The sequence below is a fragment of the Trichosurus vulpecula genome, chromosome 4 (genome assembly GCF_011100635.1).
Source record: "Trichosurus vulpecula isolate mTriVul1 chromosome 4, mTriVul1.pri, whole genome shotgun sequence".
Lineage (NCBI taxonomy): Eukaryota > Metazoa > Chordata > Mammalia > Diprotodontia > Phalangeridae > Trichosurus > Trichosurus vulpecula.
In genome coordinates this window covers 277,020,367-277,264,159 of record NC_050576.1, presented here as the reverse complement: position 1 = coordinate 277,264,159, position 243,793 = coordinate 277,020,367, and the positions used below count along the sequence as shown (strand labels likewise).

Sequence of the window (243,793 nt, the reverse complement as noted above, 5' to 3'; positions counted from 1 at the left end):
AATTGGAAGAATGCTGGACAAGGAGTCAGGAAGACACGAGTTAAAATTCAATCTCAGACATACTAGCTGTGTGACCCTGGGAAAGTAATTTAACCTGTTTACCTCGGTTTCATCAACTGTAAAATGGGAATGATAGCTCCTACCTCCCAGGGTGGTTGTGAGAATAAAGTATTTTTAAAGTGCTTTGCCAAACTTAAACTTCAATATACATTCTAATCTGCTAGTTATTAATAATTTGAAATATTCTTATGATTGTTGGTAGTTTGAATTTCTTCCTTTGAAAATTGCCTGTTCAAATCTTTTGACCATTTAGCAGTTAGGGAATGACTCTTATTTCTTATTTCCTCATGAGGGATTCCATCCATAAAGTGATTTGAGATCTTTACAGATTAGTATGTGATTATAAACCTGAGGAGCTATGTTTGCCCAATGCTTTAGTAAGGACATTTTTGCCCAGCTGATGAGCCTGTTTTTCTTGGTCAAACCCATCTGAGGGCACCAAGGTGCTAACAGGTGGGATGGAAACAGAGAGGCAGGGGCATTAGTGACACTTACCTGTATGACCAGGTACAAGTAAACACAGAGGTCTGAGAAGGGACATTGGGTAAATAATCCAGGGAAGCAGAGCCCTCTTTAGTCCCTTTGTAACTAATGACCCCATTACCTCCAAGAAATATCTCCACCAGATCAAGGAAAGTATTAGACTATCTGTGTGTCATTGGGCAAGTCATTTGGCCTGTCTGCCTCAGTTTCCTCAACTATAAAATAGGGATCACACCTACTTCCCAGGATTGTTATAAGGACCAAATGAGGTATTTGCAAAATGCTTAGCACAGTGCCTGGCATGCATAGTAGGTGATTAATAAATGCTTATTCCCCCTCCCCCACCAATTGTTAGAAAATTCCTGATTATCTCATTCCCCAAGTCTCATTAAAGAGCTAAACAACTAGTCATTTGAGATATTTCAAGAGTTTGAACAAAAATACATTCTTAGTAATCGTTTCTATGTTATGTTCATGGTATCTCAGAACTGAAAGTAACCATAGATGACATCGTGTCTAGTCTCATGCTACAGAGGAGGAAAAGGAAGCACCAAAAAGTAAGTGACTTTCCCAAAGTGACAGTAACTGAAGTTTAGGATCTGAAACCAGATCTTTCCAACGTAAGAGGGAGATTCAAACTCGAGGTTCTAATTTGCCTGGAGGGCACTTCCATTCACTCAAAGGGCGCGTGATTTTGTTTCTTCATTCACCTCCTCTGTAAAAAGTGGCTGTCAATACAGAAGATGCAGTGCCTTGCTTCTCATTCAGAGATTTCACACTAAGTCTATAGGAGTACGATGACCACCCTATGGAGACCTGAGAGCTCAAGAATCCCTTCATTTCTTCTTTTTTCTTTTGAACTGGACAAGATCTTTTTTAAGATTTATTTTTTATTTTTAGTTTACAACACTCAGTTCCACAAGTTTTTGAGTTCCAAATTTTTCCCCCACCCTCTCCTCCCTCCTCCCCCCAAGACGGTAATCCAATATAGGTTCTACATATACCTTCACATTAAACTTATTCACACAATAGTCAAGTTGTAAAGAATTATAACGAATGGAATGAATCATGAGAAAGAAGAAATAAAACTGAAAAAGAAGGGAAAAAAAAGAGAATAGTTTGCCTCAATCTGTATTCAGACTCCAAATTCTTTCTCTGCATGTGCATAGCTTTTTCCATCATGAGTCTTTTGGAGCTGTCTTTGAACTTTGTATTGCTGAGAAGAGCCAAGTCTATCAAAATTAGTCATCACAGATACTGTGTGTCTGTAATCGTGTATAATGTTTTCCTGGTTCTGCTCCCCTCACTCAGCATTAGATCATGTCTTTCCATGTTATTATGAAGTCTGTCTGCTCCTATTTCTTATAGGACAATAGTATTCCATTACATTCATATACTACAACTTATTTAGCCATTCCCCAATTAATGGGCATCCCCTTGATTTCCAATTCTTTGCCACCACAAAAAGAGCTGCTTTAAATGTTTTTGTACATACAGTCCCTTTCCCACTTGTGTGATCTGAGATACAGCCCTAGAAGTGATATTGCTGGGTCAAAGGGTATGCACATTTTTATAGCCCTTTGGGCATAGTTCCAAATTGCTCTCCAGAATGCCTGGATCAGTTCACAACTGTACCAACAAGGTGTCCCAATTTTCCTACATCCTCTCCAGCATTTACGACACGATTTTCCTGTTTTGTCTTGTTAGCCAATCTGACAGGAGAGAGGTGGTACCTAAGAGTTGTTTTGATTTGCATTTCTCTAATCAATAGTGATTTAGAGCATTTTTTCATGTGCCTGTAGATATCTTTAATTTCTTCCTCTGAAAACTGCCTGTTCATATCCTTTGAGCATTTCTCAATCGCGGAATGACTTGTATTCCTATAAATTTAACTCAGTTCCGTGTATATTTTATATATATGGAGCCTTTATCAGAGACATTGGTTATAAAAATTCTTTCCCAATTTTCTGCTTCCCTCTTAATCTTTGTTGCATTGGCTTTGTGTGTACAAAAACTTTTCAATTTAATATAATCAAAATTATCCATTTTGCATTTCATAATGCTCTCTATTTCTTATTTGGTCATAAATTCTTCCCTTCTCCATAAATCTGACAAACTATTCCTTGCTCTCCCAAACTGCTTATTATATCAGCCTTTATATGTAAATTGTGAGCTCATTTTTACTTTATTTTGGTATACAGTGTAAGATAATGGTTTATGCCCAGTTTCTGCTATACTATTTTCCAGTTTTCCCAGCAGTTTTTGTGAAATAATGAATTCTTAACTCAGAAGCTGGATTCTTTGGGCTTATCAAAGAGTAGATTGCTATAGTCATTGACTGCTGCGTCTTATGTACCTAACCTATTCCACTGATCCACCACTCTATTTCTTAGCCAGTACCAAGTAGTTTTGATGACTGCTGCTTTATAATACATTTTAATATCTGGTATGGCTAGGCCACCGTTCCTAGCATTTCTTTTCATTAATTCCCTTGATGTTCTGGACCTTTTGTTCTTCCTGATAAATTTTATTATTTTATCCAGCTCTGTAAAATAATTTTTTCATAGTTTGGTATGGCAATGAATAAGTAATTAGGTAAAATTGTCATTTTTATTATATTAGCTCGGCCTAACCATGAGCAATTGATATTTTTCCATTCACTTAGGTCTGACTTTATTTGTGTGAAAAGGGTTTTCTAGTTATGTTCATATAGGTCCTAGGTTTGTCTTGGCAGGTGGACTGCCAAATATTTTATAGTGTCTACAGCAACTTGTTTTTCCTCCTGCCATTTCCTTTGTGAAGGACTAAAAAGATGTCCATAATGGATACTGTGATCTTCCCTCTTGCATGCTGAGATAGCCACTCAGGTAGCAAGACCACCTTCATTAGACACTGAATTCTAAACATGAATAAAGCCAGATGACAAGCAACTACCATGATCTTAACACTGGAGAACCTCATGGCATCTTATTGTAGGTGGCATGTAAGCCTCTTCAAAGGTGCACAGCCATTTTTATGTTTATATTTGCAGATCATGAGGTTTAGAGCTGGAAGGGATCCTCTTTTTCATTTTACAAATGAGTTGGCCAAAGCCCAAAGAGACAAAGTCTTGGATTTAAGACTAAGCTAAAGGTTACACAGGTTGCAAAGCCAAGATTTAAACCCTCCAGATTTCTGAGTTTTTTTCCATATTGCACTATCTATCTTTGTAACATTGTTTGACCACCAGCATCTTTTGGTTTGTTGTTGTTCATTCATTTCAATCGTGTCTGACTCTTCATGACCCCATTTGGGGTTTTCTTGGTAAAGATACTGGAGTGGTTTGCCATTTCCTTCTCCAGCTCATTTTACAGATGAGGAAACTGAGATAGACAAGGTTAAGTGACTTGCCCAGGGTCATACAGCTAATAAGTGTCTGAGACTGGATTTGAACTCATGTCTTTCTGACTGAAGTCCTGGCACTCTATTCACTGTGCCACCTAACTGTCCCATCTTTTAGTTAACCTATGCTAACTAATGCTGCAAATTGTAGAACTAAATTAAAATAAATGTCTATTGGAGTGGGGAGACAGGGCTCAGTCACCTGAACTTTATACCACAAAAGCCTAGTTACTTTCTTTTCAAGGTGGGACAGGTACTTTCTATGTGCCCGGCACTATGCTAGGCACCATCTAGGAGTCAGCTTCAGAATTATGTTCTTGTCCCGAGGGGTTAGGAGTTTGTGCTCTTGTCTATTCATGCATCTTGCTAAGTTTGCCACAATTACTCTTGGCCTAGGCAGGCTGATTCTGTTCTGAGTTCGAGGTTCAGTGGAGTTTTTAGAAACACAACATAGATTTTACCCTTTTCGGATGCTCCTTTTGCAGCTATTGTGACTTCTGTTTTTTCTATGTGAATTTCACATCAACTAGGTGAGGTGTGGCTCTCTAAAAGGGTCACTGACCCCCTTCATTTAGGAGAGGCAGAGTTCACAGTATGAATCTGAATCCAAGAGTAAAGCACATTCAAGAATAAGGGAAGGAGAGGGGAGAAGGATGGAGGAAAAGGTGTATGCTATTTCCCAGTTAGAGAAGCAAAGGGTTAATTCCTGCCCTGGAAACAAGGTAAAATTCAATTGTTTAAGTGTATACCTGACTTCACGTAAATGTATTTCTTCCTATTTCAACTGGTTATAACCTTAAGTCTATCCAGAAGGGCAAGAGGACAATTTTCAAATATTTTGTAATGTTTGAATATGTTAAGGCCACTCATTTAAAACTTCTCCATGTCAAACCCTTCCAGCAAAGCCAGGTTTTGGTGTTGCAGGGACATATATGCCCAACCTGGTGGTTTTGGTAAACTCTTGGTACAATAAAACACACTGTATGCAAAAACAAATATTTATCAGATTTTCTTTCACTTCAAAATTACTTCAAAGGCAGTAATTAGCACACAGTAAATGAGTAGAAAATCTAGATACAAATGTTGATTACCTAATACTCAAGGTCTTCAAGAAATGAGGAGACTTTATTTTTTTCCCCATGATGAGCACATGACAAATGGACAAGTAAAGCTAAGCCCCTTAGTTATGCTCACATTCGTTCAACATTTGCTCTAATCAATTATCTTGTTTCATGCAATAAGAAAAGAACGAGATTCCTGTTATGCAGAAGTAATCAGTTACAGTGTGAGGCTCTGATGTCTGCGGAACATTTCTGATTCTCAGAACTGATCATGCGCTCCACTGTTACATTTCTCTGGTAACATGCTGGGCTTTTACCCAACAATGAAACTTTACACACTGATGGCCGAGCTATCCCCGGATACCACATTCTTATATTGCACAAGCTGCCCTAATTGCAGTAGAAGGAAGATATTTACTCATGGAGCCAGACAATATTGTTCTACTTTATTACACATTAAAGCACAAATGGATGCTCCCTATGGAGGACTAAAGGACACCAGAGGAGGAGAAAGAGGAGCCTTTCGGGGAGGCTCACACCACACAGCCCTATTTTCACAAAAAGGGTTCGACATTGATTTCTAGAGCAGAGCACGGCATGGTCAGCTCGAATTTGGTAATAACGTCAGGATGAAGGACTCCCAGCTTCCCGACACTTTGACCCTTTGCAAAGACCTCGGCACATCGTCCAGGGAAGAAAGAAGAGCCTGAAAAACAGAGTGAGAAAAAAAATCAATGTTTCTCCAGGCAAAAATGTCATTAGACATTTAACACCAGGAACATATTTAACACTGTGAATATGAGTTTGCTTTTTTTAAAAAGTTATTTTTCTTCAAGCTATTGACCTGGAGAAGATGGTGTTTCTCTGACATTTTCTAGTATTAAAAAAGAAAAACAGCAGTGGTTTTGATTTTGCTCAGCATCCCCCTATAAGAAATAGTGAGAAAGAAAGTGGGATAAGAAAACCAGAGATCCATGTTTCAGTTCAATGGGACCCTGGAAAAAATGAAGAGGGGACAGATGGAAGACTATAGTCAAAAGATATCTCACCTGTGCCCAGATTTATCTAAAAGGGGTGGGACAGGAAGACAGTGGCTATTTCTTACTCAAAAAAGGAAGAAATCAACTGTGTAATTATATACAAAAAAAATTATATAAACATGCTGCTTTCTCTCTTGGTTAGTCATGACTATATCAGAAAAACAAAAGGAAAAGTGAAGAATCCCTATCCTGAAAACATTAGAGATTTTGAAACAGGTTTTTCTATACTGTCTTTACTGTCTAAAACTTAACTGTTTTCTACCTTAAGACATTTACAAAGATAAATCACATTGTCATCAGGACTGAAGGGAACTGTCATGTCTGATTACATGCCATGTTACTAGGAACGTGACCAACATTCCTTGTCTGGAAAAGACAGTATTTTCAGAGCAGTATGGGGGGTGGAAAGAGAACATCTACTATGAGACCACTGCAAAAAACAGCCCCAAAGTAGTCTGGGTTCCCTCCCTCATTGACCTTAAAAAGAGGAAGAAAAATGGCTCTTCCTTTGGGTTTTCATAAACCAATTTATTGGCAGTAGCTAACCAAACTAATAGTTCTTGGGTATTTTAACAGTAGCTTCTTTTTTTTTTAGCTTACCAGAACAGTCTACAATCACTAGATAACTAATCATATTTAGAAAATGTGTCATCACTGATTCCTTTCTTTAGCTATCTACTGAGGTGGAGAAATTTTCCTCATGTGGTCTCATCTCCAACCACCACCTTAGAAAAAATGGGTCGGGCCAATAGTTCATGACTGAACTAACCAGAAACCTTTATTAGCAGGAAATTTTAAAACTCAGTATACATCATGACATCAATCTACATATAGCTGCTTTTCTAGTCAATGAGTGGTTTATGAAATACAAATGAGGTAATATGATCCAACGAGATAATATTTGTAAAGCGCTTAGCACAGTGCCTAACACACAGTGGGCTCTTGGTAAATATTTGTTCCCTTCACTTATGAAATAATAAAAATAGAAGTTTTCAAATAATAATCCTGAGATCAGTGTTATTTGGGAAATGCTAATAAGATTCAGAAGCAGAATACAGCTTTGAGATGATCTAGTCAAACTCACACATTTACAATTAAGCAAACTGAACCTTAAGAGAAAGAGATTTGACCAAGGTCCCCCATCTAGTCAAAGGCAGAACAAAGATAAGAACTTGGGTCCTTTTATCTCACCAAAACAATCCAATAGGAAAACCATGACAATGTATAACAACCTTGGTGTATAAACTATACCAAGAGGAGGATGGCATTTCCAGTTTAGCAGCAGAAGGTTAATATTTCTAGGGAAATCAAGGGAGGAAAAACACATTTATGAAATACTCCTAATGCAATAAGATTTTTTTCACTTCCTAAAACCAAGTAAGATGATTTTGTTGTTTATTAAACAGGAACTTTTTTGTACTTTCAATGAACTTCATCTTAAATTGATTAAATTTATTAAAAAACTACACTTTAGAAGGTCCTATTTATACATGTATGCTGATCCACACTGAAAAATAAAATAAAAAGCAAATGCTATTCTACCAGAAAATAAATAACTAAGAACATGGAATTCATTAAGGGGGGACTTGCTGGTTGTTGTAAAACGCAAATGTTACTTAATTGGTTAAATGAATGAATGAAACATTATGGTGTGTTACTTCTTTCGATGAAAGGCCAAATTAAAAAGCAGACAACTTCCAACAAAGCAAAAAATGTCCATATTAAATTGGGAAATGAGGTCTGTGTATAGTCACATTAGGCAGTGAAATCAGAGAATTCCGGAGCTGGGAGGGCTCTTGCAAGTTTCTATCTCCCTGGCTCTTTTAGACTGGCCCATGAATTGAGCACTTCTCACAAGTTTCTTATTGACTTTAGTGTGTAATTAAATAACAGAGATGGTGCTCTGCTGTCACACACACACACACACACACACACACATTTAGACGCTTACAAGTATTACTTCTGAACAGTCTGCCTCCATTCTCAGAAAGAAAAAAAAGCCTCAAGACAAACAGAAAAGGAGCCTTTTGCCCAGAGTGTTCAAACTAGAAATGCAATACTAGAGCCTGAAGCAAAGTCAAAACAACCTACACAGCCACATTACAGGTTAAAAAAAAAAAACTATAGTAGTTCAAATAAAACATAAGCTTAGTTTTCTGGGAAATTACCATTTCACAGGAGGAGAGGCAAGAGACTGGCTTCATCAGCACAAAGAAAGAATATGTAGCAGTCATTTCCAGGAGAAGAACCATTCAGGCATGGTGGCATAAGCCACCTCAGAGCCTGATTAATATTGTAATAAAGATATAATTGGACCAAGACACATAAACTGAAGACTTTACACAAAAAGGAAGAAAAAAGGAATGCTATGACTGTTAGAAATGCTTTAAATATGGGATTAGCTTTTGAAATGTAGATGGGAGGTAGCTGAAGGTTTAGGGGAAGCTTTCCTATCATAATACAAGAAATTTGCCCTGTAAAAGTCAAGGGAGAACAAAAGCATATTGGTGTAATAAAATTGCCCATTAATGACCTAAGCAAAGTAGTATTATCTGGTGGATAAGACTTCATAATTTCAAATACCCAAATAAAGACAAGTTTGGTTTTCTTTGTGTTCAGGCTTAGGTAGTTACCCATCAGCTGGGAGCCTGAGAATTTCTGGGGTATGAAGATACAAAATAAATCATCATCTTCCCTGCTATTCCCCTCAAACTCGTCTCTCTACAAAAGGCACAGCTAGCTCACAGTCTTCTTTTCCTTCCAGTTTCCAGTGCTATATTTAATCATCAGCTTTCCTGGTATCCATTACAGTAAAATGGCTTACCACATAAAACAGATTTCAGAAAGACTGTATTCTGTGTTGAAATACTACATGGGATCCCAGACCCAAAGCCATGTAGCTTAGCACAAATAAGAATTTAATTTCTAAGACTTAGTGGGGTGTAAATAAGTCCCTTAATTAAAGCTTTTGTAGCATCTCCTCAACATCTATAATTGTCTTTCTTTGCTCAGACAGTAGGACCACTTTGATGACCTTGGGGGTAATTCTCCGGCCAGTAATCCAACACAGTACCTAGTCTTTAGCACATTTTCTGGCTAATTGACCTTCAAAGAGCTTGGTGAGCTCCCTATCCTGCTGGTTGCCAAACACCTTTCACAGTTTCTTTTTGCTCCCTTCTTTCTTTTAAAGTAATATTATAGGCTCAGAGTTAGGATAAAGCTTTACACATGCTCATTCCTATAATTCCATGAAGCATCGGAAGTTGAGGCTTAAGGAAGTAACTGAGTAGGCCCCTCAGTCTCAAAGCATCAGCAGTGTTATCAAGCATGAGGTTATGAATTCCTTAATCCTAAAACCCTTTCCATTGGCTATTAAATTAATTTCCTTGACAATTTTTGGCTCATCTTAGCAAATAGACTACTCAGTCATATAATTTGCTTAGTCATTTCTTCACATTACTACCAATACCAAGTTGTTCTTGCATTCAGTCAGGCATGATATAAAAAAACTTTATCACTACGATGTTCAATACCTTACAAAAAATTAACTAAACCAGTATTTGGAAAGATAAAATATATACTACATCCATAAACAGGGTCTTATGGTAGCACAAAGATCATAATGTTTCATGAGAAACTTGCCAAAGTAAGTGGATCTACCATAGGGTAGATGAACAGAATCTATCACCTACCATTAGAGAGATTAACAGAAACACCCATAGATATATACGTGCACTGCTCTCCCTCTCTAACCTACCATCCCACCACATACCCATCTCAAGGGAAAAAAGTCTTGGGATCCATTTTGAGAACTGACTGTATTTCAAATCTTTGCTTTGAATCATCCTTTCAACTTGTCATGGTATAAGATATTAATTGTTTAATTTCCTGCCAAAGGGGTTGGACCTATCAAAAGGAAATCCAAAGCACCCCATTCCAGTTCTACCGGAGCTAATAAATCATCTTCAGAATGCTCATAGAGGAAAAAATCCTTACTGATCAGCCCCAAGGAAGGAGGTGAGTTCTTCCATGTTTACATCAAGATATAGAGGTCTTCTCTATTGTTTTCCCTCATTTTTTTCCCCTAGGTAAGTAATTTTTGCAAAAACATAAAAACAAAAACAAACTAGTTATCTAATTCTGCTTCAGTATCCACACATACTATTTACACACCAAAATGAACATCCTTTTTCTATAATATCTCTGAGGAACAAAAAAGATAAAGTAAAATTAACTAAACCAAATCGATCATGACCCATTCCAACTTAAGTCTAAGCATGATATGCTTTTTCTCTGAGCAAGAATTTTATGCACTCAGTTGGGAATAAGTGAGGTTGCAAAAAGGTAAAGAAGGAAAAACATGATAAACCTAAGTAGAGAAAAAGTAGTCGTTTACAGAGGAGTAAAACCCTGGGAATATGGTAAGGGAAAAGCATAATTGGCTATTAAGATATATACCCCAATAGATGGTGTATTAAATTTGCTCAGATTTCAGAACGACTTTGTTTGGGAGAAAAGTGCTTCTGTATAGATTATTCAAATTTGTAAGTGGAGACTGAATTCCAGCAATACAAAGCACTATTTTCTTTTCCAGACTTACATCTGAAGTGAAATATTTATGGTCCCTCAAGTCTTTCAAGTGTGGTAGCCCTAATCCCTTGAGCTCAATGGCTATCTTTCATCCTTTTCTGAACATCAAAAGAAGAAAAAGCCTTTACAAAACTTTACAGTGCTAATCCCAACACACCTGCAGATGTCATTAACTCTTAAAGCGAAGGCAAATGGAACAGAGAAAAGAAGGAGTACCTCCTTAACCCCATGGCACTAAAGTAGGAGAGGAGTGCTGTGCTAGTGACCACATTTCATCTTGTGGCAGTATGCAGCAAAATTCCCATTAAATACAGTAACCTGGCAAACCTTCCTCTCAAAATAAAGAGCTTACTGGCTGACTCAGTACATTTCCACCTTGACATAAGCACACTGAAATACCCAACACTCCATGCTGGGAAACAAATCATCTCCTTGCAAGCAGGGGAAAATAACTCCAGCATTTCTTCATCTTGAAATGTGTGAAGAAATCCGTAATTGACTTTCATGCTTGTCACTTTTCACATTACTTAAAAGAGAAAATTAGTTAATTAACAGTGCAAATACTAAACAACTAAACAACAATACTAGAGTCAGGCATCCCAAGCTGTCACTGTCAAGATTATTCAATATAAAACTGGATTTATTTTAAAAGTGAGCCAACAGGTTATACAAGGCAACACCCCACAAATAGTTAGATTACATTGCCTCCATCTTACCCAATATTCCAAACTTCAGAAGGAAAACAAAATATTCTAGAATGATTTGAACATGATTCAGGAATGTGCCACTGTAAATCTGCTTTCTTTTAACATCAACTAGACTTTGCTTCCTACCTAACCACAGCACACCGAGCTCATGGGCACTTCTACTGGCCCTCCCTTGTAAGAAGTACAAATATGTCCTAAACACTTCCACTAATCAAACCACCTTTTTACACGCTTCTATACACTTTTCAATGACATGTCTTCGGTACTCAAAGAATCATGGAACCAAAGAATGTTAGGGCTGGAAAGGTGACCAATCTAACCCCTCACTCCACAGAAAAGAGGGGGAGTGGCAAGGCAGTCCCCAGCATCTCATCCCAGGGCTCTTTCTACTCTACTACACTTCCTTTCCTAAGCCAAGTTTTTAAAAATTTCAAAATAAAAATCACAGGACTATCCTCTTTTCCTAGGCCAGTAGACATTTCCTAGTTTCACTAGATTTAAGCCTTTGGGAATTATATTAATTAACAAAAGCAATTTACTATTTTTACCCCTACAATGAAGGTAATGAATAAAAACAAAATAATTCAACACATTGGGTAAAGGACAGAAACTCAGAGTCTGATAAACAACACTACAACAGGTTGGGTTTTTCTTGCTTATTACATCAGACTTTTAATTTTATGCACAAGTAGCTTATTATAAAAAATGTTTTAGTTTAGAAAAAGATGTATATGAAAATTAGTATATGAAGAGAAAAAAGGGTATCATTATAAGAAGATAGGATTGGTATTCAATAAGCCTTACCAGACTATTGTGAAATAGATATCTCAAAAATGGAAAAAACTAAAGCACAAAGAGATTTCCTAAGCAACTTCTTCCCAAGGCTACTGATGAAACTCATGGTGATGACAGATACTGAACCCACAAAGGTGGCTTATAATTAGGGATGGCCAACTTGATGGCAAAATGATGAATAAGGCTCTCAGGTGTCACTAGTGTCTACAGGATCATTTCTGATATGAAAAATAGATTAGCTAAAAATCTACATGTAAAAAACTTCAAGTAATGCTTAGAACACTGACCCACTATCAGAATGTTAATTAGCTAATTAACCAATTAATTAATTAGATCTCTTGGGGCCAAGGCATGATGCAGGTGAGGGCAATACCATTCTACCAGTGTTTTCATACAACACAGGCCCTTCTCCAGAACAACTTCCAGACTCTAAAAAAAGGAATAAACTGTTAAATTGATTTTGCTGTTGTACCCACTTACATTGTGTATCATTGTGTAAATTAGTTTCTTGATTCTGCTTATTTCTCTTTTCTTCGGTTCATGTGTATTTATCTTGTTTTTCTTTAATAGCATAGTAATATCCCTAGTCATGAACCACAATTTGTTTAGCCATTCCCCAATTGATGGGCCTAGTTCTTTGCTACAACAAAAAGTAATGCTATAAGTATTTTGTTTATATGGGCACTTTATTTTTGTCACTGACATCCTTGGCCTCAGAGATGTTTTGATTTGTGTTTCTCTTAATATTAGTGATATAAAACATTCTTTTTCATATTGTTGTTAATGGTTTGAGAGTCTTCTTTTGGGAACTTTGTTCATAGCCTAAGTGTTAGCTATTATTACTGTGATTTCCATTACATTTCTTTAATGGCTGGATATGGGACCCAATTTCTGTTCATCTTGAACATGAGATTTTAAAACGTTAGTAAGCAATAGTTTTTTATTAGCAATAATTTTAGTGAAAACACACCAAAGGATTTGCTGATCACATCTTCCAAGACAAGGACAGAAATTCAATCACATCCAATAGCAAATACATTTTTAAAAAATCCTAATTCATGAGGAAATATGCCTCAGGCTTACCTTTACTAAAATCTGGAAAGAAACCCTTTGCTTCTAGAAAAAAATCCCAAATTATCCCAAGTTCCTAGGGGTTACAAAAGGAGCCCTTTCCTAAAGATGAGCCTTATACTTTGGTGACAGAGAGTACAAAGACAACAAAAAACATGAATTCTTGTTGAACAAGAAAATATGAAGATACACAATACATATAGTGGGAAATGCTGGCTCTGTTTCAGAAACAGCCTTAATTTCATTTTGATGTCTATTAGAATTGACAGAACAAAAATGATCAGCAGGGAGTCAATACTCAGGAAAATTAAGATGATAGGAAGAGAGCCTGTGATGAATTCAAGTCACCTTGTCCAGGTGAACCCCATCTTCATGTCCTAAAAGAAATGTTGGATGCCATGCAGTGATATTTAAGAATTCATGTAAAATAGTAAAGGGGCTGCAAATGAGAAAAGGGTAACTAACCTGGTTTTCAAAAAAGGGGCAGAGAACAGAGTCTGACAACTATAGACCAGTAAGCCTGACTCTTGATTCCTGGGGAAACACTAAAACTGATTATAAAAGAGACAGCTGGTAAACATCTAGAAGAAGAAGAAGTGATTACCAAGAGTCAAGAAGGCTTCATCAAGACAGATCATGACAGGCTAATCTCATTTCCTTTCTTGATAGTACCACTAAGCTAGCAGATGAAGGGAATTCTGTGGATAGAGTTTAAATAGATTTTAGCAAAGCTTCTGTTGAAATAAATATCTAATCTTCTCCTCATCCAAGTTCATGGACCCCCCCTGAAATCTTCCATATCCACAGATCCTAGGTTAAGAACCTCTGCTCTCCTATAAAGTGGTCTGAATAAGAGAAATAGCTAACTTTTCAGACTCCTAGAACAGTAACTAACCTTTAGACCGCACCTGAGAATTTCCTCACAATTCTGTGACGGAGGCAGCGCAAAGTGTTATCAAGCCCATTTTACAGATGAGAGAACTGGTTCTCAAAGAAGCCAAGTGACCTTTCCATGGTCAGAGTCAAGTCCAACTCTAATGCTATATATTTAATAGGTTCAAAGTACAACAATTAATGACAGCAGAAAAAAATGATTTATACTAGGCAAACTGCGATTCAAAACTAGTAATGTTCTTTTGCAGAGAAAAATTATTTCCTTAATATTTTGATATTAAAATTTCCCAAGCTCTAGTTTCTGGAATATTAACTGACAGAAAGTGATGTAAGAAAATAACTGTGATTTAACAGACGAACCTTAATAGATGACAAGCTATTAGCTGAGTGATGGTATAGCATTAAGATTTGCTACACCTTAAGCCACACCTTTCATTTAATTGAGTAGGGAGTGGAATGGAAGGGAAGGAAGAAGGCACTGAAGTTTTTAGGAGGCAATGGAATTACACCACCATGCCAAGCTGATTAATGAGAGAAGTGATTTTTTTTTATAAGCTGTAATTTTTTTTCAGTAGAACTAGTTATTGAGCCAGGAAACCAAGGCAATTAAGTTACTACACACTTTGAAAGAATGAAGGACAGATTTGTGACAGTCTATGTGAAAACAAAATCACAAATCTTTCAGAGACTTTAAAACTAACCCAAAATTCTGATGATCTCTTATCACTTATAGAAGTTATTCAACTGAATTGCCTGTAAATATGCCTTTTTGTTCAAAGGAGGAGTTACGGATTTTTTTTTTCTGGGTTAGCATAATTAACCTTTTAAAATGTTTCACCTAAGAACACAAGATACTCAGACCTCAGCTACCTTCCCCATACATGCTATGCCTTGCACAAAACATTCAAAAGTCTGGCTCTGAAAACAGGTAAAATGTCTTCCGTCAAGACTGAGAATCCTTGCTTTCTAGCACTGTTTCTCTTGTAAGTATGATTTATTATGCTGTTTTCTAGTATTCAGCAACCCATAAATTCTTGATATAAATCCAATGTGGTGATGATCATTTTGTGCGTGTGTGTGTGTGTGTGTGTATACTGTTACATATACTATCAAATGCTCAGAAAAAAATCACAGACCTTATTATTTAAAAAAGACAATAGAGACAGCGTCAATTACTGTTGAGTCAGCCTCAGAATCAGAGCTCGGTTCAATTCCTGCTTCTGACCCATACTGGCTGTGTGACTAAGCAAGTCACTTAGGCGATCAGTGTCCTAGGAAATTCCCTAAGACTCTAAGATGCAAAGCAGGTGTGGTCCTGTATTAAATTCACAGATCTAGCCCAAAAAAAGATTCTTTATGGGAATAATATACAAATATTCTGAAGAGATCCTTGTCAATAAAAGTAATTTGGAATTATGCAAGAAATAACAAAATTATTCCAATCCTTTGATCCAGCACTAGCTCTATCCAATGATAACAAAAAGCAACCTTTCCACACCCAAAGATAGGGTCTTCATGAAAGACAAAAAGAATTTCACTTTCTGGTAGCCAATCTTCTGACAATAAGCCTCTTTAAACTTAGCTACATTGTTCTTCAAGCAAATATTCAATTCAATAAAATGAACATTCATTACTTAATTAGGTGCAAGACACTGTGCATACAAAGTCAAAAATATAAACAGTCCAAGACTTTAGGAAATTACATTCTGTGGGATACAACATAGAATCACAGAATTGCAAGAGGCCTCAGAGCCATAAACCTATAACTGACCAAGAATCCCCTGTCCAATATCGAATTACAAGTGCTCAACCAGTTTTGACTTGAAAACCTCAAGTGAGGAAAACCTTCACCTGAAGGGGAAACTATGTCCTGAGGACACCATTCCACTTTTGTATACTTCCAATTATAAGGAAGTTTTTCCTACATAAAGCTACATCTGACCAAAAAAAAATACAAGATAATTTCAGGAGGGATAGAGCATTCACAACTTGTAGTGTAGGTATGAAGTAAGGAGATCAGGTAAGGCTTTAAATAGGTCATACTTGAAACTTTGAAAGAAGTTAGGGATTCTAAAAGCCACAGATGAAGCAGGAATATATTCCACACATGGCAGACAACCTGCGCAGAGGCACTGAACCAGGAGATAGAATGATGAGTTTGGATAATAGTAAGTAGTCTAATTTCAGTGGTACATCTAGTAAAGGAAGTGGAGTAATGTAAAATGAACTGGGAAAGGTCAGCTGGAGCCAGAGTACTAAATATCAAAAAGGAGTCAGTATTTGTATTTTATCCTAGAGGCAATGAAGAATCCTTGAAGATTTTTGAACAGTACAAGAACACTGTCAGATCTATGCTTTAAGGATATCATTTTGGTAAAATATGATAAGGGCCTGAAAGAGGGTAGGAGCCATCTGGGTAGAGAAAAAAAGATGGCTTCCAAAGATGCTGTGGAGATAGAAACCACAAGATCTGATAACTGATTGGATATGGAGGGTGGGAGAAAAATATAAAGGATTGACTGGAAAAAGGAAGGGTGGGAAACCAATTATTAGGCTACTGAAATAATCCAGACAAGAAGTAGGTAAGTAGGCAGGTAAGAGAGGGGAGGGGAAGGGAGAAAAGAGGGAGGGAGTAAAGAAAGAAGGGAGGAGGGAGGAAGGGGAGGAAGGAAGAGATGGAGGGAGGGAAGAAGAGAGAGAAGGAGGGAAGAAAGGAGGGAGAGAGGGAGGGAGGGAAGAAGAAAGGAAAGAAAGAAGGAAGCTTAAAAAGTTCCAGACACAGTGCCTGGGGATACAAGTACATGTAAAAAGAAAGATAGTTTCAGTCCTCAAGGAGCTTCTTATTCATCCTTTGTTTTCAAAGACCAACAATATCATAGGGTGGTGTCTTGAACTTGCAAGTGAACTGGATGTAAGGGAGGCAGAGTTGCACAAAGTTGTCACCCTCACTTACTCTTCCAGAGTCATGCAAGTCCAGTGGCAAGACAAAAATCACAACAACCAGAGATGGACTGGGATGCAGTGGATGACCTTAACATCTTCCGTGTCTGACCAAGCTCCAAGTGCTCCAAAGCACCTGCTTTGGCTGCCTTCACGGCCATTGGAACAAAGTGTTCTCATCCACCCGTTCCGCTGATGGAAATCTTCACGTGCTTGGGGTAGACACCCCCAACTCACAGACTGATCTGAAGCCTATAAGTTACTCTTAACCTGGTTTAGCCTGTCTGCTGAGATTATTTTACTAGGGTGTAGCTGCTTCATATGCTACAAGTGAAAGTTGGGGGACAGGTGGACACCAAAGGTGGATGAGAGGCCTGAAAAGGGCTCAGGAGCCCTCTTACTAGAGGTGCTCGTCCTCACCGAACACCCCATACATTCTAATGGAAGCCTACACACAAAAGGGAGTTGAAATGGTCTGAGAAAACTGCCAGAGTCTAGCAGTTAAAAGATTATTGATAAATTTGTAGGAAAAAGTTGCACAGATTACTTTTCTCTCATACAGTTATAACCATCAGATCTTGAAATAATGATCTTTAGCAAGAACAATAAGTTAATGTGAGGGAGAATGGGCTGAAGTTTACAGGGGATTTTGAAATAAGAGAATGTTTTAAATCCTTATTTACAAGTCACAGATACTAATAAAGTCAGTGAAGATATTACTTTTACCAATGGAAATAAAAGAGCTGAGGGGGTGTGGCTGCTCCAGTCTCAGATACAACAATTAATCTTGGAAAAGAACTACAACACAACTGAACAGGGTGGCAAAGGATGCAGCTTCTCTGTTCCACTTTTATGGGAAAAGCTCCATGACAAGCTACCAAGATCAGATACGGGATGACTTTAAGAATCAAAGTTCCAGAGTACTTCCCAGGGTTACCACTTGTTCAGCTTAAGGTCACGAACCATCTATATAGTACAGTACAAAAATTAATCATAATAATGACCTTGATGCATCCCAAATTATGTTCAATATAATTTATTTAGTTACGGAAAACAAGGAGGTAAAGCAGAACACATACAAACTGAGGATTTCTGTAGAAAAGAATTCTATACAAAAAAACTGGAAAAAAAATTGGGGCATTTAAGGGATGACCTTTGAGAATCTAGAACAGAGGGGTCAAACACAGGGCCACTCACAACAATCCCAAGTGCAGTCCAAACCAAATTAATATGTAATTGAGAAATATTTAACAAAATAAAAATACAGTAAAACTAAGTCAATACGTGACCACAGGGACCCTTACATATGGATTGGTAGCCCCTGTTTCTATTTCAGTTTGTTACCACTGATCTAGAATACTCTGATTACCCCCAAATTTCAGAGACACACGTTACTATATAAAGAATCAAGGAGGAAGACAGGGGGCAGAGCCAAGATGGCGGCTGGAAAGCAGGGACTAGCATGAGCTCCCTGCCAAGTCCCTCCAAAAACCTATAAAAAATGGCTCTGAACCAATTCTGGAACTGCAGAACCCACAAAACAGCAGAGGGAAGCAGGGCTCCAGCCCAGGACAGCCTGGATGGTCTCTGGGTGAGGTCTATCCCACACGGAGCTGGGAGCTGGGAGCGGAGCAGAGCCCAGCATGAGCAGCATGGACCAACCAGACTGGGCGGAGCGGGCCCTAGTGCCCTGAATCAGTGAGCTGCAGCAGTTATTAGACTTCTCAACCCACAAACACCAAAGACAGCGGAGAAGGTTAGTGGGAAAAGCTGCGGGAGTGGAAGGAGTTTGAGGTTCGGCCACCGCCCCCAGGGCAGCGGAGGTGGGGCAGCTACAGCTGCAGTTGCTTCTGACCCCAGGCCCACCTGGTGGGAGGAATTAAGTGGTGGATCAGAGCAGGAGTGCACAGCCTGCTGAAGATCTAAGCCCAGTCTGGACTGGGGGTTCTTGGGGAAGGAGGAGTGCGGGTCTGACAGAGCTGGCACCTCCCCCCCAAACGTGGAACATAGAACTCTTTAGTCTACAAGCAGTCATACCCCGCTGAAAAACTCAAGGGTCAAGTTAGTTGGTTGGGAATATGGCCAGGCAGCGAAAACTCACCCAGATTCAGTCTCAGACTTCGGATTCTTTCTTTGGTGACAAAGAAAACCAAAACATACAGCCTAAAGAAGACAACAAAGTCATAGAGCCTACACCAAAAGCCTCCAAGAAAAACATGAACTGGCCCCAGGCCATAGAAGAGCTCAAAAGGGATTTGGAAAAGCAAGTTAGAGAAGTAGAGGAAAAATTCGGAAGAGAAATGAGAAGCATGCGAGAAAACCATGAAAAACAAGTCAAGGACTTGCTAAAGGAGACCCAAAAAAATACTGAAAAATACACTGAAGAAAACAACACCTTAAAAAACAGACTAACTCAAATGGCAAAAGAGCTCCAAAAAGCCAATGAGGAGAAGAATGCCTTGAAAGGCAGAATTACCCAAATGGAAAAGGAGGTCCAAAAGACCACTGAAGAAAATACTACTTTAAAAATTAGATTGGAGCAAGTAGAAGCTAGTGACTTTATGAGAAATCAAGATATTATAAAACAGAACCAAAGGAATAAAAAAATGGAAGACAATGTGAAATATCTCCTTGGAAAAGCCACTGACCTGGAAAATAGATCCAGGAGAGATAACTTAAAAATTATTGGACTACCTGAAAGCCATGATCAAAAAGAGCCTAGATATCATCTTTCAAGAAATTATCAAGGAGAACTGCCCTGATATTCTAGAGCCACAGGGCAAAATAGAAATTGAAAGAATCCATCGATCGCCTCCTCAAATAGATCCCAAAAAGAAATCTCCTAGGAATATTGTCGCCAAATTCCAGAGCTCCCTGATCAAGGAGAAAATACTGCAAGCAGCAAGAAAGAAACAATTTGAGTATTGTGAAAACCCAATCAGAATAACCCAAGATCTGGCAGCTTCCACATTAAGAGATCGAAGGGCTTGGAATACGATATTCCGGAGGTCAATGGAGCTAGGATTAAAACCTAGAATCACCTACTCAGCAAAACTGAGTATCATGCTCCAAGGCAAAATATGGACTTTCAATAAAATAGAGGACTTTCAAGCTTTCTCAGTGAAAAGACCAGAACTGAATAGAAAATTTGACTTTCAAACACAAGAATCAAGAGAAGCATGAAAAGGTAATCAAGAAACGGAAATTGCAAGGGACTTACTAAAGTTGAACTGTCTTGTTTACATTCCTACATGGAAAGATGATGTGTATGATTCATGAGACCTCAGTATTAGGGTAGTTGAAGGGAATATGCATATATATATATATATATATATATATATATATATATATATATATATACACATATATATGTTTATGTATATATAAGTGAATGTGTATGTATACATCTATGTGTATGTGTATGTATGTGTATATGTATATATATATATATATATATGTGTTTATATGTATGTGTGTATGTATATATATATATGTAAAAGAGAGAGAGCAGACACAGGGTGAGTTGAAGATGAAGGGAAGATATCTAAAAGAAATAAAATGAAATTAAGGGATGAGAGAGCAACATACTGAGAGAGGGAGATAGGGAGAGATAGAATGGGGCGGATTATCTTGCATAAAGGTGGCAAGAGGAAGCAGTTCTGTGGGAGGAGGGAAGAGGGCAGGTGAGGGGGGAATGAGTGAACCTTGCTCTCATCAGATTTGGCCTGAGGGGGAATACCATACATACTCAGTTGGGTATCTTACCCCACAGGAAAGAAGAGGGAGGAAGATATAAAAAAATAAAAGGGGGGGTGGGGATGATGGAGGGGAGGGCAGATGGGGGTGGAGGTAATCAAAACAAACACTTTGGAAAGGGGACAGGGTCAAGGGAGAAAATTCAATAAAGCGGGATGGGTTGGGAAGGAGCAAAATGTAGTTAGCCTTTCACAACATGAGTATTGTGGAAGGGTTATACATAATGATACATGTGTGGCCTATGTTGAATTGCTTGACTTCTTAGGGAGGGTGGGTGGGAAGGGAAGAGGGGACAGAATTTGGAACTCAAAGTTTTAAAATCATATGTTCAAAAACAAAAAAAGTTTTTGTATGCAACTAAAAAATAAGATACACAGGCAATGGGGCATAGAAATTTATCTTGCCCTACAAGAAAGGAAGGGAAAAGGGGATGAGAGGGGAGGGGGGTGATAGAGGGGAGGGCTGACTGGGTAACAGGGCAACCAGAATATAAGCCATCTTGGAGTGGGGGGGAGGGTAGAAATGGGGAGAAAATTTGTAATTCAAACTGTTGTGAAAATCAATGCTGAAAACCAAATAGGTTAAATAAATTTAAATTAAAAAAATAAAAAAAATGTGAAAAAAAGATATGCAATAATAATAACTAATATTTATACATCTCCTTAAAGCTTACAAAATGCTTTACATATATTGTTTCATTTGATTTCACAACAGACTTGCTTAAGAAAAAGTAAAATGGCCACCAGTCCATCATTTCAACAACCCTACTTACTGATGGGTGAATTGTCTTTTTCAGGCCAAACTTTCACTTACTCTCTAATTTTCTCATCTTTCTGTGCTTACACATCAACACACCCATCACCCCATGTGTCCTATCTCTACACACACACACGCACGTGGGAACAACAGCTCTCACCACAGAAAACATGGACAGCCGACTCTAGTCTTTCATTCTCTCTTTAGAAGAAATCGTCAAGGCTGCTGATCAGTTCATCACCTTCGCGGCTGTAAGCAACCCAAAGCATGTTTTCCCATACACTTGTAAGCTCAGATTACACTAAAAACCAGTGTGAAGGCCAGGGGAACATCACGATTTCACCCATATTTTCTAGCATCTTGAAATCTTTCACAGGTGTCCTTAGAGGGGGAAAAGGCCATGACCTGGAGGTCAGGTCAATGGCCATTTAGGTGTTAGTGTAACAGAAGGTACTTAAATACCATGGTTTGTACATATGGCAAGGATTCAATGTGTGGGCAGACTAAAATATATAAGCATATTTTCTATTTCATAGGATGAATTCTGAGTCAAAGCAGCATGGAAAGGGATGTAGTCAAACCCAAAGACACCCTGAATTTGGCCTTCTTGTTTTAAATCATCTCAAGTTAACTTGGCAGACACGTTATGTTCAAAATTCAACTATGTAAGAATTTTTTTTTTAAATTCATCTCTTTATTGAAGTATGCCTTTATTCCTGGAACAAGTGTTTTATATTTGTATTCATATAATTCTTACATAGTTCTTGACATGTGAGCTCTCCAATATTTTACACATTTTGTAATTATTTCATGTTTCATTGTATTTTTATTTGTTTTGTTGACTATTTCCCAATTACGGTTTTTTTTAATTTAAATTTATTTAACATATTTGGTTTTCAGCATTGATTTTCACAACAGTTTGAATTACAAATTTTCTCCCCATTTCTACCCTCCCCCCCACTCCAAGATGGCTGATATTCTGGTTGCCCTGTTCCCCGGTCAGCCCTCCCCTCTATCACCCCCCTCCCCTCTCATCCCCTTTTCCCTTCCTTTCTTGTAGGGCAAGATAAATTTCTACGCCCCATTGCCTGTGTATCTTATTATGTAAGAATTTTTGCAAAGAAAAGATATATCCAACTCAGTGCAAGGGATCACACACAAAACCCATTCCATTATACTAGAACTGACTTCTTTCTACTGATTTATCCAACCACCACCTAACGTTTAAACACAAAAATGTTAAGAATTTTCCCTACCCAGAAATGGTTTTTGAAAAGGCTAACTGCATCACAACATACATAATTTAATTTTCAAAAACCCACAGAAATGAAAGGGAGGACCAAATACACGAGCTTAGTAATCTGATCAAAGCCAACTACAGTGCTGAGGGACTGATGCTGTTTCCAAACCCTTAAAATGTTCTGCAGTCTGAAAGGATGCTAAAGGATCTGTTTGCTTCACCCACCGCCTGACCTGAGTCCATCATCTGCTTGACATTCTATCTCACTTGTGTTCTTCACTGGCAGAGTACTCAGCAAATAAAGAAATAAGCATAAGCTATGTTGACTTCCGAGTTTCACTGCAGCCGAGGGCTTTGCAAGTAGCTTTCTGCAGTGACTGCATGATGGGGAGCACTGCCGGCTGCGGCACAAGCAAGGTTAAACTCCAAGGTCAGTGAAACTGTTTTGGAAGCAATGCAGTGACCAATAAGATGAATTTCTGGATTCTTCCAGAATAAAATGAATAAGAATTCATCTTATTTCCAGGCAAGGGACAATTTTCTCAAAGCAGGAAAGTACCTTCCCACCCACCCACCCCCACCCCCTCCCACCTAAGTCCCACAGAACATAAGAGAAGCCCAAGCGGAGCCCCACACAAACAACCTGGCAGTGCTCAGAAGACAGACGGTGGGAAATGAAAATACCTGCCATGAGGCAGCCCCTACAGCTGCCTTTAGCAGGGATTCACACTGGCGGGCATCTCTAACTCTATCCTAATCAGCAAAACCACCAGAGATCTTTAATTATTAAGAAGCATGCCATGTGCCAGGGCAATATAAGACAACTCAATAATCAAGGATGTCAGGAAACTGGAGTTCTTCATCTGTTCCTAATCTATTTTTTGATACAGCGCAGACCTCTCCTTAGAGGAACAGGATCTCTGCAAACAGCCAAACAAATGACAGCAGCAGCAGACAGGCAGCAAGAAGGATCCCTCAAACACAAGATGCAACAAAACACTCCCCCACTGCTACATTCCACAAGAATCTGCACACTGACTCAGGGTGCTAGGGACCAGTTTTCTTCCTTGATTTTAAGACAATAAAGATCCAGACTGAAGGTAGAGCTCTAATATTGGCTCTTCTACAGAACTGCTCTTTGACAAGTCACACCACCCCTCCCAAGCTTTGGTTTCTTGAACTATACAAAGCAGAAATAATAATACTTGTGATGCAGATAATCAAAATGCAATTAGAATACCTAGTCCCTTGTACCCTTCACCACTAGCAGATGAGAAATGAGTTGCTACACTCAATGACATTAATTCTCTCTGGCTTTCGGCCTCTCACCAAAGGTGTCCTAACAAAAAGCACTTAGGATAAGACACAAACCTGGTTCTTCAGGAAAAAGGATACAACTAAATATGCCAATCATGCTGACAGAAATAAACACCTTGCCCTTTTTATTTATTTGCTTGTTTGTTTATTTATTCACTTATTTAATTACTTATTGCAGGGCAATGCAGTTAAGTGACTTGCCCAGGGTCCCACAGCTAGTAAGTGTCAAGTGTCTGAGGCCACATAGGGCTGGTGCTCTATCCACCAAGCCACTTAGTTGCCCCTACCTTGTCTTTTTTAAAAGGCTACTTTGTGTAAACTGTAGCATCAGCTGACCCAGACCAAGTAATAATATTAAGAGTTTCTACTTGAACTGCCCTCAATTAAAATATCTGGCCAGTAGGATACAAGGCAAACATAAAATGTGATTTATAAAACAATTCTTAAAATGAGATCCAAAGTATGTTTCAAAGGAAACTAAAGAATAAGCATAGCAACATTCATGTTAAATAATATATGTGTGTGTGTGTATATACACACACACACACACATATATGGTGTGACACTTATTACTAAAACTTTAGCTCACAAGTCATTCAACAACTGTCACAAGTAACTTGATTGTCTGTGTGTTTCCCAACTTGTGGTTGGTGAGGGGAAAGGACAGTGAATTTAGAAGATTCAAGCTTGTGTCCATTTACCAGTCTTGAGACTATGGATATGCCTAATGCTACCAGATTATTCTCATAAGATGAGAAATGTCACAAAGAACATTAGAGCAGCAACAGACTGTGGTGGAAAGAGTGCTGGCTGTGGTGCCAGAGCACCAGGTTCCAAATAACAATTGTCCTCTTGGAATAACCTTACTTAGTCACTTCTATCATGACCTCAAATAGCTCAGCTAAAAAATGAGGGTGGAATAGGGCCATATGATCTATAGAAAGTACCTTCTAGCTTTGAATCCCATATAAATTTCTGCTATTAACTACACAAATTAACAATTCAATCCAGGGTAATGTTTATAGTGGGGCAGCTAGGGGGTGCAGTGAATAAAGTGCCAGGTGCTTCCTAGTTTTTAAAAACAAAAACACTATTATTGCCTATATACCATAAGGTTCTGACTCAAGTTATTTTTCAGATTAGGTGGCTACAAAATTGCAGTAAACTTTTTCCACCATTTTTTCTGGCACGTCTATGATGATAAAGGTGTAAGTAAATTTAATATTTACTATTTTTAAGTTGCACTGTTGTAGCCAGAATGGCCTTTGTTTTCTTTGGGTGGCTCAGTTTATCTCATTGGGTGCTGGGCCTGGTGCTCCTCTTCCAGGGCAGGAAGCCCAGAGACCTGAGAACAGAAAACTTCCTGTGTGATGAGTCATGGGGCTGGCTAAGGGGAGGTGTTAACTCCAGAGCCCTGTTGGGCGTTAACCTAGTCTACGCTAGGGGGAGGGGCCAATTCAAGAACCAATGGGCCCTGGTCATTCAGGCGGCGCTTGATGATGTCAAAAACTCTGTAAGAGGGGAGAGGACAGCTTGGAGATCCCTCTTTCCTTTTCCAGTTGGTGTGGGAGCAGCAGTTGGTGTGGGAGCAGTGGGGAGTGTGACTCTGGGCCAGCCCTTGCTCTCGGGCTGAGCCCAGATGTTGGTAACTATGAATTGTATTGGGTCTGTCTGTTGATATTTGTAATTTGTTTGTATTTTGGTTTTGAGGTTCGGGATGGTGGTTTTGTTTTCCCCCGAACTAAATGAATATTCTGAACTTTGGAGTTTGTTCTCCTGAACTAGCTGACTGTAATCTGTATTTGGCCTGTCTGTTGATGCTTGCCTGTATGCTCCCCTGAACTAACTGAATGCTAACTGAATGCTGGCGTTTTTTCCCCTGAACTAAATGAATGTTGTCTGTATGCTAACTGAATGCTGGACTAAAGTAAGCTGGTCAACCCCGTCACCGTGCTTTCCTTGTTTAAGCAGATAAAAACTTTGTGCTTTTCCCGCGTCCCAGCAGCTTCCTGGGTGCCGGCAGCCTCCTAAGTGCTGGCTGTGGCGGGGATCTTACGCCCTCACAGAAGCTGCTGGCTGGGTTGTTAAAACAACTATTTTTATTTACAATTTTTTAAACTTAGTGTCTTTCCTCATCTATAGTATGAGGAGGGTCAGATCTCTAAAAACAAAACATGTTAAAAATTCTAAATGATGTTTCTTTTAAAGGAGTGGTCAGAATATGAAGGTGCTGATTTTTAGCTAACAGAGATGCTATCATAGAGGTTATGGCTGTTTATTATCTCAAATAAGAACAAATGCACAGTTGTACCTCAGTTAAACAGCACGGCTGAGAAATCTGATATTTTTGTTAACTCATTCCTCCAGTTAACCTCTCTGGATTGCTCTCTCAATTTCCATTTTTACAGATACAGTACTTTGCCAAACACAAATCTTCACTAATAAACAGTCCTAGAAACTTCACTTTCAGCACACTTGGAAAGAAGATCCATAAACAAAGAAAGCTATCGCATCTCTAAGGACAAAACAGGAAGCTTGAGGGGAAATAGAATCTTTCCCAAAAAATTTTACATTAGGAGAAGATATGACAAATATTTCAATAATAAAATTTGATTAGAAATGCAAGGAGGCACAAATGATTCCAAAAATACGAAAGTAACTAGAAATTAATTGAAAAGCCCTAATTAAAATAACTAGTGGCAAAAATATTTATTTCAGGTTTCCTCTGAAACTTACAGTTGACAGAAGAAAACCAGACTAATCTAAGGTAAAATAATCTAAGGTAAAAATCCAGAGGTTTCAGAAGTTTTTTAAAAAGTGCCAAACAGATTAAGCATAGAGTTCTCAGCCACCTTAGTTAGCTGTGCCCCTATAACAAAGACTGCTCTAATTGGGCTTCAGATCACAAGTTTCCCATTCCTACCTAGCTTATTTTATAATTCTAGATTAATACATAAAGTCTCTCTGAACAACTTGTGAGGCTCCTTCTTTTGTCCCCAGATTCAGACAGGCAACTTTGGAGCACATAGCTTTTGTGTAGACTTTCCCTGGCTTCCAGCTTGGACTTGTGGGTTCACCATGATGCTGGTGTGTTCAGCTCACAAGTCAACATGTAAACTAGGCATTTTCCTATTTCATCCCAGCTAGGACAGAAATACATCACACAATGCTTGTGAGAAATTTGAAGAGTTTGGTTAAAATATCTGAAAAGCTTATTTTCTTGAAAACTCTGACAACTGAGAAACTGGCAAAACTCTTCGCCACAATGGGTGATGAATTAACCTCTTCATTGTTTTATTATCAGCATTGTGGCTTCTGCCGGTAGCTTACCTTCAGCTGCCTTGATCACATAGCCCTTCTCTTCACCAAACGGCACGTCCAGTAGCTGCATAATTCTATCCAGCAGTCCATGGATAACCTCAAACCCAGGGTTCTTGTTGTAATAAACAGCACAGAGATGCCTGTGGTTTCTTGCACCTACATCTGGAGAAGGCAGAAGGGAGTCTGTTTCATTTTTTCTTTGTCGAGAGGTTACATGAGCCTTTACTTTAGAAATTATTTTGAACGTTTATCATACATTTTTTTCTTAGTCTAGTTTCTATTCCTATATTCTCAGAGGAATCTCTTCTACAGTAGCCTCCTATGTCCACAGTGTAAATAATGAGCATTAGCCACAGCTATCCATCTTTTATTTTGCAAATACTATGTTGTTGCTGCTAAGTCATTTTTCAGCTGTGTCTAACTCCGTGTCCCCATTTTGGGGATTTCTTGGCAAAGACACTGACGTGGTTTGCCATTTCCTTCTCCAGCTCATTTTACGGATGAGGAAACTGAGGTAAACAGGGTTGAGTGACTCGCCCAACATCAGACAGCTAGGAAGTATCAGAGTTCCAGATTTGAACTTGTGAAGATGAGTCTTCCTGACTCCAAGCCCAGTGTTTTATCTACTGTGCCACCTAGCTGCCCCTTGCAAATATTAAAAGAAACCACATGTATAGTGAGCATACAAACAAAAACTATAGAATTTAGATGGCTGCAAGCATCTAAATTATTGCCCATATTAAGCAATATTTACATATAAATATACATACATAAATGTGGACATGCTTAGTTTATTTAAAGAGAAAGCCATATTCTTAATTTGTATTTAAATGATCAGAGCCTCCCTCTTCCTAGCAAGAAGGTAGGGGACTAGCTGGGCAGAATGACAGGTACACTGTCAGATACAAAGGATCAGATGTTTGCACTTAAATGTTTTTCTTTGTTACAAGATAGTGTTTGTTTTAAGGGGAAAGATTTTTTTTTTCCTCCCAGAAACAACTGATATCAGGACAAAATGTATCATCAAATGCATTTTAAAAATAAAAAGGTGTCTGATAAAAAAAAATGACCAAGGCAACAGACTCTTAGAAACATGTCTTAGACCATAGTTTAAACTTGTCAGTAAATAATTATAACTGTCTAACCTGTTTTGTAATTTAGTCAAAAGATTCTTAAGTTCCTTATGAAATCAGCATCAGATTTAACATATACAAGCAGAGAATGAACATAGTTAAGAATTTATCCCCTCTTTTTCTTTAGAGGAAATATGCTACCCCACATGGACAAGTAAATAGGGTGCTGCTGTCACTGTGAAAAAAGTCTAGTTATAACATCAATGGTTTTCACTAGAGTTTTATGTTAAAACGTTTGTGAGCACAAAAGCTCACTAAAGCAACTACATGCATATTCCAAACAAAGAGCCTGATTTCTGTGGAAAGACAGAGAGAGAGAGAGAGACAGACAGACAGACAGACAGACAGAGTCCCTGATGCTCAAACAATAGAACGAAACAGAATTCAGCTTTCTCTTTTATATCACTGACTTGCTTCTGGGTATCCTCACCATGTGTTACCCATTTTTTGGTGTCACATGCTTCTACTTTAACCAGACATGTACTGAAAACACTTTGTAGTAGTACTGAAAGGACTTAGCATTATAAACAGGAAGCATTATTTCGGTAATCTTTGCCTTTGATTACCTCTCTAGGATCTCCAAATCAGCCAAAAGTTACCTCACTTGATCAGTGACACTTTGAATTCTAGATGCGTATTTTTTTGCAGCTAAAGTAAATGACACTTAATATGGGGTAAGGCACAATGCATCATAAAGATAATCAAAGAAAAAGGCTGAACTGGGAAATGTTTTTTACTGAGTTTGGATGCTATGTATTTTAAGGAACCACTTCACTCTCACCAACTAGATTTCCCCACCTATATGTAAAAATACATGGAAACTTGCCAAAGAGGTATCATCCCGACTTTGTTTGGAAAAAAAGGGGCTTGAATCACCCAGGTTTACTGGCTTGTCATCCTTTTCAGTGCTACAAGAAATCTCCATCTAGATTAACTTATTTATGTTTCTTTCTTACATGTTTCTTGTAATGTCAATGAAATTAAAAACAAGCAAAAATTCCCAAAGACTTAGATCTCCTACAAATCCTTCCTCCCCTGAGAATCTACCAGGTAAAGCTCCCATTCTCTGGTGTTTGACACTGGGAACATATTACATCACAGGAAACTCATTGACTGCACACCCCAAAAGATGAATTGTTTATAGACTTTTTAGATCAGATGGAAATGACTCCATTCCTTCCAGTTCACTTAGCAGGGCCCTTCTTCCTTGTGTCACGCCATCAAACAATTCTGCTTTTAAAATATGCCTGCCAAGTATGGCAGCCTAAATTACACATGCATTTCACAGACTTCAAAGCACTGCCTGGAGAGGCTGCTCTAAACAACCCAAAGACAGACAGCTGGCTAAGGGTCTGCAGAACTAAAATAATGAAGCCAATGGAAGTGACGCCCTCTAGCACCCAAAAGCAGCACTAATCCCAAGACTCAGAACAGGCACCTGCTCAGGAGGAAACTTCAGCAATCCTATTTCACCCAAATACCAATAATGAGGTGAGAACGCAGCTTGTCATGGGGACTGCCAGGCTGCCCTTGGGTCAAAGCCCTACTTCTGATACCACCCTAACTAACCTCTCACTGTCCTCACACAACTCTTTACAACTGTAAATTACGAATGAGTTGATGATGTGTATGTGCCTCAGTGGAGGGAGTCTCCAGACCAAGATGGAATCTCAGAGCTGCCCCACTTCCCCCTTTTTCTGCCTTCCCCCCTGAAAAAAAAGATCCACTAATAGAAAAAAGCCATGGCATCACAAGCTAAAAAGGCATAAATCAAGGGAAATATTTTCTTACCTGTACCCTACTCAGGCACTTCAAAGGAAATCAAAATGCTAGCCTTATCTGCCAGCTTAGGCCTCGAATATCAGGAGGGCAATATTGCTAGTGGACCTGAATAGCACAGTCTTGCTTAAGAAATATCAACAACATATCACTTAAACTTTAGAAACCACTGCATCACATCACTTTATTTGATGTGGATGGGACCAAAAATACATATCAAAAGGGTTACACATAGTATCATAATGTTCATCATTCTTCTGCAGAGTTCAATCAAGGCCTAACCTGGTACTTTCTAAAAATATGGCCCAAAAGTTTTAAAATGATACTGCAGTTAATTTAAACTTTAAAAACCAAAGGATATCTGTGCGAAAAATGGAATTAAAGATGCGTTTAGCCCTTTGTATCCCTCATAACTGTAGGCAATTGGGTTGAACAAAGCTGAAAAGTTATGAAATAACTGATATTAAAAAAAAAGCTATGACCTTTTAAACATATGAATGAGGAAATTATATCCTCCCGGGTTCATTTTTATTTAGCTAAAGTAAACCTGGCATGAATTTCATCTGTTTTTTAAATTACAATATGCAATGCATGACAGAGCATGTTATGATCACGTCACTAGAGTTTAACAATGTGGAACCAAATACAGTAAAAATAACTATCTTTATAAAAATGATGCAGCTATACAGTTAGATGCCATCACACAGATAAACAAATGCAGGATGCTACTTCTCATACTGTTAATGTTAATGCTCTTTACACCCACCTTTTTTATATTATTAATTGGAAATTCTCCATGCCAAAAAAAATGAAATGGTGAAATTAAATCAAGCCAGGCTGATGACATAAGGCATCTTTTGAGAACTGTACTCCACATGTGAACCCTGGACAATCTTGCATTTGTTGCTTACTGTCTAAAGAACTGATGGATAATTTCTTAGAAGTAGAAAAAGCATTTGACATCCTTGTTGGGATGTCAAACTATGGGGCTTATAATCAAAGAAAAGCGACACAAATAGGTGAATTATATACATTAAAAACATTAGACACATAAGCAAAGGGCCACTGAATTTATTTATACTCTATGCAGATCACTAGTGAGTACTTCTGACAACATGCATTAGAGCAGAAACGTTAAGTAACTACTAGGGCAAAGAGCAGAAAAGTGCCAGTTGGCATTCCACAACCATGTACACTGAGAAGAAATGGACAACATGAGCCAGCAAGGTGATGTGGCAGCCAAAAAAAGCTACAGTAAGTGGGGTGTAAATTAACCTGGGGCAAAGAAAAACAACTAAATTTATTGACTTAGACTATTTTTACAACTTTAAAAACTTTCATTTTTGCAGTGAGTCCTCCCTTTTCTGCCATCAGTTGTTTTACGCAACTTGGAAGCGATATTCTTCTGATTCTTCATCATTCAACTATACTTTTATCACACCGGATATTGAGTGCATCTTTGCTGAAAAATTGTCTTTTCCAAGTCTAGCCTTCATTATGCCATTATGAGATTTTCAATTGTGTTTAAAATAGTTGGATTCCCTAGCCATTTTTATTTTCATCTTTTAGGTACATTTCTTAACCTTTTGTGATATATGGCTTGATGCAAGATTGTCTGGAGAATTATATCTCCATTTGAGAATTTCTATAATTATAGAATAATTCTGTTTCTCAGTATATTGATATATTTTTTAGAATCTAACATTACTTCAATGAAGACATGACTTGTAGGCCCAGAAGTAGTAAAAAGAAAAAATTCTCCAAACTTCTTTGGGTAGACATTTTATAATCTGATAAAGATGCCTAGATCTTAGAGGATCACCTGGACTTCAGACAACAGTTTTGGTAGAGCCTTGGAAGAAAAAGTGAGTTTCCTCAGTAAAAATTATCTTTTTTCCAATCTTCGGTACTCCAGTCTTTGTGTTGTCTTGCACATGACAAGTATTTTTTTCTTCATAATGACAGTATCTCTTTTTAGACTAGTCTTCTTGCTGTCTTTCCAGTGTCAAGAAGCCTATGTCTCATCATGGAGGATTCAATAACAATCCTTCCAGTCACCAGGTCTCTCTGAAGGTCTACTCTAAAGTTCTGTGATTCCTTTGATCATTTGAGAAAAGCTTTAATAGAATAGGATTTAAAAGCTAAAAATGAAGAGAGATGGTTTGGAGGGCTGGGAAAAAGGATCAAGTTGTAGGAACATGGTACTACTTTCCAGAAACCTAGTAGGAATAGTACGAGTAAAGGGTATGCAGTAGCTGTGTCGAAAAGGAACAATAAGGATGACCAAAGGTACAGAAAAAGAAAGGTAGTTAATTTAGGGCTATGCTGAATATTAAGCATAACAATCATAATTTAAAACCCAAAGTTTAAATGTACTCTTTTAAAGCTGAGGTTATATATAGTATGTTGCCTGAGACTTTCAAATTTTCTATAAAGAGTAACAGTTTTGGGGAAAGGTTGAAACCACCCCCAAAAACTGGACAACCCCGGACAACTTGGATGTAACCAACGTTTTACAAAGCCAGAAAATGTCTTTCTTCCTCTCAACATAAATAGCCTCACCCCAGTTAAGTGTTTTCTCTTGCCATTTATGTCAGATTTTGGACATGCTGGCAGTCTTACTGCCCACCAAGGAAAAAACTGAGATCATCAAGCTCAGTCTGCATTTAATGAAGAGTTGTCATGCTTGACTTTTCAAAAGCTGCTTGTTTTTCTTGGCATATTATTTAGCAATTCACAAATTAAGCCCTTCTATGTACATTCCCATTCCCAACCTCTAAGTAATTTGCTTACCACTTTGTTTATGCTTTAGGTATTTTAGATACCCAACAGGTTAAAATGATGTAGTAAGGAATGAAACCAATTAGTAATTCACAGTTTGATCCTGTTTGGTCAGTTATAGTGAAAGCTATGCTTGCTTTCCCATTTTATAAAGGGAGACAAATTTGCCCCAGAGTGAAAGCCTGTATTCAATCTCTTGGTCCAAGAATAAAATTTCCATACATATCACTGCCCATTAGGAGGGAAAAAAACAGCTTGGCCCTCTGAGTCATGTGTAATGTTTAAAACAACAGCAAAACCAAGCTATAGCAACAGCCTCAGCAAAAGCAATTTGGTCATTATCCTTGGAACTACAAATTCCGGGATCCAAAATGGAAGTGATGGCCCTTGATAAGCATACCCTAGATGCTAACCCCTGAGGGGATATAACAGGATTCCCTGGCCAGGTGTGGGTACAAAATCATTCAAGAGTGAATAACTTGGAAAGCAAATGGGTTTGATGAGAGAAATTTTAAGGAATTTACTTGCCAATACTTAACATAAGATGAGTAGAGAATCATCCCAATTCCTAAGTATGACTTAAAACTATGACATCTGTGAATAAAAGCACATTGCTTTTTAATTTTAAAAATCTAGCTTAATTACTGGAATCATTTAAGAGCAGAACTAATGGTCAGAAATTAACTATGTTCATTTTACCATGTTAGAATAGGACTAGAGCTCCACAATCATAGATCTTTGCTCTCATCAATGCCCATATCCTCTCCAACAACAGAGATCACAGCCCATTTATGCCTGCCATCCTGTGCAACTCTTGTCTGCCCCTCCACTCCCCCTCAACAAGCCAGAAATAACTTCCTTCCTCCTGACATCATGAGATCATCAGTGGGTTTTATGGGCTATCCACTAGTTATCTCTCACTCGCCATGTGAACAGTCTGTATTTTTCTTTGATGGTCCATTTCTTGTATGACATTGTTGAATCTGGTTCTCCTTCAAGGTTCCTTAGATGCCGCAACCTGCTTACCTCCACCATACACCTTCTCCACTGTCATCTCAGTGATACTCATTTTTAAATCTTTGACAGTAAAGTAACACTGGCAGAATATAAGTGATATTTAAAAAGATAGGATTTTCTTTCTGGGAGAAGTTTGGGTTCATTAAAGGATTTCTGCAATTTTTCAAAGGCAATCCACCCTTGTTCCCTCCTTTTTAATTCCTGGTCCATCTGACTGTCTATTTGCAGGGTCTATACAAGACACATATAGTAATGGACAAACTCTAAAGGTTGCCCATGTAACTGTATGTCATAATCTGGACAACAGATATTCTTTATCCCCTTGGTTTTCCCAGTATGAATGATTAAGAAAAACTTCCAGAAGGCTCAACAATAATCTGGGGCTTGATGCTACCTGCAATTCCAACACCCTCTCCGCCAAAAAACAGGAGCATCTAGATGACCTTACCACCCACACTTATTGCTAGACTTCTTCCACGAGAGTGGTAAATACCCTCTGGAAAGCAGACACCTCACTCTTTTATGTCTCTCCTGATGTGATCTCAGATCAGATACAATCTTTCAAAGTATTACGAAAAATTTTCATGTATGGATAGAAAACACTTTTTTGAAAGAGAAACTTTAAGGTAGTGGTTAATTTAAAAATAAGTATACTGGTAATCTTGCATTCTCTATATTTTCCAGTCAATTTTGTTATGGCAGAGATGTGGTCTACTATGGAATATACCTTCACCAAGGATGCCCTTGATGCATAAAGAGATTATTCTCATTAAAAAGTTTACATAGAGGGAGAAAGTAGGTACACAGGTCTGTAACTGCAAATGTTCCCTTGGTCACCTTTTTTAAGTCGTCAGCAAGAATTTAAGTATTTACTATGTGGCAGACACTACTAAGCACCTGAGATAAAAAGGAAAGCAAAAACATTCCCTTTTTCCAAGGAACATACAGTGTCTAATGGGAGAAACAACATGCAAACATCTATGCACAAACAAGACATCAACATTAAGGGAAATAAGAAGGGTTTCTTGCAGAATGTGAATTTTAGCTGAGACCTGAAGGAAGCCAAGAGACAGATGAGGAGGGAGAGAGTCCATGTGTCAGGGGATGGACAGTGAAAACACCCAGAGCTGGGATATGGAAGGACATGTTTGAGAAACAGCAATAAGGCCAGCCTCACTGGGCCACAGGGCATACGGAAGGGAGTAAGGCAGAAGAAAACTGCAAAGGTAGGAAGGGGCCGGCTTAAAAAACCAAACAGAAGTATTAATAAGGTCTGAGGTTTTTCCCATGCTTTGATATCTTCTTCTCCCACAAACCTAAAAATTATTTTCAAAATGTTAATAAAAATAAGTAGAATTTGATTTAGCAACAACAAAAGGAGTTACTTTTATTCTTCTGTGCAATTTTACATATGGTAAAGGAGACTGAAACTAATTATATATAGGACTAGTCAGTTCTTTTTATGAATGAAGTGTCAGACTTCAAGCAGCTGCCTAATGTAGAATGATGGTGTGGCAAATCTGAGGTGGGGGGATAGGGGCATGTGGTTTACACTTAGACCATACTCAATTAGTTACTTCTGATCTGGCATATCAAGCAGTAAAGCAAAAAAGACTTACCTAAGCTTCTGACAAAGTTTTTCAAAAATTTCCATGAGAACCTTCAACATATGAAATAAGCAGTAGCATATGCATCCATAACAATTTTTATTATACATTGTCAATAAGTGCTTGTTGAAATGAATTGTGGAGATGTACTCAATCATTTAGAAAGGCGCATTTATTGGTAGAAGCCTAAATTTTTTTGGCTCTCACAAAAAAAGTCTCCAACTTGCCAGGAAATGATCCCTCAATCTTTTAGATGCTCCCCACTCCCATCCCTTGCTTTAAACATCAAACTAGGAGGCTGGGTGTTTGACTTCTTGGAAAAATATTTTTATTTCTCTCTCTTTTTAAAGAGGTTTCCATTTGAATGGCAAGCTGCTTTCTCATTTGTCTACTAGTGATCTGGATTTTATTTTTAATAGATATCTCATCAGTTGGTGAGGGAAAAGGCAAATAAAATAAATATGACCATTGGCCTGAGAAACTGGCACCTTTGCTAGTAAAAACAAACATGTTGAGTTCACTTGGAAAAAAGGAGGGAGCCACTCAAGAAGGCACCCCACCTATTTTCTTAACCACTTATGTGCTTTTAATTTTTCTTCTGAAATAAAAAGTGAAAGGAAAAAAGGGGGAGGGGAATTCCACATTAGGTCTGAGATGTCTATGCAAATGAATTTTAATTATGATATATTTTTGTATTTCTACACAAAAAATATCAAACTTCAACTTCTAAGACTCAAAGGAGAATGACCATAATATAGTACACTGATGTGAATATTCAGCAATGAATAAAATCAGGCTTAATAGGAAAATCTACACTGGAAATACAGTTAATTTTCAATTATCTACATCAGTGATCTTCCAAATGGGAGCTATAGGCCCCTGGTCAGCAATGGCTTGGTCCTAAGGGAAGCATATAATCAGTCCCTTGAGCCCCTATAGACAATCACGGGGCTTGTCTCTAACATGATCATACATTTCCTTATCTTCCAATGCTTCCCCACTCTGCCCCTTCCCGTCTGCCATGTAAGGTCCAAACTTCCTTGGGCTGGGCCATGGTCCTTCAGGGAGAGTAGAACCTGACAATACCAAGGCAGCCAAAGCAACAGGTATCATTGGAAAAATCCCCATCTTTTCCAGCACACCTATTTCCTGTCACCCAGATCACCTTCAGTAGCCACTAAAGATCTGCTCAGAAGGCAAGTTCTGTGTTCTGGAGCAGTGACTGATAAGAGCCCTGCCTGTCCCATTTACATTGGGAGGCAAGGGATAAGTCACACAGAATGAGCAAGAATGTCCAGGAATGGGTTGCTCATTATTATAAAAAGTAACATAATCCATAAGAAGAATATACATGGCAGGTCTTCCATGTTAGGCTGGCTTATTCTTGAGACTCAGCATTCAACCTAACATCAGGTAATAGCCCCTTGAATTTGTAGGGTGCTTCCTATGTTTCTCAAAGCATTCGTGTACACTCACCTTTTATCCTCACAGTAACATTATGAAATAAGCAGGGCAAAGATTCTTATCTTCATCTTATATAAAGCCTGAGACTTAAAGAAACTGACACCTTTCCTCAGTCATTAGTTCAGTCAGGCCTGGAACCTAAATTCTACTCCTGGCCCAATGTACACCCATTCACTGTTCATATTACCCTTGGCAAAATGAATTTTGGAAGGCACACTGATAAGAGACAAGCTTACTGGTGAGATGTCTCGTGACGTTACCTTTCCCCCCAGCTTTGCCTCTTCCAACTTCTCTATTATTGCTGGGGATAAACTATTCTTCTGGTTACCCAGGTTCTACAGCCTTAAGGCCATTACTCTCCCTCACTCTAAAGATCAATCAGTTTGCTGTTTCTAACTTTACACATCTAAAGCATGTTACTCTCTCTCTTACACAGTCACTATCCTTACCTCCTCAGGACTGCCGCAAATGCTTCTAAACAGGTTAATCTATCCGCCACCCGGCTGCCAGAGTGGTTTCCCTAATGAGTAGTTCTGACTAGTATTCCTCTGCTTGTAAAGTCTACAAGAGTGGGGAACCTGCGGCCTCAAGGCCACCGTGGCCCTCTCAGTCCTCAAGTGTGGCCCTTTGACTGAATCTGAAAGTTGAACTTGGACCAAAAGGGCCACATGTGGCCTTGGGGACCACAGGTTCCCCACCCCTGGGGACTCCCTATTGACTCTAGGATCAAACAGGATTTCTTCTTTATCTAATCTTTTTTAATTTCTAACAGTTAGGTTTGTCCAATACAGAAAACCTGACATGTATATTCCACCTACAGATAATGTTATTGATTATAATAATGAGCAACTGTTCCTGGAGATGTACAGCATTCAGGCTTGGGTCTCTCAACTGAACACAAGTAATGTCAAATAAACACTTTAGGATGATACTGGCAAAGGAAAAGATCTCTTTCTACAAGTTTTTCTAACACACACAGATACACACACAGACACAGACACAGACACTCTCTCTCTCTCTCTCTCTCTCTCTCTCTCTCTCTCTCTCTCTCCCTAAAGAGTCTGAAAGGATGAACGGCTGATTAAACAATACTGGGATTTAAGTCATTAGTTCCAGGGATCTTAGGAAACACTGGCAGTAGCTTAATCATTTGGAGGCACTGCATCCTGAGGGATAGCTGGGTATACATACAGCTTGAAGCAATCACTTTCTAACTTGCCCCACCAAAGAATGCCCAGGGGCATTTGTCTGGAACAGATTTCACTAGCAACTTGGTACAGGTACCTACTAAACATACTATATATTTATTAAGCACCCATTGTGAGTCAAATGTTACATAAAGTACCAAGTGACAATCCCTGCCCTCATAATTACCAGACCATGAAGAAATAAATAAAACCTGATACACCACACACACTGTGAATGCAATTATTGTTGCCAGTTCTGAGTGAGAATGACAAGCACTGAAAGTAAAAAGAAAATGACTATAACCATGGAATGTAACAGAAAACGTCAAATGTCCTAGAAGAGGGATTCTTAACCTTTTTTTGTTTCATGGACCCCTCAGGCAGTCTAGTGAACCCTATGGATCCCTTTCTCAAAATAATGGTTTTAGATGCAGAAAATAAAATATATAGGATTCAAAAGAAACCAATTATATTGACATACAGCTTTCAAAATATTTAATAAGCAAATTCATAGATCCCAGATTAAGAACTCCTGCCCCCTAGAGATTACTCTTTTAGGTTAAGATTTTAATAGGCCAACTTTTCTAGTATTATTACTTTTTCTTTCTTGCAAGATTTTTTAAATAAAAGAATCAGTGTTGAAAAAAGTTCTTACCTCTGCTGGAATCCTTTAATACGATGTCAGAAATTTCAAACAGTTTCAGAGGTAGGGGCATCTTCCTATTAGCGGCAATTGTCTTCAAGAGCCCAGGAAGAAGAGTTGTACGTGCTACCTGCAGGTCAAGCATAAACCTATGCCTGTGAAACTTAACTTGACTTTCAAAAAAAAACCCACCTCACTCTTTTTGCACTGGTTAGATTTTATTATTCATTTTAATTATCACTCAAATTTTAAGTGTGCAATAAAGTGCTCTCCAGCAACACTCTAGTTTTAAAACAACTGTTACCAGAAGAATATTATGTGTAAGATAAAAAAAAAAAACAAGGTTCTTGCTGAAAACAAAACCACATTAAAAATCAGTGTGATTCCACTGCTTAGAACATGTCCTAAGGAGGTCAAAGACAGAAAGGTCCCATATATACACCAACATTCATAGCAGCTCTTTTTGTGGTAGCAAAGAACTGGAAATAAAGTACATGCCCATCAAGTGGGGAATGGCTACATTAACTGAGGTATGTGAATGTAATGGAATATTATTGTGTCATAAAGAATAAGACAAACATGAACAATTCAGAGAAACATGGGAAGATCCATATGAATTTAAAGTGAAGAAAGCAGGGCCAAAAGAATAATATGTATGATGACCATAATAACCTACATGCAGATAAAAAAACTTAAGTTAAATGCAGTGGCCAGTCAGATTTCCAGAGGAGTGATATTAAAATACAGAACCTTCTGTTTTGTTAAGTAATTGTAAATTAAAAAAAAAAAACAAATTGTAAATTATAAAAACTAAAAGCTAAATACGCTATCAGTTGCAACAGACAGCTGTTTTTAAAGGAAGGAGGGTACTTTAAGTATCAGCGCAACTGCTAGTATTTTAACTGCATAAACTACCACTTATAATGGGTTCATTGGGAAAAATATATTCTGAGTAGAGTAACACAAACAAACATCTTGCCTCATCAGCAAGAATAGGAATCAGAATGTACAAGAGGATGTTTGGGCTTCACCAATTTGTTAATTCCCTATATGTCCATATCTGCATTAAGGAAATGCATTTGTTCTTCAAACATGTTCAAAACGAAGGCACTTCTCTTGGCCATTCCAACCTTAGTCAATGTAAAATAAAAGGCAATTGCACCCACAGAATTGGAGACAGAGACTCAGGTATCAGGCTCCCTAACTATTTCTATATACAGAGTATTCAAAAGTCATGGTTTTATAAGTCAGGGAGGGTCTGTCTGTATTATTTTACCTGCATATGTTATTTACACACGGGTGATTTATAAGGAGACACAAACTAAGCTTTGGTAACAGTAAGAAGATAATGAGATGGTTTCAGTCTTTTTAGGAAGGGAACCGGGCCAGTGCCCTACTTCAATTTGAGCTAAACAATTTCTATAGGGCAGGCTACACTTTCCCTTTTTATCAATGTACATACTAAGCACTCGCCTCATGGAATTCAGCAAAGTGCTTAGCCACCAAAATTCTTACCTGAAATTCTGCTGTCTTGGGGTTCGCTATGTGAACTGCCTTCGTGGCAGAAATATCCATGCCAAGTTTATCAGCAATATCCTCTTGTGAGCACTGAGAAACAACACGTTTAGAACACATTACCATAGAAATGGCTAAACTTAAAATAAAGATTGTGTGATTCTCTATATGTCACCTGATTATCCTCTAAGTAAGGAATCTTTATTCTATGTTCAAATCAATGTGCTAAAAGCAGTCTCTCTGTATCCATAAAAATAGTCTGCAGCAGATGCTATTTATCAGTTACCACTGCTATGGTGCTTATGCTTTCTTGCCAACATAGGAAACCGAACAGAATACACTGTGGAATGCTGATGAGTGCTGCACTCGAGCCCTCCACAATCCAGCCTTAACCTACTTTTCCATTCTCATCCTCCCCTCCCTTCTACGAACACCTACAGCAATGTGTTCAGAGCACTATTATGGGCACACATCATAGACTACCTCGTATAGAGGCAGCAGGACATAGTACAAACTAGGCTAGATTGGGCACCAGAACACCTGGGTTCAAATCTAGGATCTGCTACTTTCTAGCTATGTGACTTTGGACAAGTCGTTTAAACTCTACGGGCCTCAGTTTCCTCATCTGTAAAAAGAGGGGGCTTGGACCAGATAGTGTCTACAGTCCCTTCCAGCTGTAAACATAGGATCTTCCAAGTACTTGCTCTATGTCCAGATGGCCTCCTAATGAAGAGTGGTAAGACAAGCACAACGACATCCCAAAAAAGAGGTTTCAATTTGAAGCTATGAAAGGGACACATCAAGACTAATAATTCACCACTGGGAGTAAGCAATATTTGATGCAAAAATTAATGCTCACTTCTTCGAGGAGGGAAGGTAGCCTTAACCTGGAAATGACTGTAGCATCAGACTTACATACCCATTTCCAATATACAGAGCTGGGGATATTGCTCACTGCAGTGTTCTATGAAGTCCTGTCAGCAAGAATATTTTTTTAGGTATTTTATTTTATTTAGGTAAGGAAACTGACATATCCTCATGAAATCTATTTATTGAGATTAAATAACCATCAGAATGAGAGTTATCAATGAACAGACCCAAATTCCCAAGGTATGACTGAGTGCACTATTTGAGGTCTTTGTTTCTGACAAAAGCGATGGTAAGTACCCGGGTCCTGACTCCCACAATGGAACAGGCTGCACTATGGAATCTAAGGACTGAAAAAATGAAATGGATAATTGCTCTCTTAACATACACCATACGCTAAACGCCTCATGTGCCACTGTAACATGACGTCATTAAAAAGGAGAAACTAGAGATTTAGATAGAAGGTGATTAGGTCCCTCTCCCCCTCAACTTCTGTTAGGGTGTAATGTGTTTGAAAAGCCAAGCACTAGGAGGACAGGCAACACAGAGATGCTAGTCTTTATAGAAAAGCCAGGAAACTACAATTCAAAGATATGTTTTTAAATGGTCAATCTGTTTTGTTCCTTCTAATTCTATAAATAATCTACTTCCTCATATAAGCCTTTCATGTCAACTTCTGAACTCAAAGCAAATGTCTGAAGATGCGAACAATTCCCCCAAAGTAGGTAATAATGCAGAACAGTTGTCAAATCTTTAACTAGGGCGGCACCTAGTGGGCATTGCCATGATGAAATCCAGACTAGAAAATGCTAACATAATTTAGTTGTAAAATCCATGAGCCCATGATCTTTTCATGGCACTACAGAATGCTAGAGTTTAACGTGTGAGACGCTAATTCTAGGCCTCTTCTTTAGCCTCTTCTACCTGTAGCAGAGAATCAAAGCAAGCATCCACATTTACATTCCATAAGTACCACCAGTTCATGCAGAGGGGTTGGTAGTAGCATCAGCAAATGCTGACTTGCCAAGAGTACTATAAATTTCTTGTATTCATATTACATTATGATAAAATAATGAAATACATATTTAAAGCTCAAAAATCAAAGCAAGTTATCAATGAGAAAATGCTAGCCAGTTAAGATGTACCAGAGCAAAGGTAAGAGCTTCAGTGAATCCCGCTGCTGCCAAGTCATGCCTCAGGAGTTCTGTAAGCTTGTTCAGAGGTAACTGCAAGACAAAATCATATTCGTACTACTTAGCCTCAAAAAAGTCCCCATTTTGGGCTTTTTTTTTTTGGTTCTGTTTCCTCTTGCTCACGATTCATTCCATTGGTCATAATTCTTCTTCACAACTTGACTAGTGTGTTATACATAGAAGATATATCGGATTCCATGCCATCTTGGGGAGGGAGGTGTGGAACGGGGGAAGAAAACCTGGAACTCAAAATTAGGTAGAACCGAGTGTTGTAAACTAAAAATAAAAACTCTCAAAAAAATAGTTTAAAAAAAAAGTCCCCATTTTTCTTAAATGTTTAAATTATTATGGAGGCAAAGCTTCTTTCCTCTGCTGATTAGCACACTGCCACTCACACACAAACACACAGTGTCTGTCTTTGGACCCAACTTGAGAAAATGAGTTTGCCCATTAGAGAGTCAGCAAGGGCTCCAAGCCTGAAACCTGTCTTTTTTCAAAGAACTAGCCACCATAGGTCTCCAACTTACTCTAATCAGCTGGGCATCTGTTTTGTATCCTATTCACTGCAAATGCCTCTCATAGCAAAGCATGTCAAAATATTGTTTAATTCTTATGCTCTGTTTTTCCCAAAACCCTCCTGGCAGTCAATAGTCAGTTACTAACAATAAGGGGTGTTTATTTAAGGGTGCAATCTTACTTGATTAGCTATGGTGTACGTTTTCGGTATAGTCATCTGAATGTTGTTATAACCATAAGCAATAGCTGCATCTTCTACAATATCACAGGCATGGATAATGTCAGCTCTGGTTGGAGGGATTTCAACCTCTATCTGGTTCCCATCCCCTATGACTTCTGACTTTAAATACATCCTGGTCAGAAGCTTTGCAAGACTTGCTGGAGTTTCACTGAAATAAGAAAATGAAAATTTCATTGCATTTTTTAAAGCACTATAACATTTAAAAAAAATTTTAACTACATGACAAGCTTCCTTATGAATTTATTTTAAAATGAGAGACATAGTATTTTATATTATATTGTCATCTTAATTCCAGAGGGATTGCAAGGCCTTTCCAAACATTCCTTGAGATAAGATAAAATATAATTTGCTCTTTATTCCTGTATCTCTTTTAAATGAATATGAACGAGTTTTCTACAGCATACCTGATACCAATTTGCTTGTTAATTAAATCAGCTTTCACCATCTCCTTTCGGTAAGCCAATTCCTATGGAGAAGGAAAAGACTTTATAAAACACACAAGAAAATTAAATCATACAGATTTAGATTTAGAAGCTTCCTAATTCCATTTTTAAAAAATTCATCACCATCTTAGATGGATTTTTTTAAAAAGGCAGATGAATTAGGATTAGTTCAGTATTTCGGAACACTACACTTTATATGAAAAAACTGATTTTAAAAGATTCCTTGACAGATCTACAAATGTATTACTAACTAATCAACTCACTATGAAATATTACCAAGATTCTCTTATGCAAAACTCTCAATAACGAATAAAACACTGAACGATGTTTTTTGGAGACTTAACTAGTCTTTCCAATAGCACAGCACTAGTACATTATACCACTTCATGAGTTTTTCAACTGGAATTATGGTAAAAAGAAAGCTACACTTAAAGATAACATTATTTTTATGTTAGTCCCAGAATTCTTCTCAAGTTTAGATGGCCTACTAGTCAATGACCATAGCTGTAAGAAAGTAAAAAAACCAAAGAATGAAATGTGGTAGCAGAACATTAAAAGTGTGTTAAGCACTAGGTAATAAAAACTCACACATTTACATAATTCTTTAAGGATTATAAAGTTCTTTCCTTACAATAATCCTCTGAGAAAGGCTGTACAACTATTATATACTTAACCCATTTACAGAGGGGACAAACGGAAGCTCTGAGAGGCTAAGTGTCTTACTAATGGTCCCATAGATGGTAACTGTTTGAGGAAGGATTCAAATCCAGGACTTTGACCAGTATTTCACTTAAGAGGCAGACAGACGGTACAGCAGATGAACACTGGGTTTGGAGTCAGGAAAACTGGAGTTTACATCAGGTTTCAGACACTTAACAGCTATTCAGCCTTGTCTAAGCCATTTCATCTCTGCCTGTCTGTTTCCTCTACCATAAAACAAGGATGATAATCACCCTGCAGCGTTGTTGTGAGGATCAAATGAGATAAGACTGGTAAAGTGCTTAGCACAGTGCCTGGCATGTGGTAGGTGCTTAGTAAATGCTTATCCCCCTCTTCTTCCCCATGCACATTGCTACTCAACTAAAAAACCCAATGCAGTGTGTTAGGTCACCATAGCTTAAAGAATAATAAAAAAAAATGCTTAGCAGGCTCATTCTTGCCTAAAACAGTAAGCCTTTTGCCATATGTTAGAGTTTAAGTTTTCAGTTGGGGAATAGGCCTATTTGCGCCTTCCCTCACTCCTCCATCTGCCTATCCCTGTAGTACCACAGGAAGGACCCTGCATTGAGGGCTAAAGGGGCTAAAAAGTACTTTCCTTTTGTCTAAAGTGGGGCTCATTAACCTGGGATCTGTGACCTTTTAAAAATGGTTTCATAACTATCTCAACATAACTGGCTTCCTCTGCAATCCTGTATAGTTTATTTTTTGCATTTAAAAACATTCTTCTGAGAAGAGGTTCACAGATAGCCTTCCTTCCCCACAATTCCAAAGCAGTTCATGAAACAAAAGAGAGTAAGAACCCCTGTCCTAAAGGGATGCTTTCCCTTCCATCCCAGGAACTCATTAGAGCTGTCTCCCAGATCAGAGCGTACAAAACAGTCCTCTGGTGCTGTTGGAGATGCTGGGCACACCTTCACACCGAGGCCAGGACTTTCAGCATATTCTCAGCGAGTACTTCCAGAGTGCAGCTGTCAAGGAGAATCCTGGCAATAACAATGAACTCAATTGCACATCTCTGCCAAGAAAGGGAAGGATATGCTCCAGAAAGTGGAAGACCAAAAAGCTTACGTTTTTCCATCTATCTTGGGTATCTTAATCATGTAAAATGGCATACCCTTGATCAGTTTCTGAATTCCCTTCAAATTTCTAATTGTCATTGACATTTGTAAACATAAAAAGTTTTACATGAATATGAGCAATGATACATCCTGATGTTTCACAGCCTTGCTTCAAAGCAAAGAAATGGACGAAATAACTTCCTAATATTCTACTTCTACAGAAGAGGTTTCTCTCTACACACTCCTAGCCTCACAAACACATTTTAAAAATAATTGTCTTTAAAAACTATATGGCACTTGGAAAAATCATACTATTCCACTTGCATAAGAATATCAATTTAGACCTAAGGGACCTTTTTAATAATCGCAATATGTAAGAAAAAAACAAGCCAAATTTTAAAATGTATTTCTCTACCCCCTTCTGAATGTTTAACACCATATTTATATTAACATCTGAGTACTACACAGATTTTTTAAAAACCTATTTCTTAGGTTAAACATCAAGTTTTTGTTTTTTTTTTAATACAATTCTCCGGTACCAAAACTATGATCCCAAAGAATTTCCGAGTTGGAAGGATTTTCAGAGGTTACCTAGTTCAACCCTGACCTTCATAAGAATCTTTTCTACAACATTCCTGACAAATGGAGGCTTCAGGTGATGGCAGCTCTAAGTGAGGAAGTTCCTTATATAAAACTAAATACAAAGCTTACTGCTTTGTAACTTCCACCCCTTGAGGTAAGCTAACTAGGCTGTTGCTAGGCATTCTCTCATTCAAACCAAGAATTTACTAAAACAGGGTTAGGAATCCCCTGACCCTAACTGACTTCCCCCATTTTTGTAGTTACACAGATATTCTAACTTTATATTGTTACGAACAGTGACATTCCTGATGGTAAATCCTACTTCACTCAGGAGGCAGGAGTTCTGGCTTCTGTTTATAGATTCCACACCTTCAAATGGTAGATGTAAAGACTGAGTGGCCTCCCAGGCTCTTGGGTTCTCCTCTCTAGCTGCTCCTAAGGGTCTGACTGCACAGGGATAAAACCTAACATGGTAATATCCTAACTAAAATAGAATTATGACCCTGAACAGTCTCAGCATTGTCACCCACTGCACTGGTCACACTCAGTTACCTTGGGGGCTTAAAGGCTTGGACTTTTTTTTTATTGAGCTTTTAGATCCTTACCACAGCTGCACTAACTACTAAGTGAGGCCTGATGATGCATTTGAAATGATTTATTAGCTACAGCAACGGCCTCTAGCAACTTCTGATTTCAGATGACTGAACAAGACTAATTAAGTCTGGGTGCTGAATGTGTCCTTGCCAGAGGTGGAACTGCAAATTACCTAGTTAAAAACTTAGGTCAAAGAGGTTACGGCACGCTGTGCCTGTCACAGCCTTCTCCCTACGCCATGGTTCTTCTTCCCGGCCAGTGAAGCAGTGCATGGGAGAGAGCACTGGCCTGGGAGTCAGGAAGACCTGAGTTCCAATCTGGGCTCAGACACAGCTGTGTGATCCTAGGCGGTCACTCCACTTCTGCCTCAGTTTCCTTATCTGTGAAATGGGAATAATAACAGCACCTAGCTCCCCGGATGACTGTGAGGATCAAACAAGATAATGTTTACAAGGCACTCGGCGAACCTTGAAACACTATAGAAGTGTCAGCTATTGTTACTGTTGTTATCATTAATACTTACTGGATATGTAAAGGATTTCCCATCAGGATAAATCACTTCAGCAGCTTCAACCCTGAAAGAGAAAACCACCAGCTGATTCCTTAGTTCAGTCCCTCACAACAGGCAAGCCTGGTCACACCTGACAGCCATCTGTCCTACTTACGTAAACTGCTTCTCACAGTATTCGCTGAACATTGTGACAATGACATCGAGGACTATTTTTGCCTGGAGAAAGAAAAACACCATTGTGACCATCTATGCTCCACAGACAAACTGGAAAATGACTAAGGGCTGAGCAGCATTTGGCAGTCCCCTTTCTAGCTTCCTAGTGTTGGAACTCTCCATGTACTTCCTAAGGACGAAGGTCCTTAGATCATGGACAAGATCATGGGCTGTGATTGTCCAGTTCTTGTCTTTGTGCTCTCCAATTCTGGAGTCATCAAAGTCTCAGTTCTGCATCTGTGGCAGATACAAATCCATACTCTATTTGGATTCTTCCCTCAAAGCCAACTGAAAACACTAAGAAAATTTTAACTACTATAGTTATAACACAAGGACATGGTTTTTTAAAATGCGAATTGCTTTGGTAAGCTACAAATCAAATAAAGCTGGGGGCAGAGCCAAGATGGGGGAGGAAAGGCATGGACTCACCTGAGCTCTCCCAGATTTCACAACTTCAAATAACACCTCAAAACAAATTCTGGAGCAACAGGACCCACAAAAGGACAGAGTGCAACAACTTTCCAACCCAAGACAACTCAGAAGGAAAGGTCTATGACGCCAGGGTGAGAATGGAGCGTAGGCTGTGCCCCCGCAAACCAGTAGCAGGTCTTGGGAGCCACAGACGCTACTTTTGGAGCTCTCAGCCCACAGACAGCAAAGGAGTTACAGGCATCCCTTTGCAGGCACTGAGTGCAGGACTCTGTTGCACTGCCCATACAGGGATCTGAGTCACAGGCTGGAATTGCAGTCCCAGGGTGAGGAGGAATACTTAGCACATCAAAGCTTGTAACCCCAGTTGAGTGGGGATCCTGGGCATGGTTCCAGGGAGTAAAAGAATGTTTGCAGTCACTCACAGACTAGAGCACGGGCCAGGAGAATAGCAAACACATCTCTCCCTAGATCATACTACTTCAGAAGAACTGAAAGTTTATAAATCCCCAGAACTAGCTCTACAAAAATCCTGATACTTGACATAATGCCCCCTCCACTCCAGGAATAGAGTTCAACTTTAATATAAAGTTAAAAGTCAAGAAATAGGCTGGAAAAATAAGCCAACAACTAAAAATGATCCTGACCACAGAAAACTACTATGGTGACAGGAGGATCAAAACATAAACTCAGAAGACAACAAAGTCAAAACTGCTACACCCAGCGCCTCAAAGAAAAATGTGAATTGTTCTCAGGTCCAAAAAGAATTCCTGACAGAGCTCAAAAAGAATTTTAAAAATCAAATAAGAAAGGTATATCAAATCATACAAAGCTTCAGGAAACATATCTTGTATAAACAGTGTTGTAGACAATATAGCTTGAAATGATTTAATCCTTTAGGAAAGGTATCTAAGGTCTTTTTATATGCAGACAACAAATCTTTAGGAGTAAGGTAATAAAAGCTACACAGCTTTGATAGTATTTCTAGAGATAAATATGAAAAATGTGAATTTTAACTGGGGTATCGTTACCAGTCTCTAGGACAGTGAGCCTTCAATGAATGCCAATCATCTCTCCCTTCACAATCATTAATTCACATTCCCTTAACTTGCTTAGTTGCCAGCTTCTTATGCCTTACAACACAACTGGGAAAAAAAAAAAACCAAAAACTAAGGTGGAGAGCTCATGCAGTAATTAGGACTCCACGGTAATCCAATCAAAGAACTATAAGGATGGAGAGTGAGTGAAACAGATCACTGGCAGAATGAGGCCATCATTAAAACGATCCAGATTTTCCTACAGAAATCATCTTTACACCTATAGTGAATCCCAAATTATTTACCAAGTACTTAAGAAGGCATCCCTTTCTAGTAAGTACTTGATCTGTGCTATGTGGAAGAAGCACCACAACCAAAGGAGGGATTATTCTTATCTCCTTGTGCTAAAGGGTGCCTACCCTGAATGCTAATTATTTTTAAACTCAACTATCTGGTACAAGAACATAAGCAGAAACATAAAGGTCTTGCAGCACATGAAAGAGAATCCAAGTTCCATTTACCTTGGTAAGATCAGTTCCTGTGCATTCAATAAATACGTTCCTGGTTTTTAATGTGATTTTTGAGTGATAACCTACAATAAGTATAAAACAAAATTCCAAAAGATTAATTTTAGAAAGACAAAGGATTTTCATCATACAAGAACATGAGTGCCTTTTTATTGCATGAACAGTAAAACAAAAGAGAAATAAAAATTTATTTGAAGCTAGAATCTTCTGGCTCAGAGACAAAGCCTACAGTTAAATTCTGGGGCCTTTGAAAAATAAAGAGGTCTTTATGGAGAGAGGTCCGCTTCTTTGAGAGATAACTTAACCCCTTCCAAAAGAAGCTATCTGAATCATATTTACAACCAATATTTGGGAATCAATATTTCCAAATATAATAAACTTCAGCTAATCAGAATGCCTGAACAATTTTCCAGTTAGTTGAAGAATAATTCTTATGTGATAGTTCATTAAAATTGTAACTTTCTTAATGAAAAATCTTGCTAAAATGTACTATACTCCTTCCTGCTTATTTTATTCACTTCAACAGATATTTCTGTGACTACTATGTGCAAGGCACAATGGTACCAGCTGAGGATGCCAAAATAGATGGGGTGCTACTCTCAGAGCTTGTATTTCAACTTGGGGGAAAGAAGAGGAGAGGCAGCAAGGGGGCCATGGAAAGAACACGGAGTTGGCAGTTCAAGGATCTGTATATTATCTCTGGCATTGACTATAAACTATGACTCCAACTTACAATCTATTTTAAGTTGTTAGTAACTAGGCAATAATTTTCTTTACATTCTCAATATTTGAATTATCAGAATTCTAGACACAGAACAAAATAAACAGCATAAACTGCACCTTTAATGTTATGAGTCTGAAAGGCCTGTATGGGACCTGTGTGATGCACAGGTTTTTTTCATAAAATCTATTCTGTTTGACTGTCATATCCTAAATAGCACAAATGACTTCCAAAGTTGAAATCATGGAGTTAAATACAAGCAGGAAGATGCAGAAAACATTTCCACACACTAACCCTTCTTCTTCAGGGTGTCTGTAATGGCTTACCTAGCAATAAAGAGCTGTCTCATGGCTGAGGTCCCCTTATTAGGATACAGGGAGGCCCTAAAGAGGTATTGATACCTGAATGGAGTGTTGTGGAAACAATGCTGCAGACCAAAAAGCTGGAAGTTATTTAGTTCTTTAGGGAAGAAATCCAAGGTCTTTTAATATGCAGATGACAAATTTTTGTAGTCAGTGGGGAGGGTAGGAATTAACCAAATTGCTCTTTCTCCCATCCCTCCCAAGACTTCAAAATGGTGCCTCCCAAGCCCTAGGCCATTCCTAATTATTACTGACCTCTAGTTCTCTAGCTTTTCTTGTCATATGGCTAGCCCCCAAATTATCCCTTTTACATTTAATAGCTGGCACTTTAGAGAAATCACCAGCCAGGTTTCTTTTCCTTATGCTAGGCAATCTGAAGGCTCTGAAACTAGCTCTTCACAAGAGGACTTACTCACTGATGGCTACTCAGGGATGCTTCTTAGTTGCCAAAGGGATGTTTTGCGTTTTTTTTTTGGGGGGCGGGGTGGTGGTGATGGAATTAGCTGCCCCTACCCCAATATTCCAACTTCCTTATGGGCCTCACTGATTAGCAGGCACATCCTGATTTAACCATACAATTTGGCTTTAACCACACCTCAGGCCCCCAGACTCAATATAGCCACTGCCCATAACTTACCACTGTCCCCAGACCCGTTCCCACATATTTGAATGGGTGTGTTCTTGTACGCAACCACAATCACATCTTCCATTTAGGCCAATACAGGAGCACAGTACCTAACTATATATAGTAACCAGACAGGACCAAAATAGGTAGCCAATTAGAGGGCAGCACGACCAGACTGTTTAACCTAAAGTTGACTCCCTGGAGGCCATGATGCTCTCAGAACAGATAGTGCTCCGACCTTCTATTCTTTCAGTCCAGAGCCAACAGGTGCTGTGGCCTCTGACCCCACCTCTCCCTGGGGTCTCAAAGGCTATGCCAATGAAGAATAAAAATTTATCCTTAAAAAGAATACAAAATGGCCTTAGAATCTGCTAATTGGAAGTGATGGGACTCAGAAACTTCAATTCAGTTTCCTCACCAAATATAGTATTTTGACCCTCAAGAGCATTAAGCTAGGAAAAAGAATAAAAAATGGGAGGAAATGGGCTGGGGAAAGTATAGAACAAATCAAGACAAAAAGTTTTTAAGGGAACCAGCAAATAAAACTGAATTACTTTCTAAATAAATCTTAAAATGATGGATAAGTAAATAAGCTCAAAAGATCTAATTAAAAATATTAGAAAGGTCCACCAGAGAGAAGTTAAGCCACATCTCTACAAGAAAATCTGTATTAAATCATTAGTTATGGCGTCATTGAATGTCAGAGCTAAAAGGGACTTTGGAAATCATCTACTCCAATTCTCTCACTTTACACGACGGCTATCATGATTGCTCACATTCTATACCAAGGACATGTATCAAGTACATTTACTGCTACAGGCAGGCTTCAGTCGTCTGACATAGAAGCCAGATATAACACACAACTAAAGCATCACTGAAATGTCAAATCATTAACACTGAGTAAGCTTTTGGAAGGATAGAAGACAGAGGGACCCAGGCAGAGCATGGAGGAGAATGCCAGGGAACCCAACCCAGATTCATTTTCTCAGTCTTCTCACTGTGCATACTGTAGGTGCTTACTAAATGCTCCTTGCCTGACAACTGCCTGTCCTGAAGTTCATTCCCTGGAAGTCAAGATGCTCTTAGAACAGATGGCAGTTGGACCTCCTGCTCCTTCAGTCCAGAGCCAGCAGGTAGGTGCAGTGACTGACACGCAGGATGATTCTCTATTTCCTCTTCCTTAGACAGGAAAAAAATCAAGCTGGGAGGGCAAGACCCTCAGGATTGCTGTTCCAAAGAGAACACTGACATTCACTCAAAGCCAGGAGGGCCCAAAGTACAGCCACTAAGTGGAGCTTGGGCAGGGACCTATTGTGGTCCAATCTATGAGCTTCAGAATGAACTGGGCTTAAGGTTGGAAGGAAGGAAGAAGGGAATCTAGCCAGTAAGTGAGCAGCTTCTGGCCATCACAATTTACCTTCTTTTGGAGAGGAGAAGGGGAGCATGATCTGAGTTACCCAACTAGCTGGGTCCCCATTCAGGCAGCTCAGCCTACTCACAGGTTGTGTTTGTCCTTCGTTTTTGAAGACGATCATGACACCAGGGAAATGAGATGGCTCTGGAGGAGAAAGTGAGACTGGTGACCTTGCACAGCCCTCCCTCACTCAAATCAAAGTCAACTGCAAGTCATGTCATCATTTCCCTGATGTCACGGTCCTCTTTGAGAACGAAGGACAAACACAACAACCTTAGACAGAAAGTTCTTTGTCCTAGAAGCTGCTTTGCTGCAATTATCTGCTCGCTCCCTTTAAATCTGGGCAAATCCTCATAATTGAAATTAAAAGATGAAATATGTCCATAATAAGAGGCAAAAGGCAGTGACCAACCTGAATAAATCACAACCGTGAGAAGCATCATACTATAAAATGCAAGACAATAAAAAACCTTCCCAGAGCAATCCAGAATGGAGAATTGGGAGTTTGCTTCAAGAACTGTGTGAAGTTTAATTTTGCCTTGGAATTTGGTTAAGTTTGCCAAGTAAAAGAAATTTCCTTGTAGACTTTGGAATTCTACTCAAACTGCAAACAACCCAAATATTTACAGAAAGGACAATCTGAACTGAGAACATCACCAAAAGAATAGGAGATAATAACTGACATCACCCTCAAATTTAGAACAGGTGCTGAACATCAGGAAAGAAAATTAAAATCTGTATCATGCTTAGTGAAATTCAGTTCAGCTGTTTAACATTAGAAAGAAGGAAAAAGAAGAAATCCAGCCAAGCTCACAGTCATTTCACATTACATTACAATCTCTTCCAAGCCAGAGCCTGATCACTCGATGTTTGTAAGAGTCAAACTAAGCTCAAATTTCACAATTATGCAATGCAATTGATTTTTATTTTTTACTATTAAAGAAATGCATCTCCCTCCTTTAGTTAGAGAAGTGGGGCAATGCAGGAATGGAATGTTGCCTACACTTTCAAATGGTCAAATGCTTTTGGTTTGAATTAAATTTCATTTTTCTTTGTTACAAAAAAGAGCTTATTGGAGATATTGGGGGAGTAATATCTGAAAATGACTAGAATGTAAAAGCTTCAATAAAACATTTTTAAAACAGAGAAACAACACAACTCAGGAATACTGGGAACAACAAGAACTACTACTAACATTTACACAACAGCTACAACGAGCCAGGCACTAGGCTGGGTGCCTACATTTGGTCCTCACAGCAGCCCTGGGAGGTGGGTGCCATCATTAGCCTCACTTTACAGATGAGGAAAATTGGGCAAACAGAGGTTATACTTGCCCAGGGTCACACACCTAGGAAGTGTCTGAGGCTACATTTGAACCCGGGTCTTCCTGGCACTTTACCCACTAAACCAGCCAGCAGGAAATAAGGAATTGTCCTCAAAGCCAGGCCGACCTGGGTTCAAGTCCAGATTCTGATACAAACTGTCTGTGTCCTATGCAATCCAAAGACTTTAAGCCGCAGAGAAGGTGCTGGACTGAACTGGTAACTCAGGAGTTCCCCATGTAAGTGAAATTACAGCTCCAGGCCCTAACACTATCCCTATTTAAAACAGATGTGACACACATTTTTTACTATTAACTATTTTTGATGATGAGTGGAAATACTTTCTGATTAGTAGTAATTATAAAAAAATCACTCTCCTAGTTACCATTATTTGGGAGGAAAAAAATTGATCCTTTCTGTGCTTTAAAGACTCCCTATTCTTAAAGCCAGGTATTAGAATGATTCATTAAGTCAGCAAGAGGCCCAGTAAGTTAGCCTTTCCTATTTAGATGATGCCCCAAGGGCATATTCTCCTCCATCCTCTCTCCTAACTCCAGTTAGTGGGTCTCCCAATCTTGCCCAGACTGGAGGTGCAGCACCCACTCATTGGCTGACACCACTGATGATGGCAGCTTCGCCCTCCTGGGCCAGGTCACTTCTCTTTGGGCAGCCTGGTGGCCCCCCTTCCTACTCCTGGAGATTCACCATTCTCAGGTTGAACTTGGTGTGGACACCTGAACAACTCGGCCTTCCTGCAGCTCAGAAATCCTGACCTCAAGTGAACCATAAGCCTCAGACTCCCAAGAAGCAAGGACTACAAGTGTTTGTCACCACACCAAGCCTTTAAGTCACTTTCTAATGCCTTACCAAATCTTGATAAACTGAGAAAACTTTAGTAAAGAAAAAATAAAAGGTTACAACAAACTTTCGTAACAAAAATATCAAATATATTTATAACATGGAGGCTACATTTGTTAAGGATTTAAAAAAAAAACACCCAACAACCAAAAAAGGGAAGAAAACAAATGTCAGAATTCTTATGAAAATGGTAAGAGGACAGGTAATTTAAGAAATTTTGGAGGCCTTTCCCTAACAGAGTTTTTGAAGTCTTTATCCACATGTAGAATAAAATGATGCATTTAAAGACTGATCATTTCACTATTTATAAGCCAAGCTCTAAGTGGCATGCATATGCCATCCACACTTTCTGAAAATGAGCCAAGTCTGAATTTAGGGACACGAGATTGTGGATCCACTCGCTGGAATGCAGGCCCTTCACTGAGGTCCAGAACCGATGCCTCATTGTGGTGGTTCCCTGGCAATGGAATGAATGAAGGAAAAGCATCCACTATGTGTATACGGTGTGCCAGGCACTGTGCTAAATGCTGGGAATACAAATATATGCAAGCAAGACCCTGCCCTCAAGGATGCATATAGCGGAGGAGGCAGGGTACATTGAGTTAAAGCTGAAAGAGGGGGTGGGTGTTGGTGGCATGACATGAATAGATGGCTAGAAGGGTAGCATGATGGACCTCGATAAATTGGGGGGGGCGGGGAGGAGAAAGAAGAGAAGGAGGGGAAAGAGGGACAGGAGAGAAGGAAAGGATGACAAGGAAGAGGGGAAGGAAGGAGAGAGGAAGAAGAGAGAAAAGAGGGAGAAGGAGGAGAGGAGGAAGAAAACAAAGAGGAGAGAGAGGAGCGGGAGCTTGAAATGCAAGTGGAATAGAAGCTCGGCCCAGCTGGAGAGTTTTCTACTGTGGACCCAGTGACAACTGTAAGACAATCATCCTGTTTACCAAAGACAAGACTGTCTAAGTTTGGAGAGGCCCATGGCTCAAGTTTAGATGATTATTATTTCTTGTATTCTGACCTCCTCTTTTTTCCTCCTCCTTTGTTATTTCTAATGTCTCATAACTAAAGAAAAACTCCAAACTAAAATGAGGAGAATGCAGTTCAAAGTTGCATTAAGAACTTTTTTTTTAAATTTGTACTGACAAAAACTCAATGTTGGGATTTAGGTGACTGCCCAAGACCCAGCTAGGCCACTACCTCGGTAAGTACTTTAGTCCCTTCACCTCTCTGGGCCTCAGTTTTCCCAAAGGCAAAATAAATGTATTGAACTAAATGGCCTCAAAGGTCCATTCTAGCTCTGAATAATTTGTGTCCAGTAAGCCATCTACAGCACAATCCTTCCTAATTCACACACTGCAGAAAACTCAGCTCACACAATCTCTTCAGAACATAAGATACTTTCAGTAAAATGCAAAAAAATCAGCACAGATATGATAAACCTATTTTAAAAACTATCCTAAAATTGTCCAAGAGGGCTTTGTATGGACTCTCCCACTGTTCTTCAAAAAAGATGGTCAAGGTAGCAAAATGGCAGCATGATAACAATAACCACTCGCTTGAACTAATCTGTGACAGCAAGTTTGCCAAACTGCTATAGAGAGTAAGTAGGCCAACCCCTAATGTAGCCACAGAGGAGTCTCACAAGCAACCACCATGTGGCAAACAGCCTTCTCACTTTCTCATCTGCCCCAGAGGACACCCCTTAGTTCCTGTTAAAATGCACAATCCAAAGGACAGAAAACACTCCAGGCACAGCTTCCATGTGCACTGGAGCTAGCAAGGCCCATTCTATTATACTGTCATCACTGGTCCAGCACCCTGGAGTTGGCATATCCTACTCCTATAATACCCCCAACCCACCTTCTTTAGTCTAAGAGGAACAAGTAGAGCAAGGTAGAGGAAGGGAAGAGTTAGAGGAGGATGGGGAATGGACCCAGCGAGAGTTAAATAACAACTTTCTTAGCCTCTTGGAGGAAGAAGAAATACTACCTAGAGACAAGCTGTTCTAGAAATTCAATTGACAAGTTCTCCTAGCCCCAAGGATTAGAAACTAGGTCAAGGAAGACAACTACATAAAAATCAGCAAAAGTGTTCCAATACTTAATGAGGTTTTCCAAGCAAGCACCTTAATCAAGCTTTGATTCAGATTATATGTGAAAATGTTGGCTCAGAACTGGGCTCTTACATTGCTTATTTAGAAAATCTCATTAAATTGCGTTTGCCTAAAAAAAACTTTAAATAAATATGAATGTAAGAATTCCCTTTCAATGTCATTAAACTATATTTCCCTGCAGTTTACATCTTTAAAATTGTTAAAGGACCTAAAGTGACCTCTGGCCTTCTACTGAAAAAGGTTCCTTACTACTGAATTAACTGATCTCTAAGACCCTTCCTAATTCCAATCTGGAGTTGCCTGACAAATACAGCAGAGTTCTGCTCTCCTCACTGCAAACACTTCTTCCAATGATAAAGAGCATAACCCCTTCTATTTCATAAGAATCCAGGGCCGAAAAATTGATCACCTGTTAACCAATTCCATTCAGCTAGGGTGGCCCTCAGGCAGCTGTCTATTAGCAGACCCCTACTCAAAGACTTTCTGGCTTGATAAGACTCATCAGATTCTACTCTTGCTCATTGCCTACTCTATGACATGATGGTGCACTAGAGGGCTTTAGGGGAGAACAAATGTAGCAAATTAAATCATGGAAAGAGGAAATAATCGGCAACAATTAGATGAACAGTACAGGCAGTAAGTGGCTCTGGTGCTACTACATGTGATTTATATAGCTTAAGCAACTGCATTGTTGGTCAAGGTCAAAAAAGAAATATTTGTACTAAGAAATAACTGCTCTCCATATGGGCCCCCCTGCCCCCATCATACATTTGTAGAATTGATTTTTTGTTCCCAAAGACAGGACTTTACTTTTAATCCCTTATGAATTTCATCTTATTAGATTCAGCTCAACGTGGTTAGCTTTTCCTTCAAGTTTTGTGTCATCTGCAAATTTGGTGAGCATGCCATCTACGTCTTTATCCGAAGCAATGACCACAACATCAAAGAGCACAGGGCCAAGCGCAGCTCCCTGGAATGCTCCACTCCTGCCATACAAACTGATTTCCAAACCACCACCAACTGCTCTTTGAGTCTGACCCTCCACCAAGTTCCAAATCCATCCAATCACATGGACTATTTTACAGTCCAGTGCACATCTCCTGCCATCTTCTCCGCATGAGATACATCATCAAAAGCTGTGCTAAATACTAGGTAAACTGTGTCCACAGAATGCCCCTCCGCTACGAGGAGAGCGATCCTGTCCAAAAAGGAAATGAGGTTAGTCTGGCCTAACATGTTGTTGAGGAAGCCTTCTCGGCCCTCAGCAATCACCACTTCTTAAAGTTCACTAACCAATGCTTTAATGACCTGTGTTAGAATTCTCCCCAGAGTCAAAGTCAAGTGCATTGGTTGGCTTATAATTTGCAGCCCCTATTCTTTTCCTTTTTAAAAAATTTGTAAATTTTTTTTTATTTATAATATTCATTCAGTCATTCATTTATTTAGCAATACTATACACTAAGTGCTGGGGATACAAATGGAAAAGCAAGACAGTCCCTGCTCCTTTTTGTTTTTAAGCTTAGACATATGTCTTTCTCGAATCTTATGGTCCCACTCCCTTTTCACATGATTTTTCGAATATTTCAGTCACTGGTTAAGCAATCCCATCTGCCAGTTCTTTCAGAGCCCTAGGAAGTGGTAAGCTGGGGCCAGGTGTCTTGAATTCACCAAGGCAATAAGGTACTCACTATCTCCTTATGTATACTGGGTGATGTAACAACTCTTGGTCATTTCTGTTCTTATTTCCACTGTACGGGTCATTTTCCTTGGCAGAGAAAATAGAAGCAAAACTGGAACTAAGCAGTCCTCCTTTGTCTCTATTATCAGTCAACATCATCCCACCCACCCAAAGCAAAAGCAATGCCATTCCTCCCTCAATCATCCTTTTTTATCCCAAAATGGTAAAAACCAAACAAAAAACCATCTCTTAAAAAAATCTCCTTTTGGTTGTCCTAAGCCTCAGTTCATTCCAAGCTTTTGCCCTACAAATTTCACAGCACTATTCCACTCTTGTATTTATCCTCTTCTACCTAACCTTATTTCCAATTGCACACATCTTTAACCTAAGGATAATTACTGAATTTTCTGTGTGTCCATACTGGTCTCTTTAGACAATCTCATTTTTCCTCCTCCCTAAAACTGTTTCCTTTCGAATCTTCAGAATTCCATCCTCAAATATTTCCCATCTCTCCCAAGCTCACTTCCTCTGTGGCATTTTAGTCCATGGGATTCTACTTATCCGCTCCAAACTTTTTAAAATCTACTTTCAAATAATTTAGGATGAATGTAAGACTATAACTAGATTTCTTCTCTGTGTATTAAAAACACTAGGAGACACTGATCGCTTCTCCCGAGGCTTCCCATAACATGATGGATATAGTGCTGGATCTGGAATCAGGAAGACCTGAGTTCAAATCTGACCTCAGACACTTATTAGTTATGTGACCCTAGCCAAGTCACTAAAACTCTGTCTGCCTTAGTTTACTCAACTGTAAGACAGGGATAATAATTGCACCTACCTCCCAGTGTTGTTGTGAGGATAAAATATTTGTAAACCACTTTGCAAACCTAAAAGGGCTATATAAGTTGTGATAATTATTACTATTCTACCCCAAAAACCATTTCCTATTAGTGAGAATCAGATTCAGAATAGAATTTCCCCTAGTTGTTTCTGCTACCTTTTGAAGGGTGAAACTACCCCTAAGGAGAGTCAAGTACTTAGTTATCAGCTGATCTGCTTTTGGCAGAGAAAGTGTTCTAGTGGATAACTAACTTAGTGAAGTCTTCCACCACTACTAGGTCATATTTCTGTGCCAGGCTCATGATTTGTTTCCCAAATTCCTCATATTTGTCCCCTTTCTGTCCAGGTCTGTGATATATCTTATCAATAATATTGCTTCTGTTTCTCCCTTCACTCCCTGCTCTGGTTTGTGGATCTCCTCACACAATGCTGCTTCCTTAATAGACGATGCTATTCCACCCTTGATTTCACCCAACGTGAAATCTTCTTTTGATTAAGGTATACCCATCTAGACCCATAATCCACGTATGGGCTTCCTCCCACAAAGTCTCTGTGATTCCAATGAGGCCAAGTTTGTCTCCTTGAGTTAGGACCACCAGTTCTTCTGGCTTGTTGCCTAAATTTGGGGCATTTGTGTATAGACATTTGGGGCCATAGGTTTTTAATGCTGACTCCTTCCTTGGATTTTGTTTCTTGTGGATTTCTGGGTGTTCCAACTGCTACTCTTCTTCCAAACAGTTCTTCTCTATGGCATCTCACTAAGGAGATACACGTTGGCAGTCTTCTCCCTCCCCTTTACTTTTTAGTTTAAAGCCCTTTTGCTTAGATTTGCAAATACAGTCTTACCAACCTTTCCTGGGGTTTTACTCCATCTCTGGGCAGGAATCCACCATCTCTCTATTTTAAGCTACAGACCAAAAATACAAATTCCCTTTTGAAATACCACCTTCTTAGGCAGTTGTTCCATTTACAATTACTTTTTCTGTTCTGCACCCCTTGCCTTCAACGGGCATCAGTGAGGAAAACACAACTTGTATCTCCTCTGGTCTCGAGTTTCTTGCCCAAAACATCTTAATTAACCATTGGCAATACTGTTTAGGTTCTTTCTAGTAGTGCCATGGATGCTCATGTTAATTCCCAGAATTAGGCAGATGTCATATACTTTGATAAGGGATTATCAGGGTTAATGTTCACCTCCAACGGGGAGGATAAATGAGAGCTCATTTTATCAGTCAAAACCTCCAGAATTAGCTGATTCAAATTAATTTATTTTGTCAAATAAGAGTGAATTTGGGTTTTCTGGAAAATAATACCAAATGAAGGACCTTTGGGATAACAACAAATGACACAATCTATGATAATCTAACCACCATAACAATTGCTGGTGGATATTCACCTTAATTACAGCTTTATGTACCATAAACTGAAATGGCCTTACTAAGCTACGAATAATATTGTTAAACCCAATACTGCCAAGCAGCACCTTTCATGAAAACAGGCCATAATCTCACAATGGAATATCAGAACTGAAGTAAACAACTAGCTACTACAGAGGAAAAATAGCGTCCAGTTGTCTTAAAGAGAAGGAAAATAAAGGTTAACATCAGGAGGACAAAAAGCTGCCTTTGGGCCACCAAGGAACCCAGGGACTAAAGAATGGGGAGACTGAAGATGACCAACTCACATTGATTAGAAGCTAAGAGAGAAAAAACAAAGAAGCAGAACTCACCATTGATGATTGGAGGCATTGAAAGGGTCACACCGTTGCTGTCGTAGATAACTGGATACAGGGGCTTATTTTCAATAATGGGCAAGAAATGTTTCAGGTGGTTATCAGTCTGAAAAAACAGACGGACAATGTCATTTGCCCATTATTTACATCACTTTAATAGTCTAGTTATTTGTGAAATCTGGGAGAGAAGTGGGAAAAGAAATTATAAAAGCCATAAATTACAGAAAGTCCTAATTTCTATTTACTTCACTTAAACTAAGTGTGTTATATTCCTCATACACAGTTGCTCCATTGGAAGGTTTTGAGAATGCTTTTCCAGCAGGGAAAATAGATTTGAATTAATAATTCAAACATGAATTTTCAACATGGCCACAGGGGGAAGGGAGGCAGAGATCACCTCTGCCATTTCCTTCACTTTGCAGATGAGAAACAAGCTCAGAGAGATGAAGTAATTTGCCAAATGTCCCTAGTAGAACTAGGACTAGTCTCAGGCTCCCAGCTCTAGATTCTGGATCTCCAGGATCAAAATTAAGATTGAGCTTGAGACTTCAGTTTCATTGGCCCAGAGTTTTAACCAGCTGGGCTGACCAGCCACAAATAACATTAAGAGAATTATCGAATAAATTTTCTTCTATCATTCAGCATTTTTTCAAACTGCCATGTCCACTACTCAGCACAGGTGACTTAATAATCCACAGGATGATTTTTTTTTAATTTGTGAAACTGAGCAACTTTAGGCTCAGAGCAACTCTTCTCACAGCATATGAAACGGTAAGAAACACTGACCAAGGGGGTAGAGGCTGGCTCCAGAGACAGAAAGACATGGGTTCAAGTCCCACTTCTGATACACACTAACTGGGTGACCGGGGGTGAGTCATTTAATGTCACAGGCAACTATCTAAGTGACAGAGCAGATATGATTTGCACTGACATTGGGTAGAAACCAGGGGTCTAACTGAGAGAAAAAAAAAAAAAGAGTTCAGTGTAATGAATGTTAAATGTTATTTTTTCATGAACTTAAGACTCTTGAAATTATCATTTCAGAGGAAAATAAAATTAATCTGAAAAATTTAATTTGTTAAAGTTAAGGAATCTTTAATTAAGGAATAATTAATCTGAAAAACAATAATCTTTTTTTCAAAAGGGTAGAAGTAATATCTACCCACTTAAAACTTGAGGCAAGGAATGTGGATGATGAACTGTTCATATGAAGGCTCTTCTCAGATAAAATGGAATGACCAATTCACATCCTTCATTTTACAGATGAGGAAACCAAAAATGCACAAGAATATGTGACTACAATCCATAAGAATGTGTTCTCCTTAACAGCAAGGGTTTTGCTTTTCTGTGGATCTTATGCACTTAGTACAATATGTGGCATGGAGAAAATAATTAATAAATTTCTGCATAATTGACAGAATAAAGATCACAACTCCAGTGTCTGTCTAACTAGATTCTTATCCATTGATGAACAATGCTGACCTCTCTGATACCAATAAATGGTTAGGAAGGTGTTCCCACCGGTACATTCCACTTAAAGCTGCTTCTATACCTGCCCAACTTTATCATCCCCAAATTTGAATGTTATAATACAAATTTACTTAAGGCTGACCTTAAAGATTAGATAGCAATTAACACAGTAACTGTGCTGGAGAATAAATGATGACTAATAACATAGATTTTATTTAAACCAATGATTTAGAAATGAAAAGTTGTGGTTTTTTTTTGGAAAAGATAAGTGGTCAAAGGAAGTTATCAGTTTTCAAAATAAAGGCAATAAATAACCAATGTTTTAAATATTCAAAATAACAAAGAATTAAATAAACACAAATTAAAACAACTCTGAAGTATGACCTCATACCCATCAGGCTAGCAACAATGCTAAGAGATGGGAAAACTCATTGTTGCAGGAATACTAATTCACTCCTGGTAGAAACATGAACTGGTTCAATCGTTCTGGAAAATAAAGTGGAGTGGCGAAGACAGATTCCACCACTGGCATTACACTTAGCATAGTACCTGGCACGTGGTAAGGGATCAAAAAAATGCCTGCTGATTGATTATATGCCAAGGAGGTTAATGACGGCAAGAAAAGATTCAAATACGCAGAAATGTTTGTAGCATTGTTTGTCATAACAAAAAACTGTAAAATATATGGAGAATGGTTTAACAAATTACAGTATACAGTATATATAGTATACGACATGGTATACAGTCATACGGAATTATAAATATGAGGAATTCCAAGAAACATGAGAAGGCCCATAGGAAGTGATTCAAAGTGAAGAAAGCAAAGCCAAGAGAATAATACACGAAGTGACTACAAAGTCAACATGGAGAAGCAACAACAAAACTCTAGTCAAATACAATTGTCTATGACAGGATCATGTCAAATTAAAGGCCACAGCCCTCATTCCTCCTTTCTGACAATCAATAAACTAACTTCTTCAGGGAATGTTTTTTGCAGGAGTGTCTGCTGGGAAGGAAGAAAGGAAGGGAAGAAACGAAAAAAGCATTTATATAGCTCTTACCATGTGCCAGGCACTGTTAAGTGCTTTACAAATATTATCTCATTCGGTTCTCACAACAACATGGGGGGGAGGGGTAGGTACTGTTATGACCCCCATTTTACAGTTGAGGAAACTAAGGCAAACAGAGGTTAAGAGACTTGTCCAGGGTCACCACCTACTAAGTTTCTAAGGCTGGATTTGAACTCTGGTTTTCCTGACTCCAGGTCTAACACTCTATCCAAAGAGCCGCTGCTCTGCCTATAAAATCTGCTGTGTCAAAAACAAAATTAAGTAGTACAGTTTTGTTTTGTTTCTTAAGAAATGAAAAAACTACTTTCATTAGTCAGGATTTCACAATGGCTTCCATGGAGGTACTAACAGAAAGATGACACTTACCTTATACAGATCCATCAGCTCACAAGCGGTGTGCTCCTCTGTCTGATTCAGTGCCCTGAATTTAATATCTGAAGGAGGCCTAGCTGTGTAAGTAAATGGTCCTGAAACAGTATCCAGATCATGAGTACCAATGGCGACCAAGGCTCTTTTCCTAAAAATCACAAATTAAATAAAACGACTAGAGATGATGCCACTCTACCTCCAGCTCTGCTGCAGTTGTATTTCTAATGGAGTTACAGTTCTTGAAAGAGTATTCTAGAGCTAGGAACAGAATAGAGAAAGTATCTCGTGGCTTCCAAATGTAAAGATACAAATAACAGATCTGCTCTTGAGGCAAATGATTCCCAGATCTAAATTAACAAACCCAAGCTCATTTCCTGAGCTCCAGTCCCACATCACCAACTGCCCACTGGACGTTTCCAACTGGATGTCTCATAAATAACTCAAACTCAACGTATCTAAAACAGAACTCCACATCTTCCCCCAAATTCACCCCATTCCCAAATTTATGCATGTTGATTGTGGCTCCCCATTTCCTCTATGATAACCTATTCAACCTCTGTCTGGCTTTAAAATCCCCTCACAACCTGGCTCAAACCTTCCTTTCCAACCTCCTCATAGATTACTCCCCTTCCCACACCCAACAGTCTAGCCAAACTGGCCTTCCTACCGTTACTCACATATGGCACTCCAAGTCCCATTTTTATGGCTCCACCCTCATCCTCCAAACTTCCTCCTCACCTCTGCCCCCAGAGAATCTCCAGTGCCCTTCCTTCCTGAATCACTTTGTATTTATTTTAAATATGTGTGTATATAGAAAATGTGCATATGAAAATATTAACATAGAGCACGATGTTTAACATACATGTAGTGTATATTATATATTATTAAATACTGATATATTATGTTATTATATGTAATATATATTGGAATTAAGGGAATCTGTGACTTTTATAAAACAGATTAACTTAAATTTATTTTAATATCCTTTGGTATAACTCAATCCTAATATGAATCAAACACATACAAATTCTAAGTATCAGATGTTAGTAAAGTTTGGAATAACATTTAAATATAGTAATCTCTAATGTTCAAAGATACTGATCTTAATTTCTTCATGCCTATGCTGTACATAACAGTATTTATACTTATTGAATGCAACACAACTTAAAGCCTCCTACTCAGATGCTCATCAAAATGTCGAGATCAGCCTGCTTCTAAAAAATTCTGCCAGCAAAGCACAAACAAGCTCTAGCAGATCTCACAAAGCTGGAAAGACACTGCAACAGAGCCTGGCAATCACCTGTCTTTATGTAATCCAATGACTGTCCCATCTAAATTGGAAAATGTTCATTAGCAGAAGGCTGACCACTAAATGGGGAATTTCTTTCAGCCTCAACAATTCAAAAGGACAGGAACAAAGGGAAGGAGGGATTGAAATTTGCATCTGTGGAACAAGAACTAAGACAGAAAACAAAAATCACAAATCCTTAAAGCACTGAAGTAATCATTACTATCTATTCTAAAGTCTGCTTGTGAAAACAAACCTGCAGATGTTCTGATGTAATTTCTCCTGAAGTTCAATGAAGCTGTCATAGCGAGCTCTGGAAAATTTTATGTTTCGAAGAACTGCTGCTACAGCATAAGGACGGACTTGGGCAGTCTGAAATTTATGAAATCGGAAGAGAGGATACAAAATGTTTTATAGTAGAAATTCATATTAGAGGTCTGATTGTATTCTTAAGCTTTCTAAATTCACATTTCAATCAAATCAAGCAACTAACCAAAAAGAACTTAGTGCCCACTAATGACATTAAATTAAACTTTTCTGGATCAAAAATACAAGTATTTTCATCACTGAAGATCTGGAAAGAGAAGGCATTTTGTCAACAGTTAATGGTTTTTAGAAAAACAACATTAACAGAAAACACTCATGTTTCAGTTCTTTTCAATTTTATGTATGGTTCATGTTTGGGGTGCTATGCCTCAAATTTTCCTCTGAAACACTGTATTTCTAAAGTCAATTTTGGAGGAAGGGCTCATCATTTACATTTTGTTCATGGGTATAGCAATATGTTAACTTTAAGCAAGTAAATTACAGTGAATAATTAGCAAACATCCACATTTAACAGATAGTATAAGAACGGCAGGTTCTGATTCAGTTCTTCTTTCCACCTGGCACATCAAACATGAAAGAAATGTACTTGATGAACTGAGAAACAAGAAGCAAGCCTTGATACCTCTTCGGTGACAATCAACCTCTGGATCTGCCCATTATTAGGTTTTATCCGTTTGTATCTTGGAGCTTTTATCCTAAAATAAAATAAAAGCAAATTCATTTATAATAGATCTAAACATGTCAATACATAAGAATATATCATCCTGTATATGGAAATACTTTAGACATAGAAGTGACTTTAGTTATGAATATGAAAACTATAAATATCTAAGCTATAAAGCTCCATTTCTAAGTTTCCTTAGCTGATTATTTTACCACTTGTACTTATCCTCCTAACCCATAAACTTGTAAGTACATATACTACTTTACATTACATATTCTATTTTATATATATATATATCTTTAGGCTACATACATAATCTAAATATCTTATAAAAGACCTCCAAGTTTTATCTTTTTTAATATTACTAAGCTAGGCTACATTATATTATATTATATATACACATGGCCTCGGGGCCCCAGGTTCCCCACCCCTGAGCTAGCCCACAGGGAAAGCCTATCTTTTTTTTTTTAATCAAACCATTCCCTGTCAAAGAAAGGACAATGGACTCAGAGTAGTTTTAGATTCTAATGTGGCCTTTTTCTCACCTGGGATTTGACTTTGTCAAATCACTTCATTTCTCTGTGTCTTAATTTCTCCATCTGCTAAAAAGCCAGTCCCCTGTTAACTGAGACTGGTAATATATGCCCAAAGGCATGTCTTACTGCAGTATTTTGAGAATAAACTAAGGATAGAAGACAAAAACAAAAAAGTCCTTGTCCTTAATGACCCTATAGTCTACTGGAGATTCCATGTATGTAGACAGATAAATACTTGCCAATTCAATGAGAGAACACTATCAAATGGACAGATCGGGAAAGGCTTTGATTAGGATGCAGTACCTAAACTGAGACCTAAAGGAAGCTAAGGTTTCTAAGAGACAAAGGAAAGATGACCTACTGAAGATGTGAGAGACCACCCTGGCAAAGGCACGGGGCCACAAAATGTAAAGCTGATTTCAGGGAAGAGCAGGCCAGTTTGGTTAGAAGAGAGTAGGCAAAAGGAAATAATAGGAAATAAATCCTGTAGGTGAGAACCAGATTGGGAAGGCTTTCAATGACAGGTTCAGGACTCTTTATTCCATCCTAGAGACAGTAGGGAGCCAATGAAATTCTTTGATTTTTTAAAAATGGGGTCAGACATGGTCAGACCTGCCTGTGACTTGGCAATATTGGTTTGCCGTATACGTGGAGAATGGGTTGGAAAGAAAAGCCCACAATCAGGAGGCTCAAATAAGCAGATGCTGTAATAGACCGTACAATAGCCATGAGTGGAGGGAAGGGGATAGAGTCAAGAGGCAGAGGGAGAATCTTGGTAAGACTTGCCAACTGATTGGCTAAGCAGGTGAAGGAAAGGAGAGAAGGGATCAAAGATGATTCTAGGTTGTGGACTTGTTTGACTAGAGGCATACTGATACCCACAACAGAATATGCAGTTTGGGGGCAAAGCAGGATGAGGGGAGAAGAAAGTGAACTCCATTTTAGATATGGTGAGTTTGAGATGTTGATGACACACGCAGCTGGAGACATCCAACAATTCACTTAAACTCCACAAGCATTCAGTCAGCACCCACAGGCAACTGGCAAAGGGAAACTATAGTTCAGGAGAGAGATCAGGGTTGAATATATAGCTATGACCATCATTTGCATAAAGATAATAATTGAATCTATGGGGTCAGATGAGATCAAGGGCCTAGGACTGAGCCTGGGAGAACATCATGAATGAAAGATATATTTACATAGTATAAAAAAATGTGCAAGAAGTATACATGTCTTTACAAAAAATAGTGCTCTATCCCATGTATTAAATACAAAAATCCCAAAAGCAAAAATATTTTCCTTAAAAAGAAATGTTTCATTGGATTATTAATGTAAATCACATGTATCTTTTAAGGAAAAATTGTTTTTAAACTACATTTTCATTAACCATAATCATTTAAAAAGATACTCAAAACAAATTAGGACATCAGTAGGAGAAATTTTCAAAAGGCTACAAGCAGACCGGCCTTTACTACATAAACAGAATGTGTATGTAGATTAATCTAAATTCCACTCACCAAAAGCTTCTGAATATACAAAAAACTAACATTTTAAAATCTCCACATGATTCCTAAAGCATAAAACCAGTAGCTAATAATGACAAAGCAACATGATATCTACCAACAAAGAGGGCAGAACATTTTAAAACATTTAGTGATAAAAATGTTACCTTACCTCTCCTTAAAAACCTGAAGCCCTCGAACCAATCCTTCCAGACAAAGGAGATCATATCTGTTGGCAGGGACATCGATTTTGTAGAGAATAACATCAGAGGCACCCTCTGCCCTTTCATCTCCTTGTTCTTTGCTTATAATTTCCTTTTCAGAAGTCTAAAAGCACATAACACAAAAATTGCATCCATTATAATACAACTGGATAAATCTAAAATCCTTTATAGAGCATTATGCCGAGTCTCCCTGAAAAGGAATTATGTCTCTGTTCAATATAGCACCTAATATTTCATGGGTACTCAAATATTAAACATTATTCCCAGCTAAATCAACATACACACACTCCCTTATCCAAGTCAACAAATTTACTTCAACAAACATGTTATGCATGGATATCCTGGCAGGCACCGGGGGAATACACAGTTTAAGTAAAACATGATCTCTGCCTCGTGGAACTTACAGTACACTAGACTATACTAAACACCCACGCAGACAATTATAGTACATAAATAAGTCATATAGTTATGAACAAAATGCTATTCCAGGCACTATGTGGGGACCATTACCCACTGAGTGGAGCAGAAAGGCTTTTTTTGAATTGGACTTTAAAGCATGGTGAGGAACTCAACAAATATAGAGGAGGAAGGAGGGCATTCCAGGTATAGATAACAGGTTGGGAGGCAGAAAAACACAGGGTATATCTGCTGGGAAGTGAGTAATCCAATTTAATGAAGTGTCAAGTATGTAGAGGATAGTAATATGAAATAAGGCTGGAATAGTAGAGCAGTAGCCAGGCCATGGAGGACTCTGAACAACAGGCAAAGGAGTTTAAAATGTACTTATGTTAAAAAAAAAAGGGACACTGAAGGTGTTTCACAAACGAGTGCTATAACTAGAACTCTGCATGAAAAATATTGGTCTGGTGACAATATGAAGGATGCAATAAAAGGACAAAGTAGAAGTGGGAAGATCTGTTAGATTAATACACAGATTAATATAGACTGGTATCTATGAGGTCTTACTTTTGGATGGCGGTAACAGACTAGAAAAACGGAGAGATTTGAGAGATATTGAGGCATCCAGCAACTCAACTAACCAGAATAGCCACAAATTCACAAATCCCTGAAAAAGTCTTCAAAGATGAGTATCAATAAAAATAGCCAAGAACAGTCATACCTACGAAAATTATGTAAGGCATGATGAAAATCATTAGTTTACTGACCAGATCAAAATATTATCACTGGCTTACAATGACTATAAAAAACCAGGGCAGGTGGGCACCAAAGTAAGAATCAGCAAGGCCATGGGAGATTTAAGAAACAAAACAAAAGGAGAATGTGGAAAATAGCAGACTGAAGATGCTGGCAGTGACTTACAAACTGTGACCCTGTAGCTAGAATCAGAATCAGTGAAAGGAAGGGAAGGAGCATCCTAAAAACAAACCCAGACACGGGGAAAGCGAGAAAAGAAATACCAACTGGGATGCAGAGAGCAGTAAGGAAACCTTCAGGGCAGGGGCAAAAAGCCCTCTCCACCTTCATAGCTGAAAGGGAGGTTGCATTATAGAAAACCAGAAGAGGTTTATATCAATGGGCCTAAATCATCACAAAACATTCGATCAAATTCAGTATATTTTCTGTTTACTGAGGCAATGAAGCACGTACTGCATTTAAGAAAAACTGTCATTAAAAGAAAAAGTTTTGACAAAAAGTTTTAACTTTCAATTGGCTGGAAACCTTGGCTGTCCATTCCTGAAACTTACTGGTTGAGGTACCATATAAACACAAACTATACAATGCTTGGCACCTACATGATGAATGCTATATAAAACTTTCAGAGCCTTATCAATGATGATTTTGGGTTCCCAGATTTTAATAACCATTTAAGAATTTAGATTCTACTGTTAGATGATAGAACAGTAACATGTGGACAGAGAGCCAGGAAGACCTGGGTTCAAGTCCCACCTCTGACACATCTAGGCTGGTCTGAGCAAATTACTCAAGGCAATTCCAGAGCAAGGCAAAGCAAGTGCTTTTGGCGAATAGTCTCAAATTCCCTACAGCTGCATAATGACTTTGAAAACAACAAATGAACATCATATATGTTGCACTGTATTTTTTAATACTGTATTCTACTCTAATTTGTTAAACATTTACCAATTACATAACTTATTATATAATATGGTAACTGAGTTTCATTTATTTTTCCTAAAGCAAAGGGCTGCTAATCCATACTAATTGAACCCCAAAAGGTCAAAACAATGCTGTGCCTGGGGCTTTTGAAAGCACAACTCCAAAGTTTATTAAAATCAGTTAGAGACAAGGATGCAGAATGACATGCTAAAAAAAGAGAAAAATTTAAAAAAATAAATTAAAGGAGTAAAAAGTTACTTAAGTAACGAATAAAAGGGTATTTTAACCATTTCCCAAGCAGAGGTGGGATTTCAAGACATATATAAGCAAAAGAAGGGATTTTACAAAAGGGCACCCTGGAAAAGACAGGAATTTGAACTTACAAATTTGAAAAAGTGATGAATGAAGTTTAATAGCTAATCCTTTGTATCCAAAGACATAGTGTCAAAAATGTAGATAGAAATTTTGCTTCATGAAAAGTCCAAGACAATATAAACTCTTCTGTTTGGCATTTAAAGCTCTCTCACCACCTGCCCCTTGCTCCCTTCTGGATTTCTTACACTTTACTCTCCTCCAACCACTCTACATTCCTGTGTTACTGGCCTATGTGCAGAACCTCACCTCCTGCCAGCGCAATGGCCGTTCCCCATCACTGGAAGGCTTTCCCCTCTCCCTCACAGTAGTCCTGACTTCAGGAATAAGTTTAAACCCCCTACTCCAGGCCTCTCCCCATCTCTCCAGCTGCTGAGGTGATACCCTCTCAGAAGGCCTTCTGTCTGCTCTCAAGACCTCCTGGATCTACCCAGTTTTCCTATGCGTAGTTTCTCCCAGTAGTATGTAAACTCCTTAAGGGTGGTGTTTTTGCCTTTCTATTTTCAGCACTTAGCACAGGCCCCACAGTTTGTAAACTTTCAATAAATGCTTCCTGACTTGCCTTAGCTAGCTCTTAAGAAACTGTGTGATACTTTTAGACTCTGACCAGATAAAGTACCTATAATAACACACGACTCTTTACATTTTCAGAGTACTCATCTTCTATTTTCTTATAACTCTGTCAGACACTTTCCATGGCTATCATCTCCATTTTATAGTGGAGGCAACTAAGGGTCATAGAGGTCAATGGACTGCCCAAAGTCACAGAATTGGCATCAGGCAGCGTGCGGACCAGGTATCTCCTAATGCAAAACTCTTTCCATCACACCATGTGGTCTCTTATATAAGCATAATATGTTGTTACTAACATCAGTATATCACACTGCCATACCACATTGCAGGCATATTATTGCTATTGTCAAAAGAACATTAAAAATTCTCATAAATTACACACCCAAAGCTTCTACAATCATTTTACAAAGAGACCACTGCATATGTGGATTAAGACATTTAATATTCACTTTCTCTTAAATAATGACAATAATAACAAAGACAGACAAAAAAAACCTGTTAAGACCCATTACTTGGAACACATATCTCATCTGAATGGGTCAAGGTGGTAAATCTATGAACCCAGGGTGATAAAGATGAAGTACATCATACTCCTCGAAATAAGATTTGTTAAGGAGACAAAACAGAAGATAAAATATTCCTAATACATACGATTTCATCAAGCTCCAGACCAAATTCAAAGCACAGTTCATCAAATTCTTCATCAGCTAAAAGGAAAAAAGAATTGCTGATCAATTTTGGCGAGTTTAAAACAAATTAAAATATTAACAGATGTTTTCATTGCCTTGAACCTAGGAAAATGCTATATATACACATACATACACAATGCATGTAGTACACCTTTCGAAATAAGAGCAATGTAAAACTAAAAAATTGATAAAAAATATTTTTAACAATGTATTTGCTATCCAAAAAAAGAAAACATGTAAAGAAGTTAACAGCCAAATCGAGAGAGAGTTTATAGGTTCTCCTCAGCAAAGTAAAGGAGTTTTTAATGCACCTAGAGTCAACAAAAAACATTCCATAGAATACACAGTCATCCCATCATAATATCCCAATGTGCATAAGCAGAAAGCTATGAAGAAAACTAGCATCTTGTGCCAGGGATGAAAAATTAAATAAGTTATATAACGAAATCCTCCAAATCAAATTGACAGATCTTTGATACTCATTGGCATCAGGGAGAAAAGTGGGCTCAGGGAAGGATGGCAAAAATTATGTTGGAAAATACAGTTTGGGAATGATAAATGAAGGAAGCCAAAGGCCGTAACACGTTTTTGAATAAAAGAACAGAAAGGTGGGCATGTCAAACGGCAAATGACTTAATTTTTAACAGGCAGTGACTGACTACTTATCGCCAAAATAGTCTCTCAAAATCAGCAGTCTGTAATGCAGTCAGACCATCAGGTAAGAGCAAAAGTCAAAAGGTAAAACATAAATCAAAAGAAAGTATAAAGCTAGGAGGGCATAATGTTGCCCTCCTAGCTTTATACTGTCTTTTGATTTATGTTAGGATTACAGCAGCTTCAAGCAGTCCTATATAAACACTCTCCCCAAAATGGGAAATGGATAAAAGGAATACCATTAACTATTAACTACTTCCTTGAGATATTTAATAAAAATGTCTCATGAAATAGCCAAACACAACTGAGAAAAAAAGGATCATTAGATCATAGATTTAGAGCTAGAAGGAGCCTTAGAGGAAACATCTAACTCAAACATTTCATTATGGATAAGGAAACTCAAGCTCAGAGAGTTCCTATAACCTGGCCAGGTCACACAGGCAATAAGCATTAAAAGGCAATCCAGGTTCTAGGATTCTAAATCCACTGCTTTCCCCTGTGCCACACTGCCTTCACAGAGCCTGCAGAAGAAACCTTGGCACAAGAGTCAGCTAAACCAAGTTATCACAAGGACATGGGTAGAGGAAACCAGAAGCCACAAAATGCAAAAGCTTTGCCAGAATTTTTATAGTGACCTCTTTATACAAACAAAATAAGTGGGACCACTGTATTTGAATTTTACTAGTCTCTGTTCCTGATGTACATGAAACCAAGAACGGAAAGTCAGGAAAAGTGGTAGGACCTGGCTAAATGTGTGCTTGAAGCACTCCAATTTTAATATCCTGGGCTGATTCTCAAGATATTCTGAAGAAGGAAAAATTACCCCCCAAAATGAAAACATCATGGAAAGTGTTTTAGAAAAGAAAAAACGATGCCTGAGAAGATAGCAGCAACCACTAACCCAAATGCCAGATTTCTCATTTCTATAGATCCTCATGAGAATGACTGAGGGACACATCCTCCATGAAAGGATGAGAAGGAAACAGATTAGGGTCAGGGTGGGAGGCTGCTGTCTACAGCAGATCACATCTATTTTAACACATCTTGACTGAGAAGTGACAAAAACAGAAAATACGACTATGCTCAGTGACTTCAAGAAAGTATTTCCAGTGGAGAAAAATGTAAACTTAAAGACTATCAGACAAGATACCTAACACAAACAGTAGGTACTGATAGGGCCGGGCTTGGGGGTCTGGAATACTATAAGGTCAAATTTGGTCTCAGGTGATTGCCAGCTGTGTGACCCTGGGTATCTGGAAATTGTAACAATCTTACGAGCCCCCTCTTCACAGGACTGTTTGGAGGATAAAAATCAGATAATATTTGCAAAGCATTCTGAGAACATCAAAGTGCTATTATTATAGCAGTTATTATAATTACTATTAAAATCTTCACCACAAGTCTATCCTTCAACAATTCATTGAGTACTGACATCGAGGGAGGCATTTCAAGTAAGTGGTTCAAAAGAGAGATACATATTCATCAAAGATATTCATCACGTGTTAAGGAAGGTTATCTGGCAAATCAGCTCCAAACCAAAAAAAAAAAAAAATTCCAGGTGAGACTCTCCAAACACTCCAATTTACAGATAACAGTGTCCTCATGGCATTAAGCTTTGAAAGAATTTAAAAAAAAAAAAACTGAAATTCACTCTACCATACTGTTCTGCCAACAAAATCCAAGGTAAACGAAAAATACATAACATGAGGGAGGAAAATGGGTAACATCAAATGGATCCATCAAGTCCTGCAGTCTTGATGACTGGGCTCTTAACTGAATAGATGAGACCGAGCACATTGAGAAAATTACAAAGGTTTTCAAGGATCCCAAGCGGTCCACCAATAGAAAAGTCAATGTCTTTAACATCAACATTCTCCCAACAATGCTACAACCAGCATCTCTCCATGATGAAGACCCATTTGAATACTGAGTATACTCTCCCAATGATGAATTATGGAACTACCAAGTCATAAAAGAATTAAAGTTACATATACCAGAAAAATGAACGGGGGGAGGGGAGGAATAACAGACAGCCCTCTGCTGGAGGTCCTCAATGCATCCCGGAAGATATTATCAGAGGCATGAACGACCAGGGAAACTAAAGGGAAATGAAGAGGTCAATGGAGAGGCCTGTCCCCAAAACGAACAAGAGGAAAAGCATTCTTCCAGGGCACTCACTAGATCTTCCAAAGACAACTTATAGAAAATATTGGGCAAAAATTATAGACATGACCCCCCACCCCTGCCCCCTCCTCCCGGCCAGTCAAGGCCATGGCTTAGTCCTCTCCCCAGCCCGGGGAGGGGGGCGCGGGCTCAGAAGCTTCCCCCCGGGGGCCGCCCCGATTGCTGCCAGACACGACTCCTCATCATGTAGCAGAGCGGACCGGGGCCGCGGTGGCCGTACTCACTATAAGTCCGGCCCAAGGCTCGGAAGAGCAGATCCCTCTTCACACTGACAGTCGGCATGGCTCCTTCTGGTACGCTGCGCCTGCGCACTCGACCTCACCGGTCTGATTCCGCGGTCTTGAGAGCAAAGACCCCGCCCCTCGGGGTGGGGTCGGCCGCAGTAACTCCTGATCCGTTCTCGTTCCTCCCTGTCTGTTTTGGTCCTCCAGGTACTCTGAAAAGCAATGGCTCGTGGTATCAATAGATTTTGATATTTGGAACAAAGAGTCTGGAAAGGAGGGTGGCCAGAAGGAAGAGGAGGCGATGTCCTGAGACATCTGCGGAACAGGCAGTATGGAGGACAGCCCAGATTGCGGGTCGATTGCATCAGCCTGGAGTAAAGGACCAGAAGCAGGATAGGGGCGGGGCCTAGGAGGGGAGATGCAGAGTGAGAGGCGGAGCAAAGGGATGAGCAGAAAAAAGGGGACGGAGAAGCCTTCTGGAGGTGGGGCCAGAGTGGGCGGGGCCTGGGAGAGGAATCTGTAGGTAGGAGCAGAAGGGCGGGGCGGGGACCTGGTGGGCCGGGCTAAAAGGGAACGGAGTCTGTACCCAAGTAGGACTGTCCTGGGATGGGGGCTGGTAGAGGGGAGGTATTTGGGGTAAAGTGACTAGAACGAGCTCAGGTAGAGGGGAAGATGTGCTGTCTGCTGGAAGGACAATGACATCTTGTCATTCCAAAGTTGTGTCCAAGGGCCGTCGGCTACCCTGGACAGGGCAACAGACCTGGAGTCAGGAAACCTAGGTTCTGTGAATCAACCATGAATCCATAAAATTCATTAATAAATCAATCAGCAAACATTTAGTAAGTGCGCACTGTGCCAGGCACTGTACTTGGGCTTTTCTGACTCCACTAGTCAAAGAAAAGGAAATTAAAAAAAGAAAAAGATCTCTGCCCTCAAGGAGCTTGTATTCTGTTCGATGTAGATGATAATAATGATAGGATGACCATACAACTACCTAATTTGCAGGGCTGTTGTACCGAAAGTACTTTTATATACTTTAAAGTGTCATACAAATGTGAGTTGTTATAACTGGATCAAATGAGTTTTTCCATCTATCAGGGCAATGCTTCTGTACTTCCTGGCCTTTGTGCCTTCTTCTTATCCATATCCACCATCTGTTTGCAATCCATCATTCTGCCCTTATCCCCCAGTACACCTTAGCACAGAACCTTGACTCCTGTCTTCTAACCACAGCGTGAGTATCCCAGTTTGGTTCCTTTGTTGACGCTCTGATTTTCCCCTTTTGAAATGCATTTCCCTGCCTGTTCCAAACCTCAGCCATCCTTCCAATAGGAGCCTAAGTCTCATTTCTTTACCAGCTACTTGAGACCACTTTATTCTCCCTTTCCTCTGAACTCCTAGAGCTGCTTATCACCACCATCCTCATTTTGGCGCTGAATCATTGTACATTGTCATAGAATTATAGACTGAGTTAAAAGGATTTCACTTTACAGATGAGATGAGGAAACTCCTCATAAGGCCCAGAAAGATGAAGTTGTTTGGGTTGGGCTAGGTGATACAGTGGTGACACAGTGCACCAGCCCTGGAGTCAGAAGGATCTGAGTTCAAATTTGACCTCAGACACTTGACACTTACTAGCTGCGTGGCCCTGGGCAAGTCACTTAACCCTGATTGCCTGCAAGGTTAATGAGATACAAGATCTTCCCTGACTATTAATAGGCCTCACATGTAGCCCTGCAGCAGAGCCAATTAGGCTCTGGGCCACAGGGATTTCCATACCTTTCCAATTAAGTGCTGATTTCCAAGATTTTCTAAACTAAGCCAATCAAGTGCTATGTCTTTAATTGGAAATAGTACATGTTGTATTGCTGCATTGCTTGGAGGGAGAAGAGAGGGAGAAAAGAGAGAGAGAGAAAGAGAATATGAATGCTTGAGCTGTCCCACCCTGGTGATGAGTACCTTGCTAAAACTTGCCTTCTGGTATCCTAATAGTAATGCTCCAAATAAATATTTTCGTTTTGTCTTGGAGGAAGAGAGTTTATTATATTTTGTGAACCGACTCTGGGTATACATATGCATATTCACAGCAGCTGCTATGAGTATTGCATTGCTTTTACATTGACTTACCACCATCCCCCTAAAAAAGATGAAATTATTTGCCCAGGTCACATAGTGAATGACAGATCAAATCTGAAAGGAGAAGAATAAGTTAACTAAATTTTTGCACCATTTTCCACTTCTGGGTTCAGAGATGATTGAAAGAGGTAAATTACATTTCCAAACTCCTTTCCTCATTAGAGCATGAGCTATTTGAAATAAGGAACTGATGTCTTTGTCTTTTGCCTTTCCCTGTATCTCTTGTACCTAGCACAGTGACTGGCAGATAATAATAACAACCACAATAATGACAACTTGCTTTATGTGGTACTTTGAGGTTTGTGAAGTGCTTTACAAATATTATCTCATTTTATCTTCATAACTATGGAAGGTAGGTACTATTATTATCCCCTGTTTTATAGATGAGAAATTGAGGCAGGCAAAGGTTAAGAGATTTATTTGCCTAGGATCTCTCTGCTAGTAAGTCTGAGACCAGATTTGAACTCAGGTCTGCCTTTTGACATGACCTGCCTTCTTAGACTAATTCTAAAAATACAGCACTACATCTGGTATGATTTGAGATCAGAGGTAGAATGAATTTAAAATGGTGACCTAAGATTCTATTCTGTCTTCTAAGTGATAATGCCCTAAACAATCTGAAAATATAAATTCAGAAGTTATTTGTGCTAAGTTCTGATCTGCCAGTAACTTGAAGGTGATTCTAGGAAAACAGGATGACAGAGGGACAATTCTTGTGGGTTGCATAGTGTTTTTATTCACCATAAACAAAAAGCTAGTCTATGTCTGGTTCAAGTCTAAAGTGCCTCCCTGGTTAAAAACAAAAACAAAATAAACAAACAACAATCGTGGAGCCTCTCTCATCCTACTGTACAATATCCTGAAACTCATAGCAGAAAAGCAAAGCCCACCTCTAGTGGCCAAAAATTATCTGTGACTGACTAAACTCCCAAACCTCCTGAATACTTGAAGAAGTTCCACAGAGTGGCCCCAATCCAAGTTGATTCGTCGTAAACTAACATGAATGTGCAACTCAGGTTCAGGATTTCTAGGAAGACAGATAAGGCCTCCTACTCAGGTGATCTACATAAGGGGTTTCCTGATAATATATATGCTGATTTAGTTGTTATCTTCATGAACAGAAGATGGGTGCAGTATGCATTGACCCACCTCATTGCCATCCTAGGTCCCTGTTTTGACCTCGTTCAGAAAAATTATGCTATAACTTGAGATGAGGTGCCTGGTTCCAACCAGGCGATAGACATAGTGCTGGGTAGCCCACAGCTGCCAGGGCTCATGTGGTTTTATATAGATAAAGGGGGCTGAAGACTATTACTAATGCACAATTCTTAGATGAGCAACTCTAGGTACCTTTGATTCTATGTCACGAATGGGTCAGATAAGGCTAAACATAGGATTGTCAGAATTCCTTGCACTCATGGATATTCATTAGCTGAAAGGGTCTAATATAGCCAGCCTGCATAAATGTTGCTCTGGTTGTGAAATCCAGAGATGTAGGTTCAGATCTTGGCTTCTGCAGAATAAATAATAACTCATTTATGGGCAAATCTCTCTGAGCCTCTGTTTTCTCATTTATAAAATAGGGATAATAACACTTTTGCTACCTAACTCATAGAACTGTTGTGACAAAAGTGTTTTGTAAAGGATGTTATGAAATATTTTACTAATGTACAACCAAAAGGCAATGTGCGTGGGGTGGAGCCAAGATGGCGGCTGGAAAGAAGGGACTAGTGTGAGCTCCCCACCAAGTCCCTCCAAAAACCTATAAAAAATGGCTCTGAACCAATTCTAGAACTGCAGAACCCACAAAACAGCAGAGGGAAGCAGGGCTCCAGCCCAGGACAGCCTGGATGGTCTCTGGGTGAGGTCTATCCCACATGGAGCTGGGAGCGGAGCAGAGCAGAGCCCAGCGTGAGCGGCAGGGACCAACCAGACCAGGAGCCGAGTGGAGCGGGCCCTAGCACCCTGAATCAGTGAGCTGCGGCAGTTACCAGACTTCTCAACCCACAAACACCAAAGACAACAGAGAAGGTTAGTGGGAAAAGCTGCGGGAGTGGAAGGAGTTCGGCTTCCAGCCCTGGGGGCAGCGGAGGTGGGGCAGCTACAGCTGCAGTTGCTTCCAGCCCCAGGCCCACCTGGTGGGAGGAATTAAGTGGAGGATCAGAGCAGGAGTGCACAGCCTGCTGAAGATCTAAGCCCAGTCTGGGTTGGGGGTTCTTGGGGAAGGAGGACTGCTGGTGTGGCACAGCTGGCGCATCCCCCCCAAACGTGGAACATAGAACTCTGTAGTCTACAAGCAGTCATACCCAACTGAAAAACTCAAGGGTCAAGTTAGTTGGCTGGGAATATGGCCAGGCAGCGAAAACTCACCCAGATTCAGTCTCAGACTTTGGATTCTTTCTTTGGTGACAAAGAAGACCAAAACATACGGTCTAAAGAAGTCAACAAAGTGCAACAGCCTACACCAAAAGCCTCCACGAAAAACATGAACTGGTCCCAGGCCATGGAAGAGCTCAAAAAGGATTTGGAAAAGCAAGTTAGAGAAGTAGAGGAAAAATTGGGAAGAGAAATGAGAAGGATGCGAGAAAACCATGAAAAACAAGTCAATGACTTGCTAAAGGAGACCCAAAAAAACACTGGAAAATACACTGAAGAAAACAACACCTTAAAAAATAGACTGACTCAAATGGCAAAAGAGCTTCAAAAAGCCAATGAGGTTCTCCTCATTGGAATGCCTTGAAAGGCAGAATTAGCCAAATGGAAAAGGAGATCCAACAGACCACTGAAGAAAATACTACCTTAAAAATTAGATTGGAGCAAGTGGAAGCTAGGGACTTTATGAGGAATCAAGATATTATAAAACAGAACCAAAGGAATAAAAAAATGGAAGACAATGTGAAATATCTCATTGGAAAAACCACTGACCTGGAAAATAGATCCAGGAGAGATAATTTAAATATTATTGGACTACCTGAAAGCCATGATCAAAAAAAGAGCCTGGATATCATCTTTCAAGAAATTATCAGGGAGAACTGCCCTGATATTCTAGAGCCAGAGGGTAAAATAGAAATTGAAAGAATCCATCGATCGCCTCCTCAAATAGATCCCAAAAAGAAATCTCCTAGGAATATTGTCGCCAAATTCCAGAGCTCCCAGATGAAGGAGAAAATACTGCAAGCAGCCAGAAAGAAACAATTTGAGTATTGTGGAAACATAATCAGAATAATACAAGATCTGGCAGCTTCTACATTAAGAGATCGAAGGGCTTGGAATACGATATTCCGGAGGTCAATGGAGCTAGGATTAAAACCTAGAATCACCTACCCAGCAAAACTGAGTATCATGCTCCAAGGCAAAATATGGATTTTCAATAAAATAGGGGACTTTAAAACTTTCTCAGTGAAAAGACCAGAGCTGAATAGAAAATTTGACTTTCAAACACAAGAATCAAGAGAAGCATGAAAAGGTAATCAAGAAAAAGAACAAGAAAAAGAAATTGCAAGGGACTTACTAAAGTTGAACTGTTTTGTTTACATTCCTACATGGAAAGATGACATGTATGATTCATGAGACCTCAGTATTAGGGTAGCTGAAGGGAATATGCATATATACATATATATATATATATATATATATGTAGATACGTATGAGTGAATGTGTATGTATGTATATTTGTATGTATATATATAGAGAGAGAGAGCGGACACAGGGTGAGTTGAAGATGAAGGGAAGATATCTAAAAGAAATAAAATCAAATTAAGGGATGAGAGAGGAATATATTGAGAGAGGGAGATAGGGAGAGATAGAATGGGGTGGATTATCTCACATAAAGGTGGCAAGAGGAAGCAGTTCTGTGGGAGGAGGGGAGAGGGCAGGTGAGGGGGGAATGAGTCAATCTTGCTCTCATCAAATTTGGCCTGAGGAGGGAATACCATACATACTCAATTGGGTATCTTACCCCACAGGAAAGAAGAGGGAAGCAGATAAAAAAGGGGAGGGGATGATGGAGGGAAGGGCAGATGAGGGTGGAGGTAATCAAAAACAAACACTTTGGAAAGGGGACAGGGTCAAGGGAGAAAATTCAATAAAGGGGGATGGGTTGGGAATGAGCAAAATACAGTTAGTCTTTCACAACATGAGTATTGTGGAAGGGTTATACATAATGACACACATGTGGCCTATGTTGAATTGCTTGACTTTTTAGGGAGGGTGGGTGGGAAGCGAAGAGGGGAGAGAATTTGGAGCTCAAAGTTTTTAAAAACAGATGTTCAAAAACAAAAAAAAAAGTTTTTGCATGCAACTAGAAAATAAGATACACAGGCAATGGGGTGTAGAAATTTATCTTGCCCTTTATCTTTCACAACATGAGTATTGTGGAAGGGTTATACATAATGACACACATGTGGCCTATGTTGAATTGCTTGACTTTTTAGGGAGGGTGGGTGGGAAGCGAAGAGGGGAGAGAATTTGGAGCTCAAAGTTTTTAAAAACAGATGTTCAAAAACAAAAAAAAAAGTTTTTGCATGCAACTAGAAAATAAGATACACAGGCAGTGGGGTGTAGAAATTTATCTTGCCCTAGAAGAAAGGGAGGGAAAAGGGGATGGGAGGGGAGTGGGGTGACAGAAGGGATGGCTGACTGGGGAACAGGGCAACCAGAATATACGCCATCTTGGTGTGGGGGCGGGGAGGGTAGAAATGGGGAGAAAATTTGTAATTCAAACTCTTGTGAAAATCAATGCTGAAAACTAAATATGTTAAATAAATAAATAAAAAAATAAAGTAAAAAAAAAAAAAGGCAATGTGGAATCATGGATTCAGGACCAGCTCAGTCCTGTCTTTGATGCATCCTACGTGATCATGGGTAACATACCTCATCTCCTAGGGCCCTAGGTAATAATACTCTAAGACTAAATATAAAGTTACAGTTGATGTTCCACATTGATGGAGCTTCACACCCAGAGTTTTCTGTGCCAATGAAATCAGAGGTTCAGGCTTCCAGACCCAGAAAAATGTATCAACATCTCTGCCTTGCTTGGGGTCTCTATTCCTGGGAGCAAACAAAGTTTTATCACAATATGATAAAAACTCATGACTGACTGACTCATTTAAACTGTAATTTTATGCCTTATCTCTCCATATCAGTGAGAAAGATGAGCACAAAGCAGAAGTCTAGGCAAAATGCTGTGAGAATTTGGGGAGGGAGAGCTCATTTGTACCCTGTTAGGAAGTGGGGTGGAGGGATCAAAGAGCTTCAGGGTAGAAGAGCTATTGGGAGATGGGCCTTGAACAGACTGCCATGAGGAGAGAAATCCGTTCCAGGAATGAAAGACAATGTGCGAGCAAAGACACAGGGACAGAAGAGGGGAGTATGGAAATGGGGATTACTCTCATTTAAGGAGTTTACAAAAGCATTTTCTTCACAACATTGTCCTTCATTCTTGGAGTGGATTTTCCTACTCATAGCAGTCTGGTCAAGGCCCATCTCCCATAGTTCCTGAAGCCTTCTTTGATCCCTCCACCCCACTCCCTACAGAGTAACAAATAAGCTCTCCCTTCCAAAATTCTCGTAGTGTTTTGCCTAAACTTCTGCTTTGTACTCATCTCTCTCACTGATATATGGAGATAGGGCATAAAATTATAGTTTAATTGAGTGACTCAGTCAGTCATGAGTTTGTATTATACTATATTATATTATATCATATCATATTATGCCATATCATGTTATATAATATTATATTTATTATATTACTTCATATTATATTATTTATTTATTATATTGTGATATAACTTCAAGGGAGTTTACCCCAAGATTAAAGACCCCAAGTAAGGTAGAGATGTTGATACATTTTTCTGGGTCTAGGAATCTGAACATCTGAGTTAATTAGCATAGAAAACTCTGGGTGTGAAACTCCATCTATCCACCTCTGTAACTTTATATTTAGTCTTAGAGTATTATTACCTGGGGCCCCAAGAGATGAAGTATGTTACCCATGATCACATGGTATGCATCAAAGACAGGACTAGGCTGGCCCTGAATCCATGATTCCACTCCGCTTTCTGTTTGTTTGCACATCAGTAAAATATATTGTTACATTTTTGCTTTCTTGTTATATTCCTGAATTTTGTAAAAGGCCTCACTATATGTACAAAGGGTTCACCCTATAGAAGCAACATGTGACTATTAAATAAGGCTTTCTGGAAAGCCAATGCAGACACAGGCCCTGTATAACCTTCACGGCTACTACAAACCAGGCCACTCAGAGGTGGAGGAGAGGGGGAGGACCCACCCCAGATATAAAAGAAGAGACCAAGGAGCCAGTCTCTAGAATTCTCTACTCATGAATACTCTATGTTTTGTGTGGAGACCTGTACTCAGGCCCAGGACCTGTGTGCTTTTATGGGGAACCGAATAAACACTAATGGTGTGAGATTGGAGATTCTGGCAAAGGTAACCATGTTTCATCTAAGACAGCACCTGAACAGGGTCTCCTTGAGAGCAGCCTGCCCCATATTTCTCCTTGTGACCTGAGCACCCAGAATGAATGCCTTATACACAACACTTTTTAACCTATATTAAAGTGTTAAATATTCGAGATCTGAACTTCAGAAGAAATTAGTTAGAATCAGACCAGTTTGTCACCATTCAAGCGTCTTCTCAAGCACATTGTTCTCCACCCACAACAGCTGAATGAGTTGGGAAAGAAGGATGAGGAAGGAAAACTGGAAAAGCCATGGCCAGGCAAGGCAAATGGAATGAATGAATGAATGAATGAATGAAAAAGCATTTATTAAGTGCTTCTTGTATGTAAAACACTGTGCTAAGGGCTGGGGATACAAATGGAAAAGTACACATCAGAGGTAAGACGGGGCAGTCCCTGAACCCATGATTCCATCTTGCCTTTTGTTTGAACTTTATTGAGTAGAACATATGATAGCATCTTTGCTTTCTTACTCTATTCCTGAACTTTTAAAAAGGCATCTCTGTAAAAATCACTGGAGTGGAATAGGCCACAGGCAGAGACAGGAAGCACATCTGGAGAGAAATGGAAGCTAGTGGTCAAGGCAGAGCTTGGGGTCTGGAACTAGGGAAAGAGTCTAGAGTGAGTGAGAGTCTACCAAGAACAGCCAGATAACAAGAATCTAAGCAAGATCATGGGCCTCAGGGTTACAGACTTTAGAGCTGGAAACAAACGTTGGAGATCGCCTAGTTTAACCCTAAAAAGTGAGGCAAGGCATACAGGAAAGCAACGGCCAGAAGCCATAAAAATAACAATAATAATAATATTTATATGTATATGCTTTCAAAAGTCCTTATGAGGAAGGTAAGTTGGAGTAATGAGAACAGCACTTGATATGGAATCAGAGGATCTGGATTTGAATCCTAGATTTACTATTTACCACCAGTGGGACCTTCACTTTTCTGGATCTCTGTTGGTTTGTCTATAAAATCAGGAGTCAGGAAAGAGCCCTTCTTAGTACAAAATCCTCAGGTTCTTCTTTGGTATGGTTGTCTCCGGACATTTGCCATCTATTCAGGACTCACTCATCTTATACCAGGGAAATTAATATTTTAACCCTTTTATGTAACTTCACATTCATACCTATTGTGTTTCATCATTCTCAATTCAGTCTAACATTCTAGCCTGACTCTGTCAGGATTCAAAACCAGTAATCAGAATAGCAGATAAAGTTCAGGTAGTCAGCCAGGAACCAGGAAAAGTGCTAGGGTTAAGGCAAGAGGAGAATAATAATCATAGCAACTTTCTTGTTGGGAGGTTCCAGGCTTTCATATAGTTCTAGTGGAAGAAGGAATCAATCCCAGCATGAATAGCCCAGATTGAGCTAGTAATTGAGAGTGCCACACACCTGGGGAAGATACTCAGGGACAGGCACTCCAGCAGACAGACATTAACATGATCTAAGCCTCTGTTTCTATTACAACAGGCCCCTGTCCACCACCACTTTCATCACAAGCCCTTCAAATCTTTTCTTCATTCTCCCTTAATATCTTTTTTTATTCTAGAGCAAAATTTCTTAAGAGTCCATGAACTTTAAAAAAATTATTTTGATAGTTATATTCAATACAATTTATTTCCTTTATAATCATATGTATATTATTTTATGTATTTAAAAATGTTCTTCTGAGGAATCCATACACTTCAGCAGACTGCCACAGGGACCCATGATCTAGAAAAAGTTCTGTTCTAGGGGTAGCCAGAATAGCAATGGCTCTTTAAATGCCCAGCTCTGATTACCATTAACCTGTGTGTGTATGTAACAATCTCATTTCTCTCATTAAGGCTTGCAAAGTGGTTTTCTCACAACTCTATGAAGGTAACATACTTAGCTGAGTACATGCCATTTATTCATTCATTTCCTTCATTCAAAATGTATTGACCCAGCTGGGAGGAAAGAAGCTATTTATTCTCACAAGCAGAGTTGCTGATGCTGTTGCACCCTACTCTACCAAGAGTGCGGCCTCACTCCTTGTGGAACATTGCCTTGCCACTCAGAATGAAAGCAAACCACTTGTCAGCAGGATATAAGGGGCATCTAGTAGCTCAGACAACCTAATAAGTTTGATCAAGGATGTTGTAAGGCTCAAATGTGATAATGGGTCAAAGCACTTTGCAAACCTTAAAGTGCCATATAAATGCCAGTTATTATTAACATTATTTTATTATTATTATCCTATGACCTCCAGTCTGGTGATAATTTAGCCTTCTACTGTACTACTGAACTCAAGCAATGTTTATAGCAATTACAAGAGAGAGCTGGTAAATTTAATCTGCATTAGCAACACTTTTTTAGGTCCAGACAATCAACAAGACAATTAAGCTCAGATTTTAGCAATTGCCAATTTCAGTGTGAATGTTCACACTGAAAATTTAACAAGGCGCTCTCAAAACAGTGTGTCTGCAACACAGTGGAGAATAATCACTGAGATACATGGATTACCTTCAATATGAGTATTTTGGACCTTGGATAATCAGGAAATGATTCATATGCTATGAAAGAAAGTCTTAACTCTAGCAAAAGATAAAAAGGATCGCATTCATGGTTTAATCTGAGAAAGAAATTTTACATTACTGATATTAGAAACAGCTAATATTAAAATCTGGTTTTTTTAATGTTGACCATTTCAAGGTGATTTTCAGAATTGATATTTGTCCTGAATTACTTATGTTTACTATATGGTAAGATTATATGGATAAGGTTATATATAGACTTTACAGGGAATATTAACATGTCAATTTAAATTCCTGCCCTTAATGAAAATAAGAAAAGGTAAACTTTACTCTTAATAAACTATTCAATATTTTATTTTCTTTTATGTTTCCTGGGATAGGTAAGAAAAATAGTGAATTAAGGATTTTTGACAGTCACACATGAGACAACTTTAATAAAGTCAATAAATAAAAAGGCGAAGACATTATTAACCTTAGCCCTTTGAGTAAAAATATTATGCACCTGCTTTCTGTAACATAGGAGCTGCTGCACCTACTGGAAAGACAATTCAACTCAACAAGCATTTTAAAAGCACCTATTAAGCGCAAAGCCCTGTGTTTAGTGCTAGAGATACAAGGGCTAAGATGAAGCTGTTCTAGACCTCAAGGAACTTGCGTTCTTTTGAAAGCAACGATGTACACATTGGGCATGTACTCCTTCAAGTCTTAATTCAGTATATCGTAAATAGTTCTCTTTCTCTGCAACACGTATCATGTTTTAAGATGGATTTTAAAAACCTCTCAAAGCTTACATTTTCCTTATCGGTTCATTCATAAGAATACGCTAACTTAAATAATCCACTTCTTTAAGGTGGCAATTCAATTAGCAGTACCGGCAAAATCATAATGCTACTTTCTTGCTTCAGAAGCCAATTATGGTTCCTTGAACATAGGAACCTGATTGAAGGAAGTGATTCTTATTTACTTATGCCTAAGAGCAATCTTTTACAATCCGTAAAGAAATGTCAACAGTCACTTCTCTTTACCCTTCATTGTCAGAGAACCCAGGATCAAAATAGGTCTATGGGATCTTGGGGTCTTCGGGCAAGAATGATCATTGGCAGAATTGTGAAATAAAGTTTTTCTTCAATCAATTCAATAAGCACTTAGCAAGTGCCTACTATGTTCTAGACAAAAAAAAAAAAAAAAGACTACTGTCAAGAAATTACCATCCTGCTGGGAGGAAATGAAATCTATAAAAGGAAATCATTATAAAATATACACATAATAAATACAAACTCTCACTGGGGAATGGTCTTACAAAGTAGTTGGGGGAAGCACTAATAACTGGAGAACTCAGAAAAAAGTCTTTTGCAGGTAAATTAAACCTTGAAGAGATCAAGGGCTTTCAAGAAGCAGGGGTAAAGAGGAAGAGCCTTCCAGGTATGGGGTACAGCTTCATGCACAAGAAGCATCAATAGTCTGGCTGCAGGACAGAAAGCTTGAGGGAGAATAACGTAATTAGCCTGGAAACAGAGGTGGCAGCAGATAATAAAGGGCTTTAAATGCCAGCAAGAGGAGGTTTTTGTTTTGTTTTTTTTAATTTAATTTATTTAATATATTTAGTTTTCAGCATCGATTTTCACAAGAGTTTGAATTACAAATTTTCTCCCCATTTCTACCCTCCCCCTACTCCAAGATGGCATGTATTCTGGTTGTCTAGTAACAATAACTCAAATTATAAGACAACTCCTGAGATTACAATGTTCTTAATCTACAATATCTTATGTGATCTCACAACACTCCTGTGCAACAGGTAGAGTAAATATTATTAACCTCGTTTTATAGATGAGGAAGCTGAGGCTATGGGGTTGAAGTGACTGGCCCAAAGTCACAAAGCCTAGGGCAGAGGTAAGACTGTGGACAAATGACTTCAACTCTCGGAAGGCTAACCTCCCTCATCTGTAAAAAGGGAATGACAATGATTCCAAGACTAGAGTTCTTAAGGGAAATTAAGGATTGTTGTCCATTCATGTCCAACTCTTTATGACCCCATTTGGGGTTTTCTTGGCAGAGATACTGGGGTGGTTTGCCATTTTCTTTTTCAGTTCATTTTATAGATGAAGAAACTGGCAAACAAGGTTAAGTGACTTGCCCGGGGACACACAACTAACTACTAAGTGTCTGAGGCTGGACTTGAACTCAGGAAGATGTCCTGGCTCCAAGCCCAGTTCTTTATCCACTTCACCACAATTAGCAGATAAAATAATAGCTTATGTTTACATAGTGCTAGAATCCCTTCCAGCTCATAGGTAAAGGGATTAACTCAAGTCCCCAGTAGCACACATAGAACTTCAATCATATCTTTTTGTCCCAGAATAAATGAAGTGAGGTATGGTTCCAAGGATGACATTTTTCCACTATAAGACAGGTTTGTTTGTTTGTTTGTTTTTTAACAGTATCAAGTATTAGAATCTTCTTTTTTATTTTGTCTATTGGAAAGAGTGAGAAAGGTGGAGATTGACCATGATTTGCCACCTTCAAAAACAACCTGGAGTTGTCCCTAGGCCCCTGTGGTTCTTAAGAATAGCCTCGAGCTATTGCTAACTTGTTTCAACCCTGATAAATCTTTGCACATTATTTTAACTGCCCTCAAGATATTAGGCGTCTTTCATGAGGCACCCAAGAACCAGCCCTGCTCTTCAGAATTTGAAAATCAAGTTAATCGTACACCTGAATTTTCTTCCTTAGCAAGGGTGGACGGGAGTTTTTTAGGGGAGGGTACAAGGTGGGCTTCGTTTGCTTTCCTTTTCTTTACTGCATCACTGTGAAGGCCAGGGGGCTTCATCCTCACTTCAGGTCTTTAGAGGAAGCATCCTGGAGTCGAGTTTGTCAGTTTTTTGCAAAATGTTAAGCTCCCCAAGCTGTGCAAACCACAGAAGCCACCGGAGCATAGTCTTCATAAAGTAATTCCGCTCCGCTTCTATCTATTGATTCATATAACCACCGCTTCCCACTTCTCTTCCATCAGTTGGCTTGGGGTTCCACGAATAAGAGCTGAAATGAGACACACACACACAAACGCACACATACACAGACACACACAAAATGGTTGGGAGGGGGGAACGGTTAATGAAGCAAACGACAGCTGTTTATATCTAAGCGATAAGCCCGTAATGAACGACTCCGCTAGCTCAATCAATCTGGTTCTTCTCCGCGGGTCAGATTACCCCTTCTGCTCTCGCTACAATCCTGGCTTACCTCGGTCTCTGGGGTAAGGATAGCGGGCAGACTAGCTGGACAACAGACGCTCCCTCGCAGCTGTCTCCTTGGCTCCAAGCAGGAACCTCTGGATGACCGCCCGGGAACTATTGGGCAGCCCTCAAAACCAGGTTAGGGTCAAGGCTGCGGCCCCTCCCACCCTTCCGGCTATGACCAGCTCAAGGTGCCCTCAGGCTGTAGTCTGGATAGTGGCCATGAGTTCCCAGAGAGGTTCCCCAAATGCGTGGAGTGGGAGCAGCGCGGGCGCACCCGGGCTGGGGGCGGAGGCGGGGGCGGAGGCGCTGGGCTTCCGACTTCCTGAAGGTGTATGAGACGAGCACCCGCAGTCAGCACCCGAGATCAGGCCAGCTCCGCTGCCCTCCTAGCTGCCCCGGCGGCAGTAACCGTCCAGTGGTATCAGGCTTGCATCTACCAGACTGACAGACCCGACGCACCGAGTGACGAACGCACGTGTCCCGCGCAGGCCATGAAGGTCCAGTTTGCCCCTATAAACATCCCCTTGGAGAGGAGGCTGCAGACCGCTGCGGTGCTCCAGTGGGTCTTCTCCTTCCTTCTACTGGGTAAGAGCCCCAGCTGACTGGTGGGTTGGGGATGCCCCCTGCCTTGCCGCTCCCGCCCTGCCCTCGGTGCTCTCAGTCCCCAGAGAGCCCCCTTACTGGGTCAGCAATCCCGGGTCCAGAATTTGGCTCCTGCCTCTACCTCCTGCGCCCCACCTCCCCAAGCTAGATCATTACTAAGCGGAAATTTGGAGAACTATGGTTCACCCACCCACCCCACTATGGGCAGGTCTGCTGACCATCATTTAAATGGAAATAAATATAGACGCCCCTCTTCTTTTGGGGGTCAGGCATAAAAAAAAAGACCAGGGCTTCACAGCAGCACCGCCGCCAAGACAAATAATTGCCTTGCTTTTTTCCTCTATTTGCGGAGCAGAAAGAGGGAACGCTGGATCCGTACACTTCAGGGAATTGGATTTCTTGAAATCATTGGACCCAGGAGCATTTTCCAGGCATGTTTTAAGTTCAGCCCACGGCTCACACACTCAATCAGACCCAATCGTAGAGGGCAAAGACAGCCTCCTTGAAGGAAGCTTGCCTGATGGGCTAAGACATCTTCCCCGAGGGCAAGCTTGTTTTGCCATTGGTGAAAATGGGAAAGTTGAGTTCTGGGGGGCTGGAGGTTCTCTGGACCAAAGCTGACTGCAGAAACCTTTTTATTGTTTTTTAAATTCTGAATTTTTTTAAAAAAATGTGCATTTCCATATAGAGAGCAGAACACAGAAAGAGGTTTATGTTTGAAACTGAGTGTCCATTTCATGTGGCTTGCTTTTGTGGAAATCTTCTGTTATCTCTGGTCTTATATGCCACCTGGGGCCTGAAGGGCAAATACAAGCAATGGTGTTGTTTGCCTGCAGTTTACAGAGTCCTGTCCTGGAAACTGGGGAGATACAAAGTTTAGATAAGACTAGGATCTTAGCCTCAAAAAGCTTAAGGTGTAGGAGACAGAAGAAACACAAACACAGCCACAATAGCCAAGATAACTGCTTTGGAGAAGTCTAAAACCAAGCTGTTCGAAGGCCTAAATAATATATAACAAAAGGTGCTTGAGAGGAGGCCTGGGGAAATCCAGGAAAGATTCCTGGAAGAAATAGTTTTTTGAGTTGGGCTTTACGGGATGAGTAGAAATTAAAAAACTGTGGGGTTCCCCATCCTCGAGCCCCTCCATATTCTATTCTATCACCAGTTATTTTCCTAAAGGTCAAGTCTGATTGTGTCACATGAGTACACACCTTAGCTTGATTTCACAAAGACTCTTTCAACTGTGTCTTTGTATTCCCAAAGCTTAGCAGTGCCTGGCACTTTGTAGGCACTCAATAAATGCTTGTTGATTGATTAAAGATGGGGAAAGCAGGCATGCCAGGCATAGGAATGGGAAGTATGGAAGCCCAAGCTTGAAATGTGCTGGGGGCAGAGAACTATTTGATTTAGTTGGAATAGAGTGTGAGGGAGGAAAGATAAGGCTTGAAAGGTAGGGAGGCACCAAATTATGGAAGGTTCATAGCTCTAGAAGGGACCAGAAAGTTCATCTAGGCTAGCCCCCTCATTTTACAGAGGAGGAAACTAAGGCCCAGGGTGGTTGAGGTGGCACAGTGGATAAAGCACAAAGTCTAGAGTCAGGAACCCTGAGTTCAAATCTGGAAGTAGTTTTATAGAATTGAGTTTTATTGGGTGGGTAAAAGTTAAATAGGTGATTGGTCCCCCCTCCTCAAGCTCCTCCCAACTCCATTAGGACAAATCTGATTGTGTCACTTGTGAGCAGACTACTGAGGAAACTACATTGGTTTCAGACATCTACTAGCTATGTGACTCTGGACAAGTCATTTAACATCTTTTTGCCTCAGTTTCCTGAACTGTGAAGTGGAGATAATAATGGCACCTACCTCACAGGGCTGTTGAGGCTTAACTGAGATACTAACTGTAACTTGATTAGCATAGTGCCTAGTATATAGCAAGTGCTTTTTGTTAGGTGTTATTAGCAATTATTATTTTTCAGTGTCACACAGGTAGTAAGTAAGAGTTGAAATTTTAATAAACCTCCTGTCCTCTGACTGGTATCTAACACTCTTTCTGTTACAATATGATACTACACGGGAATTTGTACTTTTGGTGGTGGGCTGTAGGGGAGCCCCCGAAGATTTTTGAATGGAGGAGTGACACACAATAGAGATGACCCTGGCAGCAAGCTAAGGTGATGAGGATGAATTTGAAGGGGGAGAGTGGAAGTACTTCCCATTTACCTAGCACTTTGTGCTTTCCAAAAGGCTTATTCCTACCAAGGGACTTTATTTCAATTTTATTTAAATTAATCAGTCAAAAACATTTATTAAGTGCTTCAACTTGGAATCAGATCAAACTTTGAGTCATGATTCAATTTTTTAAATAATATTTTCTCCCAATTACATGTAAAAACAATTTTTAACATTTGGGCTTTTTTTTTAATATTTTGAGTTCCTAATTTTCCCTCCCTCCCTGCCCTCTGCCCCACTCCAGAGAGAGTAAACAATCTGATATAGGTTATATATGTGCAATCATGTAAAATATTTCCATATTAGTCATTTTGTAGAAGAAAATGCAAAAAGGAGGGAAGGAAGAGAGAGAAAATACTATGCTTCATTCTGTATTCGGACACAATTAGTTCCTTCTCTGGAGGCAGATAGCATTTTTCATAAGTCTTTTGGGATCGTCTTGCTGAGAATAGCTAAGTCTTTCACAGTTGATCATCTTTATGATATTACTGTTACTATGTACAGTGTTTTCCTGGTTCTGCTCATTTCCCTCTGCATCAGTTCATGTAAGTCTTTCCAGGTTTTTTTCTGAAATCATCCTGTTTTGAGTTATGATTCTAACACTGGCTGTAGCATCATGGGCAAGTCCCAGAATCTCAGAGTTTCAAGAAGGGACCTCAGAAGCCATCTAATCCAAACCCAAATCAGAAGGAACAACACCTCTTATAGCTTAAAATTTTCACTTGAATATGTTTAGAAAGGGAAACCCCACTAACTCCCTGTGGCATTCCAGCTCATTTTGGACAGCTTAATTTGTAAGAAACTTTTCCCTCTTACATGAAATCTAAATTTGCTTCTTTGAAATCTGAACCCGTTGCTTCCAGTTCTGCCTTCTGGGACTGAGCAGAACAAGTCTAATAAACCCTCTTCCACATGAAATAGGGAAGTAGGGACCATACCAGTGATTTAATTGATTATAAGGATCCCACATAAATAAGCTCCCTCTACCAAGACAGGGCAGTACTTTCTTTACTAGAGGCAGCTTGGTGGTACATAGGCCTGGAGTCAGGAAAATCTGACTTCAAATATGGCCTCAGACATAGCAAATCACTTCACTGCTATCTGCCTCAGTTTCTTCAACTGTAATATGGGAAGTATAAGAGCACCTACCTCATAGGATTGTTTTGAGGATCAAATGAGATATCTGTAAAGCTGCTCAGAACAGTGACTAGCACATAGTAGTGCTTAATAAATGCTCATTTGTCCCCATTCCCCACCCCCATAACCCTGTAGTCTCAGAGAATTGCCTAGTGTTGAACAGTTAAAAGATTTGCCAGTGTTATGCAGACATTAATGTATCAGAGGCAAGACCTGCATGCACCTGGCTTCCAGACTAGCTTTCTACCCACATGAGCACCCTACAAAAAACAATAAAAGCTGTCATGACCCCTGTTGAATCTTCCCTTCTCCCCGTAAACACCTCCAGTTCTTTCAACTGCTCTTTATATAACATAGACTAAAGCCCCTTTAACATGCTAGTTGCCTTTCTCTGGCTGTTCTCTAGCTTATTATGTCTCCTTTAAAGTCTTCTCTGGACTAAATGTCACCAGTTCCTTTAATTACCAGTCCTCATAATTCACGTAACCTCTCCAGGTTCTGATTTCCTCATCCCTAAAAATGGTGATGACAAAACCTCAATTACTTACCCTATATGTTGTCTTATTATTATTATTTTTTGGAGGCAATCAAGATTAAGTGACTTGCCCAGGGTCACACAGCTAGTAGGTATCTAACATTGGATTTGAACTCAGGCCCTCCTGACTCCAGGGCCAGTGCTATATTCAACTAGCTGACTTCTTAAAGAAATTTCTAGGGAAATCATTCCTGTTCAATAACTGTATCTGTTCTGCTGACACATCAAAATTATTTCATTTGTACTTTTTTTGGCAAGTGAAAATGGAATGAATAGCAGCTATGTTGTATTTTGTATTATCTGCAAAGGTCTCTAGATCATATTAAAAAGATAAATTGAAATTCCAATCTTTTCACAGTGTTGCAGGAAACTGAATTCAAGCTGATGGGTAAATATAATTAAGCCTTGGGATACATCCTGAGATCTCAAAGAACTTTTATAAATCATTGGTTCAGATTCTATACCCTTGAGGAAGATAACAAATAAGGAAACTTGAGATATTGGAAGTCTGTAGTTTGGCTGTGGTAACTAGAAGACATGGAAGAATTTAGTAATATGAAGTAAGATCCCAGACTTGGGAGCTGGACATTCTGTGTTCTGGATTCTAGTGTTTATCCACATCCCTTTTGGTCTTGGTTTTATTATTTTCTGTTTTCAGCATAATGTTTGGGGTCATTGAGGGGTTTGTTAACTGAAACAAAGTATTCCTCTTACAATATCCTTAACTAAACCACATTGTTAACACAAGAAGATGCTTTTAATACCTTTAGCATTACAAAATGTTTTTCCTCAGTAGAAGCTTGTAATTTACACATTTTTATTGTTCTAAGAAAAAATATGTTTTTAAAATAAGAATTTCCATATGCGTAGACTAAAAGCAGTATAGAACAGACTGGCATGTAGGAAGCTGTGGACTACAAAGTTGGTCTTCATATGTGAAGCTTACTCTGTCGCATCATCTGGGCAAGGCTTCTGAATCTTTCGTATGTCGTGAACTCCTGTGGGCTGCTCAGAATAATGTTTTTAATGTATAAAATAAAACACATAGGATTACTAAGAAAATTAATTACATTGAAATGTAGTTATACATGTTTGTATATGTAAGTATGTATGTATGTATACGCACACACGCATTTTTATTTTTAAGACATCTGATCAACAGGTATAAATTGACTGTTCTTTTTCAAGAGTTCTTAACCTACAGTCTGTGAACTTGTTTTTGTTTACACACACACACACACAGTATATCTATGTATGTAGATATAGTGTGTATATATGTATATATAACAAATATGTATTTATGTTTATATATTTTATAAACATACATATGCAAATATATAGTATAAACATTTATTTGTGTATGTATGTATGTATGTATAGAGATATATCTCTATCTATAGGTATATAGATACACACACACACACACTATAACCCAATAAGAGGTGGGGTTTTTTCCCCTCTTAAAAAATAATAAGAAAAGGTGATATGAAAGTTATTAAGAGTAATTTAAATGACTTTTTCATATTGGTTATATATAATATAATATATGGTATAGATAATATAACCAAGTTGGTCATTCTTTCCCGTAAAGATAAATTACCTCCTGGGGCTTCTCCTTGTGAGCATGTTGTTTAGAGGTAGGTAGGCTAATGAAATAAAATTGTCTCATTTTGAAGATAGGGATATGCCCTCTAATATTGTATTTTTAGCATTTCAGAACTATTAGAGGAAAAATTTATACAGAGCCTAAAGCCTCTAGCTAATTGTGATTCCTTTGAAATATATATAGAGAATAGCATTTATTAAGCATTCACTATGAACCAGGTAGTGTTAAGTGCCGGGAATAAATGTACAAGCAAGCTAGACAGTCTCTGTCCTCAGGAACCTTGCATTCTGGTGAGGAAAGACCACATATGAAAGGGGACTGGAAAGTGGAGAGGGGGAAAATACATTCCTTTATATGAGCAAAGGAAGGGAATCAACATTTGGGAGCTGTGGCTCTGGGAGAAAAGGAACCCTCACCAGTCATATAGTTCTATCCACTTCTCCAGGAAGGATTGGGGGGATGGTCCTATTAGGGAACAGCCATGGCCTGCACAACTGTTGGGCAGTCAAGAAAAAGGCAGAATTCAAAAAGATTTTCAAAAACACTAGGTGCTCAGGACTCTTCTAAACTATGAGACCCACCATTTTATCCCTTTCTTTGCTGAGTCTTCCACTTAGTTTACTGAGAATTTTCCCCCTTCTCCAAGTGAGAATGTATCTCCACTTTTATAATGGCAATCAATCTGGAAATAGTATTTGCTTTCTAGACACTGACTTTACAGCCTGGAATTCAGAGTGAAAGATACTTACAGGGATGTAAGGAGTAGAATGTATGAGTAATTAAGGGACAACCATTACAGGGAGAAAACTTTGAATGAGGAGATTCTGATATATTGGTGATTTTGTTAGTTTCACAGCTATGAAATACTTGCTCGTGAGGTTCCTTGATCATTCACATATAAAAATTAATCTGAGTTTATTTCCAGAATTTTATTTTTGCTGAAATATGGGTGGAGATAAGTTCCCTCCACCACTTGTAAGAAAAGTGGAAATCTGAGGGAGTTTGGTACTTTGGTAGGAGTAGAAATGCAAGAAGATTGGCATATGGCTTTTGACCCAGGACATTAGCTTAGACAAACACAGCAAACATGTTTTCTGACCTTTGTTTGCAAGGGACCAAATATAATCCTTTGAGTGAAGACCATCAAGGTTAGTTTTGAAAAAAAAATGTGCTGATGATGCAGTAGACTTTTATATCCCTTCACCTTTGGTCCACATTTTAGTAGAATCAAATTACTAGAGAGTGCTGGATGAGATAAAAGTAGGAAATAAATATAACTTGGCCCCCTAGCTTTGAGGATATTTTCTTTCATGCCAATTTAGGCCCAAGGAATTAAATAACATATTTTGGTATGTCTAATTTGGAAACTGAAGATAAAGTATGAAACATGTCCTGAGAGTGAGATCTAGTGAATAGTAAATTGAAATCTAGTGAACTATGGAATTCTATAGTGGAACACTAAAAGCTTTAAGCTTGGATCAGTCCTTAGTTTCCCCATCTGTAATGTGAAGATGATAGCTGGTCTTTATATGCCTCATGAAGTCCTTTTAATCAATGAACAAATAGTTATTAAGCACCTGCTATGAGCCAAGTAGTGTGCTAGGTTATGGGGTTACAAATAAAAAAGGAAAGAGGGAACGGAATAAGCATTTATTAAGCACCTACTGTGTGCCAGGAACTATGCTAAGCACTTCACAAATATCTCATTTGATTTGATCCTCATGACAACCCTGTGAGGTAGGTGATGTTTTATAGTTGAGACAGATAGAGGTTAAGTGACTCCTCCAGGGTCACATAGCTAAGAAATGTCTGAGGCTGGCTTTGAAATCAAGTCTCCTTGACTTCAGGACCAGCAATTTATCTACTATGCCATGTAGATAAGGGAATCATTGCCTTCAAAAAATTTACATTCTACTGGAAGAGTCTAGACTGTTCACGGATAAGTGAAGACAGGATCATGTAGAATAAAAGCAAAATCTACTTCCTCTCCCCTCCCCCCATGTACTATCTGACTTAAAATGAAGAGATTCCACTTAGGCTGAGCATCCTTGTCATCAGTAGAAGTGCACTGAAAAGAATAGAAGAGAAAAATAGGATTTTTCCTGCCTTGAATGACTTGCATTTGAGGGGAGGGGAGGGGAGGGTATGAGGATATAATGGGTAAACATATAAATGTATATGTGATTATTTGAGGCAGGAGTGAACACTACCAACTAACAAGATTAGGAAAAGCTTCCTGTAGGAGGCCAGGGATTCCAAGAGGCAGAGGCCAGGAAGGACCCAGACATTCCAGGCCTGGGGTGATGGAGGAGGGGAGGGGAAGGCCGTACAAAAACATGAGGAAAAAAAGAAATTTACATGATGACTTTATTATGTATTTAGATGGAATAACAAGTTATACCTAATAGATTTGTAGTTTCATGTGCAATCATTTTTTATTATGCTATGTTATTGAAATGCTTGTTTTATTCTATAAATTAAAAATTAAATAAGTAAAAATTTTAAAAAAAGTGGGAATGGGAGATGGAATACTGATATTGAGGAACAGTAAGTGGGCTAATTAACTAACTAAATTTTTAAAAATTTGGAACCAAACAAAATAAGCAATTTCATATACGTTGTAAGACAGTAAGAAGGGCTTGTGTATGACACAGAATCTCTACCCTGTAAAGCATACTTAAGTGGACATACAGCCTTACTTTATGTTTCTTTGCAAACATATATGTTGTTTTCTCTCATAGAATATAAGCTCAGTGAGGGCAGGGAATTTTTATTTTTGTCTTTTGTTTTTATCCCCAGCACCTAAGCATAGTTCCTACCACATAGGATATGCTTAATAAATGCTTGATCACTGAATGATTGAACATAGTGTAGATAAATGGCAAATAATAAAGGGGGAGCCTGGAAACTTAATCTTGAGCTAGATAGAGAAGGGCTTTTAATACCAAATTTAGGAGGCATCACAGGCTCTCAAATCAAAAGGTTATTTCTGGTTCTGGAAAGAAAACTGCAAATGTCTGGAAGAGGCCATCCATGCCAAGAACTTCAAGCTAGATGTGAGTGGCTTGAGGTGGGTTAGTGATCTGAGGTGTTCAGATGCTTGGAACCAAATAACTAGGGAAGCTTGATCCTTCTCCAAATGTATCTATCTAGAGTAAGCAGACCTTAGGCACCTGGAATTATACCAAGCAGAGGTAAACCAGATAAGGGAGAAGTCCAAGGGCTTTAGATCAATTGCTTATTGACAGTCTATGCTGTCTATTTCTTTCTGTACTACCCTTCCTTCCTCTGGGGTCTCCTCTAATCTAATTATATCTGGAAGCTTTATGATATTACAGGGATGGGTGTAATTAGAATAATGTCATCTAGTATTGTCCTGAAAACCTTTCTTGAGCTAGGGAATCCTTCTATTCAAATGCTATGCAAAACACTCTCTCTGAAATCAATCAACATTTATTTAATATAGTTTTCAGGGGGAGAACACCAGCAGCTGGGACTGGGGATTGGCAAAGGTTATCTTGAACTTAGTTTTGGAGGAAATGAGGAATTCTGAGGTAGAAGGAAGAAGGAAGTACATTTCAGGTATTTGCATTAGCCTGTGTAAAGCGACCAAGAAGGGAGATGACAGTGATGCCTGGCAGGATCACAGTGGGTGGGGGAGGAGGAATACTGCACACTGAGGTTGGAAAGATAGTTTGGGGTCACATTGTGAGAGATTTAGAAAACTAAACAGAGGAGTTTATGCTAGAGGCAAGAGGGAGCCACCCAAGTTTGAATTAGAGAATGACATAGTCAAATTTATATTTTTTAATTGAATTTTACTTTTTTCAATGTGCAAGTCTTCCTAGGTTTCTCTGAAATCATGCTTTTCATTCATCATTTCTTAAGGTGTAATAGTATTCCATCACACACACACACACACATCTTGTTCTATCCTTCTTCCAGTTCGTGGGCATCCCCTCAGTTTCCAATTCTTTGCCACCATTCAAAGAGCTACAAATATTTTTATACACCCTAAGTTAAAGTTCATTTTGTATAGAATTAATCCCTCCCTTAGTTTACCCTCCCGCTTTTATTCCTTCTCTCTTTACCTGTGTTTTCCTGTTGAATGAAATGTATTTCTTTACCTAACTCTATTTATATGTTTATGTGCATGTGTGTATATATGTATATGTATGTGAGTATGTATATACATATATATACTTTATATATATATGTATATGTATATACATATATATACTTTATATATATATATGTATATATATATACACGTATGTATGTATGTGTAGTCTTCCCCTTTTGATCAGTTAAATGAGAATAAGGTTCAGGTGTCAATCATTTCCTCTACCCCTTTATCCTGGTATATATAGACTTGAATACCCCAATTATGTGAGATATTTACCTAATATTCCAATTCCCCAACCCCCATGTCTTGCTCTTCACCTGTCTTTCCATTATTCTATTAAGACTGTCAAGACATCATCATGTCCAGGCCTTCTGTCTAGTTATGCACCCTTAATAACCCCTGATGATGACAGATTTCAGAGGAAGTGCATTTATCATCTCCCATATTAGAGACATATCTTGTCTAGTTCCTTATTATTGTTTGTTCATGTTTATTTTTTGTGTTTCTCTTGACTCTCATGTATGTACTTCTTTTTTTAGTTTTACTTAGCTATTTTTCTTTCTTTTTTATTTTTTTATTTTTTTTAAATTTATTTAACATATTTAGTTTTCAACATTGATTTTCACAAGAGTTTGAATTACAAATTTTCTCCCCATTTCTACCCTCCCACCCAGATGGCGTATATTCGGGTTGCCCTGTTCCCCAGTCAGCACTCCCCTCTGTCACCCCACTCCCCTCCCATCCCCTTTTCCCTTCCTTTCTTGTAGGGCAAGATAAATTTCTACACCCCATTGTCTGTGTATCTTATTTTCTAGTTGCATGCAAAAACATTTTTGTTTGTTTTTGAACATCTGTTTTTAAAACTTTGAGTTCCAAATTCTCTCCCCTCTTCCCTTCCCACCCACCCTCCCTAAGAAGTCAAGCAATTCAACATAGGCCACATGTGTATCATTATGTATAACCCTTCCACAATACTCATATTGTGAAAGACTAACTATATTTTGCTCCTTCCCAACCCATCACCCTTTATTGAATTTTCTCCCTTGACCCTGTCCCCTTTCGAAAGTGTTTGTTTTTAACTACCTCCACCCCCATCAGCCCTCCCCTCCATCATCCCCCCCATTTATTTTTATCTTCTTCCCTCTTCTTTCCTGTGGGGTAAGATTCCCCATTGGGTATGTATGGTATTCCCTCCTTAGGCCAAATCTGATGAGAGCAATGTTCACTCATTCCCCCCTCATCCGCCCTCTCCCCTCCTCCCACAGAACTGCTTGCCCTTGCCTCCTTTATGCGAGATAATCCACCTCATTCTATCTCTCCTTATCTCCCTCTCTCGGTATGTTCCTCTCTCATCCCTTAATTTGATTTTATTTCTTTTAGATATCTTCCCTTCATCTTCAACTCACCCTGTGTCCTCTCTCTCTCTCTCTCTCTCTCTCTCTCTCTCTCTCTCTCTCTCTATATATATATATATATATATATATATATATATATATACACACACACACACACAGATATATACATACATACACATTCACCCATATATATACATAAACATATATGTATGCATATTCCCTTCAGCTACCCTAATACTGAGGTCTCATGAATCATACTCGTCATCTTTCCATGTAGGAATGTCAACAAAACAGTTCACCTTTAGTAAGTTCCTTGCAATTATTTTTCTTGTTCTTTTTCTTGATTACCTTTTCATGCTTCTCTTGATTATTGTGTTTGAAAGTCAAATTTTTCTATTCAGTTCTGGTCTTTTCACTGAGAAAGCTTGAAAGTCCTCTATTTTATTGAAAATCTATATTTTGCCTTGGAGCATGACACTCAGTTTTGCTGGGTAGGTGATTCTAGGTTTTAATCCTAGCTCCATTGACCTCCAGAATATCGTATTCCAAGCCCTTCGATCTCTTAATGTAGAAGCTGCCAGATCTTGGGTTATTCTGATTGGGTTTCCACAATACTCAAATTGTTTCTTTCTTGCTGCTTGCAGTATTTTCTCCTTGATCTGGGAGCTCTGGAATTTGGCAACAATATTCCTAGGAGATTTCTTTTTGGGATCTATTTGAGGAGGCGATCGATGGATTCTTTCAATTTCTATTTTGCCCTGTGGCTCTAGAATATCAGGGCAGTTCTCCTTGATAATTTCTTGAAAGATGATATCTAGGCTCTTTTTTCGATCATGGCTTTCAGGTAATCCAATAATTTTTAAATTATCTCTCCTGGATCTATTTTCCAGGTCACTGGTTTTTCCAATGAGATATTTCACATTGTCTTCAATTTTTTCATTCCTTTGGTTCTGTTTTATAATATCCTGATTTCTCATAAAGTCACTAGCTTCCACTTGCTCCAATCTAATTTTTAAAGTAGTATTTTCTTCAGTGGTCTTTTGGACCTCCTTTTCCATTTGGCTAATTCTGCCTTTCAAGGCATTCTTCTCCTCATTGGCTTTTTGGAGCTCTTTTGCCATTTGAGTTAGTCTGTTTTTTAAGGTGTTGTTTTCTCCAGTGTATTTTTCAGTATTTTTTTGGGTCTCCTTTAGCAAGTCATTGACTTGTTTTTCATGGTTTTCTCGCATCCTTCTCATTTCTCTTCCGAATTTTTCCTCTACTTCTCTAACTTGCTTTTCCAAATCCTTTTTGAGCTCTTCCATGGCCTGGGACCAGTTCCTGTTTTTCTTGGAGGTTTCTGTTGTAGGCTCTTTGACTTTATTAATTTCTTCTGTCTGTATGTTTTGGTCTTCTTTGTCAGCAAAGAAAGAATGCAAAGTCTGAGACTGAATCTCGGTGCGTTTTCGCTGCCTGGCCATATTCCCAACCAACTAACTTGACCTTTGAGTTTTTCAGTTGGGTATGACTGCTTGTAGACTAACGAGTTCTATATTCCACGTTTGGGGGGGAGGTGCCAGCTCTGTCAGACCCGCACTGCTCCTTCCCCAAGAACTCCCAACCTGAACTGGGCTTAGATCTTCAGCAGGCTGTGCACTCCTGCTCTGATCCACCACTTAATTCCTCCCACCAGGTGGGCCTGGGGCCGGAAGCAACAACAGCAGTAACTGTGCCACCTCCGCTGCCCCCGGGGCTGGAAGCCAAACTGCGAACTCCCTCTACTCCCGCAGCTTTTCTCACTAACCTTCTCCACTGTCTTTGGTGTTTGTGGGTTGAGAGGTCTGGTAAGTGCTGCAGCTCACTGATTCAGGGCGCTAGGGCATGCTCTGCCTGGTTGCTGGTCTTGTTGGTCCACGCTGCTCAGGCTGGGCTCTCCTCCACTCCGTTCCCAGCTCCCAGCTCCGTGTGGGATAGACCTCACCCAGAGACCATCCAGGCTGTCCTGGGCTGGAGCCCTGCTTCCCTCTGCTGTTTTGTGGGTTCTGCCATTCTAGAATTGATTCAGAGCCATTTTTTATAAGTTTTTGGAGGGACTCGGTATGGAGCTCACGCTATTCCCTGCTTAACAGCCGCCATCTTGGCTCTCATGTTTGTACTTCTAAGTTTCTACATATTTCTGGATTTTTCTCCAGGAAAACTTTGAGGTCCTTTATTTTGTCAAGGGTTCATTTTCCTCCAGTAAAATTATACTCAGTTTTGCTGGATAATTTATTCATGGTTGTAAGTCTAGATCCTTTGCCTTCTAGACTCCTATTCCAAACTCAACATTCCTTTATAGTAGTGACTTCGAAATCATGTGTGATTCTGACTGTGGCTCCTCAATCCTTGAATTCTTTGTTTCTGGCTGCATACATTATTTTTTCTTTGGCCTAAAAAAATCTGGATTTGGGCTATAATATTTCTGGGATTTTTTTCCTTTTGTAGATCCTTTCAGCAAATTTCTGGTTCTAAGAGATTGAGCTTTTTTCTTTCATTATTTCAGGCTTACATGGGTTAGTTTAGGCTTTCTCTCTCTCTCTCTCTCTCTCTCTCTCTCTCTCTCTCTCTCTCTCTCTCTCTCTCTCTCTCTTGATCATAGCTTTCAGGTAGTACAGTGATTTTTAAATTATCTCTCCTTGATCTGCTTTTCAGATCGGTTGGGTTTTGGTATAAGATAACTTCTATTTTGTCCTGTTTTCCGTCATTCTTTTGACTTCATTTTGATATTTCTTCTTGTCTCATGGAGTCATTTGCCTCTATTTGGTCCATTCTAATTTTCAGGGAGTTTGTTGTTTGGGAAATTTTTGTGCCAAGCAGTTAATTCTCTTTACAATTCTTTCTTCCATAACTCTCATTTCTTTTCCTATTTGTTCTTCTAGTGCTTTCATTTAGTTAACAAAAGCATGTTAAAACTCTTTTCTTAAACTCATGCTGTGTCTCTTCTGGGACTTCTAGTTGAATTTGTTCCCAAGCTGTACATTTCTGAGGCATTGGTTGCAGATATTTGGGGGTCATTCTCTTCTTCTAGGTTTGTGTCTTAGGTGTCCCTGTCACCATAATAGCTTTGTGGTGAGGGTCTTTTTTGTTTGTTTTTATTTGCTTATTCTTCTAGTCTATTTCCTGACCTTGAACTATATATTAAGGCTGGGCTCTCTGCATTTCTGGGGGAAAGGTCTGGTCCGCTCTTACTGCTGCTTTTTAAGGATATTGATTATTCTGTTGTTTTAGAGACTCAGGGACAGCTCAATCTGGGGACTTACAAGCTTTCTGTGTTCTCAGAGTTGTCTGATCCAGAGCAAAGTTTGATTACTGCCCACCTGAGCTCTGTAAGTTCCAGATCCGAGTTTGGATCTGAGCAAAAGGCTCTTTTAAGGAGTTCAGTAGATTGCCACAGTTATCCAGCTGGAAAGCTCACTGGTTCAGAGTGACAGAACTGTAGCTTTCCTTTGGTTTAGGATTCATGCCTTGGTTATTCCCTTTCAGGCTTCAGACTGGACTACAAGATGGAACTGAGACCTCATTCTCCTCCTAGGGTTTGAGTCACACAGATGCTACTTGCTTCTGAACTTACTTTTTGCTTTGTACACAGGCTAAGACCCATCACAGCTTCTCACCCTGGCAAGAATTCCCTCTTCAGTTCCCCTCTCAACTGTGACCCAGAACTAGGTAGTGAGCAACAGGGCTGCCAGTTCGTATTTATTTCTTCACTTGCATAAGTTTAATCCTCTCTTTGCCAGGTCCAGGACCTCTTCTTGTCTTGGACTGCTCTGTTGTATGTGGTCCTAGTCAGACCATGTCCCCATTGTTCACAGACCTCTCTGTGTTCCTATACTCCTCTGGAGTAGAAAAATAGCTCACTGTGATTTGTTAAAATTGGATTTCTAGAGCAAGACTCTGTCTGGTGAGTTTCCTATATCTTTGTGGAGGAAGAGTGGGGGATAGCTATTCTTCCTACTACTCTGCCATCTTGTTCACTTGTCCCTTTCCTTGCTTTATGAAAATATAATTTAGTCCCATGTCTTTTCCACATTTGGCGATTGGGCACATTATAGAGAAAGCTTGTCAAAATGTCTAAAGGTGAGAGAAAGAAAGCAGGGGATATAAGTTTTAGAGTCATCTGCAGAGAGATGTCGTTATACCTATGGGAACTGATGAGGTTGCCAAGACAGAGAGTGTAGAGGGGAGGAGAGGGCCTATGTCAGAAACTTGGAGAAAACCCATAGTTAGGGCACATGATCTAAATGAGGAACCAATACAGGGGACTAAGAAGGACCAACTAGGCAGAAGGGAGACATAGGAAATAATCATGTCATGAAAGCTCGAAGATGAGCGAGTATCCAGGAGAAGAGGGTGATCAACAGCAGGAAGATTAATAAGGATGAGGGCTGAGCAAATATGATCAGATTGGGAATTTTGTTTGGGAATTTGGCATCTGTTGGGAACTCTGAAGGAGATTCAATAGAGTTTTTGAGTTGAAAGCCAGATTGCAAAGGGTTGAGGACTGAGCGGCAGGAGAGAAAGTAAAGATGAATATATACAGCTTTTTCAAGAAGATGACTGAGAAATGGAGGAGAAATATTGGACAACAGTGGCCAAATGCAAGGTGGCTTTAAAGAGAGGGCACTCATAGTTGATGGGATTCAGAAATGAATATAGATCACTGTAGAAACACCAACAAATATTTTCCATTCCATGCTTATTTTGTTGTACCTTTCTAGCTTCATCTACAAACTCTTAGTATGATCTTAGTTCATTTGCATCTTAGATCTTACTTCTTGCAAGCTCATTTTCCTCTCAATTGCTTTTCATGGTTTTGTAAAAGAATATTGTCTATAGTTTTCCATGTTCCTCTGTAAAATTTTGCATGTGAGTTTGTTCTTTAAATTGGTGCTACCTTAGGCCACCTTATCTCTCCACTTGCCAAGAAGACTGAGTGCTAGTGGTGGTGGTTTATGGACTCTTCCAACCCCTTTGTTCTGGTGATTGTTTCTCAATGGTTAATCTTCTCTAAGAAATGGCGATTTTTCAGTCTTTACTTTTTTTGTTTTCCATTGTTTTTCAGAGCTATCAGGTTTATTGAGAGCTGCTGTAATCACACATCATATCATCTCCTACTTATCCTTTCTTTTCATTTGTCACTTTAATGTTTTACTCCAACCAGTTGATGGTCTGACTGTAAAGAGGCAGCTGATTATGCAATGACTCTGTCACCAGGAGCCAGCCATTTCCTCCCTGTTAAAATATAATTATTAACTCCTGTGTTGGAGGCTATGGCAACAGGAAGGGTCCAGGTGTATTTTGGGGTATTCTCAGTTCTCCGCTTTGCAGTTACTTACTACCTGGCAGCACCCTGTACCTTGATACAGATTCCCCTTAAAAGCATTACAGCACTGAGAAACATCATGGGTAGTACGGTAGTGTCCAATTCAAATAGAAATGGAACCCTCTAGCTGAATATTGGCTTGGAAAACCACAAATTAACATTATCTGTGTTGTATTGTATTTATTTTGTTAAACATTTACCAATTACATTTTAATCTGGTGCAGGCTGCACTGGGCCAGGAGTTTTGTGGCCCTGCCAGGGGGCAGGTGTAGTGGATAGGGTGCTGGACTTGGAATCAGAAGCACCTGGGTTCAAATCTCACCATAGTCACTTCATGGCTGCATCACCTTGGGCAATCCAACTAACCTCTCTGTGCCTCAGTTCCCTCATCTATAAAATGAGGAGATTGGATTGGAAGGCCTGCACAATTGTTTCTGGTTTCAATTCTATGATCCTTCTTATTGTTTGTCCTATCATAAAGTCCAAGGAGAAAAAAATGGAAATAAAGAAGCAAGCAAAATAGAACCCTAAAGAGCCTTTAGAAAACAGAAGAAGACACCCATTCCCAAGGTTCTACGTTGGGGTTCTTAACATTTTCTTTTTTTTTTTAATTTATATTTATTTATTTAACATATTTGGTTTTCAGCATTGATTTTCACAACAGTTTGAATTACAAATTTTCTCCCCATTTCTACCCTCCCCCCCACTCCAAGATGGCTTATATTCTGGTTGCCCTGTTCCCCAGTCAGCCCTCCCCTCTATCACCCCTCTCCCCTCTCATCCCCTTTTCCCTTCCTTTCTTGTAGGGCAAGATAAATTTCTACGCCCCATTGCCTGTGTATCTTATTTTTTAGTTGCATGCAATAACTTTTTTTTTTGAACATCTGATTTTAAAACTTTGAGTTCCAAATTCTCTCCCCTCTTCCCTTCCCACCCACCCTCCCTAAGAAGTCGAGCAATTCAACATAGGCCACACATGTATCATTATGTATAACCCTTCCACAATACTCATGTTGTGAAAGGCTAACTACATTTTGCTCCTTTTCAACCCATCCCGCTTTATTGAATTTTCTCCCTTGACCCTGTCCCCTTTCCAAAGTGTTTGTTTTGATTACCTCCACCCCCATCTGCCCTCCCCTCCATCATCCCCCCCCCTTTTATTTTATTTTTTTTTATCTTCCTCCCTCTTCTTTCCTGTGGGGTAAGATACCCAACTGAGTATGTATGGTATTCCACCTTAGGCCAAATCTGATGAGAGCAAGGTTCACTCATTCCCCCCTCACCTGCCCTCTCCCTTCCTCCCACAGAACTGCTTCCTCTTGCCACCTTTATGCGAGATAATCCACCCCATTCTATCTTTCCCTATCTCCCTCTCTCAGTATGTTGCTCTCTCATCCCTTAATTTGATTTTATTTCTTTTAGATATCTTCCCTTCATCTTCAACTCACCCTGTGTCTGCACTCTCTTTTTTACATACATACATATATATATATATAAACACACATATATATATACATACATATACACATAGATATATACATACATACACATTCACTTATATATATACATAAACATATACGTATATATATGCATATTCCCTTCAACTACCCTAATACTGAGGTCTCATGAATCATACACATCATCTTTGCATGTAGGAATGTAAACAAAACAGTTCAACTTTAGTAAGTCCCTTGCAATTTCCGTTTCTTGATTACCTTTTCATGCTTCTCTTGATTCTTGTGTTTGAAAGTCAAATTTTCTATTCAGTTCTGGTCTTTTCACTGAGAAAGCTTGAAAGTCCTCTATTTCATTGAAAATCCATATTTTGCCTTGGAACATGATACTCAGTTTTGCTGGGTAGGTGATTCTAGGTTTTAATCCTAGCTCCATTGACCTTCGGAATATCGCATTCCAAGCCCTTCGATCTCTTAATGTAGAAGCTGCCAGATCTTGGGTTATTCTGATTGGGTTTCCACAATACTCAAATTGTTTCTTTCTGGCTGCTTGCAGTATTTTCTCCTTGATCTGGGAGCTCTGGAATTTGGCAACAATATTCCTAGGAGATTTCTTTTTGGGATCTATTTGAGGAGGCGATCGATGGATTCTTTCAATTTCTATTTTGCCCTGTGGCTCTAGAATATCAGGGCAGTTCTCCTTGATAATTTCTTGAAAGATGGTATCTAGGCTCTTTTTTCGATCATGGCTTTCAGGTAATCCAATAATTTTTAAATTATCTCTCCTGGATCTATTTTCCAGGTCACTGGTTTTTCCAATGAGATATTTCACATTGTCTTCAATTTTTTCATTCCTTTGGTTCTGTTTTATAATATCCTGATTTCTCATAAAGTCACTAGCTTCCACTTGCTCCAATCTAATTTTTAAAGTAGTATTTTCTTCAGTGGTCTTTTGGACCTCCTTTTCCATTTGGCTAATTCTGCCTTTCAAGGCATTCTTCTCCTCATTGGCTTTTTGGAGCTCTTTTGCCATTTGAGTTAGTCTGTTTTTTAAGGTGTTGTTTTCTCCAGTGTATTTTTCAGTATTTTTTTGGGTCTCCTTTAGCAAGTCATTGACTTGTTTTTCATGGTTTTCTCGCATCCTTCTCATTTCTCTTCCGAATTTTTCCTCTACTTCTCTAACTTGCTTTTCCAAATCCTTTTTGAGTTCTTCTATGGCCTGGGGCCAGTTCATGTTTTTCTTGGAGGCTTTTGTTGTAGGCTCTATGACTTTGTTGTCTTCTTTAGGCTGTATGTTTTGGTCTTCTTTGTCAGCAAAGAAAGAATGCAAAGTCTGAGACTGAATCTCGGTGCGTTTTCGCTGCCTGGCCATATTCCCAACCAACTAACTTGACCCTTGAGTTTTTCAGTGGGGTATGACTGCTTGTAGACTAACGAGTTCTATATTCCACGTTTGGGGGGGAGGTGCCAGCTCTGTCAGACCCGCACTGCTCCTTCCCCAAGAACCCCCAACCCGAACTGGGCTTAGATCTTCAGCAGGCTGTGCACCCCTGCTCTGATCCGCCACTTAATTCCTCCCACCAGGTGGGCCTGGAGCCGGAAGTAACAACAGCTGTAGCTGCCCCACCTCCGCTGCCCCCCCGGGGCTGGAAGCCGAACCACAAACTCCTTCCACTCCCGCAGCTTTTCCCACTAACCTTCTCCACAGTCTTTGGTGTTTGTGGGTCGAGGGGTCTGGTAAGTGCCGCAGCTCACATATTCAGGGCACTAGGGCCCCCTCCGCCCGGCTTCTGGTCTGGATGGTCCACGCCGTTCAGGCTGGGCTCTGCTCCACTCCGTTCCCAGCTCCCAGCTCCCAGCTCCATGTGGAATAGACCTCACCCAGAAACCATCCAGGCTGTCCTGGGCTGGAGCCCTGCTTCCCTCTGCTGTTCTGTGGGTTCTGCCATTCTAGAATTGGTTCAGAGCCATTTTTTATAGGTTTTTGGAGGGACTCGGTAACAGAGCTCACTCTAGTCCCTGCTTACCAGCCGCCATCTTCTCTTAACATTTTCAATGTCATTGACCTATTTGGAAGTCTGGTAAGACCTATGGATCTCTTCTCAGAAAGAAAATAAAATTTAAATACATGAAATAAAATACAAAAGAAATCAGTTATATTGAAATGAAGATATGATATTTTTCCCATCCAGGTTCACAGACTCCCTGAAATCTGTTGGGGTCCATGAACCTCAAGTTAAGAACCCCTGCTCTGAATAGATTCTCAGTCTTTTACAAGAAAGGATCGTCTTCCTGATGCTCCCAGCAGGTATCACCAAGCTTGGATCTTTCAGGATTTATAGTGGCCTTCATTGGAGAACACCAGGCACTGTTCTCCAGCAAGGCCAGAACTCTGCTGGGTCAACTATTTCTCCATTATTATTAGTCAGACATAGTCTTTACTGCCACCAAACAAGGCTTCAAGAGTTTTCTGTGTTAGGCTGCAAAGGCAGCTCAACCAGAGTTTTAACTTGAGTCTACCATTTGTTGCTACTCCTACCAACCTCTGTCTTCACAAAACCTTGCTCATAAAGCAGGGCCCTGTTGACTTACAACTTTAGCTCCAAATTTAGATATGGTGACTACACATCTTGATGTCCTATTGTTCTCTGATACTAGAAAGGGTGGTGAATTGTTTGTCTTTCGTTGTTGAAGAAAACCAAGGACATCAGGGGTGATGTCTAGACTTCCTAGTGAATTGGATTTAAGTGAGTCAGAGTTGCACAAAGTCATCAGTCTAGTGGCAAGACAAAAGTCAGGATGACTGACAGTGGCCCAGGATGCAGTAGATGACCTTGGCATCTTCTGTGTCTGACCAAGCTTTAAGTATTTCACAGTGCCCACTTCACCTGTGTTCATGGCTTTTGGAACAAATTGTACTTATCCGCCCATTCTATTGGAAAGCCGTCATATGCTTGGAGTAGACATTCCCCTAACTCACCAACAGGTTGAGGACTGTCAGCTAGTAAGTGTCCTCAACATGGTTTAACCCATCTGCCGAGACAATTTACTAGGGTGTGACCACTGAGCATGCTACAGTTTCTTGGAGCCTCAGGTGAAAGTTGGGTGACCAGTTGGACACCAAAAGCAGATGAGCAGCCCTGAAAAGGGCTCAACAAACCCTCACACCAGAGGTACTAATCCTCCTGAACATTTCATACACCTCAACCAGAGAGGAATATCCCCTATTAGAGGAAATACTCATTCCTAACTTATTTAAGAGCTGATAAAGCTGACCCTCATTTCTCCCTAGTTATCTCTTACAATATTGAACAGTCCCTTACATACCTGAGAAGGATAAGTCAAGGGGTGGGGCTGAAAAGTCTGAGCCATCTTTCCATTTATCTGTAAGTCCCTTCTGTCTGGGGCAGCTAGGTGGTGAAGTGGATAAAGTGCCGGGCCTAGAATCAGGAATATCTAAGTTCAAATATGGCATTAGACACTTACTAGCTATGTGACCCTGGGCAGATCACTTAACCCTTGTTTGCCTCAGTTCCTCATCTGTAAAATGGAGACACCCTGGAGAAGGAAATGGCAAACTATTCCAGTATCTTTGTCAAGAAAACTCTATGATCAGCTCATGAAGATTCAGACATGACTGAACAACCGAACAATAACCACCTTTTGTCTTTGCATCATTTGTAGTGAGAACGTCAAAAGGATATGGTTTGATTTCGGCAGTTGTGTATCGTCTTGTTGGTTATGGAATAAAGATCGCTGTGTAGGTGGAAGAGGATTATATAGAACTGAATGCTATTTGGTACTATCTGTTCCATGATTCAGTAAGATTACCTTTCTCCTTGAGCACAGCTGGTAGACTCTCAGTCTATATGTGAAGCCATCCCATCTTGGCAGTACTTGCCAGAGTTTCTACTACCATAGCATTAAAGAAGTCATATTCACCTCCATGATAGGGTAGGAATTGTGTACAACAATAGAGGTATTGCTTAACTTGTATTTGCTTGGTCAAAATAGTCAGGAAAACATCTGAAGGAGGGAAGTGTCTTAGATCACTGAGGCAAATTATGCTTTCTCCTCCTCACCCCTCTCTCAAACAAAACCTAGTAAAAACCAACCTATTTTTCCTTCAACTTCCATGCAACCCTTCAGTGGAATAGGAAAGATCATGGTTAATTAAATCAGTTGATCCAATATTGAGTTCCTAATGTGCATCTCGCTAGGTACGGTCATGACTAGTACTGACTAATCCTGACTCTTGGTTCTTTTGCCTTGCAGGTCAGCTGTGTTGTGGACTCTTTGTGATACTGCTTTATAAAAACTACTGGTTTCTCTATATCCCCTACTTAACATGGCTCTACTTTGATTGGAAGACCCCAGACTTAGGAGGCAGGAGGTTTGACTGGGTCAGAAATTGGACTGTTTGGAAGTACTTTAGGGAATATTTTCCAATGCACGTGAGTAAAATATATCATTTGTTGATGGGAGAAGACTAGGATTCGGGTTTTTCAACTTGTCTTTAGAACTTTTCCATTTGAAGACAGACAACTTCTAATCCTTTCATCTGGATATCCCCAGGCAAGTCACTTAATCTCTATGGGCCTGAGCTTCCTCATCTATAAAATGAGGAAGTCAAATTTGACCTTTTAAAGGCCCTGTCAGATAAAAGTTCCCATATTCTTATGTTCTTGAAGCACATAATTTGGCAAGTCTGTTACTAAGTTGAATCTGCTGGCAACAAAATTTAGAAGGCTAAATATGAATAATGAAGAAGCAGTGTGGTTCATAGGGCGGTAATGTCAAATCCTAATAGAGACAGAGGCCACTTATCTGTACGTAAGGATCCCTGTGGGCTACGTACTGGCTTAGTTTTTAAACATAACATTGCTTATGTTTTATTGTGTTTTTCCTTATTTTGCTAAATATTGATGTGGGCCACGACGAGGGGCCTTGTGGCTGATACTTCTGCTGCCTGGGATAAAGGGCCAGGCATGTTACGGTGAAAAAAGTGCTGGATTGGAAGTCGGGAAGACCTGGGTTCAAATCCTGCCTCAGTCACCTGTGGGACCTTGAGCAAGGCACTTAACCTCACTAAACTTCACTTTCCTTGTCCGTCAAATTAAGGATTGGTTTCAGACAGCTCTGAGGTCCCTCCCTCCCAGCTCTGAATCTGGAATCCTAAGCCTTGGATTCAAGTTTCAGATACATGCTTCACTCTCAGTGTCCTAGATATGCTACAGATCTTTCAGGAGGGAGTTTCCAAGCCTGTGATTCCCTGAGCAGATGAAATCACAGTATTCCCTTCCCTTCCAGAATAAATACATATTATGTATACATATTTCTAGGGCAGCTAGACGGTACAGTGGATAGTGCTCCAGGCCTGGAGTCAAGAAGACTCATCTTCATGAGTTCAAATCCAGCTTCAGACACTTATTAGCCGTGTGACTCTGGCAAAGTTATTTAACCCTGTTTGCCTCAGTTTTCTCATCTGTAAAATGACCTGGAGAAGGAAATGGCAAACCACTCAGTATCTGCCAAGATAACCCCAAATGTGGTCATGAAGAGTCAGGCACCACTAAAAAAAGAGCTTAACTGATACATATTTATAGAAAGCTCTTTAGTTCTTTAGTTTTGAAGTCAACTTGAGGTCTCTTCTCAGGTTTCATACTGATTTAGAGCTGAAAAGGATATCAGAGGTCGTCTAGTCCAGCCCCCTTATTTTACAGATGAGGAAACTAAGGTCCAGAGAAAGGGAAATTACTGGCCAAAGGTCATACAGGTATCGAATAGAAGAGCCAAGATTTGTACTCAGATCCTCCAATTCCCAATCAAATGTCCCTTTCCCTTAGCCTTCATTCCTTTAAGAATTAAAGACTTCCTCCTATTTGTGACTGGCAACTAATATGGTGGTGGGGACTCTGGGTGCTACGGTATCTTTGCTTCCATTTGAATACTCTATAGCTCATCAAAACAGTGGATTTGGATCCAAGTCACAACTATATATTTGGATTTCATCCCCATGGAGTGCTTGTTGCTGGGGCATTTGGAAACTTTTGTACAAACCATTCGAATTTCAAGGAACTGTTTCCAGGCTTTACTGCATATCTTCACACACTTCCCTATTGGTTCCGATGTCCTTTCTTCAGAGAGTACCTCATGAGCAGTGGTAAGTGAAGGCTGGAACACTTTTCCCTATATTGGCAATGGGCGGCAGGTCCATCGATCAACAAACATTTGTTAAGTGCCTACTATGTGCTAAGTACTGGGGGTTCAAATATAAATGTGAAACATCCCCTGCCTTCAAAGACCTTATGTGCTATCCAGAGAAATCACATCTACAGTTAAGTACATTTTTCAGTCTGTCTGACTTACATTTCCTTGGGAGGAGATCTCTTCCAGAAGCTTCCTTTACTAATTGACAAAGTCTTCAATGACTTCTTTCACCTGTAGTACTTGAACCTAGAGCTCTGAATCACTGCAAGTCTTACCCTACTCAGAAACTATTTCTTCTTGTTCAGTTTGATTGGTCTGAAGCATTCCACTGGCCAATTAAGGCTGATTCTATCCTTCAGTGAAGACTGGTTGTCCTAACTATCATTCTAATTTAACATCATGGGCTTCAGAAGAGGCTATGTTTCCTTAGTGGAGAATCCTGACTTCCCATAGAGCCTGTCAGCATCATATCTATTTCCTCTGATAGCTAGAAGCTGCTTTATTATTTCTTCTTATTTCAAGGACTTTCTGGGGCTACCCAAGCAGTCCCTTGAACAGAAGACTAATTTTTAGGTTATTTGCAGATCAGAGATGCCTGATGGGCAACTGCGTGATCAAGCTTCATCCAGCTTAGGCTATCCACTCCACTGAAATCATATAGGCATACCCTAAAGAAATAGTCTGCCAGAATAGTATCTTTATAGTTCAACAAAATTCAAATACCATAAACATACAATAATCACGACAGATTTAATTTATACCAAGGCAAGAAGCTCATTTCTTTCGTAATAACATATTCTACAAATCTTCCAATTCTAAAAAAGAAGCTTTCTTAATAACAGAGCCTAAAGCTCCATCAATCCACACTGGGGGTAAAAATACAATAGTGAAACATCCACTGCCTTCAAAGACCTTATGTCTTAGTCAACTAAATTTAGACCAGATGTTTTAGTGCCATTTTGGATATGCTTTAGTTTGCTTGAATCTTGTGTAAAAATTAAATTAATTTTCCTTTAAAAAATGCAAGCTGTTGTACTGATGTAAAAGCACCTTTGTAAGAGTCACATGACCTTTGCCAAGATTCTGACATCTCTAGGCATCTTTAGGAGAAGAGACAAGGGCTCAAAAGGGAGTATCAGGGGTCAAGCTGTCACTGACATTGTGACTCAATCATTAAGCCCAGCCCTTTGGTATGCAGTGGAATTAGACCTCAGCAGCTTGTGGTGTAGCCCAATGCACATGATTTTTCTTAGGGAAACAATGCATAAGGGAACAGTCATGCAGGCAATCGGAAATATCTCACCCAATGGCTCTATATCCATTGCTATCCATCTGAATGATTTTTGACACATTTCGGGGGTAAGGAACCTGCAGCCTCGAGGCCACATGTGGCCTTCTAGGTCCTCAAGTGCAGCCCTTTGACTGAATCTAATTTCTGTGAAGTGTGGATTCAGTCAAAGGGCTGCACTTGAGGACCTAGAGGGCCATATGTGGCCTCAAGGCCACAGGTTCTCCACCCCTGCAGATCAGCCTGTGCTAAAGACTCATTGTGTGTACAAAGCACAGTACTAGATCAGGGAGAAGGTTAAAAAAAGATAATTAATACCTTAAGTTGTTTAAGTGATGTTAAATCTTATATGATGTTAAATCATTGACAAGACCCCTGCTTCTGACTTGGGCATGCCTTGAAGGAGTGGGAATATTGTGCTAGATTTGGTGTTTGAGGCTTGAGTTCGTATCCTTTGTCAGGATCTCTACACTTTAGTTCTCTCATATATTAAAGGATGGGATCAGACTACGTGACCTCTTCCAAGATCTCTTCCGATTCTAAGTCTGTGATCCTATACAACTAAGCTGAGCCTTGAGAGTTAGGTCACCAGCAGCCATTGAAGTACTGGTGTGCTGCAGACTGAGACCTTCCCACTCTTAGCACCAAGACCTACATGATGGAGAAGCCACTCGTGGACCTAGGTCACTGTAACCATGTGCTCTCCCTGTGTCACAGCTTCTGCCTTGTACTCCTTTACTGTTTATCCACAGAATTATGGGAAAGGTTGTAAAGAGTAAATACTAGCAATGTCCCCACTTTTTTATACTGCTTGATTTGCTGAAATCCATGTACCAGAGAATTCATAGTACCCTTGTCCGTGTTTCCATTACAGTCCCTTTCTTGTGTTAACAGCTGTATATTGTATGGCCATTGATATTACAATGCCTCACCAATGGACTCACTACTCCATTTTTATTTGAGATAATACTTTATATATCTAAGTGAGGAACCATCAACATACAGATGCCTGCCTTTGCTATCCTAAAAATGGCAATTACTGACCTAAAGATTTAACTAATCTTCCAAAATTTGTTTTAATATATTTATGTAATTAGTTACAGCAAATTTTATTCCATAAAATGTTTTTTTTGCAAATATTTTAAATGAAAAAAAAAAACTAAGGCATTCCTTAAAAGGGTCAAGGGAGTAAATCGGGTTTAAGGTATACTAGTACCACAACAATACCTTAAAATAAAATAATTTCCTTTTATTTTATTCACCAAGGAGCAGTCTCGGTTTCCAAACAATGTGTATCTCATGTGCTAAGCAAGGAGGAAGGTGGAAACATTTCAGTCATTGTGCTTGGGGGAGCAGAAGAGTCACTGGTTGCACATCCTGGAAGTTTTACTCTGTTTATCAGCCAAAGAAAGGGGTTTATTAAAATGGCTTTGACACATGGGTAGGTAGCTTGTCCATTCCATTGCCTCTGATGGCAGTGTTCTGCCACACGTCAGTCTGACTAGAGAAGTCTTTATGAGAGGGGGCCCTTAAATCTCACTGATCCAGTCTGTTCTATTTGTAATGGACAATTACATGTTTGGTGAGTGGGAGCTTTGCACCTTTCTGTTGGGATATCACTTCCAAATGTACTATGTTATTTGAAATCACACATGCACAGGATGTCTGTATAAATAGATATACTAATGATCACAAAAGTTCTAAGAGCAGAGGCAGTATTGATGTAGTAGACAGAACCCTGGACTTGGACAGCAAGACCTGGGTCTGAAACTTACATCTAGTACATCTCTGAGGATCTTCCCCTCCCAGATTGATTCTTTTGTGAAGGCAAACTAGGCTATTTTTTGCCTCAATTCTTCCCTAGCCTTTAATCACTGAATGAGAAAGACCTTAGCCTAGAAAGGTCAAGATCTCCTACTACATCTGGGGTCATTGCCAGTCATCTTGACCTAGGTCTTGTCACTAGACTTCAATGACTCTGGAGTACAGAGTGAGGCTGATAACTTTGTACAGCTCCACCTCACTTAAATCCAATTCACTTGTAAGTCAAGACACCCACCCTCCTGATGTCATTGGTCCTCTTTGAGAACAAAGGACAACAACAAAACAATTATGTGACCATAGATGTATGATTTCACTTCTCTGATGCTCAATTTCCCTACCTATACAATGGGGATAGTGCTACTTCCAGCACCTATTTCACAGGGTTTTTTTGAGACTCAGATTGTATAATATTAGTAAAGTACTCTATAAATGTCAGCTATCTCTGTTCATCTATGAAAAATGCATTGGAAGTTTGATATGATCTAGCTCCCCCTAGAGTGGCATTTAAATATAAAGCTGGGCTGATGTGGGCCCCATTCAGAGTAGCCTAGTGAACAAAATCCCAAAAGAAACTTGGGAGATTTTATCTGTAAGACAATACCATGCCGAGGACCATAAGGATAGCTTATTTCAAGGTTTTCGATTTTTATTTCAAGGTAACTGCAGTGGTTAACATTTTTATATCCCTTTCCTTTTTAAAGTTTTTTTTAAATTTTATTTCAGCTGTCCTCTGAACTCTTATATTTGTTTTACAGGGCTTATTTGGTTCCTGTGTTTTCTTTTGGTGAGAATGAATTGTTTAAACAAGTCAGCAATCCTGAAGGCTCGTGGCTCAGAACTGTCCAAGAGAAACTGTACCAGAAAGTAGGCTTTACTTTGCCATTATTTCATGCCAGAGGAGTTTTTCAGTACAATTTTGGCCTGATGCCCTACAGAAAACCTATTTTCACTGTTGGTAGGTATCTTGAAGGCAATTACAGGGATGTTAGAAATCAATAAAAGCATTGCATGGTTAACAGTGTTGATCATTTTTTATAAAGAGGAATCATTTTAAGATAACAGAACAAATAAGAGATATTGGTAACACAGAATTGGAGCAGGAATGTCTAACTAATTTCAATTCATGACATGCATTATATTTCAGATGTGACCCTACTTTCCATTTCGGTGGTATTTAACGACTTTATAAATCTGAGAGCCTTTACCCTCTTTTATATCTACAGAATCCTTCCCTAAATCCTAAAGACATAACAAGATTTCTCCTACCCATTCAAAAATAATAATAATTTAACTCTTCTTTTCTCTCAAGCTTTTGTCATGTCTGTTTTCTCCATTTCCCCATCAGATTCCTGAATCAGCTAGATGATACAGTGGATAGCTACTGGCCTTGGAGTCAGGAAGATCTAGGTTTGAAAATCCTTCGCTAGACACTTAGTAGCTGTGTGACCTTGAAAAAGTCACTTAATTTCTGTGTACCTGTCTGATCCTAGAAGAAGACAGCTACACAGTTACACTTGTTTCTGTGTACTCACCTCTAGTTCATTTCTCAGACCCAAACATTTTGATTTCTGAGCCCATCATTCAACTGAAACTGCTTTCTCCAAGATTATGAAGGATACTTTAATTGCTAAATTAAATCAGTATTCATCAACTCTCATTATTCTTGTATTCTTTACAGTGTTTGACATTATGCCTTCACCTCCTCCTGGACACATTTTCCTATCTAGCATTTTGTTACATTATTTTCTCTTGGTTTTCTCCCTTCCTGTCTTGTCTATTCCTTCTCATTCTTTTTTGCTAGATCATCATCCATTTTTTTCCTTCTATAAGTGGGTATATGCTAGGACTCTGTCCTGGGGACTCTCTCTTTTTTTTTTTTTTTTGCTATTGACATTTTTAATAATCTCATTTATTGTTGTTATTCAGTAGTTGCTGTCATGTCTGACTCTTCATGACCCCATTTGGGGTTTTCTTAGCAAAGATACTGGAGTGGTTTTGCCATTTCCTTCCCCAGATCACTTTATAGATGAGGAAACTAAGGTAAATGGAGTTAAGTGACTTACCCAGGGTCACGCAACTAGTAAGTGTCTGAGCCCAGATTTGAACTTAGGAAGATGAGTCTTCCTGATTTCAGGCCTGCACTCTATTCGCTGCAGCACCAGTATATTCAGTTATCCTTGTGTGTATGACTCCCAAATCTACATATCTGGCCACCATCTCTCTCCAGCTGTGCATCACCGGCTGCCTGGTGGAAATCTTCACCTTGACATCCTCTAGGCATGTTGAGTACAATATGTCCATAATGGAATGAATGCATCTTTCCTCCCTGTCCTGAAGTCTGTCTATTTCCCTGCTTGAATTCACTGTGTCTTTTGAGAGCATCACCTTCCTCCTGGTCACCCAGGCTTATCACTGTGAGGTGGTCTAATCAGTTGCTAAGTCTTATTAAGTCCACCTCCACAAGATCTCCTGCATTCTTACCCTTATTTGCACTCCCATAACCACCAACTAGTCCAGGCCCTCATCCCCCCTGGTCTAAGCTAGTGCATTAGCGTCCTAATTTGTCTCTCTGCCTTGAGTTGCTCCCCAACAATGCATCTTTCATGGAGCTGCCAAACTGATATTCCTAAAGCACAAGTCTGACCTGCGAATGTCAGTGTCCTACTCTAAAACCATTCATGATTCCCTATTACCTTCGGAAGAAAATAGATACTTTTGGCTTGACAGCAAATGTTCTTCCCAGCTGGGCTCCAATCTATCTTTCTAGGTTGATTTCTTACTACTTCTCTTCATGTTCTACATTCTGGCCAACATGGTCCATGTATCCAACATTCCTTCTCCTGTCTCTGCCCTTTGCCTAAAATGCTTTCCCTCCTCACTTTCACCTTGTGGAATTCTTAGCTCCCTTCCAAGATTAGTTCAAGTGCTATCTTCTACTGAAAGCTAGGTGACCCAGTGGACAGAGTGCTGAGCCTGCAGTCAGGAAGACCTGAGTTCAAATCCAGCCTCAGACACTTACTAGCTGTGTGACTCTGAGTAAGTCACTTAACCTCTATCTGTCTCAGTTTCCTCAACTGCAAAATGGGGATGATAATAGCACTCAAGTCCCAAGGTGGTTGTGAGGGTCAAATGAGATAATCATTGTAAAGCACTTGGCACAGTGCCTGGGCACATACTAAGTGCTGTGTAAATGGTAGCTATAAGGTATAGTTATAAAGCCTCTTTGAACATTACTTTGCATTTACTTATCTAATACTTGTTTTCATCTTCCCCACCCCCAATGGAATACTAGTTTCTTGAGGATAGGAGTGGTTTCATTTTTGTATTTGAATGACTAGCACCCAGTACGATGCCTGGCACACAAAAAGCGCTTAGTGGGTGTTCATTGAATTGAATTCTAGTGTTCTCATGAGGAGTTAGGAATTATTTAACGAATATCCATAAATTCTGGTCCTAATGTAAAAAAGGTATGATATTTTGCCAACATAAGGTATTCCAGATATGGAAACTTCTTTCATTTAGCAGACCTCAGCACTCTGCAACTTAATAGATAAGTTCTAGATGTTAAGTGACTTGCCCAGGGTCACACAGCTAGTAAGTGTTGGAAGCAGGATTTAAACCTAGGTATTGCCAGCTCCAAGCCCGGCACTTTATCCTTTGTAGTGTGTTGTCCTTAGCCTGTATCTGTTCCTATGTGAGGAGGTTTTTTCCATGTTCTTATGGATTCCTAGGTAATTCCTAGCCATAGAAAAATATATTAAGTGAAAAATTTGATGTGACAGATGCCTTCATCAGTCTCTGCTCATGTAGGCATTTGTCATGTACAAGTTCTTTGTAATGTACGAAAGCAGAGGAAGTATGGCTAGATGGCAAAAGATCTGGGGGTTAATGAAATGCAAGGCACTATGCATCAGCACCATGATGCAGCAGCTAAAAAAAAAGAAACAAGCAAATGCAAGTTCAGGCTTCACTGAGAGAAGCATAGCATCCCAAACGAGGTAGTGATCATGCTGCTGCAGGTTGCCCTAGTCAGACCTGGGACGTACTTTTTAGGAAAGACATTGATCGCTTGCATCATATCAAGGGGATGGAGAACAGACCACCGATGTGATTAGGGACTGTGACATATAAAGACCAAAGGAAATGGGTATGTTTAGCCTGGAGAAGAAAATTCTTGGAGTGCAGGATTCTGAGGGTTGAGGGAAAATTGGTATCCACTTAGAAGGACTGTTATCTGGAAGAAAAAACAAAATTTGTCCTGTCAGTCCCAGAAGAGAAACCTAGGAGCAAGGGTAGACACTCCAGAGAAGTAGATGTTGGCTTGGTATGTCAGTCAGCCAACATTTATTAAGTGTTTACTATGGGCCATGAGCAATGGTCTTGGAGGCAGAAAGATTCATTTTCATGAGTTCAAACCCAGCCTCAGCTGTATGACCCTGGGCAAGTCACTTAACCTTGTAAAATGTAAAATGAGCTGGAGAAGGAAATGGCAAACCACTCCACTATCTTTGCCAAGAAACCTCCAAATGGAGTCAAGGAAGACTTGGACATGGCTGAAAAATGACTTAGCAAAAAATGTTCAGGCACTGTGCTACAAGCAAAAAGAAAGTGCCTGCCCATAATGAGACTGCATTCTAATGAAGGAAGGTGACACAAAACACAGTTGACGAATGGAGGGGAGGAGGAAGTTTTAGGGGAGAGGGGAAAGGGAGAAACTAAAGTTAAAGGATGAATCCCTAGCAGTATGGACCAACAGTATACAGGTGGCATTACCAAGAAGAACAAATCACAAAATAATGTTGAAACCGTTATTGAGGAATTAGATTCCTTTCTTTGTCCATGGCTTGTAGATATATTTCTTTCTCAACATGAGTCCTGTCAGCCTGTGCCATTCTTTCCCTGAATTCTTATCAAGAAGGCTTTTTGTCACGTTTCTCATTGTTTCTGGACTGGTGTTGGTTCACTGTGCCTGATTTGCTTTCTCTTGAGTCGTGTATGGATTTCCGACATAGACCATGATGAAGCTACCTAGGGCCTCTTATGTAATAGGCACCCAAATATTCAGTGAATATTCTTTTCAGTGTCTATCAGTCTGGTAGCCCAGAAGTTTTCCACACTATTAAATATTGACTCATTTTCCATCATAAACTTCCTTCTGAATGCAAACTCACAATGGCTTCTCTGGTGTAAGATACATTTATTAATGCTAAAAAGGCCTCTTCATTTCAAATCCTATTAATAGAATTTCTTTAATCCCATTAAATTTAAAAGAGATGCATTCAGGTCAGGGTCTCTTCCCCTTGACTTTACTGACCTCTCTTACATGAGTCCAGTCATCCCCTCTCTGGTGTCTTGATTAGACTCTCCCTTTTTTCTTATAATCTTCATTTGACTTGATCTCCTACAAGATGGGTCACTGATTTCAAGTTGGAAGCTGTCTCAGAGGTTACTTTGTTTAACCCCCAAATTTTACACTTGTGGAAATTGAGAAGTGCCTTGCCCAAAGTCACACATGGAAGCACTGAGCAAGGGACTGAACCCAAATCCAACACTCTTTCCATTGTTCCATACTCAGAATTGTGTTTTTAACTGAACACATCCCTAAAAAAGTCTTCTGCATTTTTCCTTGCATGTTTCATAGCACTAAAAAGTATGCTACTGCCACACATCAATTTAGCCAAATATTCAAAAATCGGAGATTTTGTCAGTTTCTTTTTTTTTTAATTTTTATTTTTTGGAGACTATTGGAGTTAAGTGACTTGCCCAGGGTCACACAAGTGTCCGAGCTGGATTTGAATTCAGGTTCTCCTTACTCCAGGGCTGGTGTTCTATTCACTATACCACCTAGCTGCCCCCAATTAAAAAAAACCCTCAAATGTCATCCTAACATGTCATCAAGCTCTCATTATAATAAGAAGCAGAGAGAAGGAGAACTAGAATTAATAATTCACAGTTGCATGGCACTTTAAGGTTTACAAAATGCTTTTCTTCCAACAACCACTCAAACATTATTATTGCCTTTGTACAGATCGGTAAACAAAGGTACAGAGAAGGAAAGTGACTCATTGTAGGTTTCCCAGAGCCAGAATTTCACTCCTCTCCATTCCAGGGGGCAACGGGCCTTCCTGCTATAGCATATGTTGGAGGGCTGCTGTTCTCTACATGGTTTTTTCATACCCCATTTGTTATCTACTGTCTCATTTGCCAGGAATTCTCAAGGACACAAACATATCTCAACCTTTTAAACCTTAGAAATGGATTAATGTTTGGCATAAGCAGAACGTCTGCTTGATTTTGGTGAGAGAGCAATGTCATGTTTTGAAAAGAAGAGAAAAGACATTTTTTTTATTTATCTTTGAAGTGCTGGAAGAAATAACTTGGAATACAGTGGTTTTAATTTCTATTGTTTTTATTTATTTTGAAAGAACTTTTTATCCTTCCTTTTTATTTCCCAACTATTTCTGGATATTTTCCCTCCCTCTTGGATTTGAGCTTGCCCATGCAACAAAGACTGCCTACGCTAAAATAACCTATTCAGTGATTTATCTGACAATGCAGACAACATTTTGCTACTGTAGCCTTCCTAGCTCTGCATCCTGGGCCATTGCCAGTCATCTTGACTTTCGTCTTGCCAAGGGACTTTAATGACTCTGGAAGAGAGAATAAGGCTGATGACTTTGTGCAACTCTGCCCCACTTAAAACCGATTCATGGGCGGGTCAAGACTGATGTCACTGGTCCTCTCCTAAAACAAACAAAGGGAAGGGATTAAGTGTTTATTAAGTACCCTTTATTACTTATTTAAGTTTATTAAGTAAGGCTAAATGCCTTACAATTATTTTCTCATTTGATCCTCACGACAACTCTGGTGCTATTATGATCTCCGTTTTACAAATGAGGCAACTGAGGCAACTGAGGCAAGCAGAGGTTAAGTGACATATACAACTAGTAAGTGTATGAGAGCGAATTTTAATTTTGTTCTTCTTGACCCCAGACCTAGTGAACTATCCAGTGTACCACCTAGCAGCCTCTAAGATAACCTTCAGTTGTTCCTTGGGCCAGGTAGTTGGAAAGTTTAAGATTGTTTACTTACTATGTCATTATCTTAGGCCTCAGTTTTTTGTCCCAATGTATTAAAGGAGGTCAGAATCTCACCTCCTAAAAGTAATAAACTTGAGTACAAAGTGCCCATGACCAAGCAAGACCCATTTGTTCTAGACTCCACTGTAATCCTTTCTAGCCAATAAAATAACTCTTACCGTCCTTTCTACCTTTGAAAAGGAGCCCAACCAACCTTTCTGCTGCTTCTGTTTATCTCCTCAGAGAATGACTGGTAATATTTCACATTTTTCATATCTTTGGTTTTCCATTATTTCTGTTTACCAATACATCCTTTCCACCCCCTCTCCCACCTACCTACTGAGTCATACCTTATAGCAAAGAATACAGAAAAAGAATGATAATGGGAAAGGTGGGGGAGAAAGCAATTCAGCACAGCTAACCAACATATTGAGTCTGGAATAATATACAATATTCAACACATGGTTTCTCTTTCCTTCAACCCCTATACTCTTTTCAAACAAGGAAGAAGAGAAAAAAGTGAATTTTCTCCAGGTCAACCTTGGTCATTATCATAATAGAGCATTTGGTTTTGAGGTTGGGTTGTGGAGTTTCTTTCTATTTACACAATTTTCATTGTGTATATTGTTTTTCCAGTTTTGTATACTTTGTATCAATTCATAGAAGTCTTCCCATGCTTCTCAGTATTCCAGGTATTCATCTTTTTATGCTGTAGGAATATTGCCTTACATTGTTACCATGATTTTTTGGCCATTTCCCAGTTGATGGGGAAATCTTTTTTTTAATTATTATTTATTTAATATTTTTAGTTTTCAGCATTGATTTCCACAAGAGTTTGAATTACAAATTTTCTTCCCATTTCTACTCTCCTCCCCACTCCAAGATGGCATATGTTCTGATTGCCCCTTTCCCCAGTCAGCCCTCCCTTCTGTCACCCCACTCCCCCCCATCCCCTTTTCCCTTACTTTCTTGTAGGGCAATATAGATTTCTCTGCCCCATTGCCTGTATATCTTATTTCCTACTTGCATGCAAAAACTTTTTTTTTGAACACCTGCTTTTAAAGCTTTGAGTTCTAAATTCTCTTCCCTCTTCCCTCCCCTCCCACCCTCCCTAAAAAGGCAAGCAATTCAACATAGGCCACATGCATATCATTACGTAAAACCCTTTCACAATACTCATGTTGTGAAAGACTATGTTTTTCTCCTTCCTATCCTATCCCCCTTTATTCAATTTTCTCCCTTGACCCTGTCCCTTTTCAAAAGTGATTACTTCCCCTCCTCCATCTGCCCTCCCTTATATCATCTCCCCTTTTTTTATCTCCTTCCTCCTTTCCTGTGGGGTAAGATACCTAATTGAGTGTGTATGTTATTCCCTCCTCAGGTCAATTCCGATGACAGCAAGATTCACTCATTCCCCCTCACCTGCCCCCTCTTCCCTTCCACCAGAACTGCTTTTCTTGCCACTTTTATGTGAGATAATTTACCCCATTCTATCTCTCCCTTTCTCCCTCTCTCAATATATTCCTCTCTCATCCCTTAATTTGATTTTTTTTAGATATCATCCCTTCAAATTCAACTCACCCTGTGCCCTCTGTCTATATATATATATATATATATATATATATATATATATATATATATATATATATATATATATATATATATACACACACACATACACACATATATACACATATGTATATATATATATATATATGTGTATATATGTGTGTGTGTGTATGTGTGTGTGTGTGTGTGTGTGTATGTATATTGCCTTCAGCTACCCTAATACTGAGGTCTCATGAATTATACACATCATCTTTCCATGTAGGAATGTAAACAAAACAGTTCAACTTTAGTAAGTCCCTTATGATTTCTCTTTCTTGTTTACCTTTTCATGCTTCTCTTGATTCTTGTGTTTAAAAGTCAAATTTTCTATTCAGCTCTGGTCTTTTCACTGAGAAAGCTTGAAAGTCCTCTATTTTATTGAAATTCCATATTTTGCCTTGGAGCATGATACTCAGTTTTGCTGGGTAGGTGATTCTTGGTTTTAATCCTAGCTCCATTGACCTCCAGGATATCATATTCCAAGCCCTTCGATCCCCTAATGTAGAAGCTGCTAGATCTTGTATTATCCTGATTGTGTTTCCACAATACTCAAATTGTTTCTTTCTGGCTGCTTGCAGTATTTTCTCCTTGATCTCAGAGCTCTGGAATTTGGTGACAATATTCCTAGGAGTTTTCTTTTTGGGATCTTTTTGAGGAGGTGATTGGTGGATTCTTTCCATTTCTATTTTACCCTCTGGCTCTAGAATATCAGGGCAGTTTTCCTTGATAATTTCTTGAAAGATAATATCTAGGCTCTTTTTTTGATCATGGCTTTCAGGTAGTCCAATAATTTTTAAATTATCTCTCCTGGATCTATTTTCCAGGTCAGTGGTTTTTCCAGTGAGATAGTTCACATTGTCTTCCATTTTTTCATTCCTTTGATTCTGTTTTATAATATCTTGATTTCTCATAAAGTCACTAGCTTCCACTTGCTCCAATCTAATTTTTAAGGTAGTATTTTCTTCAGTGGTCTTTTGGACCTCCTTTTCCATTTGGCTAATTCTGCCTTTCAAGGCATTCTTCTTCTCGTTGGCTTTTTGGAGCTCTTTTGCCATTTGAGTTAGTCTATTTTTTAAGGTGTTATTTTCTTCAGTATTTTTTGGGTCTCCTTTAGCAAGTCATTGACTTGTTTTTCATGGTTTTCTCGCATCCTTCTCATTTCTCTTCCCATTTTTTCCTTTACTTCTCTAACTTGCTTTTCCAAATCCTTTTTGAGCTCTTCCATGGCCTGAGACCAGTTCATGTTTTTCTTGGAGGCCTTTGATGTAGGCTCTTTGACTTTGTTGACTTCTTCTGGCTGTATGTTTTGGTCTTCTTTGTCACCAAAGAAAGATTCCAAAGTCTGAGTCTGAGTCTGAGTCCTTTTTCGCTGCCTGTTCATGTTCCCAGCCAAGTGCTTAACCCTTGAGTTTTTCATTGGGGTATGACTGCTTGTAGAGTATAGAGTACTTTGTCCCAAGCTTGAGGGGCTGTGCTATTGTTTTCAGAGTTATTTCTACACAGCAAGCTCTGCCACACCAGTGTTCCTCCTCTCCAATAACCGCCAACCTGGACAGCAACTCAGATCTAAGCAGTCTCTGCGCTCCTGCTCTGATCCTCCTACCAGGTGTGCCTGGGACTGGAAGCAACTGTAGCTGTAGTTCTGTAAGCAGCCTGAGAGCTGCACCACCTCCTCCGTCCCCGGGGAGGTAGCCAACTGTGAACTCCTTTCACTCTGTCCCCACAGTTGTTTTCCACTAACCTTCTCTGTTACCTTTGGTTTTTGTGGCTTGAGAAGTCTGGTAACTGCCACAGCTCACTGATTCAGGGCACTATGGCCTGTTCCGCCCAGCTCCCAAGTCTGGTTGGTCTGTGCGCAGCCCACACTGGGCTCTGCTCCACTCTGCTCCCAGCATGGTGCGATAGACCTTACCCAGTGACCGTTCAGGCTGTCCTGGGCTGGAGCCCTGCTTCCCTCTGGTATTTCTTTGGTTCTGCAGTTCTAGGATTTGTTCAGAGCCATTTTTATAGGTGTTTGGAGGGTCCTGGGTAAGAGCTTTAGGCAAGTCCCTGCTTTCCAGCTGCCATCTTGGTTCTGCCCCCTGGAAATCTTCTTTATTTCTACAAAACATATACTTTGCTTTTAAATACATACTGAGTAAATTTCAGAAAAGTAATTAAGAGGAGTAATTCAGTTGGCTCATGGAGTAAGTATAATTTTCAAACTTTAAAAGTAAATTTTAAAATGTATTAATGTTAGGTTTAAGCAAGATGATGAGTCCTAGGTGCTCAGGACCATCAATTTATAACTGACAACAGCCCAGGTCATCCACAGCTAATATACACACATATTCATGGTGAAGTCGAGAAAGCATCTGTCATTTGCCTTCCAATTTTTTTAGCAAGGAACTGAAGGACTCCCTCACCACTCCCAGCATTTTAAAGGCCTCTGAATAGGTTTATACTTAAAATAAAAAATTGGAAAGAACTCAAGGAGAAAAGTGGTAGAGAATGCCAGAAAGCTGTTTCCTGCATAGGATAAACAGACTAAGGGCCTTTCAACTACAAGATACAACTTTGGCAGATTTTCCCACTTGGTAGCACCTGACTTCTGTATTTCTTGGTCAAAACAAGGTAGAATTTTTTTTTAACTTAAAGATTTTTTACAACTAGTAAACTTAAGAAGAGTAACAGAGAAATTGCTTTTTGTATCTCTTTCTCAATCCTTAACCACACCACTGCTTACATAATTTTCCTAATACATTACTCTGATTTCTTCAGACCTTGGGGTTTTTTTTGTTTGTTTTTTTTGCCAAATGAGAATATCATCTCATTCTCCCAACATTCAAGGCATTCTACAGTCTGACTAATCTACCTTTCCACTCTTGTTTCTTATTACTCCCTTTCTTAACTAGAAACCATCATGATTTGTCCTTGAGTCTCTTACTTCTCACTCTCATATCCACGTTTTTTCATGTCATTATTCCCGTGCGTAGAAATGAACTTACCCTCTTGGCCCAAGGTCTGTCTCCTTTCATATCCCAACTCAGGTGCCCCATTCTCCATGAAGGCTTCCCTTCCCACCTTCAGGCTAAAGGTGACGTCTCACTCAAATTCTTAATAGCATTCTGCTTGGATTTCTTCCTTGTGCTTAACACTTCCCCCTTGTCTCATAGTTATGTGTGTTTCTGTTTCTTTCCACTGCACCCCATCTAGATTATAAACAGTTTGAAAGCAGCCAGATCTGTTATACCTAACTATGTACTCTGAGCACTTGGCCCCAATTCCTTACACATGTTAAATGTTAATAAATTTTTGTTGACTTATTCTTCCTTTAACAGTAATAAAATTCAGTAATAACCCTGATAGCCTTTGGTGACTAGAATTCAGGTCCTTATCACTACTCATCTATGTATCTATGTATCTACATATCAATCAATCAATCTATCTATCTATCCATCATACAACTATACTGTAGTATTTTCCTGATTGACCTTCCTCAAGTCTATCTCACTAATCACTCCTATGTTCCACCTAACTCACTCTATTTTTTTTAGATTTGAAAATAACTTTCTGTTTTGTGTGCAATAGTTAAACTGGCTGCCTCATCTTGATGTTTTTTGGACAAAGAAACCAATTCAAACGTGTTTGACATTCCTGTTTGGCCTGTGACTATTGCTTCCAAATATAGCATTGCATTTTTGAAAATGCAATTTGGGTTTTATTAGCCTTTGCAGTAATGATGACCTTCATAATAGATATGTCTCTTCTGGGACTAAACCAAGGACTAGAGATAGTAGGAACCTTAGTATCTAAAAGTAGGAACCCATTTGGGAAAATGGTGATAAACTTAAAAACCATAATATTACTTTAAGCTGAGTTCCATGGGTTATTTCTCAGTATCAGAAAGTATGATTATGCCAGATTTTTACCTTGAATTTCCAGGTCGTCCCTCTACATCATGCCAGGATTTCTGGGATGTTCAATGAACAAAATTTCATAGTCTTCAGTTTCAAAAATACAATGGAATCAGGAGACTTGGGTTCAAATCCCAGTTCCTATTGCTGACTATATGTTATTGGACCCTTATCTAAACTCCTCCATATGTAAAATTGGATAGCTTACATGTTATCAAAAATGCATTAGACTAAGAATCAAGGAAGACGTGGATCCAAATTCTATCCTTGGAGCTCCATGAGACTATGGTTCCTCTGAGTCTATTTCCCCCTCTTCGAAGTGGAGGCAGTGCCTACCTCCACAGGGCTGTTGTTCAGAGTTCAGTTCTGTATTGCTAATCCAGTATTCTTTCTGATTAGAAATACCATGCTTAGTTTTTGTCCTATGTTTCTCTTTTTCTCTTATTAATTTTGCCGGCTTCATTAATAGTGACTTGTACAGCCCATTTATCTACCTAAAGACAGAAATTGGGAGGAGAGGTCAAGAACAATTGAGTGCAGGCACTGGGAGATAGTGTGAGCAAAAATAGATGTGGGAAAAGGAAATAAAAAAATGAAGGACAGTTAATAATAGATCAGTTTGGCTGGAATGTGAAGAACATGAAAGGGAATAATATCAAATGAGGATGGAAAGGTAGGTTAGAGTCAGTTTGATAGCCTGAAAATGTATGTCAAGCACATTGCATACTTATAAGTGCCATATAACTCAAATTCTCAAAATATACCAATGAATCAATGTGGGTATTCCCTTAATAGTGAAGAAGACAGCCCATCCATACCTATCCATTTTGTGTGACTCCTATAAATTCAACATAGTGGATCCACCATCTAAATCAGAGGTTCCCAAACTTATTTGACCTACCTCACCCCTTTTCAAAAGAAAATTACCCAGAGCCCCTTGGAAATCTACTTTAATTAACTCTAACTTTTTTTTTTTGAAATTTGCATCATTTTTAAAATATGGTTTTTTTTAAAGTGACACATCTTAAATTTAGTAATTTATTGTAAATATGTGGAGTTTTTTCTGCATTGAAATTTTGATGATGCAATATTGCATCATGTAACTGTATCATATCACATTGTAAACAAGTGATTACGTGCACATATTCCTGCTGATGCATGCTGGACTTCCTGATGATGTGCAACATCCTCACCTGCAAACACTTGCTTGTTAAGACCTGTTAGTGGACTTGACCACTGCTCAGTTATAACTTGCATTTTGCGTGCTTATTTGGAAAATAATGTAATCACTATGACTTTAACTCTGGTGCAAAACAGATGAAACATGTACAGATTTTTTTTGAAAATTTTCTTCTCTTCTTTCCTTATGCTTCTATCATCCCCTTATTTTATTCAACCCCCTCCCATTTGCACCTAAGGCTACCACTGCCCCCCCATCATTCCAGTGCCCCCCAGGGAGCGATATTGTCCACTTTGGGAATCTCTGTGGTTGGGCACCTTCCTTTCTTTCTTTGACATCTTATGAATACATGTAAAGCATGAGACCTGCCATCAGTTAGCCCACTTTTTCCCCTAGTCATACATCCTTTTGATAGCATCATTTAGATCCTTTCTGCCCACTTCTTTCTTTGTATTGGGTAGCAACCTTCCCACACATGCCTACAATGGGCCTCTCCATTATCATTCATGTAGTTTTCCATTGCAGTTCTGTACAGACTGAAGAGTTCTGTGAATCCCCAAAAATGTCAGCTATTAATGGAAAGAGAAGCAAAGAAAACCATATGAAGATAAAATTAGTGTATAGGTAGGAGACATTTAAGCTCTTGTGAAGAAAGAGTCTATATAAATTATCATTAAAAATCAGCAAAAGAAAATACTAGAAAAAGAGAATCATAGGGGCAAAATTAACTATGGAATGTCTAATGAAAAAGCATATTAGATTAATAATCCAGAACTGAATTCTTAAAGTCCATTTTTAATAGGCTTGGGCCAAAGCATTTTGCCTAATTATGTAACACTCAAAGAATTTGATCTTGACAATGATGACATCCCCTGCAAAGGTGCAGATCTCCTCCATGCTCTTTCATCTTTTGACTAGTATTCTTGTCCTTCCAGAAATCCTCAACAAGAAAAAATATCTAATGTGCTAGGCATCTCAAGATTTTTACAAAATGTTTCTTACCAATGAAGCACATAAGTTGTTTATTTGTTCTTGTTACATGATTGACTTGCCATCTTTATTGTTCATACACTTATTGGATAACTTTGTTGAACAAATATGTTGCGACATAAAAAGATAAAAACAATTCTAACTCACTGACTCTTTTGCAAGGTTGTTAAATCATGCAAGAAAGGAAGGAACAGTATTGTATGGAGGATAGATGTGGCTTTAGATTTAGGAAGTCCTGTTTTTGGTACCTAGTACTGAGTTTATGACCTTTGACAAGTCACTTAATCTCTAAGTGCTCCAGGCAACTTTCTGTGATTCTAAGTTTTAGAGTAATTGCTATTATCTGCCTTGGTGGAAGGATTTTCCTCACTAGGAGTTCCTTATATCAGTGAAATCACAGATCTAGCCCTTAAAAAGGCAGGAGTGGGATGGGCACTTCTATAAGGCTTCCAATAGTTGAAGTTGGTCCATCATTCCAGAGATTTCTCCCCACTCGTTAAGGGAAAAAAAATGCAGTGAAATTCAAAGAGCAGAAAGGCACCTTGAATTACTGCTCTACAGATGGAGAAACTGAGGTCCAGGGAGACAATGACTTGTCTCACTGGTTAATGGAGGAGCTTGGACTAGAAATGTCAAGCATCCTGATGCCCAAGCCAGCCTTCTCTCCACTACACCACATCATCTTTCTCTCACTGTATCTGATTCTCATCCATAAAAGAAAATGAAAACCTTAGTTATGATTGGTTCTTAATGGGATCTATTCTGCCCCCTTGTTGCTCGCGTGTAGTTAATATTGTTGAGTGTTATTTTTGCCTCTAAGCTATCAAAGAAAATTGAATTTAAGCAGCTGTGGTTCTGTCTGTTTAAAAATGCTAGACAAATTGAGAAGAATCAATTCTGCAATTAGGGCATGTAATCTCTGTTACATCCCCTAAGTTGATGTCATTTTAAACTTCTTTTTTATGTACCAGCTCCCTAGCTCAGCTTCTGCCATAATAATAATTATGCTTTACTGATCATTATTATACTGAATAATAATCATTATTATCCTCATCCCCCATCAGTCCATTTCTATTGGGTTTTCTACTCACCTTTCCCTATTGATTGTAAGCTCCTTGAGGTCAAGGATGATCTTTTGCTTCTTTTTATACTCCCAATGTGCAGTACCTGGCATGTAATAAGTACTTAACGAATGTTCATTGATTGACTGAACTAGGCCACATAGCACTAGGGATACTCAGAGACCTGTTGGAAGAGACCACGTCTTCTTAGACACAGAGCCCTACTCCGTTGTCTGTAGGCCCAGCTTAACATTTTTCTGTGTCGTAGACCCCCTTGGCAGTTAGGTGAAATCTATGGACCCCTTTTCAGATTGTTTTTAAATGCCCAAAATAAAGTATATAGGATTACATAGGAAACCAATTTTATTGAAAGGAAATTATAAAAATACTTTTTTAAAAACCACAATGTTAAAAGCCCTTGCTCTAGACCTAATTTGACGTCATGTCCAGGTCACTTAGAGTTGAGTGAGGCCAAATTGTTGCCTGGCCTAGCATATATAGGAAAGGGATTTTTATTCTGTGGAGCTGAGAGGTAGGATTGAATCAAGCCAGCAGGGGGCGTCATGAGTAGTGTGGTAGCCTCACCATCGTAGGATTCTGAAATGGTCTCTTTCTTCTTAAGAGGGGAAAAAACAAACAAGCAAACAAAACCCCTCTGGTTTCTCCAAAGTAGGTAAAATCTAAGTAAACATGCTAAGTCCACAAGCCAAGTGGAAAAACTATGATACTTTAAACACTTCTAGAAGTTGTGTTGATTTCTAATGGATGCTGATCAAGGGGGTCCAAGCTAAAAAATTATATATATAAATTATACATAAAATAAATATACATACAAAAAATTATATATATAAATACATAATATACGTAATCTGCTGCTTTTGAACTTTAGTCTTGAATTAGTGTCTATAATAATGCCACTAGAAAATACTTCTTCCTTTCCCAGCAAAGTCCCTTTTAAGTCCTCAGTGGGCCTGACTCTGTGTATTTCAAAATGTAAGACCACTGAAAATCAGTCTAGGGGGACAATAAGGAATGAGGAGAATGAGGGAGTGGATGCCCCACAGTCTTCAGTGAGCTCATGGCCATTAATCAATAGTAAGGCCCTGTGGTCTGGCTGTCAGCTGTGCCAGACAGAGAGTGTTGGTGACCTTGGGGGAGGGCAATGTTCACATAAACCCACAGCTGCATTTCAGACAGTAGCTCATTTGACAAAGAGTCAAAACCACCAGGGTACTGATAGTACAATGTTGGCAAAGGAGGCAAGTGTTTCTGTTTCGTATCTAATGGGATGGTACGCATTCAGGCAAGATGAGAGAAAAACTAAATTTGGAGTTAACAGACTGCAGGCAGAGAAATTGGCTGCCTGTACTCCAGTCTCCTTTTATGGATGATTAAATGCATTTAGAGATATGTATATATAACCTGTGGCATTCTTACATTCTGTATTCTTGCAGTGGGCCACCCCATCCCTGTTCAACAGAATCTACACCCAACGCCAGAACAGATTGACGAATTGCATCAGACCTACCTGGAGGAACTAAGAAAATTATTTGAGAAGCACAAAAGAAAGTATGGGATCTCAGAACAGGAAACTCTTATTTTTAAATAAACACAGCTGTAGAAAGTATCAAGGATGTCATAAGAACTTTGTGGCATTGAAAGAACAATCTCTGAATCCATAACAACTGGTGTCTGTCAAAGACTGTGCTGTGCATTTAATGAACGTTTACGGTTATAAGAGGGCCTGGATTTTTTTTCCTTTCAAATACTGTTTCAAATTATCACACATTGCCTTCAGCCTCAGTGATATTAATATGCAAAAATCCAAATAGAGTAGAAAGCTATCGGAAGCACCAAGGAAAAGATGGCCTATGTAAAGGCTCTTAAAGTTAACAATTATCCAAAGATAACTTCCAAACTCCATATTTTGAAGGCCACAAGATGTAAGGGTGACAGGAATGGGTTAGGTTTATTTTTGTCAGTCAATCAATATTTATTAAATATCAGGCTCTGTGCTAGCCCTGGGGATACAAAGAAAGGTGAAAGGCAGGCGATCCCTGGCCCTGAGAAGCTTATAATGCAATGGAGGAGACAACATGTAAACAATTGTATACAAACTACATATACATATGTATATACATATACATATGTATAACATGCCATATGTATATATTACATGTATACATATGTATATACAGGATAAATTGGAAATAATCAACAAAGGGAAAGGGCTAGAATTAAGAGGAATCAGGAAAAGCTTCCTGTAGAAGGTAGAATTTTAGCTGGGACTTGAAGGCAACCAGGAGGCAGAGATGAGGATGGAGAGCATTCCATGCTTATGTATTCCCCCAAATATTAAAATTATGGGTATAAAAATGTGAAATAAATTTTAGGTGTTCAGGGAAAAAAATGGGCCATTCATCTTAGGCAAGTTCTTTATGTCCTCTGAGCCTCAGTTTTCTTTTTCTATAAAATGAAAGGGTTAGATAAGATGTCCTTTTGAAGTTCCTTCCCACCCTAAATCTGTGTTCCTGTGGTCCTTCATTTTAAAAAGCTTGAGAGTATTTTCTACTGTAAGGTGCTGCTAATAAATAGTCCAGCTGTGGTCCTGCACAGGTGGATCATGAAGTTGCTAATGTATGACATCACTTGTCAAAAGGAATCGGAGGTGCAGTGATATTCCTGAGCCAACGGGCCATTAGCTGATGCTATTACATAATACTCAGACTTTCTGATTCTGTAGGGAGTACTAGCTGACTTATTTGTGGACTCTAGCACTTTTGTACAGTTGTTCAATCTGTCATATGAAGGCCAAAGCTGACAATAGCAATCCTCCACCTCCCCACTCCTCCCTATTTGAATTCATGTTTGGGCATAAAGAAATATTCTCATCTGTCATTGAGTCTAGTTAGAGAAGGCCCACACATTTTGGATGAATCAAAGTTCTGAGAAGTTTTCATATGATGTAATTAGGTATTGTGATGTGAATAGATATTGAAAATGGCCCAAATGATTCTTGCCTTGCAAAAGAACCCCTGCTTGGGGCAGCTAGGTGGTACAGTGAGGAGAGCACTGGCCCTGGAATCAGGAGAACCTGAGTTCAAATCAGATCTCAGACCCTTACTAGCTGTGTGACCCTAGGCAAATCAATCAACCCCAATTACTTCCCTGCCCCCTAAAAAAGAACTCCTGCAGGAAGAAGGCCCTCTCCTAGAGGATTTGTTCAGGCAGTTCAGTTGTGTCTGACTCTTTGTGACCCTATTTGGGAGTTTTCTTGGCAAAGATACTGGAATAGCTTACCATTTCCTTTTCCACTTCTGGAGGATGGCACACATTTTTCACAGTGGACATAGGGATAAGCTACACCAAGACCTAGACTCAGAACCTGAGATTTGGAAGGGTCTTCAGTGGCCATTTAGTCCAACCCAAATACAAAAGGAATCCCCACCCCACTATAAGTTAGCTAACAAGCGATCATCCAGTCTCTTCTTTGAGAGCTTAAAGGTATAAGGGAAGGTGATGCACTTTTGCAACAGTACAATCACAACAAAGAAAGGACAGTGAGAAGCAAAGGGGTTTGACCAAAGAAATGAAGCAATCTGTTCCCTTATTTCTAAACACAGCATCTGGGGAATATCAGTCAAGTGTTTCTTACTTTTCTGAGTACCTGACACTGTCCTAGGTGCTGAGGGCAAATACAAGTCAGCTAGTTCTGTACTCAAGGAGATTTTAGTCTATTTGGGGGAATAGGGAATACAGCAGATATATACATACAATACACAGATATATACAATATATATACATATACATACATACATACATACATATATATATATATATATATATATATATATATATATATATATATATATATATATCACTGCGATGGGATAGAGGTGTAGAGACACTAATAACTGGGGGAACGTGTAAAGGTCTCTTGAAGGAAGAGGCCCCACTCGATCCTTGAAGTGAACCAGAAATTCCAAGAGGCAGAAATGAGGAGAGAGAGCATTCCAAGTATACAGGACACCTGTACAAAGGCCCAACCATGGACAGCTTTGGATGGAATATCAACTAAGTGAGCTTGGCTGTAGTGTGGAGTGGAAAAAGAGAAACAGTAACATGTAACCAGCCTGGGAAGGTAGACTAGACCTAGCTTTTAATGGACATTCAGTGTCAGACAGGAGTTTGTATTTTTTTCCTTGAAAGTACTAGAGAGCCAGTGAAATTTCTTAGGCAGGGAAGTTACCGGTGGATCTGTGCTTAAAGACTATCGCTTTGGCTATGTGTGGAGGATGGACTGAAGAAAGGAAAGACAATGCCAGGAGAATAATTAGGAAGCCATTGCCCAGAGGAGAGATGATGAGGGCCTGAACTGTATCAATTAGTTTAAGATCACACATCCTTACCCACTTCATTAGAGAGCATCACTTAGTTGCAACAAAGTACAGTATTTGTTATTTATGATGACTTCCAAAGTTATAACTTTAGAAAAAATTGGGTCTGTACCTATGATTTCATTGAGCAGGAAATTCCCAAATTGGAATCTCTCTGTTCTGATGTAGATCAACAGTTTGTCCACAACTGCATAGCTTTCACTGTGGTGAGAAGGGGATGGGGACAGTGGGGAGTGGGGAGTGAGGGTTGCTATGTCTAGGGTCACTAAGCCAGTATGTGTCAGGGGCAGTTCCTGAACTCAGGTCTTTCTGATTCCCAGGCTGTCTCTCTATCCACTGCACCATAACAATATGGGACTCTTTCAAGACTCTCTGATCAGAATGAGTACACTTTAAATCCACTGGGAGGCAAGTCAAATGCCAGCAGCCGTGGTAATTCCAGATTTTTTTTTAAAAAAGGAGTATCTAAAAATTACTGAAGCTAAAAAGTTTGTAGTTGGACCTTGGGATTGAGTTGGCTATCTGTCATGGAGAAAGTTGACTCCTGTATCATTTTCCCAAACCATGCTACCTGGACCCCAGTCATTATTCCTCATCTTCCGTTTCCTTCACTCCCCTAGAACCTTGGCCACCAGAGCCTTAGGCTCTGGTGGGAGAGCCTTCACCTTACTCTTTGCCTGGAATTTGGGCCACCATCTCCAAACCATGCCAACCTTTTCCAAGCTTCCCTTTACTATCAGCTCACTATTAGAATATAAACTCCTTGAGGGCAATGACTGCTCTGTTTGTATTTGTATACCCGACCCTTACCTTGGTGCTGGCATATCTTAAAAAATGACTTATCTATTCACAGATCTATTTTTCTAGCCTACTTTATATAATTTATCTAAACCCTTCCCTCTAGGCATCACCACAGTGTTTGTAGTCATCAAGAAAGGATTAAATAATGACCTGTACTCTATTTAAGAAAGCCTGGAAGTATGTAATGCATTTTTAGAAAATATTATCATCAAAAAAACATAGATGCTTAAAGGGACAGGCTTTAGAAAATTCATTTATGTGGATATCAGTATTTGATAGTGTCAAATAAATGAGATGCTACTGTACCTTTGCCCTGTTGGGTTATATTTACTACCAATCACAGCAAAAGAAAAATGGACCCAGCCTTCATCCTTTTTGGCAATAACCATGTAGGATTCCCCTTTGTGCCCTAGTTTAGAATGAATTCAAATTTGAGTCTAATACTTTATCTACAGTTCACCACCATCATCAAGGAGCTTGTGGCAAATGCTCCCTCTATTTCCCATAGTACATTCCCTGTTTCCTCATTCCTCTTCATGCCAAAGCTCCACTTCAAGTTGCTCCCTTTCCACTGGATTTGATTTTATTTTCTAGATTTCTTAAAAAGGTCTGTTTTATTTAAATTAAAATTTATGTTTTTGAATAAACAAATTGATTTTCTCTCCCTTACACCCCCAATCCCACCACCATGGGAGAGGTAACCCTTGTAATAAAGATGTATACTCAAGCAAATCAAATTCCTTCAAAAAAAAGTTTCATTCTGCAAAAAAAAAAAAAAAAAAATCTATGTTTTTAAAGATCCACTTCTCAATTATTTGGAAACAATTAGATTTTTTAAAAAAATCCTTATCTTATTTCCTCCGCTTGTTTCCCCTGGGCCACACTACAAGTATGGTAATTAGATAACAAGACTACCAGTATTTTGCTGCTTAGATTTTCTAAAATCTCAAAAAATTCAATATACAATGTTCATTGAAAAGTTAACATGACTGGTAATTGGAATCATTCTTATTTGTAGGAAATAGTCCCAAGAAGCTTGCATGAATTTTATTCTTATGTTGACTTATATGATTTAAAAACTTATTTTTATATCTCAGTATTTGCCATAATTCAAACATAATACATAACTAGAATTGACACGGCCTCTTCTGGGATTAGGGGATAACAGGCTGTTACATGCTTTTATCTAAAATACACAAAATCACTATTTTCCCCTAGGTTGGGGATACATATCCACAAATGCCTTATAATGCTGTACACTTTTCTAAGTACTTTCACACATAATATTTTGTATGATCCTCACAGCAAGTTTATAAGGGTGGACAGGGTAGGTGATTATAAACCCATTTTATAGATGAAATTGAGGCATGGGAAAGATCAAATGGCTTGGCTAAAATTATATATCTATTAGATCCCCTGAATCTAGTCTTCTTTCCACTACCCTGCTGGTTCTCACTTTTCCCTATACAAATTTTTCATTTTCTGTCGTAATTCACAGGACTAGGAGAGGATCTGATGGTCATGTAATAAAAACACATACTGGATGGGGGGGTGGCAATAAATGACAAGAAAACAATTTTTTTCTTTATATTTCCTGATTTTTGGAGAGTCTTGTAGCATTTTGAGAGATGTTGATTTTTTTCCCCCTCTTTGCCTGGGTCATGGTAAAATTCCTGAATCTGACATCTGGATTCATTCTGCATATTTGTTTTAATCACTCCATTGAGATAAAAGGAGAGCACCGGCCCTGGAGTCAGGAGGACCTGAGTTCAGATCCAGCCTCAGACACTTGATACACTTACTAGCTGTGTGACCTTGGGCAAATCACTTAACCCCAACTGCCCTGCCTTCCCCCCTCAAAAAAAAAGAGATAAAAGGAGGGACCACATGCAGACAATATCCAAGAAACGTAGCATTAACAAGCCTTTGGTTGACTATTGATTGTGTCCCCTTTTTCCATTCCCCAATTGATCCCCTAATTTGGGATATGGAATGAGAAGCAGAAGGAAAAAACAAATCTATTGGCCTTGCTGAATGTCTCATTAACCTCTGTGTTCAGCATGGGCCCAACTTAACACAGAACTGTCTCAGTTCTAGGGCATGGCTTGGAGTCAGATTTAGTCCAGAAAACTCTGAAACCACTGTTCACGTTCCTGAGCATAAGTCCATATTCTACTTTGTTGTTGCTATTCAGTTGTGTCTGACTTTTTATGGCCCCATAGGGTTTTCTTGGCAAAGATACTGGAGTGGTTTGCCAGTTCCATCTCCCGGGTATCCCCATTTTACAGATAAGGAATTGAGGCTAATAGGGGTTAAGCGACTTGCCCGGAGTCACACAGCTAGTGTCTGAGGTCAGATTTGAATTCAGATCTTCCTGACTCCAGGTCAGCGTTCTCTTCACTGTGCCACCTAGCTGCCCCATCATGTACCATAGAATGGGTTTAGAAGTTGCTTGTGCTCCCTAGGGCCAATGTAAAAGATATTCATTCCTGTTGCATTCTAGTACAAAGCCCCTAGCTTCTCTGTTTCTATGTCTATGTCTATGTCTATGTCTATGTCTATGTCTATGTCTATGTCTATGGCATGTTGTTTGGATTGTAACCAAAACAGAGAGGATGCAGGAGCCTCTCTGTCTTATCCATGCCTTTCTGTTTTGGAAGTTTCTGTTTTTGAATAGTCCTTTCGCCTTTATCCACGACGGTCATGTAACCAGGGTAGAGAAGCCATATTGATCTGATAATATTTTTTCCCTATCCCATCCTTGTTTGATTCTGTCTCTCCAGTATTTGTTGTTGTTCAGTTGCTTCAGTCACGTCTGACTGTTCATTGCCCCATTTGGAATTTTCTTGGCAAAGGCATTGCAGTGGTTTGCCTTTTCCTTTTCCAGATCATTTTCCAGATGAGGAGACTGAGGCAAACAGGGTTAAGTGATTTGTCCAGGGTTGCATAGCTAGTAAGTGTCTGAAGCCATCGGCATTTGAACTCAGGTCTTCCTGACTCCAGGCCTGGTGCTCTATTCACTGTGCCACCCAGCTGTCCACTTTCTCCAGTAACCAGAATCTAATGGGATTGGTGTCTTGCCAGCTCTGCATGAAAGAAGACTTACTACTAACATTTTTTTCCCCAGCCTCACTATGGCCTAGGGCAGCATGTTAATTGGTCCTAAAGAAATCACAGAAGAAATAATCTAAAAGAAGGAGAAACATACCTAAGGAGTTTCATCCTATTTCAAAGAGCACTGGATTTGGAATTGGAGGAGCTGGGTTCAAATCCTACCACTGCTATTTACTACCATGGGAAAGTAATTTCCCCTCTCTGGGCCTCATCTTTAAAATAAGGGCTTGAATTAGGTGATATCTAAGATCCCTTTCAGAATCGTGATCCAATTTCCTTTTTCTTTAAATTGTGGAATGGTATACATATTTGTCTTTGTTAAAAATAATTTTGGGTAATTGGAAATCGCAGATTTGTGTTATATGACCATACGTGATGTTTTTGTTCTATTTTCTAGTTCTATGGCCCAGATTGGAAAGCTTTGAACAATAAATATATTTTTATGCCCAGGTTATAAACACGTGTCATTTTTGTCTTGAGTAAATTGAAAAGAAAGGCTAAATTTATTGACATATTTTGTAGGTTTAATTCCAATGTGTGAAATGGTTCTGAAGTAGCATAATGGGTAGCCTACCCCATATGGCAGCATGATACGCTGGCCAGCCTTGGAGTGAGGAAGCCATTGTCTCATGTCCTGCTTTTGACAAATGTTAACTGTGTGGCCATAACCCTCTTAATGCCCTAAACAGTTGTCTAAGACTGGAAGATACAGGCAAGTTGATGACATGCGTTGGGAACAAGAAAGGAAGCATTTATATAGTGCTTATCATGTGCCAGGCACTGCATCATCGATGAAGAAATCTTTCCCCACAAGCGATTTCCCCCATTAATGAAATTATGGGCCTGGACCTTCTTATGCCAAAGGTTGGAAATATTGAGTATTTCCAGTTCTATTTAGGCAATGTAATATAAAATGTAAAGCAAGGCTGGGACTAATAGATAACTACAGTAATGAATTATGTAAAAAAAAAAGATCAATTAGAGATTTTAAGGAGAACCAGAAAAATGCAGGGAAGCAAATGAGAAGAGAGTATCATTGAGGAGAGGCTGGTCATCAAGATATAGGACAAATAGAGGCTCAAGAAGGCCTTTGCTAGCATCATACAGCCAGCCAGTTTGGGACATCGGACTTGAACCATGATCTTCTGGATCTCAGAACAATTTATTGACCAGATAAATTAGTGAAGTTCTAGACATTGAAGATCAGAAGTTCAGTCACAAACAGTTTAGATAATCTGGCTCTATAAGATTTGGTGATTATATGCAAACACTGGTGGTAACACACAAAAAGTATATAGGGAATATATGTCAATCAGCTACACCTAATTTCTCAAACCACTCAGTTTTTCATATCTTATTCTGGTCTCTGAAAAGCAAAGCAGGGCTCATCAGACTGGTTAAGGAAAAACGAAGGCCTGTTTTATATCCTGGAGCCGGGAACTTTTTTCAAATGTGCCAATGGACTCCAAGCATCTTTAGAATGAACTATTCGCTGTTGTTGCTATTTGTACTTTGTTCTCGAAGTGGACCGGTGACATCACGAGGGTAGTCTTGACTTGCCTGTGCATTAGCTTTAAGTGAGGAGGAGCTGCACAAAATCATCAGCTTCACTCTCTCCTCCAGAGTTATCAAAGTCCAGTGGCAAGACAAAAATCAAGATGGTCCAGTGCACCATTTGCTAAGCTAGATACAAATGCACAAAAGGGTTGGTTAGAGTTCTCTTGGTGTCAAGAAGGGGATGTACTCATGGATCTATAAATCCCATTAGTTGTTTTTATCTACTTATCTTCTCTTTCCTATGGGGTGGGGGAATAGTCTGGCCAGATTCTATTACCACTAAAGGGGCCAAAACGTGCTGTGCACTGTTTGGCTTGGGGTCTACTTGGTGCCCCCTACTTCACTCTCAGGATGGTTAAACACCAAGTCAAAACCTCAATCTGACTTGGCTGGAGCAGTACTTTCAAAACTATCCATCTCCTTCCTCTGACTACTCCAACCCACAATGATGGATGCTAGAGTTTGATATCTTCTGATCAGAATGGAAATGGTCAAGTGTTAACCTCTTCAACTGCCAAGTAGTTTGCCATGACCCTGGATTGATATGACTGTAATTTGGTTGACAAGTTAACCCTCCCATCCCTAGTACTGAGAGTGTATGGGCAGGTACCTGGGCAGCCACCCAGAGGTGCTACCATGAGCAACTAGCAACTTCACCAGGAAACCAATAGTAGCACCTTGGAGGACTCTGGAGGGAGAGTGCTAGCCAAGAGAGGGAGGAAGGGGTAGAGCAATAAGCATTTATATAAGACCTACTGTATTACCGGTATGACCAGCCCTATGTTAAGTGCCTTTTACAAATATTATCTCATTTGATTCTCACAATAACCCTGTGAAGTAGGTGCTATTATCACCTCTATTTTACAGTTGAGGACTAAGGCAATCAGAGGTTAGGAGAGTGTCCCTGGGTCACACAGCTAGTAAGTGTCTGAGGCTACATTTGAACTCAAGTCTTCCTGACTCCAAGCCCAGTGCTCTATCAGTCGCCAGGAGACCTTTGCTGTCGGTCTACAGGACAGGAGCACATAGGCTCCAGGGAAATGCTGGGGTTCCTGAACTGTTTCAACTATCAAGTGCAGAGTTGGTAAAGCCTCATTGGTCTCATCCCTTTTCCCCTCCCTTTCCCTTCCCAGGAGGGGTATGCCTGTTCCCTGAATCTCCATTTCCTAAGAGTGAGTTTCCCTGTTTGTTTTGTCTTTAAACATGATAAATGTAGTTAACCATTGCAATGTAAGTCTACATGTGTCATTGTGTAAATGCAGCAGAAACAATAGAAGAGAATGCTAGGAATGGGGGAGAGAGGTTTACAACTAGGGCATGTGTTTTTCCAGAGAAATTCTTTGGCTCAGGACTAGAGCCATAAAAAGAAGAGTATTGATTAACAGATTTTTCAATAACTTCCCAGAAGAAAAATAGAAACTTAGATTCAGATCTTTCTGAGAAGTCAGCATCATTGGCTGGGGGAGGCTATGATGTGTTGGGCTTGGGATGGGAGGTAGAGTCTTGATTACTTCCTCTTCCCATTGTTTTCCAGTGGACATTTTGAAAGGAAAATCATTCCTTACAGGGGGAGTAGTTGAGAAAATGGTTGGAGAGAAAGTCATGCTTGAAAGGAGGAGCCAAAGGAATGGCTGGGAAGGAGCAAACCAAAGGACACAAAGCTAGGGGCAAGTAAGAAGGACTGATAACTCCCTAGTGACCTTGCTCACCAGCTCAACACGGTACCACACCACCACCACCACCACCACTGGTAATGTAACCACAAAAGAAATTGTGACTATTAAGCACTATGTACATGTTATTATTACAACTTAATATGCTTAATAAATACTTCTTGGTTTCATTTATAAGCCCTATACCTGCCATGTCACCCTTCTTTTCAGTGTCCTGCAGCTCTTCTCCAACTCCTGAGGCATGTAATTGGAGCACCCCACCTGTATCAAAGCCCTGTTTGTCTCAGGCTGTTTACAACTCTGGTGATGAGAACATACATAATGAAAGCAGTCAGTATTTTCCAGGATAATAGCCATGTTGGATGTTAAATCTAGAAAGAGACTATGTAAACTTTTGTTATTGGGTCATTTTCAGGTGTGTACAACTCTTTGTACCCCATTCGGCGTTTTCTTAGCAAAGATACTGGAGTGGTTTGCCATTTCCTTCTCCAGTTCATTTTACAGATGAGGAAACTGAGGCAAACAGGGCTAAATGACTTCCCCAGAGCCACACAGCTAGTAAGTATCTGAGGCCAGGTTTGAACTCAGGTCCTCCTGATTCTAAGGCCAATTCTCTATCCACTGAGCCACCTAGCTGCCCTGTTATGTTGACTTTTAACTCAACTTTTTAAGTACCATGGGCTTCTGGAAATCTGTTCCTAAAGTTGATCACTGCATGGGGTACTTCATGAGCTATTTCCTGACTACATGCCTGTTGTCACCTCCATTTGTTTAGATGTAAGAGGAAACTGACAAATGAGTAGGTAAAGGCAACAGAAAAGAGTGTGTGGGTCTTTATTAGGTCATGGAGCGTTTGGCCCTGTTGACTATCATGGCTCCTAGATATTCTCATCTCCTTGTATTTCATGACCCCATTCTCTTTTGGTTCTTCTATTAAATGATTGAACACTTTTTTCTGTTTTCATTGCTAAGTTGTCATCCATATTCCGCCTCTTAACCATGGCAATGATTTAGAATTTTGGCAAGAATTGAAGTCAAGATCTCTGGCTTTTAGTCTGTATGACTGAATTTGTTCAGTATTTTTAAAACTGGGATATTTGCTTTTTCACAATCCAATAGTCCTTTGTCCATTCCCTATGATCATTCTGAGAGGTCTGACACTGGGTCAGGAGTCATTTCTGTTAGTTCAAGTACTCCAGGAAAGAGCCATTCCATTCAATTCAATAAGCATTTATTAGGCCACTGGAGCCTGTTGACATGACTCTTCAAGGGTAGCTAGGCGCTCTCTTACCATCTCCCTACTTATGTTGGGCATTAACTTCCCATTACCCATTTTTCCTTCTATCCTTTTCAGTCCAAAGGTCACTTTGTTTCACTGAGAAAACAATCAAACAAGAGTAAATAAGGGTGGCGCAGCTTTATGTGCTCACTCTCATCTGCTATCACCAGCTGCTTTTTGAACAGGTTGGTTTGGAGCTGCTGTAATCCCACAATGTTTTCTCACCTTCTCCCTTTCTTCTAACTTGCTATGAATTTTGACTTTTGCATTAACCATTGATCATGTGACTATATATGGACACCTCATTCTGAAATTACTGTCCTGTCCATGACCAATAAGTCAGTTAGTCAGTATTTATTAAGCACTTACTATGTGCCAGCCCCTGTGCTAAGTGCTGGGGATACAAAGAAAGGCAAAAGGTAATCCCTGCCCTCATGGAGCTCACAATCTAATGGAGAAAGACAACACAGAAAAAAAGCTGGAAAGCAGGGGAAAGGAGGGGAGGGAGAGAGCACAGGGGAAGGAAGAGCTGGTTTCCCCCTTTAAATGGAAGATTTGGAAGGAACTCTCCCCTGTCTAACCTCTACCGTCTCCATTTAGAGGAAGGGAGGGGTCCCAGGGCAAGAGGCACTAAGGATTGTGAATTTCCAGGTTGATGTGATCTTGCAGGATGATGAGATTCATAGACCATGAAGAAAACCAGGAGTATGGCCTCTGGGAAGTGATGAGATGGTGGCATTGGGTGCCCTCCTTAAGTGGGAGATCTGTGGGAAAACTCTCCAATCATTTCCAACAATATTGTTGTAACTCATGTCAGAGGCTGGCACAAAAGCAGTTTTGCAGACAGTAGGTTTAGGCCAGTAATTTACAGGAGATTAATGACAATGAACAATCTTGGTTCTCTCCCTTCATTAGAGAAGGATAGGGTATTAAGGGAATGGAATATTGCGTACTCTATTAACCTTGTTGCTTTTTTTCATTGTTTTGGAGTTTTTTGACCATTTTATCTCTGTTGTGAGGGAGGGTTCAGTGGTGGAGGTGGGGAGTGTGTCAGAAATTGACTGATGCAAAACAAAACAGAAACAAAGATCAGTTTTTAAAATCACTACTTTCACCACTACCACCACCAACACCACTACCTTACACATACATACACATACACACACATATGAAAGGGAAGAATTTCAGGGATATCATGAAGGAAAAAAAATATGACAGGACAAGAAATAGATATCACCTCCATTTTTCAGATGACGAAATCAGGGCTCATTATAGACTTGAAAAAGGAAGTTGTCTGGTGGTTGCCAAGAGTAAGAAAACAACTTGCTAGCTTGACTGCTATCCTGGCAATGAAGAAATATGAAAAGAATAAGACAAAGGGCCTGGGACCTTGGATAGATCCTCCATGGACCAGAATCATAAATGGATGAGCAAATGTTGCATTCTTCCCTTTGGCATCATGGTTTTACCAAAAGATAGAAGTATGAAGAACAAAGGTATGATAATTTCTCTCTGATTTCCAGTTAGCCTCTTTGAGAAAACAGAAAGAGCAGCTTAAAGACATTTGCAGCTCTCATCAATCAGCCTAGTATATCAGCTTGTCAGTTCAATGGACAGAGATTGTTGATGGGCCAAATTCTACAACCTCTATATATAGATCCTAGGCTTCTTAGGAGTCTATATTGAGATACTCCTGCTAAAATCAGAGCAGGTAGGAATATTCTCATGAGAGATGCAATGCTAATCTTAAATGGGGCTAAATAGAATGGTGTCCTCCTACCTTTTCTTTTTAATTTTTATCTAAACTAAGTTATCTAAACTATCTAGCTATTGTAAACATGTCCTCCTGATGAAACAAACAAAAAGACAAATCGTTCTGCCTCATCCAGATAACACGGTCTTACAATTTCTGACTAGAATCAGCCTTTTTTCTTTATTTTTTTTTTGTTTTATTGGTACTCCTTTGATTTATTACCACCTTGGTATTAGAGGAAACATTTACAAGATGAAACCAACAGGTGTTGTGAATAGTTGTGACCAAATGAAACTAGTAAGTAGAGCCTCAACAGAGGCTCATGAATTAGGCAATAAACATATACTAAGTGTCTATTATGTGCTAAGCATTGGGACTGCAAAGGTATCCTTGATCTCAAACTGCTCACAATTTAATGGGGGAGACAACATGAAAATTACTGTCTACAAACACAATATATGATGGAGATAATCAATAGAGGGAAGGCATTAGCATTAAAGGCTATCAGGAAAGCCTTCTTGTAGAAGGTGCAGTTTTACCTGGGACTTAAACGAAACCAGGAGTCAGAGATGATGAGGGAGAGTATTCCATGAATCACAGATGGAAAGTTAGAAGGCACCTTAGAAGCCATTGAGTTTAACTCAGTTATTTTACAGATGGGGGAACTGAGGCTGAGAGAGACTAGTTCAGAATCACACAGTCAGTAAGTGTCTCAGGCAAAATTTGAACTCCTCAGGTCCTCCCTGACTTCAAGCCCAGCACTCTAACCACTGACCTACCTTACCTAACCAACTTTAGTGACTTCAAATGGGAGCCGGACAAGTTCTTGGTCAGGCAAGCTGAAATGGTTAATTATAATAAATCTGAACCTCAAGTAGAGCAATGCTGACAATAGCTAGTAGCATTTATATAGATAGCATCTTAAGGTTTACAAAATGTTTTGCATGTGTTACCTTACTTGATCTTCAAAACTACCCTGGGAAAGAGGTGCTACTATCCCTATTTTACAGATAAGGAAACTGAAGCCAAGAGGTGGGCTTGCCCAGGTTATAGAGCTAGTAAGCATCTTAAGCAGGATTTGAACTCCTGACTCCAAGTCCAGCACTCTAGCCTCTGTACCACTTAGCCACCTCTAGATCACATTACTTGGTCAGAACAGCATATAAATGAGAATAGAGGCAAGGACTCATTACTAGAGAAAGCAAACTGGTCTGAATAGAGGAGTTTGTATGTAGGAACTGACACCAGGGGAATGAAGAAAAAGACAAATGCCCTGTTGACAGGCTTGGTTTGGACCACTCAAGCACAGACAAGAACAAAGCAAGAGTCCAACCAATGTCAGAGGCAGTAACTGGGATCCTTCCTCCAGGGGGCAAGTTGCATGGTCAGAGGATTTGCTCCCAAGTGCTACTTTTAAATGGGGGAAAACCCTGAGTAGTTGCACCTTACTTTTTTATCCCCCTTCCAAAATAACCCCTCAGGTTTGCTAAAGGATCAGTAAAAGAGATTTCCTTCCCACCATATTTCTGTATACCTCCTAAAATTCTAGTTGAAAACACTATTGACAGTGTTACCCAATGTTCCTTATTGACAAATCCACATAATTAACTTTAGTTCCAGAAAAAAAATGTTTGTCTCTCCAGACGCAGGTACATGCTTCTTTTGTTAAAAAAAAAAAGAAAATTTTAGTATACAACAGGTTTCCGTTCGATTGTTGTTCTATCATGTCCAACCCCATTTTCTTGGCAAAGATACTGGAGTGGTTTGCCAGTTCTCCAGATCATTTTACAGATGAGGAAACTGAGGCAAACAGGGTTAAGTGACTTGTCCAGGCTCTCACAGCTAGTAAGTGTCTGAGGCCAGATTTTAATTCAGGAAGATGAGTCTTCCTGACCCCAGGCCTGCACCTGGATTCTATCCACTGCACCACCTAGCTGCCCAACAACAAGAAAACAGCTCCAGATTAAGTGCCTAATTCTAATCATCACCTTATCTCAGGTGTCTAGTACAAATTCACTCACTGTTTCCTTTAGATAGCCTCTGTTTTATATTATGTCTGACTTAAAAGCTTAGACCTTTTGGGAAAAGTTAATAGGATCATAAATCTAGAGCAAGGGACCTCAGAGCGAACACAGTCCAACCTCCTCATTTTACAGATGGGAAAACTGAAGGACACAGAGGTGAGGTGATTTGCCCAAGAAGGTAGGAGTATAAATATGAAATAGGCAAATAAAGAACAGGTTTCCAAATACTATGATTATGCAGCAGAGACTGATGTCAGCCAGCAGTAGGATCAAAGTCCCATTTTGCCTATTCGTAAGTTGCTTAGTCTCTCTTGGCATTGCTTTTCTTTCTTGTAAGCTATCGTCCCTACTTACTTCACATGGTGGTTCTGGACTAAGTGGTTTATAAAGCTTAAATTCCTATAGAAATGTGAGTTATTTCAGAATCTTTTGGTTCTTGTATTATTTCCTGAATATTTCATCACAACAAGTGGTTTGGTTTCTACCTCTGGCTTCATCTATGTGTCAAAGGTGTAGCTCATTGATTCACTCTGCAATTGTAGTCTTAGAGTTTCCTGCAATACTTTTAAAAATGACTTGAAGTTTAAACTTGAGATTTTAATGAGATTTTAAATGACTTGCCCGTAGATGTTTAGCAGTATTTGCCAGAGGTAGTACTCCAACGCAAGCCTTTCTGATCCCAAGGCTGGCTACTTAGACATGAAATCTCCTGGGTTTCTCATTCTGTCTTTTTAAAAGATTCTTGCTCAGTGTCACACTTTTTATCACTTTCAGTTCCATGGTTCAATGGATTCAGAGCACTTGAGTTCAAATCACCTATATGACCTTGGCTGAGTCTCTTAAGCCCCCTGGGTCTCATTACTTTCTCTGTAAAATGAGGAGTTTAGATAAAAAGATTTTTAATGTCCCTTTCAGTCAATGGAATGCTGCAGACAACTTGAACCCTGTTCCAGAAAGCAGATTGTTAAATTTTCAATGTGAGCATTTACATCATGGAAATTGGCAAATGCCACAAATTCCAGCTTGATTTATTTTTTTGCTGGTTGCCTGGACTTAAGAAAGTGATGGAGAAAATGTTATTCATGCAGATAAAACTTAAAATTGTGTCATGACTTTTCAGAGTCAGTATTAAACGTTTACCAGCAGCCTCTGCTTCCAGCACTAAATCTAAGATCCTGCGACCCTCTCGGCCCTCTGCTACAGCTGCTCAAAGTGCAAGGAGAAGTCAGAAACTTCAGAGGAAAGATTTGTTCTCATAGCACAGGGCTGTACCATGATTTGTTGAAATTAAATGGAAAAGACTGAGCCTGTATTCCATGGAGAGGACGAATCTGACCTCAGCTGATCTCATTGCCTGTGGAGAGGAAATTTTAATTCCGTCAGAATAAAAGGGGATATGCCTCATTCACATGAACTTGAATCAGAATTCCCCAAGATGTAGCATGATGTTTTGTACTTTGAACAACATGAGGGCTAACATATTGAATGCAATTATTATAAATAGCCTTCACTAAAGTAAAAATCATTTTAAAAGTATAAAGAGATTAATTGTAAATTATAGGAGACAGTTTGAATGCCTGGTTTACAATGAAGTCTTTCTTAAATGCCTCTTTGGGGAACAGAAGTAAGCCTGGATTCTCAAAGGGTATTCTGGTAAAGCACAGGCTTTGGTGGGTCCTAATAATCTGGCAAAGCTTTGAGTAAGAACCCAGGAATGAACTGTTTGTGGCCCCCAAACTATTTCTGTGGGTACTCATGGTCAAAAGATTTGTTACTAGGCATAGAGCTTTTCAAAAAAACCATAGCAACTCACAAAGATAGTTTAAAGCACAAAGGGGATGTCATCTGTGTGAATAGATGAACAATCTACACTGGTGAAAAACAAGGATACTTGAAGTATTTTGCCTCTTCATTGGTCTTTCTGCTTCTATTCTCTCCTCTCTCTAAACCATCATTCACACGACTTCTTAAGTGATATTAAAACACAGATCATTCCTCTGCTCTAAAAACTCCAGTGGGTACAATGCCATTTATACATAGGGTCAGCTGGAGCACCCTTACCATCTATAAGGAACCCCAGTTCCATTTGAGCTTTGTTCTAGACATCTTCAGCAACTGAAAAAAGCATCTCTGGGGAGGACGTGCCTCCCTGTTTTATGCTTCACTTGATATATAGTTAGATGCTTATTGAATAAAGACATCTCTGTTGTTATATCTTTCAAGCAATCTCATATGATTTTGACATACGTGTGGGAGACACCTTGTTGGAGGAAAGCTTGATAGTAGTTTTTGGCTCTACTGAGTCAAATGCTTTTTAAAAATCAAAAAATAATATGCACAGCGGGATCTCTTATCAGACATCCCTGTCACTCCTGTGTGTGCCAGTGAAGATGTTTGCTGTAGAATCTCATTTGTGAAAGATTGCCAGCTTTTTTCTCTTAACTTCATCAAGGATTCTCTCAATGCACATAGAGATTATTCTCATGAAAATTTTTTAAAGATGGTGAGTAGGTATAAAAAAAGATGGAAAGGAAAATATTAACAACTAATTTAAGATCTAATATAAGGACTAATATTTTCCCCAAAAAATTTGTTTTCATTTGGTATCCTTTTCTAGGTTTCTGAATGTTAATCCCCTCAAACTTTATATCAAAATACTCTTTGTGTGATAAGAATAGCTATCGGATCTAGTCTATGGTTTTATTGATATGAGAAATTCCTAGACAAGGAAGCTCCATCTATGGATTCAGGTTGGCACCTTCTGTATAACTTATGATCTTAGATAACTGCCTAGAACTGAGCGGTTTAGTGACTTGCCCAGAGTCACACAGTCAGTATGTGTCAGAGGCAGGATTTGAAGAGAGGTCTTCCTGGCTTATGAGGCTAGCTCTCTATCCACTAGGATACCATTCCTCATCAATTGTTAATCTCTACATTTTACCTGACCATGTTTAGGTAAAAACTATTGATAAAGTTAACAATAATCATTGTTAATAAAGTTAACAACGTAACAACCACTAGATTATATTTTTACACCTTCTCAGAGATCCTTTGGGCGTGTACAACCAGCTGCTGGGTCCTCTAAAGCAATCAGGTATGGGACGGCTGTGCTCCATTCACTGGCTGCACTGTGTCTCCCAGCAATTTACGTCATCTCAAGTGATTTCTGTTCAGCAATCCATCACTGCCGGCTACCTACTTGGCCACTCCTTCCTTCCCTTTGAATAGCTTGTTATTTCCTCAACCCTCATATGTATGCTCAGAATAAACATTTAATCAGATTAATAAAGCAAAAATAAATCATGTAATTATATATAATATGATAATAAAAATAGCAAAAGTAAAAATAAATAATGGAACAGAACTATTAGTGAGTTTGAATTGATTCTTAACCTTTTCACATACCCAGAAACTTTAATCTTTTAAACTAGGCTCCTCATTCAGTAGGATCAGGAAGCATTGCATATTGCCAGGACTTTGGAGCTCTAATTGCCCTATTGGGCAGCTTGATGGCACAGTGGATAGAGTTCCAGCCCTGAAGTCAGGGAGATTCATCTTCCTGAGTTCAAGTCTGGCGTCAGACACTTACTGGCTGTGTGACTCTGGGCAAGTCCCTTAATCCTGTTTGCCTCAGTTTCCTCATCTGTAAAATGAGCTGGAGAAGGAAATAGCAAACCACTCTAGTATTTTTGCCACAAAAACTCCAAATAGGGTCAAGAAAAGTTGGACATGACTGGAAAAAAGAGACTGAACAATTGCTCTATTACTGCAGGAAACATGGCATTTGCTCTACCTGGGAATTAGCTTGCCTTGTCACAGAAGCTCTATAGCTCACATGCTGTCATGGCCTCAATTGCTACACACACTGACTTCTGAGCTGGTTTGCTCCTTGCTGCATTCACAACTCACAGCTGGTTCTTGCTTCCACTCAAAAGGGCACCTGCTTATCTATCAGAGTATCGGCTTAAGTAAAGAGCCAGAGGGATGAGGCAGGTTGATTCTGTCTCAACATCTATGCTTCTTTCTCCTCACCTTCAAAAGTGCCCGAATATGCCATTTCCCCTTCCTCCATTCACTGCCCATCTCTGGATATAAACCACATAAGTGAAATTTCCATCCGCTCATTAGGGGTGTCAATAGGGCTGTTATAATAATAACCATTCACATTTCTGCGATGCTTTGAGGTTTGCAAAGGACTTCTCTCACAACAAGCCTTTGAAGCAAGTAGTACAAGAATTGTAATTCCCATTTTACAGACAAGAAAGTTGATACTCTGAGAGGTTAGATGATCTATCCAAATGGGAGCCATTCTTTTCTTCACCCCCAATAGCTACACTGACAAATTATACTGCAAAGTAATAAAGAGGATAAGGCAATGTTAAATAGCATTTATACACAGCCTTTGCACCATTTATTAAAGAGCTGTTGACATTAGATAGGGAACAGGATACAAGAAAGAATCTTTCCCTGGTCCCAGCCACTGATGTGCTCCTGTGTGCTTCTGAGATCACCCAGTCCTCTTTCTGCCTAAGGTTTCACATTGTTTACTGATGCCTCCTCATATTTTTTTGCCTGGAGAAAAGGTTCACAAAGGGAACTGTCATGGTATTCGGCTTTGAAATTGCTCTGAAGGTACTTCCTTACCACATCCTAGGACCAGTCTTCATTGCTCACACATTTTCTTTTCCACATCTTGATAAACTTAGATGCTATCCTGGGGCTAGGATTTCAAAGGAGAATTTTCTCTTCCATGCTGCTGTAATTTTCCCTTTGCTTTGGGCTCTAGCTTTGGTAAACCGCAGGGAATGAAGTAGCTTGAGTCTGATCTCCCTATCTGGGGTATGTAATAAGTTTTCTGCTAATTCACCAAGTTCCATCAGGAATAGTTGGCTGCCAGAGTTCCCTGGCAAGGCCCCATCAGAGAATTACTTTCAGCTTTCTTTGTGGTTGCTTGATTCAATTGGAATTTCCTGCATATTCGCTGGTAAAAATATGAAGAATGAAAGTCAGCCTAAGAGCCACAGTGGTTTACGGGAGGGGCCAAGGCCAGCTGTGCACTATGTGTTTCTGCTGATAGATACAAGGAGGAAATTGGAAAAGGAGAATCTCTTGACCTAATGCCCCTGAGCTTTTTTCTGGTTCCAGTTTTTCTAGCGGTGACTCAACAAGCAATTGTGCCCTTTCTTTGTTGAGAGATGCATCTCTTGTCTTTCTGGGAAATGGTTTTTCAAAATTATTTTCCTGAAATTTAATAATCTGGGGTACCAAACTGGTTATGCAAACATGTATGAAATCCTGAAATTTCCAATCCATTGTTGGCAAATGTGAGTTGAATTAAGTGCTTGATATAAATTTAAATCTTAGTTCCAAAAGGGCTGTGAAATATTCTTATAAATGTCAATGTATTGTCTCATTTGAGGGGCTGCGTAGCTTATTCTTGAATTTAAATATTGATTTGGATTCAAGGTCCTATTGTTAGTAATTCACCATGCTAACTTGAGACATCTTTTCTGAACTTCAGTATCAATTCATTTGAACAAAGCCTTATTAAATGCCTATTACTTATAGGACACTATGCTAGGCTCTTAGGGAGATGCGAGCTTGCTCTGTCATTGAGAGATCCCTGGATTCGAAGTCAGAAGACCTGGTTTCAAATCCTGGTTCTGTTGAGCCAGTCACTCAGACTGTTTGTACTATGGTTTCGTATCTGTAAAATGAGGCTATTGAACTTATATGACTTTTGATACCCTTTCCAACTTTAAATCCTGTAAGACTTTGATCAGGTTGCTGCAAAGAAAAATTAATCTGGCAGTTGGGCATTTAATAAATCAAGTCAACAAACATTTATCAAGTGTCTATTATGTCAGGCTCTGTACTAAGTTTGAGGATACAAGGAAAAGCAGAAGCAGTCCCTGCCCCCAAGGAGCTTATAATCTAATAGGGGGCAATGGCATGCAAACCACTATGCATGATCAAGATATGTACCAGAAAAATTGAGGGTAGTATCAGAAGGAAAGCATTAGTATTGAGGGGCATTGGGGAAGGGTTCTTGCAGAAAGTGGAACTTGGAGGAATCCACAAAAGCCAGGAGGCAGAGGTGAGAAGGGAAAGCATTGCAGACATAGGGGGCTGCTAGAGAAAATGCGGCTCCTCACACAGGAACTGTACCTCCACCTTCCATCTCCACTCATTTATACTTTCTATCTGCCATCCCTAGAATTCTCTCCTTCCTCACCTGCACCACTTAGAAGAGGGCGGAGTGTCATTTAAGGGACTATATCAGGAATTATATTCTGATAGGGTAATTGGGGTCAGGAGCTAAGTCATACAGGGAGATAGAAAGTACGCTCCAGAAACTCAGACATGGGAGTCAGTAGCCTCAACAACATCCAGGATTCTTCAGGAAGTCCATAAAAAGGATTTAGAGTGCAGAAAAATAGGACCTAGAAATGAAATAAACATGATCAAAAATGAGGAATCACTCTCAGTGGATTTGGGAATGGCATGTCTGATGATCTTGGTGAAAGATGGATTGGAGAAGAGACTGAAGCTGGCTATTGCGAAGATCTCGCAAAAATCCTTGTGGATGTTAACGAGGACCTTTGGGAGAATGGTAGTAAGAACAGTCATATGATCATAAAATCATTAATAGAGAATGGTGACCTCCAAAGTCATCTAGTACAATGGTATCAAATTAAATTAGAAATGAGGTTCACTAAATTATATGTAAGGATCCCTAAGGCCATACATTGGCACAGAAAACCACATATTAGCATTATCTATATTCTATTATATTTTTATTTATTTTGTTAAATGTTTCCTAATTATATTTTAATATGGTTTGGGCTATACTCCAGGGCATTACAGGGGCAATGCTGCTAGTGTGTTTGATACTTCAACTCTAGTCCAAATTCTTCATTTTACAGATGAGTAAATTGAGGCCCATGAGATTAAATGACTCGCACAAAGTTCCACAATATTAAGGTTCAGAGGTAGATGTTAAAGCAAGATCCTCTGATTCCAGAGCCAGGAGCTATCCCTATGGTAGCAAATTGCATCCCTGATCTTAGATAAGAGTGAGGATAACTAGGACTTCCCACCAATAAGCTGGAATTAATACAAACCACCCATAATTTTTTTTTTGCAATGTAGGGATGAAGAGGAAGCATGATCAAGTAGAGAATGTGCTCAATTTTGAGCCATTGAACTAGGTTAATATCTTGTCTCTGTCACTACCTGCATCTGTGTGACCAAATCACTTAAACTTTTCTGGGTCTCAGTTTACTCATCTGCAAAATGAGGGGCTTGGATTAGATGGACTCTAAAGTCCATTTTATCTCTAAATTTATGATTTCATGGTCTCTAGAAATTAAAAAATACAAATGTGCAAATACTTAAGGGACTATTAAAAAGGAAGTGATATTTTTATACAGTAATCTTTTTATTCATTTTTATTTTTAAAAACCTGACTGGTAAGAAACTATTCTTCTGATACATTTAGTGCTCTGTATTAGTGGTCCTCAGTCTTTTCTGTTTTCAGGATTCCCTGGACCCCTTCCTAATAGTAATAGTAATTATATAAATGAGATAATATCTGTAAAGGGTTTAGCCAACTATAAAGCACTACATAAATTTCAGCTATCATCACTGTAAGCATAAGGAGTTTGGTTTTCCAGGATCCATGGCCATAACAATCTCTTGTACCCAGGTGTTGGATATGAGTTCTATGTTTCAAAACATTTCTACCATGCCCATGTAGATTATAAGGGCCAGGTGTCACCTGTTTAAATTGTAAAGGTCAGGACCCTGGAGGGGTGGAGTCTAAGTATAAAGCAGGTGGGCACTGGTCAGTGAGTGGAGAACCTTTAGGGTTGAAATGCCCAAGCTAGGATGCTGTGTGTGCCTTGATCAGCCCCCATCAAGGCTTGGGGGGAATCTGTGTTTGCCTCAACTGGCCCCCATTGAGGCTTGAGGGAATTTAGAATCAAGAAGATTTAGAAACAAGTTGGGCCTGTCTTGATTGGCCTCATGCAAAGGCAGGGGGAGTTGTCACCCGGCTTCTCCCAGCCCCTGTGGGAAGGGTGATTAGTGAATGCCGTAGGAATTGGTGCTCAGCAACCCTTGTGAGAAGGTGAGATAGAATAAAGTAGTTAAAGTAGGATTTCTAACCCCTTTGAAGCAACCTTCTCTTTATAAAAGCAGACCAAAGAGCCTGTGCTAGCAGGACATCCTGGGTGTGCTAGGGTACTTGCTAATACAATTACCATCATAACTAACAAATATCTATTGATTGAGAAAATTGAATAATCTACCAATACATATTTATTAAATACTCTCTACGTACTAGATACTCTGCTAAGCACTGGGGATACAAAGAAAAGGGAAAAAAATTATTCCTGCCTTCAAGGACCTTATATCCTAATAGGAGAGACAATATGCATATAATGTGTACATATATGGTACATGCAAAGGAGTTGGAAAATAACCTTAGAGGGTTACATTGGCGAGGTGGGGGGCAAACTCAGAAGGGTCTCCTGTGGAAAGTGGTACTTGATCTGAGCTTTGAAGGGAGTCAGGGATTCGAAGAACTGAAGCTGAGGAAGGAAAGTATTCCAGGCATGTGGCACAGCCAGTATAAGTGCATGGAGATGGGAGATGACATTCTGTTGGAAGAACCACAAGTAGACTCATTAGGCTATCCCATAAAGTACATTGAGTGAAATAAAGCATTAAAAAACTGGAAAGGGAGAAGGGAACCAGGTCATAAAGAGGTTTAAATGTCAAAATAAGGAGTTTATATTTGATCCTAGAGATAATAGGGAACAACTGGAATATATTGAGTGGAAATGGGTGATACAGTCAGACTATGTTTTTAAAAATTTGTTTTGACAAGGAATGGACTGGAGTAGAAAAAGACTTGAGGGAAAGAATCTAATTAGTAGATGATTGTATAGGCCAGGTGAGAGGTGAAGATGCCCTGAACTCAGGTGATAGCTGTGTGAGTGGATGGGAGAATTATATAAGAGATGTTGTGAAAGTAGAAATGACAAGATTTGTCAACTGATTGGCTATATTGGGTGACTCAGAATGAGGAGATGAGGATGACACCAAAGTTGAAAATTTGGGTGAATGGAATTATGGTGATGCTATCGATATTAGTAGTGAAGTTCATACGAAAGTGGGTTTGGGGGTGAGGAGATGAATTTTCGAAAGAACATGTTGAGTTTGAGATACCTATGGGACATCGAGTTCTAAATTTCCAACGGGTGGAGGACTGTCACTTGGGAAAGAGACCAGGGCTAGATATACAGGATCTCTCAAAAGCCTTTCCAAAAGATATAAAAGGTTAATTATTTAAAATTTTAAAATATTGATTTGTTGCTTTTTAAAATTCAGTATAACCATAATTGTGCTAAACATTGGTCTAGTTAATTTTCATACTTTGTAAAAATTGTCATCAGCTGAGTTCAGTGACTAAAAGTATTGTGTTTGTAATTCTAGCGTTAACATCATCCAAAGAATGTGGTTTTGATGTATACACAACAATTTCGACATGATCCCACAAGCAAAAGTCTAACAGAGATAGATGAGCTGACTAAGCGGCCAAGAGAAAGGACTTCCTCCACCAATCCACCAGTCTAAGAAAGTGCCATCCAGAAACTGTCCCACACTGTATTATGACAGTGTCATGTCTTCTTAAAAATTAAAAATTTACTATTCAAAAATTCACTAGATGAAGTACAAAAGAAAAGAAAATAAGCACACTTTCAGATTTTTCTGGTAAATTTGTTGCATTTTTCTTGGGCAGTTTGAAAGCACACTAAGAATTTTGGAGGTTGGTAAGATGTGAAAGCAATAGGGCAAAGGAGTAAGGGGTTCAAGAACATTTAATGTTTTATTCTACTTAGGATAGTATAAAGTTGAATTGGTTTGCCGGGGGCTTGAGATAGAGAAGGGAGGAGAGTATTGAACCAGTAAGGCAATAATAACAACGTAGATGATAATTGTCAATGCCTACGTAGTTCTGTATCATAACGTATATGAGACTCTCCACATAGAAGGTAGAAGAGGTAAACCATTTATTCAGATATCAGAGAACCATATCCCATAACCAAATGCTCAGCTCCCACAGCCAGTCAGTCCACTTCATCATAACAGCAAGGAACCCAAAACATTCAGTATGGAATATCACAACATGGAGCTTGGCCATCCCAAAACCTCTCTGACCCCTTGCTGGGGTCTTCCCAAAGACAAACAGTACAGCTAAGTCAGCCTGTTCAGTTCTAACTATCACAGAGGCAGCCATTAGCAGCCATAACCTCCCTCCTTCCCTCCCTCTCTTTCACTCTCTCTCTCTCTCTCTCCCTCTCTCTCTCTCTTCCTCAGCATTTTCTGTGACATACCTTCCTTTTCCTGTCAGGAAGCTCCTCCCACCACATGTCTTAGGTTTCCTGTGATGTAAGTAGGTCACATGGACTATTAATGGGTGGGAAAGATCTTCAAATGTAATTGCTACTACAAGTATAGAAGGTGCAGAGGTAATGACCTGCTAAAGTACTGAGGGGGAATGAGATTGGAAGTCATAGTAAGGAAGAAGAACAAGATTAGAGGTGATTAAGCACGGGGAAAGAAGAAAAGATAAAAGATTGTAACTAGATAAAGGATTTTTTCAAGTTCATGAAAATGGAAATGAAACATTTGTTGGAAGTGGCAAGATCAAGGTATGACCATCCTTGTATGTAACTAAGGAGGAGTGGAAAAGTAGGTCATGGGAGCTGAACAGATTGAGGGAAGCTGGGGAACTGGGAAACATCAATATATTTGTCAAAGCCTCCTAGTATGAGGACAGGAGTTGGGCTGAAGAAGGAGACTTTGAGCTAGGAACATAGAGGAAGAATAGATATCTTCTGGCTTGGGGGATGATGAAAGACTTCCCTGAAGAAACAGCTTTTAAACCGGGACTTAAATGATAGGATTTCACTAGGTAAAGATGGAGAAAGGGAGGGTGCCTGAGACAGGAAATAGCATAAGCAAAGGCACATGGCTATGCAGCTAGATGGTGTGTTAGAAGAATGGAGAATAATAGAACTTGGTCACAGAATAGGGGATTTGATGGAAAGAAATAGATCAGGCTGGAATATGAAGAATCAGGAATGGAGCTCAGACTTTATCCTAAGAAGGGCAGCATGGAATGTAATGTGCTGGACTTGGAGAAAGGGATACCTGGTTCCAAATCCTGCCTCTGACAATTAATAGTTGTATGATCCTGAGTAATTCATTTGACCCTAATGAACCTGTTTTTTCATCTTTAAAATGAAAAACTTGGACTAGATGACCCCTTCCAAATTGAAATCTAGTCATCAATAACTTTGAGCAGACATGATCAGAGCTCCTTTTTTAAATATTGCACTGGGAGGAGAGTAGAAGGTGTTCTGGAGTGGGGAAAGATCATAGGTAAAAGAATGAAAAGCAGATGGCTATTGGAATAGCTCAGAGGACAGGGTCCAAACTAAGACAGATTCAGTGAGAATGGAAATAATGGAATGGATTCAAGAGCCATAGAATGAAAAAGACTTCCCAAATGTTTGGATAAGGAGTAATGGAGTAACAGGCAAGGTGGTGAAGTCAAGGATGACTCAGGTTTCTTGTCTGAATTTTAGCAAAAATGTATTAAGCTACTATGTGTGATGCATTGCCTTTAAAAGAAATAAAGAGGAATTTATTACAAGGGAGGATAATTAGGTTGGTTTTGGACTTGGTTTTCTGGATATCCAGGTGGAGATAATCAACACAATATAGTAAGTTCTGATCTCAAACCTGGAAGAGATATTGAGTGTAGAGATTTCGATTTGGTAGTATCCTTATAAAGAAAGATTGTTGAAGCCAAGGAGTAGAGGAAACTGTTAAGGAAGAGAGAAGATGTAATGCCAGGCAGGATAGGAAGAAAAGGAGCCAGGAGAGATGAAGATCTATCAGAGAGACTGGAGAAAAGCCAAGAGAGTGAAATAGTATAGGGCAGAGAGAAGTTCAGGGAGGTGGCACAAAGTGTCATATGCTATTCAAAAAGTTAAGGAGAGGGGAAGCTAGGTGGCGCAGTGAATAGAGCACTGGTCCTGCAGTCAGGAAGACCTGAGTTCAAATCTGACCACAGACACTTGATACTTACTGGCTGTGTGACCTTAGGAAAGTCACTTAACCCCTATTGTGTTGCCTTGCACCCTCCAAAAAAAAAAGTTAAGGAGAGTGAAGACTGAAAAAAAGGCTTTGATAATTAGGATATCAATAGTGACCTTTGAGAAAAGTATCAGAAGAATGATTGGTAGGGTTGGATGAAAAGGTGCATCAGTTGATGAGTAAATGGGAGACTGGTCCTCTTCAAAAATGAAGGATGAACACCACCAAATGGGAGATGAGTAGGAAGATGTAGTGAATGCAAACTTGGAGTTTTGTGATGAGAGAAAGAAGAGAAAGAGGGCAGGAACAAGATCAAAGAAGCATGGGTTTTTCTTTTCTTTTTTTTTAAGCATAGGGGAATAGGCAAAAGGAAAAAGCCTGTGGAAGAAGAGAAATCAAAAGTGGAAGAAAGAGGGAATATTTGATGGAGAGACTCTAGAAAATGTACGAAGTGATAGGATCAAGGATTTGAGTAGAAGAGTCAGACTTGGAAGAAAGGAGGGATACCTCTTCCTTTGAGATTGAGATGTGTAGCAAGGAGGAGAGGAGGACCCAGATGCCTATTAACATTAGCTTCTCAGTTTTTTCTGACCACTTCAAATAGTCAGAGCTTGAAGACACTTTAGTCATTGTAGTTTAAAAAACAATGGTAACGTACCAGTCTCATGTTCTTAAGTTCATAGATTAGGGCTTAAGGGGCCTCAAAGGCCATCCAGTCTAACTGCCTCATTTTATAGGTGAGCACACTGGGGCCCAGAGAAGTTAAGTAACTTGCCTTAGTCCCACAGGTATTCCTTCCATGAAAATAACTAAAAATATTACTTCTTCTTCCACCTAGAAACTCATTATAACTTTATTCTTTTCTGATTTGTACAATTTATTTTAAAGATCCATATTTCTACTCTTTACTCTGGAAGTTTGAAGATGGCCTGAGGCCAAAAGCAATAAAATTCTGAACTGCCCTGACTAATTTCATTCAGCTTCATCCTAATAGAATTTAAATTTTACTCAAATTTAAATTTTACTCTTAGCATGAATATATGAATGAGTCTGAGAAGCTTAAAAGACAAATATAAAAGAGAGACTGTTACGGTGGTGATGAAAAATGTTTGAGAAATTCCTGGGGTGCCTGATCAAGCTGCATCTGGAAACAGAACTCTTTTCTGGGCACTGCATTTTAGGAAGAACATTGACAAGCTGGAGTGGCTTTAGATGAGAGTGACTGGGATGGTGAAGAGTCTGGAGGCTGTGCTTTGTGAGAAACAGTTAAAGAAAATGGGGATGTTCATAATGCAGAAGACCAGGGGGAGGCACAAAGAGTCTAATGGTGATGGTGATAGCTAACATTTATAGTGTTTTAAGGTTTACAAGGCAGTTTATGTAAATTACCTCATTTAGTTCTCACAATAACCTTCAGAGGTAGGTGCTACTATTATTCCCATTTTCCAGATGGGAAACTAAGATGGAGAGAGAGATTATGTGCTCTGACCACAGAGCTAGTAAGCATTTGAGGCAGGATTAAAACTCAGGACTTCCTGACTCTATCAGCTACTCCATAATGGTAGGGGTTATCAAGTATTTGAGTGGCTGCTTTATGGAAGAGAGGTATAGCCCTAGAAGACAAAATGAAGAGTAGGGGATAAATGTTGCAGAACAGTCTAGCATAGAGCTATCCAGATGTAGAATGGGTGGCCTTAGGAAGTTTCTTCACCAGAGGTCTTCAAGGAGAGCAGGGGTTCTTAACCCTGGGCAAGTCATTTAACTCTGCTTGCCTCAGTTTCCTCATCTGTAAAATGAGCTAAACAAGGAAATGCCAAACCACTCCAGTATCTCTGCTAAGAAAACCCTAAATAGGGTCACAAAGAGTCCGCCATGACCAAAACTACTGAACAGCAAAAACAGCTCCTTTTGGCAGTCTAGTAAAGTCTATGAACCCCTTCTCAGAAAATGTTGTTAAATATATAAAATGCATAGGATTACAAAGGAAGCCAATTATATTGAAATAAAGATATCATTTTTCCCCTCTGTAATTTTATGTACCTCTTAATATTTATCTATGGGAGATCTGCTGATACCAACTTAAGAACCCCTAAAGTAGAGCCTGGATGACCAGTTGTCAGGAATAGTCAAAAGAGGAATTCCTCCAAGGTCCAGGTTAGATTAGATGGCCTCTCAATTCTCTTCCAACAGAATTCCTGTGATTTTAGAAAGGACCTGAAAAAAACTCATCATCTCCTTTAATATGTTTTACTTTTAATTAATAAACAAACATTTATTAGGCACTCACTATGCTCTAATCAGTGTGGATACAATGAAAAAGCAAAAAAACAAAACAAAACCCACCCCACTCCCTGTCCTCAAAGAGCTTATATTCTCATGGGTATTTATGTTCTAATCTATAAACACATTGTGAAATTTTAATACATACACACATTTTCCTAAATAGTTTATAAACTTAAAAAATAATGTTTTTGAAGACTAAATTTTATACACCAGGGACCACTTAGCAATTTAATGAACAAGCAGTTTAGCAGCAAAAGTAGCTAATATTCCAAGGGGAAATGGGGAATTTAGGGAGTAATCTAAAGTTGGTTTTTATCTGAAAAATAAAAACCAAACCCAGCCTTAGCAGGGAAACATACACTGGCCTCATGATATCAGTTCATTGGATTATTCTCGCAACAAGTATTTGTGGGCACATACTATGAATAAGTGGCATGAGTGAAGGATGCCAAGATGAGTAAGACAGTCCCTGACCTCATTGAGTTTACAATCTGGTAAACTTAAAAGAACATTTGAACTTCAGAGTTTGGCAAAGAACATAGTTAATTTTAGGAAGTATGAAGAGTACATTGGAAGCCAAGCTGCCCAAATATTTGAATAATGGATCAGCGAGTGTTTTATAAACTGTACACAAATGAATTATCTTTCTTTTTTGTTTGTTTTGTTTTGCTACAAGGAAATCAATTTGTTGGGGTGCTTATTGGTTATAACAGTGATCTTTCCCTTAGTTTAGAAGAGATTTACTTTAGTATTTTGATGGCTTTCTGTTCTGGTCTCGCCAATGTGGGTAATCTCTCAGGTAGTGAGACAAGCAACCTCTCCATGCTTTCTCATCCTCCGTAACTCTTATCCACATCTTACTGGAAGTCTTACACAGTGGATCCATCCAGTATACTGGGACCTTCTTACAGATGTCCAAGTTGTATGGCTATCAATATTTTTTAAAATGGGCTGTCTATCGTGGGCTATCCCTGAATCTTAATACCTAACCGGCCTACATCCTTTTGTAGGCACACATCTTTCCACTGACATCCTTTGCAATGTTTTTCTCCGCATAATGCATTGATAATTTGTTGCAGCTTATTCTACACCTCTCCTTTGGATGATCTGTAGCTTGGATTCTTTAGGGAGGGTGGTATTCCATGACTCAGGCATACAGCATCACTGAAAGACTATTGATATAAAACTTAGGGGCTTTGGCTTCACAGAAGAGCTTGGGGTCATTGGAAGCACTGCTCGATTTCTCAGAAGCAAGTGAGGAAACCAATTACGAGAAATCACATTTTCTATGCTGCCTTTCATCCAGGAATATCGGCATAGTTTAAGTGTAAAACCATCTTGTCAGTGAGGCAAGGAGTTAGAAAGCTCTGGTTCATGTAACCAGTGAGGAAGCCACTCAGCAACACACTGTAGCACTGGTTATATTTAGCGTTCCATTATTTTCTTTTGCATTTCATCGGGAGCCTGCCCAACAATACTGCACTTCTGTCACACAGAGAGGGGGAGGAGGAGCCAACTGGCAGGATTTGATGAAAGTGTGGCTTAGTGCTCAGAAGAACTGAATGCTTGATAGAATGAGGGCCGTGCAGTTAGCCCAGGCCTCTGTTTGTGGCCTCTGAAGATTTGTCCAGACACACAGATTTCACCATAGAACACTTGCTGCATTCTTCCCCAGACTTGATGCAGCTCAGTCTGCCTCCTTTTCTTTCTTCTTGGTCCCACTAGATGGCATCATTCACGTCCCCTGCTGCCAGCTGCGCATCGTGGGAAAGAGGAAGGAGGGAGGGCTGGACCACAGCCAAGTTTATGTGGCACTGCCCCTTGTTTCCTTAACTGCAGGACTGTTTTCATAAGCCTCCGGTGCTGGAGGCCACAGGGATGCAAGCCATTGATCCAGAACCTCCTAACCACCTGGTATAGAATTTCAAGCTTCCTGGAACTGGAAGGGACCATAGGGCTCACTTAGTCCCACGCCTTCACGTTAGAGATAGTCATGATACTTTTACGTTGTGACCGCTTTTTGCAACTGTCAAAATGCTTGTTACAACATTTCTTACAACAATCCCTTCAGGGGCTACAATTACAATCGTCCCTGCTTACTGACAAAACAACTAAAGTCTAGAAAGTTAAGTGACTATAACAATGCTGAGGACAAATATCTGTGGTCCAGTGAGAGTAGCCACTTTGAGCTGTCAGATTATTACATCAAGGACTAGATCTTCCAAAGGGCTTTAACCTTGTGGTGACTTTAGAAATTGCTGTGGGTAAGTAGTGGTATCTAAATTTTAGTGAATATATATATGATATATAAAATGTGTGTGTATTCACATATATACACACACAATACACATATATGGGCACATATATACATACATATACACATATGTACATTTACATACATATATCCACATGTTTATACATATACACACATATTAACCAAAAGGTCTTAAACCTGTTGGTGAGTTGGAGAATATCTACCCCAAGCATGTGAAGACTTCCTCTGGCAGAATGGGTGGATGAGGACAATTTGGTTCAATGGGCATGAAAGCAGCTGAAGCAGGCACTGTGGAGCGCTTAGAGCTTGGTCAGACATTGAAGATGTCTAAGTTCATCCACTGTGTCCTGGGTCATCCACAGTTGTTTTGACTTTCATCTTGCCACTGGATCCACGACTCTCAAAGAGAGAGTGAAGCTGACAACTTTGTGCCTCACTTAAACCTAATTCACTTGCAAATCAAGACATCACCCTGTGATATCATTGGTTCCCTTCTAAAGTAAGGACAAACTATACATGTGTGTGCGTATAATACATGCATACATACACATATACATATATATTTTATACACACATATGTATGTATGCATGAATGAATGCATGCATGTATATATGTATACAGTGCAGTGGGTAAAGTGCTGGGCCTGGACTCAGGAAGACTCATCTGCCGGAGTTCAAATCTGGCCTCAGACACTTACTGGCTGTGTGACCCTGGGCAAGTCACTTAACCCTTTTGTCTCAATTTCTTCATCTGTAAAATGAGCTAGAGAAGGAAATGTCAAACCATTCCAATATCTTTGCCAAGAAAACCTTAAAGGGGGTCGCAAAGAGTTGGACATGACTAAAATGACTCAATAACAACAACAAAAATATATAAAACATATATAATGTATATATCATATATAATATATATTCATGCATATACACATGTGTGTATACATATATATGTATAAATGTATATGTATACATATTACAGTCCAAAGCATAAGTAATTCCCCATTAGCCTTAGCAGAAGTTTCTTTGAACTGCTTTGACTAGCCTGAATTATGGAAACTTTCCCCCTCCTAACTGAATGTGATCACTCCCTTCTCTGAACCCCTGGACACTTTGTACATTTGTACATTTCTCATGATATTTGACAAATTCTATAATATATTAGAAGTATATACATACAATTCTTACCTTTACTATTAATCAAGCAATCAGTCTTGTTTATGTTGTTGTTCAGTCATGTTCTTGGCAAAGATATTAGAGTGATTTGTCATTTCCTTCTCCAGTGTGTTCCCATTTGACAAGTGAGGAACTGAGGCAAATAGAGGTTGAGTGACTTGCCCAGGGTCACAAAACTACTAAGTGCCTGAGGGCCGAATTTGAACTCAGATCTTCCTGACTCCATTGTACCTCCTAGTTGGCCAGTCTTGCTTATGCTAGTCTTTAAACTCTTGTAGGGGTGAGCCTTAGCCAACTTTGTATCTCCCAAACCACCTGTCATGGTATCTCGTACATAGCAGATGCTGAATAAATGTTGAGAGAATGCCTTGAACATAATAATAATAGACTATGGGCATCATGGTATAATGAAAAGAGTGCCAGTCTCAGAATCAGGAGAGACCTAGATTTCTGTCCTGCCTCTGACGTGACAAATCTGCATGTCTGGGACTGTTGACAAGTCATTTAATTTTTCTGATCCTCATTTTCTCTCACCTGTGAAAAGAGAGGAGGCAGGATGGTACCTTTGAAACAATACTGAACTGGGAGTCACACCTGAGTTGAAATACAGCTGTATGACCCTGGGCAAGTCACTTATCTGTGATTAGCTTTCCAATCTATAAAATGAGGAGTTTGTGCAAGCTCTAGCTCTTTGATTCTGTGATCTTTTGAATACTGTAACCTCAATGGGTTGTTATGACAATCAAGTGAAAAAGTGTAGGTAAATAAAGTGCTTTGTAAATATTAGAGCAGAGATGTAAATGTCAGCTCTTTTCATAGCAGACCCTCAATCAATATTTAATGAGTGAAATGTAATCATTACTTTCCAGAACTTATCAAAGAGTGTTGGTGAGTAGAGAGGCTTAGGATACTTGCTTCGATGAATACATGAGAATTATGTGTAATTAAGTTATCAATTATTTGTAAATGATGACATCTGAAATATTGTATCTCTTATAGCCTCAGCAGCATCTTACATATAGTTAGTACTCAGTTAATGTTTGTTGATTAATTGATTGAGGAATCTAGGAAACAGTTTGTTCTCCAAAGTGGTCTTTTATCTCTCCAGTGTTAGTTTACTTAGCAAAACTTTTCTTTTATCAATAGAGTAAAGGTGCTTCTCATCCCATGAGGAATTATGTATTCTTTGCCCAAATCTCCATTTTTCATCTCCTGAGGACAATTTAGGACATTGCAGCACTAGAAATAGCAATGGGTGCTCCCTGCAGTGAATTTCCATAGTCAAGGGAAGCCTGATGCATAGGTGAAGTAGCTGGTAACCTCTCTGTTGTAAGGGAGGTGTAGTAACAAAAAGTCCTTTGGTTCAAATTTATTTCCCACACTGCCTTCCCATTGTGCTTGAAATTCTACTATCAGGGGCAGCTAGGTGGTGCAGTGTGTAGAGCACTGGCTTTGGAGTCAGGAGAATCTGAGTTCAAATCGGGCCTCAGACACTTGATATACTTACTAGCTGTGTGACCTTGGGCAAGTCACTTAATCCCAATTGCCCTGCTTTCCCCCCTTCAAAAAAAGAAAAGAAATTCTACTATTAGACACTCTTTCCTTTGGATAAGGAACTTGTGCCTCTAAGAATTCCTGTTTAAATGGCAGATAATCCTGGTTTTTAATAACTCATTAATCTATTGCCAGCTATTAAATTGTGTTTTAGAAAAGGCTCCAATGTAGTCCAATGAACTTCTAGTACATCAGCTACCCATAAGGCCTTCTCTTAAATCAACTCCCCACTAACTGCAATATATCATCATGAGTTTGTTCATCAGAAACTGAAGAACAATCATTTTCAATGAGGGGATAAGATATGGATCTGGGGTTGAGAGAAGATAGGATGTGGGCTTAGATTTGTCCTACAGGAGGAGCCGGTGAGGATGGTGAAATGGGAGGACCCTTATATCTATAGGACTCCTGTTTTAAAGCTGGAAGGATTTTTCGTGCCCATGCAGCTGAGCCTTCTTATTGTACAATAGAAGAAAGTGGGGCCAAGAGAGGATCAGTGACTTGCCAAAGGTCTTCTGACTCCAAATCCAGCGCTCTTTTCACTGTATCACGGGTCCATGGAATCGCTGGAAGGGATGTGGGCACTTTGTTGTTGTTTTTGTTGTTCCACTGTTTCAGTCTTGCCTGACTCTTCATGACCCCATCTGGGATTTTCTTGGCGAAGATACTGGAATGGTTTGCCACTTCCTTCTCCAGCTCACTTTATAAATGAGGAAACTGAGACAAACAGGGTTAAATGACCTACCCAGGGTCATACTACCAGTAAATATCTTAAACTGTATTTGAACTCAGGTCCTCCTGACTCCAGGCAAAGTGCTCTATTGATTTCACCACCTAGCTGCCTTTTCGGCATTTAAGGGACATAAAATACTGCATGGAGGTGGAGTATATGTAGAAAGTTGCTGCAGATGACATCCTATTTCATGATTTTGCCTAGATGTGGCCCTGACTTAGCTTGGATCAGTTCCTGATTTGCAATCTTGGGGAGGCAGTTAATATGGTAAGCGAGGGGGTGAAGGGGAATGCAGAGGAGTGTAGAGTCAGTTTCTTTGATCCAAGGAAACTTGGTAATTGACTAAAGAGTGAAGAATTAAATTATATAGTAGTATGTAGTCAGTAGGATCCAATGAATCTTTTATTTTTAATGACACAATTAAATAATGCAAGGAATGTTTTCTTTCAAGGTCATGTACGTTGAAAAAAAATAAGCCTCTTCAATCATATCTCTTCTAGGTGGTATCACATTGTTCTCGTTTCTGACATTTTCTGCAGTTACCACATTTTTTCTTATTGCCCAAATCCACAAAATTCTAAATTGTGAAAGCCCTCAACCACTTCCCCTCCCCTAGATGTGCAATCTGGCCAGTTCTTTTTAGAGTGGCTCTAAAATGAAATTTTCACATGATATAGTAGAAAACTGCTGGATTTTGAATTGGGGAAATCTGATTCCAAGTCCTGTTACCTGCGTGACTTTGGATAAGTCTCTTAATCTCTTCAGGTCTCAGTTTTCTCACTTATACAATGAAGGAATAGTAAAATAATAAGTGAGCCTATGTCCTTTGAGTCCAGATGCACTACACAGTTTCCTGTTTAATGGCTATGCCCTTGGGCAAGTCACTCCTCCTCAACAAGATTCAATTTCCTTTCTCTGTAAAATACACTACCTGGTTTCTGATGTCCTTTTTATCTCTGCCAGTCTATTAATCAAGATTCCATTGTAAGAATCCAAAGTTCATGTGATTTGTTCAGGGCTTTTTCTTTCAAATAATAATATTAATACTTTAGCTCCTTATCCTCATATCTCAAATGAGGGGTTGAATTAGACAATCTCTAAAGGACCTTTGGGGCAGCTAGGTGGCACAGCAGAAAGAGCGCCAGGTCTGGAGCCAGGAAGACTCATCTTCATGAGTTCAAATCTGGACTGACTTACTAGCTATGTGACCCTGGGCAACTCACTTGACCCTTTTTGCTTCAGTTCCTCATCTGTAAAATGAGCTGGAGAAGGAAATGGCAAACCACTCCAGTATCTCTGTCAAGAAAACCCCAAATGGGGTCATGAAGGGTTGGACATAACTGAAAATGGACTGAACAATGATAACAACAAAGAACCTTCAAGGAATAAGTCCTAATATCTTTCTTCCAAAGATCTTTGATTCCCCCTTGAATTTGGATAACATCTGTGTTAGATAATAACAACTATCATTTTCATTTTACAGACATAGACTCAGGCTAGGGCATTCTGAAGCCAACAGAATATGGTTTTGTTGTTGTTGCAATCATTTTTCAGTCATGTCCAATTCTTCATGACCCATTTGGGTTTTTCTGGAACAGTTTGACATTTCCTTCTCCAGTTCATTTTATAGATGAGGAAACTGAGGCAAACAGGGGTAAGTAACTTGCCCAATGTCACTCAGCTCATAAGTGTCTGAAGCCAGATTCGAACTCAGGAAGATGAGTCTTCCTGACTTCAGGCCCAACACTCTATCCACTGAGTCATCTAGCTACCCCTCAAACTGGCTTTTGAGGGCTAATTGTTAAAATTTCAGTGTAAGTGTTTATACTTCAGAGATCAGCAAACACTATAATCAGGACTCAATTAACTGTTTTGTTGATTATCTAGGATTAAGAAAGTAAAGGAGAAAATGCTCCTAATGCATATTAAACTTGAAAATGTGTCCTGGGAGCATTTTTTTCCCCAGGGTGTCAGTTAACCATTTGCCAGAATACCTCTGGACTCAGGGATGTTAAGAGACAGGCAAGTGAAAGAAACTAGTGGGAGAAAGAAGAAGAAAAAAACAGGGAAATAGAAGAATATCTATGACATTGCTGGATTCTAGAATCTAGATTACTGGTGTCAAATCATAAAATCTTTTTCCACCCCAAAGGGCAGAAAGAAGATATAGAAACCTTCATTCTGAGCACCCTGATTTCTGGGTGATTCAAATCTGTTTTAGGCCCTGACTCATGTCCTCATGAGAAATTTTTCTGACTGATTTTTAATATGTCTTTTGGAAAAATAGCAGAGAAACAAAGGGGGCATTAGGAAGGGAGAGCCTCAGAGCACATTCAAGTATGTAAGGCAGTAATGCTGTCCAGTTTGCTGGATGAGTGTGAGACCTGGATCTACTATTTACCACATGTCTTTCAGTATTTAACCTACAGTCTTGTTACTGACACCAAAGGTTAAGATAGAATCTCCAAAATCGATATTTTGGTGTGCAGCCTACCCACAGGCATTAAAAGCATGATGTGTCTTCATTTTGGGAAGCTGAGTCAACCCTTACTTATCAACAGGGGTGAGAAATTATAATAAAGGACTTAGCTCAGCCACAGACAGATAGATAATCTGCCTTAACAGTTGTTGAGAAATGTACTTCTTCCTTTTCCTGTTACTGGAAAGAATCTGGGTTCTGGTTCCAGTTCTGTTACTTACCCATGGTAAAATCATGAGCAAGTATCAGTTTCCCCATCTGTAAAGTGAGAGAGGTCAACTAGATCAACTCGAAAGTTCCTGTTCTTTGAAATAAATGAATTTTCTTTCTTTTCTTTTTTCTATTCTATTGCTTCCTCTTCCTCTTTTTCTTCTCCTCTTAATTCTTCTTCTCTACTTAGACCCATGGCATTTACAGGTACTGCCTAGTTGTGGTAGAGGCACTTGGGGTTAACAGGCTCCTTCTGTTTACTTTGAGTTGAGAGGCTTATGATGTCATGGAAAAAAGACTGGATTTATAAGAACACAAAATCTGAGCTGGAAAGGGTCTCAGTGGCCATCTGATCAAGGGATTCTTAACCAGCTGTTTTTTATGCAGACTATTTTAAGTATTCCTGTTGAGTAAAAGTTATTGAACTGTGTCATAGATCCTTCTGGGAGTCTAGGTATGCTTGAGGACCTCTTCTCAGAATAACATTTTTAAATATATAAAATAAAAGGACATAAGTTGACAAGGGAAACCAATCATATTGGAATTTTCAAAACAAGGTCATAGTTCCCAGGGAAGGGTCCTTGCTTTGGTCTAGCCCATGCCTGAAAAATCATCTCTACATCACACTTGACAAGACAATGTCCAAACTTTATTTGAAGAAGACCAACAGAATTCCTTCCCTCTCAGGGCAGTCCATTTCACTTTTGGACAGCGACAATTGTTAGGATGTTTTTCCTAGTGTCAAAACGACATTTTCCTCTGTAATTTCCATTCATGAGGCTAGTTAAGTCCCCTGGGGCCAAACGCAGGTCACTTAATCCCAGAGTGAGAGCTGGAAGGGACCTGGGAAGCCCTCTAGTGAGAGCCCTTCATTTTATAGATGAGGAAACAGGCTCAGGGGGAGCTTGAAGGACTTCTCCAGGGTTACATAGGTAGTATCAGAAGTGCTACTTTAACTCAAATCCTCTGACTCTGTAGACACAGCTCTATCTACTGCCACTTTCATAGGGACAACTCTTCAAATAGTTGAGTCATGTCCCCCTCAAATCTTGTGTTCTCCAGGCTAGGTATCCCCAGTTCCTTCAACCAAGTCAGTAGATATAGATTCAAATTCTGCTTTAGACACTAACTGTGTGACTATTAACAAGCTACTGTACTTCAGTTTCCCTATCTATCTATCTATCATTCTATCTTATCAATCTATCATCTATTTCTCCATCTGTTGATATATCTATTCATCTATCCTATCTATTCTATTCTATTTATCTATCAATCTATTCTGTCTGTTCTATCAAGTTTTCTATCTCATGGAGATAATTATATTTATACTACGTGGGGTTGTGCTACATAGAGTTGTTGTGAGATAATTGGTTTGCAGTGTGTCACATAAACGAGAGTTATTATTGTGTTAGGATGAATAGAAAACTGAGAATTGTAGGTACTCTGAATACTTGGCATCCTCAAGAAAGCAAACTTATATGCAACCCATTACGTTGAAAGGTTGTATCAGTTATTAGGTGGGACTTTTTTTTTTTTTACTGTTTTCTCTTTCGGAGCACTTATTTAATCAAGTGGCCTTGATGAGTCCAGCCTTTGTTTCTTTGATTAAATTAGGAGTCTTTGATGACCTGCTTACCTCAAGGGAAAGCCTAGTTTACATAGGTTTGAGTCTCATGTTTGTGACGCTAGGAGCATCTAGGTCATATGGGTTTGAGTCGCATGTTGTGACACCCTTTGACGCTGAACGGGGTATATAAACTCAGAGGTTGGTGTTTTGCCTTTGACGCTCACTTATGAAAGGAGTATTGAGACTCTGGGCAAGCCTGTCATAACTATACCACAAATACAATAGATAACAATAAAATTATTTTTAAAAAAAAAAACAGCCTATTACCACTTTAGTTCTCTGTGTACTGTGCTTTTTACTATGTATAGAAGTATCATGGTGTTATGGAAAGATCATTAGACTTGGAATGAGAAGATAAACACTGCAATAATGGTTCCTATAGTTATTAGCTGTGTGACTATGGAAAAGTCATTTGATCTCTCTGATCTCTTCATGTTCCCCTCCAAACTGGTATAATGGGAAAAGCACAGTCAGAAGAGTTGGGGTTAGGATAGATCTTTCATACTTTCTGTATAAACTGGGACTAATAAGAGTAATATTTGTTCTATCTTGTAAAGCATTTTGTAAATCACAAAATGCTCTGTAAGTCGGAGTTACTAATGAGTTATTAATTCTACAATTCGTCTGTATTTCCTTATTTTAGGGATCTGTGATTTTGTCAGTGTGGATATTCTCTCCACTGATGCAGATCTTGACCCTTCCTAAGTTCATGATTTCATAAACTGGCATTGGCATGACTTTTATCATGATGGCTAGCCCCCTGGCCAGGTATGTTTCCAACTCTAGCTTTCTTGAACAACCTACCTAAAGTCCATTGTTGGGCCATCATTCAAAGTCTTTCCAGCTTGGCTGGACCTATCTGAACTTGTCCTCTCATGGCATAGCATTCCAGAACCCAGGGTCACTTCTGCCCTCTGAATAGGTATCAGAATAACATCAGTGATGTTATGAGCTAGATGGGCTTCTTGTGAGCCATCCCAGGAACTTAACGACTATTTATAACCTGATTTCTATGGGAAAATGCAGCAAGTTCCAAGCAACTGACTTAGAAAAAATTTTCAGAACACAATTCACTCATAAACTGGGGAATGGCTGGAGTTGGTTCTCATTCTGACACTGGACAAAAAGTTATTTTGTGTGTCTTAATGGCCATTAATGTTATGATGGACCAGACACTGATTGACAGAGATAGGGCAGCAGAAGAATAGGAATGGGCTCCAAGAGAAGAGGTGAGGATCTGAGGGCAATGAATATAAACCTGATTTTAAAAACAGGTTTAGGGATATTAATGGGCAGTCTTCAAGAAATATAAGCCATATTAAAAAATCCTCCAAATCACTAATAATGATAGAAATACAAATAAGGAAAATGGAGATCTACCTCATAGCCTTCAGATTGAGAAAGTCGACCCCCCTCTTTCCCCAAAAAGGAAAAGATCAAATGTTGGAAGAGCTTCTGGAAAATAGGCACATTAATGTACTGCCAGAGGAGCTGTGAATTAGTCCAGTCATTCTGGGAAGCCATTTGGAACTATGACAAAATTGGAATTATACACTTAGACCCAGAGATATCACTACTAGGCCTATATTCTAAATAGACAGGCAGTTTTATCATGCACCCAAAATCAACAAGGAAAAAATAATTTCTTGAAAAACTTTGGTCCTATTACCTTGAAGTGCACACGATGAGTGTAAGTGAACAAATCACCTGGAAGTCAACTACTACTCATGTACCAACTTCCATTGCAGAGGACAAAGGCATAGAGAAATTCATAAAAACAGAAAAATGGCTTGGAACATTTTTTCATATAGTATATATTTCTTCCTATGAAAACTGCCAATTTATATTCCTTTATTAAAAAGGTGAGAATGTCAGTTCTTTTTGGAGTGGCAAAAACTGGAAATTAAGGAGATACCCACCAAATGCTGGAATGCCTGGGCAAGTTATGGTATCTGAATGAAACCAAATACTTTTGTGCTTTAAGAAACTATGAAAGGGATGGTTTCAAAGGAATCTGGGAAGACTGATATGAACTAATTTGGAGTTAAGTGAGAAGAACCAGGAGAACAGTTTATATACTAACAAAAACATGGTAAAGTAAGTTTTGAAAGACTTATGAACTTTGATCAACACTGTGACAGATCACTATTCCAGAGAACCTATGATTAAACATGTTACAAATTTCATGACAGGTGATGGACTCAGGGTACAGGATAAGACATATATTTTTTAACATGGCCATTGAGGGAATTGGTTTTGCTTGATTATGCATATTTATTATAAAGATTTACTTTTTCCCCTCTAAGGCAGGGGAGACGGGAAGGAAAGAAAATAGGTTTTTTATAATTGAAAAAATAGAATAATTTTTAAAAAGAAGGAAAGATTTGATATTTAAACCAAAAGTGTCAGCTGGAATGAGCAGTAAGAAAGATACTTGTTGAAAGAGACAGAAGCCAGAGAGGTAAGGATGGAAACTGAATAATTCATTTTTTTTTTTAGAAATTGACCTAGGTTGGGAAATCCAGAGGCAAGAAGACTTTGAAAGGCTGGAGTCATAGAATACAAGGAAGAAAGCCTAGTGTAGTGGGTAAACACTAGAAGACTAGAAGTATCAAGAATGGGGCTTGTAGTCCTCTTTCTGCCACCATTTTACTAGTGGACTTGGGGTGGATGGTTTTACTTCTCTAGCCTTCGTTCTCTTCATTTGTATGTTGGGAATAATCATCATATTTGCCCTACTGAACTCATAGGGTTTTTGTGAGCAAAGCACTTTGTAAACTGTAAAACAACATGTAAGTGGGAGCTATTACTATGATTTTCTAACAAGCCAGGTGAGGAGAAAGCATGTTAGAGTATATTTGTTATTTTAGACCTGACTTACAGGCATTGTGTGTTTTTAGATCCCAGTCAGGCATCAAAAACTACATATTCCAAAAACAAAATTTAAAAATGTAATCACTGAAAGGTCATTCAAGGCAAAGGTCAAGGGAACAATGATAACACTGGCATAGAGGACAAAGTAGATCACTTAGATTTACAGAATCATAGAATGGTATAAAACAGAAGAGCCCTCAGAGATTGTCCAATTAGATTGTAACTCCTAAGAGGCCTGGGCCAGCTATTATTTAATGTCTGTATCTTCCTTGATCTTTTTGTCTTCATCTTTTTTCTTCCAGTCTGATATTTGTTTTGACTTTTGTTCTAACCAACTGATGACCTAACTACATCCAAACAGCTGATTCTGAAATGGAGGCTAAATTTACACAAGTCTTTCAGTTCTGTTCATATTTTGTGTTATTCAGTGTTCATTGCAACCAGGGTCTTCCCCCTCTCTTATTTTTACATGCAACTACCCCAACATTTGTCATTTTCCCTCTTTGCTAACTTTGACAAACTGATAGGTTTGAAATGGAACCTTAGAGTTGCTTTAATATGTATTTGTCTAGTTTTTGGTTTCCCTGGGGCATGCCTTTTCTCAACGTAGTTCATAGCTTAGATTTCTTTCTTGGGAGGTGTCAGGAAAGGAAATAAGTATTTATATAGCATCTACTCATTACGATGTACTAAGCACTTGACAAATGTTGTCTCATCTGATCCTCACAACAACCCTGAGAGGTAGGTGATATTATTATCTCACTTTACAGTTGAGGAAGCCGAGGCAAAGAGAAGTTAAGTGACTTGTCCAGGGTCATACAGCTAGTGTCTGAGGCCAGATTTGAATTCAGGTTTTCCTGACTCCAGGCCCAGCACTCTATCCTTTGAGCTAACTCTCTATTTCTCTTCTTAAAGACAGTAGCATTCATGATGTATAAAAATGTGGCTTCTGAGTTGAGGAAAATACTTTGGTCTCTTTCATTTCTTGATTCTGACCCCAGATTTTTCCAATGTCTTTTTTGTCATTCTACTTTCCCCATGTGCCACTTTCACTAAGGAAATCACCAAATCTATCTATCTATCTATCTCTATATCTCTATCTATCTACCTATCTCTCTCTATCTATTTATCTACCTACCTACCTGCCTATTGATTGATCTATCTTTCTAGTTAGCTAGCTAGCTAGCTATCCATTCATCTGTCATCTGTCTATCACCTCGATTTAGTTTGGAGAATCTTGTCAAGTTCTTCATAGAATTGCTCTGTGCACTTAGATGAGTAGCAGTTGACTTTATGGAATTCTGTTTGCTTTACTTACCCTTATCATGAGCACTTCAAGATAGTAAGAAGAAATTTTCTTTTCCCCATTGATTTTGGATCCACAGTAAAACTTCTTTCTCGGGGCAGTTAGATGGTAAAATGAATAGAGCACCAGCCCTGGAGTCAGGAGGACCTAAGTTCAAATCCGACCTCAGACACTTGACACTTACTAGCTGTGTGACCTTAGGCTAGTCACTTAACCTCTATTGCCTTGCCTTCCCCCCTCCAAAAAACAAAAATGAAAACAAAAAATGTTTAAAAAAACTTTTTCTTCCACCTGTTTTATTCACCTCTCTCAGCATAGCCTGGGAGCCATCCTGTCTGATAGCTGAAGCCTTTTTATATCTTATTTATAATAAGAATGTCCACCTGAATATTGTCTTCTTTCTCTGTTAGTGTGTCATTAGCTTATTTGTTGGACAGAGATTGAACATTGAATGTCAATCTTTAATGTGATATTTGTAGATAAAGAACTGTGTAATTCTTAGTGACCTGTACATCTTTGTACTCTAATCTTCTATCACTGCAGAAGCAGAAACAATTAGGACTATTTTGTGTTTTTTTTGGTTTCCTGGAAAATGTGACTCCAAAACATGAAAATGAGCAAGAAGAATAAAGACATTTACTCTTTGACCATGTAACCCTTATGTCAGAGACTCCTTTCTGACACAAAGTATCTGAATATACCTTGGATACCTCTCATCTCTCTGCTTCAGTCAATTAACATTTATTAAACACTTACTTTGTGCCAGCACTGTGCAAAGTGCTGGTGATACAAAGAAAGCTCTCAAGGATCTCATAATCTAATGGAGGAGATAATATGCAAACATATATAATGTATATAAACAAGATTTATGAAGGATAAATTGTGGGGGGGAGCCTCAGAGGGAAGGCACTGAGAGTAAGGAGGCCTAGAAAAGGCTTCTTGTAGAAGGTAGGACTTTAGCTGAGATTTAATTGAGATCAAGGATGCTGGGAGGTGGTGATGAGGAAGAAGAGTGTTTCAGGCAGGAGGAGAGTCAGTGAAAATACTTACAATCGAGAGATGGAGTATCTTGTGTGAGTAACAGCAGGGAGGCCAGTGTCACTGAATCATAAAGTAAACAGAGGTATAAGAAGACTAGAAATGCAGGTTTAACCAGGTTATGAAGGACTTTAAAAGTCATTGCCTCCACAGAGATGATCTGGGAAACTGAGTATCTGGATTTCCCAAGAACAGTCACCAGAGCTACTTAAAAGCACATGAGCTCACAAGGTTTGATTTATAAATTCATGGAAACAGATGGGACTCCCACCTAAGCCCACAGAAGGTGAGTCCCTCTCACTTTCACCTGGACATTTAAATGACAAACAGTACTGATCTGAGGAATGCTCCAATTCGGGGCAGTTTAGATTTGTTCTCCTGAATTGATGTTCCTCTCTGTAACTCTGCTATCTATACCGTATTGCTTGCCTCCTGTATTTCTCTTCTTCTCTCAATAGAAGTCATTGGCTATTGCTCCTTATCAATGCTTCTCTCTCTCTCTCTCTCTCTCTCTCTCTCTCTCTCTCTCTCTCTCTCTCTCTCTCTCCCTCCCTCCCTCCCTCCCTCCCTCTCTTTCTCTCTCTCTCTCTCTCTCTCTCTCTCTCTCTCTCTCTCTCTCTCTCTCTCTCTCTCTCTCTCTGTCTCTCTCTCTCTCTACCACGCAACTGCAGCTTTCCCCTGTTCCCAGAATGTGAGGTTCCTCCCGTGGTATACAGCTCCTGCCTACAGTTTGTTTTACTGCCCTTCACAGTTCAGTTCTTCTCCAGTATGGTGATCATCAACCAACTGCCTTAAGCTGTCTGTCTTTGTTGTCTTTGGTTTCAGCGCTTCTCCTGCAAGTGATGTTCATACCTTCTCCCAGGCTACCAACTCTTTAACCTAGCCCATATCAGACAAGCCTCTTATAGTGTTTTTTGACAAGCTTCTGATGGTGTTTTTCAGCTACAACCCTGCCCCTGCAACTATCATTCTTAAGCCTTCTTTTGTATATGAGCTAGCTACATCCCTAAACCTCACACCACAGACTTATTGACTCTAGTCTGGACTCTATTACTGGTCTTAAAATTTGAATGATTGCCTTTCAATCTCTCCCCTTTGCTACTCCATCCTCAATCTTGCCCCGACGGATTCCTCAAATTGCCCAGGGATCAGTTAGGTGGTGCAGTAGGTACAGTGCTGGCCTAGAGAGAAGAAGACACATCTTCATGAGTTCAAATCTGGTCTCACTTACTGGCTCATTTTCCCCATCTGTAAAATGAGCTGGAGAAGGAAGTGGCAAACCACTTCAGTATCTTTGCGAAGAAAACCCCAAATGAGGTCACCAAGAGTTGGACATGACTGCAATGACTGAACAACAGCTTCTGGAAGGAGAGGAGTGTGAAATGTACCATCTCCTTCTGGTGAGGGTCTCCAGATTCTAGCAAGGGGAAAGCATTAGTAGTACCTGCTTCAATTATTTCTTAGAGAAGTTTAAACCATGGGAAACAGTTGCCAATGAGATGGTCAAAAGAATTTCAGTCAGCAAATGTTTAATGTTCTTTCTAAAAAGAGATATGGCTGCCAATAACATCAGTTTAGAGTAAATACTCCTTTGCAAAATAAATAAGTAAAGTAGAGGGGAGATTTGGCAGTTATTTTGATCAGAAGCTGCACTTTCAATTTCTGAATCTAGGAAGCAGGCTTTGGAGGCAGCCATATGTAGATAGGGAATGAAAAATTGATCCTAGAGAGAACATGTAGGAAGAGGGGCAGTCTGGGGTAGTAGAACAAACAGTAGATTTAAAGTCATGGGCCTGTATTCAAGCTTTGTTATTTATTACCTGTGTGACTGTGGGTAAGTGACTTAACCACACTTGGTCTGTTTCCGATCTTCAAAAAAAGGAGAGCAGGAAATTGGGGGAAAGTTTTATAGATAATTTCTCAGCTACAGGTCTCATATCTCAAATACATAAAGAACTTTGTCAAGTTTATAAGAATGTGAGTCATTCCCAAATTGATAAATGGTCGAAAGATATGAACAGACCGCTTTCAGAGGAAGAAATCAAAGCTATATCTAGCCATATGAAAAAATGTTCTAAAACATTATTAATTTGAGAAATGCAAATCAAAACAACTTTGAAGTGCCATCTCACATCTATCAGATTGGCTAAAATGATAGAAGAGGAAAATGAAAAATGTTGGAGGGGATGTGGAAAAAGTGGGAAGCTAATACATTGTTGATGGAATTGTGAACTGATCGAACCATTTTTGGAAAGCAATCTGGAATTATTCCCAGAGAGTCATAAAACTGTATATACCCTTTGACCCAGCAATACCACTGTTAAGTCTGTTTCCCTAGGTGATATAGGAGAAAAGAAAAAGAACCTATGTGTTCTAACTTTTATAGCAGCTCTCTTTGTGGTGACTAGAACTGGAAATTGAGGGGATGCCCACCAGTTGGGGAATGGTTAAACAAATGGTGGTATATGATTATGATGGAATATTACTGTGCAGTAAGAAATGGTGGGCTGGTTGATTTTAGGAAAATATGGAAAGACTTACATGAAATAATGCAGCGTGAAATGAAGAGAACAAAGCAAATATTATGTGCCGTTAACAGCGATATTGTTCAAAGAATAAATAGGAATGACTAACCTATTCTGAGTTATATGAATATTTAAATCAACTACAAAGTACCTATCTACCTCCAAACAAAGAATAGATATATAGAAATATGTATTGTGTAGTTTCACATATGTTGGCTTTCTCTAGTGTGGGATTGGGAGGGAGGAAGGGAAACAGCTTGGAACGTAACATATAACAAAAAATTAATTTAAATTAATGTCTGAACAAGTTGTAGCATAGGATTGTGATGGAAAACTACTGCACTGTGATAAATGATGAGCAAGTTGATTTTAGAAAAACATAGAAAGATTTCCATGAAATAATGAAGAGTGAAATGAGCAGAACCAAGAGAACATTGTATTCAGTAACAGCAATATTGTTTGAAGAATAACTGTGAACAACTAAATTATTCTGAGTATTATAAATGCTCAAATCAACTACAAAGGACCTATGAAGGAAGACACTATCCACCTTCAGAGAAAAAACTGATAAACAGAAGTATGCATAGCATGATATTCTCTCTCTCTCTCTCTCTCTCTCTCTCTCTCTCTCTCTCTCTCTCTCTCCCTTTCCCTCTCCCTCTCCTTCTCCCTCTCCCTCTCCCTCCCTCCCTCACTCTCTTCTAAATGGTGGCTTTCTCTAGTGCAGAGTGGTGAGAAAGACAGTTTGAAACTTAAAATATAACAAAATAAATTTAATTATTTTAAAGAAAAGAGAGTATGGAAAAACTATGGAAGAAAAAACAAGCCTACAAAAAAAAGGAAGCATGAGATTTAGCTCATCCAGATTATGCTCAGAATCTTTGTAGGTGAAACACAAATGAAAACAACACATGAAAAATGGCATAGACATGCTTTATTTTTATCTGTTTTCATCCATGACAATAGTTAAATTTCAATATTTGGACTATGCTACCTCAGTGCCCAAGGTACTAATTAAAGGAGGGGTAGTGATGCTTAAGAAAATGAAATAAGGAAAAGTAACTGGGCCTGAACAATATACACAAATAAAAGCTGTGCTGGAGATGCCACAATCTTAATGGTGGTGGGGTAGCTTTTCAAGATCTCTCAAAGGGAAGAGTCCATAAGAAAGGAAGGGAAAGGGAATCACAGACATTGCTTTTATTTGTTTGTTTGCAAAGTTAATGGAGAAGTAACTGTCCTCAAATAAGTCTGCTTTCTCATCCCTATTAAAGTCTTTGTTTTAGAGAAGGGTTTCTTAACCTCGTCCATAAATTTGGTTTTTTTGTGTGTGTTTTTTTTTAATATTTTGATAGATCAGAGCATACTTTCTTAAACTTTATTTTTCTTGTCCTTTTTTTGGCCTGTTTTCTTTCACAACATGACTAATATAGAAATATGTTTTGCATGACTGCGTATAACCTATATCAAATTGCTTGCCTTCTCAATGAGAGGGGAGGGGAGGGAGGAAGAGAATTTGGAACTCAATTTTTTTTCAGAGTAGTAATCCCTTTTCTTTTTTTATTTTAACTTAATTTATGAAATAAAATAAGCATTTTCATAACAGTATTACAATATCAAAAAGATAATTGTACACGAAAATGTAAATCTACTATGTACAACTTGCTATTCCTTTCAAATATACAAATATCATGTAAATTTCTTTTTTTTCCTTTTTTCTTCCCCCCCCCCCCATGCCCTAGAGATGGCTACCATTGGACACAAATTATATATATGTGTGTGTGTGTGTGTGTGCGTGTGCGCGCATGTGTACATATATATATATGTAAAATTATTCCACACATTTTTCTGTTTATGTGTTCTTTCTCGTTTTTAAAAAATATTAAAAATTGTTTTTATGTGTAATTGGAAAAAAATAAAATATTAAAAATATTTTGATAACTGTATTTCAATATAATTTATTTCCTTTGACATTTTATTTATTTTATTCTATTACTCTAAAAACATTATTCTGAGAAGGGGTCCATAGACTTCACCAGACTAACTGCCAAAGGGGCCCATGAAGAAAAAAACTTAAGAAGACATGTTTTTGAGAGATCACCTCATAATAGAAAGGATAGAGATGTGGAGTGACTCAGAAGAAACCCGAGTTTGAATCCTGCCTCTGTGACTTAATTTCTCTAATCCCTAGTTTTCTCATCTATAAAATAATGCCTATAATGTCTACCTCACAGAGTTGTAAGGATCAAATGAGATGATGTCTGTCAGCTGCTTTGTAAACCTTAAGGCTTGGACAAACATTAGCTATTATTATTTATGAGCTGCCTATGCACACATCAAGGGTGCCTTTCATTTTCTAAAAGTAAGAATGAAATAAACAGCCTTTTGAAGGTGACTTTTTAAAGCAGACCACAGTTTTACAATCACACAATTGACTGAGAGGAGATGTTGAGGATGTAAGAATCCAACTGTGTCTATTTTTTTTTAAATTGACTTTAAAAAAAGAACTGACTTAGTGGAATAAAATGTAGTTTTGAAAGTTCTTTTCAAACAGGGGGTGTCTTCCATGCTTATGTTCAAATGATACTAGTCAATCTGTGCCAGATATGACTATTGGAGATAAGGTTTGTCAGGGCCTTCTGAGTATTGACATCAGGTAAACTGTAAAATAGTTAACATTTGCTAATCTAAGGTCATGAAAGTCCAGTGTCCTGGAAGACATCCTGATCGGAATCCAAAAAAAAAAAGATTTTTTTACTGGTGATGAAGCTTTGCAAATCCAGAAATCTCAAATGAGATAACAAATGTAAAGCATTTTCCTGTTGTTGTTTGTCATTAACATCCTCTTCACAGATGACATTATTTGAATTGCACCAACCTACAGAATGCCCCTGAATCCCTTCAGTGAAACCCACAGGAATGCAAGTAATATAGTCTAATAGTCCACAGTGAAAAAAACACAGTGGATGCAGAATACATACTGCTTGGATTACATGGACAGGCAGTTAGCCAATTCACATACATATCTTGGATATGAGCTGTAGATAAATAATAAGCTGAGCCCAGAAACGAGTAGGAGGAAGAGAGCAGGCTGGATTTCAGGAAATTACATCAAGCTTTCCATGATGCCAAACTGCTTGTTACTACAAAGGTACTCTCCTTCATATCAATATTCTTCCGGTGATACCATTTCATTGCAAATCATGGAAACACCATATTCTTAGAAGAATCAAAATCATAAACTACTGAAAAGGCATGACATAAAAGTATAGTGGACATCAGTGGACTCCAACATGTAAGTAATGATAACGTACATAAGAAGTGCCATGGTATCAAGGCTATGTATGACTAGACAAGCTGGTGGCTCAATCAAGTACTAACCCTTTGTTACTGTCCCTTCCTACCTTTCCTATCTTCTTATGCTTTACTCCCCTCTATGTACTTTATGATCCAGTGACACTGGCCTCCTTGCTGTTCCTCACCTAAGACATTCCAACTCCTGATTGCTTATTTTCACAGGCTGTTTGTTGCCCATGCCTGTGATGCTCTCCCTGCTCATCTCCATTTCTTGTCCTTGTTGGCTTCCTTTAGTTCCAGCTAAAATCCCATCATCTACAAGAAGTCTTTCCCAATCCTCCTTAATTCTAGTGCCTTCCTTCTGTAATAATCCCCATTTTATCCTCTCTGTATCTTGTTTGTACATAGCTTGTATACCTGTTCCCCATTAGATCATGAGTTCCTTGAGCGTCGGGATCATTTGTATGTGTGTATGTGTTTTTGCTTTTGTCTCCCTTTTCTTATTTCCTCAACAATTAGCACAGTTCCTGACACATAGTTGGTGTTTAATAAATGCTTTATCGACTTGTCTGAATGAGAAACGATGAATGGATCACCAGTGCTTGAACTGGTACTCTCAAAAAGCAGAGGAAGGCCTTTGGCATATTGGAGCATCGGTACACAAACCTGTCCACAGAATGGACCAAGAAGTCCACAGGATGAGAAAGTGTTGAGGATTTACTTACTGTGCTGGTGAAAAAGTACCCACAGTGATGAAATTGCACCACAATATCAAATTATCTTCTCTACTAGTGTGCTTCTCACATAGTAGGCACTTTAATTTAATATTAAAGTTAATATTTTTCAAGTTGCATCTTATCAAGCCCCTTTCTGAGGGAGAAGTTCATAGTAGTCACATTAAACAATGTTGATTATATATAAATTTATTTTAGAGGAGGACATGATAACAATTATGATAATTGACATTTTGTAACATTAAAATTCTCAAAGTGCTTCATATACACCATCTCACTTATTTTTATGCTTAATTTTCATTTTTAATTACAACTGTACAACAGACCATTTTATTCTTGCATCTTTTCAATGGTTTCTTCTTTATATTTGCCCTTCTCCTTTCCAGCTTGTCGGGATTTGGCTTTACATTCAAGAATCTTTTTGCCATCTTTGTCCAGTTTTAGTCTGGTGATAACTACCTTACTAGGGTGAATTCCCACATGGACAGTTGTGCCTTAGCTTTCTTTCGTTGCACACGTTCAACGTAGACGACATATTTCTTTCTGTAACCCTGGACTACCTTGCAAATTGGTTGACCTTTGTAGTGTCCACGAACCACCTGGACCTCGTCGTGCTTCCGGATGGGCATCGAGCGGACATTGTATTTCTGCCTGAGCTCCTTGGACAGCGGGGACGACATGATCTTGCGCCGGATGTGCGAGGGCGCGTTGAAGTGCCTCTTGTGGTTCTTGCTTCAGTCTGAGGTCACGAACTGATTGAACTTCGTTTTGGCAAGCGGGGCCACCCGAAAAAGAGCACACCATCTCATTTAAGTCTTAACAACCATCCTGTGAGATGGGGTAATAGTAATGATAATAGCTAGCATTTGTGCGGTGCTTTAAGGTTTTCAAACTGCTTTACAGAAAGTTAATTAAGTGTTATCATTGCCCCTATTTTAGAGATGAGGAAATTGAGGCAGACAGGGCTTAAGTGACTTACCCAGGGTCACACAGCTACTAAATGTCTGAGGCTGGATTTGAACTCAGGTCTTCCTGACTGGTCCAGCACCCTATCCCAGCTATTTCCCCAACAATACAGGCATTACTGTCTACATTTTATAAAAGAGGAAAATGAGACTTACAGAAGTTAAGGAATTTTCCTATGTTCACATATCTTCTACTAAGTGTCAGAGGTGGGATTAATATCCAAGCTCCCTGATTTTTGAGTCCCACACATGGTCTACTATGCCATGATGCCCACAACCACCATCTGAACTTACAACCATGATGATCTACTAACCATATTTTGCCCATATTTTTAAAGACAAGATAAACCAAGAGGTAGATTTTATGACTAGCTTGAGGGTGCTGATAGGGAAATAACCCAACCCTCCCTTTATAGTAATTAGTCTGTGATTTCATACCAGCTAGTCTGTATTTATAAAGTTAATATCAACTCCCATTTACTTAGCAGGCTTCTACTCTTCTCCACTGTGACAAAGGGCCTTGGATGGAGAAATCGCTTGTGATTCAGTTTGAGCGTCAACCTTGGCACACTCTGTACAGTTTAGACAAGGGGCAACTGTGTTTATTCTGCTGGTTACTATCAGTCATTCCATCTGTGAGTATTTTCTTTAGCTCCTTAACTATCTCCAAAGGAATGAAAAATCCTCTGGTTCTGCATAAGAGGGGAACTAGGGAAACTGGGTGAATTTGAAGTGATCTCCTGAAGGCTAATAAAAGCATATTGATGTAAAAATTTTTTTTTTATTCTGAACTTGACAAACACCAGATAAAAATGGACATTTCCATATACAAACTTGAACAGAAAAGGAGGATTGTACGTGAAACTACAGATCTCCATTATGTACCACAGTGCATGCATGGCAAATAGTAAGTACATTAGCTATATATTTAATCTATGTATAGCTTGTTTTTTTTTTCTTTTTAAATGTATAATACACTCAACCTGCAGCTTTCAAAGCTGTCCCGTTTGTGCTTCTTTCTGGGCTTCCTTTAAAAGATGACTTATCCCCTTTTCCTTTCTTTTTTTTACTTCTTCCTTTCTCCCTTCATTCTTTCCTCCCTCCCTCTCCTTCCTTCCTTCCTTCCTTTTTTGAAAAAGGATGCACTCTTACAAAAGTGAAGGTTGCCTTCATTTCCACAGCTCTAGAGGTTTGTAGGCAGTGGGATGGAATATTCCGCTGATAACAATGGATATACCTAAGAGGTCCCTGCACTCACAAGAACATCCTAATCATTCACATTGCAGTAAAGGATTTGGTAACAGAGACAGCCCCTTTCCCCCCACCTCTACCCATTTGCTAAATTGCAGCTCTATCAGAGATTTGCTCTAAAAAGCTCAGAGAGTGAAGTGATTTCCCTAGGACACATAGCTACCTAGCTAACATCAGAGACTGAACTAAGAATTGGTGAATTGGTTGGGGTGGGGGTAGGAGGATTATAAGGGGAGAGGCTCCCAGTTCCATGACTTTACATGAACCCTATGCTGTGTCTGTAGAGCTTCCTGGTTCACTACAGATCTGGGTGTTATAGGAGACAACCAACAACATACTTAAGTATGCTAATCTACATTAGCTGAGATTATCATTATTCATTAATGGAGATAAGCGCTTTAGCACCTCTCGGCTTTTGGAAAAGTGGCTTCCTCTTTCTGTTCTTAGGTTTAGGATTTTGAAAGAGAATCCCTGAAATGTGGGACAAAGGAAAGAACAGTCAAGCCCACATCTCCTTTTGTGTGCTTTGTTACACAAAGTCTCCAGTGGCTGGGACACCTGCAGATTAGGAGGAAAGCTATTTTATTTTTGCCTTCAGTTAGAAAAAAAGAGATGCCTATAATGAGAGTCTAGATCTCGGAGCTTTGTCTTGATATTGGTATCTCAAACTGAAGCGAAAGTATGGACAGGGGCTTTTGAGGGTTTGTGGAACTAAAGAAATATTTAAGAAACCATGTTGTCTGACAGCATGAGGTTGGGGGAAAAATGACATAGTCCAGGGCCATACTTTTAAAGACAAGTGTATTTCAGGACTGGCATATACCAATCATTTTATAGATAAAATGCCTGAAAAGTCCATAAAGATTAAACAGTTTGCTCAAAGTGATACAGTTAGTTAATGGAAAAGCCAAAAGTAAAGCCCAGGTTTACGTTTAACAAAATGTCATTTTTCATTCATTTTTACTTAGAAAAATTATTTTCTCCCTTCTTTATCACTTGGGGCCAGAGTGTAATCTCAATGGGAATGCACCTCTGATTTAATTATGAATCAGTAGGAAAATAGCACTCACTTAACAGAAATTCACCTTACAGGAAAACATTGCTCAACAGAAATTCCTTTTACTGGCAACCTTTAAGGAATGCATTGATTCTATAAAGTGAGGTATTTAGATTTTATCTTTCTGCTTGCTCTCAAGCATAGATTCATAAACTGTTAAAAATGACAGCGATCTTAACTGACGATCTCCAACAAGAATTGGGTATAAATAAATGCAATGCAATAAGAATAATAAAAAAATTTATGATGATGAAAGAATTTGCTATCCACAAAGATCAAGTTATTATAGATAGCATGCAAAGGAGACCTAACTAGGCTTTTTGTTGTTGAAGGGATTTATCATATGACAGCAAAAGAAAAAAAGAAACACATTGACTGCAGAAAGAGAAAATATAATTATTTGCAATAATGCTGGCTTCGAGAGGAGGTAGCTGAGTGGCATAATGGATAGAGTGCCAACCCTAGAGTCAGGAAAACTCATCTTCCTGAGTTCAAATCTGGCCTGAGACTCTTACTGAACAAGTTATTTAACCCTGTTTGCCTCAGTTTACTCATCTGTAAAATGAGCTGGTGAAGGAATTGCAAGCCACTTCAGTATCTTTGCCAAGTAAATCTCAAATGGAGTTATAAAGAGTCTGATGTGACTGAACAACAAAAACAAAGCTTAATATGAATTGACCTGGTGGCCAAAAAAGCTAATGCTGTTTTAGGTTATTCAAAGATGCTTAATATCCAGGTCTAGGGAGGTAATGGTTCTATTGCACTACACTCTAGGCAGGTCACATCTGTAGGTCTTATTCAATTCTGGGCACCATATTTTAGGAAGGACATCGACAAACTAGAGAGCATCCAGAAAAGGGAAACCAAGATGGTGGAGCCTTTGCTATTCTCATACCACATGGAAAACAGTTGAAAGAACTAATAGGAAATGTTGACCCTGGAGAAAAAGAGGACAGAAGGATGAGGCTCATTAGCAGAACTAGACCCCAAGTTTAAAGTTGCAAATAAACAAATTTAGGTTAAATATAAGGACAGATAGGGCCACCCACTTCCTTTCCATGTAGATGATTATGTAATAATTCTTTGTCCTCAGTAGGGAACAGGAAAAGAAATTTATACATAAAACTTATATGCCCCAAAGAGTTGAATTAACATATATCCTTTCTAGCCAGATGGACATGGAAGTGAGAGGCTATGGCTGTGGGTCTCTGAATCTGCAACCAAGTTGGGTAGTTCCTCAGACTAGGGTTATATGGCAATGCCAAAGATGGCTTCCTAACTGTCTCTTTCTGTATAGGAAAAGGACCACTTTAAAAGTGTGGTAGAGATGCTCCCTCATTTTCTGGGGTCCCAGGTTGGCAACTAGTAAGGAGAAAAATGTTCTAGGCTACCTCTGTTTCCAGACCTATGCTTTGAAATCTTTGAGTTAAGGGGTGGGGGAACGTATAAGAGTGGACTGTTTCCCAGTTCATTCAAGGTTAGCTAACAAGGAGAATATAGAGGGTACTATCTATGATTCTAAGTGTTAGAGAGCCGACTGGGCTCAGGCGGAAACTTCTCTAATAAGTCATTATTGGGAAGACAGATGGAGACCTTGACTGGTAAAAGCAAGTGAAAATTAAGACTTTCAGAATATAGTTACCTGGGAAGTAATAATGGCCTTCAGTTATTCTCTCAAGTGAGAGATCAAAGGCCCCTTGGGATTCTACATGTGAAATATTAACTCAGATTCCATAGGGAGAGGGGGAATAAACTTCCCCTAGACAAAGATCTTAACAGGGGAAAAGGTCTTGGTTGTTAATATAGCTATTTATGTATATATAACATATATATACACATATGCACATATATACACATATGTGTGTGTTTGTGTGTATGTGTGTGTGTGTGTGTGTGTCCCCAGATGGGTGGCCTTTCTATTAGATCTCTCTTATACAGTAATCAATGGGTAGCTAGGTGGCACAGTGGATAGAGTACCAGGTCTGAAGTCAGGAAGATTCATCTTCCTGAGTTTAAATCTGGGCTCAAACACCTATTGGCTATGTGACACTGAGCAAGTCACTTAACCACATTTGCCTCAGTTTCCTCATCTATAAAATAAGCTAGAAAAGGAAATGGCAAACCACTCCAATATCTCTGCCAAGAAAACCCAAAATGGGGTCACAAAGAGTAGGACATGATTGAAAATATGACTGAACAATAACAAAAAATGTATACATGTATATACATATACATATATATGTGTGTGTGTATATATATACACATATATATACATACATACAGACATACATATATACATGTATATGTGTGTATGTATATATATACACACATATATATGTGTATGTATGTGTGTATATAGATAGATAGATAGATAGATAGATTCAATTGCATTTCACACAGTAAGGAAGGATAGTCCCTTCTGTTAAAATATTCCATGAATGAAAACCATGTATTCATATACTTAATTAATATACATAATTATAATTACTTTTAAAGGATATGGAAATATAGGGACACTAGGGAAAACTTTGAAGCAGTTTAAGTTTTGTTGGCCTTGCTACATAAGGGAATGTTTTCTTTAAAAAAAGTAATACTTGAAAGTAGAATGAGGTTTCCCTTCACTGCAAAGGCTGCCTGACCATTTCTTGGGTGTGCCATAGAATGGTTTAGAGAAAGGCAGCATGATGTAGTGGATTGGGCAGTGGACTTGAAGTCAAAAAGATCTGGGTTCAAATCTTGCCATCTGGGCAACCCTGTTCAATGCTTAATTCTTGTGGGAGGGTGGAGTGGACTTGATTGTCTCCAAGATCCATTACAACTCTAAAATTTATCATCCTACGATCTTTTAGGGGGGCTTTGAGTTGGACTAGATGGCCACTTTGGTCCTTTCCAACTCTGAGACTCTGTAATTTAACAGCATTATGGACAATGAAATAGTATTATACATATTAAATATACTTTGCTATCATGAAACTACTGGTTTAATGTCAAAGTATCCTTCAGAAAGGAAAACTTTCATTTCCAAATGCTTGGTCAGCAAAATAGCCACAGAATGCTAATGACATTTATTTCCTTTATACACATCCAGAGTTCTGAGAAAAAGGAGCTCACTGGCACTTACCTAACACTTGTGGAGAAAAGGCATGTGCTGTCAATCTTAGATTTGACACAGTTAAAGTGATGACAAATAGTGCTGAGAGAAGTGGGAACAGCTGTAAGAATGATTTCCCCCTAATGATGACCTCTGTGTTTCTTTCCAACTCCAAATCGATGGTTAGGTGAATTATAAAGCTTAGAAGGTTCTAGTCTCAGCTCTGCCATTGGCTAGACGCATGACCTAGATTGCCGCCCTGTACATTCCAAGAGGAAAGGAACCCTGTTTCATTTCTTTACCTCCCCAAGTGTTTTGTTTGTAGCAGGTTAGGCATTTAAATATTTCCTAAAGTCGATCTTGGGCAAGTCATCACTTCTCTGACCACAGCTTCCTTATATGCAAAGTTAGTGCTCCAAAATGCATGATCTCTAAATTCCCTTGTGGCTCTATCACGCTAAGAATTTATGAAAAGCCTTTCTAAAAGAATTAAATTTCAATAAACCGAAAGGTCTCCCCAAATGTCATCGAAACCTTGAGGGTTCTTGATGATTTGTTCTATGAGTGTGGCACATTGGGAAGGCACATAGAGAAGAGTTCAAAACAAAGAGAATTTTGGAGATGAGAAATGAGAAATAGATGTGGAGACTCAAGGTGAAACAGTCTCATGACTTCTAATATAGGCATACCTGAAAGAATCCAAGGGCCCCAAGGGTAGTGTTAAGAACATTGCTGCCAAGTGATTATTGCCCAAACTTTCAAACTTTGCTGTTGACCGGGGTAGCTTGCAGCACAGCCTTACCCAAGGGCACAGGACATGCAGAGAAAATTACCAGGGAACACTAATGGCCCCAGAGGTTTCACTTAGCTCTCTTCCTCCTGAACAATCAGCCCTGCAACCACAGAATTATGGACCAATCTATAAAAACCAATCCAGAAGACCTACTTTCTTTTGCTTTTATTTTCTGCCCGAAATAGCCTCATAGTAGGAGAGAGGTTGATGGAGTGTTCAGGGCTGTGGAGCATAGTTGCTGTTTGCTGGATCCACAACTCAGCTGCCCTGGCTTCCTTAATATGGTAACATGGGTATTATATCATATAATGGATAAATCTAGCAGCAACTTCCCCTTAAGCTTCTTGATGAAAAGAACTGTGAATATCATTTATTCTTTTATCTATTTATTCTGTTATACAGAGTGGCTCAGGACATAGCCAACTGGCTTCAGAGTCAAGAAGATCTGGGTTCAAGTATTACCTTCGTCTGACTGATCATCTGGCCAACTAAATTAATCTCTTAATGCCCCAGGCCAAGATTATAATGAATGGTAAAGCATTTATTAAGCATTTACTATGTGTCAGGCTCTAGGCTAATCACTAGAGAGATAAATACAAGCAAGCAAGACAGTGTCTGCTCTCAAGGAACTTACATTCTAATAGGGAAGATAACACATACAACTAGAAGGCTTTGGGGAAAGGCCTGGTTCTGGACAAGAGCAGGCTCACCTATTACCCAGCATCTTTGGTTGGTGGAGGGATGTTGGAGGTGGGGTAGGGCAAAGAGTCTAGGAGAGAGGGATGAAAAGGATAGTTAGAAATCAGGTAGCATTGGTTTAGAAATGACTGGGAAATGATATGGAGACAGTAGAAAAGGTACTGATGTGTGTTGATAGAGAAAGTTCCTCATGGAGAGGTTCTCTACCCTGATTAAATCTAAGGCCAAGTAAAAAAAAAATCAATAAATAACTGTAATGGCAAGTAAAGTGGGACTTTTTATTGTCTTTTGTTTTGGAGTGTTTTTCAGCACTAAGGCAATCAAGTGCCTTTGAGTCTTGCCTTTGTTTTAATCAAGAGTCTTTGATTGAATCTGGAGTCTTTGATGACTTGCTTAAGTCACAGGAAGGCCTAGATCACATGGTTTGAGTGGCATGGTTGTAATGCCCTCTGACCCTGAAGAAGTGTATATATACTGTGAGGTTAGCATTTTGTTTTGGGGCTCACTCACTGGAAGAATGTCATGAGATTTGACAAGACGAGACTAGGTAGCCATTGGAGGCTCCTTGCTTTGAAAAACTCAGATGTTGGTGCTTCTCTCTCTGGTAACTATGTATGTAATGTCTTAGACAGATAGCTAGAAACAAAGAAACATATTCTACTGATTTGTGTTATTTTGCTCTATTTACATAATTTCTGCTTGTGATTTCTGTCTGTGTTTTCTTTGAAGTTCAGGGTGCTGACTTTTTCCCCTGAACAAAGTGAATATATATGTATGTTTAATTAAAGTGAGATTGTAAACTCCTTAAAGTTGCTTTCCTTAGAAAAGCAGATCAAAGAACTTGTGCTAGCAGCCCTCCTGTGTGCTGGTGTTATTGGTCTTACACAGCCACAGTAGCAGCAAGTAGCATTGTTGTTACAATAACTAATCTGATGCATAATGCCTAACAAGTTCCTAATATTTTGGGTATCTGAGTGCTCTAAGATACTTTGCCACACCCCTCAGTTTCCAGGGATGACAAGATGGGGATTTCAAAGTGAAGCAAAAGATTAGAGAGGAGAGAGGAAAGTAACCAGCTCCACTATTCCTGCCTTTGAACCCCATTGTGAAATAGGCTTATGTTAAACACTGGGGAGAGAACTACTAGCCAGAAGGGGGTATGTAAGAAACTATACACAAGCAATGGGAATAGGGTGATTTATCTTGCGTGGTTCAGGAAGGCTGTATAACTTCCAATAGCAGGGAACCCAAGGGTTAATCTAGAGACTTACAGTAAAGATGCCAGCATCCTACTATGAGAGTACTGGTCAAGCAACAGATAAAGAAAACAATGGCTTCAAATCATATAGGTGAGGTCTGTCAGGGGATGAGAGAAAAAGTATACTCAGATAGATACAGACTGAAAGTTCCCCAAGAAAAGAGTGCAAGTAGGCATACCAACAAGGAAAGATGTCCCAAAAGCCCAAAAGGAATATATCTTTGTGTTCAAGAGCCAAGGGCAATACCAGACCTTGTCCGTGTCAATGGACAAGAAGTAGGAAAGAAAAGTTCATCTAGGGGGACCAAAGAACTAAGGATGGCCCAAGCAAAAGGATTTTTGGACCCAATGTAGAAGACTGAAGGAATGGAATAGGAAGAATGAAGATAGTTGGGCTTTTGCCAAATCAAGTCTGAGATCTGAGATATCTCCTAGTGTATCCATTTTGGGGCTAGATCAAAAATGGGCCCATTTTAGAAGGATTGCTAGAAAAAAAGAAGGAAAAGGCACTAAGAAAGAGCAAGGCGAATCCCCATTGAGGATTCATGGAAGACCAGGGTCAACTAGAAAAATTATATAATTTTTACACTTTCCTCTCTTAAGAGTTATTCTACTTTTCTCTCCGCTTTCAACCCTCAGCTCCTACCGTCTTTATGTTATAGTATTTCACGGTAAATCTCTTTTCAAGTTCCTAACAAAGATAGAGTGTTATTTTCAGGGAGCAGGGACAGAAGAAATTTCTTTATCTCTCATAGACGAGTTGGGACTTGTACAACCCAGCAAAGAGAGAGAAGGTGGCCAGTAACAGTTTCCAGATGAAGCAAGTCTTGGGCTTGTAGGTGGAAACAAAGATTGGCTGTGGGTAGGCCCTCCTAGATCACAGTCTTTGGTATCATAAAACATCAAATCTGCAACAAATATACTCCTTCCATCAACACATTCTATCCTTTTAATTTTATTTTTACTAATATCTTTTGTTTTCATATTACCCTCTGTAACAGTATTAGGGTGAGTCACCTAGGATCTGATTTAAATCTAATTTAATGCATACCTGGTTTGAGATGTCTATTTACCATACCCAGATTAACCAAGTAGGTGGAAAACATGCTTTGCTAGTGATATACTTTAATTAGATTTCATTCCTGATGTCACATGGCTTTTTATTGTTTTCAGGAACCCATGTGATCTCAGGTGGAGGGAAGAATGGTTTTCTTATGACACTAGCACCTAGTACAACACCCTGCCCAACAATTGCTTTCTAGTGTCCCAGTGCCATCAGGATCGGAAAACAGACAGACCTCTTGTGTTCCATAATTTTGTTGCATTTTAGTTATTTGTGGTCCTGGTGCCTTTTCATTCTGATTTATCCTTCTGGGTCATTAACATAATTCTCTCCTATTTATTCCCAGCTGGCTAAACACTTGTACTATTTCTCATCTAAATTAGAATCACGGAAAATAATTGTCCTGACCTTTTCTCTTTTGTCCATGGTTCCAAAGATTAGGCTGCAAGAGAAATGGGGGAAGACAGGGGAAATGGCGCTGAGGGAGGTTTGTCTCTACTCAGTCCCCAGAAGAGCATGCCGCTTGTGTCTTTTCAGGCGCAGAATGGAGACTTGATCTGGTGATGGTTTATGTATTTTGGGTTGACATTGTAACAGGGATTCAATCTGTGCTGAATATTCTCTAGGATGAAAGCTGCTAAAACATTCTCAGCCTAAATGAGAGGTGGAGAGTGCAGAGTGGGGGCAATGGAAAAGAAAATAGCTAAACCATAATAACTGCTATTGCAAAGGCAGCTATAATTACATGTCTATTCCCACACATTGTTGATGGATCCTGGTCCAGTATGAATGAGTTTGCCAAATAATATAAATGAGCCCTGATATTTTTTAAGGAATCCAAAGCAAAACTTGGCAAGGAAGTAATGAAATAGGTAATTGGAAGTTTTAGAAGAGAGGAGAAAAGTCCCAAATTACCATCAATGGAGTACCCTTGTATGATCTGGGTGTCATTACTGATAATTAGACTGGCAACAACCACAACTTCGCCCTGCCCCCCTTGTCCTTTTTGCCAACTTCATTTGATCTTCTTACAGCTCCCAAACACCTTCTGCCACCATGTTAGATTGTGACCTGGCTATCTTCTGGCCATCTCCCATGCCTCTGTACTCAGTCCTCCCTACCCTCACCCTGATTTCCAGTGAGCAAGTCAATACTGCCACTACTACTGGAAAGGACGTGTTAATCAACACACATAATAGAATACCAGCCTGGAGACTTATCTTCCTAAGTTCAAATCTGATCTCAGGCACTACTACTTGGGCAAGTCACTTAACCCTGTTTGCCTCAGTTTCCTCATCTATAAGATGAGCTGGGGAAGGAAATAGCAAACCACTCCAGTAATCTTTGCCAAGAAAACCCCAAATGGGGTCAAAAAGAGTCAGACACAACTGAAAATAACTGAACAACAACGTGATTCCACTCAATCCTTGTGACTTTCTAAACCAAAACCGGCCTCCGTGGTCATGACTTTCCTGTATATGTGGCATCACCCTATTAGAATATAAGCTCCCAGACAGCTTTGTATTGGTATCCCCAGCACTTAGCACAGTGCATTTCTTAAATGTTTTTTCATTCATTCATAAATTTATCTAGTGTGAGGGTTTCATCGGTGATACCAACACCTGGGAGAGTAGGTGAGTGTGGGGGGACAATGCTTCCTCCCAAGAGAGCATACTTCTATTGTCCTCACGTCTCCCTTTCAGTCCCTCCGATGTGTCAGGCACCAAACCTTCATGAAATTTCTAGGGGATGCCAACCTTCTGCTAGTGATAGGAGAGTAACACTTGTCATGTTACTGTCCTCTGAGCTACAATATGATATTGCATTCCTCCCCCTCCACCCAAATCTGTCTCCAGGTAGTTGCTTCATATATGGCTCTTATGGTAAATCTAGGAGGAATTCATTTACCCAGCAAGTCTGCCATAGGCTGACTGGCTGTGTGCCTAGAAAGTGATAGCAAGAAGCATTGCAATTTTAATGTCCACATAGATAAAGACTTTTTGGAGCTCTCTGTCTATTGATTATATTTCAAAGGCCTTAACCACCAGATTGATTAAAAACCCCAAGTGGGTTTGGGAAGGGAGAACTTGAAACTTCTTTCTTTTCTTACCAAATCTATAAAAATAGAATAGACAACCATTTTTTTAAAGATAGCTGGGCCTGTATAGTGATTAGACTAAACGGTTTGTGGAGTTTCCTTCTGAAATGGAATATTCAACAGGAATAGATTTAAAAACCAGTAAAATGCACTTCAGAAGCAGATGGAAAATATAAGCATGCAAAAGGCCTTTTCATGAATTCCCTGAAGCTGCCTGGTTCAATTCAAGTCTAGACCTGAAGAATGCAAAGATGAACAAAAATAATAACTAGCACTTTATAATGCAATGAATGGATAGAATACTGGACATGTGGACGGGAAGACCTGAGTACAAATCTGAACTCAAGACACTTACTAGGAATATGACTCTGTCAAGTTACTTAACCTCAACCTCTGTCTGCCTTAGTTTCTTCACCTGTAAAGTGTGGACAATAAATAGCACCTACTTCCTAGGACTGGGGCAGCTAGGTTGCACCATAGTACATAGAGCACCAGGTCTGGAGTCAAGAAGATTCAACTTCCTGAGTTCAAATCTGGCCTCAGACACTTACTGGCTGTATGACCCTGGGCAATTCATTTAACTCTGCCTCAGTTTTCTCATCTGTAAAATGAGCTGGAAAAGGAAATGGCAAACCAGTCCAGTATCTTTGCCAAGAAAACCCCAAATGGGCTGCAGAAGAGTCAGACATGACTGAAATGACTCAACAACAACTAGAATTGTTAGCGTCTCTGATTGGCAGAAATGGAAATAGTGTGAAATAAAATAGTGTGAAAGGTAGCTTAGAGTCAGATCATGAAGAACTTGGAAGAATGGCCTACAACTTATTTGGTGGGCAATGAGGAGCCATTGAAAGCTTGCGAATAGGGTGGTAACATTTGAATTGTACATTAGGAAGATTGCATGACAGTATTTCCATGTCTTTCAATAAGAAGAGCCTTTTCTTCTTTGGATGTTGAATTCCATGTATTGAATTTTCCTGGATTCTTGGCTCCAAGTGCTCCAAATACATCCTTAGATTTTTCGCTGGTTCTGATTAACTGTCCTAATCGTTTTCTTCAACAAATGAGACTTTCCTCAGCTAAGTAAGCAATAGAACTAAGTTGGTTATGTTCATTTACTCCTTTATTATCTTGCTCATATACGTACATTCTCACTGAAAACCAGGCACCAGTGGTCTTTGACTTGTACATTCATGCATGCTTCTTCCTCAGTGGGATGCTTGACATCAAATTCTGAATAACATAATCTCCTTTTCAGACAGTGTTGGGTTACCTACAAGTCCTTGGAGATGTTGTTACAGCTCTCCACCAGCTTTAGGGAAGGCCATATTCTCTTGATTCCTCATAGCTTTTCTTATTTCCCTCCTGAGCTACAAAGGATTAGGAACATGGGAAAAAAGCATCATACATCACAGGTCTTGAGCTGGAAGGGAAGCTATTTAGTCTAGGCTCCTCATTTTCTAAATGATGAAACTGAGGCCTGGAGAGGTTAAGTCCAAGGTCAACCAGTTAGTAAGCGGAAGTTAGTACTTGAAACTTTTGTCTCCAAATCCAGCAGACTTTCCACAGTAGCCGGTACTAAGAAGCCCCCACTTTAAAAAACATACATAGATAGATAATATAGATAGCAAGTTCACTAGAATTCCTCCAAATCCTTCATGAGATTCTTTAAGAAGATCTTAGTAATCTGACCATATGAGAATATTGCTGAATTAGAATTCAAATCATAGGATTCAGAGCTGGAAGAGACCTTAGAGTCTTTCATTTTACAAATGAAGAAACTAAGGCTCAGAGAGGCTAATTGACTGGCCCAGAATTGATGTGAGAGTTAAATGGGAAGTCATATGTAAAGTGCTTTCTAGGCCTTTAAGAGCTACATAAATGCTCTCTGGGGTGCATAGGGTGTGCAGAGAGGACTAGCACCTTTGATGTGATTTCAGGGCTGCCTATCTACCTTTGGTGTCCACCTATCACCCAGCTCTCTCTTGTGGTTCCAAGAAGCTGTAGCATGTGCAGCAGCCACACCCCAGTAAAACCATCTCCACAGACAGGCTAAACCAGGTTGAGGGTAACTGACCTCCAACCTAAGGGTGAGTTAAGGGTATGTCCACCCCAAGTAGGTGAAGACTTTCCTCCAGGCAGTGGGCAGATGAGAACAATTTGTTCCAATGGCCATGAAGGTGGCTGAAACAGGTGCTGTGGAATGCCTAGAGCTTGTTCAGACATCAAAGATGCCAACGTCATCCATTGGATCCCAGGCAATCCCCAGTTGACTTTTGTCTTGCCACTGGATTTTAATAATTCTGGAAGAGAGAGTGAGGCTGATGACTCCGTGCAGCTCTGCCTCACCTACATCCAATTTATGTGCCAGTCACCACATCACCCTCTTTGGTCCTTTGGTCATTGGTTCGCTTCTAGATTGAAGGATGAACAACAATAGCCACAACACTGATTGCCTCAAGGACCAAGAATGAACACCTCTATTTAGCTTTAGAGCTCTTTATAACCTGGCCCCAAGGGATCTTTCAGCTTCCTTGTAAAGTACTCCCACTCCCACAGTTCAGAGATCCAGCCAAATGAGCCTTCCCTCTGTTCCTGGCATCTTTGCATTGGCCATCCTCCACATCTGGAATGAATTCTCACCTAACTTCACCTCAAAGGACTTTGCCTCCATTCCTTCAAGATGCAAGGCAGACATTGTCTTCTAGCCTTTCCTGTTTCCCTCCACAGTGAGCTCTCTTCCTGTCTGCCTCAGTTTCTTTATCTATAAAGTGAGCTGGTGAAGGAAATGGCAAACCACTCCAATATCTTCGCCAAGAAAACCCTGAATGGGGTTTCAAAGAGTTGAACTGAAATTACTGAACAAGAACAAATTTATGTGTATTTGTTCTCTTTGTATTTATTCTGCAGATACTTACAAATGTATTTGCAATGGATAGAGCACCAGCCCTAGAGTCAGGAAGACCTGAGTTCAAATTTGGACTCAGACACCTACTAGCTGCATGAAACTGGGCAAGTCACTTAACCCCGTTTCCTCCCAAAAAACCCAAAGTATTCATCTCTTCTGTTAGAATGTAAATTCCTTGAGATCCAGAACAATTTCTCTTTTGTCTTTGTATCCCCAGTGCCTAGCATACAGTAGGCACTTAATAAATATTTGTTGATTGGCATAAAGGATTTTAGAAATCATCTTGTCTATGCCTGTTATTTGACAGATGAGGAAACTAAGGCACAGAAAAGGTAAGTGATTTGCCTAAAGTTACATAGGTAATCAATGATGGAGTTAGGACTAGAACCCTAGTCTTTCAACTCAGTTCACTTCATGGAGTGATTGGACCTGGACTCCTAAAAGGAAAAGATCATGTCTTTGAAAGCAACTCAGTCCCTGAATTTTCCCATATATTTCAACAGCCCAGATCACTGGAGCCTCAGCTCGAGGCAACTGGCCACCAAAGCCCACCTAGATCACCTAATTAGCTGAACTTTGGAATTGATTGTGTGATATGGGAGACATTGGCACAGGACTGCTCAGCATGGCATGCCCACATCAGAGAAGGCACTGAGATCTATGAGCAAAGCAGAATTGAAATAGCTCAAAGGAAACGCAAGATGCACAAGTTTGGAGTATCCACCCCAAATGTTCACAGGGAGTATTTGTGCCGACCTGTGATGGAGCATTCCAAGCTTGTATTGGTCTGATCAGCCACAGTCGGACATATTGAATCTTGACTCAAGCATAGTGATGTCATTTTGGTCCTCTTTGAGAACCAAGGACAGCAACCAACCAACCAACCAACCAACCAACTTGCACTTTCCTCTTGGCCCACCTCAGACTACCTGCATATACTTGACCACTCCTTAATTGCACCCAGATCACCTAATTACCCCACTTGACAGTCTTTTCACTACTGCACCTGGCTCACCCCAGACTACTTAACACTCCTTAATCGATCCAGATCCTTTCACTGTCATTTGTATATAAGCATCATTCCCCCTCCCCCGCTTAAGTCATAGGTTCACTAGAAACCCTGCCATGCTCCTATTTGTAGTAAACTGCCCCTTGACTGGAAGATTCAAGTGTGTGAATTCATTCCAGGTGGATGATGCCCTGTACCCTGACATTTTGGGGTTCCAGCAATCTAAACCACATCACAGTGTTCGTTTTTTAAAATCCACATAATCTTCACCATGCAATTTATTTCAATCATTAGATTACCTTTACTTCATCCTAGACATATGATCCAATTGAATGTATTCTAGTTTACTTAACATTCTTTGTATTATTAGTCTCATTATTATTAATCATATATTAAATCATCATATATTAAAAGTCTCATTGAAGAGACTTTTGAAAAGACACCCTTATCTCGAATGGATTTGAGTTACACTGGTGTCCTGGATTAGATAGGAAAGAAACCCTAGTTTCATCAACAATTCTCTCCTTCCTCCTTCTTAAGTTAAGGTAAATTCTTATATGACTCTCATCTGAAATAAGAGTATATGAGCCTCTAAACCTTACGAATTGATGACTTTTAAATATCTTGCCTAATTCGAGGCTTCCTTAACCTCAAGGACTATTGACTCTGACAGCACAAGTAGGTTAAGGTCCAAAAAAGACCTCCATTCTCAGGGGTCCACTAATGAAAAGAAAATTGTATCCTGGACCAGGGACTAAAGCTCCTGACCAGGGGAAAGGCATATAAATTTCATATGCTGAGGGGGAAGGTGGGTGCCCTAAGGCTGGGATATTTTAAAAGTTGTATGACCTTTCCAAAAAAAATGCACTGCAATTGAAATCCCAGCACTTTGATAAATATCTTGACCTGAAGGCCATGAAGTATGTGGAGATGACCAGCAATCAGTGGGACTCATCTGCTGGTTCTTATAACCTTTACATTGCATAAACTGTCATTTATTTTTCTAGGGCTGTTTTTTAAGGTCTTCTGATAGGCTTAGCCATTAGACAGAGAACTAGATTAGGGGTCAAGAGCCCTTAGTCTCCTCCTTCTTGCTGTCCTCTTAGCCTCAGTCTCTAAAGAGGGTGATAAGATTCAGTGATCTCTAAGGTCCCTTATAGCCATTGGTGTGCTTGTAAATGTTTAACAACTGGCTCTCCTAAAATCGTACATACAACATACTTTTAAATTTTACATTACTAACATTTTCTTCACCATTTTCTTACATTTTCAGGGGTGGGGAAGCTGCAGCCTTGAGGCCACCTGTAGCCTAGGTCCTCGGGTGCAGCCTTTTGACTGAGTCCAAGTTTTACAGAAGAAATCCTTTTATTTAGGAGATTTGTTCTGTGAAGCTTGGGTTCAGTCAAAGGGCTGCACTTGTGGACCTAGAGGGCAACATGTGGCCTTGAGGCAGCAGGTTCCCCACCCCTGATTTTAGACAATCAACAAAACAATAAATTAAGCATTGTTTTATGGCATTTGCAGATTTCCATGGTGTAAATGCTCATGCTGAAAATTTGACAGTTGGTTCTTTTGAGCCTTTTTAACCCTCTGCCACACCCCTTCTAGCAACTTATCTACGAATTTATGCTTCTGTGCCTTACCTCTGTGGTACTCATCAGTTACTGTCATGTGGGTAGTCTCTATTCTCGTGGAGAAGTGAGCAATGGAGCAGTCATTCTATTATACTGCCAAGTACAACATGGGCAACAGAGGGGTCCTGACAACCTATCTCTATGTGGGGCATTTTTGTGTGTGACCTTGTTTCAAAATTCTGGGATACATATTATGGTATTCCCTCTACACATCACTAACAAATGGTTATTGTGTCTTGGTTCTGATTTTGCGGTTATTATTTTTGCCTTTTTCCCAGTCCCAATTTAACAGAGATTCTCTGAAAAGATGTTAAGCAATTTGGGGTGAGGCGGGGAAGGGAAGAAGAGAAAAGTACCCACAAACAAAACAACAAACTGATTCTGTCTTTCAGAAGTATACAGAATCACAGAAGCTAAGAGCTGGAATGGACTTTAGAGGTCATCTAATCCAACCCATACCTGAACAGAAATTTCAGTTCAAAGCCCTCCAGTGACCAGGAACTCACTACCTCCCAAAGCAGTTCATTTTGACACTACTGATTTTGTTAAACAGTTTTTTACATGAAGCCTAAATTTACCTTTCTACAATTTCCAGCAAGCATTGCTGGTTTTGCTTTCAGAGATTAAACAAAAGGAGTCCACTTCTTTTTCCAAGTGACAATTCTTTAAATACTTGTAGACAGTTATGTTTTGACATTTGTATAATTAGGGTTAGGGTGAAAAGGTGGAACTAGATGCCTCTGGGGTCAACTCTAGCTCTAGGTCTATGAACCTAGGATCCTTCTTCCTCCAGGCTAAAATCCCTGAACCTCTTCTTTCCATTGATCCTTATATGTCATGGTCTCAGTTCTTTACCCTGAAGAGGACCCAATGGTGAAAGTGACACGGAAGCATATTTCAACTCAACATAGGAAAAAAAAAACACTTCCTAAAATTAAACCTTAACCAAAATGGGATGGCAGAATTTGTTCTCCTACACTGAAAGTCTTCAGTGGAAGGCTGAATGACCACTAATTAGGTAATATAGATGGATTGTTTCATTCATTGTACTTGTATCCCCATTGCCTAACACAGTGCTTGTCACATAGTAGGTGCTTAATAAATACTTATTAAGTGATTGATTAACAATTTAAATAGATCAGGTGAAACTCTAAGATAACTTCCTTCTCAGTAATTCTATAACTCTAATTAGATGTCTCTAAGAAATTAGAGACAATTATCTTAATATCTTTGGTCCCAGACAATCCTTTGTAAAACATACAGCCTGATACAAATGTCAAGTTAATTTTGGTAATTTGGAAGAATAAAGATGCCTTCCCACTGCACCCTCATGTTATGCCGAAAAAATTAAGAATATGTCCATGCATCAATTGGGGAATGGCTGAACAAGCTGTGGTATATGAAGGTAATGGAATACTATTGTGCCATAAGAAATGGGGATGATACGGCTTCATAACAACCTGGAAAAACCTACACGACATAATGCTGAGTGAGCGGAGCAGAGCCTGGAGAACATTGTACACAACCACACACGTATGGATTCCGTGAGGACCAACCCTGACAAACTTCACTCTTCTCAGCAACACAAGGGGCAAGGACAACTCCAAAGGACTCATGATGGAGAATGCTATCTACATCCAGAGAAAGAACTATGAAGTTTGAATGCAGATTGAGGCACACTTCATGCTTGCCTTTTTTTTCTTCTCTTTTGTTTTTGTTTTTGGGGTTTTTTTTTTGGTTCTGTTTCTTTGATTCATTCCATTGGTTATAATTCTTCTCCACAACTTGACTAGTGTATAAATTAATTCAATGTGAAGTTATACATGGTAGTTATATGAGATTCCATGCCATCTTGGGGAGGGAGGGGAGAAAATCTGGAACTCAAAATTATGTAGAGCTGTGTGTTGTAAACTAAAAATTAAAATTAAAATTAAAAAAAAGAATATGTCTATGACCTAGTCCCTGGACTCACTGATCTCTCTGGAATTGAGGATAAAATCAAAATCAGAAGTGTTCTTAATTTAACCCAATAAATCAGAACTGATGTTGTTGTCCTTTATTCATGAAGAGAACCATGACACCAAGAAGGAGATGCCATGACTTGCTAGTGGATTGGATTTAAGTGAGAGAGGGCTGTGCAAAGTCACCAGCTTCACTCTCTCCTCTGAGCCATCTGGGTCCAATGGCAAGGTTTATATAGATATGGGAGTGTAGTGTGTGTTCAGGGAGGACTGGTACCTCTGGTGTGAGGGCTGCCGAGCCCTTTTCAGGGCTTCTTTCCACCTTTGGTGTCTACCTGTTCCACCCAACTCTCACTCGTGGCTCCAAGAAGCTGCAGCATGCACAGCAGCCACACCCCAGTAAACTTTCAGTAGATGGGCTAAACCAGGTTGAGGGTAACCAAGAGGTCTCAAACCCATTGGTGAGTTGGAGGGGTGTCTACTCCAAGCATGTGAAGACTTCCCCTGGTGGAATGGGCAAATGAGAACAATTTGTTCCAATGGCTATGAAGGCTGCCAAAGCAGGTGCTGTGGAGTGCTTAGAGCTTGGTTAGCGAAGACACCAAGGTCATCCACTGCATCTTAAGCCATCACCAGTCATCTTGATTCTGTCCTGCCCCTGGACTGTGATGACTTTGGAGAAGAGAGTGACACCCACAACTTCATGCAACTCTGCCTCACTTAAATCCAATTTACAAAGGAATCAAAAGACAAAAAAAAAAAAAAGACATCAGATGGATAGAAAGAGAGAGAGAGAGAGAGAGAGAGAGAGAGAGTATTCCAGAATTTATTGATGGCTACATTATGAGGAGTGTTCTTTTATTTACTCTTGACTTGACTAAGGGAGGGAGTGTCCTTAATTTTCTGAGAATACAGAACCTCCCCAAAGGTACTTGCCCTTGTTGTTTCCCTAATAAGTAATTCAAAAACCCTAACTGAAAGCTATCTACTTTTGTTGATTAATTGACTTGCAACAGGAATTCTTGGCCATAATGTTTCTTCAAGCAAGCAGTTTGTGCAATAAGTATCTCTGACAGATTTAGCTAAATACAGTGTTTTTCTTCTTTGATGGATTTTACTGCTGGGGGCATTCCCTCTACTTCTCATGCCTAAGTTTGATGACTAGCATGCTATAGCCTCATTAAGTCCTAATTAAGTATCTTTCCATTACTCTTTTGATTCCTCCTAGTTGATTTACAACCATGTAACACCATAGAGCTCCAGGCTTGGAGTCAGAAAAACTGAGTTTAAATCTGGCCTTCCATACTTACTAGCTGGGTGACCCTGGGCAAGTCACTTAACCCTATTAGCCTCAGTTTCCTCATCTGTAGAAGGAGCTGGAGAAGGAAATGATAAAACCACTCCAATATCTCTGCCAAGAAAACCCCAAATGGGGTCACAAAGTGTTGGACACAACTGACACTACTGAAATGACTGAGCAAGAACAAACACCATTGGGAGAAGACTACATTATCCCATTATTTTAACAAAGGCAGCTAGGTAGCAAAGTGGATAGAGTGTTGGGCCTTGGAGTCAGGAAGAGAGTGAGGTTCAAAGTTGGTCTCAGACATACTTACTAGTTGTATGACCCTGGGCAAGTCACTTAACTTTTGTTTGCCTCAGTTTTCTTAACTGTAAAATAAGGATAATAATAGCAACTACCTCCCAGAGTTGTTGTGAAGATCAAATGAAATATTTATAAAGTATTCCATACAGTGCCTTGGATAGAGTAGGCGCTTAGTAAATGTTTGTTCCCTTCCTAATGAAATTCAAACTATAAGAATTAAAGTAAAAAATATTGTGGGGGCAGCTAAGCGGTACAGTGAGTAGAGCACTGGCCCTGGAGTCAGGAGGACCTGAGTTCAAACCCAGCCAGAGACACTTGACACATTTACTAGCTGTGTGACCTTGGGCAAGTCACTTAACCCCAATTGCCCTGCTACCCCTTGCAAAAAAATATTGTGATATTTTGCATTAATATTATATTTTTATTCAAAATGATCAATGCTCAAGGTCCTGGCAATACCTCTTAGTGTGCAATGCTTCTTTGCAGTACTTGGTGCATCACTTTAAATCACTTGTCAGTTATGAGAATATGAGTCCTTCCTCAATTGATAAAAGGTCAAAGGATATGAACAGGAAATTTTGAGAAAAAGAAATTGAAACTATCTATAGCTCTGTGAAAAAATGTTCTAAATTACTATTGATTAGAGAAATACAAATTAAAACAACTCTGAGTTACCATCTCACAATTGTCAGATTGGTTAATATGACAGAAAAGGGAAATGATAAATGTTGGAGAAGATGTGTGAAAATTGGAATACTAATGCACTGTTGGTAGAGTTGTGAACTAATCCAACAATTCTGGAGAGCAATTTTGAACTATGCCCAAAGGGCAATCAAACTGTGGTTCTGATCCAGTGATACCCCTGCTAGATCTGTTTCCCAAAATGATCGTAAAAAAGGGAAAAGTACCTACATGTACAAAAATATTCATAGCAGCTCTTTTTCTGGTCGTAAAGAATTGGAAACTGAGGGGATGCCCATCAATTGGGGAATGGCTGAAAAAGTTGTGGTTACATGATTGTGATGGAATACTATTATGCTATAAGAAATGATGAGCAAGATGCTTTCAGAAGCATCTGAGAAGATTTATATGAACTGATGCAAAGTGAAGTGAACAGAACCAGGAGAACATTTTACATAGTAAGAGCAATATTGCAGAGAATAAGAACATTTTGGGAACAGTACGGCTGGAGTCCTTAACTGTGGCTTAGGGGAGGAGAGGAGTGCCTGATGTTGAGCACCCAGACAGAAATCAGAATATAACAGTGAGAAGGACCTGAGATCTGGGACACCATTACTCACAATCGAGATTAAAACCTGGTTACAATAATAAACTGCTAAAAACAAAACAAAATAAAAAAGTGTAAGCAAAGAACAACAACAAAAAGAACCTTACTATAAATAGCTACTTTAGTGTAAAAGAAGATTTGGGTTCATATTCAGAGGAAGATAGTGAGGTAAAAAAAAAAAAGTCACCCCAAAGAGTAATATTAAATGGTCACAAGTCCAAAAACGTTATTGGAAGAACTTAAGAATTCAAAAATCAAATAAGAGAGATTGAGGAATAATTAGTAAAATAATTAAAGCAATCTAAGGAAACTATGAAAAGGAAGATAACCAATTGGAAAAAGAAGTCCAAAATCTTAAGGAAGAAAATAACTCCTTGAATACTAGAATTGGGCAAGAGGAATTGAAAGACATTGTGAGACACAAAGAAATAATAAAACTTGAAAAACTTGAAGGGAATCTGAAAAATCTCATTAGAAAAACAACTGATCTAGAAAGCAGGTTGAGGAGAAACAACATAAGAATTGCTGGTCTACTTGAAAGTTATGATAAAAAAAAATCTTGATACAATATTACAAGAAATTATTAAGGAAAATTGCCCTGAAGTTCTAGAGCAAGAGGGTAAAGTAGAAATGGAAAAAAAAAATCTACTGTTCACCATCTGAATGAGATCCCGGGAGGAAAACTTAGAGGATTGTCATAGCCAAGTTTTAAAACTCTCGGGTTAAAGAGAAAATATAGCAAGCAACAAGAAAAAAAAAAACAATTTAAATACTGCAGAAATACAATCAGGATTTCACAAGACCTAACAGCTTCTACCTTAAAAGACATATATCCTTTCATCCACGTATACTAAATCTTGTAGAATTTAGCCACACCCTTTATTCAACACTCTTGTAGAGTAGAGAGACTGTTTTTAACCTTACCAGGCAGCAAAGAGAGTATATCTTGATGCATACACAAGTTAGAAAAATGAAAATTGTGTATGTACACAGACACTACTTGAGATTCTCTTGTAATCCATAACCCCAACCCCATAGATATAGGTCTAATTAACTTTACTACCCTCAAGGAAAGAGAGAGTGAGAGAGAAAAGGGGTGGGGGAGGACCTGGGGGCGGGGGAGGGCAAACTACGCACGTAAGTACTAGAACACCAAAATCTTGTCTAAGGCATAGCTTGATGAGCTGTATAGAGTTGCTAATCTGTGTTGGGGAAGAATTTCTACAATTGGAACTCCCTACCTTAATGAAAATCACGGGTCTGAAATAGTACCCTATTCCACCTTAAAAGGTCTTGTCTTTTCTCCCTTTTATCACCTTGACCCAGGATTCACAATCGCAGGTTCCTAAGTCCAGTTGCAGTTAAGACTGTATTTAATCCACTCATAGATACATGAGGTGTTTATGGTGTTCCTAAAGATGTCTAGGGAAGGACATTCCTTCCCCCACACCTTCCTTGGTATCTGTTCCTGAATCTAAGTCAGTACAGTTTGTCTTCATGTCTGATTGAAGGCCCTTTGATTATGTTTTTTCATCCATCTTATTCTATAGAAAACAATGGAATTTAATGGGTGAGCGTTGTTTGTTTTTTCTGTTTTATGAGAAGCAGTGTGGTAAATCAGGAAGACCCAGGGTCACATCCTGCCTCTGACCTACTGGCTGTGCAATCCTGAACAATTACAACCTCTCAATGCTTAAAGCTACTATGTAAGAACATAAGTCATGAAGAGCTAGCATTTCTATGGTGCTTTAAGGTTCGAAAAGTGCTTTACGAATATTACCCTATTTTATCCTCAAACAACCCTGGGAAATGGAGGCTATTATTAACCTCATTTTACAGATTAAGAAATTGATGAGTGAACCTGTATCAGGGAAATGAGTTTCCACACCTAGAGTTCTCAAACATAAATGAAAATTGTAAGTCTAGTCCTCTCATCCAAAAAAAGAAGAAACAAACCTTGAGCTTCAGTATAATAATTTAATTGGGTATGTCTTTCAATAATCCAATGAGGTTAGTTACCATAGCTTATTAGCTATGTGACCCCTTGGCAAATCACAACTACTGTGAGCTTCGGTTTCCTTATGTAGGTAATAATAAGCACCTACCTGAGAAAGTCATTAGGAGGATCAAATATGACAACACATACAAAGCATTTTGCAAACCTGTTGGCACAGTAGATAGAGTGCCGGGCCTGGAGTCAGGAAATCTCATCTTCCTGAGTTCAAATCTAGCCTCGGGCACTTAACTAGCTGTGTGACCCTGGGCAAGTCACTTAACCCTGTTTGCCTCAGTTTCATTATCTGTAAAACAAACTGGAGAAGGAAATCACAAACCATTCTAGTATCTTTGCCAAGAAAACCCTAAATGGGATTCAAAGAGTCAGGCAATTGAAAAATGAACAACATGTGTTATATAAATCACATTTATTATTTTTATTATTACCTAGTAAGTCTGCTTCCTAACTAAATTCTAAGAACTGCTCCTATAAATCTATGATCTTGTAATTCCTGTAATACCTTTCCTCTTTCAAGCACTGACCATATTGGCCCATCTACCTCTATTCTCCTTTCCCTATATTCAGAGGCAGGTGTTAAGTCAATGCCATGGAGGTGCAGAGAGCAGCTGATGGGCCAAGGATCTTTTTCAAGTTGAATGTGGGATTTTATGCTTGCTCATAGTAGCTGTTATCCAGGAAGAAACTGCCATCCATTGTAATTACATGAGTTTCCCCCACACCCTAAGTGGTTTGGTTTGCCTCTCTGTGAAATAAGGCATCCTGCTTTGAAATTGAGACTTTCCTTTCTTCTCACCTTTCCATTTCCCAAGCTTGACACAGTAGGCACTTGCTAGTTCTCAGTATAAAGGGCTTGAGAGAAGAAGAAAGGAGTAGAGAACTTAGATAGTGAGTTCCCAAAAATTCTACTAAATGCTTTTGAAGATTCTTTAAGAAGCTACCAGTAATCTAACAATGGAAGAAGACTGCTGAGTTTGAATTAATTAGAACCACAGGCTTTAGACCTGGAAGTTATCTCAGAGGTAAGATACCCCAACCCCTTCACTTTACAAATGGAGAAACTGAGTCTCAAAGAGGAGCAAATGATTTGCTCATGGTGGCATAACCAGGAAGTATCAGGGCCAGGAGCTTTCCTCTCTTTGGAGACAGAATCTAGCTACTCCCTTTATTTTAAAGGAGCCTGTTTTGGGGAATAGTCCTCCTGGGAGTAATGTTTTTTGATGGATTGGGGTTTTCCTTAGCTCCAGTAGACTTTGGCATGGTGGAAAGTCATCTGCTTAACCAAAATAGCCTCATATGCCAGAGGCTTTCAAGCAGAGGGTAGCTTGACCAAAAATGCTGCAAAGAAATGATGCTTGTGTCATCAGTCCAGTGATTGCTGGTGCAGAAAATATGACAAGCTGATTTAAAGAAATGCTGCTCAATTTTCAAGGAGGGAAGAGTTGCTGTTTCAGCACAGCTCAAACGCTGGAAGAAAATTCCCTTAGTTTACATCTTCCACACCTATCTATTTCTTCTTCCTCCCTCCTGCAAAACTGACTTTAAATCCTTCAGCCGGGCACTGAAGTGTGATCCCTATCATTTTTCTCAGATGAAAACATATTAATATTTCATAGCTCACTTATTTTACATACCCTGTCAGAAACTAGTCACCTTTTCTATGGTAGTAATAATGCAGGTGGGCTGGGCCTGATAAAGTGAGAGAAAATAAATCCTGGAAAAGTCCTTTGAGGTCAACGAACCCAACCCCCTCCCTTTATACATGAGTAACCTGAGGTCCAGTGGGGGTTCAAGGTCAGGTAAGGAGTAAGTAGAAGAACAGGTACCAGAGCATAGTCTCCCTAACTTCTGTACCATGATTTGTTTGCTTGTTGTCTCCTCCATTAGATTCTAAACTTCTTAAAGGCAAGGACTGTCTTTTGCCTCTTTTAAATCACCTGTGCAATGATTGCCACATAGTAGACACTTGATAAGTGTTTACCACCTGGCTGATGTTGATTCAGTGTCAATAGGCCATATGCTTTGAGTTATCTTTACAGTGGGAGCGTTTCCAGGTGGGTGGCTGGGGTAAGCCTGGAACCATGAAACAGACCAAAGGTCTTTGGCCCAAATAGTTATCAAATCTATGATCTTGACACATGGGCCAATCTACTAAGCTGGTTGGTCACGGGTTTGACCTAAAGGCATACAGCCCTAGGAGCAGTCTTCTTAATGAAAAAAAAAAAAGAGTCAAGTACCCAGAGATGCGCTGGAGTTAGCCCAAGCTGGCAAACCAGCTTGCAAGAGCTGATTGTTAAATTTTTAGTGTATGCATTTACACCAGGAAATCAGACTCCACAAATAAGGGTTTGACTCACTGTTTTGTTGATTGTCTAAATTTAAGAAAATGATGGAGAAAAAGCTAACAATGTAAATTAAACTTAAAAATATGTCAAGCATACTGTCTTTTTGAGAGCCAGTTGTTAAATATTTACAAACATAATACTACAAGGATCCCTCCTTGTAGTAACAATCAAGCTGGTGAAGAATAGAAACTATTTCACTCCTTAAAGGATTACTGAAACTGAATTCATCAAACAAGCCATCTCACTACCAAGAAGACATTTCAAGTTCTCTGCTTCCATCATTCTTCCTTGAAGAAAGAAAATGTCTTGTAAACCACCTGTACTCAATAACGCCTGTTCCAAAGGCCATTTTCCAATGCAATTCCCTAAGGCAAGTTTGCCTTGTTGTGATTTACTGGAGAGAAATTGAAATTCATTGAATCTTTCCTTTTCTTACACAGGGTTAGGCTCTAAAGTCAGTAAATAATATGAAAATCATCTATACTCAAAATTATCCTTGAAAATCCTTTAAATCTTTACAAAGAACAGTGTGATATCTTCAAACATTTGTAGTTGAAAAGGGGCCTAAGACTCTTTAAAAAGAAGGTAGTCTGAATCAGAGAGCTAATAGATCTGAAGGGGTCACTGTGAAAATAATTGAATGTAAATTTGATTTTTTTTATAACACCCAGGCTAACCTACTGAACAGGAGAGAGGCTGAATCGGGACTTCTATTCAAACAAAAGAAAATACTGTGAAAACAGATAATGACTTATGCAGCAACAAGCATTTATTAAGCACCCACTATGTACCAGGCATTGTGCTAAGCTGTGTGTGTGTGTGTGTGTGTGTACACATACTCATGACTGGCTACATCTCCTTCACCTAAAAGGGAAAAGAAAATGCAAAATGCATGTTCTCCTACCAGACGTGGATGAAACAGTCACCTTTACCAGGAGGAGAGGAGCTTCAGCAGGGCTAAGGCAACACAGACATGGTAGAAGCAGGCTTGGTCTTTGGAATGCCTCCATGGCCAATCAGAAAGAATCCCACTCACCATGTGGCTAGCCAACTAGAACCAATTACAGAATGTCTATTGTTATAACTCTGCCTCCCTTTCTTCATGGAGAAGTTAAATTGTCCCATCAACAATACATGCCTGCCCCACCCACTCCCCACCACCCCCACCTTGGCCAGCCATTATACTTAGCTGATGGATAATGGGTAGACAATACTACTGAAAATGCTTCATACATACATGTGACTTAGGATTGTTGTACCTCCCCCTCCAACTGTTTTTTCTTTGGTTTTCACTGTTAGGTAAGACAAGACACAAGGAAATCAAGAGAATATAGTAGAGGCCATCCAGCTGATTACCAGTGAAGGCTGGCCCTTTGATTAGCTATAACACCCTAAACAGAAAATTATAGACTGCACACACTGCTTAGAGAGTCACTAACTATAATCTTTACACTAAGATGGTAGACCAATGGACCTTACCAACTCCATGGCCACTGAACTCTAAGGTCCACTGGGCCTTGCTATCAGCCCTGCTACTTTAAGCTCCATATCCCTAGGCATTCCCATCTTATTTGCTGATGTACCCTAAAGGCTCTTGGGCCTTGCTATCTGCCCTGACACTGAACCTAATGATCACCAAGCCTTTCCATCAGCCCCACAACTGAATCCTCCCATATATTTTGTCTTCCCCAGTTAGAATGTGAATTTCTTAAGAGCAAAGAACATCTTGGTTTTCTATTTTGTTTCCTCAGCATTTAGCTCAATGCTTGACATAAAGTAAGAGCTCCATAATTGCTTTTTTATTCATTCATTCATCTACATAAATGAGTCTTACAGCACTGATGCTAAGGATAGCATCTCAGGGATGTTCCAGGAGATCTTCGCCTAGAAAAGCTTATGATCTGTGCCTGCTTTCAGCACTTAACATCCAAGATAGCCCAAATTTCCCAAAACTTGCTTTCCTTTTTATGACTCTGGGGACAGGTCAGTTGCATTGAGAGTAGATGGCTAGTTTTCATCCCAATGTTACTATCCAGTGTCAAGATGTTCTCTTACCCACAGTTCATTACTCTGAGTATGGTTCTATAAATATAGTCCTAAGATTTTTTTTTCATTTCTATACTATTTTACCATGATGAACCATTTAATAAATTACTTTAAGGGGCACTTTGAATTTATTAGTAACAACCTGGTGCTCATTTGGAACATTTTGTGTCCTCTTTAAATTTTATTATTCATCTAATCAGAAGCCAAAATTGATCAAGGGCATTAATGGTATTGATGAAATAAATGCTTCTTGGCTTTGGAATGGCATGTTCTGCTCTTTTGTTGGTCTCCTGACTCACAATGAAGGCTGGATATTTATTTAGTCAGTAGATGGCTTTATCTTTCCCTCAATCCAACCACTTTGTGCCACTATTAATTATTTGTGTTCTGGGATTTCAGGTCCTTTTTCACAACACACAATTTGAAATTATGACTACACCAAACGCCTACTTGCCAGTTCCAACATCTCCTCATTCCAACCTATCCCAAAACTGACTATCAAATTTATCTTTCCACAAGGTCCTTCAATAGCCAGATCACTCTTCTTTAGACTTTCAAGTCATGGAAGTTAGCAAGTCATAGTGGAAAGCATCCTGGACCAAAAGTCAGAGGTCCCAGCTTCTAGCACTATTGTTCCTTAGGATAAAATGATTGCTGTTCAGTTGTTTCTGTCTTGTCTGACTCTTTGTGACCCCATTTGGGTCTTGGCAGAGATACTGGAGTGCTTTGCCATTTCCTTCTTCAGCTCATTTTACCGATGAGGAAACTGAAGCAAACAAGGTTAAGTGACTTACCCAGGGTCACACAGCTAGTAAGTGCCTGAGGCCGGATTTCTACTAACAAAAATGAGTCTTCCTGACTCTAGACTCAGTCCTCTATACACAGTGCCACCTAGCCACCCCAGGATAAAATGCAAACTACTTTGTTTGGCATTTAAAAACCTATCATAGTCTGACTGCAACTGATATTTCCAGATGGATTTCATATTATTCTCCCTCATGTACTTTATATTCCAGTCAAACCAACCTACTTCCTGTTCCCTTGATATGACATTCTATTTCCCACTTTGCCTTTGCACAAGCTCTCACCCATGCCTATGATGCTCTCCTTACTCACCTGTGTGTCTTTGAATCCTTAATTCCCATCAAGGCTCAGCTCAGGTGCGCCATCATACACCTTCCTGCCCCTTCCCTCTCCCAAATTACCTTGCATCCACCTTGCATGTAATTTGAAGTTTACTTTTCTGTGTACCAGTTGTATCTCCTCAACAGAATGTAAACACTTTGAGGGCAAGCACTTTCATTTTGTCTTTGTATCCCTAGCAACTAGCACAGTGTCTGACATATAGTACGCACTTAACAGATGTAGTAGAATTGAATTGAACTGTGACACCCTGAGTCACTTCATCTAATTCAACTCAACTCCTATTTTTAAACCCATAAGAAGCATCTCTTATATGCCAGGCATACATTGTTGTTTGTCCTTCATTCTCAAAGAGGACATCAGGGAAGTGATGCCGTGACATGCAAGTGAATTGGATTTAAATGATCGAAGGCTGTGCAAAGTCACCAGCCTCACTTTCTTCTCTGGAGTCACCTGGGTCCAGTGGCCAAACACATAACAGGATGACTGGAGATGGCCCCACCAGGCACACATAAGTATACACAAAAGATATATTAATGTGGCTGGAGGTACTAGCAGCCAAGGCAAAGCCTCATAAAAGACAGTGCTTGCACTGAACTTTTGAAAGAAACTAAGAATTCTAAAATGTGAGAGTGGAGGACATTCCAGGAATGAGGAACAGCTTGATCAAAGTCACAGAGTTAGGGAATGGATTATCATGGGGAAGGAACAACAAGAAATCCAGTTGGGTTGGACCACAGAGTATATGAAGAAGAGTAAAGCATTATAAGGACCCAGTGCAATGAATGCTAAATTTGGAGTCAGAAAACCTGGGTTCAAATCCAGCACTGCCACTTCCTATTTGTGTGACCTTGGAGTTCCCCAATGAAAAATGAATGGTTTGAATGAGATGACCATTGAGTTCCCTTTCAGTTATAAATCCTGTGATACACTCCTTCCTGCATTGTTCTTCTATCATCCCCCAACAGTGAACCAAGATCCACTATAATTATTTATGTGATAAGTTGGCAGATTCCCAGAATACTTCTGGAAATGGCCCTGGGACTGAATCAGGATAGAAGCTTGTGAAAGACTCCTCCCCTTTCTCAGGATAGGTACCTTGTAGCTCAAAGTAGGTGGGAAATCTCTTACTCTCCTTGTCCTCCTGGAAATAATTAGAAGTTGTATAAATACAACAGGAACAAAAAGCAACAAGAACTTTGCCATCTAAGTGGCAAGAATGAGAAATATGACCAAACTGAACCTTTCCTTCAGTATAAATCATTCCATTGTAGATTATGATCAGTGAATTGGATCCCACAGAAGCTCTTGTACTGTACAATTTCCATTATCCTGACTACACTCATGGAGGGCTGAGTTAGGCAGGGATTGGCCTCAAGCTTCCTTTTGCCCTATTTGTGAGAAAGATTTTGCTCAGCAGATGTGACCCTTGATCCTGAGATGCTTTTAGTGCCAAGGCCCCCCAAGGTGATCTTCCAAAGGTGATATTTCTAATTAGCTTGAGTTCTCATATGGGCACCAAGGAGGTCTCCACTGGCTTGACCCGGAAGCTAATGCCAGTTACTCTAAATGAAAGCTTGTGATATAACAAAAAAGAAACTTTATGAAAAGTAAAGAAATGCACATATTATTTGTCATAGGTCCTCATTATGTCAACACATCTGTGATCTTGCTGAGGCAGCCACTACTCACATACTTTCTATACCTTCTCACCCATTGTAATTCTTGTCCATATCGAATATGGGATGATCTGCAAGATCTCCACCAACTCTAAATTTATGGTTGTATGAGCCATGTGTGAATTCTCCAGAATGGTTCTTCCCATTATGCTGGAGGCTTTCCAGAATTAACCTCTTTCATGCCATAAATCCCTTTGACAAGCTGATGAAGCCTAGGCACCCCTTCTTGGAATAATATTTGTTGCTTATGTTCGCAACTGAATGAAATGCCAATTTTCAGTTTGAGGTTAGTAAAAATAATGTAGTTTTTTTTTCCGCATCCAAATCCACAGACCCCCTTGGGTCCATGGACCCAAGTCAAGAATCCCTCTGTGAGGGCAGAAATGTTCACTTTTGTGCCTGAATCCTATTGTAGCACAGTTCTTAGAATAGAAGCTGTATCTGTGATTTCATTAATATAAAGATTCTTGGATTGGGAAACTCCCTTTATCAATGCAGGTGGGCATATTCTCTGCAATTTGTAGTCTTCAAGAGTTGCCTAGAGGATAGATGTTAATAATCTGAAAGACATTGTTACCTCTCTAATTGTATTCATCAAGGAATCTTGTGTGATCCTCAAGCACTTCACGCCTTCAGTTATTCATTGTTAAAACATTTATTAAGTCTGCCACAAGCAAGACATATACATGAGAGACTTCTTATTGGAAGAACTTTCAGTATACATACTTCCCCCTCCAATGGGGACACCATTAGGTCAAGGTCAGCTCCTTGAGATTTCCCAATAATAAAAGCTATCTATACCTAATCAGGTGAAAAACTATCAGTCTAAATAAAAGAAAAAGAGTAAAAAAAAACTTAAAACTTTAAAAAAAAATTTAAAAGTTGCAAAATGTTTATTTACAAATAAATGTTAAATTTATTTAACAAATGTTTAACATTTGTTAAATGTTTAACTGTTAACATTTTAACTAGTGTAAAACAAATGTTAAAACAACAAATGTTTAAAAAATTGTTTTAACGCGTAATTGGAAAAAATATATAAAATTGGAAGGGGGGGGGAAGTACCAGTCTGAGTCTGAAAGAGTAGCTGGCACTGTCCAACGTAAGCTAATGTACTCTCTTGGTGCCCCCTTGAGAAGAGATTGGAATGACATCCCAGGCACCTATAGTTTAGCTGGCAGGAGAGATTTGCCAGCCCAGTGAGTCCGGGGCATTCCTGCTGACTCTTAAGCTAACGGCTGCCATCGTTCTCTGGACTCCACACTACCCTCTCCAAACTGTCCATTGGGACAGGAAAGGGGAGTTGGTTCACAGATCTAGACCTGGAAGGGACCTCAGAGACCATCTCATTTTACAAATGAGGAAACTGAGGCTTAAGGAAATTAAGTGACTTGTTTGAGGTCATATAGGTAATAAACATCAGATTTAGGATTAGAACCCAGATCCTCAGACTCCAGAGTCAGTGTGTGGTTGTTGTTGTTGTTTCTCTCACCATGACTATGTTTCCTCAGGGTGTGTATACTAGTGTGCCCAGAATTGGTGATAGTCTTGGGTTTGGTGGCAGCACCTTTCTCTAAAGACAGGAAACCAGAAGAGGACTCAGCTATTGCATGTAGATGAACAGGGCTGGGCCAGATCTGATCAGAACTTTCATTCTTTTATTCTCTGAGCCCCCACACTCCACTGACTCTGAGAGTTTTCTCTGGCAGTGCTGATGCCTGGAATCCCCCCCCTTCTCCTCTCCACCTCCTGGCTTCCCCAGCTTCCTTCAGATCTCAGCTAAATTTTCACCTTCCACAAGAAGTCTCTCTATTCCCCTTACTACCAATGCCTTCTCTGTTGATACCCTCTGATCTATACTGTCATATTTTATTTGTATAAGGTCATTTGCATGTTGTCTCTTCCATTAGACTGTGAGCTTCTTGAGAGAAGGGACTGATTTGGCTTTCTTTTTATCCCTAGCATTTTACACAGTGCCTGGTGCATAGTAGGACCTTAAAAAGGCCAGCTGACTGACAGATTGACTAGTGTTATATACACTCTGGGAAAGCACCAGCCATAAACCCAGACTGGTACATAACCTATGGACACTCCAGCAAACACAAGGACAATATAAGCAGAGAATATGGAAGAGCAAGCAGCATGGACACCTCCTGTCCTCTACCCTTATGGCCAATTCCTTGCATTAACTAGTTTCTTCCCTTCATGCATTTCACCAAGTTTCCATCCACCACAGTATACACCAACATGCTCTTTCTTACCAACATACTTTCTCATATCCAAGTCAGTCAGAAAATAAACATTTATTAAGTGCCTACTATGTTCCAGTCACTGCTAAGCACATATGTATAAACTGGTTTCAACTTACCACCATTTTATAGTACACCAGGCCTTGTTCTATTGTCTTATAAAATTATAGGGGCAAAACATGTGCCTTTCTAGGTCACAGCAGGGGCAGCATGGTCCAGTGGGAAAAACACTTAGTTTGAAGTCAGAAGACTATTGTTTCAATCCTATCTTTCCCATGGCTGATGTTGGGTAAGTCACTTTACCTCTCCAGGCCTGTTTCCTCACCTGTGAAATGAAGAGACTAGACCAGATGATGTCTGAGGTTTTTCATACTTCAAAATCTATAATCTTAAGGGCTTTATAATAGCCAGCATGAAAGCCCACCTTCAGGTTATTTGGTGCTCTGAGAGTCATTGTAAGAATGCTTAATTATTATTCCCCAGGTTCTATAGCCAGGGGAGGGGAACCTGTGGCCTCAAGGCCACATATGGCCCTCTAAGTCCTCAAATGTGGCCCTTTGACTGAATCCAAACTTCACAGAACAAATCCCCTTAATAAAAGATTTGTTCTGTGAAGTTCGGATTCAAAGGGCCCCCTTAAGAACCATGAAGCTTGGACTCAATCAAAGGGCTGCACTTAAGAACCTAGAGAGCCATATGTGACCTTGAGACCGCAGGTTCCCCAGCCCTGCAATACTAATAAAATAGAGATAGGAAGCACTTTTCTCACACTTTCAGACAGTAACAGCAGATTCTTCCAAGTCCAGCATCCCATCCACTCTGCATGGCAGGCATGCTGCCTCTCAGGAGGCCATTCATCACCAATAAGCATGATGTGTTTCCCAACAAGAATGCTTGCAGCACCACTTAAGAGAACTCCACACCCAGAATCCTGCTATTACTGTCTGTTTATATGAGTCAGCATGGCTCCCACAGAACCTGTTTATTCATGTTTCTGTCTGAGGAACAATGCCTCATCTGTTGTCCTGGAGATTAGGGATCCCGGGTTGGGAACTCAATTGTCAGTAGCTGCTGGTAGCTGGAGGCCAGCAAGCTGAACCCATTTGGTCAGCTTTGGAGGGGAAGTTGCTGCTGGAAAGACTGAGCTAGTTTGCCTCTTGCCTGGGCATGGAACTAAAGTGGTGGGGTTCAAAGGTGGACCTAAGGGTATAAAACAAATACCATTTGGGCTCTGGTGATGAATGCTATGACAGAAGACCCCAGAGTATATAATGACAATAGAAGGAATACCATTAAGGGATTGTTTGATTTATCAGGAGAGCATGCCACTTAGCTGTCTGTTAGGTGGCAAGTCCCACAGAAAGGTTGGCTCTAGGGCTTACAAAAATGGTAGTGGTTTAGGATGTGCTAGGGTTCAAAGTGGTTCTTGTAGTATAATCCTATTCTGGACTGGCTGGTGAGGACCCACCCATACTTTCCCAGAGTGAAAGATGGTGGCTCCCATGTAAATAAGTCTCATTCATCATAGTGACTGCTAGAGACCACCCAGTCCAAACTTTTCATAAAAGCACAGGATTGACAGGAAATATTTATGCGAGAAAGGCATTGGGCTCACTTCATCACCACTCATATGTGGGCAAACATTCAATCATTCCCTATGAAGGCAAAGATATATCCTCCATGAAAATGGAGCTGTGGACCCTTTCACTGCAGAAAAATTCTCTCATTCCTTCCTTCATCTGCAGAAGCCCTATCATTCTTTGTGCCAAAAAGATGGAGATGATGATCCTATGTACACTATAACAGGTAGCTAGGTGACACAGTAGATAGGAATCAGGAAGACTCATCTGCCAGAATTCAAATCTGACCTCTAACACTCACTAGCTGTTTGACCCTGGGCAAGTCACTTAACCCTGTTTGCCTCAGTTTCCTCATCTGCAAAATGAGCTGGAGAAGGAAATGGCAAACCATTTCAGTATCTCTGCCAAGAAAACCACAAATGGGGTCACAAAGAGTTGGATATGATTGAAGTAACTGAACAACAATGAGTACCCTATAACAGAGCACAAGTGATACGGTAGCATCCACAGAAAGGAGCCTTCCTTCTACCCTCTGACATTCCTTGCAAGCCATCCCAAAATGGCGCACTTCTGAGATACTAGATAGCTCTCTAGGCAGCAAGCTTACTGTGACATTCTATTTTCTGTCTTCCATTTAAAAGGGATTCCTCTCAACCCCTGCCAAAAAAAAGGTGACCCACATGCAGAGTCCTCAAACAGTCTGGTCACTGCCATGTCACAGAACCTAGCGACAGAGGAACAAAAGATACTATAGACTAGAGAAGTTCTTTTTCCCACTCACCATATTCACAGCCATGTGCCAGAAAGGGAAATTCAGGAGGTTAAAGTATAAACAGCACAGATGATGGGTCCCTCAACATCAGTTCAAGTCTTCAATATCTTTTATGTATAAGAGCCAAAGAAGATGTCAAGATTTCAAGCTTGGGTGACTGGGAGAATGTGGTGGCATCAACAGGGATAAGGAAGAAAGAACGGGTGTTTGGCAAGGATGATAGTGGTAGAAACAAGCTCAGTTTGGGCTATGGGAAATTTGAGGTGCTAGCAAAAAACCTAAGGGGACATTTCCAATAGGAAATTCCTAGGAAGTTTGAATGATAGGATCATAAGTCTATAGCTGGAAGGGCCATCTAATCTAAGCTTCTGATTTTTAACAATGTGAACCTTGAAGCCTTGAGAAGTGAAGAAAAACTTTGAAGTCATACAAAGACTTGCTCAAAGTCATGTAGGTAGGAAGTGACAGAGAGAGAATTTGAACCCAAGTCTTCTGCTTTCGAATTCCACTGTATCCTTCTACCTCTGGAAATATGGGACAAGTCCTCTTTTAGGTATGCTTTGGGACTCATTGGTGCAGAGGTGATAGCTGAAACCCCAGGCTTGATGATAGTAGAGTTAGAACTGGGAGCACAGAGTGAAGGCCAAGGACAGACCTTGGAGAATACATCCACATTTAGGAGATGAGAAAAGTATAACATGGCAAGGATTATTTTTGCTGAGGATGGAAGGCCTGAGTTCAGTGCCAATAATGGCCAAGGACAAGGTTGGGGTTGGGAAAGAAGTTGGAAGGACTCCAGAACACCAGGTCTCTTTCAGGATCTCTTCCCTGTGTCTCAGGAAAGTCAGGAACTATAAAACTTGGAAAAGGAAGAAGAGATAAAGGGAGCTCTTTGGGAAAGAGACAAGGTAAGAGACAAAGAGTTGCATGGAATGATAAATGCAAGAGCAGCTCTAACTGGAGAGTGAAAGCAGATTGTTCTGGGACAGTCTCCTGAGCAGGAGTTGTTGGCTCTACATGCCACATGCTTAGAATCTGGAAATGGCAGAGGATGAGACCCCTCCATTCTACCTGGAGGGAGCTGGCCAACTAGAGGCAAATCTAACCCTAAAAGGTTATGGTTATGGTAGATCTCTGTTCTGTCCACAGAGAAGAGTAAGGGAATCACTATCAGTGCCCTGTCCCATTCTCCCACATACTGAGGGCATCATTTCCCCATCATGTCCAGGGATTTGGGAGTTTGCAAATATTTGTGTATGATAGAATCAGGAGAACATTGTACATGGTTACAGCCACATTGTGTGATGACTAACTTTGATAGACTTGACTCTTCTCAGCAATGCAAAGTTCTAAGACACCTCCAAAGGGCTCATAATGGAAAATGCTATCCATATCCAGAGAAAGAATTATGGAGTCTGAAAGCATATCGAAGCATACTATTTGCTCTCTCTCTCTTTTGTTTTGTTTCTTCTTTCTTGTGGTTTATTCCATTGGTTATAATTCTTCTTTGCAACATGACTAATGTGAAACTATGTTTAATGTGAATGTATATGTAGAGCCTATATCAGATTGCACCCTATATTGGGGAGAGGTGGGGGTAGGGAGGGGGAGAAAATTTGGAACTCAAAAGTTTGTGGAACTGAATGTTGTAAACTAAAAATAAATAAAATATTTGTGTATGGGGCAGGGGATGAATAAATGAATGTATAAGAATTTACTATGTACCAGGAAGTGTGTTAAATGTTCAGTACACAAGCATAAAAAGTGAGACAGCTGCAGCTCTCAAAGAGCTTGCATTTTAATGAGTCAATACATATAGGACAGTGGTAGCCAGGAAAGTGTGTTTTGGCCGGGAAGACACAGAAATGGTAACAGTGGTTAAAGGAGAGTATAGGCTCTATATTTTTATAGGCATGTCCTTTCTGAAGGGGTGGTGGTGATTTGGTTGCCATTCCCAGAGGCAGAGTGGAAAGCCTGGACAGTGCACCCTAAAGTATAGCATAAATATGGCCAAAGAGCATTGTGCTAAGTCCGGGTTGCACAATGGTGATCACTCATCAATCATTCAAAAACCCAGTGTCCCAGGGCAGAGCTGGAGCCAGAGCACCCAATTGGAGGTATAGACAGGTACAAAGGTGCATACCATGAAGGGAGCTACCACGTGCTAAGTCTGAGTCAGATTAGTTAAGGTAATTGTTTACCAAACAATCAAGGCTCAGGATCTAGAGCTGGAATGCAAAAATCATTCCTACAGAGTAGTAATTAGCATGGGGCCCCTGAGGTTTGCCCCATGGTACCAACATGGAGATACCAACCCTTGACCTTCCCGGTGGGTTCTGTTGCCATGAATTCTGTCTCCTGGGACCTTCCCTCACCACTATTGCGTAACTGTACCCAAAGAAGACCTCCCATGAGCTGCCTGGCCTGGGTTTGACCTGGGGAAGGTATAGAACAACCAGTATCTCCTTCCTTATTTCTAGCAGATTTTTTTTTCTCTTTGTGTGACCTAAGAATGTAGTAGCTTTTTTGCCTGTCATATCACATTGTTGAACCGTATTAAGCTTGTGAACCTCTAAAAATCCCAGCTCTTTTTCAGACAAGCTGCTGCCTAATCAGGCCTCTGTTGTCTTGTACTTGTGAAATAAACTCTTGGAATGCAAAAGTATGACTTTACATCTATTCCTATTAAAATTCATCTTATTAGATTCTAGTCTGTCAAGATCTTTTTGGATCCTGTCATTCCGTGGGTTAGCTATCCTTCCCTGCTTTCCATCATCTCCAGATTGGAAGCATGATAGCTATGTCTTCCTCTAAGTTGTTGATAAAAATGTTAAATAGCATAGGGCCAAGCACTGATCCCTAGGACACTTCACTGGAGACCTCCTTCTGATTTGATATCAAACCATTAATAACTAGTCTTTGGGTTTGGCCATCAGACTAATTCTGAATCCATCTAACTGTACTATCATCAAGCCTACATTTGACTTTCTCAATTGCTTTGCTAGAGTCAAGGTAAACTATATCTACAGCATTCTGCTTAATAAGCCCATCAAATAAGAAAATATCATTCTAGAATGACTTCTTGATGAAGTCACTTTGGCTCTTTAGAATCAAGTCTTCCTCTTTCCAGATGTGTGTTAATCATCTCTTTAATTTTAAATTCTAGAATTTCACCAGAAATTAAAGACAAGCTTACTAGCATACAGTATGTAAACTCTGCTCTTTTCTTGTTTTGAACCCTAGGACATTTGTCATCATCTAAGCCTTTTGAGTTTGGTAAGATCTTTCAAAACTCATTGATAGTAGTTCAGTGATCACATCTACCAGTTTTTAGGCCTTCTAATCAAATCCCCACCTTCTCCTCCCCCTGCCATTTTGCAGATGGTGCAAGGTCTAGAATGGTTAAGTGATTTACTCAAGCTCCCAATCCAACCAAGGTAGAAGATATGAACTCATTAAAGGGAGCTAGGTTTTTTCTTATTAGCTCTATATTTACCTTGGACCCTATGCTAATTGTGTCTGCCAGAGATGAAGCAAATTATGAAGCTCATGAAGGGCAATGAATATCATCAGACAAAATTCCGGCAGGATCAGAGGGCCTTGGAAAGAGCTCCACCATAGGACAAGACAAGCAAACCAACAGAGAAGTTTCCAACAGGATCACAGACTTAGAGCTAGAAGAGACCCCCTGAGGTGATCTGGTCCAATCCTGTCATTTTACAAGTTACAAAGGAGAGGTTATGGAAACCACCAGGCTTTGGCTTGACAATTCACACTGCAGAAAAACAATCCAGCCTCAGAGCATAGTTATTGCTACAACACACTGCTTAGATGAGAAAGTATCTGGGTCACAGGCTAGACAGGTGTGGAAATCATAGTCAGCAAAGGAGCCCCACCTATACTAGCTAACCCTCAGCGAGCTAAAGTATTATTTCATAGTTTTGAAACTTCAACTGCATTTTCTAAGAGCTTATGGCTACAGGATTTGTGTCTTGAAGAATCATACTCCCACAGTATCTGGTGACTTGATCTTTCATTCTTTGACATTGTGTGTCTTATATGCACTGTCCTTGGGTTGAGGCAGTTAGCAATATATATTTAGTGTGCTCAGGAAGACAGAGTCCCTCTGTGGGGTCCCCTTGGTCTCTGTGTACTACTGGGGCCTGGGGAGAATCAGAGCCTGGTTCTGGATAAGTTGAATTACCAACAGGTTGGTAGCCTGGTTGGAAAGTTGGCTTGCAGGTAAATAATTCCTGAGACTTGTGTCTCCTCAGCAGAATATAAGGTCCTTGAGGGCAGGAATTGTTCACCATTTCAGTATCTTTTACTATAATAAGAGTATGTATTTAATGAGTGCTTGTTGAGTTGGGTTGGATTGAAGATATAACTTTTTGAGGTTTGACCCTCATCTACCACTTGATAACTCATATGACACCTAGCAGTCTCTGGTCTCTCTGAAAAGAGGAGGGAGGTGTGTTTTATGATCTGTTCTCTGGGGCCATTACTAGTTTTTCAGTACTCAGAATCTGGCTTCTTTCTAGTGATCTATTTATGTGGTTGTAATAATGTACATTGGCCTTTTGGGTTATTTATTTCATTCTACTTCAGTTCACACAAATCTTACCATGTTTCTCTGAATTCCAGCCAATGTCATTTTGCAATAAGCAGATTTTATTGAAATCCCAACTATGCCATAGCATCTAAAAATCTGCTGAGAATACCACCCAGGGGTGTGCTGGAGCCAGCTCACACAGGCTCTCTTCAATTGCTAAATTTATATCTCAGAAATCAGGAAATGCCACAAATCAGGACATAATTTATTGTTTTGTCTACACTCAAGAAAGTGATGGAGCAAAAGTTAATGAAGATCAAACTTAAAAATGTGTTAAGTGTAGGTTTTTTTGAGAATTGGTTATTAAATATTTACCAGCCACTCCTTTTCCCACCCCTTATAACGTATCTGCTGGAGAGTCTTAGGGATGCTTTAGCTACCCATCTCCCTACTTCCCTCCTCCCTTTTGCCTGGTCTGCTGACTCAGCTTGTCTGGATTAGACTTGAATGATCTCCAAAGTAGCTTTCAGCTGTAAATCCTATGATCTTAATATGCCAGTGGGGAGCCTCTGTCCTTAATCTACTCTGCTTAGCTCTATTCCTATGGAACTGTCTCTTGCAATGTTCTTCTCCCTAATTCTGTGTTCTTGTGAATTCAATTAATGATATTAGGTAAGGTATGCCTGTACTCTCCACCAGTATGAGAACTGATTCCCAGGAATGAGCCCAGAGAGTCAAGCTGGAGAGTGGGTGAGAAAGACATGGGCAGATTCTGACATATACTCTTTCAGCAAAAGCCCTGTCCAGCGTAGTGCTGACTCTTTCAAGACAAATCTGCCAAATCAAAAACCTTCTTTTCTTAAGGTTGCCCAATCTGAGTGAAGCTCCATTACTTCTCCCTATGCTGAGTACAACCAGAAGACTCAATAGCAAGCAAGCCCTTTGTGATCTCCTATAGGGAGATGTCCACTTTTCTGCTGTTCTTCCTATAGTGAAGAAGAATGGGGAACTGTTCTGCCAATTTCTTCAATTAGGGCAATCCATCCTTCACTCCTTCACTTCCCAACATCCTCAGACTGGAGTTGGGTGGTCTTTCTCCAAGGGATGACATCCTTTTGTATGGGGTTGGCAAGATACCCCAAGAATTCCCTTATCTTTAATAGCTCAAGGCAACAGAAAGGCTTAGATAAAATACCTGAGACAAGGAAGACCCCTCACCAAAGGGGCCACTACCCCTAACTGAAGTGAAACTGAATTCTAAGCACTTTGTTGGGAATGTAAGCCCAGAAGGGAACCTGCTAGCAGTTCTCTTACATGGGAAGGTTGGGATCAGTATTTTTGCTCTAAGGGACATATAATATGGACATTGGCTTTTACATGCAGCAAGGTATTTCCATTTTTTAAAAAAGGGCACTTAAACACCAAAAGGAAAAAAAATGGCATTTCCATAAACATGGTAAAATAAAAAAGATGATTGAATATGAATCTCTATTATATACAGCTTGCCTTTTAAAAAGTGTTTATAATAAATTTATCTTATTACTTTCAAAGCTGTCCTGTTTGTCAGCGTTTCCTTCTGTTCTCTTTTGTTTATTTTAAGTGCCTCAATGACCCTCCTTTCTTTCTTTTTTGGGGGACAATATATTGCTAACCAACCTATCCCTTGAAACCTCCCCCCCTTAAAAAAGAGCAAAACCTTTGTATTATTAAGTACACATATTAATGTAAACCAGTCCCCACATTGGTCATGTCCAAAGATGTATGTCTTCTTCTGCATTTGAGTCCACATCTCTCTATTGGGAAACAGGAAGCCTGTTTTATCAGCAGCACTCAACAGTTTCGGTTGGTCATGACATTGACCGGAGTTCTTATGTGTTACAAAATTGTTTTCCTTTACAATGTTGTTGTTAATGTATAAATTGGTCCCTGGTTCTACTCACTTCACCCTGCATCAGTTTATACAAATCTTCCCTGAAGGGAAGAATAAATATATGTGTAGATATGAGATCCATATCTCTTTCTTTTATCTCTCAATATGCACAGTATGGTGACTTTTTGGGTGTCATTTCAAACTGCTTTCCAGGATGACTGAACCAATTCATAGCCCCACTAATATTATGTTAGCATGCCAGGCTTCCTGAGACCCCTTCAACAACCATTATTTTCTGTTTTTGTCATTTTTGCCAATGTGTTGGACATGAGGTGGAACTTCAGACTTGTTTTCATTTGTATTTTGAGCATTTTTTCATGTGGCTATTTATCACTTAGATTTCTTCCTTCAAGAACTGTCAATTCATATCCTTTGACCACTTAATTATCGGGGAACAGGTGTTTCCAATTTTGTTTCTTTGTCTTCCAGTGTTTTTAGGGCTTTTTTGAGCTTTCTTTGAGCCTGAGTAATTGTCTGGCCTTAGTAACCAGAGTGGAAGATGAAAGTTGGAATGGCAAATAAAAAGTGCTATAAATTCTTTTCCTTAGTCTCAAAAAATAAATGCCATCCCTCTGAGCCTTGATGCTTGGGTGCTGACCATACAGTGGAGTCTGAGATGGGGAAAAGATAAATGAAATTTCAGTTGTTCTAATTCAGTTAGGAGTGAAGATGGGGAATATCGGGTGAGATTAGTGAGACAAGAAGTCTTCACAACCACCGCTGGGGGCCTATTTGTGGGCAGAACAGATCTACAGGCCTGACTGACAAGTGGTGGAAATATGTTGAATAATCCATAGGCCTATTGGCCAAAGCTCTCTTATTTTATAAGAGCCATAACACTACCCTGAGGATACTAGACAATGGAAAATAGATGCCAATTATGGAGGCAGTATTGATGGCAGCAGCAGCAATGATGCTGAGCAACAGGAGCCTCCAAGGTTCATGGGAAGAACAGTCTGGGACAATACTGTACTCCTGCAGGGCTAAGAAAGTGTGTGCTGCTTCATAGACCCAGAGGTAGTATCAGAGAACCAAAAAGGGAAGAAAGATTGGTAAAGGGCTGAACAGAGGAGGGTTAGGAATAGAGGAACAACAAGGCTCAGAAAGATGATATTTAAGAGAAAGAGAGGACCATGCCCTTCATTTGTATTGTGAGTCATGTGGACTAGAAGGTCTGGGAAAGAGGAGCTGGTGCTCTACCCTGAGTTCTTTCCCCATTGAGTGATGGAGAGGTGGTGCTCAACCTCATGGTGGTACTTGAAGTCTGACTATTTAGGTTCTTGGGGAAGACAAGGATCACTAAAATGGTAGGTGGCTTGGTTTCTTAGTAATATGAAGTTCTTTCTCACAATGGAGGAAATCTCAAGCTCAAGTTAGCACAAGGAGCCCACTAGAGGGAAAAGCTTTCTTGACAGACCATGGGATCAGATCTGTACCTTTCTGTATTCTCTGTTGGGGGTCATTGAACCCATGTCTTATGCCTTGGTGGGCATCACTACTTTCAAGGGAACTGAGGATCCCCAGAGAAGAGCTGAAAATGAGCCAAATTCAGATGAAAGTGGTTTCCCAGGATTGAACCTGGTCCATCTTCCAAAGGTAGAAGGGTTTTCCTCTTCCCCCTTCCCACCTCCACCTCACAACACAAGAGTTACACATAAATGAATCACGTACTCAAGATTTTAGAATACACCATTTTCAAGACAAAATTCTTTCTGTAACTAGAAGAGCTCTTTAACTTAGGCCAATTGCAAATTTATAAGTTTAATTAATTTAATTGGTTTAATTTTAATTGTATAAATAATTCTTTATACTTACATAGCACTTTAAGACTTAAGGAGTAATTTTCTCATAATACTATTATGATGGTAGCACCAATGTTATTATTACCATTTTAAAAGTAAGTAAACTGAGGCTCAAAGGTTGTAACTTGCCCTCAGTCCCATAACTAGCTAAGTATCAGAACCAGAATTTTAATTTGTTGGGTAGAACATAAGAAGACCTCTACCTTGCTAACACTTTGCTAACTCACTTCTAGATATCTGGGTTGGGAGATGTTTAACATCCAGCCCTCCAAAAAGGCAAGACATACTTTGAAATTTAATCTTCATTATTAACATTTTCTCCATCACTTTCTTAAGTCTAAACAATCAACCAAATGAGAAATCAAGTCCTGGTTTGTAGTGTTTGCTGATTTCTAAGGTATAAATGCTCACACTAAAAATTTAACAATCAGCTCTTCCAAGCATCTATGAGATAGCTCCAGTATATCCCCATGTAAATTATGGTTTATTGGATGTACTTGAAATCAATAAAATATCATCTGTTTTAAAAAAAAATATTTTGTTAACCTCCAGTCAATCCAAATGGGTGAGTTTTTGTTGTATTTCGATTTCAAAATCAATCATTATGAAATTCTTCTTCTAATCAGTCCCTAGGAACTGGGCTCTCTCTGTCTCTGTCTCTATGTCTCTCTCTCCATATATATGTAGATAGATCTGTGTATAAATATATATATATCCCTAAGAAAAAGGACATATATACACATATACAAATATCCATGTCTTGTATATCCCTGTACACATACATACTTGTACATGCACATGTGTGTATGTATATGATACATATATATGCACACATGTACGTTTATTTCCCATTAGAAAGAAAAGGCATCTTAATTGGTCTTTAAGGGCCTTTTCCTCGTATTGAATTAGCTCTTGAGCCCTGCTCTCTGAAGCCTGTAATTTTGCTTTATTTAGAAAAATTAGACCTTAGGAAATTTCCTTTTGAATGTTTCAAAACAAGGCTGATTTTAATTGTAAATGAGACAGACAGGTCCTCTCTGCTCATTTTTCTGTGCTCATGTTCCTTTCTCAGAGTCAGTGCAGTGAATGGCCTTTCCTGTCCTGGTTAGAAGTAGGGCAGTGCTATTACTACCAGGCTGCTGCCTCCCTCCTGCTGAATAGTATAGAACAAAGAGACTGACTCTAATTGGGGACACTGGGGCTTGAAACTGCAAGTTCTTAAATGTGCACATTTCCCACTTAGCTCCCGTGGAAATTTTGGCCAAGTATTTTAGACAATTGCATTAGAATAAACATGATTTGCTAATGTTAGCACCCTCTGCTTGCAATAATTTCATGTACCATGTAAAAGAGCTTGTTTCTTCTGGGTAGACCACCATGCCCAATGGCTTCCATTTAAGGAACTAGGAAGGTCAACTTCGACAGGGCATCTATTAGCATTTGCCTGGATATTTTGCTGGCAGACACAAGGCAATTCCCATGGCCAGAACAGAAAGCTGTCTACCTTTTAGTGCGACATGTGCAGTGTCAGCACCAGGCTCCCCTAGAGAGATGTAAATGCTCAGAGAAATGAACATATCAAGTCAATGAAAATGATGATAGAAAGGTTTGGCAGAAGGATGTGGGGGAAAGGGAATGAGAGACTGAGGAGTTCTCACTTAATCTGACCAGGAGACAGCAAAACAGGTCATCTGTGGTGCAGATGAGTGACTGTGTTGTGTATATGTGTTTTTTTTAATCTACTGTTTTAACAAAAATCAATTATTTAAGATCCCCCAAACTAGAACCTCTACTAAAATTTCAGTGTCACAGTCACAATGTGCTGGATGTCTCCCAACCTGCTCTTTTAAAAATGTTTTATTTTTGTTTTCAGTTCTTGTCAGTGCACTTCATCCCCTCCCGTTTCAACAATCATCTCTGAAAGCCCCTACCCTATTTGGTCTTATACGCGCGCGCGCGCGCGCACACACACACACACACACACACACACACACACACACACCACCTGGTTGTTTGGAACTACCTGACTCTTTGTATCCAGATTTAAGGGACTATTGAGATAAGTTTTCTAGGGTAAAGACTGAGGTTCCCACTGAGACTTGGGATGTTCTAAAAGTGGAACCACAGGGGGATCAGAGGCTATATTCCTGAGTCACATGGCTTGGAAAGGGGCAACCAGACTTCCAACCAAGATAGTTGCTTGAACTGAAGCAGACAGTTTAACGCTCCCACTCTTACTCCTTCAAAAACCTGAAAAATCACACCAAACCAAATAATGAACAAGAAACTGAATAAGCAACAATAGTAAGTGATTTCTTCCATCCCAAAACTGCATAAAAAGTTGGCCAGATACCCAGCAAAACTAAGCATAATACTCCAGGGCAAAATATGGATTTTCAATAAAATAGAGGACTTTCAAGCTTTCTCACTGAAAAGACTAGAGCTGAAGAGAAAATTTGACTTTCAAATACAAGAATCAAGAGAAGCATGAAAAGGTAAACAGGAAAGAGAAATCATACGGGACTTACTAAAGTCGAACTGTTTTGTTTACATTCCTACATGGAAAGATGATATTTGTAACTAACCTTTCTCAGTATTAGGGTAGTTGAAGGGAATATTCATATATATAGACAGAGGGCACATGGTGAGTTGAATATGAAGGGATGATATCTAAAACATAAAATAAAATTAAGGGGTGAGAGAGGAATATATTGGGAGAAGGAGAAAGGGAGAGATAGAATGGGGTAAATTATCTCACATAAAAGTGGCAAGAAAAAGCAGTTCTATTGGAAGGGAAGAGGGGGCAGGTGAAAGGGAATGAGTGAATCTTGCTTTCATTGGATTTAACTTAAGGAGGGAATAACATACACACTCAGTTGGGTATCTTACCCTACAGGAAAGTAGGGGGGTAGAGGATGAGAGAGGGGGGAGGATAGAAGAGAGGGCAGATTGGGGGAGGAGGTAAAAAAAAAAACAAACACTTTTGAAAAGGGACAGGGTCAAAGGAGAAAATTGAATAAAGGGGGACAGGACAGGATGGAGAGAAATATAGTTAGTCTTTCACAACATGACTGTTATGGAAGTGTTTTGCATAATGGTACATGTGTGGCCTATGTTGAATTGCTTGCCTTCTTAGGGAGGGTGGGTGGGGAGGGAAGAGGGGAGAGAATTTGGAACTCAAAGTTTTACAAACAAATGGTCAAGAAAAAAAAAAGTTGTTTTTACGTACAACTGGGAAATAAGATATACTGGCAATGGGGTATAGAAATCTATCTTGCCCTACAAGAAAGTAAGCGGAAAGGGGATAAGGGGGTTGAGAGTGGGGTGACAGAAGGGAGGGCAGATTAGGGAAAGGGGCAATCAGAATATATGCCATCTTGGGGTTGGGGCAAGGGGCAGAAACGGGGGGAAATTTGTAACTCAAAATCTTGTGGAAATCAATGTTAAAAACTAAAAATATTAAATAATAAAAGAAAAGACACACAAAAAAGTTGGCCAGAAGAAGCCTATGGGCAATAGGAAGGGAGCAAAACTGTCATCAGCACATGAAATAATTAACTTGTAGCCTACAATGATCTGTATCAGGAGTCAACAAGAATTGGAGGTCCCAACAAGATCAAATGAGGTAATATTTGTTAAAGTGCTTAGCACAGTAGGCACATAGTAGGGGCTTAATAAAAACTTCTTCCCTTCCTTTTCTCTTCCCCTTCCCAAGAAAACCCTTGGAGGATCAGAAACCCACAGTGAGGACCTTGGAAGTCACCAGAAACAATGGCAAACAAGAGAAGCAGCAACCAAGGTGTAATGATGTTCAGGTTGGACACCTCAGGCCCCTGGGTTCCTAGGTTACTAACATTCTACCTTTAGATACCATAGAGGGCCCTAAACATCCAGTATGCTGAATATCAAAGATTAATGGGGGTCTTACCACCCATTAAGAATACATTATTCTAAAAGGCAAGAGATAGGTGTACAACCAAAAATAACCTAGCCTTCAAAGATGAGTATAATCCTACAGGGTAAAAAAAAAAAAAAAAAAAAAAAAAAAGAGAACCTTTAATGGAATTCAGAAGTAATGTCAAATTCAAATAGGAAGGGATCATTGTGAGCTGCATATTGACTTAGAAAACAATGAATGAACATTATCTATGTTTATTGTATTTTTATTTATTTTGTTAAATATTGCCCAATTACGTTTTAATCTGTTTCAGCAGCACTCGGGAATTTTTCAGACAGCCTGAGTTGGACACTTATGAAAGTCCTTTAGAATAGAAGATTTTCAAGCATTCCTGAAGAAAAAAACAGAATTGAGTAGGAATTTTTAAATGCAAATAAAAGAGTAAAGAAAAACTAAGAAAAGTAAATTTTTTTAAGCCACTGGAAGAGGTTGTATGATGATGTGGTGCTAACATTCTAAAAAGGGGAAAAAAACAGGTGTCCCTTCATAACCTTAATATCTTCAAAGGGTATTGAGGGAATTAAACAAGAAAAACAGAGGTCCTTCTTGGGGGCAGAAAGGAAAGAATAAAAGGGTGTATTAACAGTAGTGAGGGGCAGCTAGGTGGCACAGTGGATGGAGCATTGGCCCTGGAGGGAGGGAGGGGACTAGACCCAAGTTCAAATCCAGCCTCAGACACTGGCTGTGTGACCCTGGGCAAGTCACTTAATCCCAATTGCCTTGCCAAAAAAAAAAAATACACAGAAGTAGAAAGAAGGAAGCACAAGACATAGCTCCCATGGTTTCTTTAGACAACCCCATCTTTTCCCCCCTCACTGAAATTGTTCTCTTCAGTGTTTCTTCCACATACTGAAGGATGAAATTACCATTGAAGTGAGCCAATAAATTATTAACCTCTCTGCTTTGGGTGTGGAGAGAGCTCTAGAAGATGGTTAGATAATTGGAGTCCCCCAACATTTGCTATCTCCTCCCTTCCTCCCAGTCTTGTGCTTTATTTTCTGAATGCCTTATCTATTTCTTCTTACTGTTCAGGTGGTTTGTAGAATATAATAAGCACTATATGGCTTTAGTTTCTGCCTTTGTCTATTTTCAGCCAAATTTTCTCCTCCATGCTTCCCACTTCTTCTTTCTGGATTTCCTTCAATTAAGATATCTTCTAATATATTTTCTAACCAATAAACATCAGTCTCATAAGAATTCTCTCTTTTTATCCTTGTATCTTTTTTCCATTACAAATCTCAATTCATGGTACTCAGATTAAGTTGAAATATTAGAAACTTAGAGCTGAAAGAGACCTTGGAGATCAATTATTTCAACACTCTCATTTACAGATATGGCCCACAGAGGTTAAATGGCTAGGCTAAGGTTATACAGCTAATTAGTAGTAGAGTCAGAACCAGGTTGTCATGACTCCCTGTTCAGTGTTCTTGCCATGCAATCTCAATTGTTAATAACCACATACTTCTGCCCACCCTATACACCTCTTTTTGTCTCTTGTCTTTCACTGTCCATCTTCCATCCTTTTCTACTAATCTCTTATTCTTTTTCTTTTTCCTTTCCTTTTCCTTCTCTTTCCCCTCCTCACACCCCCAGCCAAGGACTTTAGACCTATAAATAACACACACTGCTTAACCTTACTGTCGATGATCAGGGCTTAAGAAGTTGCTTAAGCCACATGTTTATAAAATGTGCTTCATATCATTGGTATGTTGAGAATAAAATCCACTAGCAATTCTGGCAACATCCCTGGGAGGTGAAGTTTGAGCTACATTCACTAAAAGATTAGAAAGCAGCCTGACCCATCTCAAATTTCAGCTCCAAAGAGGACCTCTCTACTTGAGAATAAAGGATGTGCTGCTGGGGCTAATTAATTCCTTTGCACACACATTCTAACTTACCTGGCTTAACCTTCCTTTTCTTCCTTCAACAAACATTGACTATGCAGGTCTTATATCTGCATGAGTTTGCTGTTGCTAAAATAAATATTTGTAGTACAAGAGAAACTTTACTCTGAGAGCATTCGAGAAACCTAGAGGAGACTTAATCTTCTGACAGATTAACAGCCATTTTCTCAGCTGCCCTTTGCTTACTAAAAATGTTGTTATTTTCTAGGTAAAGCATGTGATCTGAAAACTCCAAGAATTCCTTTGATAATAGTTCTTAATGAAACTTCCTCTAATTGCAGAAAAGATTATTGATGATTCAGTAGCTCAGTAGCCATAGCATATGAAAAGACAGTTTTCAAAAGAGGAAATGAAAGTAACCGGTAGATGAGAGAATATCCCAAATCTTGGATAAGAAAAATATACATTTTTCTTTTTAAAAATGAGTTTTTATTCATATTTTCTGTTTCTCATATTACCATAGTATCCCACAAAGCTCTCCTTCTCCCCCTCCCCAGAGCCACTCCTTATGACAAAAAGTATTTTTTTGGAGAGGAAAAAAACACGTGCAATGTATAACACCTGGGAACCTTCTACCTCTATTCCATTGGGACTCACCCCCAGAATAATACCAATTATTGCTGTGTTAGAGAGGACACTACCTCATGATAGAGTGTTGACTTTTTTTTTCCTACATTTGCCTGGAAATTTCTCTTTATCCATGCTCTCCCACTCCTCCAGGTAACAGTTGCCCCCAGCAGTTCCAGTTCCCTCCTCCCAGGATGAGTAGACAGGCAACAAATCCGCTAGGCCTCATCCAATGTAGGGTCTTCATCTCCCCTCACCTGTAAGAGTATTTATCAGTGGAACCTCCTCCCATATCCTTCTTTTCCTCCCCTTTGCAATCTTTCCTCTCTCCTCCTCATCCACTTCCCTGTAGGGTCTTCTCTTTCTGAGGTAACAGAGGTCATCTTCCGTCTTTTAGTACTTGATTTGACTCAGGCACACCACTCACTTCTCTTTATCCTCCTGCTCTCCTCCCTTCCTCCCTTCCATGTACTCTCCCAAGTTGTAATGTAGTTCTACAAAAGAGGCATTCAATTGTAGGCAGATACTGCCAGGTTCTATCCATCTACATCTTCTACATCTTCACTACTACCTCTACCAGATTTCTGCCTTCACCCCTGTCTCCTAGTGTACATTTAAAAAGAAGTCTCTTCCTGGTCTATCTGTTGTCCTTCTGTTGCTGTTGCTAGGTGCCTTTCTTTACTTTTCCTGCATTTCTGCAAATAATCTCTTTAGTTCTGGTTTTCTTTCTAAAAAAATATTGCAAACTTTTCTTTATTTTTGAACATCCATCTTTTGTCCTGTATGGATAAGCCCAGATTTGTAGAATAGATCACCCCAGATTACATACTGAACTCCAATGTTCTTTGGAACACAATGTTCCGTTCCCTCCCCCTTTTTCTAGTGGGTGCAGAATAGTCTTGTATTATAAGAATATTCTTTTCTTCGTATCTCCTGGTCTTTCTCCTAATTGCTTGCAGGTTGTTTCTGAATTGAATTGTTAAATTTGCCAGTGTCAGCATGATCTGCAGCCTCGGGTTGTTTTTTTGTTTTGGTTTTTTTGAGGCAATCTGTAAATTCTTTTGATTGGAATTTCATTTTCTATATTCAGAAGCTCTGGGGCAATTCTCTTCTATTAATTCCTTTATTGTGGTGTTGAGGTTTCTTTTTTGTCCTGTCATGTTCTTTTGGGAGAAAACGATCCTTTATGTTTCTTATCTTTGAGGCCCGCATGTTTTGCTTGCATAGTGAACATATTCTCTGCACATAGTGAACATATTTTTGGTTTTTGCCTCTCTTCTTCTAGAATGTCCTTCACATCTATGTATTTGTGTTCTCAAATTATTTTTCTCCCTTTTGTTTCCTTGGTGAGACTTACCATTTCAGATTTTAATTGTTCCATTCTGTTCATTATTTTTGCTGTGCAAGACATATGACTCTCATAATTCTAACATTTATCTCTCTTTTTTTTAAAAAAGTAGCTAACTTAGGTCCTGGGCACAGTGCTAAGCTCTTTACAGTTATTACCTCGTTTGATTCTGGGAAGGATGCGCTGTTACTATCCTCATTTGACAGATGAAGAAATGGAGGCAAGCAGAAGTTAAGTGACTTGCCCAGGGTCACACAGCTAGTAAGTGTCTGAGGCCATGTTTGAATTCAAGTCTTCCTGATCCCAAGCCCAGATTTTTATCTACTGTGTTGTCTAGTTGCTCCTCAAATCTCTTTTAAACCATTCAGGAACAAGGTGTTGTGGTTTTATTTGTTCAAATTCCACAGGGTCTTCTGTCTCATCAAGTATCAGATCATTTCCTTTCATTTTGCAGTATTTGTTCATAGATTCCTGAACTCATTTACTAGATTTTGTTGTTGTTATTGAGTCGTTTCAGTCATGTCTGGCTCTTCATGACCCCATTTAGGGTCTACTTGGCAAAAACAGTAGAATAGTTTGCCATTTCCTTCTCTGGCTCATTTTACAGATGAGGAACTGATCTGTAAACAAGCAGGGTTAAGTGACTTGCCCAGGGTCACACAGCTAGTAAGTGTCTGAGGCCAGATTTGAACTCAGGAAGACCAGGCTTCCTGACTCCAGACCAGGCACTCTATTCACTGCACCACCCAGCTGTCCCCATTTACTAGATATAGAGGCCATATTTCTTTCTGTTAATGTTTTTCTTATCGATCTATCTATTTATATTTGAGGTCTTTGAAATTTCTTCTTCCCCAAATCTTTGGTACTTTCAATGCTTTTTCCCTGTTCTTATTTTCCTTATCATTCACTTCCTGACTCCTTCCCCTCTGATTGTGGTTTCCTTGGGGTCTGGATCTCAAAGTGTCTCAGCCTCTGCCCACACTGGGTAATTCATGGTTCACCAGCCTAGGGCTCTGGCCTAAGTGACTTTTGGCAGGTCAAAACCGGCCCCAGCTGGATGCTGTGTTATTTTCCTCAGTTTGGTGGAATGCTGCTCAGCATTCCCATCCACCCACTCATACACACAGGGGCATGTCCTGGGGACCTATCCTGCCCCCTCTGTTCCTTAATTCTGTGGCCCAGTACTGGTATCTTAGAGCTTACTTTACCTGGCACTGACAGTTTAGAGCTTTGCAGTGCTGATGTTTCTGGGTTACAGTCCCCAGCAGCAGGCTTTTATTCCTGAAGGGCTATGGCCAAGCTGACAGTCAAGGGCCAAGCAAACTTCTGCACCAGGAGTAGGTGGTTGCCATGTCTTTCATCTGGTAGCAGATTATCAGCCCTAGTTACCAATTTTCATTAGAACAAAGAGTGTTATTCTCCCAACTAGCTAATGCTCTTGGGCTCAGTAATTTTTAGGAACACCTTTTCCTAGTCTAAGGGCTTTACTCTTTCTACCTTACCTCCTAATTTTAATATCTGAAAGCTAGACTCTAACATAGGTAATGGATATTTGTCCAACAACTACCAAATGGCTTTAGGATTCAGGGTTCTCTAGGCTTTGAAGCCCAAATCTCTTCTTCCTCCTCAGTAGAAGAGTGGGTGAGGAAAAGTCATAGACAATGCCAAACCCAGGGGGCAAAGTCAAAGTCTATTCCACCTACTCAGTAGCATTAGTGGACCTTTCACATGCAAATGTATCTAGTTCAAAGACCTGAAAGACTTTGCATCATACTAATAGAGTCACTAAATTGTACATACTCTTTGTCACAGAAATGTCACTGCTAGATACGCACTCCATTGAAGTCAGAGGGAAAGATCCTATGTAGACAAAAAAATTTATAAAAATGCTTTTGGTAATGGCAAAGAACTGGAAGAAAACTGGATATCGATCAACTGGGGAATGGTTAAACAAGTCATGGGACATGAATCCGTAATCAGGGACTGGCCAATAAGGGCTTAGGCCTCTGAAAATGAGTGCCCATACAAAAGTCACTAATCAGCCATAGCAGTTTCTCTTGCTGGATTCATTGAAGTGATGAGTACAAACTGCTGGGGACCTCCTGGTGGAGAACAATAGTATAGGGCAGATACATTCAGTTCTATCTCAGCAGCCCATCAAAAGGCTTTTCTTCACCTCCCAGTAAGTGGATGGGAAGTAGTCAGGAAACACCTGTGCATACTCTGATGTGGAGATTTGGGTCCCTCCATTCCATGTCATCATGAGCTTCCAGAAACTGGTTCACCATGCACTCACGCTCCTAGAACTGGGCCCTCATTGGCCATTCTGCTGTTACCAATGTAAGGAAATGTGTATGGACCTCTGTTGTGCTCTTGGCATTTCTTCTGGAGCTGTTGGGCAGCAAACACCATATCAACTGTTCCTCAGCCCTTTCAGAAGTCACACTGGCTTTCAGGTAGATGACCATCTTCCAGGTGAAGGATTAGCCTATTAAGGAGGACTCTGGTAAGAATCTTACCAGCAATGACTAAGAGAAAGACTCCCCTGTGATTGTCACAGGACAGTCTATTTCCTTTACTTTTATAGAGATGGACAATGGAGGCATCCTTAAACTCTTGGGGGATAACCTCCTCTTGCCATATAACCTGGAAATTTTCAGACAGCTTTTATATGCGCAATGGACTCCCTACTTTGTAAATCTCAGCTGGAATAGAATCAACACCAGGAGCCTAATGGCATTCCAAACCTCTTCTTCAGTTGGAACTTCAGCTAGAGAGGGATTGACTTCAACCTGAGGTAAATGATCGCTGGCCTCAGCATTGATTGATGGTAGTCTGTTGAGAACACTATGGAAGTGTTCAGCCCATATCTCTAGGATCATATCCTTATCACCAATCAATGTGGCTCCATCAGCGCTGAGTAGTTGAGATGCACCATAGGTCTTTGGCCCATAAATAGCCTTCAGGGCATCATAAAAGCATTTTGGATTGTTACTATCAGCTTAAAACTGATTTTCATCTGCCTTCTTACTGAGTCAAGAATCCTACATCTCTCCAAGCTTTGCTTGTACTTTACTTTTGATGGAATTAAATGCTTCTGAATTTCCCCATCATTTTCATCAAACCAGTCTTGGTGTTTGTGAGTGTTCTGACCCAGAACATTCTGACCAATGTAAGGAAATATTACTTTGCTGTAAAAAATGAATAGCGTGAATATAGAGGAGCATGGAAGACTTTTATGAACTGATGCAAAGTCACGTAAATATAATGAAACATACAATGACTATAGCATTGCAAACAACAAAACAAATGAAAATGAATGATTGGAATTTATTTTTTTTTCTAGTCATGCTTCCCCTGGGAGGGAAGAATTTTATTTACAAAACAAGTCTGAAATAAGAGCATGGAAATGAACAACAGTCCTTGAATCAGGAGGGATCTGGGCCCCAGGAACCAAGTTAGGCAGAAAGATGGGCCAGTTGTCTTCAAGTTAAAAATCTGAATTCTTTGTACTTCTTACTGCCCCTGCAGCTGTCCTGGGGCTGAGCCTTCCATTTCTTTTGCTTCTGCTTGGCAGCATGTTCAGCCACCATGTCACTGAAGTCCTTCTTCTCCACCTGGGCCTGCTGCTCCTGCACGTGCTCCTCATATTTCTGGGTCATGGCGATGGGGTCCAGCTCCAACTCCTCCGGGGCCAAGGCCACTTCCACTCCTTGGAGTTCAGGGGCTAGTCCCTTCCGGTTCATCATCATAGACATGTCATAGATATGGGTGGAACCCATCATGGCGCCACCCACAGTGGCTGTCCTCTTCTCAAGCAGCACAGTAAACAGCTGGGGGGTCTCACTGCCATCCATGGCCTCTTCAATCTTCATTTTTCTTAGTTCAATAGGCTCAGGCATCTCCATCCCAGCTGGGACTGATGAAAAGCCTCCAGGGGTGATGAGACCACTATCTGCAGGGGTAATGAAGCCCGTTTCATCAGGCTTATCTTCATTACTCTCTTCCTCCTCCTCCTCCTCTGAGGATTCCTCATCCGAAGGCTCCAGCTCCCCCAAAGGTGTCCAGTCAATCTCCTCTTCCTCTGTCTTAGTCTGGAATTCTGCTGCATTGGTTCCAAACACATCTCTGTAGAGAGGCTTCCCAGTCTCATCCACAGGAGGTTTGCCCCAGCCCCCGGCATGGTAACCGAAGGAACAGCTCTCAGGAATGGGAGAGTTCAGTCCCAGGATCTTCAGGTTGGGGTAGGAAGGGGGAGGTCCCCAACGCTGCATGGCAATCAGCCATTGGGGAGGAACTTTGTGGGCATTTGGTCCCACTGGCATCCCCAGCAAAATCCTCAACTCATCAGACAAATCTCCTGGCTTCTTCTCATTCAACCGGGTCTCAAACTCTTTCTCATCATAGTAAAGGTCCCCATGAATCATCAGCTTTGGCTTGGTCTGCCATTTGAAGAAGGCATCATGTAGCTTCTGGTAGTCAATGTCAATCTTCCCCACCTTGGGTCGAACCTTCTCTCTCCTTTTGGACTTCATGGTCTTCTGTTCTTCCTTGTCTTGCAAAGCCTCATACATCTCCTGCACCCTGTTCGTTTGATAAAGTCTGGCAACTCAAAAGGGGGCTTCTCAATCCCCCTGCAGGTATTTGCCCTTAAAGCACCAGTGAAGTGGGACTGGCACCGAGCTCCTTGTGGCCTTCAGGTGCACCAAAAGCTTGGGGTCCTGGGCTGTCACGTTGTGCATCTCCACCACATCTGACCAGGCCACCAGCTGTTTCAGTTCAGCCACAGTAAATCGGTTCATCCGCAATTTCTTCTTGGAGAGTTTGGGAGCCTCAGGTTTCTTCTCCTGCTCGTCATCACCGCTGTCATCACTGCTGTCATCACTGTCTTTTCTCTCCTTCTCGAAGCCCTTCTTCTTGGGGGCTACAGAGTTTTCTAGCTTGTCTAATTTCTCTGGCTCCTCCTCTTTCTCTTTCTTCACAGCATCGGTCAGCTTGAAAGCTTTAAAAATCCTTTTAAAGAAGATAAAGTTGGGTTCATAGATCTCAGGCTCTTCAGTCACATACTCAATCTCTACTTCGGCGGCAGGAGAGTCTGCGCCTCGGGGCTGTGACGCCTCTTTCTTGCG

General features: G+C 39.5%; 2 protein-coding genes and 2 pseudogenes across 2 annotated transcripts; 1 reads left to right on the top strand and 3 right to left on the bottom strand.

The window, feature by feature from the left end:
* Positions 1-5,030: 5,030 nt before the first annotated feature.
* Positions 5,031-75,455, bottom strand: FARSB (phenylalanyl-tRNA synthetase subunit beta). The gene is made up of 17 exons (XM_036757049.1): positions 75,354-75,455; positions 72,254-72,309; positions 68,530-68,684; positions 66,278-66,350; positions 65,585-65,700; positions 64,038-64,188; positions 61,129-61,237; positions 49,464-49,534; positions 47,418-47,479; positions 47,276-47,327; positions 43,760-43,821; positions 43,296-43,503; positions 42,551-42,631; positions 40,539-40,631; positions 39,036-39,153; positions 27,422-27,574; positions 5,031-5,691 (listed from the first exon to the last, which is right to left on the bottom strand). The coding sequence occupies exons 1-17, from the start codon at positions 75,409-75,411 to the stop codon at positions 5,540-5,542; spliced, it is 1,770 nt and encodes a 589-aa protein (XP_036612944.1). The 5' UTR covers positions 75,412-75,455; the 3' UTR covers positions 5,031-5,539.
* A 14,562-nt stretch (positions 75,456-90,017) lies between these two features.
* On the top strand, positions 90,018-134,955 carry MOGAT1 (monoacylglycerol O-acyltransferase 1). Its single transcript, XM_036757051.1, has 6 exons — positions 90,018-90,281; positions 112,357-112,535; positions 114,040-114,244; positions 116,846-117,020; positions 118,159-118,358; positions 134,672-134,955. Exons 1-6 carry the CDS (start codon positions 90,029-90,031, stop codon positions 134,824-134,826), a joined length of 1,167 nt encoding a protein of 388 aa, XP_036612946.1. The 5' UTR covers positions 90,018-90,028; the 3' UTR covers positions 134,827-134,955.
* A 51,455-nt stretch (positions 134,956-186,410) lies between these two features.
* Positions 186,411-186,903, bottom strand: LOC118847113 (annotated as a pseudogene).
* A 55,246-nt stretch (positions 186,904-242,149) lies between these two features.
* The window catches only part of LOC118847112, a 2,633-nt pseudogene continuing 989 nt past the window's right edge, over positions 242,150-243,793 (bottom strand).

Bases quoted from the DNA above. Each gene is read 5' to 3' on its own strand.
- FARSB (XM_036757049.1), bottom strand. From the start codon at position 75,411: ATGCCGACTGTCAGTGTGAAGAGGGATCTGCTCTTCCGAGCCTTGGGC. The intron at 61,238-64,037 runs GTAAGTGTCATC...CTGTTTTTTCAG, and splicing joins AGCTGATGGATCTGTATAAG to ACTGATAACCACCTGAAACA. The intron at 42,632-43,295 runs GTAAGATTGCAC...TTTGTCTTGCAG, and splicing joins CGTACACCATAGCTAATCAA to TTACCTCTGAACAAGCTTAC.
- MOGAT1 (XM_036757051.1), top strand. From the start codon at position 90,029: ATGAGACGAGCACCCGCAGTCAGCACCCGAGATCAGGCCAGCTCCGCT. The intron at 112,536-114,039 runs GTGAGTAAAATA...AATACTCTATAG, and splicing joins GGGAATATTTTCCAATGCAC to CTCATCAAAACAGTGGATTT. The intron at 118,359-134,671 runs GTAGGTATCTTG...GTATTCTTGCAG, and splicing joins AAAACCTATTTTCACTGTTG to TGGGCCACCCCATCCCTGTT.